At 39.5% G+C, this 288,358-nt stretch overlaps 4 protein-coding genes across 6 annotated transcripts in view; 2 read left to right on the forward strand and 2 right to left on the reverse strand.

Moving 5' to 3' along the window:
• The first annotated feature begins 6,808 nt into the window (after nt 1-6,808).
• Nucleotides 6,809-141,890, forward strand: LOC127625995 (protein bassoon-like). The gene is made up of 14 exons (XM_052101493.1): nt 6,809-7,089; nt 25,156-25,537; nt 47,753-48,532; nt 104,245-104,679; nt 105,281-109,646; nt 109,755-110,338; nt 110,471-111,553; nt 119,202-121,245; nt 121,611-122,449; nt 122,589-122,700; nt 123,616-123,741; nt 124,112-124,167; nt 124,432-124,536; nt 137,451-141,890. Exons 1-12 carry the CDS (start codon nt 6,911-6,913, stop codon nt 124,150-124,152), a joined length of 10,971 nt encoding a protein of 3,656 aa, XP_051957453.1. The 5' UTR covers nt 6,809-6,910; the 3' UTR covers nt 124,153-124,167; nt 124,432-124,536; nt 137,451-141,890.
• Nucleotides 141,891-155,408: 13,518 nt separating this feature from the next.
• On the forward strand, nt 155,409-257,266 carry LOC127625712 (ERC protein 2-like). Of its 2 annotated transcripts, XM_052101065.1 has the most exons (21): nt 155,409-155,459; nt 160,275-161,031; nt 206,839-206,865; nt 209,170-209,607; nt 213,897-213,971; nt 221,378-221,533; nt 225,189-225,356; nt 225,610-225,777; nt 229,813-229,950; nt 231,743-231,883; nt 232,120-232,260; nt 233,122-233,157; nt 236,265-236,467; nt 239,594-239,725; nt 247,515-247,635; nt 247,779-247,939; nt 248,076-248,223; nt 249,409-249,957; nt 252,746-252,809; nt 252,922-253,093; nt 253,188-257,266. In XM_052101065.1, exons 2-19 carry the CDS (start codon nt 160,285-160,287, stop codon nt 252,770-252,772), a joined length of 3,576 nt encoding a protein of 1,191 aa, XP_051957025.1. In that variant the 5' UTR covers nt 155,409-155,459; nt 160,275-160,284; the 3' UTR covers nt 252,773-252,809; nt 252,922-253,093; nt 253,188-257,266. The 2 variants fall into 2 exon arrangements, with proteins under 2 accessions (XP_051957025.1, XP_051957026.1); XM_052101066.1 differs by lacking the exon at nt 206,839-206,865.
• A 3,994-nt stretch (nt 257,267-261,260) lies between these two features.
• Nucleotides 261,261-276,879, reverse strand: LOC127625730 (protein disulfide isomerase CRELD1-like). 2 transcript variants are annotated; one of them, XM_052101095.1, is made up of 6 exons: nt 276,812-276,879; nt 273,838-274,088; nt 273,661-273,744; nt 271,655-271,750; nt 269,910-270,050; nt 261,261-262,050 (listed from the first exon to the last, which is right to left on the reverse strand). In XM_052101095.1, exons 2-6 carry the CDS (start codon nt 274,016-274,018, stop codon nt 261,830-261,832), a joined length of 723 nt encoding a protein of 240 aa, XP_051957055.1. In that variant the 5' UTR covers nt 274,019-274,088; nt 276,812-276,879; the 3' UTR covers nt 261,261-261,829. The 2 variants fall into 2 exon arrangements, with proteins under 2 accessions (XP_051957055.1, XP_051957054.1); XM_052101094.1 differs by having other exon boundaries at nt 261,263-262,050; nt 276,544-276,871.
• Nucleotides 276,880-277,200: 321 nt separating this feature from the next.
• LOC127625715 (uncharacterized) overlaps nt 277,201-288,358 on the reverse strand; it is a 16,948-nt gene continuing 5,790 nt past the window's right edge. Inside the window, exons 7-17 of the mRNA XM_052101072.1 lie at nt 288,082-288,187; nt 286,983-287,024; nt 286,444-286,559; nt 286,287-286,349; nt 286,121-286,175; nt 284,510-284,733; nt 281,635-281,691; nt 281,490-281,535; nt 281,153-281,248; nt 280,496-280,534; nt 277,201-279,036 (exon numbers count right to left, since the gene is read on the reverse strand). Coding sequence (XP_051957032.1) covers nt 278,375-279,036; nt 280,496-280,534; nt 281,153-281,248; nt 281,490-281,535; nt 281,635-281,691; nt 284,510-284,733; nt 286,121-286,175; nt 286,287-286,349; nt 286,444-286,559; nt 286,983-287,024; nt 288,082-288,187 — 1,506 coding nt within the window. The 3' untranslated portion in view covers nt 277,201-278,374. The remainder of the gene's footprint in view (nt 279,037-280,495; nt 280,535-281,152; nt 281,249-281,489; nt 281,536-281,634; nt 281,692-284,509; nt 284,734-286,120; nt 286,176-286,286; nt 286,350-286,443; nt 286,560-286,982; nt 287,025-288,081; nt 288,188-288,358) is intronic.

Genomic DNA, 288,358 nt, shown 5'->3' on the forward strand with positions numbered 1-288,358 from the left:
TTAATGGTATAAAGTAAAATCTACTTACAATTATGACAAAATATCGATTAAAGTGGGTGAGTAAATTTAACTGAAACATTATATTAAATGTAATATCTTTTACTTAATTAAAAATATGACATACATGGGGCTTTAATAAACTTAGTTACATTTATTTAAACAACTTATATGACCACATCACGTTATGCATTTTCCTTAATATATTTTTTAATCATACAACTCATGATTAAGAAAGCCTCTCACTAAGAAATGTTTTGCATGTTATGTAATTAATGAGTTTACAACACTTTGCATTACTGATGTAGTATGTCTATAATTAGAGCAAGCAGACCTCAACACTTGTTACACAAAACACTGTGACGGTGACAATCAACACATCATTTTTTTTAAAATCATGAACGGGTAATTTTGAGTTGAAAATTAACTTAAGACGATACAAAACAAGAAGTTACCAAATGTAACAACAAAAGTAATGATAAAATGTATGTAAATAAACTGTGCAAACAGTGAAACCATGCAAGCTCATTAATTATGCAAGCCCAGTGCATGCTGGGAACAGCAGCTTTGAAAAGTTGAGTTAAATGTATTTATTTTATTTACCAGTGAAAGTTACAAAAATTTGCAAATAAATGTAATGTTTTTCTCCTTTAAGATTAATACATGATGATACATTATAAAAATAACAAACAATCATAAATAATAATTGCTTATAAGCAAGTGTATGAAAGTGTTTGCATGTAGAATATACTTCACACTTAAACTAACTTATTTAATATAGAAAGTACTATATTTTCTACACAACAAAATATTTTTTTAGTGTACAGCAGAAAAGATTATGTATTTCTACACTAAATAAGTTAGTTTAAGCTTGAACATGAAAATAATAAGTAAATTCAAACATAAAAATGAATGCTATAGCTAATAAGTAAATATTATTTATGATAAATAATTATCTTTACAATGTGTCATCGTGTATCAATCCTGAAGTAGAAAAAAATTGTCATATTTATTTGTGTCACATATAGGACTCAAGAAGGTCATTACCCTGCCCCGTCATCATTCATCGCCACGGAGGACGTTCCCCTGCCCCTGTTATCATGATCACGGCCACGGAGGCAGTTCTCCTGCTCCTGTCATGATCACGGCCACAAAAGCCGCTCTCCAGCTCCTGTCATGATCACGGCCACAGAAGCCGTTCTCCTGCTCCTGTCATGATCACGGCCACAGAGGCCGTTCTCCTGCTCCTGTCATGATCACGGCCACAGAGGCCGTTCTCCTGCTCCTGTCATGATCACGGCCACAGAGGCCGTTCTCCAGTCTGTCCATCCCTCAGCAGCCACTCTCCAGTCTTTCCACCCTCAGTGGCCGCTTCCCAGTCAGCCCTGTCCTCCACGGCCGTCCATTCTTGCTAGTACCTTCCTCGCTTCTACAATCATCCTCTCCCGGATCCCTTCACTTCCCCAACAATGACCCTTGCCTCAGTCCAATCCCAGGCTTGTCTGGCCTCAAACCCTTTTCCCATTCTTACCTCATCCTTGTCCTGCCTGACCTCCTCACGCCTTCTAGGCCACCAGACTCACACCCTTCCTGGAGCCGTCACCCAAACCGCAGGATCCCGCTGAATTCCTGGAGCCACTTCCCTGGCCATGGGTTCCGGCCTGGTCCCCTGGTCTACAGGCCCTGTCACATATAGGAATCCTATAAGTCTGTGTGCATATACTGTATACAATCATGTTCTTTGTAGCTTTGCGAGTTTTTGTCCGTGTATCCCTTCAAATGTCTGTAGTATTTGTTTCTTTATCTTTGAGTTTATGCCTTCCTTGTTGTGCTATCTTATTTTGTTTATTATAAAAATAAATATCTTTAAATGATGCTGCATCCAAGCCACTAGGTTTCAGTGTTACAAGTCCAAGATGACACAAAGACAAAAGTTACTTAGTGCACCTCTGATTTTGTTGTTACATTTGGTAACTTCTTGTGTTGTGCATTTCATTTTCTTCTCAAAATGACCCATTCATGATCAATAAAATGATCTGTTTATTGTCAAGTGTTGAGGTCTGCGTGCTCTGCCTCCTGTTTCTATCACCAGTATTGCAAGGTGATATTGTCTGAAAGACAACACAGCATGCGTTCGGTTTCCCTGTGGGAAGCTTTCTTGTGTCATGTGGTATGTGATTAAACATGTGTTTGTAAGTGGATTTTAAAACGTGACATGTTCTAATAATGTGTCCTTTTAAATGACATAGTTTAAGTACCATGTCCATCATATTTTTAAGTAAAAGTAATTGTATTCACTAACATGTTTTGAGAAATTTACTCACTCACTTAATCAAAATAATGGCATGAAGTTAAATAGATTTTACTTAATTTTATACCATTTATTGAAAAGAAAGCAAGCTCAAGCTCACTTTTCAAGGACAACATTTCATGCAAAGAATTGTGTTAGCTTTTAAATGATAAAATATAAGCTATAATGTACAGTTCAAGTTTGGCAAACATTATTGGAACACTTTCATAGTTCATGTGCTGAACTACACCTGTGGTAGGACACCTGTGTGAACTTGAGGGGAACTGACTATATCCACCTTGACACCTGTTAGTTAAGTGCAAAAATGGCTCAGAAAAGTTAAGTCAGTTCTAAGAAAATATTTACCATAATTTGCAGATGACAATTTGTTTGATATTTTGTTATCTAATACAATGAATTGTATACATTTTTAAGTTGGACTTGCTCGTCCAAATACTTCTGCTTTTTTGAGCTGTACAAGTATGATTCTGTAAAAGCTTAGATTGAATAGCAATGCCCAAAACAGGCAGTATAAAATTTGGATTGCACAATAGCTAAGATCTCTGTGGCTTATGTACTACCATGCAATATTTTAAATGGTAAATGGGGCGGTTGTGGCTCAGGTGGTCGAGCGGGTTGTCCACTAATCGCAGGGTTGGCGGTTCAGCTCCCGGCCCGCACGACTCAACATGCCAAAGTGTCCTTGGGCAAGACACTGAACCACAAGTTGCTCCTAATGGCAGGCTAGCGCCTTGCATGGCAGCTCTGCCATCATGTGTGTGTGTGTGAATGGGTGAATGAGACGCAGTGTAAAGCGCTTTGAAAACTGCTACGGTTAAAAAGTCGCTATATAAGTGCAGACCATTTACCATATTTTATTGCATCTGTCCTCTGCAAACAGAGAAAATTAAGAACTAGCTGTGTGAACAGGAGGAGGTCTGTAAGGGGTCTCAGCTGTAGTGAGATTTACACTACGCCAGGACTCTGTGCCAGTCAGTCAGCTTTGTTTCAATTAGGCCTCAAAATGACTTAATCTGATATATCTGTCAATAAATGCACACTTTTAATTTTATATATTATCATTCATTGTTCTTTAAAAAAAAATGTAATCAGAGGATGATTTAATCATAGATTAAACGTGATATTGGGCGGCACAAGATTGATAACTTCTCACTTCTTACTCAACCTGGTCTCATAGTATCACGTTACTATATCAACATTTTTGCTAAATTGTTTTACTTGGCTTGTTGTAGATATCATGGCAGTTTCTTGTGAAATGAACACTAGAGGCGCTACAACAACCTTTCCCCTTTCACACAAATCATGACCAAAAGGGCAAATTATCAGTTTATAAACACTTTTCACCCCATTTCACACTCTTATGACATCTAAAAACATTTACTAAAGCATATAACTTGAAAGGCGATGGAATGTAACGTTTGCATTACATATCCAGCTACATTTAAAAGCTAGTTGCACATGAGATGCAAAGGAACAGGGTTCGAGTTCCACAAAATGATGTGGTTGCTTCCGAAATTGCGTTTCTTTTAAGTCACATTTGTTTTTTATGACACTATTGGTTAGGTTTAGGTTTAAGTTTAAGGTAGGAGAATAGGTTTTGTTGATTTAAAACTTGATGGAGCATTAATCTTGTGTGACCAAGCATGCTTCTGCGCGGACATTGTGTTTTGGGGTCAGTTTAAATTGATTTAAACTGACTGATCTCAGTTCAGAAGAATCTGGGCTGTCAGTTAAGGGTAAAACTTTTGATGTAAGGAGTCATGTGACAAAACAGCATGGCGCCAATCACAGCAGAGTTTGTCTTTGGGAGAATTGTAACAAAACTACATCTGGTAAGAAACCTCATTAAGTTTTTACATTGAAACCTGTTTGAATCAAAAGATTAGGGTCTATAGTTTCATCCAATATGGCATTTTTTTATTTGAGCGATGAATTGTGAAACAGCACACTTCATTGATCACTATAGTAGACAAAAGCCCTAGATTTTCATTTGAAATCCTATATTTACAGTGTGCATTTTCACATTGAAAAAAAAAACATTTTGCTTTCAGAGAATTTACATGGAGTTAGGATGAAAATATGGTACATTTCAAACTGTTCTGAGACTAGTGCAGACAGACAGCAAGGGAGCATATAGCATCCTATATATTTCCTATGCAGCTAAGTGCTAATTTCTGATTTAATGACTGTAACGTCTCGAAATCATGAATAACCAACATTCCTGGAAATATATAAACAAATTGATTTATAAAAATCTGGATTTCTATTGCTTGGTATTATTTAACATTTCACAACTTAGTCCCACTGTCTACATATGTTGCCATCAATTTTAAGGAAAACTATTTGCTCTTGAAACTTTTTTTTTATTATTTTTTTTGCATGTTTATTAGGTGCTAGTTACAAATCAAAAAGGGAAATAGAAAATGCACACAGCAGTCACGCTCGGGTCTCAGGAAGTTAAGTTTGAAATCGTAAATAAAATAGTTTTGAAGAAAATTTGACTTGCTTTTTGCGCCACACAGTGGACATTTTACCTTGAATCTGCTGCAATATGCGGAAGTACCAACATGATGTAATTTTGGCAAAAATGTTGCCATGGTCACGTAATTATCATGAGATCAGGCTGATTTGATTTATTTTTCCATCTGGAAACCCATTCAGGCTGATAACCATGCCTAGGTCTTCAGGGTGTTAAACTAGGCTTGCCTTAGAGAACTTGCATGAGCCTTTAATCTCTCCTAACTAATGTCAGTTCCACACCACTAATCCATCTATGGGAGTAGACAAGCTTGATGAAAGTCAGAAGAATCATCTTTCTTTTTGCAATGCAGCCCGCTCCCCCACAGTTCCAAAGTTTTTCTCTGTTTGAAACTCTCTCAATCTCTTTTCATGCTGGTAAATATGAGATTTGTGCTATTGGGACTATATTGGGAGCTAAAGTCCTAGTGAAACAGCTTGGGATGGAGCTAGAAATTAGTATTGATTTATCTGATTTGGGAGTGAAATGAAAATCTGGAAAAGAGGTTTGGCATCTATGAAAGAGTACTGCATCTTTTTTTATTCACCTCAGACTTTCTTCGTCTTTTGAAGAAGACATCCTTTTCTACCGAGCAAACATGACATCACAACAATGAATCAATGACCTCTTTCTGCAGTGTACCTTTGGGTAAAACAACTTAAAATTTTACTTTCTCAGCTACAAAGATAACTCAACCTCACAGAACCTTACAAGCATTTGTGATGCACTAGTCCAGGAATATGTGCCTAATGGAGAATGACTTTAAATTGCTATTCAAGTTTCTAGTTATCAAAAAGGATGCACAATTGTAATTTTAATTAAACTAGAACTAAAATGGAAGGAAAAGTAAGTAAAGTCTTAAACCTGCTGTAAGTGTAGTTTTTACAAATACATTTCATTTTTAATACATTTTCATTATTCATAATCAATGTTTAAGATGCCGGATAGGGCCTTTTTGATATTTTATTTTGATACGTTTTTTTGGTGCTATATGGCAACATTTATATTAGTCTGTAAATTAGTGTGTTAATTGTTGTGACAGTATTAAAATGAGAGATTTTTTTCTACATACAGGGAATAAACAGGCATTATTGGTTAGACATAAATTATGTAATTATATATGTTTTGTCACAAAACTTGTTTTGGGCTACTGTAATTCCTCTGTAGTGCAACTGTGCTGAATCATTTGAATTGAAAATAGTAAGTTCCGCTTCCTGTTATTCCAATGCAAAGTTTAACATCCTATGGGGCATTGTCAATTTAATAAAAATTCCAAATTATGAATTGATAGGTAGCCAATTGTTTAAACAAATGTCGTAAAAAATATGATGATAATGACAAAGATGATTGTTATTATTACTATTTATTATGGCCTATTTTTGAAACCACTTCTACCACTACTACTACGACTACTAAAAGTATTAATAATAATACTAATCATAAATAATAATATGTCTAAATAATAATAATAATAATAATAATACATTATATAAATAATAATATATTAATATTAATAAAAAAATCTATTATTATTATTATATTTTTTAGTAATAGGCCATAATAATAATAATTATTATTATTATCATTAATTATTAGTTTTAGTATTAGCAGTAGCAGCAGTAGTAATAATTACTATAGGTTTAAATAATAGCCTAATAATAATACTTGTTGTTATTATTATTTAGCATTTGGTTTAAATATACAGATAACACTTATTGTTGGAAAAAAAAAAAAACACATTTGAAATACAATATTGTCATAATGAATCAATTAGTATTTATTATTAAAGGGACTGAGAGCTTTATACTACAGGACTAAAGATCTAGGGCACGGGCGCGTTCACGCTTCTTCTCCGCCCTGCTCCTGTTCTCTCTCTCTTGCGCGTCACCGGCCCCGCGCGTGCTCGGTCGAGCCCTTCCGATGAGCGCAGGCGCGCGCTCCGCTCAGGATGCTGGATTGTAGGTGATGATGGCGGAAGAGGAGCTGCGCTGAGTTTTCTCTCAGTTTTTTTTTATATAAACCCACCCCTATAATACGCTCGTTAACACATCTCGTCTTTCGCCTCCGTCTCATTCCGAGGGACGATGGGGAACGAAGCCAGCCTTGAAGGAGAAGGACAGCCGGGACAACCGGGAAGCGCTGTACCCGCGGCTGGAGCCCCGGCTTCCATTTCAGCACCGGCGGGCGGTGGACAGCTCCACAAGCCGAGCAATGGAGCGCCTGCTGGGGCGATGGGATCCGGACACGGGCCGGGAATGAACAGGTAGCCTGAATATTTCAACAGCTCCAGGATAATGTCGATTTTTTTTAATGCAATGCTGTTCTGTGCACCAGATCAAATGGGTCTATTCGATCTAATTCAATGCGTGTAGCTTATTTGAAAGAGAGAGAGACCATAGATCAGATCTAGTGTGTATTAAAAGACACAATGATATGCATTACCTTATTGTAATTCTTGTACTAAACCAAAAGATGCAAAACCTTGATATGTGCATTATAGATCAGGAATTAACACATCATGAGCTGGACTCATAGAGCTTATTTAATTTTAGGGACAGGCTACTTGATGCATAGATCTATTTACATGAAGAAAGCATATACTTATACATGTAGCCAGCCATTTGAGAGTGCACGTAGTGGTTTCATGCTTAGTATGCCCGACAGTATGTGCTTCGATTTCCCATGTGCTATCCCAAAGCAAGCCAGCTATGTTTGTTACTAGTCTGTAATGGATATAGGGTGTTGACTTTACTATATGTATACTACATTAATCATGTATATTAAATGTTATATTCAAAGCAGTCTGATGTCCATTATGGTAGGTTATGGAAGTAAGGCGTGTGCTGTTCGCATGTGTGAGATTTATTCCAATAATCTAATGTAATTTGTACTATTTTATTATACAGACATTTTTAAACCTACAAACCAGGTTTTGTACAATATAGTCAGTATACTAATAATAGCAACCAGATGGGAAATTTAATGGAATGGGAGCCAAGCCTATTAGGGCTGCTATCAAAATGTGTTGGTACTAAAATCACTCTGTAAATGACACTTGAGACTTCACTAGGGAGAGTGCAAGCATGATAAAATGCTATATGATTAATAATTGATAAAATTATGGTGAGGGCCCATGTGACTTATCTGTTACACATGCTATTCAACATCTTTCACTCCCTCTTTCTCCCTCTTTCTGGATCTGCTTCACTCTCCCTCTACAATCTTTAAAAAATGTAACGTAAATTGCCCTGTAATCAAAGGATTTACAATGACTACAATTACATTCAATAATTTATGTTGTTTCCATATTTAATTATCATCTTTCTCTCTATATAGAGCAAAACAGTGACTACACACTTTTTAAGCAGCCTAAGTATTTTGCTCATTCATTTTCTCCATAGGGATTTCAAAATATTCTATAACAAACAGTTCTAAACCATAAAACCAAACCAAAAAGCTCTGAGATAAAGCACAGCATTGCAATCTTTGATTTTAAGCTAAAAAATATTTTAAAATCATAAAAAATTACAAAGGTTCAAGGATGTGTACTTCTTGTGTAGTTCTTATTTAGGGGCATTGAACTACTCATCCCACAAAGCATTGAGAGTAATGATGGTATAATATGTTTTTAAGTATTTTTTTCGAAAATAGTAAAATATATACAAATACATAAGTATTTTGAGAGTGTATGGGGGCTCGAATATGTCATTTTCAAAGCTTAATGTGAGTAGCTTCCATTTACGTTTCACAGCGACTTCTCTGACTGGTCGATTTTTCTTAGTCATTAGGGGTAGTGTAGTTCTTCCAGGAGTTTGGCTATTATAAATGCTGAAAAATCTAGGAGCTAGTGGTATGTCTATATTGAAATATTTTGGGCTCTATTTTCGTGAGTGTGCTACGAACGTGCACAACATCTTATCCAATTTTTGTGAGAGCACAATTTTTGTGCCAGAGCAAAGCAAAAGTGGGAGTGTTTGCGCTATCCATGGGTGTATGCACATAAACTGTGGGTGTATTGTATGTTAATGAAGTGGCGCAATGCTCAATTTGCTATTTTCCTGCTAAACAGATCAACGTCTCATCTCAGCGCAAAGTCTAAACTCAGTTCCTGCATTTGCTGTTTAGAAATTCCACGGTAATAAAAGTCCATGTCCAAACTCTGATAATATAGTGGAACATCAAATTATGTCCAGTACGGGGGGGCCTGGGTAGCTCAGCGAGTATTGAAGCTGACTACCACCCCTGGAGTCGTGAGTTTGAATCCAGGGCATGCTGAGTGACTACAGCCAGGTCTCCTAAGCAACCAAATTGGACCAGTTGCTAGGGAGGGTAGAGTCACATTGGGTAACCTCCTTGTGGTCGAGATTAGTGGTTCTCGCTCTCAATGGGGTGCGTGGTAATATGTGCGTGGATTGCGGAGAGTAGCATGAGCCTCCACATGCTGAGAGTCTCCTCAGCATCATGCACAATGAGCCACGTGATAAGATGCTTAATAGAAATATTAATAATTAACAATAGAATTGTTAATAGAAATATTAACAATTCTATTTAAGATCTTATTTCTATTGGAATTTTTCCAGCTGTTGTCATATAGTGATTTTTAAGTCACTGCAAGCGGAGTGGGTGGAAGAAGTTTGGATGTTTGGTATGATTTTTTTGATGAATTATTATTTTTTTAAATTTATTATACTGTATTTTCATTTCTTTTGCAGTATAATTTGAATGTAAAAATATTTTTGTCTTAATTTTTTTGGGATTCATGATTTGCCATGATTTGTGTGTCAGTAGATGAAAATTATTAATAATATTACATTCTTATTTGAATGGAGCATTTATCAATATCCTGATGAGAACAACATTTTCTATGGGTATAAAAAGAGCATGTCACTGTCATTGAAATTTTACTGAGATTCAACATGGATGCAGTTAATGCACAAAAGAAGTCCATATTTCTATTCTTCTAATTCATTGCATACAGCCCATTTACACCACCAACTCCTCTTGAATGTGCTGTCTTTGTTTATATCGCTGATGCTTGACAGGGAATGGCAGAGAAGAACATCGGAATTAAATTGCACTTGACCCAGCCCATTAGTGCTTTGCACGCAGAATTTCACCAAACCCACTTGCACCTAGACTTAGCACATGCTTGCCAAAAAATACCAAAACTTCATTGCCATACCCATTGACTTTGCTTGTTTGACTTATAGCATAGCGCTGCACTTAGCGCTAGTGCTCTTAAAATAGGCCTCTTATACGTTGAGTATAAAACATTTAATTCCATACCAGGGGCGGATTTAGCCATTGGGGACATGGGCAACCCTGTGCGAAGCCCCTCATAGGCCTCTCATAGAAGGACAAATCTTTTTTGTATCAGCATTTCTCCAGCCTGATGGGTTTGTTTATAAGATAAATTTGTATCTGTCTCAGTGTAAAACACATACAGATATATTTGTAAGCTTGCATTGTTACTGCTGCACGTACTGGCTGTCTGTCTGTGTCTGACTGGCATAATTGAAACTCCTGGAATGGGTGTGTAGGTGCAGCCATAGCCTTAGTGTGTTAGTTTGAGGATAAAGCAGACGCACTGTATATAATAGAAACTCTGGCAGGTTAAATATACATTTTTTCATGGACTTTTCTTTCTTGCGTCTGTCTCATGTTTGCTATTGATGTGCTAAAACAATGCCTGGATTTTTTGCTACAATGTCATCCCATCATGCACACTGTGTGAAATGGCTGCATCTGTCCATTTTTTTTTGACTGCGTGATGCTACATCTTATGTACCATATCAAGCCCCTTCATCATTCACGGGCAAAGAGCGTGTGATGCCTACAAATGAGCCAAGACCTTGCACTGAGTTTCTTATGGGTTCATTTGGCTTTGAAATCTTTTAAATTAGTTTGAAAAGTTTGACATTTTCCAAACCAGAATATTAGGTTAAGTGAAGGTGAAGTGTGTCATTGTTTTGATGTTAAAATACTTAAATCCCAGCTTAATATGCAGAGAAAACTACAACAAAGCCATATGTAGGTTGACTTACATGAAAAGTGTAAACACTGTGGCTCTATTAAAACTTTGCTCTGTTTGTTTAAGGATCTTGACTAGCCTAGCACAGCAACAGTGACTGGCATGAGTTTGGGGCAGTAACTATCTATTTCTTGCCCAATACAGTGCAATGGTCTGGCTCTGGAAGGAAAAATGTCATAATCTTTTTCCAAAGAGATATGTATTTATATACCTTTTAAAGAGACCTAACGTGAGCTTGGAGGTTGTTAATCGAGGGTATATGCTTATACAGTCCACATTATTTCAACTTTGTTTAAAAACAAAATGGCTTAACTTCTGAATTCCTACTGAAGAACTACACTACCCATGAAAATCCACCAATTAGAGAATTGTGGCAAACAAACTGCAGCGAAAGAGCCTAGCAGCGACCGCCCATTTCCATGAAGCACTGCAATCGAAGCAACCAATTTGGTCTCCCTACACACTCAAACTACATCTATATTTCTGAATATTTTCTAATATACTTTATATATGTTGATTCTATACTTATAATGAACAGCTTTAAATCAATATATGCATAATTCGCAATGCTTCATGGAATTGTGGTTCATTTCCTCATTAAAGATGTTAAGTACACAGTCTTGTACCTTTGTCTTTTTTTCTGATTTTCAAATACTTTTTTGCTTTGAATCAATGTTGTAATGTTGTGATTCACCTTAGAGATGGTTGGTTTGTTCCATGGCATAGAACTCTTTTATGAAGGATTTTATTAAATCCCTTTGGAAAAAATGGATGGGAAAAATACTGTAATCGAGATAGCTAAAAAAAGTGGGAAACAGGTTTGTCATAATTTTTTCAATTCCGTTTGGTGAAACTAGGGGCACAGAAATGACACACATTTCCTTTAAAGCCATTATCATTGTTGTTGCAGCTTTTCAACTTGTAAGCTGTATTAAACAGTGTGCAGGGCTGAACTAGGAAGCTAAATCGTCCCGGGATTTTACATAGAAACTGGCCCAAAAGTTGTTCGCTGTCCTTTTCTGCATATCGCGACGCCATTTTGTGGTCTGTTCTGCATAACGTGCCGGCTCATTTTATCTTATATAAATTTGCCATTTGGCCCATTTCCCGGCCAACCCACCGACCCGCTCGGTTCTCATGATGGCCAGTCCACCCCTGATCGGCCCAAAAGTGCGTTGGCCCTCCGGGAAAATTCCCGGTATGCCAGATTACCAATCCAGCCCTGACAGTGTGTGTTCCACATCAACAGATTGAGCTTTAAAAAATTTAGTCGTTTTGGTTACCTATCATTTCAAGGATATAATTTCTCAAGGACAAATGTGAATCCCTGAAATTAGTTTAGAAATAGGCACGGTAAATGGTGTGTATAATTTCACTCTAACTCAGAATGAAGGGCAAATTGAGGAAGCAGAAGATGTTAGTGTGTTTGCATGTACAATACTTTTCTGGGTAATGCGTAGGTGTTGCTATTAATGTAAGAAACATAGACATGAGAAATGAGGAGGGATAGAGAGACAGAACAGTGTCCGAAGCTTTATTTCCCAGCAGATTGAATCAGAACACTTCTGACTTACCCACCCAAAATCATACTGATAAAAGGAGCTGAATTGTAATGACACAGAAATCTACTTAATGTTCTTTGTGAGCCCGGGGCAATTTTCTTTTTCTTTCTCCTTATGCTCCCACTCAGTGTCTTTAAACCATTCAATTTATTAAGCCTCTGAAGAAAACACAGATAGAATAGTGAAGCACCGCTGGCCAACATGGTGAAAGGCCAGTTTTAAAAAGGTTATCGCCATGCCTTCCTATTGCAGACCACTTCCATCATGTAGCACTTTATTTGTTATTTCATTTCATTGTTCCCTTGGCCTTCATACCTTATTGCACCAGAATGGCTGACTAAATGTTAGAGAACAGACATTGGTCATTGGTCCTTCTGTAATTGAGAAAAGAAAAAAGAGAGACTTTAAAGAAGTTTTCACTAGCACAATCTTCACGGTACATCAGTACGGTAATAATAGTGGTTAGTATTGAGGTAAAGTGCTCCATACAGGAGTATAATGATTCAGAAATAAATGTACCATTCCCTGTAGTGTGTAGTAGTCTAAACAGGACTATATTACTATAGAAGTATAGTATTCCAGTCTCTTACTATGAATTCTGCGACAGAAGGTCAAAAGTTCTTCAGCTGAAATTGGTCTGTGCTTACCGAAATTTGAATTAGTGCCCCCAGTGGCTGAAGTTTGAAGTACTGTTAAATGTGAGCAACAGCTTCCATGTGAAATATCTAAAGTGGAATGGCATGACACAGAGCCTAAAGAAGCAATTGGAAGACATAATTTATCAGATTTGTCAAGTTTGTATGTAAGAGTTATTCAGAAGTAGCTAGCCTAGCATATGCATCTCACAGTACATAAATGCCCCAGAGTACTTATATATAATAACCTAATTCCTGCAAAAGTAATCAGTTTCTATATAACAACAACGTGTAAATGACAAAGACATTCCCATCTTTGCAATTTCTACAGACATTGTAGTCTTATCCCTTGCAAATTGATAGTAAACATTACAGACGTCTGCAGTAAATGTTATTTTACAGACATTTGGCTGAAGAAGTAATCTTTACTGAATAGGGAAAACACAACTTCTTAATCACATTCATCATTGTTCATGTGAGCACGATTACTTCCTGGTTTCCACAGGACCAGAACCCATGTTTCTGAGGATGCTCGTGCAGTGTGCTATCATTAGCACAACAGGGAAAGATAACCACATTTGAATTGATGCAAAAATGTCTGATGGGAGATGGCGCTTGTCAGTTACTTGGCAAAATGGTGTCGATTTAAGGGTACCAGAACGTTTTAAAGCAACGTGTCGAGTTTGAGTGTGATCATGTTGCATATAAAGTGCCCTTCCAGAGCAAAGTGCTCTACAGAGAAGTGAGGCACTCCTAAAAAGAGTGCATCTAGACAGAGATGAGCCATACATTCAGTTTCTCTATGTCTTCACACATGTCTGTTCTTCTCATGTGGAGCTGAGCTGACTCCCACTGGTTTTGTACTCTCCTTCTGTCACTCTTTGAGTTATCAGAGGAGTTAACACAGGCAGTGGGGAGAAAAGTGAAGGGTTCTGCTCAGCGCTACAGATCACAATTAATCTGATCCAACAGACAGGGCTGTTGACGGCTGCTGTTAGCCTCTTTACTGACTGCAAAGAGAGCAGAGAATCACAGTTAATGTTCAGTTCTGCACGTTGAAACACTTAAGCCCCTTGTACATGCGACTGTGCCCAATTTAGGATTTTGTTTAGAACGGAGTAGGATTAAAATCAGATATATTTTCAGCTTGCATATAGATTTGATGAATACAAAAAAAAACTTGAGGGTGCTGGTGGTGCAACTCATATGTACACTAACACATATGTTTTTCTAGCTTAATTTTTCTCAATTCTGGGGACAATTTTTTCATCAAATTGAAAGTAAACAAAGACACACAGCCATTTGTATAATTTCTCTTCTTCTAGCCAAGCAGATACACAGTCTGGTTTAGATGCAGTAACAAATGTATCACATGACCATCAAATGATGATTAACGATTAATCAAATGACCACATTCCACCGAAAAATACATACCTGGAATACCTGGTTAAAAAACATCAGAGTAGAAAATTATAATCGTCGCACTATTATGTTTTTTTCATTTTAGAAATAATTACCCGAGCACTAGATAATTACAAGGAGTACATGATTTAGTTAATGAGACAATTAATCATAACAAACACAATGACTCTTTGATTAAACACAAGTTTGGGTGTATCAAATCACTTTATTCTGGTCGCAAACGTTCAGAGTTTTCATTTTGAAACTCTTGGTGACAGACATATGAGTTAGCAAATAAAGTTATCAGACATGTGCTGTATCACAGTTTGCATACTATACATCCTATTTAGTATGCAAGATTATGATTTGTAGCCTACATCCTAAATCACATTACATTGATAATGGCAAAGGTGCCCAGATGGTGTACTTTATATTTAAATTAAAAAAAATATATTTTACATGCAACCATGCATGTTTTTAGGCTCATATTGTCCACAAAACCTACTAAAGAAAAAGTGTGACCAGTCTCTTTTGACTTTTTAAGATGTAGAAAATGGCAAGGAAAACTACATTTTTAAATGTATTTAGTGAGATGCTAGATGTTCAATGCTAATGCTAACTATGCAAACACAAACACTACATGACAAGGGCTGTATACCTTCTTTTAAAATCAGTTTGAGATCTTTAGCTCTGAGAAATGTGAGCTTTAAGAACATTTTTTGTGATATAGTGGTCTTGAGTCTGACTTTGGAGCTCAAACGGTATAAGTTATTTTTTAGCATTGACACTAGCCTCTAGCTGTTCTGTTTACTAATTCACTCTATGTATGGAATGAAGCTGATGCAATGTGAAATTTTCTCTCTCCAAATCTCTCTTTACAGGCCTCAGGATTTCAGAAAAGCTATATTCAACAAATATTAATATTAGCAATATCTGTACGTGCACTTGGTGCATACCTCTTTGTGTTTTAATAAAGTTCTGGACAGAGATGATGAAATTCTTGCCGTAGAACACCATCTACTGCATGATGAAAAGTATTTGAAGAACTAATTGGTGAAAGTAGTTGAAGAACTTATTGGTGAATTGGTGAATATTTGTCTCTGCTGCTTTTGTGTGCTACAGAGGATCCTGAAGAGTTTGTAAATGTTGTATATACTTTCAAATTACCACTGTAAATCTTTTATCCAAGCTTTCTTTGTATTCTCATTTCGGGTATAGCCTTTTTCTTTGCACTATTCAGATAGTTATGATTTTATTGAGTGTATGAAGTACCAACCACAGCTTTATATTTTCTGAAAAAAAAAGCTAAATGCTAATGCTAAGTGATTCTGAGTTTAATACTTAGGGTTCTTAACCTTAATTATGAGCAGTTGTAATAGTAATACTATACTTACCAAGCACCACTGTATAGCTCAAAGTCACCCATAATTGGCAAGTGAAATTTTTTTTTTCTTTCTAAAAATCTTTTAAAGCATATGATAGTGATTCATTTCATTGTTTAGCTTTGAACATGTGTAGCCTACATTTAAACATATCGGTTTGCATCAATGTAAGGATAAGAGCATTATTTGATTCCATCAGTTCAGTCAATAGTCATTATTGTTGAACAGAACAGTGTGCTGCAAATCTCGTAATATCTTTCTTATGCCTCAAGAGTACCATCTGTAATTACTGAAACAGAGCCAGCCAAGCATTAGCAATTCACTCTGAGTCACAGCAGTTGGAAACGTATGGAGTTGACATTTAACGTCAACATGAAATTTATTCATAGTTTGTATGCAAAAGTGGGATTTTCATGTTGATTTCATGTTGGCCTTAAAGGTGAAGTGCATAGAAAGACATTTCAACATTTAATCACCTATTAATTGTAATTGCTGCAATTATATTTTCACTAGTTGTTAAAATGCTAATCCTTGATATCAGTAATTAGGTTTGCCTGAGTAAAAATGTAAATTATTGATATAAAAATGGAGCTCAAACTTACCGGCCAAGGTTTTGGTAGTGCCACAGTGTTTACATTCTAAAGGAAATCAACCTACGAATGGCCGACTTATACTGTAGCTCTCTACACATTAAATTGGGATCTGAGTATTTTAACATTACTATTACACATTTCACCTTTTAAATATGCTAAAAATAAGAAAAGACACTGCACACCGGATAGATTATCAGCAGGTGCGTGGGAAAAAACTGAAGTAAATAAACAAGAAAAAAAAAACCTGAACACTGCTGCTGCTTGCAAACATTATACAAATTATTAAAGGAATAGTTCACCAAAAAAAAGACAATTCTCTTCTCTCTCTTTTTTTTTTTTTTTTCACATAATTTTTAGCACATAATCATATATTAACAAATAAAACCAAGAACATTTACAAATAGAATCAATACTTAACTCCCTCTATTACTAATACCCCCCCATCTGGAACCCCACCCACAAGTACACCCCAGTGGTCCCACATGATTATAGACAAAAACAAATATTACAAAATAAAATAAAATAATGAAATAAATAAAATTCCACTCTCCACTGTCCCTCCCCGATAGCCCTTCAAAAATGCCAGATATTTGCCTCACTTTCGAACAAACAAGTTCAAATTACCCAGTTCTAGATACCCCTTCTTCAAAAGCTGCCACCCACCCAATCTCCGCATACCACTCCGGAAATGATGGCGCTCCGTCCGACTTCCATCCCCTTAAATCTATTTGTCCGGCGATCATGATGCTGGTTAGGGCCCAATTTTGTATGTGCTTATCCTCTATATTGATGACCACCCCATTGCCTAAAATACATCTGGGACAAAATTAAATTTGAGTGACCAATGCATCATACATAAAACTCAACCCTTCAAACAAAATTATTGGCTTTTAACACACCACTAAAAGACATGGGTTGTGCCTCCATCTTCTGATTGACATCGCCAGCAGGTGGGTGTTACTTTAAGACCAAGCCTATATAATTTATAGGTGGTCCAGTAAAATCTATGTAAAATCTTAAATTGCACAAGGCAAACCCTTGCATCTCTAGGTGCAGACTTGAAATTGTTTTAAATTCTAGTCCTTCCTCCAATACCAAATTCAGATCTTTCTCCCATAATCTCTTGATATTTAGTTAAAGCTCCATCCCCCAGACTCTGAATTAGCAGGGAGTAATACACTGATGCCTCATGACCTTTTCCAAAAGCAGTAATTACATCTCCCAAAGCATCTGCCACCTTAGGGGTGTGTGTGCTACTCCCAAAAACTGCATAGAGCAAGTGGCGCAGCTGTAAATACCTATAAAACTGAGATCTGGGAATCCCAATATGATGACCAAAATTCACAAAAGTTCTCAACACTCTCATACAGGTCACCGAGTGTAGCAACCCCTCTCACAATCTACTCTGACCAACAGAAAGGGGACTTATTGATACATAATTTGGGGTTCCCCCATATGCTTGAGGCAACATTTAAATAAATGTCCAAATTAAATACTCATCAAAATCACATGCAAATGTGAAATAATGGGGTGTGACTTAACTTCTCCAGTTACTTTGATGGAAAGGCTATGCAATGGTGAAATAGGGACAAGGACTTCCTGTTGAATTGAAAACTAGGGGCTCTTTCAGGTGGAAGTGACCAATGAGCCAAATGCCTGAGACCGAACGCATAATAATAAAACTAAATCTTGGGTAGGCCTAGCCCACCTTTGTCAATTGACCTATATCATTTGTTGAAATGTAGCCTGGGACATTTACCATTCCAAATGAAGGACTTCGCTATGCTGTCAAATTGCTTGAAATAAGAGAGGGGGACATCTATAGGGTGTGACTGTAGCAGCTAGTTGAATTTTAGAATACAGTTCATTTTAAATGACATTAATCTTCCCAATCATCGATAAATGTAATGAAGCCCACCTGTCCACATAGCTCGAAAACCTTTTAATTAAAGTGTCAAAATTAACACTGACAAAATATGGTCTTATTTCAAAATTGCATGGAATAAAATACCCAGTTTGGGCCACTGGAAGGACGTTACTGGACAATACGCTGTCAGAGACAAAGCTTCTGATTTAGGCCAATTGACTTTGTATCCTGAGAACTTGGAAAAGGAATTCATAATTCTGTGGAGGCAAGTCATAGATCTAGTAGGGTCAGAGACAAATAATAAAATATCTTCTATGTAAAGCAGATGTTTATGCTCCTTCACCCCTGGAAAATCCTCCTCCTTTCTTATCACGGCTGCTAATCATTGAAGGGCAAGACAGAACAATAATGGGGAAAGAGGGCAACCCAGCCGAGTGCCCATATTCAGATTCAAATAATCTGAAATTAATCAATTTGTTTGTACCGCTGCTACAGGATGTCTACAAAGTAACTTAATCCAACCAATGAATGCACTCCCAAACCCATACCTTTCCAAAACCTTAAAAAGATAATCCCATTCTACCATAGCTTTTTCAGCATCAAGTGATATGGAAGTGACCGGAGACAGATCATTCCCTTCTGACCACATGATATTGATGAAACGCCTAATGTTATCAGAAGAACTATGGCCCCGAATAAACCCCACCTGATATATATGTATAAGAGATGTCATAACTTTACTTAATAGGTTAGCCAAAATTAGCTTGCTGGATCAGGGAAATTGGACGGTAACTTTTACACTCACTTGGATCTTTGTCCTTTTTAGAATCAGACTGATCTGGGCTTGTGTCATGATTGGAGGGCGCTTTCCATTCTTTAATGATTCTGCATAAACTTCTAACAAATGTCAAGCCAATTCTGTAGCATAAGATCTAAAAAATTCAGCAGCAAAACCATCTGGCACCAGAGCCTTGTCTGTAGGTAAGGCCTTAATTACCTCGTCAAGCTCCTCCAAGGTTATCTCAAAATTAAGATATTTGTTTTTGCTCAGTCGTCAGTTTAGGGAGTTCTAATGGTTCCACAAATGTTCAAATATTATTCAGTATATAAATAGATATCTAGATATCTAATATTGTCATAGGTAGACGAAGACATGGAACTATAAAGATCAAGATAGAACTCTTTAAAGGCATTATTAATATCAATGGCCAAGGTAAAAATTTCACCACCAGCCAATGTCACTTAGGGAATGGTAGAAAAAGAATCTCACTGCTTTATATATATATAACCAATAGCTTCCATGCACTGTACCCCGACACGAAGTATGACTGTCTTGCTCTGAATAACCAAAATTCCACTTTCCATGACAAAATAGCATTATATCTGTATTTCAGTCAGGTAAATTCTCTGAGGCCATCAGACGACATTCTGCGCTTCAGCTCTGCCTCTGTACTTTTTATATTCCCTTCCAACTCCACAAGCTCTCGGGCTATGGATTTTTGGGGAAATGAGGCATACTGTATGATCCAACACCTAAGAACCACCTTAAGTGCCTCCCAAGCCACACACACAGAGGATACTGAGGACCATTTGTTCTCCTTATAAACATTGATTTCAGTCTTTAACATTTGTTGGAAATCAGGATTTTGCAAAAGGTATACATTAAAGCGCCAACTATATGACTTCTTTTTCTTCATATGTGGCAACATCTCTAAACTCACCAGGGTGTGATCTGAGACTAAGATGTTTCCAATTGAGCAATCAACAACAGATTAAATGAGGGACTTAGATATAAAAAAAAAATCTATTCTAGAATAAATCTTACAACCTTTGTCAGCATCACCGACATGTTGGACAGTTATTTCAGTTTTCAGGTTTCAGTTTGAGCACGTGTCTTTTAATGTCTCCAGAGCCCGAGGATTTTGACTTGCTTGCCATGTTTACCTCCAAGAACAAATATGTAGCTGGGTGTATCGAATCTCACCGGATTATAACATGAAAATAATAAAAAAAAAACAGCAAAGTGCGCAGAGCTCGTGGTTTACACGTCTGCTCCTCGTCTGACCCCAATTCTCTTATTCTTTTACTCACCCATATGTTGTCTCAAACTCATATGACTTTTGCAGAAACACAAACAAAGATATTGAAATGGAGATATGAGGTCTATTTGTCCGTACAATGCAAGTGAATGGTGACTAAATTTTCAAACTCCAAAAAAGGACATACAGGCTGCATGATTGTAATCCATAAAACTCTAGTGGTTTAATCCATGTCTTCTTAAGAGATCAATTGGTTTTGGTGAGAACGGATCAAATATAACTCCCTATTAACTATAAATCTTGACGTCAGCAGCCTCCTTGATAATTGTTATTTCAAGCTCGATTACACTTCCTAGCGCCATCTAGCTAGGAAGTGTAATCGAGCTTGATTTGATTGTGTCCAGAAACTGCTATGGCAAAATGTACAGTGAAAAGGGAGTTGCATTTTTGTCTGTTCTCACCTCAGACTGATTGGATCTCTTCAAAAGACATGGATTAAACTACTAAACCACTCCATTAATTAAGATTGTAAATGAGTAAATGATGAGAACATTTATATGTTCTCTGGAGTGGTGGTGGTGTAGTGGTCCAAGCACATAACTGGTAATCTGGTAATCAGAAGGATGCTGGTTTGAGCCCCACAGCCACCACCATTGTGTCCTTGAGCAAGGCACTTAACTCCAGGTTGCTCCAGGGGGATTGTCCCTGTAATAAGGGTTCTGTAAGTTGCTTTGGATAAAAGCGTCTGCCAAATGTGTAAATGTAAATGTTATATTTTTGGGTGAGCTGTTCCTTTAATGCAACGTTTCGGTCATGCAACCTTCGTCAGGTATTTAAAATCCCTTGTTATTTACTATTTAAATTTGCTGGCTGGTCCCCACAATGTAGGGGATCTCAGGTTTTTACTATACTTTTGGGGACATTTGGTCCCATCAATGGAGGTTAACCCTGTACACACCCACACACACACACACACACACACACACACACACACACACACACACACACACACACACACACACACACACACACACGTAGTGTTTCCATGTTTTATGGGGACTTTCCATAGACATAATGGTTTTTATACTGTACAAACTTTATATTCTATCCCCTAAACCTAACCCTACCCCTAAACCTAACCCTCACAGAAAACTTTCTGCATTTTTACATTTTCAAAAAACATAATTTAGTATGATTTATAATCTGTTTTCCTCATGGGGACCGACAAAATGTCCCCACAAGGTGAAAAACTTCGGGTTTTACTATCCTTATGGGGACATTTGGTCCCCACAAAGTGATAAATACACGCTCACACACACACACACACACACACACACACACACACACACACACACACACACACACACACACACACACACACACACAAACAAACAAACACATATGCGCGCAGGCATGCACCCACAGTCTGACTCACTTACTGTGAAACCAGCTATTTTAGTTCTTGCACACTTTTTCTTTCTCCTCTGAATCTGAAAGAGAAAATGTATGCGTTTGAAGTGTCTTTGTATGCGTTTGAGGCTCTGTGTGTATCCTCGCTCTTGTTTTTGAGCTGGCTCTCTGGAGACGTTGTTATGACCAGAGAGAAAGCTTAGACTCTTTTCTAATTGCTCACTAATCCGAGCACCAGCATGGAAGACAGAGAAAGTGAAAATCATTATTGCTGTTGACGAGTGATAAACGACCTCGGCCCAACACAAAATAGCAGGAAGTCAGTGCTAACTCCTGCATGCCTTTATAGGCAACTTGGGGATTCATAATAGAGAAAAGCGACAAAGAATAGTTTCAACAGAAGCTTCAGCAAGAGGTAGAAAGAAGTCTGGTGTAAATTCAACTTTGAGGTTTAATTGAAAAGGAAAAGATATATATAAAAAAGGCAAAATGATACAAATATAGTATACCTAAAATATGATTGCTGTCCATTATGTACAGTATCTATTGTTAGATGTTGTTCTAAAGGAATAGCTATCCTAAAATTATGCAATTTTTTACTCATCCTGATGTTGTTTACAGTTGACATGACTTACTTTCTTCTATATAATGCAAAAGAAGATATTTTTCAGAATGTCCAAGCTGCTCTTATTTTCAGTTAATAATTACTTACATTTTGGCCTGTTTCTAACGCAAAGCTATCATACGGCTTCAGAATAGAGCATGATATTCAGATTGTGATATGGAATAATTTCATTGAGCTATTATACTACTTTTTTGTCCTTGACTGCCCCTAGTAACTGTCTACTTTTATCATACGGAAAACAGCAGCTTGGACGTTATACAAAATGTATCCTTTTGTGTTTGAAATGACACGAGAGTGACATGATAGAATTTTCATTTGTAGGTGAACTACTACTTTAAGGCCATATCCGCACAAATATATTTTAGGGGGTGGAGTTAATAAAATGTAAGTTACTGTTGACTGTATTACATCATTTAAAAGAACAACTTGCTTTTGGTGCCACTCTAGACATTTCACTGGGAATCTGAAGCTTGCATGTGCCTATATGTTCAACACTTCCAGCTTCGGCCACTGGTAGATGTGATTCGAATTTCGGTAAGCATAGACCGATTTCAGAAGCAACCTACTGTTGCTTCTGAACAACAGAATTGGTACTGTCGACCTACTGTTGCCAAATTCGCAGTGTGATCAGTCTAAAACATTTATGATAAATAGGTCCTTACACAGAGGTCGTTCAAAAAAAATATTTTATCCGTCACTCTAATTGACATAGTTGTAAAATGTATAAATACTTGTTTTCAATGTATTGTCATAGTACTTGGGCAATTTTGCAAAATGCGTGGCATAATAATACATTTATTTTAGAAATAATGCAATTTCCACATCTTAAACTTGTTTTATGTCCTTTAAACAAAACAACAGTGGATTTTCTTCGGAGAAATTCTAAAATGATTATCTCTAAAGGCCTTTAATTGTTTTCATTCGCTATGTGTGGGGGTAGCCTGTCGTACTCCATGTTAATCAAGAGAGATCTGGAGAACGTCATGCGCATATGCAACGAGCATTCAATGATCTGAGAGGCACATTTGCCTTTGCCCCTTAGCCAATCAAAACATATTTTGTTTTGGAAAGGGTCCAACATTTAAAAGAGCTTCAGTTGTGTCAGATTCGTGATATACATAATTTATTTCATCATGATTTGAAAAGAGCCAGTGATGAGTTTTTTTATTTTATTTTAAATTTTTTTATGAAATGTGAAGTATTTTCACAGCTGTTATGCAAATTGTGTTTTTGGAAAAGTTTGAAAGAAAAGTGATTAGAAATAAACAATCTTGCTGTTGTTCTATTTAAAATGGTTCCATTTAAAGGAATGTTTTCAATGTACCATTCAATCAGTGGAGAGATAACCTTCATGGTCAATTTCTGCTTCTTGTCATTCAACCATTTTACTTGCTTTTCCAAACTGTGCTGTAGATTTTCTCTTATACTCAGAGCGACTACAAAATCTCTTGTGAGACTGTTTCTATGTTATCTGATATTTCACATTTAGAAAAGATAATTTATTTAAAGTAATACAGTATATTTTTGTAAATAAAACCCATAGAATGAAACATCACATATGAGATCTCATTTAATATGTCAATTATTTCTTCTAGACAGCAATGACAACTAATGGAAAGCAAATACAGACTTTTGCTTAGGTCTCCTGCTTAATTAAAGTAATTTCTAATCTTTCATCAAATTCCTTCAAGATCAAATTTTCTGAGCTATCCACATTCATTTTATAACTCTATATTTTTACGGTATGTCAACAATTGTCTTAATTGTTTCTATATTTGTCTGTCATCAGCAATTTTAGTTGAAAAATCTGAAATTGATGAACGATAAAACTGTCAAGTTATGACAGAGCAGTTCTGTCTGAGTAATGTCTTTTTAACTCCAAGAAACCTCTGTTGTATGTTAAAGTTCAAGAATGACCATTTCACCCTAAATATGCACATTTTAAGGGGAAAACCTCTGTCACCTACTTGTCTGACCACAAGTAATGCAACATAGTATCAAGAGAATTCGTCACAATACTACAAAGTGGTGAATTTGTATCAATTCATATAAAAAAGTATGACTTATTCATCAAACAATAACACATTCCGTATTCGGAACCCGGAAGTGTCACTTTCTTCCATATATTACACATCAGGTCTTTTAGCATTATTAACATGGGTATGTTTACACTCTGGTATGATTTGTGTGAAAGTGAATAAAACGCACAGTTATTGTAGTGCCTCTAGTGTTAGTCACCAGTAAATTGTGGCGAAACATAGAACGCGGCACGTAAAACACAGTTTGCAAAAATATTTGTATAGTAACATTCATTCTTTGAGAATAGGTTGGTTACGTGATACCGATAGGTTTTGGGATGGGGTTTTGGTTAAGTGTTAAAGTTATGAAAAAACAAATGAGAGCTACAAGGACACAAGGGAAGTGTCTATCATTGATGGGTGTATAACTCGTGAATGATCTTGAACCAATTGGTACTACTTGTTCACCACCTTGTACTATTGTGATGAATTCTCATGAGATCCGGTTGGATAACATTTCCACATTCTTTTGGGAAAGTATCGAAAACCTCTTGGTCTCTCTGACTATTTTCTCCACCAGATTGTACCCAGATGTATTGATCTATATTTCTATTCTCATTTGAACTACTCAGGACATTGTGGCACAAAGCTCTTTAAATCTTCTCCTGTGAATCCCCTGTGCTCATGGATTCAATAAAATATGCAGCTATCAGTAGTTCCAAACATATGCCACACTATTCACACCAGTGTCTTTCTTTTTCCTCAGTATCCAAGGCAAACCTAATCAGGCAGACCCTAGCATGGGCCCCAAACAGGTGGGTCCACCAGGTGCGGGACCTGGACCCAGAGCCCCAACGCAGCCCCAGGGACCCGGTTCTGGCCAAGCTGCCCGAAAGAACCTCCAGGTGGATGTGGGTAGCAGCAGAGGTGGGCATTCGCCCGCCGTCTCACCAGTGGGCAGCGCACCCACGTCACCCTACTCTCTGCCTCAGATTGCACCCATGCCTAGCAGTAAGCTTTGCCCGGTGTGCAAGAGCGCAGATCTGACGGGCACCATGGACGGCCAGCCAAACTGCAATATCTGCACCCAGTGTCGCTCTACGGTGTGCAACCAATGTGGATTTAACCCTAACCCACACCTCACTGAGGTAAGATGATAATAAGCATCAAAGAGTTATAATCTTGTAATGGCACAAGATGCATCTTTACTGTTATTTTCTTAGATGTGATGCATGTTCACTCAACTCAATTCATGTTCACCCAGGCCATTTATGGATCCTTGGATTACTTTGGATTTACTAGTGATGTCCTGATACCATATAAAACATTTTTTTAGAATGAGTAACAATACTTCCTTTTCGGTACTCGCCGATACTATACCTGTTTTTTGTTTCCTGTTTATTTCAATTTTTTTTTCATCAAAATGGTGTATAAAAATTATTCATTAAAACCTTAATCAAATAAAAATAGAACAGTTAATTTTCAACATAATATTTTATTATTTCTATCAAAATAAGTGCTTTATAAAGAACCTTACAGCACAATAAAAAATACAACATTGGAGTCATAACAGAGCATCACAAATGTGCAATATTGCTTAAATATAATACAATTACTGTTACTGTTACTTTTGTACTTTTTTCCATTTAAATTGACCTTTTACTTTGGCAGACGCGATTATTTTAGAGTTTATTTATTTTAGAGTGAAGCTCTTTCCGTTTCTGTGTTTTTATTTTACAGTAGCTTCTCACGCAAAAAAGTGCAAAAGGCTGCTATTTAATTAAATACAATTCTGCTACAAACAAAGTGTGCAATGCTCTTGATAGTGTTTTCCGTGTATCATAGGGCTCTGAAAGGTATGAGCACCCAGTGTCCACACAACACCTGGTCCACACATTCATTTTGCTGCATGCAGCACATGCAAACTATACACCGATCAGCCACAACAATAAAACCACCTGCCTTATATTTTGTAGGTCCCCCTCATGCTGCCAAAATAGCATTCTGAGATTATATTCTTCTCACCACAATTGTACAGAGCGGTTATCTAAGTTACCGTAGACTTTGTCAGTTCAAACCACTCTGGCCATTCTCTGTTGACATCTCTCATCAACAGGACAATTTCATCCAGACTTGATTTTTTGTTTGTTTTTGGCACCATTTCACCAACAATCATACCATGGTCCAAATCACTGAGATCAGATTTTTTCACATGTTAACATTAATTGAAGCTCCTGACCCATATCTGCATGATTTTATGCACTTCACTGCTGCCACATGACTGGCTCATTAGATAATCGCATAGATTATCATGCCAGATGGGCTGGTTTGAGTATTTCTGTAACTGCTGATGTCCTGGGATTTTCACACACAGCAGTCTCTAGAATTTACTCCGAATGGTGCCAAAAACTAAAAACATCCAGTGAGTGGCAGTTCTGCAGATGGAAACGTCTTGTTGATGAGAGAGGTCAATGGAGAACGGCCAGACTGGCTTGAACTGACAAAGTCTATGGCAACTCAGATAGCCGCTCTGTACAATTGTTGTGAGAAGAATATCATATCGGAATGCTATTCTGAGATGCGGGTTGGTGCTGTTTTGGCGCCACGAGGGGGACCTACACAATATTAGGTTTTAATGTTGTGGCTGATCATGTATATTTATCAAATTAAATTGCAGCCTTTGAGGTTTAATAATCACAGTAGGACATAACGTGATATTAATTGATGCGCTTAATGTTTACAGAAAGACATTCATGCATCAGATGATATCAGTTTTTGGTATCTGAGAATTTTTAAGAGCACGAGTACAAGTACATGAGCACGGTATCGGACCCGATTCCGATACCAGTATCGGTGTTGGGATATCCCCTTATTTTTACAACATGATCACTTACAGTAATGAAGGAATTTTTCTTAATTTATTGTGTATTGAATTGGGCTGCCTTCATGAAAAATGCCCATTTAAGACACACACACACACACACACACACATATATATATATATCAGCTAGGTAATACATCAGGCAAATTTGTATTATATGCATCTTACGTTTAGAGCTTTATTAATCCCCATGGGGCAATTCATTCAGACTGTCCTGGTGCTACACATATACAGACAACATTGAATACACGTACAACAAAAAATCTAAATACATAAAATATATATAAAGGAAAAAAAAATTAAAAGTATAATAAATAACAACAAATAAATAAATTAATAACAAAATAGTCAATTGTGTTTGTTACATAAACCAATTGCCTTAGGCACAGAAGTACATTTGTAATGGTTTGTGAGACACCTGATTGTCCTTAAACGCCGCCCAAGGGGCAACCACTCGAAATGAGGGTTCAAAGGGTGTGTGCTATCTCCCATTATTTTATGTGCCATCCTCAACACTTGCTGTTCATAGTAAAATGTTAAACTACGTAAAGAAACACATAATTTTTGAGCACAAGTTTATAAAACCTTGCAGACGATGAAGAAAACCAACATAAGAAAGAAAACGACAGAATACTTTACGTTAGAATGGGTCTCTGTACATCAAAAGAATTAAGCTTCCTCAACACAAACAATCTTTGGTGTGATTTTTTAATAATGGCATCAGTATTTTTATCGAACTTCAACATGTTATCAAAAATTGGCCCTAATTACTTGTATTCATCTACTACATTCACCTGTGTACCATTAATAATCACAGGTTGAAGATGGAACCTGTATGCTGACTGGTATTAGTAACGGATTGTTCGCTTTAGGTTTAGGCCTGGGCTAAATCCAGGAATTGCACCATCCAAATAAACACCACAGCTTAATGCTTGACCTTGCTCAAACCGCAACACAATGACTCGGATACTGATGTCTTTTTAGTAATTATATATTCTTATAAATCACAATTCATGCATATTTAGTGTTTTGATAGTTAGAGAAGTGTTGGGGCCATCAGATACAAGTCCACGTAGATATTCTGAAACAAAACAATTCCAGGAGTACAGTATATTTGTGACCTTAAGAGAGGATCATAAAGAAATTATTTTTTATATAACAGGAGTGAAAGAGAGGGAAAGAGAAAAAGAGGAAACAGTACAGTCAATAGTGATTCAAAAGTGTTAAACAGAGTTGTAATGCTGCTGATAGAATTTTGGAGGAGAGAAAGAGAGCTGTGTTTAACAAAAAGCTCTGGATAATGAATCCCACGCCTGGTCTTGTCCTCCATCTGGAACATACCCAGGACACTACACACAACCTGTTACTGCTCAGAAGAGCATCCTCTGGGGCGCAGGGCAATGTGTGTATGCTTTTCTTTGTGCCGCTGTGTGTAGGATGTAACGGAAAGAGCAAGCCAGTGTTCAAAAATGCGTGTGGGAGAGTAAGAGGCCATGCGGCTGAGCGTATGAGAGTGAGATTGTTTCAGCTTGTTGGAGGATGTTGCTCAAAGGTGCAAATGGGATGCAGTGCTTTAAAGCCTCCAAGTGAAAATTAGGCAATGGACAGGGGACAGAGAGGAAGAGAAGTTAGTAGATCACATCAGATTTTCTGGGATCTGTTCTCCAGGGTATAACCTCCAGCAAAGCTAGTATGAGGGAAAATGTAAAATCGGTCCCTGGTTAGTAGCCAAAGGCAGTTTCTAGTGGGTTTATAGACACTTAAGACAGATCTTAAACCTGCTGAAAAACATGACATCATGACTGGTTTTCCAGTCTGTTTTAAGCAATAGTTCACCCAAATATGAAAATTCGGTCATCGTAGATCTTGAATCTCATTCACGCTTGATGGAAAAACCTTGCACCAGGATTGACATGCATATTCATGTAAAACTAAATTTTGGTTAAACTGTTTTGGTCAGCCTGAAATGTCCACTGTGTGGTGCTGAAAGCAAGTTAAATCTCCTACCAAATGTTCTCTCAATCAGATGAGTTATTTATAAAAGGATAGTTCACCCAAAAATGAAAATTCTCTCATCATTTACTCATCCTCATGCCACCACAGATGTGTATGACTTTCTTTCTTCTGCTGAACACACAAACAAAGATTTTTAAAAGAATATATCAGCCCTGTAGGTCCATACAAGGCAATGGAATGGTGGCCAGAAAGGTCCAAAAATCACATAAAGGCAGCATAAAAGTAATCCATACGACTCCAGTGGTTAAATCCATGTCTTCAGAAGGGATATGATAGGTGTGGGTGAGAAACAGATAAATATTTAAGTCTAGATATTTTACTATAAATCTCCACTTTCACATTCACTTCCATGTTATTCTTCTTTTGTTTTTGGTGATTCTCATTCTTCGTGCATATCGCCACCTACTGGGCTGGAAGGAGAATTCATGTAAGTGTTTATGAACAGATAATCTGCAGTTTTACTCCTGATTTGTGTGAAAGGGAATCAAAAACATATTGTCATAGCATCTCTAGTGTTCATTATACCAGGAAACTGCCATGATATGTACATACAACAAGCAACATATGTATGATTTTGAAAAGTGTAGGTATTGTAACAAGATTCAACATGGACTGTAGAATATGTCCCTTTCAATGAGCATGCACTGTACTATAAATTGCTTTGAATTAAAAAATCATCAACATCCAGGTAGTTTAGTTAGTCAACTTGAAAAACACAGCCGAGAACATGATGTTAGACATATAAATGAATCAATCTTCTTGAATCATTGGCACATTCGTCACATAAGATTTGATTGGGGTAATTTCAGTGTGTTTCAAATAGACAGGATTGAATTAACTGTGCCCCAGTAGAGCTGTGAACACTACAAAGCAGCCGTGAGACAGTCTTGATTTATTTTGATGTTACAGCACATAGCATACAGCACTTACTCAGCATTTTTAACAGCCCCGCTTTCAGTTTCTGCAACATTTCACAAAATGATGCAAAAGATCTGGTGTGTAATTTCAGAGTTCAAGTGTGATAAAGGCAGATGTTTTTTGTGCATATGGTTTGAATTACCAGAGAGCTCAGCAAATTATGGACATGCAGCACCCATGGTTAGGCCTAGCTCTGTATAATGAAAAACTGTATATTACAGATTTGATAAGCATCAAGCCTGAACTAAGCATTTCTAAATGTTTAAGTGCAATGATAAACACTGAAAAGCTAGTGTATGCAGAGTTGGTGATTATAGGGTTGGTGTAATATTGTTTCTACTGTGGTTGTGCTTGAGTAATACTGTAAATCTTTCATACTAGCACTGAGGAAATTATCTCAGTAATTATTAAATAACACTTAAATTTACTGTGCATCAATATCAAGTAATTAAATCTAGTAACCAAAAAGGTCTCCAGTATGCAGGCTACATCCAAAATATGGGTGAAATTGTTCTGCTAAAGAAACCTCATTACTTGTTTTAATATAACATAATCCAGACAAATTAAATCAAGATTTATTGTTAAATACATCTTGTTTAAATTATTTAATTGCAATTTAAATGACAAAAAATAAATAAAAATGTAATAATAATAAACGTGTATACCTTTAGCCTACTTTAGACATTGATTTGAAAAAAATTAAATAAATATATATATATATATATTTTTTGTCAGTAGTTTTTGTGTCACTTTTCCATGAAAATGTGTCTATATAATGATTAGGGCTGTCAATCGATTCAAATTTTATTAAATTCATTATGTGATGTGTCGCTTAAAGGAATATTCTGGGTTTAATGCAAGTTAAGCTCAATCGACAGCATTTGTGGCATAATGTTGATTATACTCGTCTCTCCTTTTCTTTAAAAAAAGCACAAATCAAGGTTACCATGAGGCACTTATATTGGAAGGTCGTGGGCCTTTTCTGCATATCTGCAAAACGGCACATTTTTTGGTCCGTTCTGTATAACGCGACTGCATTTTATCTTATCGCTGCACATTCTGCATGTTTCGCGGCTGACCCACCAGCCCACTCGGTTCTCCCGATGGCCAGTCTGCCCCGATCGGCCATTATTGTGGAGGACGAGTAAATTATTGATTATATTAGACAAAAAGTAAAAGTCTTTACTTTATTTCCATATTACTGCACTCCACAGCAATCCATTTTCAATTGAGTTTGCCAACCCCTCACCGTACAACCAATATTTTTGAACATATTGGGATTTTTGCTTACAGGTGAAATTCGATAAATTAGAATATCGTGCAAAAGTTCATTAATTTCAGTTATTCAACTTAAAAGGTGAAACTAATATATTATATAGACTCATTACAAGCAAAGTAAGATATTTCAAGCCTTTATTTGATATCATTTTGATGATTATGGCTTACAGCTTATGAAAACCCCAAATTCAGAATCTCAGAAAATTAGAATATTACTTGAAATCAATAAAAAAAAAGGATTTTAAATACAGAAATGTCGGCTCTCTGAAACGTATAATCATGCATATGTACTCAGTACTTGGTTTGGGCCCCTTTTGCATTAATTACTGCCTCAATGCGGCGTGGCATGGATGCTATCAGCCTGTGGCACTGCTGAGGTGTTATGGAAGACCAAGATGCTTCAATAGCGGCCTTCAGCTCTTCTGCATTGTTTGGTCTCATGTCTCTCATCTTTCTCTTAGTAATGCCCCATAGATTCTCTATGGGGTTCAGGTCAGGCGAGTTTGCAGGCCAATCAAGCACAGTAATACCATGGTCATTGAACCAGGTTTTGGTACTTTTGGCAGTGTGGGCAGGTGCCAAGTCCTGCTGGAAAATGAAGTCAGCATCTCCATAAAGCTTGTCTGCTGAAGGAAGCATGAAGTGCTCTAAAATGTCCCGGTAGACGGCTGCGTTGACTCTGGACTTAATAAAGCACAGTGGACCAACACCAGCCGATGACATGGCTCCCCAAACCAACACAGACTGTGGAAACTTCACACTGGACTTCAAGCATCTTGGATTGTGTGCCTCTCCATTCTTCCTCCAGACTCTGGGACCTTGGTTTCCAAATGAGATGCAAAATTTACTTTGGACCACTGAGCAACAGACCAGTTCTTTTTTTCTTTAGCCCAGGTAAGACGTTTGACATTTGAAGCCCATGTCCAGGACCCGTCTGTGTGTGGTGGCTCTTGATGCAGTAACTCCAGCCTCAGTCCACTCCTTGTGAAGCTCCCCCACACATTTGAATGGCCTTTTAATGACAATCCTCTCCAGGCTACGGTCATCCCTGCTGCTTGTGCACCTTTTTCTTCCACACTTTTCCCTTCCACTTAACTTTCTATTAATGTGCTTTGATACAGCACTTTGAGAACATCCAACTTCTTTTGCAATTACCTTTTGAGGCTTTCCCTCCTTGTGGAGGGTGTCAATGATGGTTTTCTGCACAACTGTCAGGTCAGCAGTCTTCCCCATGATTGTGAATTCAACTGAACCAGACTGAGAGACCATTTAAAGGCTCAGGAACCCTTTGCAGGTGTTTAGCTGATTAGAGTGTGACACTTTGAGCCTACAATACTGAACCTTTTCACAATATTCAAATTATCTGAGATTCTGAATTTGGGGTTTTCATAAGCTGTAAATCATAAAAATTATATCAAATAAAGGCTTGAAATATCTTACTTTGCTTGTAATGAGTCTATATAATATATTAGTTTCACCTTTTAAGTTGAATTACTGAAATTAATGAACTTTTGCACGATATTCTAATTTTTCGAGTTTCACCTGTATATCGCCCATCTTTATTGTGTAGTTGTGGTTGTTGCAATTGCGTTTTTCTGCGTATTCCAGTGATGATATTTTGTCCCAGTGGTTTGGTGTAAAGATATCATGTTAAAATTGAACTGTAAATGTCTCTTAGGGAACAAAGAACCTGAGACAAGAAGCGAGAACAGCTGGTGGAGTGAAAAAGGAGAGGGATTTGATCACTATACAACAGACACCTGGAGAATGAGAGAGAGAGAGAGAGAGAGAGAGAGAGAGAAAGAAGGAGGGAGGGACATGACATGATGGTGACAGCATTGAGGGGGATGCAGGAACAAGAGATATACGGACAGTGAAATAGCAGGGTGGGAAAAGGGGGATGGAAAGATAGAAGGAAAGAGAAAGTGGCGCTGACACACTCCAGTAGTCACCCACCAGTGTAAAGGGGATGGTTCCGCTCTGCCATTGGCTGATCCTCTATTTATAGATCCTGCTCTGTCGCTGCAATGATCTCCTTACTGCTAGAGAGAAAGAGTGGAGGATGAGAGGAGGACAGGATGGACATGATGGTGAAGAAGTGTGGATACGAGAGAGTCCAAATTTATGATTCAAAATGATTTTTGCCTGTGTGGCACATAATAACTGTTTCCAATTTAATGCCTGGGGAAATAGTGGCAGAATATAAACGTACTGAATTCTTATCACCCGTATTACACATTAATATTATGCCTTGAATCCATCACAGAATTAAAAAATGTAAAAGGTAATTCTGGCTTTATATCTCACAATTCTGAATTTATGTCTCGGAATTGTCATTTATCTTGCAATTTCAACTTAATTTCTCACAAATGTGAGATATAAAGTTGAAATTACTAGATGTAAAATTGAAATTGTGAAAACTAAAGTCGCAATTGCCGCTTTATATTATTAAATTGCGACTTTATATCTCGGAATTGCGAGTTAATAAGCCTCAATTGCTAGAAGTTAGAATTGTGAGATATGAAGTCAGAATAAAAAATGTGGGTTCTGGCTATTCATGTGGACATCAATTTGGCACATTCCACCTACCTAAATATCGTTGCAGATCAGGTATACCCCTTCATGACTTCATTCAGCATGATAATATGCTCTGCCACACTGCATACATTGTTCGGGAATGGTTTGAGGAACATGATTAAAAGTTCAAGGTGTTGCCCTAGCCTCCAAATTTCCCAGATCTCAATCCAACTGATCATCTGTGGGATGTGCTGGACCAACAAGTCCGATCCAAGGCAGCTCCACTTTGCAACTTACAGGAAATCTGCTGCTAATGTCTTGGTGCCAGATATCACAGGACAACTTCAGGGGTCTTGTAGAGTCCATGCCTTGGCGGGCCGGTGCCGTTTTGGTTCCGCGCAGAGGACAAACAGCATGTTAGGCAGGTGGTCATAATGATTTGGCTCATCAGTGTATATGACAAACACGGACTAAAAGCCACAAAACTCCAATTTTGATTTATGGGGTCTTTAAATAAAACCTCATAATTGACTTAATGGAATGCTATACTTAGGCAGTAACTCTGTGCATCACACACTTAACTTAGCATGTTGCTATGCTTAGTAAATGGCTATGTTAAGTTCGGAAATTAAATAGATTGGTCTGTTTCCTCCATCCATGCTCGGAATGTCTTGTCTCTTCTAGTTTTCACGGTATCTACAGGATCTGCCATGAGACTGACAGCAGGAACTGAATTTAGGGCCATCTGGGCTACAATACACATCATAGTACAAACACAAAAAATACATGTACACACACACACACACACACACACACACACACACACACACACACACACACACACACACACACACTAGGCTCTAGAGATTTCACGCCATTTTTCCACCATGACATAAATGTACCCAGGCAGCTTTTTTATGGTTACCATATGTAAAACTATATAGAGCCTATAGATCATATAGGCTATAAATAGTGTATTAAATATAAGTATGCATAGAAAGTGCATGGATGATATCCATATTGATTTTTGTCTTTTTTGAAAGATATTACAAAAAGTCATGCATATTCCGTTGTGTGTTGCTAAGGCAAGTGAGTATACTTGTGATTTTTTGCCTGGTGCATAATAAAATGGGCAAAAAAGCCTTTACACCTTTATCCAATGAGGGTTTGAGCCTTTTCAAGTAATCACAATATCATAGAGACCTATGAATGATTAGAGAAACTGAATGATTAGAAATTTGTATACAGCTCCTCTGTATGTATCTATGAAGAGGTTTCATTCAAGCCGTCAAATCTCAAAAAGAAAAAGTACTTGTAACTGAAAATACATTGTGTAGGCTATATGAAAGCTGCATATACACAATATGTCATCCACTGATGGCGTAAATGGAGTAAATAATCTTTGTCCTTTGATGATGATTTGGGTTGATTTTAATGGAAAACTATGCGAGTTACGCTGTCGATTTTTGAGGAGCCTCCAGAGATGTGAGACCCCGATGTGTATGTACTTTCATAGAAAATTATTATTTAGAATTTTAGAAAGCGTCATGTCGTCTGCCAGATGTCCGGTGTACAACCCCCTTTTAATTTATCCTGCCGCTCACACTATACCAAAGTTCTGTTGAGAAATATGATTGAAAACACAAAGAATGTTGTGTAATGGGTAGCCCTATTTGTATCTGAAAAAAAATCCTGATACATATCGATAATCATTTTCAGATTATCGATGAGTGAAAAAGTAATCGATCCCAAGCCTAACACTAACCCTCAAAAAGCGAGTAATCGATTACTCATTAATTAAAATGTCAGTTAAAAATATAAAATATGACATTTTATACAAATTTATATTTTGTTTTATTCACAATCGTTACCAAGAACAGATTCTAAGGCCACATCAACACTAATACATTTTCGATGGAAGGCAAACTGAGCTTTTCGAAAACGCTCTAGATTTGAAAATGCTGTTTTCGAAGTATCTGAAAACGATGATGTATTTGTTGTCATGTGCAACTTGTACATTGCATTCCTTCAAAGGCAACAGGAAGTTTACTTGAATTCCTTTCCGGCGACAGAACTTGAAGACAATTGCATTGCATGCACAGAAAGGAGATTAATGGGTTTTCATACATTTCCATGTTTACAAGCAACTTTTGGAAAAAGTCACGACCACGAGGAGGTTATCCCATGTGACTCTACCCTCCCTAGCAACCAGGCCAATTTGGTTGCTTAGGAGACCTGGCTGGAGTAACTCAGCATGCGCTGGATTTGAACTCCTGACTCCAGGGGTGGTAGTCAGCTTCTTTACTCGCTGAGCTACCCAAGCCCCCGAAAGTGGCATTTTCAAATATATCATGATTCATGTGGACGTAGCCTAAATATGCTACCTTCAACAAACTATGCTTTTCATTTTGAGAAAAAAAAAATGAAATTAATTAAAAAAAGACAAAAATTACAGTAAAAGCTTACATATAAACCAGTAATGACAGTGTGGAGTGGAGGGGGGCGGGGCTGGGTCGGAATAGGGATAAAGGCGGCCGTGACGATGGTTCGGGAGAGAGAGAATTACAGGCATGTCCGTCATGTGTGTGTTTATGTTTATGTGTTTGTGCTTTTGGTTTAAGTTTGCATTAAATTATGATTTATGTTGACAAGCCGGTTCTCTGATGTACCGTCACGTGGTCCTCGAACACTCCTCCACACTCTCTGCCGGACAACAGCCGCTCCTCTCCGGGCAAACCGGAGTCAAATCTCTGACCCCCAGCGGACAGAACGCACCTCCGCTTTTCTGGCGGCACCTGGCAGCGGCCCTACCGCTCCAGGCGATCGGGGAGTTACTTCCCTCCTCCCCTCGTGGACAGCGGTCTTCACTCGACCCCTCCGCGTTTCTGGGGGACGGCAGGGCACCCCTCCGCCCCTGGCAGCGGCTCCATTGCTCCAGGAGGTCGGGGAATCCAGTCTCCACTCGCCCCGTGGACAGCGGCCGTTCACCGCATCTAGGCGGTCGGGCTACTCAGTCATCCGGCAGATGGCAGCGAGGACGCTGCGACAGGCATGCCTCCTCCTTCCCGGGCTTCGGCACCAATGTAACACTGTTAATGATGGGCAAGGAGGAGGCGAGAACCGGCTTGTCAACATAAATCATCATTTTTATGAAAACTTAAACCAAAAGCATAAACAAACACACACACAGAATTACGGACATGCCCGTAATTCTCTCTCTCCCGAACCATCGTCACCGGCCGCCTTTATCCCTCGCGCACGATATTCCGACCCGGCCCCGCCCCCCTCCGCTCCACAGACAGCATTAGGTTAATGCACATATATAAGCTCTTCATAAAAAGGATATTACATTTTTATAATTTTACAAGTTATTATTCAGAAAAACAAGTAGTGGAAGTTGGATTTTTAGAAATGTGCTGTGCCTGTGTTCAGACATTTATCGCATCTGATGAGCTTCTGAGTTTCTCGTACCGCTTGCCATTTCCTTGCCACCTGTCTATCATCTGGCTATGATTTTAGATTATCTCCCCTTTTAGCACACTCAAATCAAACAACACATGAATCAGAATTTCTTGAGTTGATATTGAACTAGGGTGACCAAACGTCCAGATAAAACAGGGACAGTCCAGATTTTACGAGGTACAGTCAGGACGCCTTTTGTCCCAATAATGTCTTAATGTCTAATGTTTTAGAAAACCGACATTGCTGTGCTTCATGCTTTTTCTGTCATGAGAAATAACGACAAGTAACATGAAAATCGTTTTTTGTCATGGTCATCTGGTCACCCTATATTGAACTCATGTGTTAAATGGCTGCCATTCTCTGAGGGCTGAGTAAGAATGCATTGCTCACCATGCAAATATGATTAATCAAACAATAGAGTACTGTGCTTTTGTTCGAAATAGCACAGTGTCTCATTGCCTCTCCAAGACAATAGAATCTGTCATGCCTTAAAGAAAGGACACCCCAGTTTTGGAGCTAACACACAAAATATAAATTCATGTGTAAACTGTGTAGTTATAGCATTTGTTTCTGAGAAATAAGCTTCTTTCGATTAAATGTCATGTTTCTGTGTATTTCATAATAGGGAAACACCCATTAATAAACTTAAAATTAACATAGTGGGGATGTCTTTGCTAACTTACCTGAAGGTGACAGAATGTTTTAGAGTATATTGTAGCCTATACTGCCTGTAATGTTCACACCATTACTATAATTACGAACTGACAACTTGTAGAGTTTAATGACAGATGTTTACATCCTTTGACTCTGAAACGAATTGTTTCTATGGCAACACTTGTAATGCTGAATGAATATAATTATGTAGTTGCCTAGCCAATTGTTTTGTTCTAGCAATGCTAGCTAACAGTCTTTAGTTAAACGGTCTTTGGTTAAAATGCGAAAACGGTAAAACAATATGCGCTCCGAACAAATGTAAATGTTAAATGGTCTGCACTTATTGTCTGCACTTAAAGCGTCGTTTTAACCTTAGCGGTATTCAAAGCGCTTTACACTGCGTCTCATTCACCCATTCACACACATTCACACACCAATGACAGCAGAGCTGCCATGCAAGGTGCTAGCCTGCCATTGGGAGCAACTTGGGGTTCAGTGTCTTTCCCAAGGACACTTCGGCATGTGGAGTCGTGTTGGCTGCCGAATTGAACCACCAACCCTGCGATTAGTGGACAACCCACTCTACCACCTGATACACAGCCGCCTCAAATGTGTGTATTTAAAAATGTATTAATGATATAATATGAAGGGCGGCACGGTGGTGCAGCGGTTAGCACTGGTTGCCTCACAGCAAGAAGGTCGTGGGTTCAAACCCTGGTTGCCCCGGCCTTTCTGTGTGGAGTTTGCATGTTCTCCCCGTGTCTGCGTGGGTTCTCTCCGGGTACTCCGGCTTCCTCCCACCATCCAAAAGACATGCATAATTGGTGTCTCCAAAAAAATTGCCTTAGGTGTGGATGTGGGTGTGAGTGTGAGTGTGAGTGTGAGTGTGAGTGTGAGTGTGCGTGTGAGTCTATGTGTGGCCCTGCGATGGACTGGCGACCTGTCCAGGGTGTCCCCTGCCTTTCGCCCAATGTTAGCTGGGATGGGCTCCAGCCCCCCGCGACCCTGTACACAGGATAAGCGGTTGACGATGGATGGATGGATGGATGGATGGATATAATATGATGAAATATGTTGCCAGCCTACAGTGCCCACCCACTTAAGGTGTGTTCACACCGCCAGCTACTTTGTCGCTGCATGTCGCCAGTGGCTGACGGTTAGGTCGCTTAGTGGTGTGTATGGAGAGTCTAAACAGCACTGTTTCTTTACAATTAATATTATTATTAAAATATTAGGATAACATGAGCTCTACCATCTTCTCTCGTATTGGCTGTCGCTCCCGAAAGTTGCTCTTCATTTGCATAAAATTAAGCATTTCTCAACTTTGTTGCGTCACCAATTCGCAATCATGAAGCCATATCGGAAATGTATGGCAAGTGCTCACTAATGATAATCTGTTGATGATGATGATGTAGTGTTAATGAAATATGAGTGTTTACTTTTAATTGTTTATATTGTAATATGTTACAGATTATTGTAGGAGTGCACATTTTATTTATCTTATCTGTTTGTGTGAGCAGCTGGATGCTGTGAAGCATGAACATATCAAAATAAGAGTCCCTGGTGTATTTCAGCTTTTAAATATAAAAGTTCTGCACTATGAATCAAATCTTTTTTCTGTGATACATTATTTATTTTGAGATTGTGTGGGTTTGTTTTGCTATGGGGATACTGTATTAATTTGATTTGTTCAGGTCTTGAAAAAGTCTTACAACCCTGATATAGCATTGATGAAGGTAGGTCTGTCTGTACAAGTTATTATTAAAAATCAATTCATTTATGGAAAAAATGTAAGTGATTTTTACTTCCAGAATCAGACTGTTGCACTCTATATGAAGCCCCTTATTTTATTATTTTTGTATCACTGAAATAGCTGGAGCTGGCTTATACCAGTAGCGGTCCACATCCTAATTTTATGATGGGGCCTTATGTAGAATTGTTCTATAGTCTATACAGTATTTAGCACAATTATATCAGATGTAACTGTAATTAAATTATTTACAAATTAAGAGTTTACTTTTTTTTTTCCAATGAAAAAGTAATTTAATTACAGTAATTAATTACTTAGCATTACACCCAACACTGGTGACCATACATTTAAACTCATCAATCAGCTCTGATAAGCTGTCTTTTTGGTCAAATACATGCAGAGAAGCTTTCGTTTATGAGGCTTGTGCCTTTGGAGACAGGGAAAAAAAGTAGATATTTAAAGTATTTAGGGGCCTTGAAAATGCTCTTTCGATGGGTCTCATCCCAGTTTTGTCTCATTGTGCTGTTACGGTGGTTTTTTTGTAAGGAAACTGCAGCATTCAGTCGCTCTCTGTCTCTCAACCGCATTAGACTGGAAACAGGCAGCCATTCCCCTACGCTAGCTGTCTGTCTGCTGGTTTATTCCACATTATTTATGACTCCATTTGTTTGCCTTTTACCTGTTTTCTGGATTCGTATCATGCCTTTCCGTTCTGTCTGTTTCACCTGCTGCAATTTGCTCTTGATTTTAAAGTAAATGATTTAGAGTAAATAATGACAGAATGTTTTGGGGAGTTTTCAGCTGTTGTTGTGCAGTTTGCAATCATTAGGCCATATCGGAAATTTATGACAAGCGATTACTAAGCAGCTGGATGCAGTGAAGCACAAACATTTAAAAATAAGTGTCCCCGGTGTATTTCAGCTTTTAACTTATAAGTTCCGCACTATGAATCAAATCTTTTTTCTTTTTTTATCAGTATTTTGTTTGCACCATAAACTGCATCTGGAATTTAATTCAATTTGGATTCTTGTAGCCTCTGTCTGGCCCTCCCCATCACAGGAAGGAAACGCTAAGAACATTTCATATAGGCTTCCAATTTTAAAAATGATTGGCAGATTAATTGCCTTTCTTTCAACTCATTATCATATCAGCAAAATCCAATACTGGTCGACCTCTTATTTGTATTTATTTATATAATGGTACATAAACCAATTTTTACATGATATTTGTGGAAAACGTGTCTTCAGTATTTTCAGGGAGTGATCTAGAATTTTTTTTATGGGGTGGCAAGGGGGTGGCATGCAGACTATGAGGGGTGGCAACACTAAAGCAAGTGCCCATGCGTAGTTCTTGTGGATTAAGGTGCCAAGCTTCATTGCAAGAAGTACTAGTTCATTAATAGGATTTACTATCAAATTATAAATGTCCATGAAATTGTGATACAACTGCATTTCCACAGGCACAACATAGTAACCATTTTGCTACTACTTTGCTAACATTAATATATATATATATATATATATATATATATATATATATATATATATATTTATTTTATTTTTTGCATAATAATATATAAGAAACAAGACATCTCCAGAGCACCAATACATTGTCTATTAAACACATCAACAAACTCTAAATGTTCCTATGCTTCACATATAGAATCGTCAATCTGGACTAAACTGGTCTATCACCATTGTAACAGCTGGAATAATCCATTTGAAAGCGAAGATTAACACAAAGTTAGGTCTAAATAAAAAATTGTACAGAACATTGTACTGTGTGGGGCAGTGCAGCAAAACTCATAAATATGAATTATGTTATGCACAATAAAATATTCTTTTAAATTACCTGTTTTGATCAACAGCCATTCTTAATGACTGATTCAAGCACCCAAATAAATATTTCACATAATATGGTCATTTCATTTCTACATCTGCAACTATCAGTCGTGGGATTTTTTAGTCAGTAGATGATTAAAAACATGACTGATTAATCTAGTGGTAACGTTTTGCCTTTTGTTTTTAGAGGTTTTGGATTCTAATTCACCCAAATATAACTTATTTTAATAAAACAAGATGTCAGTGGATGGGTGTTACACTTTAAAAATAAAATGCAATGAAAGATGTGGGGAGTCAAAGGTAGCAGAAACACACACACATTTATTGACAGTTTTGTATATGAAAGAACAGCGACAACCACAAACTCTCCATTCCAGCAGTGGAAACCCGGAATGCACCTGCGTGCCCGTGAACGAGATGACACTTCATGGACCACCATCTCCCATCACACAACCCATCCACGAAACACTTTTATATAGGGAGGAAACACACCGCACACCTAAGAACAATTAAGTGAGAGGGAGAGAAAGAGAAAAAGACTATGCACACAAAGACACACACACACACACATGCACACACACACACACACACACACACTACACACACACAAACAATATGGTTGAGAAGGCCGCAATGAACACTTATCATAACATTCCAAAATCCTAAAATATGCCGTTTATGATGTTGAAAACCAGTGAGACTCCAAAAGCGCCCTTCTGACTCAGTATGTACATAGACCGACAATATATTTAAAAATAGTGCAGATGGAACATAATAATGTCAGTCTGTCCTGAACTTAACTGCAAAATGGTATGTTGTCGACTGTAGTCTTATGTGCAATTTTATGGAAATAATATAAACTCACTGAGCACTTTATAAGGAACACCTGTACAACAACTTATTCATGCAATTATATAATCAGCCACTCATGTGGCAGCAGTGCAATGCATAAAATCAAGCAGATACGGGTCATGAGCTTCAGGTAATGTTCACATCAACCATCAGAATGGCGAAAAATGTGAAATCAATGATTTCAACCATGGCATGATTGTTGGTGCCAGACGGGCTGGTTTGAGTATTTCTGTAACTGCTGATCTCCTGGGATTTTCACGCACAACAATCTCTAGAGATTAATCAGAATGGTGCCAAAAAAAACAAAAAACATCCAGTGTGCGGCAGTTCTACGGATGGAAACGCCTATTTAGGAGAGAGGTCAATGGAGGATGGCCAGACTGGTTCGAGCTGACAGAAAGGCTACAGTACTCTGATAACCACTCTGTACAATTGTACTGAGCAGAATAGCATCTCAGAATGTACAACTCAATGTACCTTGAGGCGGGTAGGCTACAAAAGCAGAAGACCATGTTGAGCACTTTATTAGGACCATCGTGTTTCTAATAAAGTGCTCAATGAGTGTGTGTGTATGTATATGTATATATATATATATATATATATATATATATATATATATATATATATATATAAATAATATTTGAATTATTATGGGGGCCTTTCTCAGCAAATATTGATATTTGTAATTCATTGTGATTAATTTGATTAATCGTCATGTCATTCATGCGATTCAAATTCGATTCGTTCATGTTTTTACTTTCCCTCTCATACTAAATACTGTATATTTAAGACAGAATACACAGACTGACAAAAGAAAAAACATTAAATGTAGGCATGAAAGGTGCTGTTATTATAGATATATGCAGTACTTTTGTGTGTGTGTGTGTGTGTGTGTGTGTGCGTGCGTGCATGGGTGCGTGTGTGTGTGTGTGTGTTTTACTGAGTGTTAGTATTCAGCTCAGTGTCTTCTAGATATTCTCCTCTACTGTTGGATTCTCTCTTACACTCGAGCTGACTAATCAATGCCTTGGGTGCTGCACCATCATTTGAGTGTAAATCAGTGGAAGTTGTGTGTTTGTGTTTGTGTGGAGACACTCTGAGGGATATTAGCATAAACCTGTACACATTTACTTTCTCATAAATCCTACTCATACACGCACACACAAGTACGCATAAAACGAGAGATTGTTTAAATATGCACAGATCCTGCATGTCCATGCCTTAGCCTATTCCCAGAAGAATGCAGTATATTGTTAGACTACTAGACTAACATTGAAAAATGTTTGGCAAAAATGTTGGATGTAAAGGACAATGTATTTAAATATATTTAATGAGACTGGTTCTGTCTTGTGCTGTACTGTATATTTCGTTTTGGGTTGTATTTCAAAATTATAAATGGTCTTTATAATATCTTTTGCTTTTAATTGTAATCTCTTTAATGACTGTGTTTGAAAACCTAGTGAGCTGCATTGTTGGCACATTCAAATGTTGATTTGAAAGTTTGAATGCATCTGTGATTTGATTCGAATGTGCGAATGATGCCCAAAAATCCTAATATGTTTGGAATTGCATACTAAGGGGGTCCCTTGCAAGGGGATCATCATATTTGGGGGTCTTTGACATTAAAATGTTTGCAAACCCCTGTACTATGCAATATGCAGTACACTCGTATTCCATTGCAAACATACAGGAGCAGCTGTCTAGGTAGGCAGCTCGCTAGGTTTAAAGACAAGCAATTTGCTGACTGGTGATTATGTTGAATATCTCATCAGCTCTCAAATAGTTGGTCCTGTTATAGTCAAAATTAATGGAAATACATGGAGATAGGGGCTGGTCTTGAGAAGGGTGGAGTATAAGGGTCAGATAATGGGTGGAGCCTTGAAAAGAAGGGACTCGTAGAGGGTTAAACGCAATCGAGTAACAACCAAGAACAAACACAAAGAGATAATGATGATGGGACAGAATGACTGGATGAAGAAAATGCAATGTGAGGAGGATGAAATGAAAAGTTAGAGTAGAAGTAGAGAGAAAATAACTAATAGATTGGGAAAGGTTACACATACTGGTTGTCCCGGTGTCTCTTTTTGTAATTCCCTAGGGTCCATTTGGTTCAGAGGATGTTTTTGCTGTGTATGTGTGAGAGACAAGTTAAGACTTATCCTACAAAAATGTTAACACTGACAAGGGTCATGACTTTGCCACTAAAAATGCTCTCCGAATACTTCCCTATCCTTCAATATGACTGACAAACACAACTAGAGACATAATCACAAAATAACAGTGTACTGGATCAGAGTTTCAACTTCTGTTATTTTTAATACTGAGCTAATGATTCTTTCTATTCTCCAAATCTATTCCTACCCCTAAACCTAACCCTTACAAAAACCTTTTAACATTTTTATAACATTATTCAGTATGTTTATAAAGTTACTTTCCTCGTGGAGACTTTCCTCATTTTATAATCCTATCTAGATGTACTGCATATCCTATCCTCATCTAACTTAACTGAAGTACTTTTGAATTGCTAAATCACAGTGAAGAACCAACATTCAAACAGCTGGCTGTAGTCATAAATTAACAAACTAGGTGTCAAAAGTGCACCGATTATTTTTCAGGCCTTTTTAAATATTTGCCATGATTAAATTAAAGTATTAGGAATTACTGTGCTGGAATTGAATCCCACAAGATGGTTTGAAGTTAATAATTCTAAGAATAATGATCCCCGTGACACATCTGGCTTTTCTATGAAGAATTTGCTCATTATCTTTCCTCATAACCCAGAAGCGCATGCAAGCGAGAACATTTACTCACAAACTTAATTTCTGGAACAGTCATTAAGTCATTAAATTTCACTATTTGTTATTAGTTGTGTTTAAATGGTTTTATACTGAAAAAAAAAAAGATTACTGTGATGCAGATAATTCGTAATGGAATATCATGTGTGTACTGTATGCATATGTGTGCTTGTTGTGCAAATGCTATAAGATACAAAAAGTAAGATCTGTGGCAGTACCAGATTGTAATAAGGTGGTACTTTTATACATAAAAATATGTACCATGGTACTTAATGATTGCCATATTCATGTATCACGGTCAATGGCCGATATGCAGTACTGAATATCGATAAATATAAAATTAATATGTCCAAAAAAACATGGTAGTGCCATGGTACTTTTTGTTAGTGTGGCCATTCTTCTTAGAGTGAACTTCAGGTTAAGAGTGTTTACTTTGTGTAAAGATACTCATTAACGACACACACACACACGCACACACACAGGCACGCGCACGCACGCACGCACGCACACACACTCACACACACACTCATTGGATGTTAAATGAGCACTGTCAATCTGATGTGGCATTGACAGCAACCGGTCCACCATGATGAAAGTTATCACCCTTGAACCATGTAATAGCTATCTCATCATAACCAGAGAGAGTCTCCCATACACACATCTCCCACATGCACATACACACACATTGTCTGGAGAGAGGCACAAGTTGGCGAGGAAGCAGAGAAATTTTGAAATACGTTAAAATTACAGATGTCAATCAATTGAAGTTTTTAATCAAATGAATTACATGCTATGCAGATATATTTATCAAATTAATCACATAAATTAATATTTGCCTAATAGATAATTCAAAAAGACTTGTTGTGGCTAATGAGTCTATCATTGAATAAACATCACAAAGAATGTTTCTCTAAGTTTAAATATTTTTTTTCTTCCTTTCTTAATTTTTTTAAATTAATGTGTTAAATCAACAGCCCTAATAAAAACAATTATGAAGATAATATTATCCTGGACTTTACAAAGCTGTCTTGATTCAGTGAATTTAATGATAGTTTATTAACTTGTTTATTACTTGCCCTCTGTCTCCACCTCTGGCACAACTTCGGCAGCAATCACAATTATGACCTTTAAGTCTCGGTAGATGGCAGTTAAGCACACATTTGTCTGTTTTCTTTGACAGCAGTAAGCGGAAACCCTCCCAGTATAACCAATGTCATATCGTGTCAGTTGAGCTGTCAGATGTTACAGTTTTGTATGATATGATTTGTCATTTGGTTAAATCCGGCTGTCAGCCTTCATGTCTCAACATGTCCAAATATAATATTACTGTGCATACACAAGACAAGCTAATATACTAAACATCAAATTCATAGGAATATAATCCATTCATGAAATCAAATATCCTGACCAGATGTCACTTGCAACTTTTGATCTTATTAGTGAATCCTATTTATCAGCAGCCGCATGTCACGTCTCTGTCATAGATTATGAATTGACCGTGCTTGCTGTGTTTGCTAGATAGTTAGCACTGGTGGTGTAGTTCTCAATTCCTGTTTCAGTCTTCAAATGTGCTCTTATGTCATTACTACTTTTAATTCTACAGTTTATAAAATGTATATTTGTTCTATAAGTAACTATTAACATTAACATCTAGAAATTAAAATTTCCTGAAGAAAATTTGAGTGGCGCTTGCGCATGGCATCAAAATGCTAGGATGTTCAGGATGGTTTGCCAGCGCATTGCTTTGCGGATGCTACAGAGTTCTGAGGGGTTTGTAACATGTTGCTATTTGGTTGATAGGGTGTTCTGGCCTGGGGTCATGTCCATAAGGGTAACGTTGGGCTGGGAAAGTCTTGCGAGAGTCTGATTCGGGTTTGTTTAAATCCCTAACATCAAGTATGTAGAGTGGTGGTGGCGTAGTGGGCTAAAGCACTAAACTGTTAAGCAGATGGTTGTCTGTTCGATCCCCACAGCCACCACCATTGTGTCCTTGAGCAAGGCACTTAACTCCAGGTTGCTCTGGGGGATTGTCCCTGTAATAAGTGCACTGTAAGTCGCTTTGGATAAAAGCGTCAGCCAAATGCATAAATGTAAATGTAAGTAGAACAAAATGTATGGTAATGCTACCGTAAGCGAGACACAGTACAGAAACAACTACTTTATTTACAAAAAACACATATTATAACCTCTACCAGTCCTGATGGTAGTGGCACTTATGTGTCTTGTCCTCTAGTCCTCTTCTTTTACTTCTTTTCTTTTCTTTTCTTCTATTCCTCCCCATCCCTCTCATCTTCATCATCTTTGTCATTTTCACATTGACACTCTTCATTATGTGAAATTAATGACCAATCTTACGATGGAATTATATTGTCAGTAAAATGGTTCATTGTCTCTCCCAGGTGCAAGAGTGGTTGTGTCTGAACTGTCAAATGCAGAGGGCATTGGGGATGGACATGGAGACGCCACGGTCAAAGAGCCAGCAGCAGATCCACTCTCCGTCCCAGCCTAGCAAACCTCAACCCCAGATTGGATCACAACCCACAGTGCCCCCACAGTCCCAACCCCAACCCCAACCCCAACCCCAACACCAACCCCAACCCCAGTCCCAGCCTCACCCAGAAGCAAAGAAGCATCCTGTCCCCCAAGCTACCCCTCTAAGCAAACCTCCTGCTCCAGGCGCCATCCCTCTTCCAGGCTTGGCCAAAGCCCCTTCCCAGCCTGACCTCTCTCGTTCAGGCCCCGGAGCACAGCCCCAGGTCCTGCGGCAGGACCAGACCCGCAGTGCCGGAAGCTCCCCATCCCGTCAACCTCCTCCACCGGAACAACCCTTTGGGAAACTATTTGGTTTTGGAGCTTCACTCTTGAACCAAGCCAGTAGTTTGATATCTGTGGATCCTGTGCAAACTGCACCCCCTGCCCAACAACCTTCATCCCCTAAGCCTCCACAGAAACATCCAGGACCCCCTGGGCCTGGTCCAGCTGGGGGTGCTAAACCTGCAGCCCAGCCTGGTCCACCACGGCAGGATGCTGCTCCAAAGCCCAAAGTGTTCTGCCCACTGTGTAAGACTGAGCTAAACTTTGGGGATCCAGCCAAGCCTCCAAATTACAACCTCTGCACCCAGTGCCACACCCAAGTCTGCAACATGTGCGGCTTTAACCCTATGCCTCACCTGACCGAGGTAAGAAAGAGTTTTTTTTTCCTGGATTGTTGTGCAGATTTGGAATGTCTGAAATATTTAGGTCCTTGATAATGTACCTGGAACTTGCAAGCATTAAGTGACTCTTCAGTGACATTGTTGTGGCTCAAAGTCTTTCTTTTCACTAAAAGTGCTCTTTAACTTTCAAATTACATCACTATGATGTGCCCTTACTTTGGGTGCTGGTGAATAACCAATTCACCTCAGAATTAACCTCAGGCTAAATAAGTAATTTAAGCTGAATATTCAGAAACTATTGAGAGCTGGAATAATTTTTGTGTTGTATAGTTTGAGAATTGCATATTTATGCTTTGTGGTGATGTCATACCCCAATGTATAAGATCAGTGCAGTTCAGGTCAGTTTAGTTCCAAACTGCTGAGCTAGGTTTTTCTTTTTTGAGTTCAAACAACAGATCTTGTTTCGCCAAGGGTTAGTCGAGGAAATAATATGGAGGCATATCAGTGATCAAGAAATCATTAACCACATAATACAATATCATGTTATACGGTGTTGTGCTATGGAAAGTGGTAATTTATCTAACATTGTTATGTTGATTATATTACTGATATTATCTAGATATAACATTTTGAAAATAGTTTTTTCGATAGACTGAAAGGTGTTATCAGTATCACCCATAGAGCATCTGTAACACAGAGTGACCCAAATGTTGCTAATATGGCACTGCTTATTTCTGTTAATTAGAACATCTCAGACTTGTTGACCTGTTCACTTGAGGGTGTTAGGTCATTGCAATCTTGTCATCTTTCAGGGGAAAGTTTATTTTAGTGCTTTTTCCCATTTTGAAAAGTATATTTGAAACTTAGTCAGATTTAGATGAATTTACTGACTCTTAAGCTGCCAAGGAACTGTTGAGGTGGGACTTTAGAATTTTTTTTGGATTGTCTTTTATATAGGCCATCTGAATGGAATAGATTATCAAAAATGACATTTTGCATCTGTGCTCCAGGGGAGATTCTGCTAATAATTTATGATTATTGTAATGTAATGTAATTTTTTTATCAATTGATTAACATTCTTATTTTTTTTTTATTAAAGTATGTACACATGTGTCAGACTGACATCTTTTGCTTTTGCCAATTTCTCAGATGGTAGGGAAATAGCTTATTACGGAACTTACATCCAGGCCAGGGGGCATAATTAATTGTGTTATTCACAAAATGTATGCTTTGAAATGTCAGCCCTAATATTAAATATTACATTGCTGTAACCTACAATGAGGTTTACTGATATAAAAACGTAATTTCCTACTATGCTGATTGTTTCACAGATCATGATTGTGGTGCCGTTCCTGAAAATGAAATGCAGACATTTGGCTGAATTTAATAACTGTATGACGATATATCACATATTGAGAGAAATCCAAGTTTTTCTAAGCTCAATTTTGCCTATGAGAATCCACCTTAAAAGTATTTTCACAGTGTTTCCGAAAATGCTTTCACATTTCGACCACCTGTGCTAATATCTTTGAAGTAATTTACAACTCTCTAGCTGAAATCCATTAAGTGACTCACTGCCCCTCATGTCAAAACACCATGAGTGTGCAGACGATTTCATTTCCTTCCAATAAAGGAACAGCCCTCATGCAAATTAGTCTCATTGATCGTGTTTAGGCTACTTAATTCAGAGGCCAACAGCATTGACCCCACCCTTTTAGCCATGTCAGAATGTTTCATCTGATGGGAAGTGAAGGTTGGGGATTTTTCCACCAAGACAGTGAAAAGACAAGTATGCAAATCCGGTCTTATTGAATGATGACAGTAATAACAAGCTTTCAGGCAAGCATTGCATTGTTTTATTAGCTCACTTAGGCTTAACATAGACACAGCTGTCACAAATAGAGTGTGAAGACTGTAAAATAAAATCCTAAGAGAATATCATCTGTTTTTTATCTTTCCCATGGTTTTGAAAGGGCATAGATTGTTACGTGATGTTGGCCGCATTCTCCTTTTGTGACCTTTTTGTGGACGAGTTTGATCCCTTGTGTCATGGATGCTCTTGTTCAGGCTAATGTCCCTACTCTTTGAAGAAAACCAGTACAATGGTTTTTGGCTGATATGTTTTTTCCTACAGTTTATAGTGAGTAAGTATGACTTTGAACACATTACTGCCTTCTTGACACCCTGCTATAAAAAGATCTGCTGGTCTATATGGCATTATTAGCCAGCCTGGTGTTGCATTATTAGCTCAGCAACATGCTAACATCTGACTCTATTCTATTTGCAATCACAATACCTTATAGACAGCAAGGTAGCTTACTAGGCTTCGGAACAGAGCTGATTAATTGGCTGATAAAGCTTGCTTGCATGCTTCTTCTACACAACTCCTTTCTCTGATAACAACTTTGGTTAAGGTTCATTTGCATGCAGGAGTAACTAGTTATTATGGAATGCACTTCTTGATACTTTCCTCCAAACAAATATGATTAAGCCTCTAGAGCATGGGCTGGCAACCTTTTTGAAAGACATGGGCATGTATGTGATTTTCCATAGTTTGAGTCCACTTGTGAAAATGTTTCTATTTTGCATTTTTCTAATTTAATTATTTATTTTATTATTACAAATGATATTAGAAGCATAACATTTTCAGTGAACAATTTGTGCAAAACCAATGATTATAATATATATAAATTATATGAATTTATACTTAAGTAGTACTTAATCTCTAAGGTGTGTTTCGCAAAAGTATTGTTATCTAAGTAGTTCGTAAAAATCCCAGGAGATCATCAGTTACAGAAATACTCAAACCAGCCTGTCTGGCACCAACAATCATCCATGCGATTATCTAATCAGTCAATCATGTGGCACCAGTGCAGTGCTTAAAATCATGCAGATACAGTTCAGGATGTTCAGTTAATGTTCACATCAACTATCATAATGTGGAAAAAATGCGATCTCAGTGATTTCGACAATGGCACAAATCTGCTTGTTTGATTACTGATCACGAAATTGTGTGGGATCTTAAATATTTCTTACATTTTTCAAAACCATGCAGAGGGGTAATCACTTGCACGCAAGCAACAGCGAGAGAGGAGCAGGCAATTTTGTATAAAGTTTTTTGCACCTGCATTCCTATCTATATCTTGATGTAATCCTTCCTCATGATCGCGCAGCGTGTTTTCATCTGCTGAATGAGAAGCTAAACACTATTAAAGTGTGATGAGACTCACGCTGCATTTGCAAGCCATTCACGCATAACAAGCCACTCAAATATATTGCCCTGAATTTCATATGAATAAAATAGTCTACTCCTCTCTTGCCGTTGATGGCATACCAGTGATTACCCCTCCAAGTGGCAATGCTGGCACGTGTGCCATAGGTTGCGACCCTTGCTCTAGAGGCAACTCACACAACCCTAGTCACATTTGACACATAATTATTTATATCAACAAACAGAATCTAGCTCTGAAAAATGTCTTAAAAGATACTTGCGGCAATACTACTACACTACTCTTTCTATTTCTGCAGGTATTTTCTGCATTGTATGCAAATGTTTTGTATTCATAGAATACCCTTATGCTTACGTTTCTATATTATTGAACCAGAAGTAATAGAAAATGTACTATTTTTATAAAAAAAAAATATATATATTTTTACATCTCTTTCTTGACTCTTATTTTCATGATTTTGGTCATTATGTCAAAAGTTATGAAACAAAATTGGTTTAAAAATGCAACATACCTTATTTATTTAGCAATTATATACTCAAAAAATATATAAGCCTATTTTTATGATTTACGCATATAACAAATGTTCATCAACTTTACATGTTTAATCTTTAGCTAAATGAATAAAACTTTTGTAAAATGTAATATATATTAGCAGATGCCAACTCATGACTGATAATGGTGTGGAATATTCCTTTTTGAAACATTGTTGCATATTATGCATACTACTTTACATACTTTAAAACAAATAGTAGGCACGGTATATACAGTAAACAGTATATGTGCAATATACAGTTACCTAGTATTCCATTTTGAATATAGCCATTAAAATGCTGTAATGATCGCTCAAACAAGTAATTTAATTATTTTTGACCAGATTCATTGATTCAGTGAACCGTTTGAAAGAATCAATTCAATTAAACGATTCCCTGCACTCGTCGCCAGCGGAATATTATAATCCTCTTTTATCTGTAAGCGGCAATTGACTGATTTTGTTTGCACTTTAGTGGATTTGTGTTCTGTTTCACAAGCCTCTTCAGAACAAAACAGCTGCATGGGGAAAAGCTGGGGTGTATTTTTAAATCACAGACCTAGATATTCACAATGCATAATTTATCCTCACTCTGTAGACCTTACTGCTTCTTATTAATTTAGTTGAGATGCTGTTTTAAGATGCGTGACTGTGCACGTATGCGTGTTTGTTTGCATGTGCTATCATGGGGAGACGAGAGAAAGAAAGCAGACATCCCTTGTTCCATAATTTGTGAAATTCAACTGCAGTTTGTAAATGAGATTTAGGCCAATTGTGTTTACAGTGTTCTGTAGCTTATGGGATTCTTTCATAAACAAAAGGTTGATTTGTATCATTGTTTCTCACTGAATATCTCAGAATGGGATTTGTTTCTCCCAGTGGCTTGATGGTCTGTTGTCATTGTCAAATATGTCTATATAAATTCTGTAATTGAGTGTTTATTTGTGGGAGAACAACGTGTTTGGCCATGTAAAGCCCTTAAACAATGTTCCTTTATTGGGAGAAGGTCATAAATGGCTTAAGAATAAACCAAAATTGACATGTAGATTTTTGCCCATTACAACGATTTTCTATTTCATGAGAACACCTGTACCTCATTCTAATTGGTTTATCAAATGTATGTTGGCACATGCCTGTTTACTTTTAGTTGTAAAAAGTACAGAATAATTTTATGATTTCAGGTCTCATGGAAAGACATTTTATATATACCCCTTTTTTTGTCATTTTTGAAAATTGACAGGCCCAATCCCCATTCATTTTCATTGTATAGAAAAGATCAAACAGGTATTATGCAGATTTACTCCTTATGTGTTCCATATAAGAAAGAGAGCCATTTGAAATGACATTAGAGTGAGTAAATGATAGAATTTTATTTTTTTTGTAAACTAAAAAGTCAACAGAAGTTTTGTGGTACCAAACATAAAGTTGCTTTTCAAAGCCCTTTGCGGAACACCATCTGTGCTGACAGTACGAAATTGTTCGATTCTAAAAAAAAAAAAAACCTGTTCTGAGGAGCATGAGCCAATATGAGCAATCTTTTAGCTGCTCATAAATTCATGCGACCAGGGGCGTAGATTCCAGGGGGATGGGGAGAGGTAACCCCCAATAATCGAAACATCAAGTACAACCCCCCATATTTGTACAATGATCAATGGAAACATGTAAATTCTTCAACCTGTAAACCCCCCCCCCACCCCCAATGTTTAAGCCAAATCTGTGCCCTTGCATGCGACTGATCTGAGCTGCTGCATGTTGTAAATATATGTGCAGTCCAGACTCTGCACTGCAACAATGAAAGTTAGACGTATAGTGGAGAAGGACTGTGAATCTACTTCCCATTTAAAGATGACGTTCTTGTTTGGTGGGTGTCGTAGTAATGATAAAAATAAATCCAGTTCTTGTCATGGCTAATGGTTGTGATTCATCTGCCTGCTGTGAGCTACAGTTCTTACTCATGATTGGAAGGGGGTGGAAAACTGAATCTCATGTCTTCTGGGGGGATGTTAACATTTATTTCTTACTGCTTATCTGTGTTTCCAAGTTTCTGTAGACCACATTTGCTTCTAAAGCATTGTTTCAACATTAGATTTCTGTATATCAGGGTTTAACAATGAGGATGGCCCACAGAAATATCACAGTTCAGCTTTAAACATGCTAACTTAGATGAGGTTTGGTTGAAATTGTGAAAATGACGTGATAATCTTAGGCAATGTCCACACTAACAAAAATGCATTGCCTCTCGTTCAGACTGGAACGGCATTTGCATCCACCTTAAAACTTGATGGAAGTTAAACAATGACAATTCTGAACAGTATTTTTTTTCTTTTCCTGTGCAGCACTCTTTTACCAGAAAAAGTGTGTTTATGAATATAGCTGTCATTGAGTTACATTAGTAGCTGTAATTTCCAGCTGTATAATTTCCTGTGGCTAAAATTGCCATATATAAATTTCTCTGAGGTACACGCTCGACTCAACTGCACAGAAACTGACTATGTGGAGCAGTGCATGCTTATTCATTACATGGTAGGCATATCCTGGGCATAATAAAAACAGGAGCAGGTTTACTGTATGGACAATGGAGACTTCTCCCACAAGTGGTGAGCCAGGTGTGGGAGAGATGCGGGCAAGCTGCCATATCTCTTCGCATTGCCTGAAAACGCTCACTCACTGTCATCTGAACCAGTTCCAAAAGCAAAACCATATGAGAGAGACCCAGTGTGTGTACAATAGAGACTGAATGGCTGCCAGAGAAATTGCTAGTTATTAGATTTAAAATTTCTGCAAATTAATCTTCAGCATTCAATTTGTTTTATATCTATATGTATAGTCCAATATCAACATCACATTTTGTGGGAAAAAGACCTGAAAGAGTAAGCTGATAAAATTGTCTTGTTAATCTAAATGAAATGTTGTGCTGTGCTGTTGTCTGTCAAACACACATTGGCAAAAACCAAGGGCTTTATTTGCATTTCGTCAACTGAGCTGACTGGACTGAGGAGATCATTTATTAACTAATTTCATTATAATAATAGTATACCTAAGAATATTTCCCCTTTCTGTCACTCACTAGACATTTTGTCGATGGAGTGTATGTGGGTTGATCTCGAGAGCATCGAGTCACAAGCATCAGGTTACAAGTTATTTTATTAGTTATTTGTGAAAAGGTCAATGAGAATTGGAGAGTAGAATTTGCATGCCACTCCCCCTGACATACATGTATAAAAGGGAGGCTGGAATGCAGATTCATTCAGATTTTTTCTTCGGAGCCGAGTGGTTGTATTTCAGTGAGCTGAATACTACTACGAATCCATTCACCTCTTCAGAAGCGTATGCTGTTGGATATACGGTTCATTCCAACAGCTTTCTCTACCTCTGCATGCCAGTGCAGACTACGCCCCTGGGCGCTTCGACAGCGCTAAAAGAGTGTATTTTCTCTAAAAGAGTAATATTTCCTCTATTAGAGCAAGCACACTGATGTTGAACGTCTTATTAAAGATGTGAGGGAAAGCCACTTCAGCTGTCCCTCCCACTGGAGGCCGCCTCGTTTGACGCTGAAGGCGATTCGGGGGCTTCAATAGGTATGGTTCCACTGGGTAATTCCCCACGGACCACTCATTCCCTAGCACGCTTGTTTGCTCCTGTCCAGCTCTGGAATGAGACAGACAGCTAGCCTCAGTGCCAGCCTATTGTCTCTTTCGGAGCTCGCGGGTTGGATGAGTTGTCGATCGCTCCATCTGAGCCCGACGCAGAGCTGACAAGGGAGAGGCCGAGGGTTATGTTGCGATATCCTAGGTGGACAAAGCGATTGCGGCACATCTGTGCCCGCTGAGAGCTGCCACCTGGCGGAATTGCCTGGCACTCCCTTCCCGCGCCTGTAGGACTACAGCGCCACTGGTCAGGCTGCCTCCGCCCTTCATGGCATGGTTCTCTTACAGGTCCATCAGGCCAGTGCTCTAAAAGAGCTACATGAGGGTAGTTCTGATGCCAACGTGCTACTGATCTTGTGGCTAAGGTCACACAACCCAAACACTGAAGGTGTGTAGCCCCTATTGTATCTGTTAGTATTATAATTATTATTCTGCTTCTTCCTCTCAATGGGAGTCTATGACAGCCCATAGAACCGTTGGTAGGTAAATTATGAAATTTTTCTATGAAAAACTCCACAGCGCCACCAGCATTCCAAAAACAAATTTTGAACTGTTTGTCCTAGAAACAAAATACATTTTAGTCTCCATAGTCTCCTCTTAATGTTTCAAAAATGAAGCCCCATATATTATAACTCTGCCCATTACAGTAGCTGCCATCTTGGATAATGATCTTTACAGTTTAAAAGTTTCACATCCTTCAAACTTTGTCTGATTTGTCCAAACAATGGCTCAAAATAATATCCAGACCGAGCCGCACAGAAATGATAGTGAAGAATTTTGAGTTTTGCCTTTATAAAAAAAATAATTACTGCAGCGCAAAGTTAAAAATGTGGATGTGAGGCTGTATCTCGGCAACGGTTTGTCCTATCCAAATGAAACTTATTATTGGTATTCTTCATCAGGACCATGATCCTAGGGTACATGCAAAGTTTGGAGATGCCGCCACCTATGGGTCAAAAGATGTAAAAAAAAAAAACTAGTTTTGCTGTAACTTTTAAATCATATGTCTTGAAATCATGGGGTGGGTGTCTGTGGTTTCCTTAGGTCATGCAGATTTCAACGATACCAATTTTTCTCATGTCAACCATACTTTCCCTCTGCCTCATTTTGATTTTATTAAAAAGTTATATATCTTTTAAAAGCATTGTCATATTTAAAATACAATTTGTATGCATCAAAACATGTCCTGAGGATAACTGATCAGTTTGCAGACAGTGCCATGTAGTTGAAAAGATAACCTAAACTTGAGTGCTGACTCTAACCTCAGTTAGTCTCTTTGCCACTCAGTAGGCATGTAAACTGAGTGGCTCGGTGTGTTAAAGCACTGGTTTATAGTTTCAAGTGTCGTGGCCTCAAATCAAATCATGCAGTTAAAATTTGTTTTGTTATGTAGATCTTTGCATTGTGCTTACTAATTGATTTATTTTCTCCAATAAAATTTTTATTTTCATTTTGTTGTTAAGTTACATGAATACGAAGGCGATTATGGTGACTACGATGATCGGCTGTGATTTCTCTATGCTTGGAATGTCCCTTTGGTGACTGTCAATGTTGTGGCTCTGTGATGCAGTTAACTATGCAGTGACCAGTTGAACGGAAAGTTGTAGGTTCAAATCCATCCTGAGGCAATGTGTAATGTTGTGTGTGTTTGCGCTTTATGTCATATGTGATCTTTGTGGTTAGTGCTCTGCAATGCTAGCCATTCCAGTGATTGACCCTGGAATGGCTGCTTGCAGCTATATTTATTATTATTTTTCTGCTTCTTCTTCCTCCCAATGGGAGTATATGATGGCCCACAGAACAATTTGTAGTAAAATATGAAATGTAGCACACTGATAGGAGTGGACATGAATAGACCTCATTAGGGCTGGTCAGTATGGACCAAAAATCACATCTCTGTATTTTTAGGCTGAATGGCAATACACTATATATATATATATATATATATATATATATATATATATATATATATATATATATATATATATATATATCTGTATTTTCTACTGAAGTGGGCTAAATGTTCAGTTTAAGTCAAAGCCTCATGTGAGATGGTAAATAGGCTTCTATTTCTTATAAAGCTTTGAGGCTGAGGTCACGCAGTCTTTCCAGCGATGGCATGGCAATGTTCTATTCTTTGCAGCAGATGCTCTCTACATCTGTTGGCATTGCCTACACGTGCATCACCATGTCTCCTGAGCTCTCTGTCGCTCAAAGGCTTGTTGGTCCAACCTCCTCCATCTCCCTGAGCTCCTGGCCTGAGTACTCCGGTTCAAATAAATATGGCTGTGTAAAAACTTGTATCTCCTCTTCTCCTCTCAAATCAAAATCTTCTGACATCTTTGTTTAAATTTGCTTCAATTTGTTTACGGTGTTCGGTCTGTAGCATTCCTCCTAATCAGTAGTAAACAGCGCTGCTCTTCCGGGTGTGTCGCGCACGCTTCACTTCTCGCTTGAACAAGCCAACATGAATACGTCACACGAGAGACCGCATGACCTCAGCCCCCCCTTGAACGGTATTCTGTTGCTTACCGGAAGCGATTATTTATATTTATAAAGTACTTAAATATTGATATGCACCAATAGTGATCGTTTTGCTTTATGAGACATTAATTTAAGCAATAGAGTTTTACTGATGATGTTAATGCTGATTGTCTGTGCTTTTTGGAGCATCAAAAATCGTGTTACCATCCACTTGCATTATAAGGACCTACTGAGCTGAGATATTTTTCTATTTTTCTTCAAATGTGTTCTGCTGAAGAAAGGAAGTAATTTACATCTGGGATGGATTGAAGGTGAGTAAATGATGAGAGAATTTACATTTTTGGGTAAACTATCCCTTTAAAGAAAGTACTTTATTTTATTTATTTATTATTTTATTATTTATTTATTTTTATTAATTTTTTGCTGATAAGTGTTTTGGGTGAAAATAAATACAAAAGTACCTTTTGCTCCAGTAGGGCTTTAGCCCTGTTGTACCCTAATAATAAAAATAATAATATGTAAGCAATATCACCATGCTATGAATTGTGAACAGAAGTTTTGTTGTGCAGCATTTTATTTGACCAAAAATATATATATGTTTTTTTTGTTGACAATTAATTGTTATATTTTCATTTTATTAACACTTTATGTATTAATTTGATTAAACACGCTTTGATGATAGCATATAATTAAAACATAAAACTTGGAAAATGCTGAATTTGTAACTGCAAGACCTTATGCAGTTATTTTAATAATAGTTTTTTGTGTAATTTCATCAGAAATCTGAGGCTCTTTATTTGTTGCTTAAAAGTTGATTTAGTATCGATACTGAGGTACCAGGGCTAGTATCGTACAGAAGCAAACATTTTGGTATCGAAGCAACCTTAATGTACATATTTAAATAATTAAAAGAAATTATGACTTACACATTTCTTGCATGTCCTTTGAGATAAAAAAAACTTTTTGTGGTTAAAATTCTTAAAAAGTAAATAAAAAAAGTCCTTACTTTTAAGCCCTGCGTAGGCTTCTTGTTTTAATATGCATTTTTCGTCCCAGATATCTGCTCTCATGAATACCAAAATAAATGTGATCTTGAGGTTAAAGCTCATTCTCTCTGGAAATCTTCAAGAAGTTTATGAAAGGTTTGGATTTAGATCTACTTTTTACATTTAGTGGATGGACTTCTACATGCTGTGTATGTTAAACACATTTAGAGCTCTTAGTTTAAGCTCCATTTGAAGTATTTCTTTGACAGATGTCATTCAAAGTGATTTTGAACTGCGATCTGTCAAATATCACCCCCAAAACCAAAAGAAAAAGTAACGATGTATAGAGAAAATACATATCTTGCATACAAATAAAGACTATTTTAGGACCATTAAATACAATAAATACTACTAAACTGTATAAATACTTTTACAGTTTAAATAGAGGTGATTGTTTCACATTACAGTAATGAAAAAAGGGTGAAATTTACTTAACTGATGATGCAACATTGCAAAGAATCTTAATATGTACAAAATAGACCATTATATGCAAAAATAATTTCTTATTTTATTACATTTTGGGGTAAAATATGGTATGAATATGTTCTTGAAAACCTTATACTGTGGCTATGATGGTCATATGACCATGCTCTTTCTCATGTATCTGATTACATCTATATACTAAAGGCCTCCATCCTCTAGCTGAAAGTGTGTGTGTGTGTGTGTCAGAGTGTGAGTGAACTGCTGAGTAAAAAAAAAAAGGTATGGCCCATCAATAATTCAGAAAGGGAGAGCACATTATAAATAGTGTATGATATGAGAGGTGGGGAGAAAGTTTGAATCCATGTTTGAACCAAGGTCTGTGTGTGTGTGTGTGTGTGTGTGTGTGTGTGTGTGTGTGTGTGGGTGTGTGTGTGTTTTGCATGCAGAGGATATGATGTTTCGTCTATGTCAGGGATTCTTATTTAAGACACCTTGCCAGCGTCATCACAATAGATGTGCTGCTTTTTTAAGCATGTCACATTAGTGGAATGGATAATATATTTGGACCATATAGAATCAAGGTGACACTGAGTATGTGCAACATACATGGGCAGTTGCTGTATGGTCAAACTACCGTGGGTTTTGCATTGTCAAGCTACAGTCTTCATTTCTCTGTCTGAGAATACATGATGCACAATTGAATAGGTAAAGAAAGGATGTCAGCTGAGGAAGTGACAGATGTTTTCCAGTTGACATTTTGCATCATAGTAGCACATTAAAGAAGATGGCTAACTAGCTTGTCAACAGCGAGACACACACAAGAGGAACAACAACATGGAAAACTTTACAGCCATGTTTATTTCTTACATTCTTTATGAATTTAGTTTGGTGCAGATCACATGTGAGTTTTCCATTGTGTTTGTGGTGATGTCCTAAGGCAGAAGACGACAATTTGCTCCTGTATTTATTCTTACAATACAAGCTCTGCTCTGCTTCATTTTCATCCTTATAAACTCCATGTAAAGCATAATAATAACATTTAGACTGAGGAGAGATGTCGGGAATTAAAAGAAGATTAAGAAAACAGAGTTGGTCTATATTTTCCTAGCGATCACTGGTATTTTTATAGGTGTGTTGTCTGAATACTTGAAACAGTTCTGTGTCTGTAGCTGTAATTTTCTTCATGCTACATATTAAAAATAAATCATGCTTTCTGCCTCATTCTATGAATGGAATCCACATGAGATCAGTAAAATAATCTGTTATAACCGCTCAATGATAATAAGATATATGCAGAAGATTGTGTAATTTGTAATGTTTACATACTGCATTCATGGAGCTAATGCTGCTAGCGTGCTAAACTTGGCCATAATATGCATCTGTTACCCTCTTTTATTGTATATTATGATGGAATTTGTGAAAATAGTCTACACCGTAAGATTGCTTCAAATGGAATTTCCAATAAATATTACTTAAAAGGTGAGTTCCGAATTAGCATTATTTTTAAGCCCCACACCTTTCAGTCCTCCATAGCTCTCACAGTGGTGGCTAAAGTCTTTGAATGGTGGCGGAGGGTTTGAGGTGCAATGCAAACTGAACCATGGACCGACGGGATGAGATCACACTATATCACACTATAAATAAAGTACATCTGGGACTGTATTCATTTTGGACTCTTCAATGTCTGTGCAGACTAAGTTACAATGTTGTAATATTCTATGAATCGATTTAAAAAAAAAGTTGTCTGATTAATCGTTTAAGGTCTGGGAAAATCTACTGTCCTTTGACCTCTGATGATCACTTCAGAATTGCATTATCTAGGTCTGTTAGTTCGATTTTGCAAAAACTGGACTGGAACTCCTTGCCATTAATCCCTTTACACTGGTGCCGAAGACCCGAAAAGGAGGAGGGGAGAACTGGCTTGACAATATAAATAATAGTTTTAATATAAAACTGAACAAAAAGACACAAACACACACATGACGGTCAGCTGACCGTAAACAATATCTCTCAACGCACCATCTTCCGGACAGTTAAAAGTGACGTTTTCATTTAGTTTAATTTTCATTAACGATAATAACACTACGCAAATATGAGCGTGCAGTTCTGAAGGTTGTTACCGGTAGACAGCATTCCGAAGACATTCGAAGACAATTATGAACAAATCGGCAAATAAAAGGAACATGACCTTGGTCCTGTGGTTGTGTTTAATCGTATTAGAAACGTACAGTCCTGTAATCCTGTCAATACTGAATTGACAGATGAAACCATGAATGAGTCAGAAAGATAGATTTCAGATATTAATATTTAGCTGTTGTTTTTATCCAAAGCTTCTTATGATAGACTTATTACATGGACAATCCCCCTGGACAAGCCTGGAGTTAAATGATTTGCTCAAGAGGGCAATAGTGATGGATCAAGCCTTGTTGGGGTGAACCTGCAACCTTTTGGTTACCAAAGATCTTTAACCTCTATGCCACATAATATGCAGTTAATGGATGAAATGAGACTTTAAAGGTGAAGTACTCAACGTAAGGGTGCGAAAATGATGACAAAATTGTCTGTATTCCTTTTAAGATAAGACAGAGTACAGTGTACATTATAAAAATACCCTTAAAACACTGTATACTTCTCTGGTCTGTCATGGTCCCGAAGTAAACCTCCCTCAAAACAGCTTAGCTGGTGTGAAACTCCTCTGCACTAATGCTGCTTTCAAAGTGGATGCTGGGCTTGATGAACAGCTTGTCATGTGCAGTGCATATTAATGAGGCTGGGAGAATTTAATCCTAATCTAAAGCAACTGGATTTGAGTGACGGAATCCCCCTGCAATGCTGTGACATCACGAGATGTTCTGTCATAATCTCTCTCAAAATATCCACCAAAGATCTCACACCAATTCACACATTATGGAAGCGACTCCCTTGGGAATCGTGAGTCATAACCTTCTCAAAACAGCTGTCTAGTAGCTAGTCTTTCTCGTTTTGCTGTAAAATTTCTAAGCACACAAAATGGTTGGTCTCCCAAACCTTAAATTCTTAACCTCAACACTGACGCGTCCTGCAATGACACGGTGGAGGACAGAACGGCGTTAAAGTGGATTCTTTTGAATCTACACAGCAAAACAAACAGCGCTACCTACCAAACGAATGACTCAGCCGGTTCTTTTTAGCGAATGAAAAATAATGAACTGCGATTACAGAGCACCCCTGTGAGGAAATTATTTTAGGTTACAATTACAAACTAGAAAATACAAGAGTATTACGCAATAATGTGGTTGTGGCAGGGCGGAGGGCGGGACCGGGTGTGTATGATCACGACCCGGCCCCGCCCTCTGCCCTGCCACTGTGGTTTATGAGGACATTTCTAGTGTCTCCATAATTCAAATCGCTTAAACATACTGAACAATGAAAAAATGTAAATGAATTTTTTTTGTGAGGGTTAGGTTTAGGGGTAGGGCTAGGGTTAGGGTATAGAATCTATAGTTCGCACACGGGGGTGGACTGGGAAGAGAAATGCCGTTCGCGGCACCGTTTTGTGGCCCCTTCTGCATAACGCGATGGGTCATTTCAGCTTAGTTCCGATTCTCCCGATGGCCAGTCCGCCCCTGATCGGCCCCAAAATGCGCTGGCCCACCGAGGAAAATGCCCGGTATGCCAGATTACAAATTCAGCCCTGTTCGTACAGTATAAAAATCATTACGTCTATGGAAAGTCCTCATAAGTATAGCCGCACCAACGTGTGTGTGTGTGTGTGTGTGTATTGGCCTGTGTCTGCTAATTACTCTCCAGGTCACAAATGCATGCGTATACATTTATATTACATTTACATTTATGCATTTGGCAGATGCTTTTATCCAAAGCGACTTACAGTGCACTTATTACAGGGACAATCCCCCCAAAGCAACCTGGAGTTAAGTGCCTTGCTCAAGGACACAATGGTGGTGGACGTGGGGATTGAAACAGCAACCTTCTGATTACCAGTTATGTGCTTTAGCCTACTACGCCACCACCACTCCCACACATAATGTTTCATGCAAAAATTTTGCTATTCAAATGCTTCTTATTTTACTGCTGTAAGTAAGGTACAGTATTGTAAGCACTATAATTGTACTATAAGCATTATTTTTATTTTCTTTATTGTGTTTGGCTTGCATCACAAGCAATTTGTTTCTGCTAATTTGTTGCCTTTGGTCGCTATGTCAAAACTGCCCATTGGCATGGTACTGCAGTCATCATGGGACTATGGATGTGTGTGTCTGTGTGTGTTTGAGCGTACTTTGCCATACTGGTCCATGACAGCCATGCATGACACGCCACTCTCATTTGGCACGGATCAGTTGTTGCGTTGCAGGAGGGCCAACGCAAACCAGATGGCCCTTGTGCAAGTGTACAAGCCAGGCAAAATATTCTTCAGTATGACACCAGAGATACTTAATGCATTACAATGCATACAAATATACTCTTACACCTGCACATTCTCAGTACGGTAAAAACTGCTTTGGATCTGTTTGTAACGGGAGAGATTTGTGTCCATTCTGTGATTTGCTTCTTTTCTGAAAGGAAAAGGATGAAAGCGTGCAGCTGGATTGAACTGGCCCCTGGGGCCTGAAAACATGATAAGAAACCTCAGGGAATCCAATAGGATTAGCCGAGAAGAACACAAGAGAACAGAATTCAATAGAATGGTGATTTGTAGCATTAGTGCTCGTATTTTTGCAGACACAATGGTTTAGCTTATTTACAGTTAGTCCAATGTATATCTATTTACTTAATTCTATTTCGATCTATGGTAAAACTTTTATATATTTATTAATAAGCAAACATTAAACAAGTAACATTATTATTACATTATGTTATAGTGCCTACAAGATCTTTGGTTAATTATGCATTAAAATAGTTAGCGATGTTATTGAACTTTAATATATTTTTGTGTATGTTCTTATTAGAATCTACGTGAACTACTTATCTTTTAAGCATAACATACTGAAACGTATTATGAAGTGCTATCCTATCTATGAATAATCCCAGTGGAAAATATTAATTAGAGGTTGCTCTTTCATAGTTTACAGGGATAGCTAACGTAATAATTTGCTCACCCTTATGCTGTCTTAAACTCATATGACTTTCTTTCTTCACAGATTTAACACAGATTTTAAAAGTGGCAAATTTCAGTTGCCTCCATGCTGAGTGACTCCAGCCAGGTCTCCTAAGCAACGAAATTGGCCCGGTTGCTAGGGAGGGTAGAGTCACATAGGTTAACCTCCTCGTGGTCACTATAATGTGTGGTTCTCGCTCTCAGTGGGGCACGTGGTGAGTTGTGCGTGGATGCTGTGGAGAATAGCATGAAGCCTCCATATGTGCTACGTCTCGGCGGCAACAAAAGCCACATGATAAGATAAGATGCACGGATTGATGGAGGCAACTGAAATTCGTCCTCCGCCATCCAAATTGAGGCGAGTCGCTATGCCACCACGAGGACTTAAGGTGCGTACACACTGCCAGCGACATCGCGCGCAACAGCGACTCAATACCATTCATTTTCAATGCGAGCACAGCGACTTCCGGCGACACGAGCTGTCGCGACCATTGGTGCTAGATGTGGGCGTGTCCAACAACGCGACAAAGTTGAGAAAAGTTCAACTTTGGAGCGACTAACGGAAGCGACAGCCAATAGGAGAGACGACGGGAGAGCTCACGTGTCCCTTCTCTCTCTTCTCTATCAAGACGGATGAAAGGCTAATTCTTGCTGTTACAAATTTCCCAGTGCTCTATGATATGTCTCTTCCCACGTACAAGGACATTTTTAAGAAAAATACTAGCGTGGAAAGGTGTATCTGAGATCGAGGGATTTTATGGACCCAGAAAGACCGGCATTTGCATTTTAGCCGGAGATAAACAGCCGCTATGGCAAACAGCACGCCTTGTTTCTCATTCATCTTTGATATAAAGCATTTTATGTACTGATTCCATTTATATTTAGTCTTTTCCCTCCAAAATGTTTGTTTTTAGTGGCAAGAAAAGAGATTCGCTGTCAACAGCAATGGAATGACATCCATGAATGTCATTTATAAACGTTACTAGGCAACCAGTAGTGGGAACACCCACTAGCGACTTCACCGCCAGCCACTGGCGACTTGCAGCGACAAAGTCGCTGGCAGTGTGTACGCAGCTTTAGAGAGCATTGGGTATTGGACATTCCAAATTGGGGAGAAAATGGCAGAAAAAAAAATAGAAAGATAAGAAAAGAAAACGATATGTAACAATAAGGTTTCATTAAAATGTTCCAAACAAAGTATCAAGATAAAAAAGTTACTACAATAGCACCAATTCAAGTAGCATTAAATGTTTTCCTAAGTCTAAGTGGGAGGTTGCCTAACTGAAAGAACTAGTCGCCGAATAGGTTGAGTATCCATTGCTATTGGCATTAAATCTCTTCAACCCACATTCAACACACAATATTGGCTATTCACTTTACTACAGCAATCGTGAAGCTGCATTCATATGATTCGTGCCATATTGAACTCCTCATAATTTTGCAGAGAATGTCATTTTGCTTTTTGCGCTGGCACTGCGCATGTTCATGATACTTTATCGCAATAATCGGTAAGAAAGAAGTGCAATACGGTACCGGGGAACCACTGATGCTTCACTCCAGCAAGCCATGTGAGTGCAGCTTTTCACAGGTCCCATCAGGGTTTGTTTTGTACAAAAAATACAGTTGAGAGGTCCTTTCTCCATCACTTGATCATTGACACAAAATCACTGTTTTGTGATTTGTTAGTGTGTGTAATGACCATCGCAAAGGTTCTGCCCTATTCCAACCAATGCTCAGAACTCACATGAATAAAATCTTGCTGAAAACATTTTTGGAATCTAATGTGAAAATTGATAAATGCGTTATTAACATTAAAGAAAAATTTACGTGTTAAATATTTTCAGTGAATTTCAAGCATTAATGCGTTAATTCCTACAGCTGTAGTTGATCCATACAATGCAAGTCAATGGGGTCCAAAACTTTCAAACTCAAAAAGTTAGCATAAAGGTAATCCATATGACCCATATGAGTGGAAGAGAGTTTGAGATGACATAAGGGTGATTAACCATTTTTGGGTGAACTATTCCTTTAAGAAAATTAAGACTAATACATAAGTTATGTATCAACTTTCTCTCAGATGTTCCTCATAAAATTTATTTGAAAAAATTATGAATAGAACAAATAAGACAATTGTTGACACACAATAAGTATAGAGCTTAAAGATTAATATGTATAGCATAGCCCAGGAGTCTTAGAAGAATTGAATGAGAAATGTTTGTGTTTATATTGAAATCTCTGACTTTTGATTGCAGACTTTGGTATCTTGGAAAAGATCTCTACTGAAACTCTAGATAAGATACATGTACTAGGGTCTTTTTCTCAACAGAAAAATCTGAGAAGCTTTATACTTAAAGGAGAATTAGTAACTTTTGTGTTTGTGTCATTTTAAACCTACAGTGGCACCTAGTGGCGTGGATGCAGCATCATTTAGAATCAATAGTTTTTAGTTACAGATGCCATTGTAGAAATGTACTATACACAGTCAGCCATGATTAATTTAATCCAAGAGTGAAAGTGTCCAATATCAAGTCAGTTACTGAGATTAAGGCAGCAGTATTTGGCTTGTCATGTGATTCTAACATGGCAGCTGCCATAAGGACGTGTGTACATGTGTAATAAGGTTACTGACATGAGTCTTCATCTCATGTGATTGCTCATGATTTTATGTCTACGTTTCAAAATTACTATTAATTTCTTTATGAGTAAAATTTTATAATGAGGAAAAAAATACTGAGTGCACCAGAGTCTCTATTGACTCTTCATTTAGACTCATTGCATTCTATGAGATATTATAAAGATATAAAAATGTTCCCTACTATGAAATATGTCAAGTTTGACTGAGATTTGACAGGGATTCATTAGTAAAGTTGATTATGTAATCATAATCAAAGCTTGTACAGACATGAGTTCTAATAGCCAACATATCCAATAAAAAGACAGCAACATGTTAGATGCATCAATCAAAATAATAAACAGATCACTGTCTAAGGCCAAATTGTGAAAATGCATAAACCATCGTAGTGAGTGCTCTGAATTGCAATAGGAAACTAACAAGATGTTGCATCTGACAGGCTAGCGATTGCAGAATGTTACAGAGGTGTGAAATAAACCCATGGAAACCATGCAATTAAACTGCAGAGATTGTGACCGATCTTGTGTTAAGGTTTCTGAACAGCAGTAAAACAATAAGATAAAATTGTTCCATTAAAATTCTATTTTTTTTTTTTTTTTTTTTTTTTAGGAAACGTGAATTTTTGTAGTCGTTTTGTACCATTATACTTTTATAATGCTTTAATACGATGATTTTTGCTGATTAATCTACAGATATCACTTTGCAATGGTAATATAGTATCCCTCTAGCATAGTCTCTCTCTCTATCTCTATCTCTCTCTCTCTCTCTCTCTCTCTCTCTCTCTCTCTCTCTCTCTTTCTGCTGGAAGACTGCTTGTTTGTTGACATGTGATTGAATTGGTAACGACTCTTGGCAGAGCTATTTGAGATGATGTTTCTGCACTGCACTGGCAACTGCACTTGTGTGACTGGTGTCAGTATCGGGCATGGACTGTTGGGTAGGTATATGTGTTGGCACCAGAGTCCAAAATCAACTTTTAGCTACACCTGTCAATGGTGGGTAAATTGAGAAAAGCCAGCCATGAATATTTCTAACTCTTACGGACATGTTCGAGACATGCGCTCCAAGACTGCTTTGTTATACTCTTTTAGTACAGTCAACAGCAGGCACATGCGCAAATACTCAGACTCTCCATGTGTATAGAAAAACTATGCTGTTCACGAACAGTCGTGTTTACTGTGCTGATGAGGCGTAGCGGTATGCGGACAACTGAAGTTTTGGGCCCCGGTTGTCTCCTGTGTGGGAGTGATGTTTTTGTGTGTTTGTATTTACCGTTTTTGTGTTTTTTAAATACAGTAAAAGACAACCCAAGCCAAAGGGGATGAGCAACAGAATGAAGCAAGAATCTTCATGTTACGTCACATTTGTAGCCCGGTGCTTTCAAGTTTCAGCAAGCCTCAGGCAGCTCTGTTGAATGTGTACTCACTAAAGGAGCATGCAAGGTGGGTTAGAACAAAGACTGCTTCTGATTCTCAGAGATCCTACTTTATCCTTGCATCGCTTTTACAAGAGCTCCTGTAGCCACAGTTTACTCTGTAACGCCCACAGAACAACACATAAACGATGTGATCCGTTATGCTTTAGCTTGACATCAAGGGCTGTGTATTTTGCTTCACAAACAAATACATAAATGCATGCATCCATGCATCCTAACGTAAAAAAACTAAAACAATTATATATTTATTGCCACACAGAGATTAATGTAGCATGTGCAATACATACACAGACTATATTTGGAATGAAAAACTACTCTTACTATTAACTGAATACTGCACAGAATACACTATTCTTTCTACAATATTTTGTTTTTACATTTTGTAAGTAAAACAGTATTTAATGACAAACATTTGAACAGTAGTATTCCACTAATGTTGTATTATGCCCTTATTATGCTGCATGTTTCATTTAGTGTTTATCATCTTAGAAATAAAGGTTATTTTGCATTTTTAGTAAGTTTTGGTATTCCCACAAAAAATTTGTCAAGAAAGAGATGTTAAAAATTGTGACCGTAATTAGGCTACAATCGGTTCATTTTTCACATGTAAATGGATATTATATTATATTTATTTATAATATATTGTTGGTAGTCCTTCGATTTTGAACATGACACATTTGGTCTGTGCTAACGTCTGTGGACTCTTAAGTGGCTCTGCTGTCCCAATCTGGATCGGCAGAGTTTTGCACAAGTGGGGCACTGGAAGACACTTTCTATTACTGGATTTGCAGTAGGTTTGTGGTGTTGCTCGTAGGAGGCCAGCTATTGTGAGTGAAACTGATCCTCTAGCATTTTTACAGCTGTGTGGGTAACTGCTCGAAATCTTGGTCAGTCGGTCACCACTTCCTCCAGATCTGATGGGGTGATACCACACCACTTGAGGTTGTTCTTCAAGTTGTCCTTGTTGCGTTTGTATGGTCTCCCTCATTTGCGGTGGCCCTTTTCTAATTTTCCATAGAACAGTTTCTTGGGAATCCGATCGTCTTTCATTCGTATGGCGTGGCCTGACCAGCGTAGTTGTGACTTCAGCAGCAGGGCTTTGATAGAGGATGTGTTGGCATCATATACATATACATATAATGGTATCCTCAATTCAGATTGGTTAATACAGCAGTCTGATATTTCTGAATTATGACTACACATCAAGGGATAAAGTAATATTCACGACACCCTGTTGGGTTTTATTTTGTAATAATGACTGTCTGACTGTATATTATTCCTTACTTTCAGATCATTTATGTACTATGTATTCATGCATCAGGTGTCACTTTGGTTGCATTGCGTCTTACTCGCTTTCAACATCTTAAGTCATAAGCATTGTGTTTTTAGGATGCTGTGTCAAATTATAAACACACGTTTATAATGTTCTAAAACGTGTCTCAAAATTCCTGCATTCTGTTCTGCTTAGTCTAGCTGTCGTTGAGCGTAAAAGGGCATCATCTGTGCTGTCTGTTTCGTTAGTTTGATGAGGTGTGTTGCCTTAACAGCTTGTGCGCTGATTGCCCCCTACTGCCACAAATTTGCAAAAACATAAAGGTGGTACATCAAGCTTGAATTGCACCGATAAGAACATTCCTTATTACGTAATTTACGTAAGGATTGGGGGCTAAACATCTCTATGGCTGCTAGTGTGGCAAGTCAATTACTGTGAGCATGGCAGGCCTGCTGCCAGAGGCCCTGTGCTTTTGTGGGAAGGGAAGAGTAACAGCCTGTCAAAAAGGTTGTTTATGGGGTAACACAGCTATAGAAAATGTGATTCAAAAAAGCTAGCTGAATTGCAGAGTGCAATGAAGAAAATAAACACTGGAGATAAAGGGGAGGAAAAATAACTTTCAAGTTTTCATCTATTCAGAAAAAAAATGGAGATGTCACTTTAAGTCTCTATGAGATAAAATCTTGAATTTAATCACTAAAATACCTGGAGTTATTGAAGTTGAGGACTGTTGGAACTCAACTGAGCAATTGTGTATCGCTGTGGACTGCAAATTTGTGAATGTTCCTTTGGCAAGAAAGATACTCCACCCCCCCCTCCCAATGATTAAAGCGCTTGATTCAGCAAGGCAGGCCAATAAAATATTGATAGGGAGGTTCAGTCAAGCTCGTCCCTAAATCGTTAACATTTAACAAGTTTATCACAGCTTTTGATATGAGATCCTTGATCAAGTCACCCAATTTCTCCCAAACTAAGGGTGGATGTGCCACTTCAGATTACTGTTCTCTTTATTATTCTTTAGTTATACTAGGAATTATGTGGCACTACAGTGGCATAGGCAATCTGGGAATTTAAAAAGTCCTAGTCGATTACATTTGTTTTTAATTTTGTTTGTGGCCAAGATGACACAGGAGGTATTTTAATTAACATATTTAAATATTTGCTGTGAAAGGCCCTCAAATAACAATACTAATTTAATTATTAGTTAATAACTATAGTAATTTTTAAATAATTATAAATATAGTATATACTATAAATATAATTAAATATGCATTAAATTATTGTGGCAGACGAGTTAAGTCGCTAGTGTAAAACAAGCCTAAATAAGGTCTATTCTCTGTACAGCTGCGCGTTGCCTCAATAGCTGGCGTTTTGCTTCCTGCTCCCTGCTGAAAACAGGTGGTACTTCAAACTTTAATTGCTCTGATTGTAGTAATATTCTTTATTATGATCCGTAGACATGATGTTGAAAAATAAACAGCCCTAAATATAGAGGCTACTTAAATAATAAAATGTAAATTTTTCCAGTCTAACGTATTAGTATTTCTTTATTGTGCCTAATTCATTTTAGATTATTTTTGTTTATTTAAGTATACTATTATTATATTTACTATATTTTTATATTTACTTATTTTATTTTTACTAGAGCATTAACACATGCGATTAATTAAAAATGTTTAACATGCAAATTTTTATTTAATGCGATTAACGCATTTACCAATTTAACATTAGATTCTGACATTCTATTAATCTCTGTGGGATTTCTGAATACTGGTTGGAGTTGGGCAGAGCCTTTGTAAAGTTTCCGGGAATTATTACAGTGATTCACACACCACAAACCCAGAAATTCCATATCAGTGATCAAGTGATGGACTTACCGATTTGTTTGCACAACAAAACCTGTCAGAGAAATGAAGTGCTTTGCAGCCTCTGTACTGTAGAGAGGAATGTATTGAACAAAGAAGCACATCAAGTCTTAACTATCACCAAAATGGCAATTCAGATGAAGTATCATTATTTGGGCAGTGTCAGCGCTAAAAGCAGAACATGACACTGCAGCGATTTATAAAAAATAATGCATTTTTAAGTATTTCTATGTATTGTATTTCAATGGAAATGTAATTACCGCTAACTGAAACAGAGGCAAAAGATATAACTGAAATGCACTGCTTTTTGTTAACTCTTCTGTTTACACATTTGAAAGCTACTTATTGGATAAATAAAGACAAACAACATATTATTCGACTACACATTGCTTCATGGAGAGCTTACACCCTACTTGCTAAGTCTTACGTTGTGTTCAAATGTACTTTCTTTTTGAATGCTGTTAGCATGCTATGCTAAAACTATCAAACATGGCCTCAAAGGTTCAGTAGAGCTCATTCCTAAATCCTTAACACAAAATCAAGTTAGCATTCAATATGAGATCCTTGATCAAGTCACCCAATTTCTCCTAAACTCGGTTGACCATTCGTCCTCATTTTCTCTGACATGTCCTATTTTTCGTACCTGAAAAAGCTTCTGGCCCCCCTCCTCTGGTCCACATTCTCCTTGTTTTGGTCACGTAGTCACGCATACCTAAACTAGATATATTTCTTCAGATTACTATTAGATTACTATTTGGATTTCTAGATATGTTTATGTAAAGGGATTAATGGAAAGGAGGAGGCAAGAAGCGGCTTGACGATATAAATAATAGTTTATTATAAAACTGAACCAAAAAGACAAAAACACACAGGTGTCGGACAAATGTCCGTAAATCTCTCTCTCTCGCACTGCAGTCTCCAGTCAGCCTTTATCCCTCTCGGAGGGATACGACCAGGCCCCGCCTTCCACCCTCTCACATTCCTCCCTCGTTCTCTCAGGCCGGGGAGCCCCCATCATGATGTACCCCCCCTTTCCCTGGGGAGGGGCGTGCCTTCTGCCCCATCTGCCGGCAGGTCATCCCTGTCTAACTGGATGGGGGAGGGGACAAGGGGAGGGAAACAAAAAACCCTCTAATGGATGACAGCCGTTCCTCCCCAGGCAGATCGGAGGCAGTCCTCCGGCCCCTGGTAGACGGAACGCCCCGCCGCGTTTGTGGTGGATGTTAGGGTTCTCCCCAGCCCCTGGCAGCTGTAACCGCTCCAGGCGGTTGGTTGGGAGCCCCTCCTCCCCTCGCAGTTTGCGGCTGTTCCGCCACTTCCAGACGGCCGGGCTTCCCCCGTCTCCCGGCAGATGACCACGGCTGCTCCTTTGGGGTGGATGGTAGCAGCAAGAACTCCACTACGGTGCATCCTCCCTCCTTCCCGGGTTTCGCCAACAGTGTAAAGAGATTAATGGAAAGGAGGAGGTGAGAACTGGCTTGACAATATAAATAATAGTTTTATATAAAACTCAACCAAAAAGACAAACACACACAAAGTTGTTATACCTAGTGGTGTAAGCAATCCTGATTCCTAAATTGTGAACATTAAATCAAGTGAGCATTCAATATGAGATCCTTGATCAAGTCATCCAATGTCTCCTACATTTTTCTACGGATTACTATCCTCTCTTTTGTTCTGTTTGCGGAGTTATTCTGGGAATTATGCTGCATTTGCAAGGCAGTTATATATACAGTATATAGATTGAAATATATTGTATTAATGTGGCAGACGATAAAGCATTGATGAGACAATACAAAAAGTGGCTTTAGAAGTATATATATATATTTTGAAATATATATATATTTTTTTTTACCATACTACTGAACAAGACTACAGACGACAGCAATCCATTTTGGTTTGAGTTCGTCAATCTGTCCTGTTTTCACAGGATGTGTTCTTGTGATTTATGGACATATGCACCATGTGAACACTTGATTTTCAAGGTCATAAATGCTGCGTTTTTAGTACGCTGTGTCAAGTTAATACCAGTTGAAACTTTGAAAATCTTAAGATCCCAGCATTCCGTTGCACTTCCTCCAGTGTCCTGTGTGACCAGCTCTCATTCTGTGGCTGTTCTGCTTGTTAGGTTTCAAGGTTTGTTGAGCCGCACTGCCCCCTGCTGACTGCTGTCTAATAAAACATGTTCTTCAAGCTTGAATTATTCAGACGTTTGGAAAATATGTACTTTTAATATGGAATTAACGTATGGGTAAATGCCATGATTAATTGCATTTTATTTAATTTTTTCACATATATTTTTTTACAAATATTATTAATTAATGAGTTTTTATTTGTAAACCACAGCAGAAGAATATCAATGTTTAATCAGTCAATTTTTTACCCAAAGCTGCCATGTGTCTTCAGAAGACTCATATAGACTCATATAGACAAATTTTTAGTCTACCCACTGAAAAATGACAGCATAAGTATTTGAAACAAATTTTATTTTTATTGAATAGTCCTAAATATATTTGGGTGGTATTCATGCAATTTTGTTTGGAGTCAAGATGACACAAGAATGCTTTAACGTAACTTTCTCTTTAAATGCCCTCAGCGTGCTACACCAAAACTAGCAAACAAGGCCTCTGAGGTTTTCATGTGAGTTCTGAATCCGTCAGCACTGGCAGAGGTTAAGATACATTTGTCTCTTGTCTGGATTGCTGTTGTGTTATGCAGACAGCTCTATTCATCATTGTAATGATCCCGAGAGGGTCGATGGCCAGCTCAGACTTTACTGTACGTATATGTCTTACACTGATGAATCTGACCGCAGGATGTCCTGCTCGTCCGGCCTCCTTCCTGCTGTGCAATGGCTCTGATTGGCTGAGCCGCATTGATTGATAGGTCTCTGTGCTAACAGGTGCTGGAATAGATGTGACTCAGTGGAGGGGAAAGGGTATTTGTAATGAAATGACATCATCAGTCGTCTTTCATGACCTTAATCATGAATGCCAGGAAACTAATGTTTGACTCTATATGATCTAGCCTAATTAATCTTTCTTTGCATTTAGCTATCTTATTACTTAAGCAGGCTAATGTATAAAGAAGTCAAGTCCCAAGACAAATGCTTCAGCTCCAGTGTGGTTGGACTGCTACAGGTTAGATTAAGGAAAGTTGAATACTTGAACAAACCACCACAGTCCGTTTATTTACCGTCTGATGCATATTGCACACAAAACTGAAAAGTGAAAAGCACTTGCGAAAATAGCAAGCTCAAATCAGACTGCTGCCTGCTATGCAACATCCAGGAGTAAAATTGCATGTGTTGTTATTGTTCAACCAGACAAAAGAAAATTGTGTAATAAAGGAACCAGGTTGATATTATGAGCACTTTTGAGAAAGAACTGCCAAAGTTGCACTGAATGTCTGACAGATACCCCTGATGGCGCATGTTCATCACCCAGATGTCTATATGATGTGTGTTCAGGCCACATGTCAAGGTCTGGGTAGATTAGATGGTAAGCAAAAAATCAGTTCTTGTAGTCAATGTGTTGAATGCAGGAAAAATGGACAGTTGTAAACAAATGAGCGACTTTGACAAGAGACAAATTGTTACTGCCAGACGACTGGGTCAGAGCACCTCTGAAAAGGCCATGCTTGTGGGGTGCTCCCAGTTAGCAGTGGTGAGTGTCCCTCCTCAGACCACTGTTGGTAGGTAAACCACAAACCGGTGACAGGGTGTTGGGTGCCCAAGGCACATCAATGGGCGAGGGCAACAAAGGCTATCCCGTTTACTGTGGCACAAGTCAAAGAAAATTTTTATTTTTGATGGTTACGGGAGGAATGTGTCATAACACACAGTCCATCGCACCTATTGTGTATAGTTTCTGCAGCGTCACTGTCGAAGCACCTACAATGGGCATGCTAGCATCAGAACTGGAGCCTTGGAGCAGTGTAAGAAATCTGCCTGGTCCGATGAGTCCCGTTTTTTTTACATCATGTGGAAGGTCATGTACATGTGCTCCATTTACTTTGGGAAGCGATGGCACCAGGATGCACAGTGGAAAGATGATAAACCACTAGAGGGAGTCTGATACACTGGGAAATGTTCTGCTGGGAAACTCTGTGTAATATTCATTTGGACGTCAATTTGACACGTGCCACCTACCTAAACATCATTGCAGACAGGCACACACCGTCATGGCAATGGTATTCCCTGGTGGCAGTGGCCTCTTTCAGCAGAATAATGTGCCATGCCACACTGCACACATATTTCAGCAATGGTTTGAGGAACGTGATGAAGAGTTCAAGGTGTTGCCCTGGCCTCCAGATTCTCTAGATCTCAATCGGATGGAGCATCTTTGAAATATGCTGGACAGACAAGTCTGATTTACGGTGGTTCAACTTCGCAATTTACAGGACTGAAAAGATGTGCTTCTAATGACTTGGTGCCAGATCCCACAGGACACCTTCAGGGGTCTTTTAGGGTCCATGCCTCAGTGGATCGGTGCTGTTTTCCCAGCATGTGGAGGACCAACAGCATATTAGGCAGGTGGTCATAATGTTTTGGCTCATCTGTGTGTAATTCACTTTGTCTGTGAAATCATTAGGAATTATTACTTTTGGACAGACAAAAGTAATAATATCTGTCCTATCTGTCCTGATTATTGCCACATGGGTCAATGTGTTTACTTTTTGCAGTTTCTTCAGTTTTTTCTATTCGGCTAAGAATAGAAATGTAAATGCAAACAACCTGAATGATTCTAATGTATGCATCAAACTGAATTACTGAAGATGTAGATAAAAATATTCAATCAAAACAGCAATTGTAACTATACTTCAGGAGTTGAACAGTCCACCCAAATTGAAATACTGTATAATAAGCTGTATAATGTCCCTAATATAATAAGCAGAATATTAGGGACAGACAAACTCAGTCACCACTCACCTTTATTGTATGGAAAAAAAAGATTCAATGAAAGAGAATAGTGACTGTGGCTAACATTCGTCCTAATATCTACTTTGATGTTCCACTTCCATAGATGAGAGAAATTCATATGGGTTTGGAACAACATGAGAGTGAGTAAATGTTCACTTTTGGGTGAACTATCCCTTTAAATCTAGCCTGAGCTGATCACCTTGAATGTAATTGGCCTTTTCAAATCCATCAGTCACATTGGCTGCTTTCCCTTGGCCAGATTTGCATATTACCTCGTCAGGGCTGGAGAGCAGTGAGGGAAGAAATGAGAGATGGATAGAGACATGATGAGATGATACTAAAGGATGAAGACATGAGACGAGGGGAAAATGAGATGAGCTGGGTGAGGAAACATGATATTTGCAGAAATCTAGACTGACTAGATTTTCGGGTTTATTAAGAACACTTGAAACAACACTTGAATCACTTGCAGAAAATAGGATAGTTACTACAGTTATTGATATTACTGTAAAATAATAAATTAAAGAACTACTTTATGATATTATCATTAACTCACCTTCATGTTGTTCCAGACCTTTAAACCATTCTTTCTTTCTTCTTAAGAACACTCAATGTGAATATCCTGGAGTACGTTTCCTTTACAACAACATAACTCACTGTTTAAGCACCATAGTATGATGCATAGTTGTAGAAATTAACTTTCCTCAAAACTATTGTAACTATGTCGCACATCCATCGTTCAAACCACATTGGTTGAGCTGTTGTTAATGACGTTACAGGGTGGAGTAATAACTTCCACAAATATTAAATCATAATAACTTATTAACACATACTCCAGAAAGCCGTTTAATGCGAGGAAGCTGCTGAAGACACGAAAGCAGCTTGCACTTTGTAATGCAACAGATGCATTGCGTTACAATAGCGGGGTTTCCCTTTACATCAGACTTCAGTGTTGCCCTGATGCACTTGAGCATATGCACATGCACACTCTTCAAAAACATATTAATGCCACTTATGCTTTAACATAAACACATAAAAAACATGTTCTCTGACAGAAACCGTGTGTGATAAAGCGATTTCTCTTTAATCTCTTAAATAGCTGCACTCGTGTTTATGTGACGTTTCAGAACGCTGCTCTCTGCAACACCCCAGAATAAATCTGTCTTTTGAAGCCATATGATAGTTTTGCATGAGGATCAGACTGGAATAGCTTTTAATTGCTTATTTAGTTTACATTTAATTCTGTACTTCCAGTGCTGGGTAGTAAAAGATTACATGCAATCTGGATTACATAATCAGATTACAAAATCAAGTACTTGTAATTGGATTTACATGTTGAAATACTTGTAATCAGACTACAGTTACTTTTATTGATTACATGATTACATATTAACAAGGCCACGGCAGTAAATTATGAATAATTTATTGATTATTTTGATATCAATATCATCATATTCTTACCCCGAAGTGCAATAGTCTCAGAGATGAACATTTTGAGCATGTGCTCCTTTTACATAACAACAGTAAGATATGCATCTCAGCTAAGGAATAGGTGATAGACTATTACTAAGTAGTAAGGATTACAAATAAGTGTGTCAAAGTTTTGAGCTTTTAGCTTTGACCTAGCAATGTCATAACTGTTGATTTTTGGTTAATTATTGTTGGCTCATGTAATGTTTTATGCACATAAAATGAACTAGATATGTTTAAAACAAATCTATATTTCCTACTACCTCACCAATAGTTTGCAGCTCACACATTGAACTTAATTGCTTCACAGGATCTAGTGGATGCCTTCTTTAAGGGTCCTGCATGGTACACAATAGTTCAACTGCAAAATGTGCAGCAATGTGGAACAAAGCCCATCGCTCTACTGTTGCCACTGATACAGTGAAGTCCACTGCATGACACCAGACATAAAACATGACACAATTGTTCCTTGTGTGGCTCGGTGGAACTCTCAGCTGTTTTAAAATATTCTGCTCTTTGAGAATATTCTTGCTGTTCAAAAGATAATATCTTGCACGTCAGCTTTGGAATAGGTGATGAACTATTAGTAAGCAGTAAGGATTAAAGTCTTTCAGTGTTTAACCTAAGCAACATCATTGCTGTTGATTTTATGGTCATTATTGTTCCTAATGCTGCTATTGTTTTATGCACTTATAATTGTGTTTTGAATTACAAACTTTGGCCATGCACTGTCATTGCTGATAGATTTTATATTTATTTCATACATGTAATGTTTAATGCACTTTTTAAAAATGTCATAAGGAGCTTTTTGTGAGGCTCTTTTTGTTAGTAATAAAGAATGTAATACATTTTCTTCCTCTTTGTACTTAACATAAAAATGTTAAGATGTTTATCCTACTCAAATGCATGTGAAAAAAAATTACAATAGAATTAGGTTGAAAGTAATCCAAAAGTAATCGGATTAGATTATCCCAAAAATTTAATCTATGAGATTACGTTACTGATTGCATTTTTTGTCATGTCATTTGTTATCAGTAACTGATTACAATTTACAAGTAATCTGCCCAGCACTGCATACTTAAATGTAATTTTTTTCACTTTTGAGCTTGCATAGCTAGAGGCATTTACATTCACATAATTGCACAGAGTATGATTTGGACCTTAAAGGCGTAGTTCACCCGGAAAATGAAATCATCATTTATTCACCCTCATGTTGTTCCAAAGCTACTTTCTTTGTACCGTGGAACACAAAAGGAGATGTTAGGCAGAATGTTGGCCTTTTACATTTATTGCATGTTTTTACATACAATGAAAGTTAATGGGGACTGATATAATGCAGATATCCACTATATACAATATACAGTATATAATACACAAACTACCAGCATTGTGTCTTTGTGTTGTGATATTTACTCTCTGGTGGCTGTAGCAAATATACTGTAATCTGCCTAAAGCATCTGCTATATGGCAAGTAGACCAATAAGAATAACCTAACAATCTCGTGTCAGTGCCTGGATTAGACTTGGCTGTCCAGAGTGAAAGATGTTTGGTTGGGAGTGGAATTCTCTGAGGTGTAGTAGTCTTTCTGGCCTTTCGCATTTGATTAATGGAACTTTAAAATCTAAAAGATAAGATATATCTTCAAAAATAAATTAGTCTGGCATCAGTGCAGAAACAACTTCACCGTATTTAACACTTGAGTCAAAAAAAGCATTCATTAAAAATTGTTATATTTAAAATTGTTATATAAAGTAATGTAAAACAGATCATTCAAATTCAGAATTCTGATTGGTTGAGCCACATTCAAAGCTGTTGAAAAATGAGCTTGATCTCATGAAAATAACTTTACTGTGGCGACATTTTTGCAAAAGTGTTCCCTTCCGAGGGAACTCGCACTGCGTCGTTGAAAACGACTCTTTGGGGAACGCTCCTTAGCGTGCGCCTCTGAATTATGAATGAAACTATTCCAATCTTGATTGGTGTTGCGTCATGACGTAACATGTGACGGCATAACCGGATGCATAAAAGTGACGCCGGTACACACACACATTAGCTTTCGCTCTTCAGCAAGCGCTCTATGTTGAAATTGTTTGTCTTATTTGGTGTTGTTTGTCTGATTTAAAAATATTATGGCCACCGAACAGTTCAAGAAGTGCGTGCACCCCTGCCCTCGTTTCATTACGTGTAGGGACACGCACGCTTTATGTGTGAACTGTTTGGGAGCGCAGCACGCACAGGCAGCTCTCGAGGGATCTGCCTGTGAAAGTTGTGAAGCATTACCCATGAGAGTGCTGCGCTCCCGGTTGGCGTGCTTTGATGAGCACGGTCAGGCTCGCGTTCCCCACGGTTTTGGTCCCGCGTCATCTTCCCAACATATCTGCATGGGTCCTGCATATAATAAAATCAGGGTACAGACTGCAGTTCGGGCACCGCCCCCCCCCCCATGTATGGATGCAGCTTGTGCTCCTCTGATACTTCAGGGCATCCGCATACTGAATTTTATCGATGACTGGCTCATTCTGGCCCAGTCTCGAGAAATGGCGGTTCGGCATCGAGATGTCGTCCTTGGCCATATTCGAAGTTTGGGGTTGAGACTCAACACAAAAAAGAGTGTCTTACAACCATTCCAGTGCACAACGTTTCTGGGTGTTGTGTGGGACTCGGTTACGATGCAGGCACGCATGTCTCCTGCACGTATCGAGTCCGTTCTGGCGATGGTGTCCGGGTTAAAACTAGGCCAGGCCATCACTGTAAAGCAGTTTCAGAGACTGCTGGGCCTCATGGCAGCGGCATCCAACATTATACCTTTGGGCCTTCTACACATGAGGCCCCTCCAGTGGTGGCTGAAAGCCAAGGGGTTTTCCCCCAAGGGGAATCCATTTCGTATAATCAGAGTAACGTGCAGATGCCTTCGTTCTCTGCTAATATGGAAGAAACCTTGGTTCCTGTCCATAGGGCCAGTGTTGGGAGCGTCATGTCGCCGGAAAACCGTTTCGACAGACGCCTCCCTCACTGGCTGGGGCGCGGTCATGGACGGCCGCTTTGCCAGGGGTCTGTGGCAGGACCATCATCATTCTTGGCATATAAACTGTCTAGAGATGTTGGCTGTGTTCAGGGCTCTGAGGAGCTTCCTTCCAGACATCTAAGGTTACCATGTCCTAGTACGTTCGGACAATACATCAGTGGTAGCTTATCTGAACCAACAAGGGGGACTCGGATCGCGCCCTCTGTGCAGACTGGCGCATCAGATAATTCTTTGGTCCCAAGGGAAAATACTGTCTATCAGAGCAATGTATGTTCCGGGGGTTCAGAATCAGGGAGCAGACATCCTGTCGAGGCAGGGGCTGAGGCCCGGGGAATAGAGACTTCATCCAGAGGTGGTGAAGTCGATAGGGGACAAATTTGGACCATCGGAAGTGGATCTATCCGCGTCTCGAGGGACGTCCCACTGTCCACTTTGGTTCTTCCTCTCACATCCAGCCCAACTAGGGTTGGATGCCATGGTACAGGCCTGGCCGAGGCCTCGCCTGTACGCATTTCCCCCGATCGCTCTGCTCCCGGGAGTCCTGGAAAGGGTCCGCCAAGAGGGCATCAGTCTACTTCTGGTTGCCCCGATGTGGCCGGCCCGAGTATGGTTCTCAGACATAATTTCACTCCTGATAGCTCCGCCACGGCAGATTCCTCTGAGGAGGGATCTGTTGTCTCAGGCAGGGGGCACAGTTTTCCACCCTCGTCCAGAGCTGTGGAAACTGTGGGTCTGGCCCCTGAGGGGTTCAGTACCTAAATGCCGGTCTATCAGCGGGGTGGTTGAAACCATACTTGGCTCTAGGGCTCCGTCTACTAGGAGATTATATGGCCTCAAGTGGAATGTGTTCTCCACTTGGTGTAGAGAACATGAATTAGATCCAGTTAACTGCCCGGTGGCTTCAGTTCTGGAGTTTCTTCAAAATCGTTTCTCTGTGGGTCTCTCCCCTTCCACACTTAAGGTGTACGTGGCTGCCATTTCGGCTTTCCATGCACCACTGAGTGATGGGCCTCTGGGGAGGCACCAGCTGGTCATTCGTTTTCTCCATGGTACATGGAGGATGAGACCGACAACCAGGTCCAGGGTTCCTGCCTGGGACCTGGCGGTGGTTCTCGAAGGGTTATCCCTGGCCCCCTTCGGACCCCATCAGTCGGCTTCGCCCAAGGACCTGACGTTCAAGATGGCTTTTCTCTTAGCTATTACCTCTCTAAAGAGGGTGGGAGATCTTCAAGCCCTGGCAGTAACACCAGCTTGCTTGGAGTTTGACCCTGGTGGAGTTAAAGCCATTCTGCACCCGAGACCTGGCTATGTGCCTAAGGTGCCTTCTAACGCGGCATGGTCTACGGTCCTGCAGGCTTATCATCCTCCACCTCATGTGTCGGCAGAAGAAGAGAGGCTCCATTTGCTCTGCCTTGTCAGAGCTTTGGGCATTTACCTCGAGAGGTCCTCTTCTTGGAGGAGGTCGGACCAACTGTTAGTGTGTTTTGGGTCACCTAAGAAGGGGCTCCCTGCCTTGAAACAAACCATTAGTAATTGGATTGTTCAGGCTATTATCTCGGCCTACAGGTGCGCAATTTGCCTTCACCTTTGGCCATAAGGGCTCATTCAACTTGAGGCATGGCGTCCTCTAGGGCTCTCTTATCGGGAGTGCCCCTCCAGGAGATCTGTGAGGCAGCCGGTTGGGCTACCCCGCACACTTTCATCAGGTTTTATAGTCTGCACCTCCCTAGTACGCCTGGCGCACGTGTGCTCTCGTCCTAGTTGAGTGCCTGAGTTCAGTTTCACTCTAGGGCAGGCCTTTTTCGGTGCGTGGCCTAGTGGGCATTCGTTCCCCAAAGAGTCGTTTTCAACGACGCAGTGCGAAGTTCCCTCGGAAGGGAACGTCTCGGGTTATGACTATAACCCTTGTTCCCTGAGAAGGGAACGAGACACTGCGTCGTCCTGCCACGCCCCTCAATGCCTGAGAGCGGCTTGCTTCATCGCTAGGCTAATGTGTGTGTGTACCGGCGTCACTTTTATGCATCCGGTTATGCCGTCACATGTTACGTCATGACGCAACACCAATCAAGATTGGAATAGTTTCATTCATAATTCAGAGGCGCACGCTAAGGAGCGTTCCCCAAAGAGTCGTTTTCAACGACGCAGTGTCTCGTTCCCTTCTCAGGGAACAAGGGTTATAGTCATAACCCGAGACGTTTTACGTGGTCCCTTACATATATAGCGGCAGTTCCAAGGTGAAATGTCCACTGAGTGTTACAAAAAGCAAGTTACATTTTTGGTCCAGAACAGTTACGATTTTGGATGTTAATGCTCTATTGAGTTTTAAATCAACCAAACCTATCTCCATACCCTAAACCTTAAACCTTAACCTAATTGATAGTGTCATAATAAGCAAACATGACATGAAACATGCAATTGCTGAAGTACATTTACATTTACATTTAGCAGACGCTTTTATCCAAAGCACTTATTACAGGGACAATCCCCCCCAGAGCAACCTGGAGTTAAGTGACTTGCTCAAGGACACAATGTTGGTGGCCATGGGACTCAAACCAGTGACCTTCTGATTAACAGATATGTGCTTTAGCCCACTCCACCCCCTCCATGTCATGTTTACTACTTCTATGACACATTCGGTTTATGTTTTATGAACTAATAATCTGGACTTCTACTCGCGATATGTGTCAAAATAAATAAAAGTCATTGTTGTTTTAGTGCCTCTAGTGTTTCACCAGGAAACTGCCCCAGTACATGCAACAAGCCCTGTAAAAATAATTTAGCAAAAATGTAGGTATACTAGTACTTGTAAAATAGCCAATATGCGCACACCTGTGATCACAACATTTGTTGCTGTAAACAACTAAACTCTGCTATGTGTTACACCCCATAATGGTGAGTTCTTCCTTGTCTTGACTTGTTTTGGACATGATTTGCTCTGTATTTTTTTCACCAGTCTTACATCATGTAAATAACATGAAATAATTCCCACCCACCAATAGCCACTCAACCACCGTAAATCTACCACCGTGTAAATGGTACTGCAAAATCGCCTAGCCTTACTTAAATGGATTCTTAAAGGTACAGTATACAGAGTCCAGATAGTCATCATACAGTCTCCTTGCATTAGTTTTGGTGGTGCAAAATGAGTAGTCAAAAGATGTCAAACCTGGCATCCAATTAATGAAATGAGATTGGAGTTGTGGGTTAAGGTGCGTACACACTGCCAGCGACTTTGTCGCTGCAGGTCGCCAGTGGCTGGCAGTGAAGTCGCTAGTGAGCGTTCCCACTACTGGTTGCCTAGTAACGTTTATAAATGACATTCACGGATGTCATTCCATTACTGTTGACAGCGAATCTCTTTTCTTGCCACTAAAAACAAACATTTTGGAGGGAAAAGACTAAATATAAATGGAATCGGTACATAAAATGCTTTATATCAAAGATGAATGAGAAACAAGGCGTGCTGTTTGCCATAGCAGCTGTTTATCTGCGGCGAAAATGTCTGTCTGGGTCCATAAAATCCCTGCGATCTCCGATACACCTTTCCACGCAGTATTTTTCTTAAAAATGTCCTTGTACGTGGGAAGAGACATATCATAGAGCACTGGAACATTTCTAACAGCAAGAATTAGCCTTCATCCATCTTTCCGTTACTGCAGGAGCTGAGAGAGAGAGAGAGAGAGAGAGAGAGAGAGAGAGAGAGAGAGAGAAGGATCACGTGAACTCTCCCGTCTTCTCTCCTATTGGCTGTCGCTTCCATTAGTCGCTCTTCATTTGAATAAAGTTGAACTTGTCTCAACTTTGTCGCGTCGCTGGACACGCCCACATCTAGCGCCAACGGTCGTGATAGCTCGTGTCGCCGGAAGTCGCTGTGCTCTCATTGAAAATTAATGGTATGGAGTCGCTGTCGCGCGTGATGTCGCTGGCAGTGTGTACGCCCTTTAGAGCTACTTTGACTTATAAAAAACACTCAAACATTTTGAGTTTGCTATTCAAGACATTTTTATTTGTATAGCGCCTTTCACAACACACATCGTTTCAAAGCAGCTTTACAGAAAATCATGCATTAACAGAAAATGATAGCGTAATAACTAAAGTCTTAGAATCATCATTGTGTAGTTTGATTAAATATAATTATGAAGTGTGTATAAAAATAAGTAATTCAATTATAGTTGTATTTAGAAACCCAGAGAGCAAGCAAAAGGTGACTGTGACAAGGAACACAAAACTTCATAAGATGTTGGTTAATGGAGAAAAATAACCTTGGGAGAAACAAGGCTAACTGTAGGGCCAGTTCCCCTCTGGCTAACATCATGAATATAATGTAAATATTACTTATTTGTGTGCAGTGCAAGTCGTCGTTTAAAGTGATTAAACTAAGTAAGTGTTAAGGGTCAGTGTTTAAACAAAAAATTTTATATGAACTATAAGATTAATGTCTAATGTCTTTGAAGTTCATCCTGGTTACCTGCAGGCGTTCATATAGATGCAAAACTTAAACAAAAAGACAGTTTGGCAATTTATTGATAGTCTATGTATTCCATTTTAAATATAAGTAAATCCACTACAGAATGGCTTAAAAAAAAGATAAATCCACCTTTTGGAGTGACCCAGTCAGAGCCCAGACTTTAACCCAATAGAGATGCTGTGGAATGACCTCAAGAGAGCCTTTCACACCAGACATCCTAAGAATATGGCTGAGCTGAAACAGTTCTGTATGGAAGAATGGTCCAAAATACCTTCAGAACTTTGTGCAGGTCTAATCCGCAGCTACCGGTGACGCTTGGTTGAGGTTATTGCTGCCAAAAGAGAATCAACCAGTTATTAAGTCCAAGGGTTCACTTACTTTTCCACAGCACTGTGAATTTTTAATGAGATGTGTTTAATTAAGAGATTAAATTATTATAATTGTTTGAGTGTTGTTATCTTGAACACATTGTGTTTAGTCAATACTTTGATGAAGATGAGATCACATTTTATTAACAATTAATGCAGAAAACCAGCTAATTCCAAAGGGTTCACATAGTTTTTTTTTTTTTTTTTGCCATTGTAGTTTAATGAACAAGTTTTCTTTGTTTTATTGAGAAAAGAGGCCTAGTTACAGTATATGAATGACTGCTCTCTCAGGAGTTCATCCATTCCTTTGTGTTGTGTAATATCGCTTGGCCACCTCTGTGCTGCTAATACACAGTAAAATCAATTACCCACATAATTCGAGGACTTTTCTTTGCCTAAAGTGGTGCAGTAGCTGAAGTAAAGACACACTGCATGTAACAAGCTGAGAATGGTGTGATGTTTTCTCAGGTGCCTTATACAGCAGTGAACGAATCCTCAGAAACCGTGTTCTCCTCACAGGGCTATTAATGGGTTGTGTGAAGATACATGACTAAATTACTGCACCATGTTTAGCTTGATTTAACTCATGTGCAGTGGCAGTGACAGAGAATTTACTTGTTCATTAAGAAATACATTTTCAGGTGCATTGCTTTTATTTTTAAAAGGGTATATTTATTAACTAAATAAACATGCTTTCCTTTTATGTGAAATGCTTGTTAAATAATTCAGTTTAAATAATTAAAAAAAATAAGTACATAAAAATTAAGTATTTTCAGGTGCAATTGTTCCCTTTAAGAGAGCATATTTATTCTTACATATAAAATGTTTTATGTGAAAAATGTATGGGAAATACTTTAAGGGTTAGTTCTCTCATCATTTACTCATTTACTTTTTTCTGCTGAACACAAATACCTTCTCTCTTTCTCTCTCTTTCTTTCTTTTTCACTTTCTTTCTGTGATGGATGGGTGCTCTTTGAGTGCCTTTGTGCTGGATGATCTTTAATTTCCACCTCCTGGTAGTCCGGTGCAGGCTCAGACTCAGGGCTGCAGGCCTGGAGAGTGTGTGTGTGTATGTGCGAGGGCCACGTGGCCCATCCATCTATCCATCCAGTCCCAACATACTGAACTAAATTTCATCTAGATGGATCACTAAAAGATCGATCAATCTAGAACACATGTCACAAAAGCTTTAGACAGCTGCCAATTTGACTACAATACCTTTTAATTGCCTTTTTCAAATGTCAAAGCTGATAGATAAAGCAACAGAAAAAGAATTGTGCATATAAACAGACCGATAGAGACTTATTACAGAGGAATCAGATTGGTCAAGGTCAAAGATGTGACGTGGACGGAGGGCTGAGTGGGTGTGTCTTGGCTGTTAATGAGCGCTGACATTTCCTGTCCCAGCATGAGTACCTGAGCCCAGTGGGTTGCCAGTGGGGAAGGAAGAGTCCTGCCGAGACATGAGTGGCAAGCATACGCATGTGGCTGTTTATATCAACAGTCGTATGGGAATACTGGCAGAGCGGAGAGAGTGTGTAGATGGCGAGGAGAGCATGTGGTTGCACCTGTGCCCCAATGTGGATGCGATTAAATACTATGTTGTGGTTTGTGCTCGCTCTGGCACCCTCTTGAGGGGAAACAGGGGAACTGAAGCTTGGGAGAGGTTGGGTTTCTTTGTCTAATACAGTATACGAGTCCACTCTGCTAGTGTGCAGATTGTTTTATGTTACAGTATGGCTATTGTAGTCAGAATTTAATTAAATTTTTCTTTAAAATTTAGGTTCCCTTCTCAATAAATAAAATAACAGCCACTTTAAAGGTGCACTACTTACTGTACAAAAAGTGTGTACCTGTAAAGGGATGAATAGGTGAATCTCCCTGTGACGAGGAGGAGGGTGGGGGCGGTCGGTGAATGCTCATGGGATAGAGAGAGAGAGCCACACGCAACTGCTGCGTGTGTTTTTATGTTTGTGACTTTTTGTTTAAGTTTTCATTAAATAATACTTTGATGGTTCGTCCGGTTCCTGCCTGCTCCTTTCCCAGTCTAACCCCCCCTGTTACATTGGTCCCGAAACCCGGGAAGTGTGCTATCATGGAGTCCTTGCCACTGCTGTCCGCCGGGGAACAGAGGAGTTGCTGCCAGCTGACTGGATGTGGAAGAATGGCCGCCGTCCGCAAGGTGATGAGGGGCTCGCTACCAGCCGCCTGGAGAGGTGGTGTCGCTGCCAGGGGCAGTGGGGCTCGCTATCGGCCACCAGAATGCGGAGGGGCATTACATCCACCAGGGATCGGAGGGCTCACTCGTGACGGCTCCTTTGGTCAGGCGGCAGTGGCGAGGACTCCACGATAGCGCATCACTCCTCCTTCCCGGGTTTCGGCACCAATGTAACAGGGGGGGGTTAGAATGGGAAAGGAGGAGGCGGAATACAGACGAACAATCAAATTAATATTTAATGAAAACTTAACAAAAAGACACTAACATAAATATAAAATATTTTGCATAAAAAAATTAGGCCTTTTATTTTAACCTTAAATCTGCCTTTACAATCTTGTTAAACCTTGTCTTTATGTATGCCAGTGTGAATTGATTATGTTCACTTGTTTACCCAATATACTGCACCCTATTTGTTTACCCTATATACTGCACTAGCTACTATATTCCACAATGCACTTGACTTGACCTTCCATTTCCAGTGAGATGAATGAACCAGAAGTAATATGAGCAATGATTTTTAAAATGTATTTCTTGACTCATTATTTGATCGCTCCGCCAAGGATTACGATTTTGGTTTAAAAAAAAGGGAAATTGCAAAATGTATTTCTAAGAAGAAAACAAGATGCTGCGTTCTGAATTAAATAAGCAACATGATGAGGTCATGTGACAATAATCTATCCAGTATGTTTATCATTTCACATACTATTTAAAAAAATTGTATATAGCATACATCTCGCTCTCTATTCAGCATGTAGTAAGGTAGTATTCCACTCTAAACATACAGGTAGCCTCAGTAAAACACGTTCACATGGTAAGACACGGTCAGAGATGTAACTTGTCACATGGCACATCATTATACCAACATTGTTCCCTTGAGTATCCATACACACATGCAATTATACACCTGCTCTTGTCATGTAACTGCAGCTCAGGCTGAACTGCAGGTGTGTGGTCAGAGGGTCAGCAGAACTTACTGTGTGGATCAATCTGACTGAACTTTTTTTTCTCCTGTAACCTGTGGAGAGACATCTCTGTTTGTTGTGTTAATGAAAAGGCAGTTCTGCTGTTCCATACACAAGTTCTAATTAGTTCTTGTCTTGCAGTTCATAAGAACGTATATACAGCAGTACATGTTTTTGTTTTACATAAGCCATGTGTCCAACTTATAAAAGGATATTGATAGACTCAGTTATATAATTCTAACTTTATGATGGAAATGTGAGTGGTGCAAAACTCACCGTCACGATGCTATGTTTTATTTTTTTCTAAACCAGTATTTTTGTCTTCTTGTCCAGTAAAAAATATCTTAACATTTTTAAAATAAGATAAATTTAATTGAGAAACAAAATGACATAAGATTTTAACTTTTTTTCAGGTTTATATTTAAAACAAGGCAAATTACTAAAAACAAAAAGAACAACAAACAAATAATTTGCCAATATAAGAAAGTACCCAGATAGCTTTCGCAGTTGCCCGCTATCTCCGTGTTTATATCTGCTGCTGCATCTGAAATCGGGCCATATCCACAATATAGTGCACTATATCGGGTGTCGGCCGTTTTGTAGTAGAGTTAGAATTTGATTGAACTACTCGTTCCCTACATTTGTTCTCTCATACTTACCCACAATGCATTCTGATTTTGAGTGTAGATCAAATGTACGCTCGAAGGTTTATTGCGCATAATCCAACGTGAGAAGGAATGACGAGCTCATGCAGGTGAGAAAGAGCACGAGCAAGAGATGGCAGTTTACAGCTTCCTTCATTCCTGCCATGATTTATTTCATGCAGAAACGTCACCCAAGTTTTGGATCGGAGATTAAAGATACTAATACATAATAAATAAATACAATAATGTATGCATTATGCATTTAATTAAATGTAAATGTAGTTTGAATTAAATCATTATAAACTAATACTGTCAGTCGACTGCGATTTAATCTCTTAATTTTTTGTAGTTAATCGCGATTAATCGCAGATTTTGCAAGTGCTAAATTTGACACTACTTATTTTCTTATCAAAATGTATTTATTTCCATCTTAGGAAGAAAACAAAACATTATGTAGCAATAAAGAATAATGCTTTATTAACGTTTAAAAAATGAAGACTTACAAAATATAAAGATAGAAATGCTGTAAAATATCACCAATTCAAGTAATATTAAATGTTTTCCAAAGTCTAGGTGGGAGGTTCACTAATTGAAAGAACTATGCTCCACATTGGTTGCATATTCATTGCAAAGGGCATTACATCTTTTAATCTCTCAAACTCCACAATAATAATCTGCTGGTAGACTGTGGCTATCCGCATTCCTACAACAATCATGAAGCTGCATTCATGATTCTTATCAGGGTGGCAACACCAGTATTGAGCGCCGCTTTTAAATCACCATGCGCCTTACATAGGCTGAAAAATATCTGGGCTTGTTTTGCACATTAAATAGCACTAAGAGCTCCTTTCTCCATCATTGTATCACTGACAGGGAAGCGTTGTCAGAGATTCTATTATTTATTGACTTAAAAACCTCTACGGCTCTATCATAGGAGAGAGAGTAATGGTCAACTTTAGCATGTTAAGGTTAAGACAGTTCTGCCAATAGAATGTCTAGGAGACCGCCACGTATGCTAAGCTTGTTGGCACCCCTTGGTAGAAGGGCTCTGGCACTGTGGTGTGTACATCAGTGTACTGACTCCGGGTGGACACATTACAAAGTTTCCACCCTTCACACCAGCGTTTATGCTGTATTAACTTTAAATGCATTAAACGCGAATAAGAAAAATTGATGCGTTAAACATTTTTAATCTTATCGCATGCATTAACATGCTAATTCTGACAGCTCTATTATGAACATGAATAAAAATGAGAAACAGAATGAAAAATTATTGTATTAATATATTATCTATAAATTCCACTTCAGCTACAGCCTCATATCTGCAGTTACAGTTTGTCTCAGATAAATGGCTACATAAAAATCCATTCGCCATTCTAACCAAGTTTTCTATATTTCTTCATGACCTGCTTGGCCAAGTGCATTGATTTGCTTGATTTAACATTGAATATGCTTAAAAAAACAGAACACTGTAGGCTATGCGATAAGCATACATTTCAAACAGCTGCACTTTTAATAGCATATTGGTGTTGTGCATATAAAATATCTTTATCAATAAAACAAATCCATGCTATTTGTTTTGGGGACTTTTGGCAACACTTACTCAAAACATACTTCTACATGCTTTTAAAATCCTATGCAAATCATTCAAAGCATTAAACTTACATGTTTTTTTTTAGAATGCATCTTTGTGGTTAAAAAAAAAGGTTTTCTTGGATGCCAGTATGAAACGCAGTGTGAAAAGCAATGCCATCTGTGAAGCTTTTTCTCATTACATTGCTGCAGTTAATATTTGTCTTACAATGTTAATACATACAAGGTAGTGAGTCATAATACATTCCTAACATGTTCCATTACAGAAATCAATATGCAGTCATTTTAAAACAATCACACCGTGTAACTTGTTTCATAAGAATAATCCATTTGATCTATTCAAATAAACCAGCCTTATTGTATAAATTCCTTGCATTTGATTTTGATGATTTAAAGTTTTTATATAAAAAACTAACACGTTAAAAAAGAATTAAGCCAATCCATCGTGCCACCGGACTTTGAAAAGGAATATTCCTACCATCAAAGCAATCCAAGCTTGAAATAAAACCTTCATGAGTCCCAGTCAGCAGGGGGCAGTATGTTTAAATCCAGCTGGATAGACCACATTCACTGAGCAATAGAAAACACAAGGTGAGGAAACTTTCTGCATTCAAACACAAATACACAGAGTGCAACTCAGAAAACACATCTTGAGACTCATGCATTCTAAGTGGGTTTTCACACTGGGCACGTTTTCTGCAGTCCGAATCCGAGCGTGATTGTTTCCAGCGCCTCCCGGATTGTTGGTCTGGTTTCAGACTCGCATATGATTCTGTTGAACCCTGGTGCTTTTCCGTCATCAACTTGTGTCATCACAATCTTGCACATGATGAAAAACATTACAGAGAACAACACTTGCGCCTCTGTGCGTTGCATGCCGTAATTCAGCAGTTGTACATATCCAGGAGAAGGTGACTATATCTGATGCTCAAAAACTCCTTTTGGAGGACACAGCTGCACACTCACTCATGCACATATAGAAAAGGCACCTCACCTTTTTCTGCGAAATTGCATGTGCAAGTCATTTAATTTCTTGAACAAGTGTGCAGGTTGTACAGGTTGCTATCTCACTCACGCGAACTGCGCCACAGTTCCATTGCAACAGAGCTCAGACGACCTCCTACAGGTAGTCTCGGGTACGGTACAAAACAGATTTCACATTACCAACTTTTCATGTGAACTGTGCTCTGTTTCGGACTAAACTGCCAGTGTGAAAGCCCCCTTAGTTTCTAAATGACCTAAGTTTAGTCAGGAAACTCTACAGGGCTTGAGCTGATAAGTTCCCAGCGTAATCTCTCCAGCCAAGTAAAGCATAGTCTCTATCCCATGAAACAATTAAATGTAGTCATACCTCATTTGTGGAAGCAAGCTTGTCTCTTCGCAGTGTGCAATGAGAATCCTAATTGCTTCCCACCTCCTCCCAAGTTCCACATGTCTAGATCTGTTTAGGGGGGATTTCATGTTTTCCTTTCGTAAAATGGGATTTATTTACTTGTCAAGCATAATTAGATAAGATATTAAGTATTTTTTTTTTAAGATAAATCTGACAAAATTTAGTGAACTTTAGACTTTAGATCTGCCAATGGGGTAAGCAAAATAAACTAGTTTGTTCCTTTGAATTAAGTTTATTTTTCTTAACTATGGGCAAACAGTTTTTTCTTGTTTTAAGCATAAATATCACTAAATTTGATTAGATTTCTCTCAAAACAAGACTTAAAATCTTGTGACAGTTTTCTTGTCAAGAAAATAAATAATGTTTTAAGAATGATTCAATATTTTCACTGGAAAACAAGACAAAAATACTTCTCTTGAAAATATTTCTTTCAGTTTACCTTTGAGCATAAGACTGGTGCATCCCGCATCAGCACAATGGAGGATATAACCTCTTTGAGACGAGGAGGCCAATCGCAAATCATAGCATGTAGCCATGTTCGATTTTGCTCAGCACCCAATCGGGGAAAACAATTCCCCGATTGGGTGAACAAATAGGGCTAATAGGTGACATGTAGATTCCTTAAATCACAGTGTTGTAACATTGTAGTCTTCTGGCATGGCATCAACTACAGTAAAACAGACATCGAAATTACCTGTGTCACACCACAAAACTGGTTTTTAGCCCTCAACAGCGGGGAAAGTCATTTATTAAATGTTCAACTTCTTTTAACCTGACACAGCATCCTAAAAACGCGCCGTTTAAGATGCTGAAAACCAGTGAAAACCATTTCAAAAGTGTTCATCTGACATATATGCACATCATTTGACAAATAAATTATCACAGTTGGAATGAAAGAATACGTCCTGTGAAAACAGGACAGATTGACCAACATAATTGAAAAATGGATTGCTGTGGACTGTAAGCTTATGTTCAATGACATTGGAATAAAACCTCAAATATTTTGACTTCTAAAGCTAATAAAGCTTTTAGTATTGTCTATCAATGCTTTTCTCTTGTGCCACCGGAATACAATATACAGTTTTTCAATCTGAATGTCTGAACATTAAATTTATAATTGTTTAACTATTTTTTATAATTTATAGCTTAACATCCTTAAAACAAGATAAATGTCTTTCAGAAGCAAAATTCTGTATGAGAATATATATTTTCTTAAACCTATAGTTTTCTCTTGTTTTAAGGATAAACCTTGCTAAATTGTGAGAGATTTATGCTTGAAACAAATGCCCAAAAAAAAGGAAATTGAGTTAAGAAAAACAAACATATTACATTAGTTTTAATATCTTGTGCAATTTTGCTTCACAAGTACATTTATCTCGTTTAAATTATGTTTACATATTTTTACCAGAAAACAAGACAGAAATATGTGTTGTGCTCTCTCTCTCTCTCGCTGTCCCCTCACTCTAACTCGGAGTGATTGATCATGTGGTCTACGTGTTTTTTCCCTTTAGACTTTGAGCTGTGGAATTTTATGTAAAGTGTTGCAAAGGCCAGTTCCACACACCCTCACTCTCTTAAAGTGAATCTTTTAATATTTGATCACCCCTCTGCCATACACTGCTGGGTTTAAATAACTATAAACTAATGTGTTAACACTCTGACATCTCTCCTTTTTATTCTCTCTCTCTCTTTCTTTATTTGCCATGCTGAGCTGTGTGAAATGGTTTGTGGATAGGGACCAGGGGCCGGATTCACGTAACTGAATCCTTTTTGAAGATTCTTAATGTGATGACCAATCTTGCTAGTCAATTCAAACGGATGCGCTGCCTTAGAGTCCATAGAAACAAAATAATTATATCATTAGAAAGATGATACTGTCTTCCGCCACCCTTTCCCAATTACTTTCTGACGTGATATAATTATCAAACTGCCAAAAGAGAACATTTTCCTTGCTGTAATTTCCTCAACAAGATCTACTGACCACCCAAAACACTCTCACGGTGAAATCGTCAGGATTCGTATTACTTTTCTAAATTTCGCTAATTCATATGGTATCGTGCGACTGCATTCCTGTAACTTTCACTACAGCCAATGATGTCGCTGGACATCGTTTCCATCTAATACACGACAATTACTTCCTTCTGTCATACACAACCGCTTCCTATCATGTTTACACAGTCTACTGATTGATTAAGTTTAGAGAAAGGGTTTGGCTAAGGGTAGGATATTAATAAGTATGTCCTTAACGCCTCATGCGCAGAACTCACTCATCCACATTAGACATCCAGGAGTTTGCATGTGATGAAGTCATATGAGTTAATGCGAACAATATCGTGCTAAGACTAAATGAAATAGCCAACTCGTAATTTATGAGATCAGGTTGGACCACCACTAATATTCTTAATTTGGAATAGAAATCATTTCTCTGCACTGTTACTGTATACTAGCATCTAAAAATATTATCTGGCACAGTCATTCAAATTTAAAGGTGTCTTCCTCAAGAGGGAGCATACCAGCTGTAAAAGCAGAAACCTCCAATAATTGGGTTTCATGCAAAACTTAGGAAGCTTTTTTGACTTGCACAGGAAAGATTTGTATACAAAAGTGTTTAAATCTATTCATTTCAAGGATTGTACCTAAGATACGAATGGAAATCCATCTGTGTTATCTCTAGAAAATTATAAAAACATATACATTTATGCAGTAATCACAAATGACTGGTTGGTTCATCCTGAACATCGCTGAGAAAAGTTATAGGTGCCACGTGACAAGCAACCTCTTGAGCATGCTAATATGATCAGACAATAGGTCTTTTCGACATTATGCAGCGATGCGACCAATCGGCGCCAGACTTGAAGCAGTGCAAGATGGATAGACATTTTTTCACACTTGAGATGGCGCCACCGCTGCGTCACCGTGACTTATGCCATCAAAGTACCGCAAGAGCGACTGTCACAGTAGTATCTCCATAGCAGCTGCTCGAGCTTTGAATGACGACACAGCTCATTCGCGATTGGCCAAACTCACAATGTGACAACGGTGATGGGTTTTTCATGGGCTGCGTTCGCAATGGCATACTTCACAGACTACTCTTACTACTTCTGCTATGTCAATCTATGGCAGATATAACAGTAGTATGGAAGTATGCCATTACCAAGCTGATACCTCTAGTTTGGTAAAAACTCTTACAAATCTGTGTTTTTATAACAGTACATCATGTTTATATCATGTTATTTTTTTTGTCATTGTAATATCATTTTTATTCAGAAAAACATTTGAAATTATTAAAAATATTGGCTCCTTTATTGGTATGAAAATAATATAGGCATTTATTGGACTTTCTTGTACACACAGCAGGCACTGTATTAAGCAGCCCATAACCTTTTCAGATGAATGTTTAGGTTTATTATTTGTACAATTCAAACCTCTGTCTTTCTGAATTCCACGTCATCTGCGATAAAGAAAACAAACATTGCGTGATCTTCTGTGACTGGTGTAGGTTCAGCACATGACGGAAATTGCTAAATTGGACGGCTCTCTGTTCAACTCCCCGACTGCAACCGACAAATCTTGGCGGTAAAAAAAAAATCGGTAAATCGAGATGAAGTCGAACACACCTAATTTCAAAGTCTGTCATTTTATAATCCAGAAAATATTTGAGAACTTCTAAAGCATTTTTAATAATTGCACCTTCTAACAAACGTCTTACAATTTGTCTTAAGAACTTTTGTTATTTATTGGGCCGTATTCATGAAACTTTCTTACAAATATTCTTCTCAACCACAATTTTCTTAATTTCTAATTGAAGAAAAAAATTTAATCTTAAGAAAGTTCCTATCTTTTTTGTTAAGACTGTTCTCAATTAAATAAAGTCAAATAGAATAACAATTCTCGAGAAAAAAAAAAAATCTATATTTAAAGTTAGGATAACCTCATTTGTCTTAAATACATAAAGGTATGATGAATTTACTGGGTTGTTTCAAATATAACGCATTCTATCATGTTATGTCATGTTATATTAAGAAGTCGCAGTGAGCTGTTTATGTAGAAATGTGATTTTAGACCCAAACACATTTTTGACTGTTTTGTGTTTTATTTTATTGTCAGCTTTCAAACCATGCACATTTTTATTATGAAATTCAAACCAAAATTTTTGTTTTGAAGCTTCTTATTGTGGTGACCAATCATGCTAGTCAATTAAAATAGATGCGCTGCATAGTGCTCTCTCTCCCCTCGATCTTTAGACTCCACAGAACATAATAATTATATCATTAGATAGAAAGCTGAGGGTGTCCTCCGCCACCCTGTTCCACCCACTGATGAGCAGGCTAGTATAATCAGACAATGTCAAAGCCTTTCATTTTATTCCTAAGGAAAAACATTATTGCGTTTTTATTATGTGTTTAAGAAAATATTTGAGAACTTGCCCTGTGATGGACTAGCCACCTGTCCAGGGAGTTTCCCTGCCTTGGGCCCGAGAAAGCTGGGATAGGCTCCAGCACTACCCGCGACCCTACAAAGGACAAGTGGCTTTAGAAAATGGATGGATGGATTTGAGAACTTCTTAAGATTTTTTAAGAATTGCATTTCTTACTAACTTAAATTATAATTTATCCTAAGAACTTAATTTTTTTCCCCCTGTAAGAACATTTTTGTTTAAATTATTTTCATGTTATAATCCAGTGAGATTCGATACACCCAGCTAAATATTTGTTCTTTGAGGTAAACATCCTCGGTCTCTGGAGACATTAAAATACACTTACATGCTCAAGCTGAAACCTCTGAAAAACTGGAAGACCTTGAAAATAGGAGCCGACGAAATAACGTACGGATTGTTGAAATTCCGTCAAGCTGTGGTACTGTACTCAAACCCAGACGGCTTTGACGGATAACGGGGACGAAGCACTTCCCCCCCTCGACCGATCCGCCGGTGAGCACCCGGAGTCAGGTAAGTGCTTTAATGTCTTTCAACTCAGCATCGCCACAGGGCTCAAACCCTGTCAGTGTGGCCTCCCTGGCTCCGCCCGCCACGAGGCCCACCCGCTGGTATGTCCAACGAAATCATTCCTTTGGTCCATTCCGCCCAGAGTCTGGACATGTGGCTCATGCTTCCAACCCGTCGCGATTGCTGACCCGGACCGTCCGACTCGGCTACGCGATTCAATTTGCCAGGCACACGCCCAGGTTTGCCAGCATCACTTCACCTCGGTGAAGGCCGAGAGCGCCACCACCTTCACGTGAAAATCACCACACTTCTACGCAAGCATGCGATAGAGCCTGTCCCTCCAGCCGAAATGAAGGAGGGGTTCTACAGTCCCTACTTAATTGTGCCAAAAAAGGCAGAGGGTCGCGGCCAATCTTGGACTTGCGAGTTCTGAACTGGGCCTTACACATATTCCCGTTCAAGATGCTGAAGTTAAGACGCATTCTAACAAGAGTCCGGCATCAAGATTGGTTTGCGGCGTTTGACCTGAAGGACGCGTACTTGCATGTCTCGATTCTACCTCTACACAGACCCTTCCTGCGGTTTGCATTTGAGGGTCAGGCATACCAGTACAAAGTCCTCCCTTTCGGCCTGTCCTTGTCCCCTCACGTCTTCATGAAGGTCGCAGAGGCTGCCCTTGCCCCATTTAGGGAAGTGGGTATCCACATTCTCAACTACCTTGACGACTGGCTAACCCTAGCTCAATCTCAAGATGGGTTGTGTGCATACAGGGACCTGGTACTCACGGACCTCAGCATATACAATGTGCCTGTTTGCCTTGAAGTGGCGTCTGTTCGCAAAGTGGTGTTCTTCCCGACACTGATTATCAGGTTCCTAAGAGGTGCTAGGAGGTTGAATCCCTCCAGACCTCACCTCGTTCCCTCATGGGACCTCTCCGTAGTCCTACAAGGTATGCGTGGGACTCCCTTTGAGCCCCTTGAGTCAGTAGAGCTTAAGGCACTCTCCTTGAAGACTGCCCTCCTGACAGCGCTCACCTCCATCAAGAGGGTTGGGGACCTGCAAGCGCTCTCTGTCAGTGAAACGTGTCTGGATTTCGGTCCGGGCTACTCTCAAGTTATCCTGAGACCCTGACCGGGCTATGTGCCCAAGGTTCCCACGACCACTTTCAGGGAACAAGTGGTTAACCTTCAAGCGCTGCCCCAGGAGGAGGCAGACCCAGCCTTAGCGTTGCTATGTCCGGTGCATGCTTTACGCATCTACTTGGATCGCACGCAGAGCTTTAGTATCTCTGAGCAGCTCTTTGTCTGCTTTGGTGGACAGCGGAAAGGAAGCGCTGTCTCCAAACAGAGGATCGCCCACTGGATCATCGATGCCATAGCCGTTGCCTACAAGGCCTGCAGGGCTATGAGCCCATTCCACCTGGAGCGTGGTGGCCTCCTGGGCTCTGATCAGTGGCGCCTCCCTAGCTGACATTTGCAGAGCAGTGGGCTGGGCTACACCCAACACCTTTGTGAGATTTTACAATCTCTGGGTTGAGCCGGTCTTATCCTGTGTCTTAGCAGGAACAAACGGATAAGTCCAGACAGACCGGCTGGGTATATCGCTTGTGCCTAGCACCTTTCACCTCCCTTGACCTGAAGATGTGTGTTGTTGATTCCCAGCAGTGTTCACAAATGTGTTCCCTGGTTGATTTCTTCCTAGCCCTGCGACAGATGAGTTTGCGGAGAAACTCGCAGCCAGCCCAGTACTTGTGCTAACTATGCCCCATGCTGGGACAGGTGCTCCGCATGCACTGGTTCCCCATAGGCAACCCCTTGCAATGTATTTTCCACTGAAAAAAGTTTCCCGGTTGGCAAACGGCATCTTCTTTGGGCAGAGACCCCTCTGCCCCAGTCTCCATGCTCGTAGAGCTTCCTCCCCAGCATTGGGTAGGACCTACCATGGGAGTCTCCACATGATGTACTTACGATTAATCTCGGCAAGACCATGTGACGTATTTCCACTTAATTCCCCGCTCACTCTGTGGCCTCCATGGTGTCTTCCCCTTGGGATTGACATCCCGCCGACTCGGACACTGGCGTCCAGTCGGTTAGCAAATTCTCTCTTTTTCTGGGAGAAAAAGAAAATAAGGGGGAAGAGAGGCATGACTAGGACAAGCCTATCCCCATTCTTTTGAGTACTTGACTCATCCCCAAAGGGCTGTTCGACACTCACACTGCATCAGGAGAGGTTACAGGCTGGCCCGGTACACTGGCTAAGCGGCACACAGCAGTCTACCCGTCTCGCACTGCCGATCCAAGTAACCCAGTTCAGCCAGTTGTGGCGTTTTTGTAGGGGATCCCTTTTGTCACTATATCAACACAACATCAAGTGAGTGACAGATAAGGAACGTCCTGGTTATTTTCGTAACCTCCGTTCCTTGATGGAACGTGTCCCTCCTGCCACAACACTGAACTATCGCTAAAATGGCCGGGACCATATTCTCAGCTTCTCAGCACAAAACCTAATGAGTGGTATGCACGTCCCCTCCTTTTATACCCGTATGTCCGGGGAAGAGGCATGCAAACCCCACTCACCAATTCTCATTGGCCTTTTATCAAAGATCAGAGGTGTTTCCGGGCTCTCAAGAGTGACCCCTAGTGTCACTACATTGACACAACGTCTCGTTCCCTCCATCAGGGAACGGAGGTTATGAAAGTAACCAGGATGATTTTCATCCATCCATCCATCCATCGTCAACCGCTTATCCTGTGTACAGGGTCGCGGGGGGCTGGAGCCTATCCCAGCTAACATTGGGCGAAAGGCGGGGGACACCCTGGACAGGTCGCCAGTCCATCACAGGGCACCAGGATGATTTTATTCCAGCAAATTTTTCTGATTTAGTTAGAGTTAATTTTGACCCTTTAATATGTGGATAGGTGGGTTTCATTACATTTATCAATGATTGGGAAGGTTAATGTTATTAATATGAACTGTAATCCAAAGTTCAACAAACTGCTACAGTCACTCCCTATAGATGTCCCCCTCTCTTATTCCAAACAATTTGATAGCATAGCGAAGTCCTTCATTTGGAATGGTAAACATTTCAACAAATTCCATAGGCCAATTGAAAAAGTTAGGCTAGGCCTACCCAAGATTTTGTTTTATTATTATGCATTCGGTTCGGTGTTTGCTCATTGGTCGCTTCCACCTGAAAGAGCCCTCACTAGTTTTCTATTAAACAGGAAGTTCTTGCCCCTATTTTGCCATTGCAGAGCCTTTCTATCAATCTAACCAGAGAAGTTAAATCACACCCCTTTATTTGCACTCAGTATGGACAATGGTCCAGAGTGTTTAATTCAGATATTTATCTAAATGTTGCCTCAAGCTTATAGCTTAGAGCTTGTCGAGCTTTGAACCCTAAACTATGTATTACTAAGACCCCTTTCTGCTAAACAGACTGGATTAAGAGGGGGATAATAAACTTGGTGACCTGTATGAGAGTGGTTATTGAGAACTTTTGAAAACTTTTGGGATTCCCAGATCTCAATTCTATAGGTATTTACAGCTGTGCCACTTGCTCTGCACTGTTTTTGGGAGTAGCACAGTGGTGATGGGGTGGTCATTAATATGGAGAATAAGCACGTAAAAAACTGGGTCCTAACTAGCATTATGATTGCCAGACAGGAAGTTTTAAGGGGTTGGAAGTCTGCTGGTGTGCCTCCATTTCAGGAATGGTGTTTGGAGATGGGCAGGGTGGCAGCTTTAGAGGAGGGGGCATCAAGAAGACTGGGGATTTAGACTTGTTTGTGGAGAAATGGGGCAAGTATCTGGCTTTTTGGAGGGCTCTCGGAGAGGAACAGCAGAGAGAGAGAGGTGTAGTGGATGTGTGTGATTGTTATATATATTTTTTGTTGTGTGTGTTTGTCTATAATTATGTGGCCACTGGGATGTTGCTGGGGGTCAGGCTGGGGATGGAGATTGGGGGTGGGGGGCAATTGTGAGGGTTAAATATTGATTCCGTTTGTATCTGTTTTGCTTTACACTGTTTAATAGATGAATCAATAAAAAAATGTATTAACAAAAAAAAAAAAAAAGTCATCTGTATCACATGTCAAAATCTTCCCTTCCAAAGCCTCTCCACAGAATCCATTCTGAACCGCTCCGGCAGCCAAGCAAAACCGTCACGTACATTTAGTCTGAATTTTGTTAAAAACAGAGCTCTTGGTTATTCACCACAAAAAGCTTTCTTCTTTATCCAGCAGTTCAATTCAATTCATATTTTTAATAAAATGTTATATTTTCTTCATTTAGCACAACTGGCAGAGCGTGACAAAGGTTATGGATTTGATCCCCAGAGAACACACCTAATGATAAAATGCATACCTTGAATGAACTGTAAATTGCTTTGGATAAAAACATCTGCTAAACGCATAAATGTAAATGTAAGAAAAAAAGGGGGAATTGCTAAGGCAAGCTTCACTACTATTGCTTATATTTATGGTGTGGCTGACCAAAATATCATAGAGAACATGGCTGGGCCTGATTTGGGCCAGTAAGGAACCACCTACTGTAGAACACTCTTGCAACCACCTAGAACACCATAGAAACTGCATAACAATGTGCCAACAACCACTCAAAACTTCTTAAACAACTGTATAGCAATGCCCCTGCAACAACATCATAGTATCACTGGCAAGTTTTTTTTAAAACATCATGTTTTAAAGAAAATAAGTGTTTCTCTATTTGTTCCTTTTTTTATCACATTTGCAACACTGCAGAATATCTGATACTGATCTGCAAGTTGTCATTGTGTACGCTTGTGTGTGCCAGAGATGGATAAACCATAGCATCAGTGATTTCATCTCTTAGAGTTGGACATAACAACAGACGAATAGAAAAGCATGGGGTGTAATGCTTGTTTATCAGCCTGAGTCAACCTCTGCCAGTTTGAAGAAATTAAAACTTGAAGAGGCAAACAATTCAACACTACCATGTCTGCAGCCCTCTGTCAGGTATAACGTGAGAATATGTAAGGCACGTTTACAGTCTGACAAAGAAAATTTGAGAGGAAGCAGAGGGACACAACACATTGGAAATGTGCTCTGTTTTATGTTTAGAGCTTGGAGAACTATTGTTTTTTAATTACAGTACTCAAGGGACTCATTAACTAAACTACATGCAGACATAATCTTATATCTATATCTCCATTGCTTTGGCATTCGTTAAGAGTGTAGACATGAAGCATTTTTAAATTGGAGTTTTCTATAAAAAAGTAAAATAAAATTCCTTAATGGTTACTATATACTGTATAATATACAGTATACTGTATATATATACTATAGTGCATATACTATACATACAACTGGGTTTAACTGTTTTATGATATCTTATTATCTCTGCCTATAATTTTCTTCTGTATTCTGTAATTTTCTTCTATATTGCTCTCAGAGTTTATGTAGTCAAATGTCCTTAGACTTCAGTTTATATAATTTAGATATTAAATATTATCTAGTGTCTGTATTTATCTTTGTGTAAGAATTTTTGAGTCCAAAAACTATTTTAGGTTATGTAGTCTACTTTACAGTCAGATACTTCATACAACTGTTGTATTTATTTGGAGCTCTTTATCCAAACTCTAAAACCAAATGCTTTTTTAATGATCATACTTAATTACATTATTACTGTCCTAAATTTGTGCATACAATGATTTACAGTTTGAAATGCAGAGAAGACTCCTGCTCTGGGCTGAATCATTTTCATGCTTGCATTTCTTACATGACTACATAATTGTCTATGTTAAACACAATGGCTTTGAAGAGAGGCAGTGAGGCCTTTGAGAAATGGTCTTGGCCAGAACACAATTACGCTTGCTTGCTCGGCTTGACCAAATCCCTTTTAAATTTCAATCGTAGTGTGACAAAGTCAGAAAGAGAGCGAACATGCCAGTGAGGGCAAACGATGGGATAAATCTCATGTAATCTGACTATTGACTTTTTCACCTTGTGACGACTTTATCACTTTATACTGTATGACTGATCTCAATTCATCATTTCATGATACATATTCCTTGTTTTCTTTTCATTTTCAGAAGAAAGAATGGCTGTGTTTGACATGCCAGACTCAGAGAGCGGTGTCAGGGAGCTTAGGGGATATTCCTCCTTCTGTGCCACCATCCGTTGGATCTCCACGACTACCATGCCCAGCCAATCAACTGCAGCAGAGAGGGCCCAGTCAGCAAGCTACGCTGAGACCTATCGGTCCTCAGCAGCAAAAGCCACCTGGTGCCCAAGTAAGTGGTCCTTTCTCTCCAGTAAAACAAGGGGCACCACAGTCCAAGGGCCCCTCGCAACAGTTTTCTGGAACTAAGGCTGAGACACAAAAACAAAATCAAAGCATTAACAAGAAACAAGCTATGTCCAAAACAGAAAAAGAGGGGGACGTCAAAGCATCAACTAAAAAAGGAACACCGGATAAAAAAGATGAGAAGAAAAGTAGTGGCATGCAGAAATCTAAACAAGATGATGTGAGTGACCCTCTGTGTCCTCATCACCACTGTCTTTGTCTTTCATAACAAATCATGTTAACATTCTATGATGGGATTGTTCTATTTAAAATAATTTATCCAATGTTATCTTTACTCAAAGCCAGTTTAAAGTTAACAATCTCAGTTGCTAACATACTTTAATCACTATTTCCAGTGTTTGATGTTTACAAGTGCGCAGTGATGAATCAACTTCATTTATAAAGCACATTACCCATTACAAAGAATTGATGTCACCAAACAGTCCGATGTAACTATTTCTTGTAACAAAAAAAATTAAGAAATAGCATTTCCAACATCATCGTTTTTAATATGTGCATGCCTTTTTATTTACTACATTGTCCCATATAAATAATAACAACATAACTGTTAATCAAAAGTGTCACCAGGATTTATATTCACTTTTGGCCTCATCATCTCTTTAAGTTTTGCATGCTTATCGTAAGTACTGTGCTATTTGCACATTTTGTATATGGTGCTTTATAACCTTTAATGAGTTATGTTCTTTTTTTTTTATCTGTCAGTGTAATTAAAATATTTGTTGATCATATGAGACATGACCTAATGCAATCTCTTTTTACAGGATTCCAACAAGTCGAGCACGCAGAGCCTGAGTGATACAGGCTACTCCTCAGATGGGATATCCAGCTCCCAGAGCGAGATTACTGGATTGATCCAAGAGGACTCTATGAAGCTAAATGAGAGGGGAATCTCAGACAAACGCAGCCCTCCAAGTCCATCTGAGCTAACAAAATTAGAAAGCTCAATGCGACCTTTGTTGGAGTCACATACAGGAGTTGACCACCATCGTGATGTAAAGGACACTGCAGAGCAGAAGAGACCTCGATCTCTCACTATATCAAATGATCAGGAATTTGAGTCTGATGAAGAAGCATCAGATGAACTCAGCTGTAAATTAAGACATGACTATGTGGAAGACAGCAGTGAAAGTGGCCTTTCTCCATTACCAACCAGACAGAAAAAATCACAGAAAGATTTAACAGATGAAGAGTTCATGAGGAGACAGATTCTGGAGATGAGTGCAGATGAGGAAGATATGGCAGAGGTTGAGGGCCACTTAAAGACCAAAAAGAGCCATAAACACAGTGGAGATCTTGGAAAAGAGAGACGTCACCTCACACAGCAATCTAGCAGTTTTGAGGAAGACACTAAAAGCACTGATAGCTCATACAAGTCAGGTGAAGCAGATGACATGATGGCCTCACAAGGTGGTCTGAGACGATTTAAAACTATAGAGCTGAATAATACAAATAGTTACAATCGTGACATGGAACTCAGCACAGACCATGACCTCAGGGAGCCTGAGCTTGAGATGGAAAGCCTCACTGGGTCACCAGAAGAAAGATCAAGGGGGGAATACTCTTCAACCCTCCCAGCAACCACACCGAGTTATAATTCTGGAACTTCTCCCACCTCTGTGTCATCAATGGAAGATGACAGTGATAGCAGTCCTAGCAGAAGACAAAGGCTTGAGGAGGCAAAGCAGCAAAGGAAAGCAAGGCATCGATCGCATGGCCCACTATTGCCCACCATTGAGGACTCCTCAGAGGAAGATGAATTGCGAGAAGAGGAAGAACTTCTGCGAGAACAAGAAAAAATGAGAGACCTGGAGCAGCAAAGGATTCGCAGCACAGCCAGAAAAACTAAAAGGGACAAAGAGGAACTGAGGGCCCAGAGACGCAGAGAGAGGTCAAAGACGCCTCCTAGTAACCTCTCACCAATTGAAGATGCATCCCCAACTGAGGAGCTCAGACAAGCAGCTGAAATGGAAGAGCTTCATAGATCATCCTGCTCAGAATACTCTCCCTCCATGGATTCAGAGGCAGAAGGTTTTGAAATGGGTTCAAAGCTTTACAAGTCTGGCAGTGAATATAATCTACCTACATTTATGTCTTTGTACTCACCAACAGAGAAAACCTCTGCTGTCTCACCCTCTGCAGCAGATAAATCATTAAAAAGTGCTGAAGAGGTTTATGAGGAAATGATGCGGAAAGCAGAGTTGATGCAAAAGCAGCAGCAACAGACACAAGGAAGACAAGGACAACAGGAAAGAGTCCTTAAGTCAGACAGTAAACAATATTTAGATTCTGGAACAACTTCTTTGAGTCCAGGTACAAGTCCTACCCAGGTCTCAGCTCCAGTCACATTCTCTGGAAATGACCCTGCAGGAAGAGGGACACAAAGGGTACATGGTAGTCATTCACAACAAAGTCAAGTTAGAATGAGCACCCAAACCTCTAAAGTAGGCCACAGTACTGGTACCCCACAGTCTCAGATTAGGCAGCCTGCTCCTACACAGTCTCAAGGAAGACCTGGTGTTCAGGGTACAGCACAGGGTCAAGTGCCTGATCCTGGGGCATCCTCTTTAACATCAAAAATGTTCTCATATTTAAAAGGCTCAAGTCCTTCTACATCCCCTTCTACTTCCCCCTCACAAAGTCCCACTCATTCTCCTGTACCTACTTCCATGGTGTCAACCACTCCAACCTCTCAGATACCTCATAGAGCTGGAGCACCACGGCTTGCAAGACAGCAGTCCTCCCAAGATTCCCCTGTTATGGTGATTACATTGGAATCAGGAACCAGCAGTCAACCCACCAAACCAGTGACTGTGAATTCCTCCACTTCACCTTTATCCTCACCAACAAAAGACAGCCAACAGACAATTTATCATACTACAACAAAGTCGCCTAGATATCCACAGAAATATCCAGCCCACCCATCACCTCAACATAGGGCACAAATATCAGAGCGAGTTAATGTGGCTGTGAGCACTGCCACCTCTTCTGGTTCCACAAGCAGCGGATATATTCCTGTGGGAAACATATCCTTGTGTAGAATCTCCACAGTCCCTGGTACCTCAAGAGTTGTGGAGCAAAGCACAATTTCCCCTGGTAGTAATATAGTTGATCTTAGAACACCAGTGAAGCCTGCCCCAATCATCATGACAGACCATGGTATGGACCTAACATCTCTGGCTTCTGATACACGAAGGTACTCACTTGATGGAGAAACACCCCAAGGTTATCATACTGCTGTACAACCCCTTATCATGAACCTAAATGCACAGGCGCAACCTCAGGTAATGACAACTACACCAACAACAGTTAGTGTGACTGTGGCAGCATCAATGTTCATATCACAGCCAAAGCAACCAGTCGTTTATGGAGATCCATTGCAAAATAGAGTTGACTTTGGTCAAGGAGTTGGATCTGCAGTTTGTCTTACCCAGACCAGACCAGTGATCGCAGATCCATCCATTCCAAAAATTGATGCATGTCTAGAAAATCTAGGCATCCAACAGCAACAACTTCAGAAGCAGCAACAGAAGCTTCAGCATCAACAAGAGCTCCTTGAGCAACAGCTCCAGCAGCACCAGCAAAGTGCTTCTTTTGCTAGGTTTAACTTGGCTAATCAAGTACAACCAATATTGCTGAAAAAGGACTTGGTGGTAAGCCAGAGCACAGGTGGAGGTACGCAAACAGTGGTCAGTTCCATTCCTAAGATTTCTCCGCTGCCTCCACCACAGTCATCATGCTCTGCATCTTCCACCCCTACACTTGGTCATGACATATATGGCGGGGTGGCTTTGGAACTAAAGAATAAACCTGCTGTAATGAATCTCTCCACAGGGACGCCCCAAGTAATGATGGTGCAGTTGGATGAGAATAACGCTCAAGGAGGAACAGTGACTCAGGTTGTTAAAAGAGAGGAATCTCCCCCACCAGTAGAGGTCCTAGATCTTACAGGACAGATTAAACAAGAAAATCAGTTAGTTTGTTGTGATGTTGTATACAAGTTGCCATTTGCTGGTAGTTGTTCTGGTCCTTTTGCTCAGAGAAGTAAGACAACACACTCAGAGGCTCATTTATCTGCAGATCCATCTCAAGCTCCTGGGCAGCAAAGCCAACCTGGAACAAATGGCTACCAAACAGAAAATATACAAGGAGCAGCAGTTGAGCACAAAGCTTTTACCTTGCCTCCTCCAGGACGACTTCCACCATCAATGTCAGACAACAATCTAGCGTGTTCAGGTCTCCAATATTACCAGAGGAATGATGCTGGTGACCTAGCAGTGGATTTAAGCACTATGAAGCAAGCCTATGAAGCAGGATATTTGGGAATGGGCAACCAGTATGGATCTTATACAGATCTACGACATCAAGGAGGTGATTCAGCTCCACCATTACCTTTGCGACGATATGGTTCGATGTCCAATATCAATGCAGATTATGGTTATCCTTCTCGTGACCTTGGTGGTTTTCAAGAATCCAACCTTGCACAGTACAGTGCCACTACAGCCAGAGAGATTAGCAGAATGTGTGCTGCTCTTAACTCCATGGAGCAGTTTGGCAGTCGTTACACCAGTAATCCTGACCTTCTGCAGTACAGCGCTGAGAGAGGAGGCCCTGCAGCTAGACTTAACCTTCAACAAGGCCTAGCATCTATTAGAGCCAACCTATTGTATGGTCCTGATGGCAGACCCACAGTACACAATCAAACACTAACAAATCTAATCAATGCTAGACAAGCTAGCCTAAGATCTTTATATCCCTCTGCTGTAAGGACAGCTGATGGAATGATATACTCTACTATTAACACCCCAATAGCCTCCACCCTGCCAGTCACCACCCAGCCTGCCCCTGTCCTTAATCCCATGTTAAGAGGAGTATATGGACCTTACCCTTCAAGCAGTGTAACTGCTGTACCTCTGGCTAGCCTCACCAGGTTGCCTCAAGTCACCCCAAGAATGCCTCTTACTGCCCAAGGACCTTACAGATATCCTCCTCCAAATAGTTTTCCAGCAACAGTTCCAGACACTTCCTTGGGAAGTGTGCCACCAGCTAGTACCTTCCTGGATGCTCCAGTTTACCTGGGGAAGCCTGCAACACCTACCAGTGTGTCAACAAATGCATCAACAAAAACTGGTCAACCCGTTTCAAATTTAGGTATGCAAAGAGTACAACCAGCTCAGACTAGTGCTGTGCCAGTCCAATCAGTTGTAAATGAACAGGCTCCCTTGGCTCATATTTCAGTAGAAGGTACTACAGCACAACTCCAAATGCAAACACAGTCCCAACCTCAACCACAGTCATTAGTCAGAGGTCAGGAACAATCTCAAGCTCAATGCCAGCCTCAGACACAACCTCAAATTGTAAAAGTGCCACAAAAACAGGCCCAGGCAATTAGCAGAGTCTTTCCAGATATGGGTGCAAGTACAACTATTACCACATCTGCTAATATTGAGAAGGAAAAAGAGGAGGAACGATTGCACTTACAACAGGAGCAACTCTTGCAGCTTGAGCGAGAACGTGTTGAGTTGGAGAAACTGCGTCAGTTACGTCTACATGAGGAGTTGGAAAGGGACCGCTTAGAGCTCCAGAGGCACAGAGAGAAAGAACATATGCTCATGCAGCGGGAGATTCAAGAATTACAGAACATCAAACAGCAAGTTATTCATCAGCAGCAGGCTGAAAGAGAAACCCAGTTGGTGATGCAAAGAGAGCAGCTTGCACAGCAGAGGATGCAGCTGGACCAAATACAGTCCCTTCAACAACAGCTCCAGCAGCAGCTTGAAGAACAGAAGCGGCAGAAAACAGCAGCAATTGAAGCAGCAGCTGTGGCAGCAGCAGCAGAGGCGGCGGCTGCTTCAGCAACTGCTGCAGCAGCAGCTACAACAGTTCAAAGTGCCATTCAAGGTGTGACGGCTGGTGGAGCTACACCTCAAACGATCTCAATTATCTGTGATCAGAGTGGTAGAATTATTCCACAAGAGGGCCAGAGTGTGCAGATCTTGCCTTGTGCCGATGGGCAGGTGGTCCAGGCGGTGGTGTCCACAAGGCCTTTGCCCAGCTCTGCCTCAGAAATGTCTCTCAAGAATAACGAAGATAATGGAGATGGCCGGATTATGAAGAAACAAAACTCAATGCCCCGTTTGAGAAATGGGTCAGAGGATGAGTCAGTCAAGAGAATTGCAGATTGCAGTGTCCAAACTGATGATGAAGACATAGAGGACAAACTCGTATCTCGTCGCCGTAGAACTAGACGTATAGCTGACTGCAGCGTTCAGACAGATGAAGAGGACCAGGGTGAGTGGGACAGTCAACCAATACGTCGCAGACGTTCAAGATACTCCAAACACTCTGAGTCTAGTGCAGAGAATAAGATTGATGCATCCAAAGTATCTAGCATTGCCATTCAGACCACCAATGACTCCTCATGTCAAACTGAGTCAGACCAGTTGGGCAGAATATCTCCAGCCATACACATTACCATGGCTGAAACATCAAAGGTTGAACTACTTCACTACATATCTGCTCCAGAAAGAACCGTCAAGGGAGAGAGTTTGGCCTGTCAAACTGATCCAGAGGCACAATCCCAAGGAGTGGTTGCTCCTCAGCTGAGTGTTCCCACTACTGTTAGCCCCTATTCCACTAGTTTACAATTAGTTGGTGCCACTACAACAAAGTTTGAAAGAAGAAAGCCAGACCCATTAGATATTGGATACCAGAAGCAATCTCAGCAACAGAGTGAATCTCCATCCCGTCAGCCACCCAAATCTCCACAAGTGCTGTACTCTCCAGTGTCTCCATTGTCCCCCCATCGTATGTTGGAGACTTCCTTTGCCTCCAGTGAGAAACTTAACAAGGCACATGTAACTCCCCAACAAAAAGCATTCACTGCAGAGTCACCACAGAGACATCAGACTATTCCAAGGCCCATAAAGAGTGTTCAGCGATCCATGTCAGATCCTAAGCCTCTCAGCCCAACATCAGAGGACCCAGCCAAGACCAAATTCTCCCTATATCAAAACCAAGCCAGCCTAGGAAGCCAGGTATGTAACTGTATATTTGTTTCTTTTAAAAAAAAAAAACATTGAGTGTTTAGTACAATAGATTTTCTTGTTCATACACAATTCATAGAGAAGGTCCTTTTTTTTTTATATATATATATGTTAAATAAATACAACACAACCAAACCTAAAGTATATCCTAACCTCCACTTTACATTCTAGAAATCTTTTTTTTTTTTTTTTAAAAACATTGCATTAGTATAATTTTTTAATGAAATAGTTCACCCAAAAATGAAAATTCTGTCATCCTTTACTCACCCTCATGTTTTTCCAAGCCTGTATGGTAATTAATTATATTAATGGCAAATGTTTTTGAAACAAATAAGCACACTGAATTGCACTACTTGAAAAATAAAAAAGCATTGCATTAACAGTGCTTGCATTTTGGGGGGATACGGTTTCATATGGTTGTATATTTAAACTGAGAATATTTTAATTGAAAACATTTTGCACAAAATGTAATCATTAAAAATGCAATAATAAATATTCACCTTCCAATGTTAAGTTCCAAAATTTATATTTTTTTAAATGTCATTTTTTTATTTTATTATTCAACATAATATTTGATCTATCATATTTTACTTTGCAAATTCGTCTCTAAAATTTCAGTGTTTAAACTCTTCAACCCTGCTGACCTGCTGGCGGGTCCAAAAAGTGGTGCTATATTGTGCAAAGATTTACACTTTAAATGATAATGTCTCCGAATACATAAGTGAGACATACATTGTTGTATCATTATAGAATATAAACTTTTCATAGATAACCATCAATTCTGCATTTATGTTACATAAAATAACAAAATAAGGCCTGAAAACATTTGTGTTGCAAATCAGCGCCACCTAGAGGTCATGTGGTACAAATATTAATATGAATATAAAAGTCTTTCAAATAGCACTTTAATAGAAAAATCATATATCAAATGAAAGCTCTCATTCTCAAGTTCAGGAATGATTTCGGTAAGACATCAAAAACAAATGTCTCTTTTATGCATTGATCACTGCTGCTGTAAGCCCCAAATAGCTAAAAATTGTATATCTGCTTTTACCTTAGGACGTTTTCTAATCAATTAGCCATTTTTTTCTTGTCTGTGAAGCTGCTTGTGTGAATAATCCAATGTTATATTTCAGATGTCGAGAACAAAATATGCGGTCCAGCAGGAAAAGCATGCTAAACAAATCATCAGAAACATACAGTTTGTTTTTGACTATGGATGATAAAATTGTATACATTATTGCAAAGGGGGGGATCACAGCTTGCTAATGACATGCTTTTCAGATTTAACTTCTAGTCCTCTCAGAAGCTGAGATAATTGATGAAACAATGGGTGTGGTGCATGCACTGAAAATTAAACTGAATCTATATGGGCAAGCACATCTGTGAGGGCTAAAATACATTAGAGCGCCACCTACATTTCAGATCTGCACTTTGTGATGGAAGGTGATAGAGGAAAAATACTTTTTTCTTGAACTTGCTACCATCTAGCATAATAAAATAAGACTGTTTGGAGGGAGAAGGGGAACTGATGGGTCAAAAGCAGAATATATAATTTTAAATTACAAATTTAGGACAACAACAAAATATATATACAAAATTATATTCATCATAAGATTGTAAACATATACAATATTGTAGCAATTATCCACAGTATGTTTAAAATGCTGAGCTTTTAAATTTGAGTGTGAAAATGTGCAGGTGGCAGCCCAAAGATGGCCCAGAGTTGTCATAAAAGATTACATAATTTAGAGTAAATAGTTACAAATACGTATAAAATGACCAATCAGCACTGTACCGGACTTGTGACCATTTGCAGACTCCAATAAACAAACACAACTGCCAATGGGCTGATAGATCACAGTCAGCCCCCTCTGTATGCCTTGGAATGTAAAAGGTCTCTTTTCTTAAGGAAATGGAGGTTGTAACATAGAAATGTATTCCTTTTGTTCATTTTTAACCCTACAAATCGAACTTGGTTGAACTTGACAATAAAATAATTTTAAACAGTTTTTTCAGTGTTTAGAAGCATCAGAATATAACCACATTTGCTTCTACATATGGGGGCTAGTTCCAAAAAACAGTTCTGAGAAAGAGGAGTAAAGCAGATGTCCATACATTTATTCAATTTTACTAAGCTTTATCTTTATTACTGCTTAAAGCAACTGTTTCTTGCTTTATCGAGAGATTAAAGCAACAGTATCTTGCTTTAATTGATTAAAGGAATATTTATATTCAAAATGTATATAATATTTTTTAATACTCAAAAATACCTGGTTTAATTATCTAAAAAGCAGAGTTATATCCTCTCGGGTTGAGTGCAATGATTGGGGAAGAATTCACTGGTGACCAAATGTATATATCAAGATAAATGGCAGTATGAGTTTGAATTTGTTGGTCCTCATCTCATCATTTAATAATGTAAATGCAATCATCCTCATCATTTAAATGTAATATAAATAATTAAATATGTAAAAAAAAAAAAAAAAGATGAAAAAGTCATGGTGTCTACAACTGCATTCTGTTAATATACAGAAGGAAGAAAATGTTAAAACAATTAAAAAATAACCTCTTCAGACTTTAGTTGTGTACACTAACCATTAGCCTGAATACCTTGCAACTCCTCATTTTTCCTTATAAACCAGGAACATTTTGCCCTGACAATTGCCTTTGATATAAACTCAGATACTGTTGTAAATTAAAACAGAAGATGACACACATAGTAACGTGGCATGTCAAACTTAAGAAAATGACTCCATTGTTTATTGTCAATTTGCAATGGGAAATATAATGGAATGCATAAAACCTGTTGAATAATAAAGATGAAATAAATATATTGAACTGAACTTTGGATGTTGAATACATCAGCGTCTTTGCATGAAATGTTTTCATTTAAAATATTCACAGCTTAAATATACAACCATATGAAATTGCATCCACACAAACAAAATAAAAAGTGGACTGCAGTTAGCATGCAATTAGCATGCTTTTGTTTTCAAAGACATTTGTCATTAAAATATTTTCATATGTATGACTTTATTTTGCAGAAACCAACAGGAGATTTTAGGCAGCACGTTAATCACAGTCACCATTCACTTTCCATGCATCATTTTTTTACCTTACAATGAAGGTGAATGGTGACTGAGGCTCATTCTGCTTATCTTCTCTTTTTAATTGTTCCATGTAAGAAAGAAAGCCATATGGGATTAAAACAAAATTACTCTTTAACATATGTTTTCCTTGGCCATTGTGTCCTCATACACACACACACACGCACGCACACACACACGCACACACACACACACACACACACACACACACACACACACACAGAAAAACTGCTGTATCTGGAAAGTCTTTTGCTAGAGAGTGGCACAAAACTGGGTCAGCCCACTGTCTTCCAGCTTGTCAGCAGCTGGTCAGAGAGTCTTTCATTCTCAGTGTGATTTCTGTCTAAGGAATGAGCAGGCTTGTCGAACACCTTTCAAAAGCATTCAGAGACCTGAATACTAAAAGGAAGCTATTTTTTATTACTTTGTGTTTTCAACTGAATTTCCTCATGGATTCTCCATAACTTCACAATAGGTATGCAGAAGTCCTATTTCTTAATCAAATATTTTCTGTATATTTTATGTAATCTATTAAAACAAATACTTTGTGTAATAACTAATTCTATTTTAGCACTAATATATTTAGGTACAGTACAGCAAATCATTACAGTTAAATATTTTTTAGGCATGTATAATGCTACTGTAACCCGCACAAGAAGAGACAGTCACAATGTATGTCAAAACTGCGTTTATTTGCAGGCAAACAAAAGTACAGCACGGAAAATCCAGAGGGAGAATGGTCAGGGTAGCGTAGGGTCAAAAGCCGGGGAAACAAAGTCGAGTAAAGGGGCAAATCCGGGAGAGAGTGGTCAACAAGAGTGGGGAGGTCGAAGCCGGGAAACAGGATCAGAGTAGACGGGACTAGTGGGAGCAAAAGACAGGGGAACAAGGGGAGCTGGCAAGCTAAGAGGAGGACAAGAGGAGTTCAAAACTAGACGAGACTAGCGGGGGGCAAAGACACGGGAAACTAAATACAATAACCAACAGGAGTGAGACGAACGGGTTGTGAAATATATAGGGGCGAGTGCAGGTGTAAACAATGATAGGTGATGAGACGAGTGCAGGTGAAACTAATGTGCAGGAGTGCAGATGACGCAAGTGCAGGTGGTCATAATGTTCTGGGGGATTGGAAACGCGTGAGAAACTCGAGGAAGGGAGATTGCCTACGAGCATGTGAGCGAGTAGGAGCAAAGTGGGCGTGAGGGCTCGAGCGAGCAAAAAGAGCGTGAAAAGCTCGAGGGGGCGGAGCGAGCGTGCGAGCTTGAGGAGTGAGTGTGTGTGCGACGAAGCGGGGATGGGGCAGAGGAGCGGGGTTCGTGACAGTACTCCCCCCTCTAAAACGGACGGCTCCTGACGGCCGCGCTTGGTTACGAGGAAGTGGTGCTGGACGATCCCAACAAACAAAAAACCCTGAACAGACAACCCACAAAACACACAAACAAAATTGAGGGCAGTCCAAGGGGCACAGAGGGAAATGAGACAGTCCATGGGGTCAATGGGCAGTTTCAAGGCAAGGTCAGGGGGAACATAGCGGACAGGCGGGTGGTCGGGAGATCTAGGGGGCAGCCGTAGGGCAGAGACAGGGTCAGGGGGTCTGGAAGGCGACTGGAGGACAGGGACTGGGTCCGGGGGTCTGGAAGGTGACCACCGGACAGGAATAGGGTCCGGAGGCCAGGGAAGAGGCCACAGGACAGGGAGAGGGTCAGGAAGTCCGGGCTGAGTCGTGAAAGGTGGTGCCGTCAGAGGCGGCACTGTAGGCGGCTCTGGAGGTGGGGTTCTGGAAGGCTCTGGAGGTGGAGCCGAAGGAGGCTTTAGGGGGGAAGGCCTGGAAGGCTCAGGAAGTGGAGCCAATGGAGGTGGCGCCGTGGGAGGTCCCCGAGGCGACGACCTGGCAGGCTCTGTAGTCTCGGGGGGTAGAGCCGTAGGAGGCCCGAGAGGCGGAGCCATAGAAAGCTCTGGAGTCTTTGGGAGCAGAGCCGTGAGGGGCTCGGGAGATGGAGCCTTGGGAGGCTCGGGAGGCGGAGCCGTAGGAGGCTCGGGAGGCAGAGCCGTAGGAGGCTTGAGAGGCAGAGCCCTAGGAAGCTCTGGAGTCTCTGGGAGTAGAGCCGTGAGAGGCTCGGAGAAAAAGGTCGTGGAAGACTCGAGAGGCTCTAGAGGTGGGGCCCTGGAAGGCTCGAGAGGCTCGAGGGGGGGAGCCATGAAAGACTCGAGAGACGGAGCCCCGAGAGGCTCGGGAGGAGGAGGAGCCCTGGAAGACTCGAGAGACGAAGCCCTGAGAGGCTTGGAAGGGGGTGGAGCCCTGAAAGACTCGAAAGGAGAAGCCCTGAGAGGCTTGAGGGGAGGAGGAGCCCTGAGAGACTCGAGAGGGGAAGCCCTGAGAGGCTTGAGAGGGGGAGGAGCCCTGAGAGACTCGAGGGGCGAAGCCGTGAGAGGCTTAAGGGGTGGAGCCATGAAAGACTCGAGGGACGGAGCCCTGAGAGGCTCGAGGGGAGGAGGAGCCCTGAGAGGCTTGGGAGGAGGAGCCTTGGAAGGCTCGAGAAGAGGAGCCCTGGGAGGCTTGGGAGGAGGAGCCTTGAAAGCCCTGAGAGGCGGCGCTCTGGGAGGCTCGAGAGACTTGAAAGACAGAACCCTGGGGGGCTTGGGAGGTAGAGCTCTGGGGGGCTCGAGAGGAGGAGCCTTTGGAGGCTCGAGAGGAAGAGCCCTGAGAGACTCGAGGGGCGAAGCCGTGAGAGGCTTGAGGGGTGGAGCCATGAAAGACTCGAGGGACGGAGCCCTGAGAGGCTCGAGGGGAGGAGGAGCCCTGAGAGACTCGAGAGGCGAAGCCGTGAGAGGCTTAAGGGGTGGAGCCATGAAAGACTCGAGGGACGGAGCCCTGAAAAGACTCGAGAGGGGAAGCCCTGAGAGGCTTGGGAGGAGGAGCCTTGGAAGGCTCGAGAAGAGGAGCCCTGGGAGGCTTGGGAGGAGGAGCCTTGAAAGCCCTGAGAGGCGGCGCTCTGGGAGGCTCGAGAGACTTGAAAGACAGAACCCTGGGGGGCTTGGGAGGTAGAGCTCTGGGGGGCTCGAGAGGAGGAGCCTTTGGAGGCTCGAGAGGAAGAGCCCTGGGAGGCTTGAGCGGAGCCCTGGGAGGCTTGGGAGGAGGAGCCTTGGGAGACTCGAGAGGCGGAGGCCGCGAGGGCTCTGAGGGGCGAGCAGAGGCTGGCAGAGCCGTGGAAGACTCTGAGAGCGGAGCAGAACCCGGCAGAGCCGTGGAAGACTCTGGGGGCGGAGCAGAACCTGGCAGAGCCGTGGAAGACTCTGGGGGCGGAGCAGAACCCGGCAGAGCCGTGGAAGACTCTGGGGGCGGAGCAGAACCCGGCAGAGCCGTGGAAGACTCTGGGGGCGGAGCAGAACCCGGCAGAGCCGTGGAAGACCCTGGGGGCGGAGCAGTACCCGGCAGAGCCGTGGAAGACCCTGGGGGCGGAGCAGAACCCGGCAGAGCCGTGGAAGACTCTGGGGGCGGAGCAGAACCCAGCAGAGCCGTGGAAGACTCTGGGGGCGGAGCAGAACCCGGCAGAGCCGTGGAAGACTCTGGGGGCGGAGCAGAACCCGGCAGAGCCGTGGAAGACTCTGAGGGCGGAGCAGAAGGGAGATTGCCTACGAGCATGTGAGTTCAAAACTAGACGAGACTAGCGGGGGGCAAAGACACGGGAAACTAAATACAATAACCAACAGGAGTGAGACAAACGGGTTGTGAAATATATAGGAGCGAGTGCAGGTGTAAACAATGATAGGTGATGAGACGAGTGCAGGTGAAACTAATGTGCAGGAGTGCAGATGACGCAAGTGCAGGTGGTCATAATGTTCTGGGGGATTGGAAATGCGTGAGAAACTCGAGGAAGGGAGATTGCCTACGAGCATGTGAGCGAGTAGGAGCAAAGTGGGCGTGTACGTCATTTACTGTACAGAGGGGGGCATCATGGCAGTATGTTTATAATTGTTAAACTGAAATAACTGTGCTTAGGTGTAATGTAATGCAATGTAATGTATTAATAGTCTTCTAAACCCAAAAATGACAATTATGTTTTCATTTACTCACCCTCGTGTTCTTCTAAACCCTTTCTTCGGTGGAACACAAAATGAGATGTTAGGCAGAATGTTAGCCTCAAACACTATTCACTTTCATTGCATCTTTATTCTACAATAGTGCTTTCCAAAGTTGAGTATCCCTGCTTCAATGCATTGTATGTCCCCAAATTCCTCTATGGGATAAATAAAAACAATGAAAAGATAAATACTGTAATCTTGTTTTAAGTCTGTAGTAATGTCTTTAATAATTTATTGCACAATAAATAAAGCATGTTACAGATTAAATCACAGATTTTAGACATTTGGGAGTAATTCAGTAATTCTTCAGTTGGAGAATATGATATATCATTAGAAATACAATAACATCACATTTCTACATACAGGGGATAAAGCTGTAGTCTAAACTGATTTTGGTTGCATTTATACAGTCATATTAATGAATCTCTAACATATCTGCTCTCCAGATGTCTGCCTTGCAGCAGCAGAACGCAATGATGAGAAAGGTGAAGAGAACTCTCCCCAGCCCCCCTCCAGATGAGACACCTGTACCGATTGTAACTCCAGCAATGCCCCATGTATACAGCTCCCCTGGAGCATCCCAGAGGGTTTTGCCACGTCCTGCACAGGGTGCCATGAAGGCAGGATTGCTGAGTGAACTGAAAGCTGTGGAACAAGAGTCCACCAAGTTACGTAAACAGCAGGCAGAGTTAGAGGAGGAGGAGAAGGAAATTGATGCCAAGCTGCGTTGCTTGGAAATGGGCATCACCCAGCGCAAGGAAACTAGGGTTAATGATAGAAAGAGGCGAGAGTTGGTGTACTTGCGATACATGGGGGATACCCGTGACTACATGTCAGATAGTGAGCTGAACAATTTGCGACTAGCTGGGGTTGCATCAGGCACCTATGAAGAAAATATGCTGTTGTCACGCCCCGGTACAGCTCCTCTCAATCAGTTTACATCTGATTTGAATGCATCTCAGTACCCACCTACTTCATCATACATACCATATCAATATCCACAGACCCAGCCCACACCTTCACAACCACCCACTGCACCATACCAGCAGATTGGGTTTCAGCCATCACAGTACTCAACCTCTTCACAGCCCCAGCCTGGGACCTTCCAACCTCATCCTCCTCAACCCTCAGCTTACCAAACCCAGGGGCCATACCAGACTCATAGCTATGGTCAGTCTCCTTATGAGTCTGACCTTGGTTTGCAGCAGCCAAGTCACCAGGGCTTCCAACAACACACTGCACCTTTACCAGGCCAAACCCTACCTTATCCTAGCCAGGGCATGTCCTTTCAGCCCCAAGCTGACATGCTTTCTGTCCATCAAAGGCCAAGACAAACCTCGCTTGCTGATCTTGAACAGAAGCTACCCACAAACTATGAAGTGATCAGTAATCCTTCCATGCCAATAGCAACATCAGCGCAAGAGACTGGATTTAGTGGGGCGTATTCCTCACCACTGAACAATGCTTATGGTCAGTATCGCCCCTCTGACCAACCTATGAATGAACGAATCCCAAGTCCATCATCAGGGTATGTAACAGATGGTGTATATGCCACAAATCTAGAGCAAAATATCCCCAGAAATTATGTCATGATTGATGATATCAGTGAATTGACAAAAGAAAATATGGGGTCCTCTGACATGACGCGAGTAGGTTATGGAAGCGAGAATGGCCAACGTGGACCAACCTATGGAGATGGGTCCGAGAATTTATATGGAAGAAATACAAACACCTATCAGGGTGCAGTTGACAGCCATGGACATCCAAATGCAGTTGTGAGTGGTGGGTCTGGTTATTACTATGATGACTATAAGCATTCTTCACGCAGCAGTGGGGGAATGAGCAGCCAGAAGCACTCTTCAAAAAATTTAGCACCTGCTGTTTCGTCCAAGCGTAGCAAGCATAGGAAGCAGGGCATGGAGCAAAAAATCTCCAAGTTCTCTCCAATTGAAGAAGCTAGAGATGTAGAGTCTGATCTAGCCTCCTACACCATGACAACATCAACGGGTGGTAGCTGCACAGTTGTAACCAGGACGGGCGTAAAGAAGAGCTATGATCAGCAGAAGTACTATGGGTCAAGAGAAGCATTGGAAGAGGATGATCGTCTATATGGTTCTGGAAGATCAAGGTCCACAGGTTATGGAATGGATAAGATTTCCTCCAGAGACTCAGGTGGCTACCGAAGTAAGTCTTATGAGAGGGATGCCATGGAGCGTTCACAGAGAGGCACCTATGGTCGTAGTGGCCGTCCTTCTATGCGTACGCAGAACTCAGAGGAAGAGAGCCCTCTCAGTCCCGTTGGAAAGCCCATGGGTATTGGTCGTGGCTCTGTGCCAGATCCACATGATGGAAGAAATCAGTATGGCTCCAGCCATTCCTTACCAGATGTTCAGGACCATCATATGAGGGATATGCCTAAGAGTCATGTATATAAGCCGGATGACCCTTATCTTGCAGATGACATGCACTGTGCTGTTTCAGACAGTGAAGGTAACTGGTGCTGAATTACAAACTGCCTGTTAAACTATATCCGGCAATCACAAGTCTGCATGTCAATGATCTTGCCTTAAAGGCAGAGGGAAAGAAAAGTTTGGACTGCATGACAATGCATGAAACCATATATGCCTATTTTGCATGTACTGCACATGTGTTCTTTTATCTGTTTGAGATTATGTGTTTCAAGTGTCTGTACATGTCTATTGTTTGCTGCTGTTTCTTTCACTTTTCTGGATGTCTTCTTTCGGATTTGAGCATTTCGGTCCTTGCATGGCTTCAGTATGTTCAGGTCTTGATTTTTTGCTATTGGCACATGCAATAGCATAACATACTGACTTTCTGCTTAATTTCCCAAAAAGCCTATCATTTGGGTCAGGAGGAGACAGACTGGTTTGAAAAACCACGTGAAGCTCGGTCAGATCGCTCAAGACACCATGGGAGTGGAGGTCATTCATCCACTAGTCGGAGGAGCAATGTTAAGCACACTTACCATGATTATGATGAGCCCCCTGAGGAAGACCTGTGGCCTCAAGACGAATATGGTCATCAGCGGCATTCCTCGGCCACTTCATCTCGAGAACACCGTCACCATGGAAGCACCTCAGGAAGACATTCCTCTTCCCGACATTCCTCAGATGATCCCAGGTCATCACGTTCTTCACGGTCACATCCAAAAGATCCTTCCGCTCGTGGTGAGAGCCGCACTAGCTCATCCACCTCACAGAAAAGATCCTCAGATCCACGATCTGTTGGCCACCGTGACTCAGGAGAATACTCCCGTGATCCACCAGGCCACCACCATGGCTCCAGTGGACAACGGGGGGAGAGGCAACCAGGTCCATCCAGGAGGCAGGAGCCCTCTTCAGGTTCCAGGCAACAACATGGTCTAGGAGAGCAGCAGGCACCATCTCAGCAAGGACAGCAGCAGCGCCAGCAAGTGTCTGTCAAGCCGACACAGCCACCTGAGGGAGGTCAGCAAGGTCAACAACAACTGGGGCAAACAACCCGAACTCAGCTGCCACCACCACAGCAACCTGGACAACAGCAGGCGGTCACGATGGCAGTGACTCAGCCCACCACCACAGCTACAGGAACAGGAGCAGGTACAACTCAGCAGCAAACTAAGCCAGGTCAGGTTCCAGCACAGGCAAGACAACAGCCAGTAGGACCTCCCACTGCCCAGCCAGCTACTACTATGGTTTGTTTAAATTAATCTCTTGTTGCAGTAATATTGGCATTTAAGTTGTTCTTTAACCTGTTCTTTTAGGTGTGACTTTTAGTACATGAGAAATGTTTTAGAATGTATTTTAATATTTCCCATTAATTGGCTTCTACAGGCAAAACCTGACACAGCTGTGTCTGCTCCCGCACCAACTCCTGTAGTTGCTATTGGGTCAAAAGCCACACCACAGCCTGCAAAACCACCCCAGATTCCCACCACAGGAATCGGTAAGTGGAACTAACTCTGCTAACACAGAACACCTGAAATAGGTATTCTGAAACACAGAAAACAAATTTAGTTAAGTTCATGCTTTACTGTTTTCGGAAATTGAATCACTGACATAAAAGTATTAACTGTACTCATTAACCTCTTACACTCGGCGGCCCGGTACCAGGCCGAGTGGGGGTGCTGATCGTGAAAAAATATAAATAATATGGTATTACTCAATAACCAATTTCTTGATCTGCTCAAATTAGGTGTCGTTTTAAAGCTTAGACTCTTATCTTTACAATGAATACGGCTGATCTGACAAATCATCAAAGATTTGCAAATTTGTGATTCACGATAGTCATATTTAGAACCAGTAAAAAAAGATCACACAGCCATGTGTCATATTTGTTTTAAAAGGTCTTATTAGAAGATTAGAAGAATATAACGAGCACATTTTTTCCCTCAGAGACCAAACTGTAGTGAATATTACTGTGTTTTCTTCCAATTTTGAAAGGTTTTCTAAAAATGTATTTCATGCATTTGACCTTCTTTGCATTTAAATTTTTTTTTTTTTATAAGCTCTTACTTATGGGTATGTCATCTAAGCATGAAATACTTAAAAAATACCTTTAGGGTTTAAGACTCATCATTCCAACTCTTATGTCAGATATTTACAATGTAAGGACACGTTTGGTTGCCTCTATCATTTATTGCTCATAAATGTGAGTGCAAATATTGAATGTTTTTCAGTCTTCCATTTTGCTTAACCTTCATTCGAGTTTGAATCTTCTGCAAGTATCTACTTTTATACACCTACAATTTTTGTCCTATGAAAAAAGCTTGATTTCATCTATCTAATAGAGGTTGAATGTCAATGATGTAAGGCAGTTTTGTAGCACATCAGTTAACCTCTGAGGACTTTCTCTCTGCAGGTTCAAAAGCAGCACCCCGGCCAGGGGGGATAGGCAGCGCTGCACAACAGCCCGCCGAAGGGGAGAATGTTCTCACAAAGATGCTGCAGGGAGGAGCGGCAGAACAAGCTGGAAAATTAGGAGATGGTATGGAACTATGAAACATAAGCAAGCAAAAACTTTGGCAGCAGAGACAGAGACAGATGTTATAGAGAGTATGTGATGTGTCTTGGCTGAGGATAGTAATTAGTTGCTATTTAGCAGATGCTTCTCTTCCAGAACAGCTTTCAGTACAGTAATTTAAGGGTACCCTTGGGTTAAGTACAAAATGGTGGAGGTATGAGCAGGATTGTGATTTTACTAATTCTTTAAATTCTGAGTTTCTCCTACTTAGGATTGAATCTACAACCTTCGTGTTTGTAGGCCAGTTTTTTTGTTTGTTTTTTAGATTAATGCTGCCTATAATTTTTGTGTTGTCATTAATCCTCTGTATTTCGCTTTCCAATGTCTCATACAGCTGTATCTGCTCTTGGAAAGAAATTTACTTCGTTTTGGTGATCTGCTGACACTAAGGTGAGAAACCACTAGGTGCATTACCCTGCTGAAAAGTTATTAGAGCTAGTTTGGTGCCGGCATAATTGGTGGGCCAGCAAAGCCATGCTGTTTACACCAAAACTTGATGGTTGAAACTTTTTGGCGAAACTAGTAAAAAAAAGTCTGGTGGAGGCATCAGACACATTTGTTAGCTTTGAAATGATCGAAATGTGCTTTACTGTTTACTGTTACACAAGTTTCATAAGTTAATTATGCTGTTTTATGTGATTAATTGCTCTTCAGGTGTTAGTTGAGGGTGACTTGGAGGGTTAGAACTGGAAAAACCTACAAATCTGTTTCTGCCTTTTATCATCTTTAGCTGAAGGCGGGGTACACCTGAGGACACTTGTAAGTATTTGATTTTGCAGTTCTCTTTACTTTAGAACTCAACACATGTTCCTGGCTAATTTTACATCTGAGACAGCTATTGATGTCTGTTGTTACATTGTGTTTGCTATTAGCAGAAAGGATCAAAGAGCTTTGTAACCGTGTTATCTGTTTGTAGTCTTACTGCATTGTGGGAGATAAACAAGGAGAATTGATGCCTTAATTAGATTTTTGCATATATAATACATAGTTTCATATTAAGTGTAGATTAATGACTCACTGGACTCTGTGGGTTGGCAGTTCTCAGGCAAGTTGAAAAGAAATGTTAAGGAACAGATGCAGCAGAATGCCTGTGTCAGAATTAAAGAGTTTACTAATGTGTGTGAAATTAGCGTAAATAAGATTCTACCAATACATGATTAATTATAGCTGTTTATGCAAGGGTGTGAAAAATAGCCTTCTGAATAAAACAGCTGGTCTTAGTTGGTCTCCCAGTCTGGTCGGGCTGATTTTAGAGTAGGGGTGCACCTATACCACTTTTTCTCTTCTGATCCGATTCCGATATCGGAAAATCTCAGTATCGGTCGATACCTATCCCGATCCCATACCAGTGTTGTTTTTTTGCATAATCAGTTTAGAATATCTTTACATTATTGTGTGGAACTAATTGGGTGTACTCTTTAATATGTGAAGAAACACAAACCTCTAACTACACATTATTTCAATATAAATGTATAGCTTATAAAGAAACACTTTATTGTTAACTAGTATACTGGATAATGTAGCAGCAAAATTAATAGTAATTCCAGTATTCTAGTCTTCTGTAGAAAAGAAGCCATTTTATTTATTTTTTTGGCAAATTTATTTCAACTTGTATCTGGACTTCAGATCTCTTTTTTTGTTTAGTTATAAGGTGTCAGCTCACTTTTCATTCACACAGTTATTTTTGGAACCCATTCAACTTAAATATTATTATCATTTGTAAACAAATGATAATAATAATAATATGATAATAGTAATACATCTCAATTGTGCACCTTTAACTTTTAAACCCTCATGCTTTTATTTTGACATTCTAAACTCTCCAGGAAGACCTGTATGTGTCTGTTTGTAGGCAAGTTCACAGTATTTTAATTCAATTCTTATTCAAATTCTGGTAAAAAAGCACCTCCAGTGGCATTCTGAATGCATATTATAAGTGAACCGAACTTTTGAGCATCTACATCTGAGATGTTGTTTTTGAGTAGCGCTCAAATGTTGTGCATTAAGCCTAAAAGAGCCACAAGTGTGTGTGTAAACAGAGCAGCACCATTAACTGACGTGCTGGAGCTGCAAGTGTATTTTAGATATTTACTTATTAAACATCCTTTTGTGATTCACAGAGCTATCGTACGTCTTCAAGTGGCTTTGAATAAAATCCACGAGTCATATGACCAACTTTAATAGTGTTTTTATGGTTCTTTTATGTAATTTCTGGAACTTGACAGTAATGAAGATGACTAACACACAGTATCGGATTTGGATCGGGCATGTCGGTCCGATACCTGTTCCGTCTAAAAGCTTCGGTATCGGAGCAGATACCGATTCAGGTATTGGATCGGTGCATCCCTCTTTTAGAGGGGGTTTGTGCACTTTTCAGCTGGTTAGGCTGGGAGACCAGCTGTGTGATCTGCTAAACCAGTTGAGTATCAACTTGTCCAGACTAGGAGACTAGCTAGACCTGCTAAAGACCAGCTTGGCCTTGCTGAGAGACCATCTTGAACCATCTATGACCATTTTTAAACAGTTAAGACCAGCAAACCAGCTAAAGCTGGTTTAACGTGTTTTGTTTTCTGCGTTGTCAGCAGAAGAGAAGGCAAATTGTGGAAGCATTTGAGGGAGGGAAAGGTTTTGCATTTCATCTCAAAGTGAAGTTTGCTCAATTTATGAAGATAAACATTTTTACTGACACTTGTCTTAGTAGATAATGGACTACTAAGACAGGAACCAGTTATAATGTTTATCTCCATAAATGTGATGTAGCATAGCATTCCCCACATCTTGTTTTGAGGGTGTGTTTGCTCTTATAATGTCTGGATTTTAGTTACAAATGGCTCTTAAACTGTACTTGAAGGAAATTCCCTTAGAACTGTCCTGAACCGCTCGCTCTTTAGTTATGTCGAAGGTTAGAGCTCAGATTAGCTGACCCTGATCTGTGGCCAGTTGGATCTAACCTTTCACTCTTGAGCATGAGTAAATTGGGTCAGTCAACGTGAGCTAAAATTAGTAGGCAGATCAGCGAGCTTGGATTAGCATTAGGATCTGGCAAAAGGTCATTCATCTTTGGGCCGAAATATTCTGATGAGTCACTTTAAAGACTCACTCAGAAAAGCATGTGGCACAGTGCAATGTCAAAAAATTAAACAAGAAATTAAATTGAAATAGTAAGTGTTGCCTCTTCATAAAACAAAAACCACAGAGGAGCTAAGCAGGGAGATAACATTTGTGACTCCAAAGAGCAAACATTGTTAAAGAGCAAACATTGTTAAATTCCAAAACATGAGTATGAGTTGAAAAGTTTGTATAATGTAGACAATATCAGATGATTTATATTTTGGTCAACAACCAAAAAACACATACCAGCACAGGTGTTTTACCCTTATTGATGAGACATACACATTGCTCCCTTAGGTCACATGTAATTTATAACTTAAAGAGATATGACACAATTAACATTTAGTCTCCTACAGTAGGGATTAAATAAAAGAGTGATGTATGATGATTAGCTTTTAGGGGTGTAAAAATGCATCGATCGTGTTGCAGCGATCTATACAATTTATTTTAATGTATCGATTATGGAATTTAAAGGGTTAGTTCACCCAAAAATGTAAATTATCCCATAATTTACTCACCCTCCGGCCATCCTAGGTGTATTTGACTTTCTTCTTTCAGCCAAACACAATCAAAGTTATATTAAAAAATATCCTGGCTCTTCCAAGCTTTATAATCGTAATGAATGTTACCTAAGGCCAACAAACGCGCATCCGTCCATCAAAAAAGTAATCCATACGGCTCCAGGAGGTTAATAAAGGCCTTCTGAAGTGAAGCGATGTGTTTTTGTAAGAAAAATTTCCATATTTATAATTTTATAAACTATAATCACTGGTTTCCGGTAATGGCCGTCCATGCGTTCACTGGCTTCCTTTATCCTCTGCGCTTCCGCGCTCGTCACTTATCACCAGAGCTTACGCTACGCCTACTTCATACGCCGGAACTCGACTCTCTCGTGACAGCCATTACCGGAAGCCAATGATTATAGTTTATAAAATTATAAATATGGATATTTTTCTTACAAAAACAAATCGCTTCACTTAATAAGGCCTTTATTAACCTGTTATATAACATTTTCATAGTGAAGGTCACAGTAGGGAGTGAATTCAGACTGTTCTGAAGGGAACTAACCAGTTGATTACATTCACCAGTGATTGGTCAATGACACGTGGCAGCCGTGAAATTTTATATATATATATATATATATATACACACACACACACACACACACACATTTATTATACAATCCTGCATAAAAATGCAGTTCTCGTGAAAAAGCTTAATAAGGCATCTCTGTTTAGACCCAAAAAGAATAGGGAACTCACAGTTACAACATCTCGTGTTTCATAGTTTTTCATTATTTGACTGTAAAGCGGTTTAAGGGACAAGGAGAAGGCGAGAACCGACTTGACAATATAAATAATAGTATAATGATAAACTGAACGGAAAACACACAAACATAAACACAGAACAGCTACATGTCATTCTCTCTCTCTCGAACCGTCGTCACCGGCTGCCTTTATATCTCGCGCACCACCATCAGGCTGATTGGGGAGCAGGCGTGCGTTGTTCCAGCCTGGCCCTGCCCTCCTCCGCTCTACACTCCTCCCAACGTTTCCTCAAGCCGCATGACGTACAACCCCCCACCCCCCCCCCTCCGGGAAACAATATAGGCGAGGGGTAAAGGCCAACACGGAGCAACAGAGAGAGAGAGGAGAGAGAAAAAAGAAGAAAAAAATTCACTCACCGTTTCTCTGATGCGGCGTCACGTGGTCCCGATCACTTCTCCACCCTCTCAGGCAGACGGCAGCCGCTCCTCCCTGTGCGGACCGCAGTCAGACGGACCCCCAGTGGACAGAACGCCCTTCCACATTCTCGGTGACCCGTGGGGACTTTCCTCCACCCCTGGCAGCGGAACTACCGCTCCATGTGGTCGGGGGTTGCTTCCCTCCTCCCCTCGCGGATGGCGGTCCTCTCGACCCCTCCACGTTTTTGGTGGACGGCAGGGAACTCCTCCACCCCTGGCAGCGTCTCCATCACTCCAGGCAGTTGGGGAGTCCAGTCCCCACTCGCCTCGCGGACGGCGGCCGTTCCACGCATCCAGACAGTCGGGCTACTCCGCCCCCCCCGGCGCTCCCCTGGGTGGACGGCAGTGTTGAGGACGGGGCATCCCTCCTCCTTCCCGGGTTTCGGTACCAATGTAAAGCAGGTTAAGGGGCAAGGAGGAGGCAAGAACCGGCTTGACAATATAAATAATAGTTTAATGATAAACTGAACGGAAAATACACAAACATAAACACAGAGCAGCTGCATGTCATTCTCTCTCTCTCGAACCGTCATCACAGGCTGCCTTTATCCCTTGCGCACCACCATCAGGCTGATTGTGGACCGGGCGTGCATTGTTCCAGCCCGGCCCCGCCCTCCTCCAATCTACTCGATTTAAACATGGATCTTATCTGCCTGCACATGACATTTCATCTGTAATTATTGGTGCAATAAATCTTAATGTAATCTCTGACGCTTATTGAATCATACTCAGGGCGAATCGTTAATAACCTGTTAGCTCTGTATTGGGGAACTTTGTTGATGTGCAATAAAATTAGGTCCTAAAGCAGACTTCACCATAATCTAAAAAAACGTATGTACTGTATCTTCTCCTGATGATTTATCTGTGTCTTTGTGAGCATTGACTTTGTTGGAATAACATATTATCATACTATTTGCATAATATTTTGCATGAACATTATCTAATACGTATATATGCATGAAAAACCTTGCTAAAATGTCCAGTGTACAACAAAGAGGTCATCACTGACAGCACTGGGTTATGTACCTCACAATGCAATGTGTTCTACTTGAACTTCCATTTCCAGTGTGATGAATTCTCTTTTAATTGAAAGACAGGACATGCTTGTTTTACAGCCGCCATATTGAGCATTGCGATTTCTCCCTTTCATTCTGCTCCTGCTTATACTGCTTATACATGGTGACTGTTGTGGTCTCTGACTGTCAGTGGGAGTGGTGCATGTTTAGATCCAGAGAAAGTATCTGGGATAAAACAGGTTTAGGGGCTCTTAAAACCACAGCTAATCCGATTCTACTCTCAGCTTACTGTCCAATCCAAATCCCGTTCCATACATCAGCGAGATTTGCTATTGCACTCACAGTGAAAGGTGTAGGTGTGTCTTTCCAGTCACTATTCACTAACTAACAGAAAAAATGCTCTTTATCTATCTTTAAAACTTTGAGTAGATTTGCTACCTGATAGATGCTGCTCTCATGCGTAATGTGTATGAATTTAGCCATTTTGCACTACAGGTGAAACTCGAAAAATTAGAATATCGTGCAAAAGTTCATTAATTTCAGTAATTCAACTTAAAAGGTGAAACTAATATATTATATAGACTCATTACAAGCAAAGTAAGATATTTCAAGCCTTTATTTGATATCATTTTGATGATTATGGCTTACAGCTTATGAAAACCCCAAATTCAGAATCTCAGAAAATTAGAATATTACATGAAATCAATAAAAAAAAGGATTTTAAATACAGAAATGTTGGCCCTCTGAAAAGTATAATCATGCATATGTACTCAGTACTTGGTTTGGGCCCCTTTTGCATTAATTACTGCCTCAATGCGGCGTGGCATGGATGCTATCAGCCTGTGGCACTGCTGAGGTGTTATGGAAGACCAAGATGCTTCAATAGCGGCCTTCAGCTCTTCTGCATTGTTTGGTCTCATGTCTCTCATCTTTCTCTTGGCAATGCCCCATAGATTCTCTATGGGGTTCAGGTCAAGCGAGTTTGCTGGCCAATCAAGCACAGTAATACCATGGTCATTGAACCAGGTTTTGGTACTTTTGGCAGTGTGGGCAGGTGCCAAGTCCTGCTGGAAAATGAAGTCAGCATCTCCATAAAGCTTGTCTGCTGAAGGAAGCATGAAGTGCTCTAAAATGTCCCGGTAGACAGCTGCGTTGACTCTGGACTTAATAAAGCACAGTGGACCAACACCAGCCGATGACATGGCTCCCCAAACCAACACAGACTGTGGAAACTTCACACTGGACTTCAAGCATCTTGGATTGTGTGCCTCTCCATTCTTCCTCCAGACTGTGGGACCTTGGTTTCCAAATGAGATGCAAAATTTGCTCTCATCAGAAAAGAGGACTTCGGACCACTGAGCAACAGACCAGTTCTTTTTTTCTTTAGCCCAGGTAAGACGTTTGACATTTGAAGCCCATGTCCAGGACCCGTCTGTGTGTGGTGGCTCTTGATGCAGTAACTCCAGCCTCAGTCCACTCCTTGTGAAGCTCCCCACACATTTGAATGGCCTTTTCCTGACAATCCTCTCCAGGCTACGGTCATCCCTGCTGCTTGTGCACCTTTTTCTTCCACACTTTTCCCTTCCACTTAACTTTCTATTAATGTGCTTTGATACAGCACTTTGAGAACATCCAACTTCTTTTGCAATTACCTTTTGAGGCTTTCCCTCCTTGTGGAGGGTGTCAATGATGGTTTTCTGCACAACTGTCAGGTCAGCAGTCTTCCCCATGATTGTGAATTCAACTGAACCAGACTGAGAGACCATTTAAAGGCTCAGGAACCCTTTGCAGGTGTTTAGCTGATTAGAGTGTGACACTTTGAGCCTACAATACTGAACCTTTTCACAATATTCTAATTTTCTGAGATTCTGAATTTGGGGTTTTCATAAGCTGTAAGCCATAATCATCAAAATTATATCAAATAAAGGCTTGAAATATCTTACTTTGCTTGTAATGAGTCTATATAATATATTAGTTTCACCTTTTAAGTTGAATTACTGAAATTAATGAACTTTTGCACGATATTCTAATTTTTCGAGTTTCACCTGTATGTTGATCAGTACATTAATGTCAAAGGCTTACCTGAATTTCTTCTTGCGATATTTGCTATTTCTATATATTTTTAGTAACCGTATCAAATTCTTGTACAAAAGTTTTGCATGCCCATATCCTTCTGATCTTTGTGTTTGTTTCACTCAAGTACAAATAGCTTTTTCTGGTGTGATAAATTCAGCCACTTCTGCCCTCTAGTGTCTGAGATGGGTAGTTCATTGTATATCCCTCTTAATACAGTATAAGGGAACATTCCGGGTTCAATTTAAAGGATTACTTCACCCAAAAATGGAAATTCTCTCATCATTTACTCACCCTCATGCCATACCAGTTGTTTATGACTTTCTTTCTTCTGCAGAACAAAAGCAAAGATTTTTGGAAGAATATCTCTGCCCTGTAGGTCCATACAATGCAAGTGAATGGCAACCTAAACTTTGAAGCTCCAAAAGCAAATAAAGGCAGCATAAAAAAAGTAATCCATATGACTCCAGTCATTTAAATCATGTCTTCTTAAGCGATCTAATTGATTGTGGGTAAGAACAGAAAAAATATATCTCCTTTTTCACTGTACATTTTGACATCTGCAATCTCTAGGCATGATCATGATTTCAAGCTCGATTACACTTCCTAGTGCTGGACGCATAAGCAGAGTGCTAGATGGTACTAGATGTCGCCACCGATTGGATCGCTTCAGAAGACATTAATTAAAACCCTGGTGTTACATTTCTTCCTTCAGTGTACCATCAATATTAAGACCTGCATAGCTATGCCGCATGCAAGTTAAAAAATATAACATAAAAGTGTTACAGTTTTAAAATAATAATAATAATCATAATCATAAAGACCTGTTTATTATTTGAGCTGTAAGAAATTGAGGTGGGACTACTTTTGTGGGTGGATGAAATTCTGGTTATGATTAAAGTAATTCCTGTGAAGTTTGCTACATGTAAACTGTCCCTTTCAGGCATCCTTGCATGTATCATTCAAAAGTTACTAGGTTTACTGGAGTTACATGACCATGACTTTGAAAGATTGGACATAACTTTACACAAACAAGGTCAGTAAGTAATTCTATCACACTAGAATACTTAAAGCTTCTCTGCATATTTCTTTGGTTACAATTAAAAAAAGTATTTTGAGTGAGTACATACTGTAAAAAAAATCCACGTTTACAACCCTGTCCTTGTCTTACCCTGATTTACTGTGGTAAGCCTACAATAATGATTTTTAATTTGTGCTGTTGGGTCGGGTTTGGTGCAAAATCGTAAGTTCACGTCATCCGTCTTTGCGCGTTGAATGGAACATTACTCAGGGGATATTGTGTTTATTAGTCATGATGTGTTTAATAGGCTATGTTTTCTGGTGAACTTATTGTAACATGTTTACTTATATTCATGACTTCTGAGTATTTTATAACATTGCTGCAGTTTTGTGTCCCTGAGTGTGTGTGTATGCCGCTGTTTTCTCATTTCTTTTGCCTCAGTCACAGCAATGCACAAGTTGTTGTCACTTTTCATTGTCCTATAGCAGATTTTTTTTAAGTGTTCCATTTGGGATGATACTACACTTTGAAAATTCATACACATGGCTGAGTGCATAGTGTACATTGTAAGTGCATAGTGTATATTGTAAGTGCATAGTGTACATTGTAGGTGCATAGTGTACATTGTAAGTGCATAGTGTATATTGTAAGTGCATAGTGTACATTGTAATTGCATAGTGTACATTGTAAGTGCATAGTGTACATTGTAAGTGCATAGTGTACATTGTAATTGCATAGTGTACATTGTAAGTGCATAGTGTACATTGTAAGTGCATAGTGTGTAATTTAGTACACAGTCAAAGCTTTTAAAGATGAAGTGGAGATTAATGTAATCATGGAGTGTTTCTCTATAGATGAACATTATGTTTACTGCATTAAATGTGCTAGTGTGTACAACATGACACCAAGCATTGTTCCGGAATTGTCTCCCAGTTTAGAGGCGTGTTATTAACTGTATTCACACAGTGTGTTTTTATTTGACTTAATTTAGAATAAAATTAAGGCCTGAAATAGCTCAAGATCTACAACATAATTACATGTTAAAACCTTACAGGTAAAAGAGACAATCATCTTTTAGATACAGAAATCGCCTGTCAATCAACTCAAAAACGCGCATGCGCATTAGCTGAACCTACCTGGGCTGAAGAACCACAATTAATGACACCCTTATTGTCCGATTTTACTGCTGATTTTAAATATGTTCTTCGATCAAAATCTTGACCAACCGTTTTGGAGATATTGGTCTTTCCCCTTTCAAGTAGATAGGAGCTGTACTTTGAGCTGACCAGCTGCTTCTGTAAAATTATGGAGAGAATGGTCAATGACCATCTGGTGTGGATACTAGAATCTGAACATAAGATCAGTAAATTCCAATGCGGGTTTAGAAAAGGAAAAAGCGCAGTGGATCACCTTATTAGACTGTAATAATTTGTATGGGACAGCTTTATTAAAAAGGAACATGCCATAGCCATTTTCTTTGACCTAAAGAATGCTTATGATACCACTTGGAGATATGGCATCCATAAAGATTTTTTTTATTTCCAGTTTCTGTCTAACTACCCTGTCAAATTCACATATTCAAGAACTAGGGGTCCCTCAAGGAAGCCTTCTCGCAGTTACACTTTTCAGTATCAAAATATGTTTTGCAGTTTATATGTTGATGATCTGTGCATTTGTTACAGAGGGAAAAAATATTAATGTAATCGAATGACAAGTACAATTATGCATCAATAAGAGAAATGAATGGTCAATCATAAAAGGGTTTAAATGTTCTAAAACGAAGGCTGTTTGTATGCATTTTTGCATTTTACGGTCTCTACATCCTGAACCAGACCCCGGAGAACCCATCAAAGTCATTAAAGAACTTACATTTATAGGACTTGTGTTCGATTACAAACTTACCTTTATTCCACACATGAAAAGCCTGAGAAAAAATTATTTCAAGACAAAATCAAAATGGGGTGCTGAATTCACTGTACTTTTATGTCTTTATTGAGTACTAGTCAGATCCCGGCTAGACTATGCGTGCTTTGTTTATGGGTCAGCAAGAAAGTCCTACATTAAAATTCTGGACAACATACATCACCAAGGACTTCGACTGGCTTTAGGAGCATTCAGAACCTCTCCTGTTCAGAGTCTTTTCACAGAAGCCAGAGAACCTTAACTCCTGAACAGATGTTTGAAGTTGGCACTACAATATGCAGTGAAACTTAAGGCAAACAAAAGCAATCCAGCCTACCATACAGTTTTCACCCAGAACGATCTTACTTATATGAGGCCAGACCCAGATACATCAGACTTTTTGGAATGAGGATGAAACCTTATCTAGAGAACCTGGATATCAATTTGGACAACTTAACCCAAGCTTATGTTTGTCCTATTCCACCGTGGGATCTGAAAAGTCCAAATATCATTTTGACAATGACCCAACCCCAAAAAAACAGAGACACACCACATAATGAGTACCACCAGCAATTTTTAGATATAAGATGTGATTTCTCTCTTAATAAACCTGTTTTCACTGATGGATCAAAAGTAGATAACAAAGTTTCTGTATAAACAGTTATCGGAGATCAACGCTATGGAATCAGTATTCCTGGACAATGCTCCATCTTAACTGCTGAAGCTAGTGCTCTGTTTTTAGCCCTGGAACATTTCAAGAATGAACAAGGATGAATTTTTTTAATCTTCACAGACTCAAAATCTTGCCTTCAAGCTCTGAAATCTGTAAAGACTAGGTTAGATCCCATTATTTTGAGTATTTTAACTAAAGTAGACAACTTACATAAAGAAAACTTCAGTATCTTTTTCTGCTGGATCCCAGGTCATTTTGGACTGTCAGGCAATGAGAAAGCAAACATTGCGGCTAAAGAAGGCACCCTTTCTCTAGAAATCACAGAGTGTAGTTGTGTCAGGGCGGAGGGCGGGGCCGGGTTGTGATTATACACACCCGGTCCCTTATCAGGCTAATTAAGCCTCCGAGAGGGATAAAGGCCAATGGCAGATGGTGGTGCGACGAGAGAGAGATGTCCGTCATGTATGTGTGTGTCTTTTAAGTTTCTCATTAAAATATTATTTATATCATCAAGCCAGTTCTCGCCAGTTCTCCGATACACCGTAGCTTGTTCCTCAGCCACTCCTCCACCCTCTAACGGATGACAGCCGCGCCTCACGGGCGGATCGGAGGCAGACCTCCAGCCCCTGGCGGACGGAACACCCCGCCGTGTTCTTGGGGAACAGAAGGGATCTCCCCCACCCCTGGCAGCGGTTCTCCCACTCCAGGCGGTCGGGCACCTCTTCCACCCGGCAGATGGCCGCAGCTGCTCCGTTGGGGTGGACGGTAGTGGCGAGAACTCTACTACGGCGTATCCCTCCTCCTTCCCGGGTTTCAGCACCAGTGTAAAGCAGTCAATAGAAAGGAGGAGGCGAGAACCGTCTTGACGATATAAATAATATTTTAATGATAAACTTAAAAGACAAACACACACACACACACACACACACACACACACACAAACACATGACGGACATGTCCTAAAACCCTTACTAAACTCTTATATCTCTTACAGGTGCCAGATAGAATGGGACGAATGTAAAAACATTAAGCTTAATTAAATAAATCCCAGTATAACTAATAATCTTTTCTCTAACTTTGAAAATAGGCACAATCAAATTGTATATACTAGGTGTCGAAGATTTCATTCTAGACTGACACATGGATTTTTATTAAAATGTGAAGAACCTCCATCATGTCTTTCCTGTCAGAATATAATAAATATTAAGCACATTTTATTCAATCGCACTGCTTTTAATACTATTAGACAAAGGTTTTACTCAGAAACATGCTTGCGAGTTTCTGTCTATCATAAAACTAAAATTCCTTATTAAGTTTTATGTTTTTTGATACTTAATCTTTTCTCACCATGTGGATAGCCTTGTTGTTGACATGGCGCTAAATACAAATAAATAAATACTTGGCTACATGCACATTCTTACTTATGTGTTCCATGTGTTAACTTTTCCTTCTACAGTAAGGAATTTTTCTCTGATGCAGTGTTGACGCTTTCAGTTTCGCATTAGAACGGTTTGTCAGTCAAAAATCAAATTTTGTATAAATAAATATGTATCATGTATTTTGTGAGTTTTAAGCTGATCACCATTTACAGTTTATTATTTTTATTGTTAATGATCAGTCAATTCCATTCATTAATGCCAACGATTGTCGATTGAAAAATGTCTTAAAATTTGCAACCCTAATTGTAATATAAAAATAATGTGTTCTCAATTGAACTCATATCAGCTATAGGCAAAGCAAAGCAAAGCAAAGTTAGCTCAAACCATGAGATTCATACCCGCAGAGCAGTGCCAATACTCGCTTATAATGTTCCACCGCAAGTTGCTTGCAATTTTAGGTTTCAACCACAGAAGCCGCTAGAGAGCCCACAGTTTTGTAGTGCAGCTTTAACGTGTACAATGTTTAAATTTGGTTGCTTTACTTCTGAAAGAGTGTTTATTTCAATGTTCATTATACAGTAATAACGAGTCAAAATAACTGTTTGTGGTAATCAACATAATGTCACAAATATTGCCGATATGTTGCTTAACTTGGATTGAACCCTGGATATTCTGAGTGACAAATATTGCATTTGACCATACTGAAGATGTATCAAATATGGTTGTAAATGTCATTCTTTTATCTTTCCTCCAGATGTTTCACCTGACCTTGACGTATCAATGAAAACTTCTATCTATCAGATGACATCTGCACAACCTACCAACCATGGAGGCTGAAAATCTCTCTCAAAATGATTCCATAGTTGCTGATGAAGCGATTACATTTCCCAAAATGCCAAACTTCCTGTTCTTTTTGAGGTTTTTCCAGACAATTATATCTTCCCTTAAATAACACTTCTGTGCTCAGGTGTCCCTCCCTATTCTCTAAGCAGTGTGAAGAGGTAAGAGACAGCCACAGTTCTTAGATTTTTGCAGTCCTAATGAAGACGTCTACACCCAGACTCTTGGAGACAGTAGCAGTGAAGGAGAACGACTACCTTACAAAGGCTTCAAATGAACAATGCCTCTGTTATTCTCTTTAAAAAAAAAAAAATGTATGCTCGATTTCTAAGATCTTGACATTCCAATAAGGCGATGATTGACCCTCTCTATGAATGTTTTCGTTTCTTCCTTAACCTTTTTGTCATGTGTGTTAATGAATGCAAATGTGTAAACCGTGGACATGGAATGCACGTACAAAAAATATATATGTATACATATATGATATAAATATATATGAATCCATATCTAGACACCTTTTATAAGAGTCTCTAAGGGTGAAGCCATGTGCACCTTGCGTAAAAAGCTGGTACTTTAATGTAAAGGTAATAAATATTAGTCAAGTCCAGGGGTCAGTAATAGCAGAATGTTAGTCGTTTTATCAACCAGTAAGCCATTACCACTCTATTACAGAATTTCTTTAGTTTCTGGTTATTTTATTTTACATTATTATTTTTATTTATTAGTTTCATATACGTTTTGCCTAATTTTCTTTTAAATTAAGAGCCTTACTAATATTTTTTACTTGTATACCTCACATATTTTTTTAAAGTTCCATATCATCCTTACTTGATTTATTTTGCACAACTGTATACTGCTGAATATGTACAGTACATATCCCTCATTAACACTCTGCTAATGTAAGACATTGATTTGTGTGTTTATGGATTTATATTTCTGGTATTTGTTTAATGTTTGGTATTATTATAATTAATATTATTTATACTTCATTTTTTTCTCATCATTATTGGTAATCTAAAATAATGTATGCTTTGTTTTGTTTTTTATATTTTTTTTGTTGTTTCTTTTTTTAAGCAATAGCATGCTAATCTGTACAGAGAACAATAATTTTGTCGTTAAATGTGATCCACAGGCATTCAAATTCTACTATCACAGGTCTGTGACGCTTACCTGTGTCTTACGTAAACAGGTAAAATAAACTCTAAAAACCCCCAAGCAAACTACTCTATCACCATCTCCCACATACCTACAGATACATATTCCCAAAACCACATTTACCAGTACGCAGATACACCTAGGAAGAGGGTTTGAACTACTTTTAGATGTTCTATGCAATAATCCATGTAAAACCATTCTGCAACATCCCTTTCAGATGTGTACTTTCGATTCAGTTACGAATAGGGACATGTTTGTATTTATCTTGTGTGTATGAAACTATCAAAATACTAGATTGTTTTCATTTTATTTAAGTGGCATGTTTATGAAAGCCCTCGTCATCCCTAATTTTCAGGGAATCTGTTGCCAAAGGGTTTACTGTGTGGACTGTTGGTCTTGGGACATCCACCATCTCTGTTGCTTGCGGCATGAATTTGCTCAGCTCTCTTTGGCTCGTTATAGTACTGTCATTCTTGTCTGCAGTGTGATCGGGTGTTCAGCTGGGCACACAGCTTATGCACTCGTTATTCCGTCTCCTAACACAGGAAATGCTGTTTAGACCCGTATTCGGTTCAGGAATTCATGTGATCTGTTATTGCGTCCACGCTGAAATCAGAGTTCACATGGTTGTGTTCACATTTTCATATTCAACTAGTCTTTGTGCATTGGGTATCTTGTCATTGAAAGGTTCGCCAATGATCTGTGACCTTGACAAAGAAAACAGACATTTAATGGGAAATAATGAGAATTATTATAATAGTAGAAAACAGAGCTGTGCTGGTGAGATCTTAAAAACACGGCTAAATCTGAACATGAATATTTCCTAAAGTAAGTCTTCTATGTCACTGCACTGCAAAACAATTCGAAATAATTATTTTAGTCTTGTTTTTTAGTAAAAATATCTAAACATCCTTAAAACAAGATACATTTAATAGAGAAGCAAAATTATGGATGATAATAAGACTTGTTTTCAGAGAATATACAGTATCTTGAAATAAGTATGTTTTTCATGGAAATTCCGTAATAAAAGTTTGTACTACCTGAGCAATTTAGGCTTGAAGTTCATGTAACTTCATGTTTTACGAGCCGCGTCAGCAGTGGGCAGTCAGCGCCTCAACAAACCTCAAACCAAAGTTTAAAATAGCTGTAGACCATTATATCAGTTTTACCATTAATCTGTTTCGGTAGTTGATTTTTGGAACTAACAGTTAACGGCAAAAATCTATGCCGATAGTTCCTCTGAAAATTGCGTTTTTTAAATTGAAGCGAGAGCATGCAAATAACAATGTGACTATATAGATACATCCCTCACCAGCACAAACATTCTGTCTCCAACTTCATATTGTTAATAACAATAACATATAGGCTGTAAAAAGCTTAATTTGGTAAATATTAAATATAGAGCATTGGAATGGAGCCAAGTCTACATAATTTTAAAATAAGAGTCCCCATAGTGTTTTAGGCTTGTTTAGTGTTAAATGTCCCATGTTATGCACCCAATCTTCTTTTCTGATTATTATTGGGATTTTGGTTGAAACATTTAATAATCTGGGATTTTATTCATTTTAGACTCTGGCCTCCATGTCTGTGCTGACTAAGAAAATGTTTTAACATTCTATTAATTGATTTTAAAAACTATCGGCATAATAATCGGTTATCTGACTTTTCAACCACCTAAGTTATCGGTATCTACAAAATCCACTATCGATCAACCTTTAGTTTAAACTACTTTTAACTGGACACAATGTCCTAAAAATGTGCCGTTTAAAGGCATCATCTGACGCATTTGTACATAGACCGACCACCATAGGCGGAAATCGCGGGGGGGGTCAGGACCCCCCCATCTGAGGGTTGTCCCCCCCCTAAAATATCATTAAAATATGTGTATTGTAAATAATATAATGATATATTCTTAAAATAATGTTTATTGTCCCCCCCAACATGTTGATGAAATTTTCGCCCCTGCCGACCACGTAATTAAAAATAGCGCAGACGGAACGCAAGAGCGCGTTTTGTGAGAACAGGACAGATTGATGAACTCAAAATGGATTGATGTCAATTGTAGGTTGTTGTTCAATGATATGGGAATAAAACTAAAAATGTTTTGATTTCAAAAGCTACTTTTTTGTCTAATCAATGCTTTACTTGTCTGCCACAATAATGCAATACATTTTAGTCTGAATTATTATATTTATTTATAAGCCTATATATAATATTTATAATTATCTAAATTATTATATATTTTTTATATTAAATTCTTTATTTGGGGGACCTTTCTCAGCAGATATTGATATATGCGATTAATTGCAATTAATGTGATTAATTAATCGGAATGACATGTAAATAGCTATTTTAGACATTTTAATCCATTGACAGCCCTAAAATTAGCCTGGGTTTAGCATAAACCTCACTGAATTGTGTTGGATTTATGCTCAAAACAAGATAAAACACTTATTTCAAGATATAGTCTCTGAAAACAAGTATTCATTTATAATACAATTTTGCTTCTTGTTTGAGATATTTTTATTTGAAAACAAGACAAAGAAATCAGAAAGAAACCAGTGTTTTGGAAAATATTCAAGTAAACTAGCCATAAACGGCTAGAGATAATGTAGCATGAATTTCACCTCAATGCCATTCACATGAAAATCAGGGCATGCACGTTGAAAGCACAAATTGTTCATCACCATTTCCGTTTGGTGGGACCTCTCTCTTTTGAATGCATTTGGGTAGGTGCATTGGGTAGAGGCGAATATTTTCCTTTTTTATACTGAAATGCTGATTAGGCAATCAGAACTCTATACTGAAGAATGATAAATCTTCTTACATCACTGTAACCATGGAGATATACAATAACAAGTGCATGAGCCAAAGTTGCCACCACAACAGCTGGCCACAGTGATAGATAAAATACACAAACACAGACATATCCACACAAACAGGCATGTGCACGCACAAACACAGTTACAGACACACATACACAGACTAACTGTCGCTGTAAATACTGACTTTGGTTATTTTGTACAGTGTTTAAATATTATGAGTGAAATAATGGCCGTCTTGTGCAATTTCACGCCGGCCTTGCTGCCAACCTTTTGTGCTTTTGTGTATAAAAGAATAATGATGATTATTGTTATTATTATGAAAAAAAAAAAATCATTGTATATGTTGCTGGCTCTCAATGACTGTTGACTACAGTGGAGGGTGGGGGTGGGGGGTTGGGTGAATCTTTCAATTAGAAAAACATATGGTCTGTGTAGGTTTTCTATACATATTGTGTTTGTTAAAACTCAATTGAAAAATATTTAAGTGGCTTCCAACATGACTGTGCCAGAAGAGAGGGTTTAGAGTGAATAAACATATATGTATTACAAGTTAAATTGGGATTTGAAAAACTATGTAAAATAGGCAACCATAAAGAATAAATAAAAAAAGATACAATCTCACGACTGAAAAGATTCACTCACTGTTGAACTGTAAGTGCAATCAGCTAAATGTGAGTCCAGTATTCATTGTGAAATATTGTGTTCTTTTCAATGTATTCCTGTTAAAAAGATAAATTTTGGTGCATCATGTCATGTAATGTGATTATGAAAATAATGAACCTGCAATTTGTTTCCAGACTGGAGAAGAATAAAAACAAAAATTAAAATTGACATGGTGTCTTGTATTGGAAACCTCTTACTCATCTAGGTACTTTACTGTATGAAGAGATGTGGGGGAAATTGTATGTGTATTTCTCTTTCTCTCTTACTCAATATTTCTCCTATCTTAAAGAAAATATACAATATGGGGCCTGGGTAGCTCAGCGAGTACTGATGCTGATTATCACCCCTGGAGTCGGGAGTTCGAATCCAGGGTGTGCTGACTGACCCCAGCCAGGTCTCCTAAGCAACCAAATTAGCCTGGTCGCTAGGGAGGGGAGTCACATGGGGTAACCTCCTCGTGGTCACGATTAGTGGTTCTCGCTCTCAATGGGGCAAATGAGAGTTTTCCTCCACCACCTGGATTAAGGTGAGTAACCACGCCACCAAGAGGACCTACTAAGTAGTGGAAATTGGGCATTCCAAATTTGGAGAAAAGGGGATAAAAAAAGGTCATATAAACAATTTGATTAGTTTGGGGGTCAGTAAGGGGTACTGCACGACTGTATTTATAGATTTACTTCTAAATATGGTTAATGTGTACACCGGTCAAAAGTTTTGAAACACTTGACTGAAATGTTTCTCATGATCTTAAAAATATTTTGATCTGAAGGTGTATGCTTAAATGTATGAAATTAGTTTTATAGACAAAAATATAATTGTGCCACCATACTAATTTATTTCATTATAAAACTAAAATTTAATTAAAAAAAAAAGTTTTTGAAATTGATGACTTGGACCAAATAATAAAGAAAAACAGCCAAGTGCCCAACATAGATGGGAACTCCTTCAATACTGTTTAAAAAGCATCTCATGGTGATACCTCATGAAGTTGGTTGAGAAAATTTCAAGAGTTCATGTCTGCAAATTCTAGGCAAAGGCAGACTAGTTTGAAGATGCTAAAATATAACACAGTTTTGATCCATTTTGGATTTTGTTTAGTCACAACATGATTCCTTTAGTTCCATTTATGTTATTCCATAGCTTTGATGACTTAACTATTATTCTAACATGTGAAAATATATATATATAATAATGAGTAAGTGTTTCAAAACTTTTGACCAGTAGTGTATATTTAAGCTATATCACAGGAGCAAGAATGCTGTAAGATCCAATATCAGCACGGCTGCTCAAGACCGCAGGCGGATTGCCGTAGGTAACGTCAGCAGTGCTGATATAGGGCCATACATCACAATTGCGAGTGTGATATTGCTTATATACAACAGTCAGTGAACAAGTAAAAAAACAATGAGGAAAAACTAAAACATCAAAAACATCACTTCAGAACTAGTAACAACTGCTTGGGCTGTTACTAAAAATGTATTTATTAATAAAAAACAAGTATGTGTATGTATGAGAGAGAGAAAGGGAGAGTGAGAGCATTTGAGCGTGTGCAATTACCAATTGCCTGCGTCTGTGAGATGAACTGTAAAGCTATAGCTGTTTAACTCTATTCCTCATTTTAGTGTTAGTCAGCTTGTTGAAGTTTTCTCTGTGTAAAAAAATAGTCATCCGAGCGGGGTCCTCTCAGAGTATTTCACAGTAGCCGTTTCTCTGCCACATGTTAAATATTTTCAACAGAATTCTGCCTTCAGTGCTCTATAATACAGCAAACAGAAAATTGGAAAAAAGCATGTTTTTGCCCCATAGGCTAAACTTGACAAAAATGGCGCCATCTGGTGGAAAATATAAAAACATTACATTTTTGATGCCAGGGCTCCAAAATGAAAGCATAATAATTCATGATTTTATGCTTTAATGGCACTGGGATCAAATATTACAGTTTAAATGGGTTTTAGTGGGGACATTTTGTCCTGAAGGTCCTGAGTGTCACTATTTTGTGTACACATTGTGTATACATGATAGATGTATTTTGTATTGTATTTGTATTTAACTGAGGTTGAAATATCAAAATTCACCCAAAAATGCACACCTTCTGCAAAATTTATGCCGTTGGTATTGGCAAAATGACAAAAGAAAATTGAAAAAGAAAAAAATGTCCCGAAGGTCGCACAAGGGTTAAGAAAACTGGAAAGGGTTTTAACAAGGGTTAACTAAACTGAAAGCTTTAGCAAATTATTAAATTAATAATAAAAAGGGTAAGTTCTGACAAGACCTCTAGATGTCATTAGAGCATCATTTATCACTATGAGCTGCTTTTTCAGTCTGCATGATTTTGTGGAATTACTACACTGAAAAAAGGAAACAGTTCTACTAAAAACACTAAATCAGTACACTTGAAATCAACATGATACATGTATGTCTGAGATGAGAACATAATTATATTGCGTAATGTCCAAGTGATATTCAACAGACATCAAAAAGTGATATGATCACATTGCTATGAAATGTTCAAATGGATTTATACTTCTGGATTTAGAGTTCACTCAACGTGATTTTTACTGCTTGCTCAATTAACAAATTTAAAATGAGCTTATGCAAAACAATTATTTAGCATTTTGTCTAAAATTATTTTAATTTGTGTTGGGACCATGTGAATAATATTTGTTGCATCAATATATTGCTGAAACCGGGCAGCAGATTTCCAGTTCCCATCCTGCTTTGCATGGGACTGGATAGGGAGAGTCTATTTTAAAATTAAGTGATATTTTAATGTACTATATTTCTATGCAAAATTAAAGAAGTTGGAGATTTGTTAGTGTTAAATGTTCAGTTATGTTGGGATTTAGAGGAGTTTCTGCCATGTTGAGGTTGTCATTTTGGAGAAGAGGTTGAGGTTGGGTACATTACTAATGAAAATTCAGTGTGTATTGCTTTTCTCAAGTGAATATTAATGGATCATTCATATGATGATTTATTGGTGATCTGTAAACTCTCAGCAGTACAGTACAAACATATACATAATGCATTGTGAATATGCATATGTTGTTTGTTGCTACGTTCGCTCACAACAAGCTGCAAGGTTAAATAGAGTCATTTGAACAGATCAAATTTAACTTAGGTTAACTCAAATAATTTAGATTTTTGCTACACAAAGTATTTGAGAAGCGCTTACTTTTTAATTTCATATCAAAGAAATTAAATTTAATGGTGTGGAACCAATGTCCACAATTAAATTAAGTTAAACCAACACATTTTGTTCAGTATAGTGTTCTTTATTATTATTATTTTAATCATCTTTTCACACATGCAGAGACTATATCGCTTGATGTTGACAGTTTCTGTACCGTGAAGTTGCTAGTAGGCGTTTCTACCGCTGTTGCTCTAACGTTATTTGCGGACTGCACCTCTGGCCATATCTTTTGAAAATATGATTACAGATTAGGCATTTTGCTAATTTGACAAGGAATCAGTTTTCTTGTCTCTAAAAATGCACATCCTGCAGGGTAGAGTGTTTTTATATGAACTGCAGCAGTGTTCAGTGTGTCATAAAATCAATAAGACAAACAAACTATCAATGTACAAATTAAAATACCTCAGACTGTCAACAATTTCTTTTTCAAGCATCGTTTATATCCATGTTACAGACGAATCACATAAAACAGTGAAATTGCTCATTGAAAATTCCCTGTCTTGCCTGCACTCGACTGCATTATCTCACAGGAGACAGATGATGTGAACGCCACTCACACAATCTTCACTCCTATTGGTTGTCGCTCCTCATTTGCATCAAGTTAAACTTTTCTCAACTTTGTCGTGTCGCTCGCTACGCCCACATCAATTTGACAGAGGTCGCTGTCGCTCGTGTCGCCGGAAGTCGCCTGCTCTTATTGGTCTCAATCAGCTCCTTAGGTCGTGAATTAGTAGCCTACTGTAGCCCATAGATATTATGATGTCTATGCCGTAGCCTATATTGTGAACACGAATTCGGGCAAGTGTGTTAATCTAAAAGACTCTTATAACTCAATCACCCGAGACACGTTAATGAGCGCGCATTCAAGTGCAGCTGTTATTAATTATTAAGCATCATCGCTGTATAAATGTGTTACCTTCACAGCTTTCACACTCTCAACCGTAGTTAAGAGCGAGCTGGTATCAATATAATGACTTGGCTCGTAGCAGGTAACTTGCTTATAGTGGTCCGGGCTAACAAAGCTGAAGCACACGCTGTAGTCGTTGGTTGGTTTCAACCATGAACTCTGCTTTATTATTTTCAGCGGTAATGTTACACATTCACGGGCATACAAGGCACTTTTCTTTACAGCATTCAACTGGAACATAGCCTGCGTCACTGCTACGTTTGGACCGTAAAACTCAGACTGGGTCTGCTATACTTTTTCTTGTTTATCCTTTTGTATCCACCTGCCCACTGCGTCACATACGCATTCTTCCAAAAAAAAAAAACCTTAAAGGGGAAGCAGAGATGATAACACTACCCCCACTCTGGAGAATGATTAAACCTTTAACATATCTCCAGCATCATTACCCTGCAAACAGAAAAATATTAATTAGACAGTCACTATACAAACATCCCCAGCCATGACCCATGTTTCCAGTGCAGAAAGAGTTGCAAAGGTAATTCTAAGCAATAAACACTCCCAGGATGCTATAACAAAACTATGCGGCCCACTAGTATCCAAATTACTGACTGTTGATAGTAAACAATTATATTAACCCCATACCAACTTCACATTTTTAACCTCAACATAGTCAAGTTACTTTGGTAAAAATACAATACTGGAACTCTTTTGGTTTTAACAATACAGGAACTCTTTTGGTTTTAACAATACAGGAACTCTTTTGGTTTTGACAATACAGGAACTCTTTTGGTTTTGACAATATATGAACTCTTTTGGGTTTTAGTTTGAGGAGGGCAGCGATCCGCCTCCACCCAACCTCAAACAGATGCTCAGTGAACAACCCAATCACCAAACATGTCAGGAGCTCTGCGGACCCTCCGGGGTCGACGCTGAGGGGTGGAGTTCAAAAGAGGATGAGCAGCTTGCCCCCTGACCTCATCCAGTGAAGGCTCAACCATGTGGCAAGGTAGCTGGCTACTGCTCGGTGAAACCGCTGATGATGGTGGTAAAGAGAAAAGACCTGGAAGGGACCCCACCACAGGGTCCTTTGTCTCTGGTGATGTGCCCCAAAGGTCAAGAGGGCTGATATCAACTTCTGAAGAGCTAATGTCTGACAACGGGGTTGGCGCCTCCACTGGTGCCCACATTTCAGCCTCTTACAAAACCCAGTCGTTGTCTAGTGCTGTCCTGGAGTGGTAAGCTTTGAGTTTGTCATGATGAACAACTTTCATCTTCATTCTCGGGCCCCTTTTTATTTGGTAGACCAAATCGTCCAGTACACCCACCACGAAGTACGGACCCTCGTAAGAAGGGAGGAATTTCCTCACTTTATTCTTTACTCTTTTTGTGCCTTTGACCAGGAACCATACTGCATCACTGACATTGTATTGGACTCTGCAAACATTTTTGTCGTACTGTCGTTTGGCATGCTCGACAGATTTTCCCAGCGCCTCCCGGGCCAACTGGTGAGATAGCTCGAGCCGTTCCCTTAGCTGTACAACATAGGTTGACGGGGTAGCAGTGTTGTCTGGGTCAGGTGGCAACCCAGCAACAAGATCCACCGGCTCTGTAATTTCCCGTCCGAACAACATCATATTAGGCGTCAGGCCTGTGGAGCTGTGTTTGGTTGCACGGTAAGCCATGACTGCATATGGGGTCATAATGTCCCAGTCCCAATGACATCGTTCTGCAGTGGTGGCTAGAATTTTCTGCAGGGTGGCATTGAAACGCTCCACTTGGCCATCTGACTGTGGCCGAAACGGCGTGGTCTGTGTCTTGTCGATTCCCAGCAGCTCACACATTCCCTGGAACACAGCTGACTCGAAATTGGTACCTTGTTCGCTGTGCAGGCACTGTGGAGCTCCGTACCTACACACCCACTCAGAAACAATCTTTTCAGCCACTGTCTTTGCTTGTTCGTTGGGAACAGGATAGGCTTCCACCCATTTGGTGAAGTAGTCCTGTACCACTATTATGTAGCGGTTGCGCCTTTCAGTTTCATTTAATGGTCCCATTAAATCAACTGCGATCCATTCGAAGGGGGCACCAACTGGCACTGTGCCCATGGTGGCTTGAGGTGTTTTCTTGGGCCGGGCTTTCGCAGCACAATGGGTGCAAGTGCGACACCACAAAGTGACGTCATCTCTCATATTGTACCAGTAGTACCGGGCCTTGAGACATGCAAGGGCTCTTTCCCCTCCAAAATGGCCACCGACTGGACCATTGTGCAATTGTTCTATCACTGAGGCACGGTACTCTCGAGGCAGCAAGATCTGTGGATACTCTCAGCCATGTTGCACTGAATCCCTTTGTGCTGAAACTGGTTACTGAAGCTAGGCTCTGGCACTCTGCATGAGCACGACGTTCCGCAGGGTCTTCTGGAGAGCGCGTCCGCATTTTGGTGATGTCTCCCTGGGTGATGGATCACCTGGAAGTCGTACTCTGCCAGTTTCCCCAGCCAGCGAGCAAGCTGGCCCTCAGGCTCCCTCATCCGAGTCAACCAGCGTAGGCTGCTGTGGTCAGTACGTATGATGAATGATCTCCCTAGCAGATACTGCCGGAAATGAGAGGTAAACTCGACAGCTGCCAGAAGTTCTTGTCTGGTGGTGCAGTAGTTTTGCTCAGTGGCTGACAATCTCCTGCTCCCATAGGCGAGTACTCTCTCCTCACCTTCTTGCACTTGGGAAAGGACTGCTCCAATTCCCCAATCACTGGCGTCCGTGTCAAGGAGCAACTGGCCACTGTCAAGGGGATAACCCAGCACGGGTGCTGACGTCAGCCAGCTTTTCAGCTGTTCAAACGCCCCCTGGCACTCGTCCGTCCAGTTAAAGTGTGCATACTTTTTGGTCAGCTCGTGAAGGGGCTTGGCAACAGAGGCAAAATCTTTGACAAAGCGTCGGTAATACGAAGCCAGGCCGACAAACTGATGCACTTCAGCTACGTTTTGTGGTGTGGGCCACCCAGCCAACTTTTGGATCTTTTGGGGGTCGGTGGCGACACCTTTGGCGGAGACTATGTGCCCCAAGTAAGCCACTTGCTCTCAGAACAGGACACACTTTGAAGGTTTAAGTTTCAGATTGGCTGCGCGTAGTCTGCCAAACACTTGACTAAGCCGCTCCAACATTTCAGTTCCGTCCCGCCCCAGGACAATGATGTCATCGAGGTAGACCAAGCAGGTCTCCCACTGCAGCCCGGCCAGGACACGGTCCATGAGCCTCTGGAATGTGGCCGGCGCATTGCACAGTCCGAACGGCATCACATTCCATTCGAACAGGCCCTTACGGGTGCAGAACGCAGTGGCTTTTCGGGCTCTTGGTGTCAACTCCACCTGCCAGTACCCTGATGTTAAATCTAGCGCGCTGAAGTACCTGGCTGTGGACAGTGTGTCTAAGGTGTCCTGGATGTGGGGCAATGGATAAGCATGCTTTATGGTTCTCCCATTTAGGGGCCTGTAATCGACACATAATCGCAACGTCTGATCCTTCTTCCTCACCATGAATATTGGTGCAGCCCAGCTGCTGTTGCTGGGTCGAGCCACACCAGTGTCCAGGCTCTGCTGCACCTGCTGGTCTGCTGCAGTCTGTTTGTCCCTAGCCATCCGGCGCGGTTGCTGTTTCACAGGTGGACCAACGGTGGTGAGGATATCATGCTGCACGAGGCCAGTACATCCAAGGTCTGTGGGCCCTGTAGAGAAAACGTCACTGTAAGACCGTAGCAGGCTGGCCAACCTCGCCTGGTCGCCCTCGGGCAGATTAGCACAGCTCTCGTCATACAGGACCTGCAGGTGGCTGGGTAAAGAAGCACAAACAGAGTTAATAGGTTCAGGGGCTAATGAGGCCAGAGGCGGTTGGGACTCCACCTTCCCCACCACCGCGGCTGGCTGTAGAATCCCTGCCACAGCGCCCTTCTTCAAAATGACAGGTAAGGCACCAAGATTGAAAACTCTGATGGGAACGTTGGTGGACCGCTGTGTGCATACGATGATGTGAGCCACTAGGACGTGATGCTTTTCTATGAAACCCTTGGTTGGGCTCAGCATCAGGTCTCCCTCAGAGTAGTATGGCGCAGGTGGGCGGTGCCAGGCACTACATACTCACACCCCGACTCCAACACTGTTGTGCGGGCCACTCTGACAATGTGTACCCAGGGCTGATGGTTTTGGTTAAAACGAGGTACCTTTTCTCCGAAGAGGGTTATCTCACGGTTACCATAGTCCAGCTGGGCACTTGTCTGATGTAGGAAAGGGTGCCCCAGGATAACCTCGGTGTTCTCTGCTGTGTCAGCCATAATAAAGTTCACATTGATAGCCCTGCTCTCAACTTGTACTGGTAAGTTAACCTCCCCCAGAACTGCCAGCCCACTGGGCCCGATGCCCTGCAGGACCTGTGCGACAGATGGCTCTATTGGGGGTCTGGACTCTGCAGGAATAGAGTTAAAGAGATGGAGGGGCAACACATTCCTCCGCGCACCAGACTCAAGCAGAGCACACATTTCCAGTCCATATATCAATATTTTAACACACATGTCATCTCCCTGACTCGCAGTACAGGTGACCACTTTACCTGTGTCAGGTGCTGTGTTCTTGTTGACTGTCTGGCCTTGCTGTCTGGGTCGTCGGGGGGAAGGGCAGTTTCTCTGGATATGCCCTAGACCGGAGCAGTTGTGGCATTGAACATCCCCCATTGGCATTTTGACATTTGTGTCTCTCTTCTGGCGCCACTGCTGATTAAATCCTGGAGCCCTCTCTGGCGAGTTGACGGACCAAACCTCTATCCCCACTGGCTCCACAAAAGCTGGCCTGCTGTTATTTTCACGTACTACGGTGGCCCTAGCTCTCTGATTTACAAGACCGCGTTGGCCAGGCTGCATGAACTGTGTGACTGTTCTGGCAGCCCTCTTGGTGGTCTCGTAGCTGTGTGCGATGTCATATGCTCTGGATAGGGTGCGCGGCTGCTTTTCCAGTCATTTCTGCACCACCTCGGCGTCGGCCAGGGCGTTGGTGAAAACTCCACACTAATGGTGTCCTGCTCCAGCTCGGTACGGTCAGCATACACAATGGACACTTTCTCGTAGATGTCATCCCTTAATAGGTGCAGGGCTTCGTTCTGCCCCCTAACCCTCTGCCTCAGTTCAGTGCCGATGGCTGCTGCATGGTCGGACCGAGGCCTGTAGGCGGTCTCTATTTCAGCCACAATCCGCCGGTAGCTCCAGCGGTCAGACCTGGGGTTTTTATGGACGATAGCTCCAGCCGCGCCAGTCAGGCTGAATCTCAGTTGAATCGCCCTTGTCATTTCCGACCAATGGTTTGCCCTTGCACAGCTTTCGAACCGGTGAATAAAGTCTTTCCAAGAGCCCGTTCCATCAAAATGACCTGGCTTTAATATTGGAATTCTCTCTTGATATCCATAATGTTCATCATCACTAACGTCCACTATTTCAACATCCGGCGCTGTGCGTGATGACCGTGGGGTCAACTTGGCCCTTTCCACAGCTGACTGACCGTATTGATTACGTATTGATAATGGCGCGTTGGGCAACCGTTGGGGCGGGGCTATTTTCTAAACCGTGCGGTAAAACTGCTATGGGGCTGGCTGTCATATGCGTTGAACAGTCACAGGTTTGCTGATAAAAGTATGTGGGCTCACCATCTGTTGTATTCTGTGGTTCCACAGGCATTAGGAACGGGTTAGTCAACCGTGATGGCGGTGGTGTGGGGGGCAAAGCTAGGTTGAAAGACAGCATCCGGCCGTGAACAATAGCTCCGTCCGCGGCTAACGTTTACTCCATGCCAGCCGCGAATGGGTTAGTGCCGTCGGCATATCAGCCGTCCCCGTGATTATCTTGGTCCATATTAGTGTTCCTTATATCCATTAAAAATGGGTTGGAGCTTACGTTAGGGGTTTCCATCTCGACAGGCCTATTCATCCAAGCGCTAGCTTTAACTCTAGCCCCGAGCGCCGTCATTCTGCATCCGACGAAACTCCTTTTTTTTTTTTTTTTTAAATCCCGGACCAAGCCCCCAGTGTTACCTTCACAGCTTTCACGCTCTCAACCGTAGTTACGAGCGAGCTGGTATCAATATAATGACTTGGCTTGTAGGAGGTAACTTGCTTATAGTGGTCCAGGCTAACAAAGCTGAAGCACACGCTGTAGTCGTCCGTTGGTTTCAACCATGAACTCTGCTTTATTATTTTCAGCGGTAATGTTACACATTCACGGGCACACAAGGCACTTTTCTTAACAGCATTCAACTGGAACATAGCCTGCGTCACTGCTATGTTTGGACCGTAAAACTCAGACAGCGTCTGCTATACTTTTTCTTGTTTATCCTTTCGTATCCACCTGCCCACTGCGTCACACATACGCATTCTTCCAAAAAAAAAAACCTTAAAGGGGAAGCAGAGATGATAACAAATGACACTATCGTTCATTTTCGTTGAAGATATTCAAACGTAGTGCTATTATAACAGATAAATGACATAAAGAAATAAAAATAATTGTTTTTAAACACTTTCACTGTCATGCCTAGATAGCACATGATCTTTAAAGCATCAATTTAATTAACATCTGCTAAACATCTTACAAAGATCAGATTTACAAACATTCAAAATAATAAATGTCTCAAAGACATCTGCTGAATGTTTTATTGACATCTTAAAGGAATCGTCTTATATAAGTATTGCAGATGATCAAACAACCTAAAAACGATGTCTTTCAGATGTAAACACACACATCAAATAGATGTCTGGGTGATGTACTGGTGCTTTTTTTAATCTTTTCATCTGGAAAGCATCACAATCTAATAAACATCTGCTAAACACCTTACAAAGATCAGATTTACAAACATTCTAAATAATAAATGTCTCAAAGACATCTGCTGAATGATATCTGAGAGAAACGTCTTGTAGACATATTGCAGATGAGCAAACAGCCTAAAAATATGTCTTCCAGATGTAAACACACATATCAAATAGACGTCTGGGTGATGTACGTGTGCTATCAGGTTACAAACAACAGGCTTGTACTTCATATTTTTCCACTTGTGCTCATCATCGGACTTGAGAGACCATAGAAGACATGACAACGTTTCTTGTACGGGAACATAGTAAGCAATGATGCTCCCTGGTTTTGACGGTGCATTGTGGGATTTTTTAGGAAGCAAACATTTCAGTACGCTGGAACGATTTTGCGATTGAGACAGCCCTAAAAATGACCGACTCACTGATCAGTGCCCTGACTATTGAACAAGGGAGCAGACTGAGATGCACCTAATGAATAAGATGAGGTTGCTTTATCGCTGGAAGTCGCTGCATGCGTGTACAGGGCTTTACTCACAAAATAAAAATATTTTTTTGCCCTAGTAATTAAGTTCTTTACACAAAGTTCACAGACATTGAAGACAATTGATTTTTCTGGTCATCAGTGTCGCCCTTGTCTCACGCCTGTAAGAAATGATGGAAAAAAAATTATTTTGTGGGAAACAAAAGCTGGAATTGACCATTTATCTGCTCCCTTTTCCCTGTACAGAGTCATTGTACAACAATTTTAATGTAAAATAAGAACCTATACTTTATTACAATGGTATCTGTGTTTAAAGACAAATTAAACCATGTTATTTTATTCAAAAGAAACCAAGAAAATCAAAAGAGTGTGTATTTTATATATGTGAAGTGGGTGCTAAATCTTGGGCCCCAGCCAGTTTTGTTAACTGATCTTAATGGAGCTACATGGTGTTTGTGTAACTGCACATGTTTTCTTGTCCATGTACTGTCACACACTCACCATCAACATTTGCAAAAATCCCTCAGCCACAGGAACCTTATAAAAAGTATATGGTAAGGCATTATTCACCATACATCACCAAGGGACTAACAGTGCTGGTTGTTAGGTTGTCATGCACTGTTGAGTCATATGCACAGACTAATCAAGTTATTTTCGGTAAACTTCACAGGTCACGTTGTAATTAACATTTAATTAACAGAATAGTGCAGAGTTAGCTGCTATAAATGGCAATGTATTAACATTTCTTAATGGTTCTTTAAACTTCATCCTTTGCCATAAGTAAACAACACAATAGGAACATTGCTGCAATGGTTTTTCCGAAATCAATAGACTGTTTTGTACACTGCATTAAACAAAGACATTTTCTTTCATACCTCATGGTTCATTTTCACAATAACAATGAACATTATACAGTACTAATAACTTTGTGTTATGTCTTTGCTGTTGTGTAAAATTTTAAGCAGACAAATGAAACATTACATAAATTATCTCAACCAATATCAGATTTCTTGTCATATTTTTCCTTATATCTACTAGTCGCCACTTTTTTCTAATACTTTAGGACAACGTAATGACAGACCTCTAAGAATGACTGTCTCCAACCTAAAGCATCACGTCTGGAGGAAGAGCTAGAGGGGTAGTCTTTGAGTGGCACCCAGCCAATCACAAAGCACCAGAGGCATCAAAGCCAATTACAGCATGGGTCACATGACCACACTTGGCCGCTTATGATTGGCATGGCTACAGACGATGGGCAGCTCACCCGTCAACTTCATGCAAAGTTCTTAGATGTGACCTTCACTGAATTAATTTGGAGATCATTGGTTATTGCACTGTTATAATACACACGCACACATATATATATATATATAGAGAGAGAGAGAGAGAGAGAGAGAGAGAGTGTGTATTTGTAGCATACACTATATATATATACACTATATATATTATTGTACATATTACCAGCAAGATACACAGCCATTGTTCATTATACACAAGTCTAAGCCTGTATTATAGACTAAAACAAGTGATTATGCATTTTTGTCATTTAAATGTCAAAGAATAACCTCCCCTTGTCTTTCATCATCAAAGCTTAACCTCCATTTCGAGCTTACCAAGTGATCATGCGGTGTAATAAGAAATACATACATGTATGGGTGACAACGCCTCGTGTGGTCGACGAGTCTGTCATTTTTCTGTGCACTGGCCCTTTAAATCGCCTTCCTCTCTGGAGCTCATTTATGAGTTTTGGGGGGCGGAGTCTGTATACGTGTGTCCAATCAAAGCACAGGATGCTTACACTGGAGTGGATGCTGATGCTGATGGTGACCCGCACAGTGATGAAGCGGAGACGTCGTTGAAAAGGTAACTGACTCTTGAGAGACACGAGCTTTCGTTCATTCAAATTAGGTAGAGTTTATATTGAAGGATCGACATTAGGTCGGATTCATCGATGTGGGCTAATTATTTTACATTTGTAGGCTGGATAAATGAGCTTAAATCCGCATTTCTAGCAATATGAATGAGGTGAACCGTCGCGATGCTGTCTCAAATGCATTTGCGGTACTGTTTCTATTAATTAATTTGATTAAATATATGCAGTCTTTTATAATTGACTTAGGTTTTCTTTGGAAGGTTGGTGTGTTTTTCAATGGATGTTTTTGTATGCGGTCTAATAGTGTTCAGTCACCGCTTTGGCGTGTCGATGATAATATTTCGATTTTATTATAAGAAATTACATTTGTCATCATGTATATGTCTATTAATGTTGATCACACTTCTTTTTCTCTCAATTTAAGGGCATTTGATCTTCAAATGTATATCACATTTTGCCATTTTCCTCAGTGGATTCTTTACATTGAGGAAAAACATGGGCATGTATGAACTGCCAGCCTCGGTGTGATTTTTTGAGGGGATGATTGACATCTATGTAATCCAATCAGGAAACAGATGTTGCCCGCTCGGCCAGTGGTTGAAGGGTGGGGGAGGGCTGTCACATGCGGTTTCTGTCTGCCATCTTCAAAAGATCAAGTAATATATAGGTGTTTGAATTATGTAGGAAGAAATGTGTGTCTGTAAACCCATTATCACACTACGGGATATTATAGGATTTTTTTTATTGTTGTAACAATATGTACTAAAGGCACCAAAAATGGTCAGATAGTAAACAGGCAATTGCTACAAAATTCTGAAATCTTTCATTTTATAGATTATGATATAATATTATTTAGGAGTGACACATAGTAAAATGGGAATATATTAGGGAATTTTTAAATTGTGGTTCCCAGGTCTGGAATAGTCATAGAAATGAAAACAATCTTTTAAAGTCATGTAAATGTAGTGAATATATTTTTCTAAATTTTTCTAGCTTTAAAACATAATAAACTTATTATGTATGAAGTACAAGTGATCCACTGAATTTTTTTTTTGTTTGTAGACTGATATTTATAGATAGAGATACACTATATACTTAGGATATTATATAGATATTTTAGAATGGCAAGGACATTGTTAAACATAATGTAAAATGTATCTTGTATCCCAAGTGGAAATTAGGCTATTATCTTGGAACTCTGGGTGCACACCATGTACATAACATACATTTCTTTGTTAGACCACATTTCATGCAACAGATGTGTCGCTTTGCCAGTTTCTTCTTTTAACATGTCATGTTATTGAAGTCTGGGTAAATTGGCCATTTTGTCTATAAACACACTGTGTTCAGCATCAGAGTGGGTGGCGAAGAGTTGGAGGCAGCGGCTCGTGATGTACAACCTGCCACTTTGATTAAGCCATTTATGCTGGAGAGCAGCTGATTTGATATATTACTGACCAAAAAGGTTTTTCCATCATTCAGTTTTCTCAGGGGACATTGAGGCTATATTAATTAGTGGTTATTTTTAAGGAAAACATTACCATTGTTCATTCTTCAGTTTAGGGATTTTGACAAACTCCTATTCCAAAGTATTAAAGGAATAGTTCACCTAAAAATTTATATTGTTGAGAAGTCTTTATTTCTGCTGTGGAACACAAAAGGAGATGTTAGGCAGAATGACTGATAGGTTTTCTTTTGTAAACGTGTCTTTTTCCTTCCACGTTTTGGCCTTCTGTCAACACCGAGACGGCATGTTTGACGCCTAAAACGTAGCTTTTTTAAAAACGCTCTCCCAAGTGGATACATTTGTAAACACCATCTACACGTTGTAGTGTGGACAGGGGAAACAGAGATATCTGAAAACGATGACGTATTGTCATGTGATGCAGTCATGTGATCCATTCAACCCAAATCAATCAAGATGGTGGCCCATGTTGAAGCGGCATTGTTGTGCCTGCTATTCACTTTGATAGCATTGTTAAAGATAAATGTTACTTTGTACAACCTTCACATTGCATTATTTCAAAGGCGACAAAAAGTTTACTCAGAATTGCTGTCCAGCAATGAAACACAAGGACAATTGTGTTTCAGACAGTACATGGAAAGGCGATTTTTTTTTGTGTGTGCTGTAAGGGGTTTTAAGAGTTTTCATACCGTTCAGTGTGGATGAGCAACTTTTGGAAAATGCTTGAAAATGGCAATGTGGACAGAGAGCGTTTAGAAAACGAAAGAAGCATTTTCAAATATATCAGGATTAATGTTTACGTGGCCACAGTCCACATCCACACTTATCCATTTTCATTTGAAAACTTGAAAAATTTGAAAAAACATTTAGTTTCATAATGTCATAGTTTTCCGAAGTATGTGGTAATTGAAAGCGTTTTCGAAATGCTCAGTTTTAGGGATACCCTGATACAATTTTTTTTAGAAACTCGCCGATTTCGAGCCCAATACCTGTTTTTTTTGTTCATTTTATTTCGAGACTCCATATTAACAGATAATTTCAGTTTTATAATCAAAATTGTGTTTAAGAAAATTAATGAATTAAACTTGAATCAAATGAAAATATAACAATTAATTTTCAACATAATATTGTATAATTTTTTCAAATGAAGTTTTTATATACAGAACCTCAGAGCACAATCCAAATACAGCATTGGAGTTATATTTTGTCAAATAAAGTGCTGCATAACAGATAACAGAGATATTGCTTAAATATAATACAATAACCGGGATGTATTATTATTAGTAGTAGTAGTAGTAGTAGTGGTAATACAGTGAATATTAGACAAATTTACAATAGTGATATACTTCTGTTATAATTTTATCTTTGAAATTGAGCTTTTATTTTGACAGAGCTTTTACTTTGAAGTGTTTCTGTGTGATGACGGTAGCTTTTCAGTCTGAAAAGCCGGGCGCTACTTGACTCAAAGTGATGATTAAACTGCAAAATGTCATTAACGTAATGACATTCTTTCATCAGATGGTATCGGTTTTTGATATCAGAGCATTTTTACAAGCACAAGAACGAGTACATGAGTGTGGTATTGGACCGATTCCGATACCAGTACTGGTATAGGGACATCCCTACTCTGTTTTCGAGGGCAGAAAATGCCATTCTTGAGTGGAAGAGAGGTGCAAATGTAATAAATGTATTATTGTGGACGTAGCCTTCATCACCATTCACTTTCATTGCATTTTTACGAAAAATTAAGGCTAGAGTATACTTTGTTTTTGTGCGTGCTGTTATGTTTTGCACATGGTCGAATGTTCAGCCTTTCAAAGCAAACTATTTTCACAACAAGTGCATATGGACGCGTTTGGTGCATGTACACAACAATGGCTTTAAGAGACTCTTTAGTACATTTAACGGCAGACGCATGTGCAGGTGACCCACACAAATGCGGACAATCCGTGTTGACAAAAAACTAGGCTGAATGCGGACTGTCCACTTATGTGCTGATGACCAAATTTGACAAGTGGCATGCAAAAACCGAAGCATTGTTTGCCCTTAAGTCATTCTACCTAAAATTTATTTTTGTGTTTGACAAACTATTTCATTAAACTTCAGTATATAACTTGTCCTGCACTGTTTGTGCTATGGTCATGAAATAGCTGTGCTATAAACCTTTCTATGAGACTTAAAATGTTCGCTTGGATGACAAACAAATCTCATAGACTTACATTGAAGGAGGAACCCAAGCCATATCTAGGGAAAATAATATCATAGATGCTTGAGATGGGCTCTTTTGACTTGGATCAGTAAGGAACCACCTAAAATCCACCCAGAACACCCCAGAAACCACCAAGCAATGTGTTGTGAACCATTTAGAATGCCATAGCATCATAACAGAGTTTTACATGGGCAAGCACCAAATTGTCTTTCCATTTGGATGCAATCCTCTCAATTTTTTTTCGTTTTTACAGTATGGTGGGCTAAATATGGCCTCTGCCCGGAAACTTTGTCCTTTCTCTGGCACGGAAGTGCACAGATGACCTGACCATCTGCAGACCGCCTTCTTTGAATGTCAGCATAAATGTACATTTCTCACACTCTCTCACACTCATGAATGCCCACACATCCTCACTGCTTGGTCATACGAGTGAAAACAGGTGCGCTTCTCTTCATCAGCTCAGTCACTGTTACCATGGCAACGCTCTCCACAGCATCAGCGTCATCTCCATGAGCAGCTAGTGGTCTACACCTCTGAGAAAACTGCGGGGCACTTTTCATTTTGACTCGTCTTTCAGAAGAATACAAATGAGTGTTATCTTGAACTACCTTCTCTTGTGGTAACTTCAAAAAGAAACTCGTAGGAAGTTACATTTCACAGAATTGTAAAGGAATAAAATTACTTGCCGTCTCATTATTATTTTCTTTCCAATAAGCAATGTGAGTGTCTTTGCATGTTTGGTGGCTCTAGGCGATTGTGAATTAAAGAAAAGAATTGTTCCAGAGAATAGTCTGTGGCAAACAAGGCAATTGGTTGCAGCCATTGGTTGAAGTGTGTGTTATCTCTTGTCTGTTTTTCTCTTCTTTCTTTTTTCTTTTATCATCTTCTCTCATCTTTTATTCTTATCTCGTCTCTTCTCTTGTATAATATTATCTCATCTTGTCTCGTATGGTCTATTCTGGTATCATCTTATCTCATCTCATCTCATCTTTTTTCTCTTGTCTTTTAATTTCACTTCTCACCATTCTTTTCTTATGTTCTGTTCTCTTCCCTTTCCCTTCTTGTATTTTCTCTTCTCATTTATTTTTCTCTGTCTTTTTTCTCATCTTGTCTCTTGTCTTTTCCTCTCAGGATGCAGTAAATGCCCTTGTCAGTGGACAAGGAAGCAGTTTCTTGCAGTGCATCACAACCCTCCAACGGACAGTGTGTTCTCCATAGCTCCAAACCTCGTAAGATGTACGGCAGTGCGCGCGCTGTCAGCCACATCGAGGGCAGCCCTGCGCGCTCCCCAAGGCTGCCCCGTTCCCCTCGGTTGGGACACCGTCGGGCCAACAGTGGCAATTCGGGTGGCAAGACCTTATCTATGGAGAACATCCAGTCCCTCAATGCTGCCTATGCCACATCTGGCCCCATGTACTTGAGCGACCATGAAGGTCTCGGATTCACAGCTACTTACCCTAAAGGTACCATGACGCTCGGTCGGGCCGCAAGTCGAGCGATGTATGGCAGTCGGGTCACTGCTATGGGCAGTACCCCCAACATCACATCTGTGGGGCTTCCGCATGCCGACCTGTTGGCGTATGGCGATCTGGGCTCGCTGTCTATGCTCCACCACCAAGGGACACCATCAGCCCTGCTGCGCCAGGCAGTCAGGGGTGGAGGGGGAGAATTCTTGGAGCTCCAAGCGCAGCTACGAGACATGCAGAGGGAAAATGAGCTCCTTCGGAGAGAACTGGATGTGAAGGACAGCAAGTTGGGATCCTCCACCAACAGCATCAAGAGCTTCTGGAGTCCAGAGCTCAAGAAGGAGCGAGTGATGAGGAAAGAGGAGGCAGCTCGAACCTCCATCCTGAAAGAACAGATGCGGGTGACCCACGAGGAGAATCAGGTTAGGATGGTTACCTTGCATTACAGTTTGCTAAATAAAAAAATGAGCCTGCCTGCACTCGTGAATATAAAGGCATTATCCATTCACAATAGAAAAGCATAGCCCTCCTAGGTTCTTTTAAGCATCAGTGGGTTGAATACAGGTAAAGTGGGACACTTTTTGTATTTTCCAGAATATAAGTCTGTTTTTTTCATCATCTGTAAGGTGCTGTGACTTATAGTCTGAAGTGACTTATATAAATTATTTATGTCAGCCAGGCAAACACATGCACACCAAAACAGATGAAAACATCAGTCATAGAGACTGGGATAGCATTTAATTCCATTACTAAAAATCACCAATAAATTAATTCGAAACTAGTATTGGATGCCATGTATGATGTCATTTGGATCATGTTCAACAATCAACATAAATTACAAATTATTAGTAAGTCCCACTTTACCTGAATTCACCCTACATAGATGGTTTTCTAAGGAACCACAGAACCTAAAACTGTTCTCTATTGGCATAAAAAAAAAAAAAAAGGAAAAAAAAAACCTTAACACATTGAAGGGCATTTTCACATAAGGTTCTTTTGGAGCACTTGTTCCTGAAACTGGTACCAAACCGCTCGACCTGAGACCACCTGGCCGAGGTAGTTTCGATCTGATTTCAAACTAGCTTTTGAGTGGTTTGCTTGTGGTGAGAATGCAATCTGACTCAATGAACCAATCAATATCCCTATGATATCCATAAGCATACTTGAGGATCTGTGGTGAAGAAATCTGTAGGTCAACACGTTACTGTAATACATAACCAAAATTAGTAAATAGGCTTTTTGCCAAATATATTTTATACTGTATAATCACATTAAAAAGGTGGTGTTTAATAATTCCTTTGGTAAATTTTGTATGATTGCTTCTTTCTGTACAGACACAGGTAGGACGGTTTGAGCAATGTTTTGATGAATAAAAACAAGAAAGAAAACTAGTTAGGTGGCAAGAAATAAAACTAACATATCAGTTTTAATTTGAACCATTTTACATAACCTCACTCTATTTGCCATGTGTATGCCTTTGTGTGTGCAAAACAGAGAGAGAGAACGTGAGAGCTCTTTGACCATGAAAACAGGCACTTATCAATGTAGAAATAAAGCAATATCCATTCAAGTGATGGATTATTTTTATTTGTAGCTGAACCTCTGATGGGAATGCACATTCTTTACCATGTGGCAGTGTGACATAACCACACAACAAATAGAAGAAATGTATAGATGTCAGATACATTGGATTTGTAGTAATTTAATATTTTTTATACAGCTTTAGGTGTTCTAAAACTTAGTGAGATGCTGCATTTGAAGGCATCATATGCACACTACCATTGTGAAGGCTGTTCCAAAAGGTAGGCTGCGGCATCTAAGATGCTTAATTTTTGCCAAAAAGGAAGCAAAAACAATTTAACAATATAGTGCTTTATTTTCCAAACAAAGCCTTTCACAGTATAAAGACCGAAATTTACTAATATATCACCAATTCAAGAAACATTAAACATTTCCCAAATTCTAAGTGGGAGTGTGACTAATTGATAGAACTAGTCACCCCATAGGTTGCATATCTATTGCAACGGGCATTAAATCTCTTAAACTCTCAGCCTTCACAATTTTAATCTGCCGGTAGACTGTGGCTTTCCTACAGCAATCTTGAAGCCGCATTCATGATTCTTTGAACCTCACATGAAGAGCACTTGAAAAACAAATATATCTCATTCTGCATTTTGCCGATAGTTAAGACTTGACGTGCTTCTGTGGTAATTAAAATGTGCCTTACATGCTTCTGAAAAATACTTTATTTCTATCACAAGTCCCAGCTGGGCTTGTTTTGTACATCAAATATCATTAAGAGGTCCTTTCTCCATCATTTTATCATGGAAGTGCTGTTGTGTGTGTGTGTGTGTGTGTGTGTGTGTGTGTGTGTGTGTGTGTGTGTGCAGAGATTATTTTATTTACTGAGATAACAACCTCCGCAGCTCTATCATAGCAGAGACTGTATCTGTCAAGTAGCGTGGCAGTACCGCCCATAGAATGGCTATGGGACCGACACGTTTTGCCATCTTATGCTAAGCTTGTAGGCTCACCTTGGTAGAAGGGTTCTGGTGTGTGTCTGTTTGTGGTGTGTGCATCATTGTAATGACTCCGGGTGGACACATTACAAAGGTTCTGTCCTTCCCATCATGTGTTTATGTTTTATTAATGGTAAATACATTAATCATGATTAAGAAAAATGAACGTGTTAAGCTTTTTTAATTAATTGCATGTGTTAATGCGTTAAATCTGACAGCTCTAATTTGTATGCTTATTAGATTATCACGATTTTAGCTTACCAACATGCTAACGTCAAACTCTGTTGGAATGAAATGTGAGTCAAGTCTCATGTGCGTTTCGTACGAGGAGCGCTATTGGTATGACACACCAAGTTGCTGCCTGTGTTTCAATCCATTACTTAAGATGTTTAGGGTTGCCTTCTCCCATATTAGCCAGGACATCCTGTATAGACCCGGTCGACCAACTGTACGATGAAACACGGGTCAAATTTACAGTATTCTAGCCCAAAAATGCTCAAGGAGGACCAACCCCCCAAGGTCTTACGGCGAAACATCCCGCATTACAGTGCTCAAAATGCTCAATGTTTGCAACCCTAATGAGGTTCCATTTCAGTTGCCTTATAAGGCAGCTGCATATGTGAGCAGCTGACAGCAAGGCAGCTAGCTAAGCTTTGGAAAAGAGTTACATTTTAAGGCTAGTAATTGAATAATTTCACTACTAGGTTAGATTCTGGCAGTAAAGGCTTTCCACACCCTACAGATTCGGTTGACGTTAGTTAAGGGCTATGACTAGTTTATGAGTTCCTGTGTTGACAAGGTTGCTCATCCTGCCTCTAGGTTTGGTTTCATCAGTGGCTATGTTCTTTTCTTCTTCTTCGTTCTGCCTCTCATTCAACCGTAGAGTCATGCTCTCTCTCACTCTTTTTTTCCACCCACTATCATGCTCTTCACGTCTCTCCACAGCTGATTTCCTCTTTTAGTCGTCTTCTGGGTGGCACTTCTGGAAAGAGGCATTTATAATCATTAATATTTCATCATTTAATCAGATGCGGTACCATTTCAATAGACAAACCAAAGCCACACATACTAAAATACGCTTTATTTGTGTATCTAAAATCTGATTGGATGAGCTACAGTAAATTCAAAGATATTATAGAATAACTGATACACGCACACTAAGAATTCTATATTAATGTGCAAAGCTGCTATATTTCATGGCAACCATAGACAGCCTAGAGTTAGGCTATGAACAATACTACTTGGTTGAACAATTGTTTCTAGTGATTACAAATGATAATACATTTGATTATTTATTGAACAATGGTTTCTTTAATCATTTAGCTGTTTCCAGTTAAAGGAATAGCTCATCCAAAAATGTATATACCTAATCATTCAAGACTGATCTCACAGTGAAATCAGTGACAGTAGGACAAAAGTTCCCCTTCTGTCACTCACTCAACGTTGTGTCGAATGTAGTGACACAAGGGATCTTTCTTGAGAGCCTTGCATACCTCTGAACTTGAGAAAAGGCCAATGAGAAATTGGCAGACAGAATTAGCATGTCCTTCCCCCGGACATATGGATATAAAGGGAAACAGGCATGCGTCTGTCAGTCAGTTTTTTTCTTTGGAGCTGAGCGGTTGTGCAGCAGCAAGCTGATTCTCACTACTGTTCCACTCACCTCTATAGCAGAGCATTGCTGTTTGATCTATGGCGTGTTACCAGCGGCTTTCTCCCTCTCTGCACACTGTGCAGTCCACGCCCCTGGGTGCTTCGACAGTGCTTCTGTTAAAAAAGTGCACACTTCTATAATAGATTATTTTCCCTCTAAAAGAGTTTATTTTCACAGACTCGCATCTTTTTAAAGATGCCATTCCGCCCCTGTGTAGTTCCTGGATGCCGTTGATTGCCGAATGGTGAATGGTTCATGTACTCACTGCAAGAATATGACCATGGCAACGTTGCGGTTGCGGCTTTCATTTCTCAAAGTCCCCACGAACCACCCACCCCCCGGCACGCTCACTTGCTTCCGTCCGGGCTCGAGGTGAGTGCGGCTCGCCTCATAGCCAGCCCGTGTTCTCCCTTGAGCCCCCTGAGTTGGATGATGACGTCGCCGCTGCATTGGAGAGTGTTCAGGTGACTGACGCAGAAGACTCGACTGGGCTGCCACCTTCGGATCAGCACGCCCATTCTGAGGCTGAAGAGTCTGAAGTTTGCAGCCAATCTTGGACTTGCAAGTTCTCAACCTGGCTTTAAACAAACTCCAGTTCAAAATGCTCACGCAGAAACAGATTTTAACCTGCATTCGGCATCAAGATTGGTTTGCGGTGGTAGACCTGAAGGACTCATACTTCCACTTTTTCCTCGACACCTACCCTTCCTGCTGTTCGCGTTCGACGGCCAGGTGTATCAGTCCTCCCCTTCGGCCTGTCCCTGTCCCTTCACAGTCTTCACGAAGGTCGAAGAGGCAGCCCTTGCCCTGCTAAAGGAAGTGGGCCCCTTGCAGGTTTGAGCACACTCAACAGAATGAGAGTGTGGCATCCTCATGGGCACTGGCCAAATGGCACCTCCCTAGCAGACATCTGCAGAGCAGCGGGCTGGGCAACACCCAATACCTTTGCGAGATTCTACAATCTCAGGATTGAGTCGGCCTCGTCCCGTGTTTTGTCAGGTTCAAGCCGGTAGAACTCTGTAATACGGAACAGCCGACCGGCGTGTTCCGCTTGCACCTAGCGCCCTGCACCAAAGTGATCCAGTACGCTCTCTCTCTCCCATGTTAGCCACTAAGCTCTCGCTTCCTGGATGTTCTTCATCCCTAGTCTTCTGGCCTGCGAATTCAGTGGAGGAATTTGCTGCCGGACCCACTACGAGCCGCAAGTGCTCTGTTTTTTAGCCCCACAGGTGTAGGGCTCCACAGGCCTAATTCCCTCTTCATGCAACTCTCTGTGATGTATTTTCCGCGGAATGGTCCCTTTGTCGGCGGACCCGCGTCTCCCTTGGGTAGTCCCTCTGCCCCCGGTCGCTGTGTTTGTAGAGCTCCTCCCTCATCAGGTAGGACCTACCACCGCGCCACTTCCACGTGTGGCTTGACAATCCATGTGACGTATTGGCCACATGTCACCTCCCCCCAGTCTGGGCAGGATGTGGTCTCCGCAGTGTCTTTTCCCCCTGAAAGAATAGGAACGGAAAATATTGCCTTCCCCGATGCATTTCATAGCGTTAACGCTTTATGCTCTATGATGAGAAACATAGAGAGAGAAAAGGCCGTGGCTGGACGTCTTGATCCCATGATAGTCATGTCGCTGTTCCCCCTTTAGGGTTGCTGGGATCCTAAGGTCTGTATATGACACCTTTTTCTGGGGTTGTTGGGGAGGGTTACGTGCGGCTGATACAGTTGCTTCTAGCAAGCAGTAGCTGGCTTGCACCTGTGTCAGCAGTTCACGTAACATGGTCTAGTGCATGGCATTTTTAAATGGGACCCCTTGTGGCACAACAATCGACACAATGTAGAGTGAGTGACAGAAGGGGAACGTCATGGTTACTGTTGTAACCTCCATTCTCTGATGGAGGGAAAGAGACGTCATGTCCCCCTTGGCACGTCACTAGACCTACCACTGTAAACGGCCGTACCTTATTCTCGGCTCCAGTGCAAAAACCTGACTGACAGACGCATGCCCACTTCCCTTTATACCCATACGTCCGGGGGCGGGACATACAAATTCTTTCTGCCAATTTCTCATTGGCCTTTTCTCAACTTCAGAGGTATGCGAGGCTCTCAAGAAAGACCCCTTGTGTCACTACATTCAACACAACATCTCGTTCCCTCCATCAGTGATCGGAGGTAACAACAGTAACCATGACGTTCTTCAGCTGAAATCGGTCTGTGCTTACTGAAATTTGAATTCACTGAAGCTGGAATTGTTGTTAAACATGCATGAGCTCCGGTTTCTGGGTGAAATGTCAACAGAGTTGCGCCAAAAGCGACTTGTTAAGCAAGTTATTTTTAGTTGTAAATAATTTAAAACAGTCAACAGGAATGCATATTTTATTAACACCTTAACCCAAACCCCAACCCTAAACTTAATCGTCAGCGGAGTAAAAATGTAATTTTAGAGAGAAAATGCAACATCTGAATTGTGCTCATCATTGATTAGGTGGAGGCAATTTCTTCCTGGTTTCTCTGAGGCTGCTCATAGTAACGGTTTTCAAATGTTTGTGGACTGGGGAATTTTGTTTTCTCACACTCTCACCCCTTCTTCTCTCTTGTCATCTCTTTCTCTCTGTCCATCCCTGTTCTCTCTTTCTCTTGGAGAGTAGAGTTGTGGCCTAGTTAAATCAGCACGCTGCACAAGGCCTGAAGACGCTGGCATGTTCAAGGACAAATGCTTGTCTCAGAGACTTTGTCTTTCTCCATCCGATTCCTTGTCTTCCCTGCTTTCCTTTCACTCTCTTCCCTATGCTTCTCTCTCTCTCTCTCTCTCTCTCTCTCTCTGTCTCCTGTGTCTGCTGTTCTCTCTATTTCTTTCTCTCTGTCAACGATCTCTCTTTTTGTCTTCTTCTCTGTCACATATTCCCACTCCGTGTTTCTCCCTCTTTCTCTCTCTCATCCTGTGTCCTTTCTGTCCATCTTGTTCTTCGTTACCCTACATCTTCCTCTCCATCCATCCTCTAAGACACCATATGGCATTTTCATACATATTATGGATGACATATGGATCATGTTTATGATAAAATCCATATATAAATAGCCTTGCTTTAGCATTCAGTTCTTACACCAATTCTGAGAGTTGCATTTTATTGACTCAAAATATTAAGTGTAATTTAGAGCTGTCACTATTATGAATTTTGGCATAATTGTGATTATGATGATTATTTGTCCGTTTCACGACTATTCATTGCCATACAACTTGTCATGCTTTTGTCATAGGTGTATTTGTTAACCTTAATAAGTCATTTATTCATATTTTACTTTTACATGAATTATTTTGAGGCTTTAAAAATGTTTGAATGACATTAAAATAAATATTTTAAATATCAAAATATTTCAAAATACTATACATATCGTGTCTCTTTTCTCTTTACCTATTGTTGGTCGACTTTAGTCTTGGTCCATTTTGAATGTACACTGTTGTTGTTGGATCTAAGCCAACCTGAATAGCTATTATATTATATTCATGTGTACAATAATACAAATATTTACAGTATTTTCAAAAATTTTCACTTACACACATTACTCTAAGCTCTCCAATTAAACCCACAAGCCCTTATTTCACAAAAAAAAAATAACCACAGCTAGATCAAGTAACCACGGTCATTATTTAATAATCGCGACAGGCCTAGCGTATCACTTTTAAAATTCTCAGATCCCAGCTTTTTGTCTCCCAATATGCAGAGTAAACTCTATTCATATCACTGCAATTTCTTGGTGAAATGATCTTTGCAGAATCTTTCATCAGGATCCTAATACTTCTTAAAGTCATCTTTTAGAATTCCTGAAGGCAAACAAAACCAGCTAAGACCAGTCTGTGAGTAAACGCACCTGCTTTGCGAAACTCTATCCATTCTGTTGTTCTAATCATTTATCAAGGTAAGTGCTGTTGATAATGATCTACACTGTGTAGTTAAGACCGGTCCACAAGTAAACATACCTACTCTGCTCTCATGCCGCTCTATCCATTGAGCCATGCTGATAATTGGTGCGTAAAGTGACATTTTGTTTAGCTTTTGGAGCAAGCAAAACAAGCTCCAAACAATATGGTTAGGATGACAAGGGAAGGCTCATTAATATTCATGAGGAAAGCACAGACTGATTGGTCAGTGAGATGTTCTGTTCACCTGCCATCCTACGTTTCATAAATTACCTCACGGGCCACAGGGCCATGAGTTTTACACCTGTTATTTTAACGTTTGCATTACATAATCAACTACATGTACATGCTTGTTCGAGTGTGATCAAGTTGCACTAATGCTCAACTGATTACGTTTTGCATTTGCGATGGACCAGGGTACGAGTCTTGAATGTACACAAGTCGACTCGTGAGCTGGAATTGTCTCAGAAACATACAAAATGTCGATGTTGCTTTAGCTGTTGCATTTTTCATCTCACATTTGCTTTTATGACAATATATTTTTGGTTTAGGTTTAAGGTTTAGGTTAGGAGGTCAGTTTTGTTGATTTAAAACTCAAATGAACATTAACCTTACTTGCCATTCAGTGGACATTTCACCTTGGACCTGCCAGGATATATGTTAGGAGGACCAATATTATTTAGCAAAACTAGGAATTTGAGAACAGGTTCGTTTTCGTGAATCTGTTTAAAAAGTGATTATTTTTGCAATAATACTACTGAATCCTCCAGCACCTGCCTGCAAGATGGGGAATTGCACTCCACAAATTGCTTTCACCACTATTTTTTTGGGGCCTGTAAAAATGAAAGATATTCTGTATTTATTTCCTGTACTGTAGAAATGTACACGGATAAAAATCAACCACCCTAACGAGGATCCAGCTGACTTAAAATTGGCTTCTGCCTGTGAATTATTTATATAACTATCACATTTTTTGTCTGAAACCCCACATAGGGATTCAGGTTGTGAGTCTAAATGAAATTTGTGAAAATGAAAACCAAAGAGTTTCATATTTAAACTTAATTGCGACACCAAAGAGTGTAGCAATAAAGGAAAAACAAATGCATAAATTAGCAGCCGTGTGGTGGCTTCATATCAGAAGGGAATGGATTTCTTATTAAAACAAATGAAATAATTATGAAAAATACATGGCACTATTGCCAGAGAACCTGTTTAAGTAAGCGCAAAAAAAAAAAAAAAAACTAAAGATTGGGAAGAAGTTCATTATCAACAGATGAGTTTGTGCACATAAGACAAATTAACACTGAAGTGGCTTATGAATGCAACGTGAATGCAGTTGCCAAATCAAGTGCATGAAATGGACCAAACATGCCTGAATAACAGGACAAAATCATACTATCTTGGTTTAACAAAATAAATTCTATATATAATAAAACAACGCTGCATAAGAGAACAGGAATTCAATGCAGGTATGATGAGATAATTAGTAAAGTGTCTGATTATTCTATACACTGATAAGTGTATTATTATTGTGTGTGTGTGTGTGTTTGTGTGTGTGTATGTGTGCAGCAGACTGAAAACAGGAGAGATGTTAGCTGAGCTGTATGTACAAGTCTAGTGATGTCATGTTCACTGTTGTCTTTTGTTTTTGTGCTGTTATTTTGAAGTTTAGTTTAGTTCCTGTTTCCTGTTTTGGTTTTTGTAGTCCTTTTGTAGGTTATTTTGTTCTGTCATGTTCACTGTTTTCTTTTGTTTTGTGCTGTTATTTTTAAGTTTAGTTTAGTTCCTGTTTGGTTGTTGTAGTCCTCTGTAGTTTCTTTTTATTATTGGTGTTCCCCTGATTGGTTCTCCTTCCTGATTGTTTCCTCCAGGAGTCCCTCATTCCCTTGTTTGTTCCTTCCTGTATTTAAACCTGGTTCTTTGTTCAGTCAGGGTCGATCGTTCTGTCACGACTGTGAAGTCAGGAGAAGGCAGACGGGAGGTGCGGATTCAAATGCAGCTTTATTGGGCAAGCATATAAACAAACAAACTCAGGAACAAATGAAAAGTCCATGATGGGAAAAAATAAACTAAATGAGGGAAAACATAAAGGGGCTAAACAGGCTGGGGAAACATCCATAAAAGACAGGGAAACCTCGAACGAACACAGAGAATATGACGAACATGCAACAAAACATCAACATTCAACAACGATCGACAATGACTGAACAAAGAACCAGGTTTAAATACAGGAAGGAACAAACAAGGGAATGAGGGACACCTGGAGGAAACAGGGAAGCAGAACCAATCAGGGGAACACCAATAATAAAAATAAACTACAGAGGACTACAACAACCAAACAGGAAACAGGAACTAAACTAAACTTCAAAATAACAGCACAAAACAAAAGACAACAGTGAACATGACAGAATAAAATAACCTACAAAAGGACTACAAAAACCAAAACAGGAACTAAACTAAACTTCAAAATAACAGCACAAAAACAAAAGACAACAGTGAACATGACAAGTGACAAATGCTCCAAGAAACTTGGAACATCCTATCTGCCAACAACCAATAAAAACTGTGTCCAGGAGAATTGGTGCTGTTTTAAAGGCAAAGGTGGTCACAAGCTTTTTATGTTTACTAGACTTTGTTTGACATTAAGTGATAAATGAAAACTATTTATGTCATTATTTTTTAAGACATCCTCATATATGTACAGTTGAAGTCAGAAGTTTACATACACCTTAGCCAAATACATTTAAACTCAGTTTTTCACAATTCCTGACATTTAATCATAGAAACATTCCCTGCCTTTGGTCAGTTAGGATCGCTACTTTATTTTAAGAATGGAAATGCCAGAATAATAATAGAGAGAATTATTTATTTAAGCTTTTATTTCTTTCATCACATTCCCAGTGAGTCAGAAGTTTACATACACTTTGTTAGTGTTTGGAATCATTGCCTTTAAATTGTTTAACATGGGTTAAACTTTTTGGATAGCGTTCCACAAGCTTCTCACAATAAGTTGCTGGAATTTTGGCCAGAACTGGTGTAACTGAGTCAGGTTTGTAGGCCTCCTTGCTCGCACGTGCTTTTTCAGTTCTGCCCACAATTTTTCAGATTGAGGTCAGGGCTTTGTGATGGCTACTCCAATACCTTGACTTTGTTGTCCTTAAGCCATTTTGCCACAACATTGTAAGTATGCTTAGGATCATTGTCCATTTGGAAGACCCATTTGTGACTGAGCTTTAAATTCCTGGCTGATGTTTTAAGATGTTTCTTCAATATGTGTAAATTCAATGGTACAGGTGATATCATACAGAAGAGAAGCAGAACTAACTTATTTATGCAGGCATTGATGAGCGGGTGAATTGAGTGCTGGTGTGGTGAATTAGAAATCAGGTGATGAGGAGCGGAGTGCTGAGGGAGGTGCAGAGCCCGAGGGAGACAATGACAAAGTTTTCACACATACCTGAGTTCAATGGAAAAACAGCATGTGCACAGCCAATGAATTCAGATATAGACCCTTTGCTTCTTTCCATGGTCTGAAATCCTCAGGGATAAAATATTCACTCCACACCCTCCAATATTTGAGAGAATGTAGGGGTGTACTGATATCCAGGTTCAGCGCGATAAGCCAGAGCTTCAATCGCTCATGATCATGTATAGGCAATCGATGAAAAGTTAATATTTTTCTTGTTGTGCATTTTCTTTGGGGTTTCTGAAGGTTGAAGCATCAAGGATACACTTGCTAAAGGACCATTTTGAACAATACACTTATACAAATAAGCAAATATTTGTCGTTAAAAAGTAGTGATGCACCGAAAATTCAGGATGCACTTGGCCGAAAACCGAGAATTATAATTTTTTCTTTATTTTATAATTGCATTAATATGATACTTTTTCATTCATTTTATGAATTCATTCATCTGAATTGAAAAACTACAAACCAATAAAAGTTTCACACTTTTATTGAAAGTAACGCACCAAAATTGGACAGAAAATATATTAAAACATTATTAAATATATTATTCTTTATTCAGTTCTTTAACATTCAAATTTAACAGATTTTTTTTTACCAATTATCCAAATAATGTAACGTTCTAGAAAACTATAATGATATGCAAACAGCAGTCAAGTAATGAACTTAGCAGCTCTAGTATGGCATCTTGCAAATACAAAAAGTTTAAATATGCCACACAGATTTAATGAAAACATCAAGAGGATATGAGCGTGAAGCAATCGTCTGTGTTCCGCATCTGCTTTCGGGTCCTTGGATAACATATAACGTGTGAGTAAGGGCAGCCGGTGGAATTTCTGGTGCCCCCCTAGGGAGTTTGTGAATTGGTGAATTGGTGCCTGTGGCAGGGCGGAGGGCGGGGCCGGGTCGTGATCCTACACACCCGGTCCCGTATTAGGCTAATCAAGCCTCCCGAGAGGGATAAAGGTCGACTGCAGAGGATCGTGCGGGAGAGAGTGATAGTTTACGTTCATGTCCTTCATGTGTGTGTTTGTCTTTTGTATACATTTTGACTGTGTAGTATGCGTATAGGGAGCGGCATTGAAGTATTTCCACACGACTGACATCGGCTTTTGCTTGGTAGCACCGTGATTATGGCTAGATCGATCGAGAGTGAAACCTAAGCAATAAGGGGCGGGGAGGCATATTTTTTCGGCTCATATTTTCGGTCTTTTTTCTCTTTCAACTAAAACAAAAAATTTAATTTTCGGCCGAACATTTTTGGTGGCCGAAATTTCGGTGCATCCCTATTAAAAAGTATATAAGTATTGTTTTGTTTCTAAAAATAATCAATCGTTTGGGTTCAGAAGAACTTAAATTGTCGACTGGAGTCGTGTGGATTATTTTGATGCACCCTAAATATGCATTTTGGACCATCAAAAAATTAACTTAATTTTTTTGAAGGAGGCCTGAAATGAAATCCTAAAAATCTTAAATTCTGTTTTGATGAAGAAAGAAACTCAGATACATCTTGGATTAAATTATCAGCAATTAAAAATTTTTGGGTGAACTATTCCTTTACGGTCAATATTAGGTCATAAATGGCAAAAAAAGAAGCAGCTTTCTCTAGAAACACATCAGTCAATCATTGTTTTGAGGAATGAAGGCTATACAATGCTTGAAACTGCCCAAAAATGGAAGATTTCATACATCCAGAGATGAGATAATACATTTTAGTAACATTTAGAAACAATGTGCTGGGAAATACAGTACGTCTTAATAAACAATGTGAAAAACAGCATAAAATTATCTGAGAAATAAGAGCTTTGGCTCTGTACTGCATAGAGATACGCATGGACTTCAATCATCATTGAAGGATTCACTTGAGGCCATTCACTCCTTAGGAGTATAACTGTCACCTATAGTACAATATACATCATTCATAGGAAATGCATTGCATAGCAATAGGTGTGAATTATCTAGGAATGCATTGAATTGTAGCTCTTCACTGCATACAGAAATGCTGGAGAAATGTGCTGGGAAATACAGTTCGTCTTAATGTGAAAATCAATGTGAAAAACAGCATAAAATGATCTGAGAAATAAGAGCTTTGGCTCAGTACTGCATGCAGATATGCAAGAGAAATGGACTTGCAATCATTACTGAAGGATACATTTGAGGCCATTCGCTCCTTAGGAGTATGACTGCCCCCTGCTGTACAATATACGCCAATAATGCTAAGAGCAAGCCAGATGCTTTGCAAGATATTTATGAATGAGTTGGGACGCGCCGCATGATCCGCCGACATTACGTGAGATTTCCGGCCAGAGAATATGGCCGTGAATGTGGGCGGAGAGAAGCCGGTTAATGGCATCTGCCCGTTTACCACATGTCTCCGCTTGTACGATAACTTGGGGACAAAGCTGAGCTTTATCACCAAGTTATCTACTAGCCAAATGTGTGTGCGAGTATGTTCCCCTTCTGTCGCTCTCTCCACGTTGTGTCAGAGAAGCGACACTAGGGGTCTCTCTTGAGCTGTGATATTCACCTCTAAACTATGAAAAAAGGCCAATGAGAGTTGGCAACCAGTATTTGCATGTCCCGCCCCTGGACATACGGGTATTTAAGCGGCACAAATATGGGAGTTTCAGAAAATTTCTTAGGAGCCGATGGTCATGTCTGCAACTGCTGCGTGTACACACCGAGTTCCTGCTATCCCTCTGCTGCATGCTGTTGGATTCTACGCCGCACAACAGCGGCTTTCTCCTGTTTGCATGGCTGTGCACTTCCTGCCCCTGAGCGCTTCGACAGTGCAGATAATAAAGATCTCTTACGAGTTCTTTTTTTCATAAAAGAGTGATTTTATTTAAAAGAGTAATTTTAAACACACCGAGGTTGCGTTTGTGAATGGTTCGTGTTCTCATTGCGAGAACATGACCATAATAACGTTGCTCGTTGACTCCCGACCCCGCTCGAGGTGGCGGTGACTCGCCTCACAGCCAGTCTGCCTACCCTCTTGCGATGGAAGCAGACGAGTTCGCTGCGACATCGGAGGGCATGGGATTTGATGCCGAGGACTCCTCTGGGCTGCTGCCTTCGGGCTTGCACTCCCAGGAAGAGGCCGATGCACAGATGTCCGATATGCTTTCCCGGGCGGCCAACAGCGTGGGCTTGGACTGGAACCCTCCATCCTCCCCACAGCCATCACGGCTGGACGACTGGTTCTTGGGTGTTGGGCGCCGCTCACAGCCTCCCCCCCCCCCCCCCGGTTCCATTCTTCCCGGAGGTGCATGATGAGCTGACGTCTTCGTGGAGAGCACCCCTCTCCACTCGGCGCACCGCCACCTGCTCATCCGCCCTCGCCACCCTGTCTCACAGACTCCATCGAGGACCCGGAAGGCTCCCAGGCGCTCCTGAGACAATGGACCCAGAGTGCAAGAAGTTAGCTCCAGAGGTGGTAAGACCGCTCCGTCCCCCGGTGGAGGGCCGGGAGGAGAATCCTTTGTTTTTTCATTTGCCGCACCCCTCAACAGGGGCTGCGGTACCCAAATTCTCAATAAAAGAGCTATTTCCTTTACCTCTGGGTCACATGGCTCGCAAATGCCATTCACATGGCACTCTGCTTTCAGGCCTTCAGGAAACAGTCCCGGCTTCCTGGATGCGGTGCCCCCGCCCTCAGCCCCACGACTGTTCCCCGGCTGGCCGGTTCAGACGAGTCCAGAGGACGCCAGTGTCGGACCTCCTAGTCAGTCACGAACCCGCCCCCCGCCAGGTGCGCGGAGCAAGATAAGTGCTTTGATTTTGCTCGCGGCACCAGAGCCTCGGGATGCCACGTTGCCGCCTGGCGCCGCGTTACCTGTTCCGCACCGCTGCGAAGCCCCGCCGGGTACGTCCAAAATTCTCGTCCCCTTGGTGCCCCTAGCACAGAGCTTAGAGGCGTGGCTTTCACTGCCCAACCCCTTGCGATGGCTGCACCGGACCATTCGACTTGGTTACGCAATTCAGTTTGCCAGGTCTCTGCCCCCCTTCGTGGCCGTTCATTTCTCCGCAGTGCACTACAGACACGCTCAGTCCCTTTTAATCAAGGACGCGATAGAGCCTGTCCCTCCAACCAAAACGAAGAAGGGTTTCTACAGCCCTTACTTCGTTGTACCCAAGAAAAGCGGTGGCGTACGACCAATCTTGGACTTGCGAGTTCTCAATTGGACTTGTCCAAACTCCCGTTCAAAATGCTCACCCAGAAACAAATTCTATCTGGCGTCCGGCATCTAGATTGGTTCGCAGCGATGGACCTGAAGGACGCGTACTTCCACGTCTCGATTCTCCCTCGACATCGACCCTTTCTGCATTTCAAGTTCGACGGCCAGGCATATCAGTACAAAGTCCTCCCCTTCGGCCTGTCTCTGTCCCCTCGCGTCTTCATAAAGGTCGCAGAGGCGGCTCTTGCCCCGCTCCGAGGAGCTGGCATACGCATACTCAATTACCTCGACGATTGGCTCATTCTGGCCTCCTCGCGGGAATTACTATGCGCACACAGAGACCAGGTGCTCAAGCACCTCGGCCGTTTAGGGTTTCAGGTCAACTGGGAGAAGAGCAAGCTCCAGAAGAGCAAGTCCCCGGTCCAGAGCATCTCTTTTCTCGGTTTGGAGTTAGACTCAGTCTCAATGACAGCACGTCTCTCCAACGAGCGGGCTCAGTCAGTGCTGGAATGCCTCGCTTCCTTCAAGCCAGGCACCGTGGTCCCTTTAAAACATTTCCAACAGCTCCTGGGGCATATGGCATCCTCCGCGGCAGCCGAGCCACTGGGGTTGATGCATATGAGACCACTTCAGCACTGGCTCCAGACTCGAGTTCCGAGACTAGCCTGGCGCCGCGGCACGCACAAGGTGAAAGTTACCACTACCTGCCGCCAAGCCTTCAAACCCTGGACAGACCTCTGCTTTCTAAGGGCAGGAGTGCCCTTGCAGCAGGTGTCCTGACGTGTTCTGGTTACAACCGACGCTTCCAAGCTGGGTTGGAGCACCGTGTGCAATGGGCGCGCAGCCGCAGGCCGGTGGAACCGAGGCCCGCTGCGCTGGCACATCAACTGCACATCAACCGCCAAGGAGCAAGTCACTCTGGTGGCCCCCTACTGGCCCACCCGGACGTGGTTCTCGGATCTCACGCTCCTCACGACAGCCCCTCCCTGGCAAATTCCCCTGAGGAAGGATTTTCTTTCTCAGGGACAGGGCACGCTCTGGCATCCGCACCCAGACCTCTGGAACCTCCACGTCTGGCCCCTGGGCGGGACGTGGAAGAGCTAGCCGGCCTACCACCGGCCGTCATAGACACTATCAACCAAGCCAGAGCCCCTTCGACCAGGCATCTTTACGCCCTAAAGTGGCGTCTGTTCACAGACTGGTGTTTTTCACGAGCCGAAGACCCACAGAAGTGCGTGGTTAGGTCAGTGCTCATGGTTCTACAGGAGAGGCTGGAGAGGAGGCTGGAGAGGAGGCTGTCCCCCTCCCGGGAGGAGGCAGACCCAGCCCTTTCACTGCTGTGTCCAGTACGTGCTTTACGTATTTATCTGGACCGCACACAGAGCACTAGACGCTCTGAGCAGCTCTTCGTCTGCTTCTGGGGGACAGCAGAAATGGAACGCTGTCTCCAAGCAGAGACTCGCCCACTGGGTTGTCGACGCCATTTCCTTGGCTTATCACACCCAGGCTGTGTCCCCCCCCCTTGCGGGTCCGAGCTCACTCCACCAGGAGTGTTGCGTCCTCGTGGGCACTGGCTAGGGGCACCGCCCTAGCAGACATCTGTAGAGCAGCGGGCTGAGCAACACCTAACACTTTTGCAAGATTCTATAATCTCCGAGTTGAGTCAGTATCGTCCCGTGTTTTCTCAGGTCCGAGCCCGTAGAACTCGGTAGCACGCTGACGATCTGACCGGGTGAACCGCTTGCACCTAGCGCCCTTTCCCCCTAACCAAGGGAAAACAGTGCGCCTCTGTTCCCAGGAGATCCCATTTTTTGGGCCGCTGGTTGACTCCTCCCTAGCCCTCGCGGGTCCGCAATTCAGACCCAAACCACTGCGGGTACCGCAAGCTACCCTGTACTGGTATAGGTGCTCCACAGGTAAGGCCTCCTGTTCGGATTCCCCCTGTGTGTAATGCCACGGTACTGTCCCCTCACGAGTTGACTCCCGTGTCTCCCTTAGGCAGTTACAGCTGCCTCGGTCGCCGTGCTGTATGCTTCCCCCCTCTACGAGGCTGGATCAACCACCGCACCAACTTTTCCACATAGGTCCTAAGTTAGGCCATCTGATGTATTTGCCACTAAAATTTGCCTCCCCTCCCGGGTAGGTGTGGCCTCCGCAGGGTCTTCTCCACCCTGAATGTGGGCTAAGACCCCCTTCCCTCAATGTGTGTAAGGGCCCCGGCCATAGTTGCTCTATGCAAGAAACATAGAGAGAAAAGAGGCCCAGCCCGTGTTGGCGGCCATCACCTTGTTCCCCCCTCCAGGATAAGTAGTCTGATGGCTTAAATGGGGCATTAGGGAAGGGTACGTGCAGCCTGATACAGTTGGTCGTTCTGCACGTAAGAATACCTGCTCACTCCTGTATCAGCAGTTCACGTACACGGCTCAGCGCATGGCACTTTTTAAGTGGACCCCTAGTGTCACTTCTCTGACACAACATGGAGAGAGCGACAGAAGGGGAACATCTAGGTTACCTATGTAACCTCCGTTCCCTGATGGAGGGAACGAGACGTTGTGTCTCCCCTGCCACGTCACTGAGCCGAGCCACTGTTGTGGCCGGACCATTTCCGGCTCCTCAGAAAAATCCTGAATAAACTCCCATATTTGCGCTGCTTAAATAACCGTATGTCCGGGGGGACATGCAAATACTGGTTGCCAACTCTCATTGGCCTTTTTTCATAGTTCAGAGGTGAATATCGGCGCTCAAGAGAGACCCCTAGTGTCGCTTCTCTGACACAACGTCTCGTTCCCTCCATCAGGGAATGGAGGTTACATACGTAACCTAGACGTTTTTGAGGGGACATGTGTGTGTGTGGTTAGTACTAGAGCAAGAGACAGAATAAAGTGGCGGCACCAAACCTGGTTTTGCGATTGTGGGAGAGAAAGCAGCAGATTATCACTCAGAGATACGGTGAACAGCTTGTAAACCGTCCCACGGTCTTTGGTTCTTTAATGGATAAACTCAGTGTGCAGGTCTCATCCGCGATGTTACATTAATACCTTGAGAATTATTAGCAACAATGAGCGGACTCAGCGGTCCGTAAACTGTAAAAGCAATAACCTTTATACACAAGAATAACACACAATAATATTCTATTTCTGCCCTGACGTAAACCTCTTACTTAGATCGTGTGAGGACGAATGTGGAATGTGTGTTCATCCGTCGTTTGACTCCGACTCGGTTCCTCGAGGCTCAGGTGATGACGGGAGGCTGTTTCCTCACTCTGTAGGCGGGCGGTATGGCTGCTGATTCTCGGCGGGCTGGCAGAGATTTCAGTGACGTGGACTTGGTTGAAGAGGGAAGAGAAATCTTCTTTCTTCACTTCTGCAGGGAAACGGATAAAGATGCAGATTGCTCGGCGATCAGTTAGAGTGTTCGGTGGAACACAGAGTAATCTCAACTCGTCCAGCGAGATGGAGATTGTATGGCCACAGTTTCAAGAATGTTACTTCCTTGTGCAATGAGGCTACACCTGAGAGCAGCGATGAGTTGCGTCTACGCACGGTACGCAAAGTCGCTGACAGCGATGCCCAAAAGGATCTCAGAGGTATTTCTACTCCCGATGACATCATGGTTGAGGGGCATTCTGTTGTGCACCTCATCCAATAGGAGTTGAGAGTGTAAGATCCTATGGAATTTCACACATAGGTGTAAAGTGACCAAGGCTTCTTGGGATTTTTTGTCTGTTTTTGACTCCCTTTGTTTGATTTTGGCATGGTTTTTATCAGTAAGATTTATGACTGTGCGTGTAGGCCTAAGTCAGGCTTTACGGCTGTGTTAGGCCTGCCTTTGTCTTATATCTGAATACATTAGGCCCAACAGAAGAAAGGAGAGACGCTGCACTGGCTTTGTAGCAGTGGTGACTAGACACAACTAGCATCAGATGCATGTCATCGCATGCTGTTTCACACCCCATCTCTTGGCCATGTGATCCTGTTGTGAGCCTGGACGTGGGCAACTGTTAGGTGGGCTGTGGTGAAGAAGATTGTGTACAAGTTGAGCTTTCGTTATCACACCATGACACGCCAAGTCAAACTAAAACAAATACACAATAAACAACAATTTATTACAAATAATTTATTACAAATTATATTTTCACGTTAACACATTTAGTTGTGTGAGAGAAAATGTGTGAGTTTAATTGAAAAATGACATACATTTTTAGAATTTTCTTTCCTTGAATACCAGTATGCACTCAATCTGGCTTGGCATAGAAGTTTGTGTAATGCCTAATGATCCATGTTATCCCAGTATGACTTGAGCATATTGTGCACTAAAATGTAAGCAAAAACCTTTTGTACAAAGGAGTTTATATGGTAAATGTCACAAATTTGCTTATATTTGATTAGAGACTCAGACTGACCAGAAATTGTTCTGGTCAGTGGGTTGAGAAAAATTGGTATTGATCGAAATATACAGAACAACCCCTTGATCCTAATCTAGTTCTTCTAGACCAATGTCCTCTTGGATTAGAGAAGATTTTTCCTTTTCCCTTGGAGAAGGTGTTAATAGATTGGCTTTGATGAATGAATTCTTGCCAGCGTTTGTGGATAGATCTGTTGGGAGGATTGTGCTTTGTGCTAAAATGGCTCTTTGTAGTTCAGTTCTCAGCTTGTAGAGATGAATGCTTGTGAGAATGTCCTCAGGTGTTGTGGGCTAGTTTATCTTCTGAGCGAAGAGCTGAGATGTGTGTGACGGCTTAGTTCAAACAGGGAGCAAAAATCATATTTTTTGGCATATCTGACTCAAATCTGTTTCAAATCTGATCCAAACCACTTCCATATGTGTTTTAAAATCGGATTAAAATCATATGTTGTAAATATGTAAAATCATATCTCAGTCTGAATGATCAGATCAGATTAGTGTTGTGGGTAGGGACATGACACGACAAAGCCCTGGTGAGTTTTCAGCTACCACTTTAAGTTTTTTCCTCCCTCATTCTCTCGATCACCTCCTCCATTTCTATAACTCTTTTTTTCTGCCCTCTTGCTCAGCACTCTCAATTTCCCAGCCCCTCGGGTGTCTGAAAGAAAGCCAATACAAAAAGGATTAGTGGGGGCTGACTTGTTTTTTTATTTTTTATATTAATGAGATATGATGGTCAGTGTTTAAACATGATAGTATTGAGAATAATAATAATGTTTACATTTTCAGCTTGACTGGGAAATCTAATGGAAAGACTACATTTAGATTGTGAATTTAATATTTTAAATTAATAACTTAAGTTGTCTTTTCTGTCATAATTGTTTAGAAGATACAATCCCTAAAAGATAAAACAGCAACATTTGAACCCCCCCTGTTCAAACCCCACCATGAATTGTTGTTACTATGGTAATTCCATGATGATCTTTAAAATTTACCCTGCTGACAAAACTGCTTAAACCAGCCTAAAAAGGTTTGCAGTTCTTAGGTGGCCATCAAGCTGGTTTCCATTGGATCTCATTATGTATGCAAAATTTTAATGTTTTACATTTGGATAGTCGCTGAAATGTAAAATATTGATGTATTGACAGTATCTAAAATGTACAAATGTTTTCGTATTTACAGCTTTAGTAACATCAAATATTTAGGAATCCTTTATATTATAAATATATTTGTATAGTTACATTTTATAGATATTTTAAAAACCTTAATCGTACCCACCACTTTTAAACAATATAAAAATGTAATTTGTAGATACATTTACAGTGACAATAATTTAAGTCTAACTATAGGTATATGTATATTGTTATCATTCATTACAATTGTACTGTATATATCAGTATATCTACCATCTGATTGCATCCACTGGACCATGGTATCGCCATAGTACTTTTTTCAAGTAAACAAGTAAATTTTAAGATTAGCACAATGTTAACATGTCCAAACTGGTCGCTGAGTCCATTTTTAATAATTAGCATATAAGCTGACATTTCATGCTATCATAAGTCATCTAATGTCATACATCCAGAATATTAGCATTTAAATGAATATGCTTAATTTAGCCAGACATGACGTTTAGATGTGCAGTTGTTGGCCTCTGATTTAGAGGTCTGTAGACGCTTGCGGGTCTCTACGCCAGCTGACCATGCATTTTCATTCAAAACTCAACCATCCAGTCAGCGCATAAAAGCTAAACCAGCCCAAAAAGTCTAATCATCTACCCCCCCCCCCAATGTATAAGGGAGTGCCTGAGAAAAAATATGACAGTATTTGATGTGTGATATTTACAGTTCTGCTCTTGTGAGGGTAAAGAAACTGCTGTCTGTAAAAACTGCAAAAAGTTATCTTACTAAAATATAAAGATTTTTTACACTACTTTGTTTTCATATATTTAAGAAATAGTGTTAGCCATGTGGTGAATATTGTTGAAGTCATGCACATTTGTATTTACACTAGCAATTACATGAAAAGTATTTGGTGGCAGAATTTAAATTTAAGCTAGCACATAAGCTGTTACTGTCTTTGAAATTAATGGTTCAACAAATATAAGCAGACCAAATTATTCTTTTGAACCAGATCTTTTTCTTGAATCACCCGAAAAGAACTGAGGGTTTGAACTCAGGAGGTTAGGTTAGCAGTTTCAATCAGAGCTCACAACTGGGAGTACAGACATTTCAAAATAAGAGTCCCATGTGTATTTCAGGCATCTTTACAGTTAATCGTCCTGTATTGTGTACCACTTTTTTTTCTCCTGGTAATTATTGATTGGGATTGGATTAGCACAATAAACTGCATCTGGGATTTCATTCAATTTGCACTCTTGTTGTCTCTTTGTCTAGCCATCTGGTAACAGTAAAAGGTAATATTGTAAAATAATTTATATACTGGACACACACACACACACACACACACACACACAAACACACACACACACATATATATGTATATATGGAATCAAGCTTTTGAGACTTAGGACAATTGAGGGACTTGTTCACAACTATTACACAAGGTGAAAACATTCAACAAACAACTATATGCATACTATACAAATCTCTTATATTGTATAAATTATGAAAGGGTTGTGAACATTTATGAGGCAAAAGGGAACGCAAACTTATCTTCTCAACTATGTACTTTATACGTTTATTAAACCTCAGATTAGATTCAGCTGTCTTTTCTTCGGCTTTCTATCTTGTTTCTGAACAGCAATCTAAATCGAGCAATTCTGTGATTTGGCAACTAAAAACAGCCATTTGGCTCCTTAATGTTTCAGTTTAGAAGCCAATGGCTCCGTAGTCATTTTTTTTAGCCTGGAGCCCTGTGTAACAGGAGCCAGCTGGAAGATAGCTGTGCAGTGTGTAAACCTCACTCCCCTGACATCAAGAGGGGCACTAGCGACTGATGCTAGAGGCTGTAGCCTTTAGCCTCCTTGTTAGAGCACCTGCCTCCCACGCCGGAGACGTTAGTTCGAGTCCTGTATGGAGTGGGTAGAACAAGAGCGTCACAATGGTGCTGTGACCCGGATGGGAGTGAGGTTTAGGGGGGTGAGTGTAACGGGAGCCAGCTGGTAGATAGCTGTGCAGTGTGTAAACCTCACTCTCCTGACCTCAAGAGGGGCACTAGCGACTGATGCTAGAGGTTGTAGCCTTTAGCCTCCTTGTTAGAGCACCTGCCTCCCACGCCGGATACGTTGGTTCGAGTCCCGTATGGAGCGGGTAGAACAAGAGCGTCACACCTGCATGTTACAAACTTAATGGAAATAAACTTTCACTTCAAGCATTCAGAGCTATCTTAAACTATGCAAATGAGTAAAATGCAAACAAATATTTTGGTACTTAATTTTTTTTCATTTAGGCCACGTCCAATGCTTTTGCTTAAAAATGCCTTGATTTTTGCTATGTTCACACTTCTCATAACACTTGAACAGCATTTTCTTCGATCTTCCTATTATTGACTGGTTGGGTATCGCAAAAGTACCTCACAATATGTTACACATCGTGATACATTTGTCATGATTACAATATCATAATTGGATTGCATAATTGCTGGAGACTAAGCATGGCCATGAGAGTTCAGTTTCAATCTCTCGCGCAACATAGAAGCGACTCTGACCACAATAAAGACGGTTTCAGAATTTGCACTTATTCATTAGTTAAATTCATTAGTGAACTGTTGGACATGATATGAATGCACAAATAAGTCAATAAAAATATTGGTACATGGATCTAATGTGTTGATACAATATCCTAAGTATTGCGTTCAAATCAACTGCTAAAAAATAAAACCCTTTTTTTTTTTTTCTTAAATTCATTGTCATTTAGAGCAGCAAATAACCATTTTTTTTTAGGGAAAAATGTGTCCGGAGGGAATAAGCAAAACAATACTAAGTAATATATGAGTGTAGAATTGATAGCCGTTTTAGTAGCCACACTTCATATGATTAACGAAACAACGTGTCTCAGTGTTTGTGTGTGTAGTTGTGTATGAACATTGACTACAGTTAACTCAGCACAGATTGTGGTAATTGGTCTTCAGTATGTAATGTTGAGCACTCCCATCATTCTGTCAGGCAAATGTGTGAAGAGTTTGGTGGTTCCTAAAGACCAAGCATCCTCATTCTTAATTTTACTTACTCATTTTATCTCACTTTTCATTCTTCCCCTCCATTCCATTCACAAGTGAACCAAATCTTTTTATCATGTCCATGTAGAAGCTAGAGACTAGTAAGCATTGGGTTAAATCATTACAGTTCACAATATGATGATCAACAAACATTGGTCTCATTCATGATACACGATCAGGACAAATTATTTATGCAAATGTTCATATTCAATACAAAACGACCATTTAAATAAGAATGTGGCCCAAAAAGAATGTCCAAAAAACATATATTACATCATATTACAATAGGACCATGTCCAAACAGCTATGGTATGGTACAGTACATGGTGGTATGTTTTTTGTGATGATAGGTAAAGCATATATCATAGTACTTAATGATTACCGTCGGACATGTCCAAAAAAGCATGGTAGTACCATGTTTAAAAAGCTACAGTATGGTATTGCTGTGGTACTTTTTGGTACTTTTTGCTTGTAAAGGTTAAAGCTTAGATGTGTTAATCCATCTGTTTATCCATCTGTCATTATTTACTCACCCTCTTTTTAAATTATTATTTAGTTTATCTTCACACTTCTTTTTGCATAATAATGACCAATCACATTGGAGGTTGTGTCATGACGTCATGAGGTTTGGTCACGAGATGCTCAAGAACTAATTAGGTTTGATGTTATTGATGGTTCGCCATATTTGATTTGGGTGCTGCAACCATGGAATTAATTTATGATTTGATTTGAAAGTGCATAATTACTAAAAATTGCTTCATAAGACCTTTAAAAAAGTGGTTGAGCAGTAGTAATTACTTATATGTGGTTTTATGTTTAGTTGTTTTGTCCTTTTAGTAGCTTGACAGCCCAAAGTCACTTTCGCTTTCATTATATGGCAAAAGAAATAAAATAAATCTGTTCCAAGGAAAATAGAAAATCATATGGGCTTGCAGTAGGCATGCAACGACACAAATTTCACAAAATGATACAATACGATGAAAAAGCCTCATGATATGATATATATATATATATATATATATATATATATATATATATATATATATATATATATATATATATATATATATATAAAAGGGTGCCAACAACAACTTATTCAAGGATTCTACATAAATGTATTTTAAATCTTAAAGGAGCATTATGTAACATTGACAGCAAGTGTTTAAAATAGGTACTGCAGTCCAAATTCTAAATATTGGAGAGAGTTGTTTCCTCCGCCCCCTCGTCCCCAGACTCGAAGCTCATTCGGGTTGCCAGGTTGAGGACACACAACAGGAATGAGTAAACTGACAATGGCAAGCCACGAGCTTTACACTTTAAGTTGATCAGCTAATGTATACATTTGCAATGTTTTTATTGTTTGCAAATTATAAACCAGCTCATGTGGATTTTTTTATAACAATGTTAGCTAGATGTATTGCTGGCTTCCATGACTGCAGCACGCTGAATTTGCCCACTAACTTGTTTAAAATCTGGCAACCCAGTGATGTCTTTTGGGAAATGGGCAGTGGGCGGATCACACAGGCCAAAACACAAACAGAAATTCTGCCCAGAATGGACATTTCAAAGTAGAATATACTGGCCTTAGCATTGTTTACGGAGAAGCCAGTATTTCAACTTAGCATGTTTCCTAAATCTCTGATAACATAATAGGATACTTTTATGCTTTAGTACAGTAAATATATACATATTGCACCTTTAAGTGACACAACAATGTCTGACATTGGCAACATAAACCAGAGCTCTATAATAAAGTAACTTAAACAACAGCACTGCATTTATCAGCAGATTGTTATGAGGAAAAAAAAACTTTTCATGTAATTTTAATTTGAATAGCACTTTTCACAATGCAAATCATTTCAAAGCAAATTTGTAGAAAATCCTGCCTTAAAGTCTTAAAGCCCCCTGTGAGCAAAGCTTAAGATAGACTCCTAGCAATAGTTAGTAGAAAACTCCTTTCAATAATCTTGAGAGAAAACCTGATCTCTGGCTTTACGTTTTATTTACACAGTACAATATTATTTAGAGGTTTGTGCAAAAACCGATCGCACACATCATTTTTTTGCCCTCTTCCCCTGGTTTCACTTTGCATCTTACCACCTTATCCAATGCGGGCAAGAGATGTGCTCATGGCCGTTTACATTTCAACATCAAAAGCACAGAATAATAAGTCTCATGTAACCTTGTCTTTCTTACATTGTTGTTGTTTTTTTTTAAAGCTGGTTTTTGATAGTTATGAGCATCTTGGTGAGCATGTGATCACGCTCAGTGTCAGCTGGGAGAGACTGACTTTTAACTACATCTTGCTGATGCTGTTTCTGCCTCACAAATCCACAGATTTGCACGATGATGTCAGTGTAAATAAAATGGCATGTTTGATGTACTTTAGCACCGGGACAGAGTTTGCCATCAGTCTTCTAGCTCTCAACTCGCCTATGTGGCTAGTTGCTCTGTTTTCCTGTGAGAACTCAGTGCCTCCTCTCCGGGGAGGAGACTGTTTCACAAATCGTAATGCTGCTTTGCTTGGTTTTAATCACACTTGCAGTATGTATTTATGTAATTATTGTACGTATTGTATGTTATCTAATATATAGCGCCATCTCATATGGTAAAATACAATACAATATTTTTTGTACAACCATAGTTTGGAGCCACATTACAGTGAGTAAATAACAGGAACATTTTATTTTTGGCTGAACTATCCCTTTAAACACACACACATGGAATGTAAAGGAATGAATGCACAGAGTAATTTTTCCAAAAATGTCAAATTGATGAAAAAAAAAAAAAAAAGCTTCTCTTTGCTGTATGATGCTGAAACATTTGCATTGGTGATTGGTGGTAATTAGTGATGAGAGAGTGAGGAAGTGATGCTGGCTGCCTCGGGAATATTCCCACTGCCAGCCCTTCTCCGAGGGATGACACTCTCTCCCTTTATCACTCGCTGCCGTATGGAACACATATTCATGATTGTCCATGCTTCAGTGCATCCGAGAGTTCATTACACACACATACGGACGTACACAACAAGAAAGGATTAGTACAACACTTCTAAATGACTCAGCTAATTTTTATCAAACCTCATGGTCTTAAATGCAGAGAAAACCCTACATGCATACCAACAGGATTGGGGAATAACACAGTCGTAGGACTGGGCGAAATGGCAACAAACATTATATCTTAATATTTTTCACCCTACTGTATTGTTTATCTTCAATATACAGTATATCTTGGTAATTATGTATTTGCTCTCAAATGGCTCAAAAGTGATTCTTTTTAAATCACAGGAACTATCATTTCATTCAAACAGCCATTGTAGCCAAAAATAATAGAATCAGTATTTTATTCAATATTTTTGGCTAATTCATTGTCTCAGCTCGTGGAAATTCCATAAAGGCTTACAGCAATTTTAAATAAAAATGTATTTAAAAATAACAAAGGCATGTTTCTCCACAGTTTTTCACTAAATGCACATAAGGGAGAATGAGATCTAATATTTTTTATGCACTCTTTTTACTAAAACATTTTTTGTGAAAAAACAAAGTGTGCAAAATGTACTCCTTATTTTTTTGGAACCCAGTTGAAAATTGTGTAATACAAAATTATTACTGTGGGACCAACTCAAATTTATTATTGTAATATAATAATAAATTATAATTTTAAGAATTAGATTTGTTTTATATAAGAGTAAGATATTTTTGTTTAGTTTACTTTTATTTTAATACTGAAAGTGCAGTGTGTATTTGAGCACTCTCTGGTGAAACACTGTGATCTCATCCTTTTCTGTTATACTGCGCCAACTTTGTAGATTTGTATAATAACTTGTAGCAGTTACTAATGTTTGGAATTGTGTGAATACTTGAACATGCACTACAATGCATGTGAACTGCTCTAGAAACACTTAAAGGGCACCTATTATGGCATTTAAAATGTTCCTAATATTGTTTTGGGAGTCCCCAACAACAGTTTTACATGCATGCAATGACAAAAAACACTTTTGTTGTCTTATAATATGCATTTATGTTTACCGGATTTGCTCACCGACTCCCAAATGATTCGTTCAACGACTCATTTTTCCAAACCCCTCCTTTGCGTGACGCTAATCTGCGGTGATTGGTCAGATGACCCAGTCAGTTGTGATTGGTGTACTCTGTGCAGAGATTGTCGGAAACGGAACGCCCATCACCGCTTTGTAGTAAAAAAATCAAAATCAGAGAAGGAATTTGAGTTGATTTATGTTAGCGATCATAGCCCAAAGTTCGGTGGTAAACACACAATCAGTTATTGTTTGCGTTAGCCCAACGCATAAACATATTGGTAAAGCACTGCATTACTACAAGTTATTGCTCTATTCTTTATGACAACTCCAATAACATCGACATACATTTCACATATTTCAAAAAAATTGACATTGGAGACCTAGAAGCTCTGAGCGTAACTTACACAACACACACAAATACTTATTAAGCATGCTAAAAAACACATAAAAGCAACAATTATTAATAATACTTACAGGTTGTGATTCGGAGGAGGAAGCTGATGCAAATAAACTTGGTACTGAACCTTCCTTCAGTATCAACCGGCTCGCGAATCCACACTTGAAAGCATTCATGTTCGTAAAGCAATCGTCATTAAAATGACACATTTTACAAGGTTCGGGCTATACTTGTGTGGTATAGTTGTAAATATAAACTCTAGCCACTGATTCTTCACATGCTCGTCCTTGGGCAGTGAAAAAAAGGTCGCTTTTGATATGCACTTCAGAACACAGCGTCTTGTTGTTGACATGATGTTTTCAAGTTTTCCCTGGTGTCTGCGCGCGCAGTGAGTGGGTGCGGCCAATTTGATAATTTTTCGTCTTGACGTCACAACGAAAAGGAAAATGACTCATTGGAAATATGATTCATTACATTGACTCAGAGTCGACTCCTACTTTTGAGAGACAATAACTTTTTTTACGGTGAACTTTCATATATAAAACTTTGCAGGATGTTTTTGTTCACTTAAATCTGTTACACACTACATGAAAGGTAATTTTCAAAATTCCATAATAGGTGCCCTTTAAAACACAAGCTCCACATGTGCACAGAACAGTACATCAACCGTTTATTCAGAAGTGCACACAGACCATGTTTACCAGTCTTTAATTGCATCCTTTTGCAGTTTGATAATCAAATATAACCATATTTGCATTTTTTTATTTTTTATTTTCATTAATTGTGCAGGATCACAAAATTAGTCTACTGATGCACTCTTTATGAAACTAAATAGCCAAATAAAAAGCACATTAAATTCATTGTGATATTCATGATATTGCTTAATTTTATATCGTCAGCAAAATCATCTGGATTACATAATGAATATTCAATATATCGCCCAGCCCTATGTAGTTGCCCTACATGTAATTGCATTAGAAATTACACAATATGAGTAACTATTCCATTATAGTCACAATCAGTGGATATTTTTACAGTTTTTTATTTTAGTCCATTATTTACTTTTGCAAAAAATTTCCTTTAAATTTCATCATGATTTATTTTAATTTATATAATTTTAGCCAATTTTACTATGATTAAAATGGAATATAATTACAGTATAGACAATATAACATTTTAGTTGACTATAATGTTGAAAATGACAAAAAATTACAATAATGAAAATGCAAAACTTTTTGAAAAATGCATAAAACATTTAATTATTAAAACATGTCTCAAACAGGAGTCACGTGACACCATACGAAGGTCAGACATTTAAACTACGAGCTCTGTGCACTTTGCTAATTTTTATATTACGTCATAAACTGGTGAGATCGATACACCCTGCTACATACCTGTTCTTTGAAGTCAACCATGGGCTCTGGAGATATTAAAAGACACTTGTATGCTCAAGCTGGTGCCTCGAATGGGCCCGCAGACCAAGGACTCGGTTTGGACGGTGCGGTGGGAGAAATCAAAAGGTAACTGGTGAGCATGTCTGTGGTGCTGATGAAAGTTGTTGCTTACTTATCTAACTGATCTCGCTGTAATACATTGATCGATTACTGCAATGGAAACAAAATTCTCTGAGTTGGTTACAAGAATCGGGGATGTCGAGAGACGGATCGATTATCTGGAGTCATCGAAGATTGCAGCGTGTTTTGGAAAACTTCAGGATTTGGAGAATCGTAGCCGGTCAAATTGTTGGAATTCCTGAGCATGAAGAAGGCAGAGATATGGTGAAATTCCTAGACGAGCTCTTTCAGTGTCTGCTCGACATAACAGGCCACAAGATGGAAATCGGCCACAAGCTGGAAATCGAGCAAGCTTACAGAGTTCCGGCTCACAGATCAGCTGAGGGAGACAGGCCCCGTTCAATTCTGGCGAAATTTCTGAGATCATCCGATAAAGATCTAGTGTTGCGCGAGGAGCAAAAGAAAGCTTCCTTGGAAGAATCACAGCATTTTCTTGTTCCCAGATTTAGCGAATTTGACAAGAAAGAAATGTGATAGATTCAAGGAATGCAAGAATATATTTACATGCCCACAACAAGCATTGTCTTTCATAGAGACAATTGGGTGAGTAAGCCATTTGGTGACTTTCATATGGCCCCAAAGTGAGCTGATACATTCTCTTGACTGTCTGAGGAAACTGGGTGCCATTTTTGTTTCTTTTTGTGTTGCTTCTGCCTAGCAGCTCAAGATGTTTTGTGGAATAACACTCCTTCAAGAAACTTTTGCATTGACAAAGGGTCATTTTGCACCCACCAAGTTGAGAATAGATACTAAGGTTAGCTGCAAAATATTTACATACCAACAATAAGTGATGTCTTTCATAAAGTCAATGGACTGAGGAAGTCCTGGTGTGTTTTGTCACATGCCTCAAAGTTAGCTGTCTCACTGAACATCACACTTTACTGTACAAGTAAGCTGGGTGCCTTTTTTGTTTCTTTTTGTGCTGGTTCCACCTAGCGGCTGGGGTTTGTTTTGTGGAATAACACTCCTTTGGGACAGTTGTGGATGAATCTACACATTCTTTGTGTTTATTCTGCATATTAGCTGGAGTTTGTTTTATAGATTATTTTCTGTTATGTAATTCTGTCTCACAAAATTTGTACAGATACACCGGATTGAGCAATCTGATGGCAAAGTTGTCACGGGGACTCTAGTAGGCATACATGGACTGTTTGAGTTTAGAGGGATGGACGCCAGTTGGCGTTGTCATGAGTAGGGTTAATGCGCACATTTGAGTTTTTTTGGTTTGGGGGAAACTTTGGGGTTTGATTGTTGCACTAAAGGGGAATGTGGTCTTTATCATTTAAATTTTGACACACAGCCTATTTTTTTCTAATATATCAAAATGTCAAATGTTAATATGAATGGATTGTCTCCATTTAGAATGTGAATGGGTTGGGGCACCCCATAAAAAGAAGGAAGGTTATTTTTTTTTCTTAAACGTAAGAAATATGATATTGTGTTTCTTCAATAAATACATTTTCCCCGTAGGAAGCTGAAAATTTTGGGAAGATATGGGCTGGACATCCTTACTTTAGTGCTGGCTCAAGTAAGAGCAGGGGAGTCGTTGCATTGATTAGTAAACATCTACAATTCAAATGTCTCAAACTGATTAAAGACAAATTAGGAAGAATCTAGGAAGAAGTGAATTTCTGGGGCAAAGGTTGAATTTGGCTAATATTTACGCACCTAACGCTGATGATCAGGACTTTTTTTTATAGATCTTGAAGGGAAGTTGCAAGCAGCTGGCACCCATCATGATATAATATTGGGAGGAGACTTTAATCTATTGAAGTCCTTGATCATAGTGATGTAAAAGTGTCTAAGCCCCCTAGAGCAACACTTACGCTTCACAGGACTATACATTTTTTTTATCAGTCCGTAAGATTTATTCTAGATTTTTTTATATATCTAAGTCCCTCATTTCATCTGTTGTGGATTGCTCAATTGGAAACATCTTGGTTTTAGATCATGCCCTGGTGTGTTTAGAGGTGTTGCCACATACAGAGAAAAATAAATCATAGAGTTGGCGCTTTAATATATCCCTTTTGCAAAATCCTGATTTTCAACAAATAGTATCCTATGTGGGCATGGCTTGGGAGGCACTTAAGGTGGTTCTTAGGGGTCGGATTATACTGTATGCCTCATTCATCAAAAAATCCAAAGCACGACAACTTGTGGACCTCAACCATTGATATTGATAATGCTTTTAAAGATTTCTATCTTGATCTTTATGGTTCCAATTCTTCATCTACTGATGAAGATATTAGAAACTTTGTGGATCCTCTAGATCTCCCTAAACTGATGTCTGAGTAAAATTTTTTTCTTGATTCTGAGATAACCTTTTAGGAGCTTGACGTGGTAATTAAGGCCTTACCTACATTATCTTTTTAAGATTTTGGAAATATACGGGTTTGGGAGTACCTTTGTTGGATGCATTAGGTTACTTTATAGACACACGGTAATGGCCATACAAAAAAATTGATTAATTAAAATTGATTTTACTCTGGATAGGGGCACCGGCAGGGTTGCCCTCTTTCCCCATTATAGTTCTGTCTTGCCCTGGAACCATTAGCAGCCACGATAAGAAAGGAAGATGATTTTCCAGGGGCGATGGCGGGATGGGTGGCACATAAGCTTTTGCTTTACACAGATTATATTGTATTACTCATCTCCAACCCCACCAGTTCTCTGCCTTGCCTCCACAGAATTATTCATTCCTTTTCTAAGTTCTTGTGATACAGAGTTAATTGGTGTAAATGCGAAGTTTTGGCTCTGCCAGCGTACTGCCCGGTAACAGCTTTTCAGCCGGGCACTTTTCAGTGGTCCTTACAGGGATTTAAGTATTTGGGTATTTTATTTCCAGAAAATTTGTGTGATTCAGTTAGTCCATTTTGACCCTTTTATAAAAAAATTTGAGCGATGTGGTTAGGTGGGCTACACTGCATTTATCTATGATTGGGAAGGTTAATGTTATAAAAATGTATTGTATTCCAAAATTCAACTACCTACTACTATCAAACAATTTGATCAAACAATTTGATAGTATTTCTAAATCCTTTAGCTGGAATGGTAAATGTCATCAGATGCATTTTAATAAGTTACAAAGGCCAATTGACAAAGGTGGGTTAGGACTCCCCAAGATTATGTTTTACTATTATTCTTTTGGACTCAGACATTTTGTACATTGGTCACGTCCACCTGAGAGAGCCCCTCTCTGGCTCTTTATTGAACAGGTGGTCCTTGCCCCTATCTAGCCATTGCTTTCTACCAAGCTGTTTGGAGAAGTAAAGTCACATCCTATTATCTCGCACATCACGCACAATCGCATGCTCAATTAAGACATTTACCTGAGCATTGCCGCAAGTATTTGGTTAAACCCTAAATTGTGCATTAACAAGTCCCCTTTCTGCTGGACAGAATGGATTGAGAAGGGTGTTACTATGCTGGGTGACCAGTATGAAAATGGAGCTTTGAGATCCTTTGAAAATATTATACAGTGGTTTGGGATTCCCAGATATCAATTCTTCAGGTACTTACAGCTGCGCCATCCACTTTGTACCACTTTTGGGTGTATTGCGCAGCCCTCTAAAGTGGCAGACACACTTGAGATGGTGCTTGCTGCTTTTGGAAAGGGTAACGAGGCTTCAGTGTACTATTCCTGGCTAATTAATTGTCTAGGGGATGGGGTTTTAACATCTCTTAAGACGTTATGGGAGAAAGACTTGAAAGAAAGACTTGAATATAGTACTGGAGGATGAGGAATTGGGTAGGATTTATAAAAATGTCAAGTCTATGTCTAGGGATGCAAGGGTACGCCTCATTCAATTTAATATTCTGCATAATTATTATTGGACTCCCTCTAGATTGAATAGGCTTGGCCTTAAAGACACACCTACTTGCTTGCAATGCCAGTTGGAGGATGGTGACATTTTTGGTTCTGTACTAAGATTCAAGAATTTTGGTCAAGGGTTCAGTTATGTCTGTGAGGTCTTGGGCACTCAAATGTTATTCTGCCCCAGGCTTTGTGTTTTGGGTGATGGGGCGGGCATTAATGTAGGGGAAAAACATATGAAAAACTGGGTCCTTACCAGCGTGATGATCGGCAGGAGGGTGATTCTTGGTGGATGGAATTCAGCTGGTGCACCCTCATTTCATGAGTGGTGCACAGAGTTGGGCAAAGTGGCTGCTTTCGAGGAGATGTCGTATAGACGGCTGGCAGCTTGGATACTTGTAGCAGATAGTGAGGCACTTATTTGGCCTTCCTGGAGGGTTTCTGTGGAGGAGCAATGGAGAGGGACAGTTTAGATATGGTATGTGTAATTAATTCATGTGTGGATTTCTTTTTCTTTTTTGTGGGTTGATTTTTCTTGTCATCGAGTGTTTATATTTGTGTCTGTGTTGTTTAGTGACTAACCGCTTAATGTTGGGTTGGGGTTGCATATGTTAATAAAGGTTGATTCCTTGTTTTCATGTGGTGTTTGTGCTAATGTGAGTTTGGAATAAATAAAACTTGTTAATGACAAAAAAATGTTTTATCCAACCTACACTCACCTAAAGGATTATTAGGAACACCATACTAATACTGTGTTTGACCTACTTTCGCCTTCAGAACTGGCTTAATTCTACGTGGCATTGATTCAACAAGGTGCTGAAAGCATTCTTTAGAAATGTTGGCCCATATTGATAGGATAGCATCTTGCAGTTGATGGAGATTTGTGGGATGCACATCCAGGGCACGAAGCTCCCGTTCCACCACATCCCAAAGATGCTCTATTGGGTTGAGATCTGGTTACTGTGGGGGCCATTTTAGTACAGTGAACTCATTGTCATGTTCAAGAAACCAATTTGAAATGATTCGAGCTTTGTGACATGGTGCATTATCCTGCTGGAAGTAGCCATCAGAGGATGGGTACATGGTGGCCATAAAGGGATGGACATTGTCAGAAACAATGCTCAGGTAGGCTGTGGCATTTAAACGATGCCCAATTGGCAATAAGGGGCCTAAAGTGTGCCAAGAAAACATCCCCCACACCATTACACCACCACCACCAGCCTGCACAGTGGTAACAAGGCATGATGGATCCATGTTCTCATTCTGTTTACGCCAAATTCTGACTCTACCATCTGAATGTCTCAACAGAAATCGAGACTCATCAGACCAGGCAACATTTTTCCAGTCTTCAACTGTCCAATTTTGGTGAGCTCTTGCAAATTGTAGCCTCTTTTTCCTATTTGTAGTGGAGATGAGTGGTACCCGGTGGGGTCTTCTGCTGTTGTAGCCCATCCACCTCAAGGTTGTGCGTGTTGTGGCTTCACAAATGCTTTGCTGCATACCTCGGTTGTAATGATTTGTTATTTCAGGCAAAGTTGCTCTTCTATCAGCTTGAATCAGTCGGCCCATTCTCCTCTGACCTCTAGCATCAACAAGGCATTTTCGCCCACAGGACTGCCACATACTGGATGTTTTTCATTTTCACACCATTCTTTGTAAACCCTAGAAATGGTTGTGCATGAAAATCCCAGTAACTGAGCAGATTGTGAAATACTCAGACCGGCCCGTCTGGCACCAACAACCATGCCACGCTCAAAATTGCTTAAATCACCTTTCTTTCCCATTCTGACATTCAGTTTGGAGTTCAGTAGATTGTCTTGACCAGGACCACACCCCTAAATGCATTGAAGCAACTGCCATGTGATTGGTTGATTAGATAATTGCATTAATGAGAAATTGAACAGGTGTTCCTAATAATCCTTTAGGTGAGTGTATATATGTGTGTTCAAGTTCACAAGTTCATTCCCTTTATGCATGCTAAAAAAAAACATTATTCATTTATATTTATATCTTGCAGTATTGTTTATTTGCTTGTCATACTTTCGTCAACAGTATGTTTTAATTAACATATTGTTTAAATGTATCAATTGAGTAGGTAGGCCTGTTATTGCATGAAAATATTAGCAAATAGCAATCAACAGACTTTTAGTAAAGCACTGACGAAGACTTAACGTAAACAAAACTGCACACACATGAACACTGCTCTGTATGTCTCTCTCTCTCTCTTTGATGTCCCTGGCTCCTCTTTTTATCTCTCTCCCACTGATTGGTCAACTCAGCGCCGGGTATGCATCCTCTCAGCCCGGCCACACCCTCCTCCTTGTCACAATGTTGAACAGAAGAATACACAACAAAGTCTTTTAGGAAAATGTTTTGTATTTATGGAGTTCAGGGAGGGTTGGTTCATAATAATAATAAAAAAATAATACTGTTGCTATGTTAATTATTAAGGATTATGTCTTATTTGACGTTATGCAAACTAACACAAACAGTTGATAAGTAGATTGCTGATTATGCGCTATGGATTTGTACATCATCACAGTTACTGAACCAATAATTGAAATATAAATGAAATCTGTCATGAAATCTGTATCTTATGTGTCCAAATAACTTTTTGGGCCACTTTAAATCTAGACATAAGGAAGGAGTTTCTTCTGGCCAACATTCTGCATCCTGAGGCTTGTGCGAACTGTTGTAATCATACAAATGGATTGTTTCCTCTAAATCGTTGCCAACCAAGACCGATTATTGATTCAAGATGGAAAGAGTCGTCAAAGAGGATGAGGAATTGGGAAGGAGACAGATAGACAAATGTCCTTACTGAAGACTGCCCAGTCTGCGGAAGGTTAGGGGTTAGAGCTAGTCAAGTGAAGTCAATCATTTTTATTTGTTTAGCGCTTTAACAGAAAATGAAACTGTAATATCTATAAAGTCTGAATATAATGCCAATATTAGTTATTTGTCTGCAGTGCAGTCATGTTTTGTTTATTTTTATTATCCCCTTTTTTTCCAATTTGGAATGTCCATTTCCCACTACTTAGTAGGTCCTTATGGTGGTGCAGTTACTCACCTCAATCCGTGTGGCAGATGACACGTGACACCGCAGACACTCCACATGTGGAGGCTATGCTACTCTCTACAATCCACACACAACTTACCACGCGCCCCATTGAGAGAGAGAACCACTAATCACGACCACGAGGAGGTTACCCCATGTGACTCTACCCTCCCTAACAACCGGGCCAATATGGTATGCTTAGGAGACCTGGGTGGAGTCACTCAGCACACCCTGGATTCAAACTCACAACTCCAGGGGTGGTAGTCAGCGTCAATACTCGCAAGCTACCCAGGCCCCCTGCAAGTCATGGTTTAAAATTTGTAAACTAAGTAAGTGTAAGGGCCAGTGTTTAAACAAATATTTTGTATGAACTGTAAGATTAATGACTAATGTCTTTCAAGTCCTTCCTTGATTTACTGCAGAGGTTCACATAGATGCAATTATCCTTTGTTAGTTGGCTGATGAAGGCTTTTATTGGCAATTAATTGATAGTCTATGTATTCCATTTCAAGAGTGTAATCCATCAACAAACAAAGATGACGCAGGCAAAGATCAATGAGGTGCATTGCATTTGAAATGGGCATTTCGGTGAGGTTTGGTGGGCTTCATCCTAAGTCCAAGGTTCAGGCAGTGGCATATGAAGTATCTGATGTCTTACAGTTGGAGTTGGCATCAGTTCATCCTCTGAAGTCCACTGTAAAAGACTGAAGTAGTATGCCTGACTAGACTTAAACTGAGCGAGTGTGACTGCATCCTGAACAGTGTTAGGGAGGCTATTCCATAGTTTTGGAGCCAAATAGGAAAAGGATCTACCTCCTTTTGTGGATTTTGATATACTAGGATCTATTGAAAGGCCTAAATTTTGTGATCGTAATGACCGTGATAGAATATAGCGTGGTAGAATATCACTTAAGTACTCTGGAGATAGAACATTCAAATCTTTGTTTGTAGTTAACAGAATCTTAAAATGAATACGAAATTTAACTGGTAGCCAATGTAATGATGATAAAATTGGGCTAATATGATCATATTTCTTTGGTTCAGCACTTGAATCAGTTGAAGTTAATTTATTGAATTCAATAAAAAAATAAAAAGGTCACCCAAAATACTTGTTTAGAGCAATTGAAAGAATACAGTAACCAATGTAAACTTGAGGGCTTTAAGCTAATACAGAAGTGCTTTTCCAACAAAAAATTAATAAAAATTTAAAATAAAAATTAACAGCGACAGTGGGAGCCAGCAGCCTGTCATGGCGTCCTTCCTGAACCAACAGAATTGAACATTTATGTTGAAAACACATAGTCTTAGCTTACTGAAAAAAGTGCATCTTTTAATTCTTCATTCACATAAAAATAACAACAACATATAGTAGTAATACACTCTGCCACTCACCTTTTTCTTAAACTCAAAAATAAAATTCAAGTAGAAGTGTACAAGAGCAAAATAATGCATTCTGATGTCTAGCATTCAATAAAAAAATAAAAAGGTCACCCAGCCACCCTTTCTTAGAGCTATTGAAAGAATACAGTAACTATTGTAAACTTGGGGGCTTTAAGCTAATACAGAAAGTGCTTTTCCAACAAAAAATAAATAATGAAAATAAACATTCAGAATTCAACATTTATGTTGAACATACTGAAAAAAAGCATCTTCATTCACATGCAAATAACAACTTACACTCTGACACTTTCCTTTCACCTTAAGAATACTGTGAGTGTGTGCGTGCGTGCGCCTCTTCAGGTGCTGGTGCATTGCCGTGTTGCTAGAATGGAAGGCCATCTCCATTTTGCAAAGACGACATATCACGGAATTGTTTCCTTTAATGTAAAATAATTCCCATATTTTAGAGGAACGAGTGGCCTTGCACTTCTGATAGTCTGAGGAGCCACTCGTGTTGCTACTACTCTCTGGCGCCGCCATTTTTGTTTTGAGTCCGACGAATCGACGCGCATATTTTGCGTCGACATAATCGATGACGTCGACGCGTTGTCCCAGCCCTACTTCTAGTACCTTTGTTTTGTCGGAATTGAGTAGAAGGAAATTTCTGGCCATCCAATCTTTGATTTCATTTATACATTCTGCTAATTTGGACATAGTTGGGAAGACACTACCTTTTCTAGTATTTTCAACATAAATGAGAGATTTGAAATCAGTCTATAATTAGCCAATTTGCCAGGATCAAGCTGTGGCTTCTTAATAAGCGGTTTGAAAATTGCAATTTTAAAGTTTCTTGGAACATGTCCTAAGGAGAGCGAGGAGTTAATAATATTAAGAAGAGGTTCTGAGATTACAGGGAATACCTCTTTTAAATGTTTTGTTGGTACTGAATCTAACATACATGTTGTGGCTTTTGTATTTTTGATAAGTTTTGTTTGCTCTTCATGACCTATGACAGTGAAAGATTGAAGGTGCTTGTTAGGAAAATTATGAGACTGCTTTCTGAGGTGCTCTGACAGTTGATTGCATAATTAAAATGTTATTTCTGATGATTTCTATTTTATCAGTAAAGAAATTCAAGTAATTTGTAATGTGCTGCGACGTAATATCTGGTTCAGTCGAGGCTTTATTCCTAACCAATTTAGCCACAGTACTAAACAAACAACTTAAATTGTTGTGGTTATTTTCTGTGAGTTTGTTAAAATATGTTGACCTGGCAGCTTTTATAGCCTAATTGTAGCTACAGACACTATCCTTCCATGCACCGTGAAATACCTCTAACTTTGTATTCTTCCACTTGCTCCATTTTCCAAGCTCTCTCTGAGATCCTTGAACCATGGTGCGGGGCTTTTTTCTTAAATTATCTTTAATCAAAGGGGGGGGGGCGCCACACTATCAAGAGTGCTAGAGAAGATGTATTTATATTTTCTGTTATTACATCAAGTTCTTCTAGACTTTTTGGCTTACTGAGTATGTGAGAAAATTCTGGAAGATTATAGTGAAGCTATCTTTACTGGTCAAAAGAATAGTTCTACCTGAACACTAGCATGGTGTAGATTGAGTGACATTAGCTGATCACAGCAAACAAGAGACAATGTAATGATCTGAGATATCACTCTGCGGTACGATTTCTATAGTATCAACATCAATTCCATTTGACAGAATTAAATCTAGCATATGTTTATTCAAACAATAATTTGTGTATGTGTTTTTCATATCTAAGTGTGTACAAGTGTGTTGCTGTATGCATGTGTGCATTCTATGATAAATGTGCATGTTTGTTTGATTTGTTGTTTTTTTCATATCTGAGTGTGTACAAGTGTGTTGCTGTGTGCATGTGTGCATTCTATGATAAATGTGCATGTTTGTTTGATTTGTTGTGTGTTTGCAGTTGTGCGTGAATGTGTGTGTGTGTGTGTGTGTGTGTGTGTTTAAGCCGTCTGAATTAATTTGCTAATGTGCCTGTAGTAAAGGCAGACGAATCCCTGCAGCTGCGTTAGATTCTTTAAGAAATAATGAGTGCAGACAGAGCAAACTATCAGCACTTACTCCAAAAAGACCAGTTAGCCACAATTTTCATCATTCCCTATGTGAAATAAACAGTCATACAACATCCTTGGTTTATATCAGTCAGATTAAAGACATATTATAACTGGTATTTAAACAATATTTCCATATTTCTATACATCCATAGTTTGAAACATAATAATTTATTTGCAATAACACCATATTAGTATCTCACAAAACCTCTCAAGAATATGTGCAGGTAATATTTGACCACAAAATCAAAAGAAAGAAATAGGACATTTTATGTTGCTCAATGAAAATTTTGCCTATTTTAGGACAATGTTGGACCTAATTTCATAACAATTTAGCACATTTCTCCCACAAAACGTCTTACTATAATGCAAAAAACAAGTACTCGATGTTTTTATTATGTATATTCGGCTCCATGTGGAAAGAATGTATAATGGCAGAAGTGTAGCAGCCCAAAACGGCATTTCTTACATAAGACAGTAGCCATTGATCTGGAAGTAAGACAGGCTGGCACAAGCCAGCTCACAGTTCCCTGTGTTGCAGAAACAGCACTGCCCTCTTCTGGTCAAAATAAGCCATTACAATTCCATGATACTAAAAAAAAACAACTACACATGGTGCCGAAGGACATTGTATTTGTCCCCTGTTTAAAATCTGATCTCTTGCCAGAAGTCATTTCCACACTTCCACTATGACTTCCTTTGCACTTTCATTGAACTTTCCATCATGTTATGCTTTTTTTACTATTTATGAGATAGTGTGTATTCTGTATACTGTAATAAGATAAGATCAATCAGACATGTTTCTTAGCCAAAAAGTGCAGCCTTTACCTAGTGTAATTGACAAATTTTTAACAAATTAATGGCCTAAATATCTTTTAATTGCATGGAAATCATAAGCCCTATTCGGATGGCAATTGATTCTCAGGGTGGCCTCTGTAAAAGTACATTTGCATGGCTCCTCTGTGATAAAACGTATGCAATAGGATGACAATTAAATCATGGGGGACAAGCGAGACTATTTGTCAGTCAATCCACAAACTCTGTATTTCAGAGGACAGGGGTCAGGAAATTGGTGGGGGAAATTAAACCTTTTATAGGTGCACTCAGTAACTTTTGTCTTTGTGTTATCTTGGACTTACACTGACACCTAGCAGCTTGGATGCAACATAATTTAAAATCAATAGATTTCAGTTTCAAATGCCATTGTAGAAATAGTATTCATAGTCAGCTATGATTACTTTAATCAATGAGTGATAGTTTCAAATATCAGGACAGTTACTGAGATTAAGCGAGTAGTATTTGTCTGGTCATGTGATTCTAAAATGGCAGCCCCCATGTGCGGACCCTCTCCATGTAGAATAAAACAGGTTTTATAAGGTTACTGATCTGACTTTAGTCTTCATTTTAATGTGAGAGGTCATGACTTCCTACATATATTGCAAAATTACAATTCATGTCTTTAGGAGTTCAATTTTTTTAATGTGAAAAAAAATTACTGAGTGCACCTTTAAATAAGGTAGACGTGGACTTGGCCACTTTTATAGGAGTAGTCGACCTGTATAAACTAGTAGTCATGCAAGCCCTATGTATAAATGTATATAGTACACATTTCTATATTCAAATGTTATATATTACAACTTTATTATATGTTGCTGCCATAATAATGGCCCATTTCAAAAGTTTACATGATCTGGCTCTTGTTTTCCGTTTCTTTCTACTTTTCTTCCCACTGACTGTGGTGAAGTGGCAGTGAAATTTTATTATTGTGAATTATTTCAAAAAATGTTGTTACACAATCCTCCATTGATAGTACATTATCGCCATTTCCAAAAGGACTTTTGGATTATAAACTTGGAGATGTGGATTCAAACAGTAACTAATTTACCACACAACCTTGGTGTTTGCCAAAAAAGTTATTTTCTTGTGGGAGGCAGGTAAAAAACACAGACATTTTGGATTCGGGGGGGCAATAAAATCATGTAAAATCCTGGAAGTACCTCACGTCCCCATGTAAAATAATTACCGTCTGAATAGGACTATAGAGTTTTTTTTTACCAGGGCCGGATCTAGGGGGATGCTCTTGTGGGGCTGGGGTTCCCATTATTTGTGTAAGATGATAAACGTCTTTAGAATAAGCCAGTCAAAATGGGTAGATTTTTGCCCATTTGTCAGATTTTGCGTTACATGTAAACACTTTTACCGGTGTTCTTACCGGCTTATCCAATGTACCCAAGTGCTATGCGCATGCCTATTTACAGTTTGACGTCACAAGCAGAGAATAGCTTGATTATTTAAAATCTCAAGTAAATCCAGATTTCTTGCTTTTTGGATTTTTTAAATAAAATGGGCTCAATGTAAGAAACTCATGTTTACATGTAGGGCTGCCACTAACAATTATTTTGATAATTGGCTAATCTAATGATTATTAAAACGAAAATTTGACTATTCAGGCGATTATTGCATCAATTAATCATCAAGTCTTAACCGACTATTCAGCTTGTGTCTGACTTTAAAGGTTGAATTAAACATGCTTGCTAACAATAAAGAGGATAAAATCATCTTTTACAAATACATCTAAATGACATTCACTGAATTAAAGTAAAAAAATACTATTTATTAAGTTTAATTCAGCAAAAAAGAAATCACTGCAAAAAATCCTATTGCTATCAAGTGTTTTTGTCTTGTTTTCCATTTAAAATTGTCTAAAAATCCTTAAAACAAGATACATTTACTTGAGAAGTAACATATAAGATATTAAGGCTTGCTTTAAGAGAATGTATCTTAAATATAAGTGTAATTTGTATATAAGTGTTTTTTACACTTGGTAATACTTCTGCAAGTGCTATACATTATATGTAAATATATATGTATTTATAAATATACATATATATATGTATTTATAAATATACATAAATATATGTATATATAAATATACTTATATTCATACGGCACAACTAGCTGAACTGTGTTATGCGGACTGGCGGTGCGAGACGGGCAGACCGTTGCGCACCCGGCCATCACATAACGTCCCCCAATGCTCTTATGAGCGTCGTACAGTCCCCTGCACCTTGGTGACAAGTCGACTGCCCAAAAATGGGGACCCAAAAGGAATAAAATCCTGCAGCTGGACGCTATATAGCGTCCACATCGGGGGGGTGTCACTCCCAAGGGGAAGACACCGCGGAGACCACAACCTGCCTGAAGGGGAGGAAATTGTGTGGAAATACATCACATGGTCTTACTGCAGCATTATCGTACATGGAGAAGTCCAGCGATCGTGGCCATCAGAAGCGGAGCGATAACGACCGCAACCAGGAATTATACACAGACGGAAAGGCATCTTTAAAAAGACGCTCCGTCAGTGCCACTTAGATAGGAAATATATTCTTTTAGTAGGAAGAATATACTCTTTTAGCTGTTAATGCACCCAGGGGCATTCTCTGCACACCACCGTTGCAAGAGGGGGAGAAACCACTGGAATGCGCCATAAATCCAACAGCTTTGGCTCTTCAGAGGTGAATGGATCGGCAGAGGAATTCAGCTCTCTGAACACAACTGCTCGGCTCTGAAGACAAAATCTGAATGAGTGGTTGCGAGCCAGCTCCTTTTGGTGTGCAAATTCCACTCACCAATTCCCATTGGCCTTTTCTCAAATATCAGAGGTGTTTGGGGCTCCCAAGGGCGACCCCTAGTGTCACTACATCGACACAACTTCGGCTGAGTGACAGATAGGGAACTGCATATTGCCAATTTGCATCATGATAAGAAATGCACAGTGACACATATTATGATTCTATAAGTCGCGAACCATCACGTTACAATCTAGCTGCAGCAAGTGCGTGTGCGCACTTGGGGGACGAGCGTCCCCGCAACATAGTGTGCATCAGCTGGGTGCAGTTACAATCTCTCCCCCTTAGATCGGGACACTTTGCGCAACACATAGTAGAGGCACTGACCGCACAGAGAAATGCCAGTTTCGGAGTTTGTAGTTATTTACATGTCCTGCTTCCTTATTATTTGAATCTAAGCAATCAAATATGCATCAAATATAACTGCATTAAATATGTAACACCTTGGTGTTTCCTTTAAAGACACTCGACACGCAAGTTTTGCTTAAGCAGAGCGGCAGCTCCATCTCTGCATATTACACAACGAGAGTGCTTCAGTATTTACTTATTTGATATTTTTGTATAATTCTCTCATACTTTGTGATCTACATCACCTGAAGCTGTTTGGAAAGTTTGTCATAACATTTTATTTCTGGGTTGTCTTTTATTATTGTTTCTTTAGATGATAAATACATGTTCAGCACAAAATATTTCCATTACTATAAACCTCAGCTTCTCTAACTTTAAAAAATAACAACATATATTAATTCTGAAACTTGGGAAATAATGCCCAAAGTGTCTTCTTTCAAAAAATACTACAACTGTGTCCATACTCCAAAGGGTCCAGTAAATACATCTATTTAAGCTCAAGTATGTCATTTTCATGGTTTGTGCTCAAAAAGGGGGCACATATCAACAGGTTGAAGTCAAAACATAAACAGACATGCGCACAACACTTGCCACATTAAATCAGCCCTTAAGAATGCTTGTAAAGGTGTTTACATGTGACATGAAATCGGAGTAAGTGGCAGAAATCTAAGTCTGTTGATCAGTTTCTGCTCAAACAGTTTATGACCTTACCCCAATAAAGGAACATTTAAGGCATTTTCATGACCTTACACATTGTCTGCTTATTAAGCATAATCGATTTAGAACATGCATGTAAACCCGCTTATTTGCTGCCTTCATGTGCTATCGCAATTATCCGACTTGCCACTTCTGAAGTGGTAATTACGAGTTCATTGTGTTCAGCGGTGCATTAACACACAGGCTTACACGGGCTGAAGCCCACAGCTCCCAGGGGGCCCAGCTTGTGACATCCTCCACCCCATTTTCCCCAATCTATGTTCATCTATGTTTAGACTGCTCTGCGTCTAAACACGGAGATGGTGCTGCAACCGTGAAAGGTGTCCGTGTAGTGCATGTACATTAATTCATATTTCTTGAGGAACCTTTATTTTGACACCATAATACATATTATTCCACTTCAATACATATTACGGAGTAATCCTGCTGACGATAATGGAGTTTTGGTCAAATACATGCCATTTTCACAGTGCACATTTTTTTTTTTATAGAATGGTCATTCAATACAGAAACTGTACTCACCTCTGCCATGTTGTGAGTTTACATCTTCTCCCAACTCGGAAACTCGGATATCAAAATTTTCACAGTTGCAATTACAACTTGAGGTGGTGTTTGTTTTTACGATAATTCAGAAGGCACATGATGGCAGCAAAAGTCCTCCCAAAAACTGGATTATGCATATTAATGGAACATCTCAACATCATTATTGTTTGTAAATGGATTATATAATTGATTTATTTTTGCCCTTTGTCATTGCTCTGTCCATCTTTTTCTGCTGTTTTGGGTTTTGATGTCGTTCTGCACTCACTCTCTTGCGTTATTTTCATTGTCTCTTTTTTGTTGTCCCCCACAATCATGCAGCACCTGTTGGACGCCAGGAGAACAAAGGTTTGTTGTCATGTTCACCACCGCTAACATGTGTAGAACGTGGTATTGCACAGCCAGCGTGAAGTGTGTCCCCGATCTTTACACAGATACAGATTTTACCCTAATCCTTATCCCTGGATTCTGATCTTCTGGGTTTTCTTTGGTTTTCCAAGCTACTAGGGGTGCACAGCATATATTGCATATACTGTTTATACCAGTATTAGCATTTTTGTAATTATTGGGATTTGTCTGATTAGGACAGATTTTGAAGGCAGAAACATTAGAGCCTATTTTACTGTGTAAGCTTTTTTGGTTTTCAGTTATCCATCTTTTCTACTCTACATTATGGTTTATCATTTATCCAGAAAAATTCTTAAGTTGATCTGTTGTGTGAATGCTGTGAATTTATTTTACCTTCTATAGAGCCTCTAAGAGGACAGGGAGTGAAATTATTTTCTGAAATATTTTTGCATTCTCTCACAAAACGTTTTACGTTCCCTCAATAAGCTTTACATTTCCTGACAATCGCTTTATCCCTTCCTTATGAAAATTAACCATGGTTTTACTACAGTTAGCATATCTTAAATATGACATTTGTAGTAAAACTACAGAAATATTACAGGACAATCTAAAATACAGAAATAAAATAATAACTATTGCCAAAAAAATATTTACTACAGTTAACCCAATTCCTACAAAAAATACATGCAAAACCATTGCGAGTGAATGCAAAGCTATTTCAGAAAGTAATTCCCTCCCTGTCCTCTAAGGGGCTACGTAGTCAACAGACACAACATTCAATTATGATTACTTTATCAGACAAAAATGAATCAGTGCATCCCTTCTAGCTACTGATCTGAATCCTAAATTTCAATATTTATAATAATATTTGAATGGATCAGATCATTATTTAAGGACAACCTCAATATCTATCATTTTCCCTTATCTAATCCATGTTCCTTCAGGATAAGTTAAGAGAGGCCTTAAATTGCTGTTTATTATTTCATACCCAGAATTCTGACCTATAGCATACCTGAGATATTCAAATGAAATTGTGTGTTTTGTTTGTGATAGCACAAGGAACTGAGTGATCGAAATTTCCTGAGACGAGTGTGGGTTATCTGATCCAGTTTCACTTAGTGTAATGGGCCCATATACTCTCTCATTCTGCCAAAGGCACTGTATGTGCCACTTACTGTAGACTAGAAAACGGCATTATCTTGTGACTATTTCTAGCATTATCCTTATTGTCATTAACCTTATTTTATGTTATTAGTTAGTGTTTCCTCAAGAGAAATAGATGTGGTGCAACCTTATCGTTTCCTCACTGTATCCTTTCCTAGAATAGACCTCACTGTGGTTTCCAACTGTATCATGTTCATTTGGATTTGTTTACTGCAATTAATTGTTTGCTGAATTGGGCAACTTTGTTATGATATGTCCATTTTGGTTTTCTCTTGATCTGGTCTGTAATCAGATTAAATATTCACTCACTTAAAATGTATTATATTTGGTTATATATCAATGCAACTCAGATGGCTTGTTGGTCAACAATTGTTAACAATGAACATATTTAGTTGTAACACCATATTCAAACCAGGTACGAAGAGACAATGCAACTAGCAATACATCATATCTGATACACATTAAAAATATGTAATTCTGAATGTAGAGGTTAGATAAAGATTACCTTTCTGCCGTTATTTATACACATTCATGTCGTTCCAAACACATATGACTTTTTGTTCTCAAGTGAGATGTTTATGCAGAACGTCCTAGGTGATATTTTCCATAGAATGAAAGTTAATTGAGACAGACTCTGTCAAGCTCCAAAAATAAATTAAAAGTTGTCCCTATGACTGGTGGCTATATTCCAAGTCTTCTGAAGCTGTACAGTAGTTTTGTGTAAGAAACAGTTCATGTCAAAATTTTATATGTTTTATACTAATAATCTTCCCTTCCGACATAGCTTTAATTCTGTTCTGCGGAAGAAAGGAAGTTAAAGGGGTATGGAACGACATGAGGGTGAGTAAATGATAACAGAATTTTCAATGTTGTTTTTCGATATTGAAAAATTATTTGCACAGTAAAATTATTTGACACTGGAAATTTGTCGTGTCGCACCTGGTTTAGAAAGATGGAATACGTTTATACATAACAAGATCACAGTGGGGTCTACATACGTTTTTGTCCAGATCTTCTAACCTGATTTCCCGATCTCTAAAAACATGTTCTGAATGGGTCTGGTTGAGATCACCCTTTGACAATGTATAAATAATATCCTAAAGCCTTTCATTTCTCATATGCTTTCATTCCCCATCACAGCACCTCCAGTTAACCATCCAGGCCCTGCAGGATGAGTTGCGTACACAACGTGACCTAAACCATCTCCTCCAGCAGGAGAGCGGCTCGCGGGTCAGCGGCGGCGAGCACTTCACCTCCATTGAGCTGACCGAAGAGAACTTCCGCAGGCTGCAAGCCGAACACGACCGGCAGGCCAAGGAGCTCTTTCTTCTGAGGAAGACCCTAGAAGAAATGGAGCTGAGGATCGAGACGCAGAAGCAGACGCTGGGAGCCAGAGACGAGTCCATCAAGAAGCTGTTGGAGATGTTGCAGAGTAAAGGGCTGCCCCCAGGTTCAGGGAGAGCATCGGATGAGGAAGAACAAGAGCGAGCCAGACGTATTGCAGAGGCTGAAGCTCAGCTCGGCCATCTAGAGGTCATATTAGACCAGAAAGATAAGGAGAACATCCATCTGAGAGAGGTATCGGGCTCTACTCTATCTGTCCAACTTCATTTAGTTTAGCACCTAAAAAACTTTTGACAAATATATTAAAAAAATTATATACAACTTATGAACTATCTCTATTGTAACCCCAAATTTGAATGAAAGCATCTGCTAAATGAATAATTTACAATAATTACAATTTGTAAATAATACATGACATGGCGATAAATTAATACATTTAATTGCAATTAATCACATTTCAAGATATACTGCGAAAATACCTAAATTTAAATAATTATTAATAATTCAGATATTCAGATTGAAATGTAGTGCATTATAATTTTGTACCATCTGATATAGTTTTTAATGTACTATTATAGTCCTAGTCATCCATACTATGTCATACATTATGTGTTTATGTTGATTTAATTCTGATTCTTTAAATATATTAGATATTTAAATATGATTCTCAATCTTAAGAATTTGTATTAATACAATTATTAAATTCAAGTATTAAACATAAACAAATGAGACAATTTATGTTTTAAATCATTAGAAAAACCATAAAAATACCTGAAAAAATTAATAAATCACCTGAGTAAAAAAAGATACTACAGAATAGCACAAAATGACTTTCAGAACTAGGATGTTTCATTGCTCTCAGATTTTAGGGTTTGATTCAGGGATCATTTAGGGTTATGATTGTTTTTTTTAAGTGGATTTTAAAGACACTAAATACTACTGCTGTCAATTTAACACATACATTTATAGCGATTAATTATATTAACAAATAACGCGCTAAGAAAAATAACACGATTAATCGTGTGACATCCATAAATTCCCTATTATAGAAATAGTACACCCAAAAAATATCTCTCATAATTTGCTCACCCTCATGCCTTCTCATATGTGTATGACTTATTGGAAAATATCTCTCCAGTAGGGTTGCTCCGATACCAAAATTTTGGCTTTGGTACGATAACAGCCCTGGTACCTCGTTATCGATACCAAATCAATACTTAGGCAACAAATAAAAGCCTCAGATTTTTGATGAAATTACACAGAAAATATCTTGATTAAAAGAACTGCATAAATTCTAACAGATACAAAATCTGTGTTTTACATTTACATTTTTTTATTTAATTAAACCATGTTAAATGGTTTCATTAAATGTTGTGATATATACAGTACATGCAGCTTTAATCAAATGAAAATATAATAATTAATTATTAACACAAAAATATGAAATTAAAATTATTGGTAAAATAAAGTGCTGGACATAAGAGCTTTACAGTATTAATGGAAACATTCATTAAACAACATTTACCTCAGACACAAGGCTGCTATGGCTGAATCACAACATGCTGATATTCAGTACACTTTTGTGATATTGCATACAAATAATAATAATAATAATAATACAACCATTTATTATTATACTTCTGTTATTATGAGTATTATTGCTACTTTTGGAATATATTTTTTTTTACACTAGTTATGTCTTCAATGTCACACATCCAGTTGAGTAGAGCTTTCATTTTAGCGGGACTTTTATTTTGAAATATTTTTGAGTTCTTCCTTGTTTCACAGGTTAGTTATATCAAGCTTCCCATTAATGCTGTAATAATCCTGTCATGACTCAAGAGCTTAAATCTCTGAGCTGCACCGGAGAAGGACATTTGAGTTTTCTCAACCATTTTAACACTAAATACACTTCTTCAAAATCAAGGACCAGCAGCGTGTTGCATTTGTGTGTGTGTGTGTGAAGGAGATAAAGCAAAGCACTACACTTTCATTCATTTTGAAGCGCTCTGCTGTTTAATGATCACACTTGGCTATGGATTTTTTTACATTTTATTTACAAATTGTCAATGATTTCATCTCAAAACTTTCACATCTCATAACAGTTTGCTAATGGCATCATATTGTAAAATGGTACTGAAATTAGCAACAAGATGATATCGTAAAAAAAATTTTTTGGCATCACAGTACCGATTTACCATGCAACCCTACTCTCCAGGTCAATTCAATGCAAGTAAATGTTGATAAAAAATTTGAAGCTCCAAAAAACACATAAAGGAAGCTTGAAAGTAAACAACATGACTCTTTTTAAGTGAACTAATTGACCAAAAATTACCAAAATATAACTTTTTTAAAATCTTGACAGCAGTCTCTAGGCACGATAATGATTTCAAGCTCTAGTACACTTCCTAGTTCTTGATGGATGCGCAGAGCACTAGATAGTGCTAGAAAGCTAAATTGTTGATGTCAAAATTTATTGTGAAAAATGAGTTACATTTTGGTCTGTTCTCACCTAAAACCGATTGAATTGGTTCAGAAGATATGGATTAAAACACTGGAGTCATAGGAATTGCTTTTTTGCTGCTTTTATGTGCTTTTTGGAGCTTTAAAGTTTTAATCACCATTAACTTGCATTGCATGGACCTACAGATATTCTTCTTCTTGTTTGTGTACTGCAAAAGAAAGTAAGTCATACACATCTGGGATGGCATGAGGGTGAGTAAATAATGAGAATATTCTCATTTTTGTGTGAACTAACCCTTTAAAGGAATATTCCGGGTTCAATACAAGTTAAGCTCAATCGAAAGCATTTGTGGCATAATATTGTTTACCACAAAAATGTATTTTGATTTGTCCCTCCTTTTCTGTAAAAAAAGTCAGTTTTGAACCATTTAAATACTCACTATTTCAAAACTATAGCCACAAGACAAAGAATATGTGTGTAAACATGATTTTAGTGTGATAAAATAACTTACAAATCTTTTCTGTGTAAAGTGAAGATTGCAGTACCGCCTTGATTTTTTTTGCAATTAGCATTCAGCAGGGGGCAGTCAGCGCAATTTCAGCTATACTGGCACACATACAGAGAGACTTTGCACAGTAGGGCGGGTTATTGCTCTCAAATACAGCTGGACTGAGCACAAACAGAATGTAGGGGTCTCGAGATGAGTTTTAATGAAGTCGTCCTAAAAATGTGCCGTCAAATAGACCTTTTTCACAGCAACGGCATACTTGATTTTTGATGTGGAACAAGGCAGTGAGGGCAGGGGTGTTGCACAAATTAAATTGCTGTTGAACTATTTTAAGGCCCCCTAAACAATTTGGGTTTGAGGTAATATATAGAAGTTTTTTTTATCTACCAGTGCAATATTATTTATAAGTAATCCACAACTTTTTATTTTCAAACACAAATATTCTTTACATCTTACCCCATAAGATCTCTGAAATGAGTGGAGCGTTTCGTTGTTTAATCTATCGCAATATTCCTCACAGTTTAAGCAAGTCTTAACTTACTATTGAAATTTACACGGTCCAAAATTAACTTTCAACATTCAGCTAATGATATTATTTCTAATTAATTTATTATAAATATACAAATTTCTTACTAGCCATTATACTGAATTGTTCCTTATTTTTAATTGTTAATATTTTGGTGGCGTAATGTGAGGAATATTCTATATGTATCTCATGGAGTTCCAGAGAAAGCAACATTTAGGCTTCATAGATAAACATCTAAGGGTTATTTATGTTTCAAGGCAGATGTTTCCTTTAACTGACAGTTTGAATCAAGCATGTCACTATATTTAGCAAGAGTCAGATTTTTGTTTTCAAAGTTCAAAGTAAAGCATGTGATACAGTTGCTAATAATGTAACCGGCCAACTTTATGAACTCACCAGGTAATATTTTCTTGCATTTGGCACATTTTAAGTGTTAATTTTGAACCTGTTTACATGGATATCTAACAGATATTTACACTAGTTATACACTTATAGTCTTCAATTTAACATATCCAGTTGAATAGAGCTTTCATTTTAGCAGGACATTTATTTTGACAGACGTTGAGTTCTCTAGTTATAGCAAGCTTCCCATTAAGGCTGTAGTAGCTACCTTGACATATATGGCTAACATCCTCTGTAAGCAACTCTTAAATTGTCTACTACCTCTGGCTCTTCCTCCACTGCTTTCTCTTTTGAAAGTCTGATGCTGCCACAGTGAATAGGGTCTATGCTTTACACATCTGCCACAATAATGTAATGTATTTCAATAATCTTAAACACATAGAGTATTTATTACTTTACCTGTACCTATACATTGTATTGTAATTATATACATAGAATTTTCTTTGGGGAGTAAATGTGAATATTTTGTTTAATTTCATTAATTAATTGGCCCATCATGTTATTAAAAAGCAAATGAGATAAGCAAGTCCACATTTGTTTTATTACAGGATGATAGCTTCATGTGTCATTGTTGTTCATGTGTTCATTGTTGTTATGTTGATTATAATCTTGATTTCTCCCAGGAGCTTCATCGTAGGAACCAGCTTCACCTGGACCCTGGCAAAACTAAAGCCCTTCAAACTATCATAGAGATGAAGGTAAATATCTATTTATCTCTCTCTGTAACAGGGAAAGGAGGAGGCGAGAACTGGACGAAGTTCGAACTAAACAAAAAGACACAAACATAAACACATACAGGGCAGCTGCCCGTTGCTCTTTCTCTCTCTCGAACTGCCGCCTCCGGTGGCCTTTATCCCTCTTGTCGGCTTGATTAGCCCGATTAGGGGCCCGGGCATCCATCATCGCAGCCCGGCCCCGCCCTCCTCCTTGCAACACTCTCTCTCTCTCTCTCTCTCTCTCTCTCTCTCTCTCTCTCTCTCTCTATCTGTCTGCCAGTCTGTCTCTATCTCTCTCTCTCTCTGTCTGTCAGTCTATCTGTCTGTCTATAAATCTATCTATCTATTTATTAGAGGTAGACCGAAATATCTTTTTTACCGATAGTTCCAATACTAGTTCCATCGGTTATCTGCATAAGTCTCTGCCGATAGTTGCCAATAGTTTTTTTTATTACTCCTCATCAATAAACCTCATCTTGTGAAATATATATATATATATAGGGGCTATAGTCTTAAGATGTTTCTTAAAAGCATTTTTCTTAAGATGGTTATTTTTATCTTCAGCTTTAATGTATCAATAGGAAAAATACAATTTTAGACTCCCAAACATTACATTTGCAAATAGAAAAGATTAGAACAGAAGAACAGCGTGCTCTGCAAGAGATTGCATTGCCCCCACAGAGCCCACCACTGAACATCGAGTCAGTCTGGGATTACATGAAGAGACAGAAGAAGCAATTGAGCCTAAATAGATAGAAGAACTGTGGTGAATTCTCCATGAAGCTTGGTAAATCCTTTATGCCAAAAACCAAGAAACACTGTGTCCAGGTGTACCTAGGAGAATTGGTGTTGTTTTAAAGGCAAAGGTGGTCATACTAAATATTGATTTAGCTTTTTTATGTTTACTGGACTTTGTATGATGTTAATTGATAGATGGCATTATTTTTGAAGACATCCTCACAATGCAACATTTTTCACAAGTGCCTAAAACTTTTGCACAGTACTGTATAGGCTATACAAAGCTTCATTTGGTAACTACTTACATATACTTACACAGTATAGAACATTGTAACAGATCTAAATCCATGGTTTTTCTAGTTATTATTGGAACTTTGAATGCACACTAAACTGCTTTTGGGATTTTATTCATTTTGGACTCTTGGTCTGTGCCTGTACATACATGCTTAAATGGTGCATTCGAATTTTGGATGTGTGCCAAGCACTGACGATGACTTCAGATCACTCGCATTGCTAAAAAAAAGGCTAGACACAGATGCTTTTTAAAGTTGTTTTAAATCAGACACAGTATCTAAAAACAGTGCTCTTGCAAGAGATGCTAAATAAGTAAAAACAAAGTGAAACAAAGACGTTTGTCTCGCGTGTATTTATGTAGCCTGGCATGGGAGGTGGGTGTGCTAATGAGGAGGCTAAAGACTATAGCCCCTAGCGTCAGTTGCTAGTGCATCTCTTGAGGCCAGGGGAGTGAGGTTACACACTGCACAGCCACCTACCAGCTGGCTACCATTACATTTAAATCGAAAAACAAAATGGATGGTTGCAAAGGCGTTTGCAACTCATAAATGTTTATACATTAGAAAAAAACTTTTCTTAAACGAAGGCAGTGTCATTCGTGAATTAAATAATTTGTATTTATTTTAGGATTATAAAACAAAAATATACAGTATTGGATCTCACTTTATACAGGATGAATAATTGTTATTTGTTAAATCCATGGTTAAACCCTGCTGTAAATATAAAGAGCACATGCACAACATATTATCTTTTGATGCATATAAAGTCCAAGTTCACTTTATGCTGCTTTAAAAATATAATGGAAAAACAAAGTGGGCACATGGTATCTACTAATTTAATAATTAACCACAGTCCTACGATTAACCACGATTGCATACAATTCGTACATATTACATTTTAGGGAATATAAATCAAGCAGCAATACTGAAAAAGAGAAAAACCAGTCACTGCTCTTTTCTGGCTGATTTAATACGCCTGTAACGAATGCAGGAGTGAAGGCAGACGAGGAGGTGCCGATCCAAAAGCAGGTTCTTTATTATAAATCAAAGTGAGGGCAAACAAACAGGAACAAAGAAATATCCACGAGGGGAAAACATGAACAACATCCACAGGCAGGAGAAACAACCATAACATTCACGTACAACAACATTCGAGGACCGACAAGGGAATGAAGGAACAAACAGGGTTTAAATACACAAGGACAAGGGTAACAAGGCCAATCAACAAACAGAACTCTGAAACAGGATAACGAGATAATTAACTAAAACCAATGACAAACAAGAACTGAATCAAGGTAATCAACCAATGAACCAATAAAACCCAGATACAAAACATGGAGGGAAAACAGGATGTGACAAAACTAGGAACTGAACAGGAACTTTCAAAATAAAAAGTACACAAAAGAACAAAGGACAACAATGAACATGACAGAATCTCCCTCTCAAAAGGATCGGATTCCAGACGATCCTGAAACAAAAACCCACAAAAACATCATAAGGGCACCAGGGGCAAACAGACAGTCCAAGTGGGCACATGGGCAGACAGAGACCAGGGGGGCACAATGGGCAGGCTGGAAGTCCAGGGGGGCGCAGAGGGCAAGACAGGCAGGTCACGGAGGTGCAAGGGGCAGACAGAAGTCCAAGGGGGCACAGAGGGCTGGCAGGAAGTCCAAGGGGGAAATGAGACAGTCCACGGGGGCACAAATGGAGATGAGACAGTCCACGGGGCCCATTAGGCAGCCCCGGGGGGCACAAAGGGACAGGGGGCCAGGGAGGTATCGACCGGGCAAGGATAGGTCTGGGGGACCGGGGAGGAGGCCACTGGACAGGGACTGGGTCAGGGGGCCTGGGAGGAGGCCACCGGACAGGGGCAGGTTCAGGAGGAGGCCACAGGACGGGAACTGGGTCAGGGGGCCTGGGAGGAGGCCACAGGATAGGGGCCGGGTCAGGAGGCCTGGGAGACGGCCACAGGATGGGAACAGGGTCAGGAGGCCTGGGAGGAGGCCACAGGACGGGAACAGGTCTAGGAGGCCTGGGAGGCGGCCACAGGACGGGGACAGGTTTAGATGGCCCGGGGGCTGGCCATAAGGCAAGGGCCGGCTCAGGGGGCCTAGGAGGAGGCCACAGGATAGAGGCCGATCTAGGTGGCATAGGAGATGGCCATGGGGCAAGGACCGGTTCAGGGGGCCTGGGAGCTGGCCACAGGGCAAGGATAGGTTCAGGAGGCCTGGGGGTTGACCACGGGATGTGGGTAGGTTTGGGGGACCTGGGTGGTGGCCGCCAGATAGGGACCAGTGGAGCCGCGTGAGGCGGAGCCAAGGAGGACTTGGGAGGCTGCGTCGAAGGAGGCGTAGGCAGGACCGTGGGGGGCTTAGGAGGCTGAGCCATAGGAGGCGGAGCCCTGGAAGGCTCGAGAGACTTGAGGGGTGGAGCACTGGAAGGCTCGGGATACGAGAGACGGAGCCCTGGAAGGCTCGGGAGACTTGAGAGGCGGAGCCCTAGGAGGCTCGGGAGGAGGAGCCCTGGAAGGCTTGAGAGGCGGAGCCCTGGAAGGCTCAAGAGGCTTGAGAGGCGGAGCACTGGAAGGCTCAAGAGGCTTGAGAGGCGGAGCACTGGAAGGCTCGAGAGGCTTGAGAGGTGGAGCTCTGGGAAGCTCGGGATGCTCGGTAGGCGGGGCTCGGGAAACTCGGAAGGCGGAGCTCTGGAAAGCTCGAGAGACTTGAGGGGGAGCCCTGGGAGGCTCAGGGACGGTCGAGGCTACAGGCGCTGGCTCAGGGACGGTCGAGGCTACAGGCGCTGGCTCAGGGACGGTCGAGGCTACAGGCGCTGGCTCTGGCTCGCTCACCGTGACATGCGCGGGCTCTGGCTCGCTCACCGTGACATGCGCGGGCTCTGGCTCGCTCACCGTGACATGCGCGGGCTCTGGCTCGCTCACCGTGACATCGCGGCTCTGGCTCGCTCACCGTGACATGCGCGAACCGGGAGGCAGAAGCCCGTCTTCTCACCCTCCTCCGGGCAGACGAAGTGGACCGTGCAGGCTCGATGACGGCAACAGGCGTGGGGGTTTGCACACTGACCGTAGGGGCTGGCATGACAGGGAGAGCTAGGGACGACTGGAGTCACCGCCGTGGGAGGGGAGGCAGGATCCTCATCCACAACATCCACAGTAAGTGGCGAGCCGCATACCAGCAGCGTCTCCGCCACAAAATCACAGAGCGTCCAGCCGCGTGTCGCCGGTGGCAACCGCTCCTTCAGTGAGGGGTTCAGGTTACCCCAGAAGAAAACCACCAAGGCCGAGTCCAGGAAGTCGGAGATGTTTGCCAGCTCAAGGAAGTCACGGATGTGGTCCTCCATCGGTCAGTCCTCTTGCTTTAGGCAAAGCAGCTGGTAGTACGCTTGCTGAACCGCTGGATCCGCTGGTCGGTCGTTCTGTAACGAATGCAGGAGTGAAGGCAGACGAGGAGGTGCGGATCCAAAAGCAGGTTCTTTATTATAAATCAAAGTGAGGGCAAACAAACAGGAACAAAGAAATATCCACAAGGGGAAAACAACAGGAACAGGAACAGGAACAGGAACAGGAACAGGAACAGGAACAGGAACAGGAACAGGAACAGGAACAGGAACAGGAACAGGAACCAACCATAACATTCACGTACAACAACATTCAACGACCGACAAGGGAATGAAGGAACAAACAGGGTTTAAATACACAAGGACAAGGGTAACAAGGCCAATCAACAAACAGAACTCTGAAACAGGATAACGAGATAATTAACTAAAACCAATGACAAACAAGAACTGAATCAAGGTAATCAACCAATGAACCAATAAAACCCAGATACAAAACATGGAGGGAAAACAGGATGTGACAAAACTAGGAACTGAACAGGAATTTTCAAAATAAAAGTACACAAAAGAACAAAGGACAACAATGAACATGACAACACCCTTTAAAATGGAAGACAAAATTAGGATTAGATATTGCTAATTTTAATTTACAGACCTACATTTTGATAGCATTAAATCAGAACCCTATTAATGTATCACATCTACTGTAGTCTTATAATCATTCCATAGAGACAACTTAAGAACAATTATGAATTTCACTTTTACCTGTATTTCCTAGTACCAGTCCATGTTTTCATTATTGCAATAAACGACTCGAACAATCTTTAAAGTAGAAAAGATTGTGATTTTCTGTGTCGGTTGTGTCACTCAGATCCAGATTAATTTGAAAAGTGCAAATTTGTGCGTATGCAAGATTCTGCGCCACCACACATGTTTTATCACTTGTAGAGGCATATTTGATGACTTGATAAATTATCAAATGCTTAGTAAAGTACAGATCTGAAATTATGCTGTTGTATTGTTGTGTTTTAGTATAGAAACTCTCGCTGTTTATTTTGCAATGGTTAACAATGGCTGTAAGATAACCTTCATTATCATTTGTAATAAGTCAAATATTTCTCTGTTAGAACATTTGTCATTGAACATCTTCAAATAATGCCTTAATATTTTTTCTATCTATCTATCTATCTATCTATCTATCTATCTATCTATCTATCTATCTATCTATCTATCTATCTGTCTGTCTGTCTGTCTGTCTGTCTGTCTGTCTGTCTGTCTATCTATCGTCTGTCTGTCTGTCTATCTGTCGTCTGTCTGTCTGTCGTCTGTCTGTCTGTCTGTCTACTAACCCATCCATCCATCCATCTATCTAGTATGCCATGTAGTGGTTGCTCATGAAGAACAATAGCAAACAAAATATGAACAAAATGGATCAGGGAGACAAGAGAAGTGTTTGATGGCAGAGCCACTGCAGTATGCTGCTCAATGGCAGAATGGAGCATTAAGTGGGTTTGTGCATTAAGAGACAGAGAGCGACTCCTGCCAACAGTAGCATTACACATGACTCTAAAAATAAAACATGACCTCATGCGCGGCACGCACACACCACCTGGGTCCTCACTGATTGGAGCTCATTTTTACCCAGAGTTCACCTCTGCTTCCATGTGACACGAAATCACAATCGACTCTCATTTAAGTGCAACACAGGTCCTAACCTGTACATTTTGGCACATCCATTGGATTTATAAATCTTTGAGCTAAACCGATGTCTTACCAAAAAAGCTTTCAATTCTCTATATGCTTTTCAAATCCACCTGTTCAGAACTGGTTTCCATAGTGCCTCATTGGTAGTGTTCTCTCGCCCCATTGGCTGAGCTAGGATGCTGATTCTGGTGCCATGGGAACAGGTGGCATTGTTTACAACACAGAGAGCACGAATGCAGGCGTGGGAGAGGATGACAGAGAAAGAGAGAAATATGAGCTGTTTGCTTATGCATTGAAGATGGATATTATCCTGCATACAGCCACAAGGTATAATATTACAAACTTATATTTGCCAAAACAAATAGCATATTTTGTTCTAAGCCTTAAAATATTAATGATATGCCTATGCTACAATTGTTTTTATTAATCAGTATTTTTGTCATTCCACTATACAAACCTAAACAAGCAAAATTGATTAAAATATATTAGGATTTGTTGTCAGAGGATATATCTCGAGTCAAAAAAAAAAAAAAAATATATATATATATATATATATATATATATATATATATATATATATTGTATATATTGAGTTTAACGCTTAAAACATGACAAAAAAAAGTACTCGTACAAATTTTTTTTAGACGTGATTAGATCTAGGGAATTGACTCAATGTGTACATACTTGCGAAATGGGATGTTCATTTTCAGATGCCTTGTGTGAAAATGGTGCCGATTGATGTCTGTTCAAACAAAAGAGAGAGATGAGAGAGAGAGAGAGAGAGAGAGAGAGAACTACTGGGAAGGGCGGGTTACCAGAGAGCACATACGAGAAAGAACAGTAAACCTTCTCTTATGGCTGAATGGGAGATGGACCAAAGCTAATGCCAAAGACGTTGTATTATTTATTTAAAAAACTGAAGAAGCTGCAACGCTGCAACTCTCAGACTTGCAGTCCACAGGCTGGGCAGATGCACGCACGCTGTTCTCTCCTTCCCAGAACGTCTCTCTGCCGTGCTGGATGTGTGCTCAGTACTACCAAATGGTGATTACATGCTGATCCATTAGCATGAGAGAGACAGATTCAACTTTGGCTATGCAGCATACTGCAGATGCTCACTCGCATTGCTTTAAGACATTACAGTTTCGCATGTCCTGTCTCCCTGTCTTCCTCTTGATTTGATTGCGCCTGTCTGTTGGGAATTTACTTTGACATGCTTCAAGCTTTAGAATCCACCACAAGTTATTCTAGCTTAATATAATGGAATACAGCATTGCTAATTTTTACACTAAATTGTTTATCCAGGACACCAAAATCGCGTCACTGGAACGCAACATTCGGGACCTGGAGGATGAGATTCAGATGTTAAAGACGAATGGATTGCTAAACACAGAGGACCGCGAGGAAGAGATCAAACAGATGGAGGTCTACAAGAATCACTCCAAGTTTATGAAGACCAAGGTAAAGTTCCTCTTTAGTGAACAAAAAATTATAAGCAGAAGTTCTCATATGTACACAAGTAATTGATAAAGTCTGTGACCTTATTGGTATCGGTTATCGGTAGTATTATTTCAGTTATTTGTTCAGTATAATATCAGTATATTAAACAATGTAATTTAAAGCATATGATTTCACTTGGTGTGAACAATTTTTTGTTTAAAACAGGCAAAGCAGTATAGATGTATAATATCAGACATCATATCGGATATTGGCTACTATATCAATATCAAATAACTATTTATCGGCTATTGGTTTTGGACTAAACTCCAATGTCAGTGCATAGCTAGGTTAAATAGTCATTTGATCATCTAGAAATTATTTTCTTTCACATATACAGTAAACAATTTTTAGTGTATTTGAGCACAAGACATCCTGTCTCATGGATTGGTAATGATAGGTTTGCTGAGTAATGCTAGAAGCAACATCATTGAAATAGGATCTGAGTAACAATTTCTCATGACTGTGCTGATAATGTTTCCTGTCAAAACACATCAGTCTTTTCGGTCTAGAATTAGCATATTATAATTTCTTAACCCACAAACTAAATCTCAATCTGCATACTTTTCAAGAAGTACTTACAGCATTGGCAGTGTAAAACAATCTGTACTTTATCTGCACTGTTACTTACATACGTCGCCAGTATTGTGTCATAAAATTGCATCTAGAAATGTCACAAACCACTGCCTCTTGGAGTCGTGGGCAATATTAGACCAAAGTGTATACACAGATGCATACATCGAAAACACAGCACAAATTGTACGCCATTGGGGAATCTTTGACACACTGTTATCAATGGACTGTAATTCGAGACAAACTAGTCCTAATCGCTCATACTATATAAAAATGATTGAATTGGGATTGTGTCTTTGTTCTTTTGAGGTGATCTTTAATAATATTGTGGGGCAGATTTACTAAAAGGTTGCGCCACTTCGCAAGTGTTATTTCAGAGCAAATACCTGCGTCTTATTCACTAACTACCCACAATCAAGTTTAGCGGGCGCAATCAACGCTGAAATAAGTGCTGTGCCTTCATTATTTATCAGTCATTGCTATTCCTTTCCGTGCAAACACACCTCCTTTCTATGTAAATTAGTCTCATTAAAGATGCCGCTTCATGTACAAACTGCGCAAAGTGCCGCAGTTTGCAATTTACATAGCGCTATTACCGCCAAATGATAGTAGGCTGTAAAATGAATTTTATTTAAAAGCGATAGTTTCAGCAGTAATGAATCAAATACTCATCAAATGATGTTGAAGAGTGTTGTAACCTGGCATATATCCAGAAGCATAAGTTCTGCATGTTTAAGAAACGATCCAGGTGTCTGGATTAATGTGATGTTGTTCAGTTCCGGCAGGGTGGGTCAAATACGATGGTCTGCTCAGAGTTGGACCGCAAGATTAGAATTACGCTTGCAAATTGGTTGCCTGATCTGCATAATTCCTTTAGTGAATCTGGTGCTAAATGAGCGTAGATTAGAGCATGCAAAAAACAGCACTTTTAGCGGGCGCAATACATTTTTTGTGAATCTGCCCTTCTCTGTTATGGTTTGTCTGATTTGCTCCATCAAGACAACATCTTTAACACTTTCATGGCTTGCTTCTTGATTGAAAAGTTTACATTGTCATCTATTTGGCTCTTGTAATTTGTACTGTCATTGGTTAGTGCAGGTTGATTTTTGTGCATATGCGCATGGTATTTCCATATGCATATGGACTGACTTTACTGTATCTAACATGCTTGTAAGGCAGCTGGGGGGTGTTCTGTGATATTTATAGAACTCATTTAATCAATAATAGATATGGTTAATGTACACTCACCTAAAGGATTATTAGGAACACCAAACTAATACTGTGTTTGACCCCCTTTCGCCTTCAGAACTGCCTTAATTCTACGTGGCATTGATTCAACAAGGTGCTGAAAGCATTCTTTAGAAATGTTGGCCCATATTGATAGGATAGCATCTTGCAGTTGATGGAGATTTGTGGGATGCACATCCAGAGCACGAAGCTCCCGTTCCACCACATCCCAAAGATGCTCTATTGGGTTGAGATCTGGTGACTGTGGGGGCCATTTTAGTACAGTGAACTCATTGTCATGGTCAAGAAACCAATTTGAAATGATTCGAACTTTGTGACGGTGCATTATCCTGCTGGAAGTAGCCATCAGAGGATGGGTACATGGTGGCCATAAAGTGATGGACATGGTCAGAAACAATGCTCAGGTAGGCCGTGGCATTTAAACGATGCCCAGTTGGCACTAAGGGGCCTAAAGTGTGCCAAGAAAACATCCCCCACACCATTACACCACCACCACCAGCCTGCACAGTGGTAACAAGGCATGATGGATCCATGTTCTCATTCTGTTTACGCCAAATTCTGACTCTACCATCTGAATGTCTCAACAGAAATCGAGACTCATCAGACTAGGCAACATTTTTCCAGTCTTCAACTGTCCAATTTTGGTGAGCTCTTGCAAATTGTAGCCTCTTTTTCCTATTTGTAGTGGAGATGAGTGGTACCCGGTGGGGTCTTCTGCTGTTGTAGCCCATCTGCCTCAAGGTTGTGCGTGTTGTGGCTTCACAAATGCTTTGCTGCATACCTCGGTTGTAACAAGTGGTTATTTCAGGCAAAGTTGCTCTTCTATCAGCTTGAATCAGTCGGCCCATTCTCCTCTGACCTCTAGCATCAACAAGGCATTTTCGCCCACAGGACTGCCGCATACTGGATGTTTTTCCCTTTTCACACCATTCTTTTTAAACCCTAGAAATGGTTGTGCGTGAAAATCCCAGTAACTGAGCAGATTGTGAAATACTCAGACCGGCCCGTCTGGCACCAACAACCATGCCACGCTCAAAATTGCTTAAATCACCTTTCTTTCCCATTCTGACATTCAGTTTGGAGTTCAGGAGATTGTCTTGACCAGGACCACACCCCTAAATGCATTGAAGCAACTGCCATGTGATTGGTTGATTAGATAATTGCATTAATGAGAAATTGAACAGGTGTTCCTAATAATCCTTTAGGTGAGTGTATATTAAATAGGGATTGCGTTCTAAAATCTATATTTTATGCGAGGAGAGTACAGATGTAGCATACTCCCTTACCGGTTTTAATTTAACAGTTAGTTTAGTTTTGTTGTACAGAGTATAAAATTCTGCGGTTTATAACACTTTATGCACTAAAACGTGCTAATTCCTTCTAGTTACTAAAATGGACTTAAAGTCTGACTTAAAACTGAAGTGTGTAATTTCTGCATGAGTACCGTCACCAAATAGAAATGCAAAAGTAATTCATATTTTCAAATAAACATGAACCTTGTTTTACATTGATTGGTTAAACAGATAGTCCCACCCCAGATCCACGCCATTGGTTGAGCCAATGTGGTTGTGCGGGCTTGTTGGGATGCTCATGGAATGTTTTCATAGAGCCATAGTGTTACACTTTTAGTGGGAAATCAACCTATAAATGGCTTACTTAGAGTATTTTTGTCTCTACATATTAAGCTGGAATATGAGAAATTATTTTAACGTCACAAAAATTACACACTTCAGATTTAAGGTGTTATCCAAATAACAGAAAACGCTCTGTCTCTCTTGTCTTTCTCGATACGTTTTAGATCGACCAGTTAAAGCAAGAGCTTTCGAAAAAAGAGTCTGAGCTATTGGCTCTGCAAACAAAGCTGGAAACTCTGAACAACCAGAATTCAGACTGCAAACAGCATATTGAAGTGCTTAAAGAGTCTCTCACTGCCAAAGAGCAACGTGCTGCCATTCTACAAACAGAGGTAACATAATCTATCTAATATATAATTTCTTTTTTTTCCCAAAGGAACCATCATTTCAACCAAATGAACATTGTTGCAAGCTAAAACAGTAAAATTATATATAAAAATAAGACATGTTTTTCATACTGTTTTACTAAAACGTTTTAATATGAAAAATTAGACATGTTCGTGAATATTTCTCAGTGATGCCACAAACAAATTGATTAATCAGAGTTTTAAAATGATTGTTCACACTGTGACTGTGTTTGGTCAGGTGGACGCTCTTAGACTGCGTCTGGAGGAGAAGGAGTCGTTCCTTAATAAGAAGACGAAGCAACTACAAGACCTGACGGAGGAGAAAGGAACACTCGCAGGGGAGATCAGAGATATAAAAGACATGCTAGAAGTTAAAGAACGCAAGATCAACGTCCTTCAAAAGAAGGTAACTCACAGAGAAGTTAAAGGTTAGACACCAGGTCAAAAGGTCAGTCATAGAGGTATAACGCTTACAGTAAATGTGAGAAACTTATTTGTGATGTGTGCACTGGTGACTGTTAACAGCTGTCAATTTTCCATCATCAGGCCAAACTTTTCTGAGCACGATGAGTAACTGGAGTTCTAGTAGCAGTTCCACTTGAACACGGTTCGGTACGATTGCAAACCCTTCCACACATAGATTTCTCTGCACAGTTAGCTAACCAAATAAAACCATAACCGTGTCAACGTGCGGTACAGACCAGCATGATTCAGCAATGCTAGGCCTGCCTACATAGAGCATTTCAAATAAGTTGCATATGAAGTTTAATTTCGGTTAGCAGGTTAGCCTAGAAGGTAGCTGCCTTTGTAGGCAGTATGTTGACGTCTTTCATTCCATCTCAGTAATCTTCTTTCAACACAGCTATTTCATCTTTTCATTTTCTTTTTCTCTCTCTTCTTCTATAACCACATGCTTTAGTGGCTCCATGCACTGTTTTCATGTTGTCCAGTAACTGGAAAAAAGCCACAATCTGCTTCAAACTCGATTTAACCTCTGATCTCTTGCTTTCTGTGCTGGTGTGGTAGCACATCTATTTTAGATGATATTTTAAAATCAAATATGAAATACTTTATTAATATGATGATGGACCTGATAAGAAGTAGAACTACTCTTTGCCTTCAAAACCACTTCACTTCTTTTTCAAACCATGTCATGCAGTTCTTGAAAAGTGTGTAATGGGATATTCCATCATTCATGAAGAAGAACAAGCATCAAGTTCTTTTACGGATGGAGGAAGTGAAAATCTAGCCCATTATCTGACCATACAAAGCAATCATCAGATACAAATATTCCCATGAGACGACCGATCATACCATTAGTGGCCAACCTCCATGTTTCACAGTCAGCAATGGACAATGTTGGCTGAAACCCCATTTCTTGGTGTAAAACAAGGTGAAAGATAAACCATCTGAATGTTTTAAGGCAGGGGTGCCCAATACGTCGATCGCGATCTACCAGTCGATCACAAAGGCAATGCTGGTAGATCGCACAAAATTTAAATGTACTTTTTACGTTAAATTTTAATAAAAATAAATATAATGTCTTTCCTTCTTTTAGTTTCTGTCTGACTTGCACTTGACGAGTAAATATTGACCAGGCGAGGTTTTGTTTATTCAGTTGCCATGACAACTAGGTTTGCGCATACGCGCCTTCCAAAGACTTCTGAGAACAGAGCGCGAAATTGTGACGCTACTGCCCGGATTAGGCAAAACTGTCTGATTTCATTAAGTGCAAGTCATCAGAATAAGGTAAATGCCCTGGCTATTGTAATCTATTGTGCTGTAGGTGTTTTGCGTTTAGTTTTAAAACTATATCAATATCAAATTATATCAACATTGAACATTGTTATATATTTTTTTATTAATTAGAAGATGAATTCCATGTAGGGATACATGCAGTAGTCCCAACAAGCATTTTCTTATTTTAAATGAAACTGTGTTTTTTAGTTGGTAGATCTTATTGAGTTGGTCATTTAAAAGTAGATCATCACACAAAAAAGTGTGGGCACCCCTGTTTTAAGGGGTGATTAAACTACACTTCACATGCCATTTACTCCCATTCAAACGCTTCCGAATGCAGGAGACCGGAAAAGTTTGGTAAACTCTGATATGCAAATCTGGATGCCGAGAAGACGTGTGACAAATAGGAGATCGAAACGTCACGCACTGGCCTCTTAGCTCAGTTTAAAGTATACATATTTCAAAGCTGTGTTTTCTTATTCTTTCTGGAAAGTGAGTAGATGATAAATTCTTAAATTTTTTATATATATTATTTGTTATTTTTTAAAACCAGAAGCCCTCATGCGTGACATCATATTCTGGTCCGTTGCGATGTCCGAAATAATTTAGCATGCTCGAAGCCCAATGCAACTGGGGCTTTATCTGTTTATAAGGTGTATGGCTCTTACACCAACAGATTATCCATCTTTTCTAAGACGACCTTGAAATAATGTTACTGTTTAAATGAAACTTTCCACGTACAGCAGTGTGAAGTATCCATCAAACCCTGTCAGTAAACTCTTGTGACAACTGTTCACCATTGCCAATGTAATTTGTCAGTTTTTGAAATTTGCAGTTGTTCTTTTGATTTTCGATTGTTATAAATGTAGAAAATGTGGCTTCTTTTGTGACTGATGCAACTGTAGTTTAGACACTGGCTATTTTTCATATTTGTAACTTAGTGATTTGCCTCATATATACTCCATTGTGAAAAAGGCCCAGCAGAGGTTGAACTTCCTTCGCCAGTTGAGAAAGTTCAACCTGCCACAGATGCTGCTGCTGTTCTAAGCGTTCTGGCCGACGCTTCAGAAGGCAACTGGTAGTACACATGTGGAAAGAAGCCATGTAGGTATGTCCTACCCGGAGGGGAGGTGCTGTACAAATGCGCGGCTAGGGAGGTTTGCCATCATGGAAACTGTACCATGGAATATACATCACATGGGTTTATGCACCTACCCCAGTTCAGGGCATACCAGCGCAAGTACTGGGCCTGGCTTGGAATTTCTCAGCTGAACTCGCCTGAGGAGGAAAGACATCCAGGGTTCACCGGTCTCGGGAACTCACATGGGGGAAAAAGTGCACGGCTCTGGGAGCTGCTGGGAGCATCTAAAGCTCTCTGTGCGGTCCAAGTAGGCAAAGCGTGTACTGGACACAGCAATGACAAGGCTGGGTCTGCCTCCTCCCAGGGCAGCGCTTGCAGGCTCACCACCTGGTCCCTAAAGGGAGTAGTGGGAACCTTGGGCAGATAGCCCGGTTGGGGTCCTAAGACCACTTGAGAGTATGCCGGGCCGAACTCCAGGCACGTATCACCGACAGGGAACACCTGCAGGTCCTTAACCCTCTTGATGGAAGTGAGCGTAGTCAGGAGGGCCGTCTTCAGGGAGAGGGCCTTTAGTTCAACTGACTCTAAGGGCTCAAACGGGTCTTTCCGTAGGCCCAGCAGGACCACGGAGAGACCCCACGAGGGCACAAGGTGCGGTCTAGGAGGATTCAACCTTCTAGCGCCTCTAAGGAACCTGATGATCAGGTGTTTCCCTAAGGGCTTACTGTCCACTGCATTGTGTTTTGCCACTATAGTGGCCACGTACACCTTCAAGGTGGAGGGGTACAGCCGCTCCTCCAACCTCTCCTGCAAGAAGGAAAGCACTGACCCTACTGCTTATCTCTGGGGGTCTTCACCTCGGGAAGAACACCAATTGGAGAATAAATGCCACTTCAAGGCATATAACTTCCTCATATAGGGAGCCCTGGCCTGAGTGATAGTGTCTACCGCCGGTTGTACCACCACCTGTGGTAGTCCACTTAGGTCTTCCGCGTCCCTTCCAGGGGCCAGACGTGGAGATTCCAGAAGTCTGTTCATGGGTGCCAGATGGTGCACCTTCCCTGAGAAAGGAGGTCCTTCCTCAGAGGAACTCGCCAGGGAGGGGAGGTCGCGAGGAGTGTGAGCTCCGAGAACCAAGTCTGGGTGGGCCAGAAAGGCAATTTTAAAAAGACGCATTCTGTCAGTGCTGACTCTTTTAGAGGAATATTTCTCTTTTAGATATACTCTATTAGTGTGCTGTCGAAGCACCCAGGGGCATTCTCTGCATTTGTCTATGCGAGAGGGGGAGATCCCGCTGCAATGCACTGTATATCCAACAACTTAAAAGCTCTTTTGAGGTGAATAGAAAAGCAGTGAAGCACATAGACAACGCTTGGCTCCGAAGAAGAAATCTGAATGAGTCATTGCAAGCTGGCTCCTTTTATACCCATGTGTCTGGGGGAGTGGCATCCAAATTCCACTCGTCAATTTTCATTTCCTTTTCTCAAATATCAGAGGTGTTTGGGTCTCCCAAGTGCGACCCCTAGTGTCACTACATCGACTCAATGTTGAGTGAGTGACAGATAGGGAACAACTAGACACATGATAAATCCACACAGTTTTCTCTTCTTTCTCTCTTAGATTGAGAATCTTCAGGAGCAGCTGAGGGATAAAGATAAACAGCTGGGTAATCTGAAGGACAGGGTGAAATCTCTCCAGACGGACTCCAGCAACACAGATACTGCTCTTGCCACACTGGAGGAAGCACTGTCTGAGAAGGTAGATGATCAAAAACAATTCCAAATCAGAAATGGAAATAAAAGCTTTACTTCAAGATTTAGGTTTTTGGTGAGCGTGGCCAGATGTAGGCATGGGCATGGGTGGGCTGAGCCCACCTAATCAATCGTTATTAGATATATGTTTTTAAATATTAGTTTGGAAATATATATATTTTTTTTATATGTGTATTGGTTAAAAGAAATTTGGGGCGGGTTATGTGTTGCAAACATTGAGGATGGATTTTTGGAAATCTGTAGTATATTTCTATTTTTGTCATTGGCCGAAAGCAACAACACACTCAAGAAGCGGCTGGTGCAAACCAGAGAGTCAGAGATGTCACACGAGTGAGAATGGTTATACATATTTATGGCTTATGTTAATGTACCACAGGCACCCTCTTCCCGCTCATCAAATATCTCCCTCCACCTCAGCTCCCCAAAATCATGCTGCGGGTGTTACTGGACCTGAATTGTACAGCATCATACCCGCCAATATTAGCTGATGGTACCATTTGCGGCAGTTACTGGATACTATGTTTTGTTGAAAGTTCGGTGTCACTGAGAGATGCTGTCTTCACCTTGCGTCTAACATCTCTTTTATATACATATTTTTACAGTGCTGTGATAGTTTGTTGTTTTTTTGTAATTATGCTTTAAACTACTCTGTTTTTTTCCATGAAAATAACCTTTGGTGCTGATATGGCATTACTTTCCATCCATCTATTTAATTATTTTGATGTGGATTTTGTAGTTACTGCATTTTCACATAAAGTTTTCTCTGAATTTTAGCTTATGAGCCAAACTTGTCTGTCACAGGACAGATCATAGTCTAAAAGACCTGATTTCAGTCATAACTCAATTTAGCATTTTGCTTTTGAAGGGCAGTATAATGGCTAATTGCATTTCTATTTAACCAGTTAATCAGAAAAGTCAAAGAGAACTAATCTTTATCATTTAATATATAATTACTTCTTTAATTCGTCTTTTCAATACAACAGCAGCTGATACTTAATGTTTAAAAAATTTGTCCATGTTGTTCATGCATCATATTCCAAGTCTTCTGAAGGCAAACTATAGATTTTGATGAGAAACAAGGTTTTCACTAAAAAAGGACAATTTTGGTTTGTTTCTCACCAAAAACGAATCAAATGCCTTTTTAGAAGAATATGTCATAAGTCACATGGACTACTTGCAAGTTTACTTAATTCATGCCATTTATTTTATTTTATTTTATTTACTATTTATATATTTTTTTTAACTTTTTACCTTAAAAATATTTAACAAACAGTCACATTTATCTTCGCACAGCAAAATTCTGCTGGCAAACTACAGTCATCTTAATAGGAATCTGAGCGATTGTGAATTTCACGTGATGGGCTGCTGGTGGCGAAGAATTTCCCCTCATGGATTTCGCATGGAGTTCAAGTTTGGTGAACTTTTACAGGCTACCTTGACCAATAAGAAGTTGCTTGGATTGTCAGTGACCTCTGTTTGGGCGCTACTTTGTACACAGCTACACTGAATATTCACAATGGACAAGGATATGATATTAGTGGCGAGTTTCTTTTTAACTTCACTCTCCCAGATTATAAATTGCATCATTTAAAAAAGGCTTGCCTTAATAAAGTATTTTCACTGGTAGTGGTATTGACTGCTCAAAGTTCTGTATTGTCTTTATTTGCTGGTTAAGAAGAAAAATGCACGAGAAGTATGAGTGTTGGAGAAGTTGAAATCGTTTCAGCATGCTCAGTTAGCCATGAGTGCAGGCTAAATGAAGAGTTTTTTTGTCACAGGAGCGAATTATCGAACGCCTGAAAGACCAGCGAGAGAGAGAGGACCGAGAGAGACTGGAAGAGGTGGACACGTATAAAAAAGAGAATAAAGACTTGAAAGAGAGGGTGAACTCTTTACAGTTGGAGCTAACAGAGAAAGAGGTACGACTGCTTTAATTTGCTGTGCATGTGTTCCTGTAGCTCAACTGGTAGAGCATGGCACAAGCAATGCCCAAGATCATGGGTTTGATTTCTAGGGAATGTATAAACTGATAAAATGTATACCGTAAATACACTTTAAGTCGCTTTGGATAAAAGCGTCTGCCAAATGCATAAATGTAAATGCGTGAGTGCTTGGCCGGACTGTCAGCTCTCCTCTTGTCTACCTCCTCCTCCAGTCGAGTCTCATAGATTTAAAGGAACACGCCTCGTCGCTGGCCTCATCTGGTCTCAAGAAAGACTCCAAACTCAAGTCCCTTGAGATTGCAATCGAGCAGAAAAAGGAGGAATGCAATAAACTGGAGACACAGTTACAAAAGGTCAGATTTTCTCTCGTAACATTTTTACTTGTTATATTGGTCCATGTTGACAAAGCCAATTAGTTAGTTGATTTTTGGCCACTTTGGGATTACTGCATCGTCCAATAACCATGCACTACATGCACTAGATGGATGTTTTTGATGGTTGTGCCATGTCTTGCTGTTTTTTCAGTGTCTTATGCAGGAGCGCAGCATTTTTTAGATGCCATGTCAAGTTAAAAAGAACTTCAACAAAATGTGTTTTAATGCAACTGCGTTCTGCTCTATTCATTGCGCTATTCTATTAGTTGGCCACTCACTTTAGGGGACGTTCACACTGAATGTGTTTTTGTTTCTGTCTGCGCAAATTTGTTTTATATTTTTTGTATAAAATGCACTAATTGGGCTACTTTGACTGTTGCTCCACATCTCGCTTTTTCCAGTGTCTCATGCCAAGATTTTTGACGCCTTGTCAAGTAAATAAAACTTTTAAAAATGCATTTCAGTATAGTTGCATTCTGTTCTATTGCGTCTAGCGTATTTTAGTGCAAGAATGAGTTCAGTCTGTACGGCTCACTTGGGCATCATTGGAAATTTATTCAAAAATGTGTTTCAATGTGTTTTTTTTTTTTTGTCAGCATTAGAGTGTTCTGAATATTAAGTCTGAATGTTTAGAATGCTCTTTAGGATGGTGGATCACATGTTCAAGGTTTTGAAACACAGCCAGGTTGTTCTTATGTTCTTAAATTACTCTCTGGTCATTTGAATTCTCCTGTGTAAATCATTATCATTAACCTGAAAGAAGAGCTAATGATAAGGCTTGTGTTGTTTTCTTTATCCTTCTTCTCCTCATTTCCCATAATTCCCTCCTTTGCAATGTAGCAAGCAGAGCAGCTGTTCAGTCACATGAACAATCTTGTAAGTGTTTCTCTGGATCTGTATACAAAACATTGAAATCATGAGGACACTACACAATCAGTTTTATTCTTTTAGCTCTACTGTAGTTAAACTTTCTTTAAATTAAATTGTTTTTTCAATGAAGAGATTTACAGTAGGCTATATGGAATTGTTGACTGTGCTGCTTTGGAGACCTATATTTGTAATCCATGGTCTGATGAATGTGAATTAAAGGTGCATCTGGTGATTAATGAAATTTAACTGTATGCATATTAGTTTCAGCATTTTTTGTAAGTGTGGGAGATATCAAAAGTGAAAGATGTGGGAGTGTAGTTATTGTTATTGTAGTACTACTACTTGCCTGCAGGGGGAGGAGTTACAAATGTTCTTTATGGACCAGGTTTGATTGATAATGATCTGAAGTATTTCAATTATGTAAATAATTTACAATAAATGTGGCTTTCAGTTTGGCAAAAATTTTAATGTGAGCATGATTTATGGTTTGTAAAATAATAAGTTAGGGTGGGGTTATATATATATATATAAATACACACACACACACACACACACACACACACACACACACACACACACACACACACACACACACAACACACATTATAAAATTCTGTAAGATGTCAGGCAAATGTTTTTTAATTATAATAATTCCAATTCATTCATAAAATTCCTCCTTAGTCCTGTGCATTTCTCAAATCATTTACATAATTTTACTTATGCAATCACACAACCTGTATAATATCTTTAGCCTAATTTTAAATTAGCTTTTTTTATTATAAACATTATACATTTATCAGCAATACTGAGAAAAGCACCCAAACCAACAAAATAAAACTGTCAGCAGTGTTCAGAAATAAACACTGTATTGTTTCCTCATGCTTCCAATGATGAACATAAATTTGTTTCCTTGAAATAGAATACCCAGATGCATATATTTGGCTATTTGAAAGCAATCACATTGCAAAGTATCTTACCATAGAACCATGGAGCAATAATCCACACTGCCCTATTATTGCATGTTGCATTGCATGCTCCTTGGTCTTTTGTGTTTAATTCCACCCTTGTCATGCAAACATTTCAGGAATCTAGAATTTCAGCTTCAGTAGTGTTCACCTTTGTAACACTTGTTTTGAAGTTTGTTTATGGCTGTTTTTTCAACTTTGCACTGTGGATTTCTAGAAAGTAAAGTCATGTTAAAATGTTTTTCATATGGTATTTTTATATATATATATATATATATTTCAACTAACAATGTCCAACAGTTTATAAACATGCATCACATGTATATCCTAATTGTTTTTTTTTGTTTGTTTGTTTTTTTTTTAAGTCATGAAAATTCACACTACATTGTCATTTTCACCATATCACAATTGGAAAATTACTGATGTACATTATTTTTTAATATTAATTTTTTGCATTTTTGCAATAAAATGGCTGCATCCTTTGTCTTTCTAATGCTAATTTCAAAGCTAACATTTAATGTATCCTAAATACACACAATTAAATAATTTAGCAACATTTTTACCTTGATGTTTACCTTAATTTTTCTTTCTCTCTTCAAACATCACATGTCATATTTCATCTCAAGCGTGCTCTTCGCTGACGCTTTTGCTGATTTGGTTAACAAGTACACTAACGTTTAGAAAACATTTATTAGGAGCAAAATTGTTTGGTGTGTTGTGTTTTTTTTTAATTGATAGAAATCATTTCCACATAATAAATATTGAAATTGTTTGTTTATTTCACTCTTTGTGTATATTATCCTAGTTTTAAACATGTAAAAATTCTTTTAATGGAATTTCATAGTTTAATTTTAAAAGTATGGGTCTAGGATCTATTCATATAAGGCATTTAAAAAGTATCAAAAATAAATGATAAGGGCCGGGTTAAAAGATTGTAGGTCTATTTTAATATGATTGTATAACAGAAAGAAAAAAGGTTAAATATATTTTATTTTAATAAAAATCATCCCCTCAAACAAAAGTTGAGGAAACGCCTTATATGGAGTCCTTTAGAGGACATTTTATTTTTTTCTGAAATAGTTTGCATTCCCTTGCAATACATTTACGGTGGTTTTACTACAGTAACCATATTTCAACCATGAGATTTGTAGTGTAACCATAGTCATAATACGGGAAAACAACAACTATGGTAATAAAAATTATTTTGTGGTTATTATGGTTTTACTATACAAATACCATAGTTTAACTGGTTTACTATAGTGATATTGTAGACTGTAGTAACCATAGTTTTTGGTGAAAACCATGGTTTTACTATAATAATATTGTAGTAACTATGAAAAGTAAGTTACTATGGTTTTACTATAAATATTGAAGTAAAACCATAATAACCACAAAATTATAATATTTATTACTATAGTTTTCATTTTCCTGTATTATTACTATGGTATTACTATAAATAGCAATGTTAAAATATGATTGCTATAGTAAAACCATGGTAACTTATTGTGAATGCAAAACGCCCCGGCTATGTACGTAACCTCGGTTCCCTGAGATGAGGGGAACGAGACATTTGTCCCTAAGTCAGAAAATTCAGAGGAATGGTGTTTGCACACCCGCTTTTATAGCTGACAGCTTCACGCCTGAAAGGGTGGGGCTCAAACACCATAGCCAACATTTTAATTGTCGTTATTGTAGGGAAGTTTCAACTAGGTTGTGTAGAAGGACACTTCCCATATGCGTCAGCTTAGTGACGCAATGTCAATTATCATCTAGTGCATTGAGTCATAAGGGAACCTATTGCAAGGGAATGCAATCTATTGTGAGGGCATGCAAAACTATTTCAGAAAAAAAAAATTCTGCCATGTCCTCTGAGGGGCTTTGTACTCATACCGTGGCTCTTTTTAAAGTTTTTCCATGGTCATGCATTGTGCACTTGTTTTTAAACATGCTAATGAAAGTATCAAGAAAGCTTGCAATATTTTTTATATCTAAGCAATTCTGTTTTTGTCATTCCAATTATTTTATTTTAACATTAACTTTCTTATTCAGTTTTCACTTTAAACCTGGAAGTATTTCTGAATTCCTTTTATTGATGTTGTGTTTTTCGGCCTGTTTCCATGGCAATGCCTTTTCATGATCTTCATACAGAAAGCCCATGAGGTGGAGGTACAGCAGAGCTCACGTGGGAACCCTGAGTATGTGGACCGGGTCAGGCTGCTGGAGAAGGAAGTGTCCTTCTACAAAGAGGAGTCCAGCAAATCCCAGACTGAGGTGGAAAGGTTACTGGAGATACTGAGAGAGGTGGAGACAGAGAAAAATGACAAGGATAAGAAGATCGCAGAACTGGAGAGGTGAGAAAGGACGGCACTTATTTACCTTTTAATACTGTTGATTTTGGAAATATACCAATTACCATTTTAATTAGATATACTTTACTAATCAAAAGTTTGGACACAATTGACTGAATGTATAAAGTATTTCTCATGATCTTAAATAACTTTTGATCCAAAGGCCTACGCTTAAATGCTTACAATTACGTTTATAGAAAAGACAAACAGCCTATATTGCATTTTGTTTTTGACACAATTCAAATTGTAAATAAAAATAATGTTTTTTAACTGAAGGAAAAGCAGCCAGCAAGTGCCCAGCATAAATGCACTAGGTATACATCATAATTTTAATGACTGGAAAATAGTAGTAAAAAAGAAACCGTAGGTGCATCCAAACCTTTAATAGTGTAATGGTCAAATACATTTTTACTCTGGAAAATGAAAAACTTTACTCTGACTTTACTATGAACAGTGTCTGAATTTTGCCACACAAGGACCAGTTTTTAGATTTACTGTACACAATCAGTCAACAGTTTGTACTGTACCAACTAATATCAAATTCTGTGAGAGTATAACATTAAACTGATGTCGAGGGCCGTTTTGCTATTGATGCAGAATAAACCAGGCTGTACTCTGAGATATGTTGTCAATAATGCATCTTCTAGCAGTGAAAAATGATGACGATTGCAAATATTTTAGCTGTTTCCCTATAATCATGCATTCATAAGCTCATCAGTATTCTGTGTTTCTTACATGTTCTGAATATTAATATTGAGCTTTTTGAAGTGGTTGTTAATAGGCTCGACAGATCAGTGTGTGTGTGTGTGTGTGTGTGTGTGTGTGTGTGTGTGTGTGTGTGTGTGTGTGTGTGTGTGTGTGTGTGTGTGTTTGGCATTTTCATTTACAACTGCAATTTTTCTTTACTTTTCTTCTAAATTCTTGGAATTTTTCATTCAGTACTCCATCTAAATATTGGATGCATTCTAGTCTTGTATGGTCAGGTTTCACATGATCCTCAATGGGCTTTCACACTGACTGTGATTTCTAGTGGCAAAGTAAACAAAGATTATAATTTTCTATTAAAGATGGTGAGTTGAGGCGTCATGGGTGACAACAACTTTTGGCAATAAATGCAATACAGTCAACAGGAATGCATATTTTATGATCTGTACACCCCTAACCCAAGCCTGAGCAATTTCACTGTTTGATGCAATTCTGCCTAAATACGGCATCAAATACGGTAAAATGTATGTAAAATAAAATAACTGAAATACTGAGATTGGAGGTGTAGGTTAGAGCTACTTTGACTTATAAAAAGCACTCAAACATTTTGATTTTGCCATTTACAAGAATCATCTGCTGACGTGGAACATACCTCACAAAAAAGAGGTCTCAGAACACCTACAATCAAGAACTGTTGCTTTGCATAAAGCTGTAAAGGGTTACAAAGATATTTTGAAGAGCTTATATATTCATCTGTCCTTAGTTAGACAAATTGTCTATACATAAACGGAAATGATTTAGTACTGTGGCTACTCTCCCTAGAAGTGGCCATCCAGCCAAGATGATTCAAAGGGGACATGGCAGAATGCTCAATGAGGTAAAAAAGAACCCTAGAGTGACAGCTAAAGACTTTGGATAATTGGAACTGGTTAACGTCTCTGTTCATTGCTATACAGAAAAAACTTAACCGGCAAGGTGTCCATGGCAGGACATCACGAAGGAAGCCGCAGCTTTCAAATAAAAACTTTGCTCCACGCCTAAAGTTTGCCTGCTACTGGGAAAATGTTTTGTGGCTGACAAAACTAAGGTTGAATACTTTGGGAGGAACACAGCACTATGTATGGTAAAAAGAGAACCGCAAACTAACAAGAAAACATCATCCAGACAATGAAGTACAGTGGAAGGAGCATCATGATTTGGGGCTGCTTCGGGGCCTGAACTACTTGCCATCATTGATGGAAGAATTAATTCCCACGTTTATCAAGATACCCTACAGAATAATATTAGCATGGCTGAGCACCAGCTGAAGCTCAGTAGAAGTTGGGTGATACAGCAGGACAATGACCCTAAACATCCACTGCAGAATGGCTTCAAAAAAAGAAAATACACCTTTTGGATTGGCTCAGTCAGAGCCCAGAACTCAATAGAGATGCTGTGGAATGATCTCAAGAAAGCCATTCACTCCAGACATTCTTAGAATATGTCTGAGCTGTAGCAATTCTTTAAGGAAGAATGGTCCAAACTTTCTTCAGAATGTAATCCAAAGCGACTGGAAATGCATGGTTGAAGTTATTGCTGCCAGAGGAGGGTTCATATACTAAACACAATTCCAAAGGGTTCACATCATTTTTCTTGCCATTGTATAATTATTTATCTTGTGCATGATATGATGCAATGCTGCAGATTCTATACAAACACTTTGCCCTCCGGAATTAATTTGTAGGGGACGAAAACTTGATTTGTTGTCAAAACTGAATGGCATCTTATTTTTACTTTCAATACACTGGGTAGTACATTGCATTTGCCAGTTGTACAGCCCACCAATATCTTCAAGCATCCAGCAATAGGAATGGCCACTACAGGCAAAAATACAGTGACACAGTATTGTTATGACAATACAGTGGTCCTCCAGTGATAAAATCGCTGTCAGTGTGAACTGCCCTTAATATTTTTGAGCATCAGACAATCAGGTCAGATTTCTCATAGAATCTCCTGCTCTTGCTCAAAGTGTTGTTGGTTTTTCTCAGTTGCTTTTTCATGCTTTTGGGGTTATTGTTGTTTGAGTAACTAAATGTGTTTCTGTTGTTTTTTGCCGTCTCATCAACTCTTTCTCTGTTCTGTCTGTTGGGCTTCCTCTTTATCCGACCTCTTTCTCTTCCTCTTGTTTTCCATGTCCTTCATCTTCTGTCATGAAACACTTGTTACTTTTTTCATAATTATCTATCTATCTATCTATCTATCTATCTATCTATCTATCTATCTATCTATCTATCTATCTATCTATCTGTCTGTCTGTCTGTCTGTCTGTCTGTCTGTCTGTCTGTCTGTCTGTCTGTCTGTCTGTCTGTCTGTCTGTCTATCTAAACTCACCCCATCCCTGCACAACTCCTTCCATAACTTCATAACTCCTTCACTCTGGCCCAGTCCACCTCCCCCCTCTGTGTCTGCTGCACGCCCCTCGTCCCGCCCTGGTGGCAGAGCCCACTCTGACCCTCTCCCCTCTGTGTCCGCTGCCCCTCAGCAGATTGGGGGCATGGTTTGGGACTTCCTGGGAAAGTGAGTGCTCTGTCCTGGCACCACAGCTTGGCTGCATTTATCTGTCTGCATTTTCTAGCCTCTCTGTCCCCGTTGCATGGTTGTCGTCATCCACTGATTTTTAGATGAGACATGTCCCCTACAATATTCAGATTAATGGTCAACCAAAATAGGTTTTGCAATGGCCAATATTTTAACTATTTAATTTGTTCCTCCACTCCTGACTATGTGGTTACAGACCATATATCATATGCCAATTGTTTTCATATGTAAAAATTAGTGGATGGAAACATGTCAGAAATTAAGTACCAAGTAAAATTTGTGCATTATGTGTTTTGTGGCTCTGTATGCTGTTTATTGTGCATGTTGAAGTGTATGGCTCTGTTCCAAACTCTGATGAGTGTCCTCCCTGTCTACACAGGCAGCTACCTTCTACAGCAGTATCTTAACAAAAATGGAAGCTTATACATGACTGATTACAAAAGATTTTCATGAGCAGCAACTCGTGTTAACTGTCACTCACGTACATTACACAAATATTGCTCCTCATGTGAAGTGCACTCAACAATGAACACAGTTAATTCATTAGCATACTCTTGAACAGTTCGATATTTGCATGTTACTAAGCTAATACCTCTAATGAGCACTAAAAATACATAGCACACACAAATTTTGTCTAAAATTTGTATAGTTACATAATGTATAATTTCCGGCAATTCTGTATGTCATCTTGGATGAGCTTGTAACGATGCATTTGGTAGGCTGCAGAAGTCCCGGTTTACCCGGGACATGTTCCAGTGTCCCAACGATTCTCTTAAAAATGTAATTATGTCCTGGTTTCAGCTGTTAGGCTCACTGATTTGTTTTCTTTGAAATTAAATATCCTCAATGTCCATCTAGCTATCGTCTCTGGTATAGGTTTTAGAGAAAGAATGCTTTTTCTTTGCCATTGCGCTTTGATTTGCTGCTACTTTGTTTGAGTACTTTTGCAAATCAGCTTACAATGTATCTGGTTACACTTATAATGTTATCACTTGAGATGGATTAATTTTTTGTTCGATAAGAAGAAATGTGCATAAACTATGATGGAAACACATTTACTGAATAAACCCTTATTAGTAATACGTGATGTGCATCAAAAAAGTAATGTGACTGAATAATTCATTCATAACTGGACTAACCAGAGGACCAACCATTGCATCAGAAATGTTGCTGAAAATCCAAAGCCTATAAAGAGTTTGAACTTAAACTGTGCCGAAGAGCAGGTTTATTGACACATTTGACAAATATATAGGAGGAAGTGGCCCAATTAAGCCCACCCAAATTTAAATTTTACATGTTTTTTTTATATAAATGTTAACAGCCTTCCAAAAAATTAGTATTAAATCAAAGATTGATCTCTCATCTAAACACTCATGTTTTTTGATAAACGGACAACATTAAGTTTCTTTATTTAACTGGAAACGTGAAAAGTCTGGAGTGGGCTTATTAGGAACATGTGTACCATTTAAGCCCACATATGTTCTTAATAAGCCACCTATTCTTTTAAAATTTAAATGCTTCACATTGTACTAAATAAACACCTCGGTTTTGATTTATTTTTGTAGATTTAGACCTCAAACATCATAACCAGTAAATTACATCTTTAATTTCAGAATTTGGCAGTCCTAATAGTTTTTTTATCTGTCTTTTACAACATAGTGCATGTTTGTTATTGTTGTTTAAACAAATACAATTATTATTCAGCTTTTAAGATTTGAGGAAACAGGCTTTTCAAAGGCACTGTTCCTTATAAACCCACATGAAAGTTATATTTCTGGATTATAATTACAGACAGAGCACTAAATCTTGTTTGAGCTCAAGAAGCTTCTTAAATACTTGCCAAGCTTCTTAAAAATACTATCTTTGTGAGCATCACTCAGGCAGTGTCACGCGCTAGCTCCAGAAACTCATGAAATCCATCTTTTCAAATACAAAGTATTGTTGTTAAATACAAAGAAAATAAATAATATCAAGTATCATTTGGTATATTAATCTCTTAATTTAATTTGTTTTATCATTCCTCACCTGGTTTGTTCATCTGGCCGAGTCCGCAAAATAATTAGCTATAAATTAAAATGATTGTGCTATATTATTAAAAAAAGCATATTTACAGATGGGGACCATTTGCACCAATAAAACAAGCATATTGTGTCCATTACTCCCACCCACATTAGATTTGGGCCAATAGAAACTCTTATATGATTATGACACATCACGTCAATCTGTCATGAATCACTCACTTCACTCAGGAAAAACAAAACTCTCTTCACTCAGGGCACAACAAACCGTTCCTGCTGCTGCTTACCTTGGCCTATTACCTAGCTAAGACTAAACTAGCTAAATTGAGAAAATATAGCTACAATTAATTCGAGTTTGGTTTGAGAACAGCGACAGGAGACCAAAATGCGTCATGTGTCTTCAGGTGCTAACGAACGAAGCCATGAAGCCTGCCAAGCTAAAATGGCATCTGATTACAAAGCACCCAGTACATATTGGTAAAACAAAATAATCTTTCTGTTGAGAGAGCGAGGAATACATCTACCAGAAAAAAGCGGATGGTGAACCTGGCCACAGAAGGCTTCTTAATTGGTGGCTCAAACGTTTGCCACACACAATTGCACAAGAACACATACTTCCAGAGGTGGTTGAAATGTGTGAAGTTATGCTTAGTGCAGAGGCAGCTCATAAACTGAAAGCTATACCTCTCTCAAATGACACCATGAGGAGGAGAATTAAAGAACTCTTGGCTGACATTCAGTCACAGCTACTTGATAGATTGCATTCCTGTAAGCAATTTTCTATTCAGTTGGACGAATCAACAGACATTGCCAGTGAGGCTCAGTTGATTGTTTTGGTCCACTATCCATGGGAAGTGAAGATTTTGGATGACTTTCTGTTCTGCAAGGAGGTGCCTGGCAGGAAAACGGGTGAGGAAATATTTAGACTCCTGTATGCTTTCATGACTGAAGCGGGACTGAGCTGATTTATAGCGCAGATAAAGGTTGAAGCCCGAAGATTATGGCTATGCACTGTATGCTGCGTCGGCTGGCGCTCACATCCAAAGGCATGATGGAACCAGGCCTTGACTCTGTTTTGAACACAGCTGTCACTGCAGTTAAATTTGTGAACTCAAGGGCACTGCAGTCACGTTTGTTTGGACAACTTTGAAGGGAGATGGATGCTGGGAATGACACACAGCTATATCACACAGAAGTACGATGGCTGTCTCGTGGTAAAATTTTGCAGCTTGTGTTTGAGCTACGCAGTGAGATGTCAGAATTTATGAGAGTGGACAAACCCGACATAGCAGAGTTTTTTTCCGACCCGGAGCATGTAGCCAAATTGGCAAATCTTGCTGATGTATTTATCTTGCTCAACAGACTAAACCTCTCAATCCAAGGAGGCTATGCATCTATCCTGGAAATCAGAGACATAATCACCACCTTCATGAAGAAAACAGAGCTATGGAGAAGAAGGATACAAGACGGAGTAAAAGACATGTTCCCCCAACTGACTGAGTTTCTACACACAAACAACCTGTCTGTGGCTATTGTGAGAGAGGTAGCCACCTCTCACCTCACTGCACTGAGCAAGCACTTCAGCTCATACTTCTCAGATGTGATTGCACATATGCCTGGGACTGGGTGTAGGATCCCTTTGCCCCAGCTGCAACAACAAGTGGCCTTACTGGAAAGGCCGAAGCGGAGCTGTTGGACTTATCCTGCGATAGGACATTGAAGACCCGATTCCAGAAGATGTCTCATTAAGACTTTTGGCCCTCCCTCTAACATGAGGATCCTGAACTCACTGCTGAGGCCATGAGAATATTGCTCCCCTTTCCTACCACTTGAGTAGTGTGAGTCATCATTCTCCACTTTGGCTGCAATGAAGACTTAAGTACAGGGCTCGTTTGGATGTGGAGAATGATCTTAGAGTCTGCCTGTCATCCATCACTCCAAGAATAAACTGTTGTGAGAGAGAGGCTGACCCATCTCATTAGTTTAGGTTAGCTCATCATGTGAGTTATTGTGAATTATGAGATAAGAATGTGATATAGCATAATGCAAATATTTCAATTAAAAAAATCTGAATAGGCTAAATTATTATGTTATGTTAACTTCTGTTATGATTTGTTCATGGTTCATATTCATGAGTTGTTGTTTGTTCTGCCAATGATTTGAAAAAAGGAGCAATAAGTTAATTATTATATAAGTTGAAGCACTTACTGAAAGTAACCTTAAACTAGTAATTTTGAATGTTTGGGTTTATTAGAACTAGGCCAGTCTTGCTACAGTTGATTTTATGAAAGCTTTTAAGATCAATTACTTGAAAAGTATTCAACAGGCTCTGAATAAAATGACCCTCTGTTTGAAATATATAAGTGGTATTAACATGACAACTGTTTGAAGTATTTAGGTTGAAAAGTTTTAGAATACAAATAGTTCCAATGGCATCTAAGAGTACAAATGGTAGTAAGAATATGCTTAATCAGTGTTTCGATTATGAGGGGGGTCCTTGGAAAATGTTTTCCCCTGTAGGGGGTCCCTGGCCCCAAAACGTTTGAGAGCCCCTGTCTGCATGCTCTAAACCATGAGTATTTTATTAATAAAAGAGTCACAGTGGCTGCAATTTCTTTGGAAGTGACTATTATGTACTTTTGAACACATGGAATGGAAATATGTCTTCCTTTGCTTATTATTTTTGCATAATAATATATTTCGCATACATTTCATTCGCAAATTGGATGGAAACATAGGTAAGGATGTCGCGTGCTTATCACTCACCTCCAGAGATTGAGAGGCTAGTATGTTGCCTTTCTGTCTGTCTAGCTATCGTTCATTTAGAGTGGGCCTATGATGCCTTAAAATGTTGCCTGGGAAGGCAGCTCACTAGATTTTGGAACGTAGCTTCTGTGTACTTTAACCAGATTGCATGTTTCTTTTTAACTTTATACTGGTTTTGTGATGTGTATTTTGTGCTGTGTAAATATGTTGTTTCTCTGCTTTATGTTAAAACTAAGTTAGTACTATGTTAGCACTTTTCTTTTCCACATTGTGTGTTGTAATATATGTGATAACTTCTCACTTGGTATATCTATCGTGTTGATGTAGGCATGGCGACATGTTGATGTGTAGACATACTTAAAAAAGACACCATGATTAAAAAGTTAGTTCACCCAAAAATTACATTTGTCATTTACTCACAGACTAAAATTGAAAATCTTCTCATAACAACTTAACGCTTTTAAATCTCATTTGCAATCACTTATTTTCAAATCTGTTGCATCAAGGCACGCTGTGCCAGGTTTCATGGCAAAAAATGTCAAATGAGTTTGGAACAACATGAGAGTTATGTAATAGGGAAGAGAGTGAGTAAATGATGACAGAATTTTCATTTTTGGGTTAACTATTCCCTTAAACCCTAAAATTATACTTAAAAAAATAGCTTTTCATATGGATTTGTTAACTAAAGCCAATGAAATTCCTAAGAAAAAGATTAGTAAATCTTGGTGTATTTTAATCCACTGTGATTTGATCATCTCTTATATGACATCTCAACATAACCCGCAGTCATAACATAACACTACTTTACACTTCTGTGCTTTTTGTATTTGCCGCTTGGTGTTGGTGGCAAATAAGGGCTCTCTTAAAGTGGAAACCCTTTTCTTGTCCCTAGAACACCCATTTCACATGCTAATCTGCATCTTCTCTCCCATTGACCAATCATATCGCTGCTAACTTACACCCCTCCCTTCAGCTTCTCCACCTTTTAAAACATCTCCCTGCAATCTTTCCTCACTGCTCCGTTCTCCCCTCTTCTGAATGGTTCCTCTCCATCCCCACCCACATTGGCCTGAAACTTCCCCAAATGGCCATCTTGCCGGCCTGCATGAGATGTTCCACAGCACTGCAGGCCCTGTTCTTCTCTGTGAATAAGCTGGGTTCTTTAGGTAGGGCTTTACTACTTAGCAAAGTCTGGTGTTCCTCAAGTGTGTAGGTTTGCACCTTTATGCCTGAGCGCTCTTGCCCCATTTACCCCATGTGCCCTTCCTCACGTAGCTCGGCTGGTTGGGTTGCTGCATGTTGGCGCTTTCACAGGCCTATGCAGAGCTGGACTAAGTGGTATTCCACTGACAGTGATGATCTGACATGATAGTGTCATGCATCTTGCATTGTTGACCTCAGGATCCATTCTGAACTGATCCTTGTTTCTCAGACCCTGTTTACACCTACTATATAAGGGGTTAGAGGACAAAACATACTCTACCAAATATGTGAACACAGATGCTTCTTGCTACGCAAGCTTGATTTCCTTCGTTGTTGCATTCCAAAATCTATCAGACCACAATTCATAACACAACGCAAGTATGTTGCATTCTCAACGTTGTTGCATTCTCAGCGTTGCTGCAAGGGGTGCTATAGTGGACATTAGTGTGAACTGTCTGCTTCTACGGTGAGTTTTCTCTTTCAAGCCAACCACTGTCATGGCGGAGCAACAGTTTGAAGACAGTATTGCTGAGCAAGTAAGGTGAAGTCAATATATGTATAGCAACTTCATAACACATCCAGTTTATAGGCACAGACTTTTGAAGGTATCTCTATTGCCCCCTTTATTACTGAGGTTTTTTACCTGCACAGTAACACAAGAATGCATTAAGCATGTTCAAAGGAACCACACGTTAGCAACATGCATTTTCAACTCCCTCTAAATGTGGTAGTTTTGGAACATTTCCACTTGTGATTGGATCTCCCAAGCCAGATCTTAATATCAGGTGTAAACGGGCTCTCACACTTTCCAATTGTTTTCTGCACTATTTTAGCAAATTCTAAAGTTTTCTTAATTTTACTTCCTACCTTCATTCTTGGCCTCTTCCGGTTTGCTGTTTTGTGGCTTCCTTCCTTCCTGTTCCTGCCTTTCCTGCTTCCTTCCTCCTTACTCTTCCTCCACTCCTCAACCACCAGTCTTGGTCCCAGGTAAGTAGGGTGTTCCTTAAGTGTTAACCTGTGAAATAAGACCATCTCAACTCTCAAAAATTAATCTCTCTAACCCTGCAAGGCATTCTGATCAATAACCAAGCCTGTAAGAAATGTTTCTTCTGTGTCTCACCGTAAGATCATAATTGTCTCTCATCTGTGTCTCATGTTTCTCACATTTGCACATGTATCATTGTCATGGTTTAGCAGCCTAGTAGTGTGTGTCATTTCATGATGATGTTGTTCTTGTTTTATATTTGTGCTATCTAGTACAGTGGCCCCAAAAAGTATTTGGAAACTTAAGCCACACTTAAAAGTATGAATGTCATTGTATTAGATAACAAATATTAAACAAAGTGGCATCTGCAAGCAAATTATGCTAGAACTTTTCTCAGATCTAACTTCACTTTTCTAAACCATTTTTGCTGGTCACAAGGTGATTTTTACTAGATTTATGAAATCGGTTCCCCTCAAGTTCACACAAGTGTCCTTGCAGAGTAATCACAGATGTCAATTATTGCTTATGGACAAGTTCCAGTTATTTTTGACAACAAAAAAGTGTCCAAATATTTTTAAATGAAATGTTAATCTAGAAAAGTGTCCTTGCTTTATCATCTTTAAAATAAATGGCACTTGCGTTAACATTTTGTTATCTAATGTTGAAATTTGTACATGTTTATATGTGGATAAAGTTTCCAAATGCTTTTTAGGGGACAGTTATTATTAGGTATTAGGCTATAGGTTTAGGTATAAAAAAAAGAACTATTCAGGTGACACTCTGTTTGTTTTCAAAGGCAAAACAAGGATCAAAATAAGAAGGGCCCAGGCATCAAGCTTGGCCCTCAGATGGACAAAAAAGGCACTGGGAACATCTTGCAAGATCAACGCAAGGATAATCCAATGGACAATCCAAAGGTGTGTATATGTCATTTATACCTGTGAATGGATGATATCTTTAGATTTCCTTTCTAAGAGAACACTTAAAATATTACAAGATTTCCAACAATGGGGACTAAAAGGTTTTCTGGTTCTTGCACCTGTTTTTCTCACTCTCCCAGATGGAAGAGTTGATGAATGTTTTGGAGAAAACAAGGCAGGAGTTGGACGCCACCAAACAGCGTCTGTCTTCCACCCAGCAGTCCCTAACCGAGCGAGACGGCCATTTGACTAACCTCAGACAGGAACGTAGAAAACAACTTGAGGAGATCTTAGAGATGAAGTGAGAATTGTGCGATCTTCTCTCTGTTCTTGCGATTACACTCTTCTTCTTGTAATAATTGATACCTAGTAAGTTTCTTTCTTGAAAGCTGCTCAGTGTACATGCCTACACATCTCACAGTGCCTGTTCTTCTCAGACAACAGGCTCTGCTCGCCGCTATTAGTGAAAAGGATGCTAACATCGCTCTGTTGGAGCTGTCCTCCTCCAATAAGAAGAAGACTCAAGAGGAGGTTCTGGCCCTGAAGAGAGAAAAGGATAGACTTATGCATCAACTCAAGCAACAGGTCAGCAAATATCAAAACTCTAAAGCCCATTTATTGACATAATCAAGTATCAAGTAATGTAGGGTTAAGGTTATCTGTTTTGTCCAAATTATGGTATGGTACTTCCATAGATTTTGGAAATTAATCAAAGTAGTACTTTACTATGAATGTTGTAGCTGCCTTTATAATTGTCATTTAAGTACTTAAAGGTAAAGTAACCATTTGGTTAAATGTTTAAGGTCCTTTTTCATATGTGCTCCTCATTATTTTGTCCCATTCCCACATGCATAGTAGCTATTTTGTAGCATAAAGTGACCATATATCAAATAGCAATCACTTGAGCAAAGACATTTTTAGAAGAAATGCCAGACAAAGTATGGGCTGCATTGTGCCAAACACACCACACATGTACTTCCTTCCTCGAAGATGAAACAAGTTTGGGTGGAAAAATCTTGTACGCTTCTTTATTACACACAAAATAAAGAGTTAGCAATTATCCATCCAACATCCATGCTGGAGGATGTATGGGCATGTATATGTTGATAATTTTCATTTATTTTGGAGTTGCCCAAAAATAACCTTAATATGATTTTAGGACACAAGATCCAGAGGAATGCTGAACTGTACCTTGGGAATATCTCAAATGATGTGTTGAAGGAGGATGTGTACCTTGTCAATATATTTGTTTTTGCTTGTAAAAAGTCCATTACTAGAAATTGGAACATGCCAGAACCCCCTTAACATGTCCAATGGATATAACTTGTCAAATAAATTTACTATATGGAATACGGACATTACATTTAAGGCTTAAAAATCTTTTATTTAAAAGTATTTGGGTGAAATGGAGATTGTATGTAAGTGAAGATACAAACTAATTTTTGCAAGTCTGTAATTCTATACATTTGAATGAATGAGGATACCTCATACGTGAACTTATTAGTTCTGTTTAAAACATTTTTTGTTGTAAACTGATAATAAAAAAGACAGCACTATAACAATTAGTAGCAATTCTCACAAATCTTTGTAAAATTTAGTATCTACTTCTTCATCAGAAGACCTTGTTAACATGAATTTATTTCTCTGCTGTTTTTGCACCCTAACTTTAAGATATTGTGTAGAAGTTAGCCAATCATATTGGTTGTTATTAGTTAAACCACAACCATGGTTCTGTTGTATTTATTCCATACACTTATTTGATCCATTTAGACACAGAACAGGATGAAACTGATTACCGACAACTATGAGGACGACCATTACCATCTTCACGCTCCACCCCCCCACATGCCACAACCCCTCCACCCTCAACCACAACCCCAGCCACCCTTCCCACAAGGCCCACACCCCCACCAGCCCCCTTACCCACACGCACCCCATCACCAACACCCCCAGCCTCCAACCCACCACCCACAACACCAACAACAACCCCCCCAGCCACAATATCCCCACCCGCAGCACCTCCAGCACCCTCAACCGCCCGGTCCACACCCACCCAGAGCCCAACAGCCACACCCTCAACACCCTCAACACCCTCATCCTGGGCTCCCTCCACAGCAGCATCCACACCCCCAGCACCCGCACGGGCACCCGCCTCAGCAGGGCCCCTACCCTCAGCCCCTCCCACACCAGCAGCAGCACCCCCATCATCCCCCACACCCTGGCCCTCAGGGCCCACACCCACGACACCCTCCACCTCCACACCATCGAGGTCCAGGCCGTGGACCGCCCCATCCTGGACACCGACCTGCCCCAGACCAGGTCTGTATGGTAACCAACTAAACTTTATTGTTTTGCTGTAGTTGCAATTAACATAATTGGTCTGAATTTAATACAATCTAATTCATATATATTTTTTATTTTAATTCAATTTAAAATCTGGCTCTGTCTGTTATGCACTCACTGAGCAATTTATTAGGAACACTATACTTATATAGGTATAAGGGCTTCCCTTTGATCTCAAACCAGCCTCAATTTTTAATGGCATGGATTTCACAAGATGCTGGAAACATTCCTCTGAGGTTATGGTCCATGTTGACATGATTGAATCACGCAATTTCTGCACATTTGTCAGCTGCACATTCATGCTGCAAATCTACTGTTCTACCACATCCCAAAGGTGATTGTGACAGGGTGGAGGGTGGGGCTGGGTTGTAATTTTACACACCCGGCCCCTTATCAGGCTAATCAAGCCTCCAAGAGGGATAAAGGCAGACTGCGGACGGTGGTGCAACAGAGAGAGAACGTTTAAAGGCAGCTGTCCATCCTATGTGTTTGTGTCTTTTGGTTTATTTCTTCATTAAACTATTATTTATATTGTCAAGCCGGTTCTCACCTCCTCCTTTCCATTTCACTGGTGCCAAAACCTTGGAAGGAGGAGGGATACGCCATAGTGGAGTTCTCGCCACTACCATCCACCCCAACATAGCAGCCACGGCCATCTTCCGGGGGCCGGAGGAGCCCGGCTGCCTGGAAGCGGAGGAATGGCCGCCGACCGCGAGGGGAGAAGGGGCTCACTGCCGACCGTCTGGAGTGGGAGAACCGCTGCCAGGGGAAGGGGAGACCCCTTCTCTTCCCCGAGAACGCGGCAGGGCGTACCGTCTACCAGGGGCTTGAGGACTGCCTCCGATCCGCCCGGGAGGCACGGCTGTTGTCGTGGGTGGAGGAGTGGCCGAGGACCAAGATATGGCGTATCGGAGAACCAGCGAGTAATTGTTTTTTTTATTTCTCTCTCTCTCTCTCCTCTCTCCCACTGCCCACACCCACAACAACAACCACCCCAGCCACAAAAGCGTTGGCCTTTTCCCTCTCTTTTAAATTGTAAAGTTTTTTTGGGGGGGGTACTGCACTGTTACAGGGAGCACACCCTATTTTTCATTATCGTTTCCTCACTTTGTCCCCTCCCTGATTCAGGAAGGCGGGGATGACCTGCCAGCAGATGGGGCATAAAGGCACGCCCTCCCCAGGGAAAGGGGGGTACGCTGGCCTGAGAGAACAAGGGAGGAAGTGTGACAGGGTGGAGGACAGGGCCGGGTTTATTTCTTCATTAAACTATTGTGTATATTGTCATGCCGATTCTAGCCTCCTCCTTTCCATTGAACTGCTTTACAGTGTTATATTGGATTCAGATCTGGAGACTGGGAAGGCCAGTGAAAAACAGTGAACTCATTGTCATGTTCATCAAACCAGAGATTACTTTTGCTTTGTGACATGGTGCATTATGATGCTGGAAGTAGCCATTAGAAGATGGGTAAATTGTGGCCATGAAGGGATGCACATTGTCAGCAACAACACTCAAATAGTCTATGACATTCAAGCGGTGCTTGATTGGTATAAACAGGCCCAAAATGTGCCAAGAAAACATTTCCCAAACATTAAACCACCGCCACCAGCCTGGACTGTTGACACAAGGCAGGTTGTGTCCATGGATTCATGCTGTTGCCGCCAAATATTGACCCTACAATCTGTGCACCTCAGCAAAAATCTAGATTCATCAGATCAGGCTATCTTTTTCCAGTCTTCAACTGTCCAATTTTGGTGAGCCTGTGCCCACTGCAGCCTCAGCTTTTTGTTCTTGGCTGACAGAAGTGGAACCCGACATGGTGTTCTGCTGTTGTAGCACATCCGCCTCAAGGTTCGACGTATTGTGCATTCTGAGATGCTATTCTGCTCACCACAATTGTACAGAGGGGTTATCTGAGTTACCATAGCCTTTCTGTCAGCTCGAACCAGTCTTGCCATTCTCCGTTGACCTCTCTCATCAACAAGACGTTTCTGTCCACACAACAGCCGCTCATTGGATGTGTTTTTTTGGCACCATTCTTAGTAAACTCAAGAGACTGTGATGTGTGAAAATCCCAGGAGATCAGTAGTTACAGAAATACTCAAACCAGCCCTTCTGGCACCAACAATCATGCCACAATCAAAATCACTGAGATCACATTTTCCCCATTCTGATGGTTGATATGAACATTAACTGTAGCTCCTGACCCCTATCTGCATGATTTTATGCATTGCACTGCTGCAACACAATTGGCTGATTATATAATCGCATGAATATGTAGGTGTACACGTGTTCCTAATAAAGTGCTCTGTGAGTGTATATCTGTTTTCTGACCCTCTACAATGTGAACTAACTGTGACCAGCTGTGAACTAAAAGCAATTAATTCATGTTAGAACCTAATTTGCATGGTCTTTTCTTTTTTGTTTCTTTGCGCATTTCAGAAAATTGAATTTTCTAAATATCAGGCAATTTATCAGCATAAGTCTGCCACAAATTTTGATGTTGCAACTCTAAACATGTGATGTGAATAAGTGTGAATGAGATTTGAGAGCTACGCCAGAAGACAAGATTCAAGTATTGATGCAGTAATACTGTTAGAAATAGAATCTCTATATATCGATATAGGATTAAATTGGCGCAGCCAATATTATTTTAATTGGATAATATTTAATACGAATTTAATGGATAATATTTATTTTTCCTCAACAACCTGCTCTTTCACCTTTAACTCATCTAATTCTTCTCATTTCATGCTGACCTCAAAGGATGATGAAGAAGGAATTTGGGCTTAACCATTTTCAAACCAAAGCAATGATGTTGTTTTATGGGGTGAGATCCGTAATTGACTGGTGTCTATTTCCGGTTAGTTGTTTTACAAAAACAATAGTCTGATGATTTCTCTTCTTATAATTTTCCTCCTTCTTGTCTCCTTCTATAATAGACAATTCAATCACTAATGGAGGAACACAGCCATGCATATAAAATTATACATTGTCCTCTCGGCCAGTCTTTATCTACAATCAGTTTCATTCTTTTGAGTGGGGCCCCATTTATTAGAGGTGGAGCATTAGTGTGAGTGGAAGGGGTAAAGCTGGAGATGACCATCTGAGCAGGTAAAAGTACTTAAAAAAAAAAAAAAAGCACTTATATTACTATTAAATAAAGCTCTCAAAGTTGATTCTTTTTAACCATGTTTTGTTTTTGCAGATGATTAAAAAACATAAATGGACAGGAGGACTGGGCTATAGAGCAGTCCCTTTCTGGTGCAGTCCTTTTTCAAAAGACATTTGCCTTGAAGACTTCCATGCTCAATCATCATTAGATAAGAGACATGCTCAGCGGAAGCTGCTCGTATCCTGGTTGCCACATGCTACTAGTGTATGCATCTATCTGGCCCCTCCCATTCTCCATCTAGCCCCACCCACTCTCGTATAGCTCCACCTCTTCCATGAGGCAACAAGTCAATCTGCACAATTGACAGCACTCATTAAAGCCTTGATTCTTCATTTGCCAGCAGGCTAAGCAGCATTGGATATTTCTCAGCTATATTTTGCTTATGTAATTTAAAGAATTATTTGTGAAAGAATGCTATTCTAAAGTGATCTTTGATTTTCAACCATTTTTCAGCCACATTTGCATTTGCTCTAATTTTGACTGCCTTCAATTATTTTGGTTTTATTACATATGCTATACACAAATATGCTTCGGTTTTGTTTGTATGCATCATGGATTGAATTAGGAGGTATGCATGTCAATTCTGTGCCACATTTTTTTCTCCATTGTTGGCTATTTAGTGTGTATTGAAACTTATAATCATTAAGAGGAAGGTGGTTTCAGTCAAATCTTTGAGATACCTCAGTTAATTAGCAGAGGTTGTCTACATTATGCAGACTATTTTTCATGACATTTCTGTCCTCCTAACTTTCCAGTAATATAACACTCATAACATATACATGCTACCCAGATCTGCCCTTTCATTTTTGCTTGAGCTCCACTCCAAACCCCAAGCCTGGTCTGCATGCAAGTTATCATGCACCTATCCACCTCCAACAGGGATCGTTTCAAATGGTGCTTCAACTGGTGCTCAGTCCCAAAAGAGATGAAGACAGCCATGGCTATAATCTGCAGTGTATTAGATTTCTGCTAATCTATGGATGTCAACTATTCAGACTGTCTGTACTTGTGTCTGCAATTGTGCAAGTCATTGTACAAGTTCTTTAGAATTCTTCAGAAGATAATCAAGAGGTTTTCCCAACTTACTGGTCTGTAGTTTTATGTCCCACCGATCAGGTAGATGTAGAATGTCCCACAGCTTATGGTAGTGCTTGGTTAGACCTCTGTTTGCAGGGCCACTCCATCTTGAGTATCCCATAAAAGGAGTGTCTTTCCTTCTTTAACTAATTACCCCACCAGGTATTGGCGGAGCTACCACCATGAGATACCACGCCAAACCCAAACTTCTCATAGTGTCACAACATGGTGGCGAGTGCCTATTTATATATAGATAGTAGATATAAACATAGAGAAATAATAGATAATAAAGTGTGTCAGCTCTGGTCAGACAATTGTGTCAGATATCCAAGGAAACTTTCTGTTTTTTTATGTGTGTTATCAACATCTGTTTGGCCCTCACAGTGCTCACATTGCAAGATCTTGGCACTTGGGTCTATGCAAAATAACAAACAAATGACAACTGTATTTTTGCAGTGGTTCTGCCAACTCTTGAACTAACAAAACTACACAATGGCGGGGGAATTTATTTAATCTTTAGCAAGAAAAAAACTAGTATAGAATACTGTATGTTCCACCGTCCTTGCAAGAACAAAAAAACTAAATAACAAACAACAATGAGATTTGTATGAAACGTCTTCAACATTATGGACTGAAACCTGAAATTAAGTGTGAGAAGCATTCTCAACATTGTTGAAGTAGAAAAAATTACATTGAGATGGCTGAGATATTGTTAACAGACTATTTACGTTGTCTTAAATGTCATTTCACTGCTGTAGTCCGTAGTTGTAGAGTTCTCGTTAGGACTTTGGCAAAGTCGTCCATAATATGGCCAAGATCTGACTGTTAATTTTGAACTGTTTGTGCTTCCATGTTGCATTTAACACTCTTGCTTTTCAAATGCCTTTACTCTGGTTCCAGAACCTGACTAGTCTCTGTTCTGGAATGTTCAGAGTTGTCCTTACATTGCTTAAGCTCTGAAATATTCCTATGTTGCATTTTAGAACATTTAGCTGTTGTGGTTCTATACAGTTGCAGAATATCTTCACTGTTTGATCCGTTGGATGTTTTTGAGTCTCGTTTTGCTAATGGCAATTCAGTGTCAAACACAAGAAGAGTGTTTGAGCTGATATTCTAACCCTGTGTCCTAACTAGGTACAATGCGATAAAGTGACAAGTAAGATATTACATCTATGTTAATCTGAGTTTTTATCCAAGCCAGCAGCGAGAAGCGATGGGCAATGGGAGTTGGCTGTGATTTTGTTGTCACTTATCAGTTTCACACATAAAGAAACATACTTTATGCTAGTACGCATTCGCAGATGTGAACACTTGGCCAACGCATTTCCAATGTGCGGAGCACTTGGCCAATGCATTGCCATCATGCAGTTTGTTTCATTCTGTGGCAGTAACAATCCTCAGTACTCCAGGCGATAGAGTAATCTTCTAAAGTCTTTGGACTCATTCAACTGGATGTGTTATTCGGGTAAGTTGCAATAAATATGTTGACTTCAACTTACTTGCCAAGCAATATTCTCTTCAAACTGTTGCTTTGCCATGACAGTGGTTGGATTGAAAGAAAAAACTATCTATAGAAGCAAATAGTTCACATTAATGTCCGTGATAGCGCCCCTTGTGGAATCATTGAGAATGCAACGTGTCCTTGCGTTGTGTTGTAAATTGAGGTTTAACACACTTTGGAACACCAGAATGCAGGAAGTCGAGCTTGTGTAGCTACTGTAGAAAGGTCTACATTCATGTACGTTCAATATGCTGAATATACCGAAATATATTTTACACAAGTGCATGTACGCAGACGCTTCTAGCTACACAAGTTCGATTTCATGTGTTGTTTGTTTTATTTGTGTTAAGTATGTTTCTGGCTTTTTGTGTGGACAGGCAAATTGTAGCATCACCCCTTGTTAGGACACGGTATGTTAATGTTGTATCTGTCTGTTGTGCAAATCTATAATTGTCTATTAGACACAGCAAGAGGACAAAAAACATCGAATCTCAGTCCTCCTTTTTCAGGACCTTTTACTATTGAATACTTGAAGTAGGTGTGATCTCCTACCTTGGGAAAAGATATATTATGTAGAACAAAGAAAAAAGATATGTTGAAATATGTGGTGATGATGCATGATTATTTACATTATGTGCCAACTCTGGGCTGTTGTGAAGACTTAATAAGATATAATATAATTAATGTGGAAGAACGAGTTTCAGCCCTGTAGGGTCTTTAAAACTCTGACTTATGGGACTCTGGTTTAAGCAAAGGTCCAAAATAAAGAGAACAAAATGAAGAAGATCTCTCTATATATTTATATTTGTTGTGTGCCAGTCGCATTGTTTATTTTATTTCATGATGTCAAAAAATGCAAACCTCTGGATGATACAAACCACTGTGACAAATGCCAGAAAAAATAAGAATATTCTAAGAAAATGTTGTTACTTTTTTATGATGTTTATGTTATGTTTTTTTATGGTTCATGCTTTTTTTCAAAATGTCAGTTTGGGATTGTAAGATTTGTACATTAAATTTGTGTTTCATTTTATTTTCTGTACAGCAGTGAAAACAAGTCTGATTTGAGTGTCAGCATGCTGAATGATACAGTGTGAACACAGGGTTCATTTCCCCATGATGCATCAGTCTGCATCATGATGGTGTAATGTGTTTGAGAATGGTGTATCCTCACTCGCGGCTCCCACCCACCTCCAGCGGATTGCCCGTGCAACAAAATAGACATGTTCGCATGTATTTGGGGTGCAGATATGAGATGCTGTGTGGGATATGCTTGCATGATTGTGACTGTGTATGCAATTGTAGGTTTGTAAAAGTGTGTGAATGCTGTGTGTGTTTAACTGCAGAAAGATAGAGAGGGGGAGAGGTGTTCAGTGTGAAATCTGTGTCATGTTCAATGTTTTCAAACCCTGTTGGGCTTAACTCGGAGTCCACCTTGAACCTCCCTGATATTTGCTATTGTACGTGTTGTAACCCCAAATATTCTTGAGTGTCAGTTGGCTTGTTTATATCCATTCAATAAAAGTGACTTTCTTTCTGAGATATACTCTTATTTTATTTACTTAAATACAAATCATTAAAAAACAAAAGTGTTTCACAGTGCCCTGATGCAAATACACATTATATCGGTATATTATTACATGGAATTTGTTAGTACTTGGGCTGTTGCTTTAACACATAAATTCAGTGCAATTAATTATTACAAATAATAAGCAGGAAACCGATGGAGTGCGTACTCCAGGTAGGAAAGGAGGTATTGCCCCAAGTGAAGTAGTTGAAGTACCTCGGGGTCTTGTTCATGAGTGAGGGGACAATGGAGCAGGAGGTTGGCCGGAGAATCGGGGCAGTGAGGGGCGGTATTGCACTCGCTCTTTCGTACTGTTTTCACGAAAAGAGAGCTGAGGCGGAAGGCAAAGCTCTCGATCTACCGGTCAATTTTTGTTCCTACCCTCACCTATTGTCATGAAGGCTGGGTCATGACTGAAAGAACTAGGTCACGAGTACAAGCGGCCGAAATGGGCTTCCTCAGAAGGGTGGCGGGCTTCTCCCTTAGAGATAGGGTGAGGAGCTCAGTCATCCGTGAGGAGCTCGGAGTAGAGCCGCTGCTCCTTTGCATCGAAAGGAGTCAGTTGAGGTGGTTTGGGCATCTGGTAAGGATGCCCCCTGGCCGCCTCCCTAGGGAGGTGTTTCAGGCATGTCCAGCTGGGAGGAGGCCTAGGGGAATACCCAGGATTAGGTGGAGAGATTACATCTCCACACTGGCCTGGGAGCGCCTCTGGGTCCCCCAGTCAGAGCTGGTTAATGTGGCTCGTGATAGGGAAGTTTGGGGCCCCCTGCTGGAGCAGCTGCCCCCGCGATCCGACTTCGGATAAGTGGTTGAAGATGGATGGATGGATAATTATTACAAATAACACATTAAAAATGAACACAATTAATCATGCCTCCAGACTGTAATAAGGAATATTCCTTCCATCAGAGCAATTTAAGCTTGAAGTACTGTACCACCTTATTGCTTTTACAAGTCTCAGTCAGTAAGGAACAGTAAGCACGGTGTTCTTAAAACTATGTTTATGATGCGACGCAACCAATGTGAGACGCATGTGTACATACTGTAGACACATTCTTAGAAAAGTCCTCGAACAGATTGACGAGTTCAAATTGCTAAATATATTGCTGTTAACCGTAGGCCAATGATAGGCTTCTGTTAAATTATATGGAAAAAAACAAGACCGTGACATCTAAAGCTATTTTCTGTAATGTAATTTTTTAATCGCCTGCCACAACAATGTAATGTCACTCCTAACAATGTAATCACTCCTAACAAGCCCACATGTCAAGGTCTGGGTAGATTAGATGGTAAGCGAACAATCGGTTCCCATAGTTAACATGTTGAATGCAGGAGAAATGGGCAGGATTAAAGACCTGAGCAACTTTGACAAGGGTCATATTGTTATGGCCAGACGACTGGGTCAGAGCATCTCTGAAACGGCAAGGGTTGTGGGGTTCTCTCGGTCAGCAATGGTGAGTGGGTACCTTCCGACAGTGGTCCAAGGAGGGACAAACCGATGTGCAAGAACAATGAAGGCTTTCCTGTCTGGTCTGAACCGACAGAAGGTTTACTGTGGCACAAGTCACAGAATATTTTAATCATGGTTATGGGAGGAATATGTCACAATACACAGTACTTCGCACCCTGCTGCGTATGGGGCTGCGTAGCGAAAGCGCCTACAATGGGCATGCAAGCATCAGAACTGGACCTTGGAGCAGTGGGAGAAAGTCACTTGGTCCGATGTGTCCTGTTTTCTTTTACATTGCATTTACAGCTGTGTATGTGTGCACCGTTTATCGGGGGAAGTGATGGCACCAGGATGCACTGTGGGAAGACGACAAGCCGGTGGAGGGAGTCAGATGATCTGGGCAATGTTTTGCTGGGAACCCTGGGTCCGGTCATTCATGTGAACATATATTTGACACGTGCCACCTACCTAAACATCGTTGCAGACCAGATACGCCCCTTCATGGCAATGGTTATCTCTGATGGCAGTGGCCTATTTCAGCAGCCACACTGCACACATTGTTCGATTGGAATGGTTTGAGTAACATGATGAAAAGTTCAAGGTGTTGCCCTGGCCACCAGATTCCCCAGATCTCAATTTGATTTCCAACAAGTCCGATCCACAGAAGCTCCACCACACAACTTACAGGACTTGAAGTATCTGCTGCTAATGTCTTGATGCCAGATACCACAGTACATCAGGGGTCTTGTAGAATTTTGTAGAGTCCATGCATGTAGAGTCAGTACTGCTTTTGGCAGCACATGGAGGACCAACAGCATATTAGCTAGTCATAATGTTTTGATATCAATATCAATACATATATACAGTGGGGAGAACAAGTATTTGATACACTGCTGATTTTGCAGGTTTTCCTACTTACAAAGCATGTAGAGGTCTGTAATTTGTATCATAGGTGCACTTCAACTGTGAGAGATGGAATCTAAAACAAAAATCCAGAAAATCACATTGTATGATTTTTAAATAATTAGCATTTTATTGCATGACATAATTATTTGATACATCAGAAAAGCAGAACTTAATATTTGGTACAGAAACCTTTGTTTGCAATTATAGAGATCATGCGTTTCCTGTAGTTCTTGACCAGGTTTGCACACACTGCAGCAGGGATTTTGGCCCGCTCCTCCATACAGACCTTCTCCAGATCCTTCAGGTTTCAGGGCTGTCGTTGGGCAATACGGACTTTCAGCTCCCTGCAAAGATTTTCTATTGGGTTCAGGTCCTTAGTTGCCCTGGCTGTGTTTCGGGTCGTTGTCATGCTGGAAGACCCAGCCACGACCCATCTTCAATGCTCTTACTGAGAGGTTGTTGGACAAGATCTCGCAATACACGGCCCCATCCATCCTCCCCTGAATACGGTGCAGTCGTCCTGTCCCCTTTGCAGAAAAGCATACCCAAAGAATTATGTTTCCACCTCCATGCTTCATGGTTGGGATGGTGTTCTTGGGGTTGTACTCATCCTTCTTCCTCCAAACATGGCGAGTGGAGTTTAGACCAAAAAGCTCTATTTTTGTCTCATCAGACCACATGATCTTCTCCCATTCATCCTCTGGATCATCCAGATGGTCATTGGCAAACTTAAGATGGGCCTGGACATGCGCTGGCTTGAGCAGGGGGATCTTGCGTGCGCTGCAGGATTTTAATCCATGACGGCGTAGTGTGTTACTAATGGTTTTCTTTGAGACTATGGTCCCAGCTCTCTTCAGGTCATTGACCAGGTCCTGCCGTGTAGTTCTGGGCTGATCCCTCACCTTCCTCATGATCATTGATGCCCCACGAGGTGAGATCTTGCATGGAACCCCAGACCGAGGGAGATTGACCGTCATCTTGAACTTCTTCCATTTTCTAATATTTCCGCCAACAGTTGTTGCCTTCTCACCAAGCTGCTTGTCTATTGTCCTGTAGCCCATCCCAGCCTTGTGCAGGTCTACAATTTTATCCCTGATGTCCTTACACAGCTATCTGGTCTCTGATGTCCTTACACAGCTCTCTGGTCTCTGTTTGATTGAGTGTGTGGACAGGTGTCTTTTATACAGGTAACGAGTTCAAACAGGTGCAGTTAATACAGGTAATGAGTGGAGAACAGGAGGGCTTCTTAAAGAAAAACTAACAGGTCTATGAGAGCCAGAATTCTTACTGGTTGGTAGGTGATCAAATATTTATGTCATGCAATAAAATGCTAATTAATTATTTAAAAATCATACAATGTGATTTTCTGGATTTTTGTTTTAGATTCCATCTCTCACAGTTGAAGTGCACCTATGATACAAATTACAGACCTCTACATTCTTTGTAAGTAGGAAAACCTGCAAAATCAGCAGTGTATCAAATACTTGTTCTCCCCACTGTATATTTAATTGTTTAAATATCATTCTAATGATTTAATCATATATTTAATTATTTTTATTTTGGGGCCTTTTGCTGCAAATATAAATGTATGTGAATAATTGCAATTAATTATATTAATTAATCAGCATAAAATGTCATTATTTCAGTTAAATTTTAACTGATTGACAGCCCTTGTTAGTATGCAGTTACGTGGGGAAAATTCTGTTAGTTTTAGTCTTTTTTATAACAGAATGTATTAACAGATTGTATATATTCTTTGTTGTTGTTTTTATATTATTTTAATAATGGTTCCATTGACACCAAACCTTTAACAATATTGTAAATGCACAAGTGCAAATGGGATTTGAGAGTTGCAACAGAGGGGACGTTTTCAGAGAAAGACAAATTCAATTTAATTCTGCTCAAACAATACAAGTTGTATGCACAACGTTTCTTTGTAAAACTGTACATTTTTGTCCTCTTCTGAGTTTGACAATTTGTGTCAATCCTTTCTTCATTTAGCATACTGACTTTTTCCATGTGTCAATTCAGTTTCAAGTGCCAACATATGGCCATTTTGCAGTGCAATAAAGGGCCACAAAAATTATATATATATATATATATATATATATAGACTATTTAAAAACAAAAGCATTGCAAATAACATTACAAGTCTGTTGCAGGCTTCTTTGTGCTTATCTCCCTCTTATGAGAGTGTCCATCACTCGATCAATCTTATCAGAGAGCCAGTATCCAGCCATGGCAGCCACTGCACCCATGAAGATAGAGGTAAACACCAGGTCCCCTTTAGCCATCAATGTGGCCAATACACACAGCACCACACCAAAGAACATTTGCTGCAGAACCTTGATTTCATCTTCCTGAATGTCATCAAAAAGACCCCTTTCTTCACCAGCTGAGGAGAGAGATAGCAAGAGGTCAATAAAACCAGAACACTTTGGAAGCTCTATAAACACACACGTATGTGAAAGCAACGCGTGAAAATACATTTAAAAAAAAATTATTTGAATAACAATGACCAGTCACAGTTCCGGCTAGGAAACATTGTGCATGCAGATCTCATAATACTTGTATAACTTTTGTGTAAATGATGTCTCTCTCTGTAACCAGAGATCAAAAAGAATGTGATGTCAAAAGCACAGCGGGAGCGATGTTTTGGGCATGTTGGGGCTTGTCCAGAATTTGGCCCACTGGGTCCAAATTTAGGTGGAAATACATTACAAATTAACAAAGGGAGGTGAGGGGTTGAAAAAAATAAGGGCTTCAGCAGAAAAGGAAAGTTGTTTCAGAAGCAGAGCAAGTTATTACATTTTGATGACCAGCGATGGGCAATAGCTTTGGTATAAATAGCTAAGCTATTAGATCAACTTCATTTCAGTCATGATAACTATCTGAAAGATTTAGCATGTTAATGTAGGCATGACATACTGTATTGACCGGATTTGGGTCTTGATGGACTAGATCCGCTATGCTGCTGCAGAGCAAGTACAGAGACTTACTACTCCTAGAACACACACAGACATGCCCAGTTAAGCATGAAGACTGCAGCACAATTGTACAAAACACGAGACATGCTGCATCGAGCATGTAGAACATGCTGCTGCACAAGTAGACATAAATACAATCCCAATCTAACAAATCTACACAGGTGCAGCTGGGAAAGAGGAGGGTTTCAGAGATAAACTCTCACACGTCCTACTGTGAAACCGGCTTTTCTGCAAAACTGAGCAAACTGCAAATGTACACAAGTTGACTGGCTACCTTATTACATGTCAAAGGACCTGTCAGCTTACACCATGCCAGACGATTTGCTTAACATATCACGTGAATGAGCCGATCAGCTAACAGATAACAAGAATTAATCAGCTTGCGCAATGTAGAGATTCATGCCTGAACATTAGTCATTTCAGTTATGGCAACTCTTGGAAAGATTTTGGAAAGCTGCCACAGCAGAGCAAGAATGAAAACTTGCTATAGCTAGAACTATAGCATACACAGACATGCTGAGTTAAGCATGTGGACATGCAGCTGCACAATCAGACAAACCTGTGTTTACCACCAAAACTTGTGTGCTGCTGCTGATCCAAAAAGCCATGTGCATAGAGTGTATGCTAGCCAAGTGTGCCTTGGCCAGCTTGCGTCTCTCTCCTATTTTTTAATTAGGAATGCAATGATCCGAATCCTAGAATGGTTAATTTAGATACTGATGGCTTTAACCGTATTAGTTATCGGTCCGACAAGCCTGATCCAAATCTGATACTGTGTTACGATGCGATAGTACTTTATTTATGCTTGTTACAGTCAAAGCTCCAAAAATGGCAGTAAAGAACCATACAAGCACAATTAATGTAGTCCATATTACTTTTATTTGTGCATTTTATTTAAAGTCTCTTGATGAAATACGATAGCTTTGTGCATCTCAAAAGATTGCATTTAATATATATATATATATGTGCAGCACACTTAAATGAGGGTTGCTCTGTTGTGTCACACACACACTCACAAACATGCGTGGGCTGATGACATGCTGCCGTTTTCAGCTCTCATATTGTCACGCAACATGTGAGCGCTCCACACAAACTACATCTCAGAAGTAGATGATCAATAGTTCAGATTGATAATAACATGCATTGAGATCGGAACCGGAGGATCAATTAACCAGATTTTAAATGTAAATCGTGTTAAACTACTGTGAACTAGCCCACACACAGACACTAGAAGGTCAACGTCTTCCAGGATTTTCAGTCAAAATAAAGGTACCAGGGTTTTAAAGTTAAGAAATTACAAATTAAATAAATTACAATTGTATATTAAAATTCTAATATTTATTATTGTTGTTATCAATAATAATAAAACAATGATTATGAAATATGTATGATTATTTTATTACATTACAATAATATTGAAATTGACTGGGTTCCAAAAAAATAACTTGATTGATAAGTGGACTGATCTCCTATTACAGTGGTCCTCAACTGATTTTGCTTCGGGACCCAGAGTCTATATTGGACATCAAGTGACGACCCACCATTTGCATAGTTTTGTCAAGTATAAAGGCATGTATCAATTGACATTATTTTTGTTGTGTATGTAAATAACAAAAATATGTTTTCTCTCCCCCCTTTCAAAAGTTGACGAGCAAATGTATATATATGAGCCTATTATATTTAAATGCATTTCCTAATATCAAACATCATTCAAGCAGAACATACATTACACAGGAGGAAAACTGTCAAGAATTTGTCCATAAGTCTTGGAGGTCTAGACTTTGAAGCCCTTCTATTTATAGTGCAAGGTGGAAATGAACCCAGCTACAGAATGTCCAGATACTATCCAGACATGAAACGAATGTTAATGCAAGGTGTAAATGGGGCCAATTTGTACCTGGACCAAGAAAGCCCTGGGCATATTTAACTAGTGATTTAGGCCATCTATTATGTGGATTTATTTAAAATAATGACTTAAAATAGTGATGTATGCCAGGCCAGATATGGCTATGGGTAACCTTGTTAAAGACATTCTACTATGTGTCATGGTCAAAAGCAAACTTTAACGTGCAAGGTGCTGAAAAAAAGCACCAGCACCCACCTGAGCAAATAACATTTTCAGATAAAAATTCTTGCAACACTTATTAGGCTTATCTGCAAAACTAAGCAATTTAAATGTTAGGCAACGAGAGAGTACAAGACTTGATTTGCTTCCCAATTACATGTAGAAGGACCAACGGTTTTATATTACACTATGCAAGCTGATTGTCTTAACATATCACATGTGAGCAGCAGATCAGCTAATAGATAACAAGTTCAAAGAACCTATAAACTTGTGCCATGTAGAGTTTCATGCCTAAACTTAAGCCATTTTTCAGTAGTGAGGTGGTATCTTCACTATTTTTTAAATCAGGTAGCTTTTTCAGTAGTGAAACTATTTTAGAAAAATGGTAGCAGGGTAGCATTTACATTAAGCCATGTTTCCAGCAGTTGGTTTTTGAATCAGAACTAAAATGTCCGAGTTACAAATGAATCACTCTTCGTTTTTTAAATCGTTTTTTTTTTTCCAATGAATTTGTCACACAGGATAGCAAAACTGTCTAATTCAGTTTTGTGATTCCATCTGAATGACTCAGACAGAGTCGTTTGGAGCATATTCTCGCTCAAAGACATGCTCAAGGTAAAATTTTAAAGAAAATGCTGGTTGCAGTGGATATTTATCAATTAATGGAAACCAAACCTGCGAATGTGTCCTATTGTTTGCTAGTAATAAAGAAGGTCTATATTGAGTGCACAGCTTGTCAACAACTTACTGCAACAAAAACTTTTTACAACCAAAAAGAATATCAAAACACTTAGTAGCCTACATGAAAATGACCATGTTTTTTGGCCATGCACCCTGGCACCTTGTAAATACAATGGTATAGGAATATGGTAATCATACACATACTGACCTCTTTATTAGGAACACTATGGTCCTAGTAATGTATCCAACATGGTCTTCTGCTGTTGTAGTCTATCTGCGTCAAGTTATGGCGTGTTGTGCATTCCGAGATGCTATTCTGCTCACCACAATTGTACAGAGTGATTATCTGAGTTACCGTAGCCTTTCATTCAGCTCGAACCAATCTGGCCATTCTCCACTGACCTCACTCATCAACAAGGCATTTCCATCCACAGAATGCTGACTGGATGTTTTTTTTTTTGTTTGTTTTTGTAACATTCTGAGTAAACTCTTAAGACTGTTGTGTGTGAAAATCCCAGGACATCAGCAGTTACAGAAATATTCAAACAAGCCCACAAACAACCATGCCACAGTCGATAGCACTAAGATAAAAACATTTCCTGTGATGCTCCTGACCTGTATCTGTAAGATTTTATGCATTGCACTGCTGCCACATGATTGGCTGATTCGATAAAAACATGGATAAGTAGGTGTTTTCTTTTAAGTATTTTGAAGCACCATGTGAATACAAAATGGTACATAAACATGATAACTGTCATGTTTATTCTGTTGGTTACTGTATTTCATGTCTTTTATTATGAAAAGTTTAGTTCCTGTTTCCCTAGTCATGTGATGTCCTGTTTTCACACACACATTCCTGTGTTTGTGTGTGTCAGTCCAGTCTCTGAGTATTGAGGAGTCTGATGGCTTGGGGGAAGAAGCTGTTACACAGGCTGGCCGTGAGGGCCCGAATGCTTCGGTACCTCTTGCCAGATGGCAGGAGGGTGAAGAGTTTGTGTGAGGGGTGTGTGGTGTCATCCACAATGCTGGTTGCTTTGCGGATGCAGCGTTTTGTGTAAATGTCTTTGATGGAGGGAAGAGAGAACCCGATGATTGTCTCAGCTGTCTTCACTATCCTCTGCAGGGCTTTTGCGGTGCAAGTCCCAAACCAGGCAGTGATGCAGCTGCTCAGGATGCTCTCAATAGTCCCTCTATAGAATGTAGTGAGGATGGGGGGTGGGAGATGTGCTTTTCTCAGCCTTCGAAGAAAGTAGAGACGCTGCTGGGCTTTCTTGGTAGTAGAGCTGGTGTTGAGGGACCAGGTGAGGTCCTCTGCCAGGTGAACACCAATTTGGTGCTCTTGACGATCTCCACAGAGGAGCCGTCGATGTTCAGCGGAGAGTGGTCACTCTGTGCTCTCCTAAAGTCAACAACCATCTCTTGTCCACCCTTGTGTGTTTTGTCCACACTGAGAGACAGGTTGTTGGCTCTTCACCAGTCCATTAGCCGCTGCACCTCCTCTCTGTATGCTGACTAGTCATTCTTGCTGATGAGACCCACCACGGTCGGCGAACTTGATGATGTGGTTCGAGCTGTGCATTGCTGCACAGCCGTGAGTCAGCAGAGTGAACAGCAGTGGACTGAGCACACAGCCCTGGGGGGCCCCAGTGCTCAGTGTGGTGGACTGACTGAGGTCTCCCAGTCAGGAAGTCCAGGATCCAGATACAGAGGGAGGTGTCCAGGCCCAGTAGGTTCAGGTTTCGAATCAGGTGCTGAGGAATGATTGTGTTGAATGCTGCGCTGAAGTCTATGAACAGCATTCGAATGTATGAGTCCTTTTTATCTAGGTGGGTGAGGGCCAGATGGAGGGTGGTGAAGATGGCAGCGTCTGTTGAACGGTTGGGACAATACGTGATCTGTAGTGGGTCTAGTGAGGTGGGAAGCTTGGTCTTAATGTGCCTCATGACAAGCCTCTCAAAGCACTTCATGATGATGGGTGTGAGTGCAACAAGATGGTTGTCATTGAGGCAGGACACTGAAGACTTCTTTGGCATGTCATGGCGACCGAGCCAGAGTTTCACGGTCCAGGCCCACCTCTGCTCCAGGGTCCAGGCCCGCCTCCGCTCCATGGTCCAGGCCCTCCACTACTCCACCTTGGTCCTCAGCCACATCTACATTTATTCTGTTGGTTCATGTTTTTCATGTCTTTTATTATGAAAAGTTTAGTTCCTGTTTCCCTAGTCATGTGATGTCCTGTTTTCACTCCATGTTCATGTGTCTTGTTTTCATTGGTTTATTGTCTTGTTAACTTGTTATGTAATTGGTTCATGTTTCCTTGTTATATTGTTTTCAGTCTTGTATTTTCATTGGTGGTACCCATGTCAGTATTTATAGCTCTTTGTCACGTTCCTGTGTTGTCTGCCCTATGTTCTCTGTTTCACCCATCACGTTTATGTCATGTTTCTGTGTTGTCTGCTCCGTGTCTTCCATTTCACCCGTCACCGATCCCATTCCATGTCACGTTTTCCCTGTTGTCCGCCCTGAGTCTCACTGTATGTGTGTAAAACTACAATTCCCACAATCCCTGGCCTCTCTCACTGCCTGCACTCTTCATTGTTCTCACCTGTGTCTCGTTTAGTCTTCATTGTGTTTGTGTATTTAACCCTGTTTGTTCCTCCTTTCCCCTGTCGGTCTTTGTTGTATGTAGATGCCGGTTTCCCATGTTTCCGTCTTTGTTTTCGCCGCAGTTATCCCCGTGTATGCCTTCCGTGTTATGTTAACCCTTTGTTTGCCTTTCGTGTTTTGTTTACCTTTTCCCATCGTGGATGTTTCCTTTTGTTCTTGTTATTTTGTGTTGCCCTTTTATTTAAATAAACCTGCTGCGTTTAGATCCTCGTCCTGTGTCTACTTCCACAACGTCATAACACTCTTATGTTTGCCTTTGTCTTTGTCGAGTATTGTCAATGTAATGTCATTTCATGTTAAGTCTAAATCAAGTTTAAGTCTAAGTCGTTTATGTTGTTATGTTTTGGATTCACATTTTGGATACATCACTTATGTAAATAAACTGCACTTGGGTTCACTTCATCATCATATTCCTCTGCTCCTGTGTCCTGCCTGCCAGAAACATTACAATAACTATATATTAAAGTACTATGGTATGACAACCTGAAACCATCAGATATAGGTTTGCGGAATTTGACCAGAACAACAGAAGCTTCCAAAATTCAGAGAAATACTTCTAGTACATACAGAAATTAAACAGCTGCAAGACACTGAATTACAGGACAATATAAATAGTATATGTTCAAAGAATTGGTATAGGACTGTGCAAAGGAAAGTATGTGCAAAAAGGTATGGGTTTGCAGAGGTAGTGGTATAAATATGAATAATAAATATAAGAATAGTAATGCTGCATATTAAACACATGGATGTGTGTCACTAACATGTAAAATGGAATATGTTTTTTTGCTTGCACATATATTTAATATTGCACCATACTATACACCTGAATAAAGTATACTTGTATTGCACTATAATATACTGTACCATGGCTTTGATAAATGTCATTTGAATAGGACTTTTAGATGCATTGTCTATGACAGTATGCTCTGTGCATTTTAGCATGTATCTTGTAGTGTAGCAAGCTACTTTCTCTAAAGTATAGCTTTTAACTAAGCTTAAACTTGTCCTCATTAAAAAAAAGTTTAACTCCTACAGACATGAATTGTAATTTTGCAATTTATGTAGTAAATCATGACCACTCACATTAAAATGAAGACTCCAGTCATATCAGTCATATCAGTAACCTTACAAAAGCTGTTTTATTCTACATGGAGGTGTTCCGCACATGGGGGCTGCCATGTTACAATCACATGACCAGACGAATACTACTCACTTAATCTCAGTAACTGTCCTGATATTTGACACTTTCACTCTTGATTAAAGTCATCATGGTTGACTGTGAATTTCTACAATGGCATCTGAAACTAATAACTATTGATTTTAAATTATGCTGCATCCAAGCCGCTAGGTGTCAATGTAAGTCCAAGATGACACAAAGACAAACGTTAATGAGTGCACCCTTAACTTGTTTTTATGTTTAGTTGGTAGCTTAGCTAGCCACATTTTCTGATTTATGACAGATTACAAAGACAATCTTTTTTCTTGAGAATAATGTGCACTCATGAATTGTGCTCAATAAGACCAAGAACATATATTGAGAAAGTAAATAAGGTCAATTTTGATTTCATGTTGATTTAAAAGTGTAATATTTTACAGTTTCACTTTCGTTTAACATCATATGGGTCATATGACACTACTGTTACATGCAATACAGGTTTTAGCCACACTTGGACCAATGTGATACATTTTCCTCATGTTATGTAACAAGAACATTACACTGCATGGGTTACACAATACTGATCCTTTTGGGACAGATCTGTTTAATTCAATGTTTGTAAATTTAAAACCTCTGCACACAGATTAGATATCTGTTATTTAATATCTCAGTTTGGGACTCAAATTATATTTCCAGCTCACCTTCTGGTTGGTTCCTCTCACAGGTGCTGTCTTTGCGTGTGTACCCCTCTGCACACTGACACTGATAGGACCCCTCTGTGTTGACACAGAAGACATTGAGACCAGGACAGGCCAATACCTCTTCACTGCATTCATCAATATCTGCAGGAGAAACAGGCTAGACATAATGTGCATATAAAACCTGAAAAAACAAAACAACACAAAACCTGAGAGCCTAGTCTAGATTGACAACAAGATAAAAAAAATAAAAATGTATATGACTTAGTAGGAGGTTGATTAATATTATTATTCTTGTTAACATTCTTAAAGGGACAGTCTAGTCACAAAAATTATCTTACACCTAGGGCTGGGTGATATATTAAATATTCACAATATTATCACAATAATTTTGCTGGCAATATAAAATTATGCAATATCATGGACATAATGTGCTTTTTATTTGGCCATTAAGTTTCATATAAAGCGCATCATTAGACTAATTTCACTAACCTTCTGGGCAGCATACATAATCAAAATAACACCAAAATGGCAATATGTTCATATTTGATTATAAAATTGCAATGCACTGCAATAAAAGACAGATAAACATGGTCTGTGTGTGCTTCAGAATGGGTGACAGGCTGGTCTGTGCACTCGCGGGACATGTTTTCACTACTTTTAGAGCACATCACATGCATTGTGAAAGAAATAAAGTACTGAATGTTCAAACATCGGGGCAATTCCAAACTTAAGAAACTGCTACAAATTATTATACCATTCAACAAAGGCAGCACAGTCTAACAGAAAAGGAGTGGACAATAGCGCTTCACCAGATACAGTGCATTGTAAACTAAACACTGCACATTCTGTGCCAAAATAAAAGCTCAATGTGAAGTGTCAAAATAAAAGCTCCAGGCGAAATGTCAAAATAAAAGCTCCAGGTTAAGGTGTAAATAGGATGTTTGTGATTGTTTGTTCTCAAATTGAAGAAAACTGAAGAAAACTGGTTGAACTTCCATCCAAAACCTTTAATTAATATAAAGCCTAAAGGGGTTTCCAGAAAGCAGAAAGTAGCTCAAAAGTGAGTATTATGAATTCTCTAACCATACCACAAAGTTTCTGGCCTTCAACATGACTAATTATTATTTATTTATTTTTTGTAATGGCAACTTAAACCATAGTGCAGATTCATAACATCAACATTCAGAATGGGGAAAAATTTGATCTCAGTGATTTAGACCATTGCATGATTGTTGGTCCAGACGGGCTGATTTAAGTATTTCTGTAACTGCTGATCTCCTGGGATTTTCACGCACAACAGTCACTAGACTTTAGTTAGAATGGTGCAAAAAAACTAAAAACATCCAATGAGCAGCAGTTCTGCTTATAGAATTGCATTTTTGATGAGAGAGGTCAATGGAGAATGGCCAGACTGGTTCGAGCTGACAGAAAGGCTTAACTCAAATAATCCCTCTGTACAATTGTAGTAAGCAGAATAGCATCTCAGAATTCATAACACATCAAACCTTGAGGCGGATGGCCTACAACAGCAGCAGGATCATAATAAAGTGTTCCTTATAAAGTGCTCAGTGAGTATATACATATAATATTATTCAAAAACCTTAGGACTAGATAAATAATGTTCTTCCATACTAAGACCATGTTCATTTTATTCATTTTGTACTCCTGGATCATATTTGTGTGGTTCCTCATGTGAAATGATTGGAAAAACTCTATAATAATTACAAGATTGGACTAAAACTCACCTAAACATCTCATCCCTGATGATCTGTATCCTACAGCACATTTCTTACAGTGGGCAGCTCCTCCACCCATACAGCCAGTACAAGCCTTGTCACATCCTGATACAAAGGACATAGAGAAATCAGTATTAATATTATTTAATATTAAAGTGATGTTTTAATATTAAAACAATTTAATCCAAATGGTGCCAAAAACAAAAAAACATCCAGGGAGCAGCAGATCTGTGGGCGGAAAGGCCTTGTTGATGAGAGAGGTCAACAGAGAATGGTCAGACTGGTTAAAATGTTCACTTACAGTAAGCACAACAGCACCACAGACTATCAAACTGTCATGACATTTGAAATATTCATGAATGTAACTGTTTACTTAAGGTTTTGCAATCAGATCCAGGTGTTTTTAACTGCCCCATCCTTCAGTAACAGTTCTTTTGCTAATCTTGAATCATATTATGACTGGTTCACCAGAAATCCACTTTGATATGAGCCGAAAAAACATACAATCCAGGATGAAATATGATGAAGAAACATCCACATGATGCACATACATAGTCCAAAGCACGGTGTGAACTAGACGCACACACATTCAGTATTATCCTGCACTGAAATGCACATCACTGGAAACACGTCAAAATGTCCATCTAGTGCACGTTTACAGACACCAACAATTAAAATAGAACAGATGAGCGTGAGAACGCACCGAGGACACATTTGTGTTCAAAACAGCAAGAGGCAGAGCAGCTAAATGAAAAAGGGTCTCCTTTTCAGAGCTGTACCTTTACAACGTGTCTTTTAAAAGTGCCCCAAGATACATGACAAGTGCCAAAGATGTCTGTGTAGTGCATGTTTATATAAACAATAATACAAAATAGTCCAGATGTGGAAACCGATGGAGTGCGTACTCCAGGTAGGGAAGGAGGTATTGCCCCAAGTGAAGGAGTTCAAGTACCTCGGGGTCTTGTTCACGAGTGAGGGGACAATGAAGCGGGAGGTTGGCCGGAGAATCGGGGCAGTGGGGGCGGTATTGCACTCGCTCTATCGCACCGTTGTCACAAAGAGAGAGCTGAGCCGAAAGGCAAAGCTCTCGATCTACCGGTCAATTTTTGTTCCTACCCTCACCTATGGTCATGAAGGCTGGGTCATGACCGAAAGAACTAGGTCACGAGTACAAGCGGCCGAAATGGGCTTCCTCAGAAGGGTGGCGGGCTTCTCCCTTAGAGATAGGGTGAGGAGCTCAGTCATCCGTGAGGAGCTCGGAGTAGAGCCGCTGCTCCTTTGCATCGAAAGGAGTCAGTTGAGGTGGTTTGGGCATCTGGTAAGGTTGCCCCCTGGCCGCCTCCCTAGGGAGGTGTTTCAGGCACGTCCAGCTGGGAGGAGGCCTTGGGGAAGACCCAGGATTAGGTGGAGAGATTACATCTCCACACTGGCCTGGGAACGCCTCAGGGTCCCCCAGTCAGAGCTGGTTAATGTGGCTCGGGATAGAGAAGTTTGGGGCCCCCTGCTGGAGCAGCTGCCCCCGTGACCTGACTTCGGATAAGCGGTTGAAGATGGATGGATAGAGTCCAGATGTGTCCCCTTTGGTGTTCAGGAATAGTTAGGCCACACTAGGGTGTGATGTAAAGTAGGCATTGATGTTTTTTCGCTGTAGATGCGGTCATGAATTAATGGGCCCCCAAATAGCGAAGGGATGTTGGTAAAGTAGAGAAAGAGGCATTTTTGCAGCTTAGATTCAATAAATGCTTTTATTAAGTTTTGAGTTCTGAAATAGAATGAACTCTTATATGTCAAAATATAAAGAACATTTTGTTAGTCTGAAACCACCATTCAGTTTCAATGCATCTTTTCTCCATACAATGAAAGTGAATGGTGACTGAGGCTTTCATTCTGCGTAACAGCTCACTTTGAGTAACACAGAAGAAAGACAGAGTATGGGTTTGGAGCAACATGTAGGTGACTAAATAATGATGACATTTTCAGGTAATAAAATACCTCTGGGAATAAATCACACTGACCTCTGCACTCAAAAGATCCATGGTTGTTCAAGCAGTATGTGTTATAAGGGCAATTACCCAGTTCAGTACCACATTCGTCAATATCTGTCAGAATAGAAATACAGGTAGTTCTTATTCCAGAACCAAATGAACCATGAGGTGAATCAAGTTTATACTCAGTCTGTTCATCTGACTTACCCACACACATGTTGTCGTGGAGGGTGAATCCTGTGTGACATTGCAAGCACTGGTCTTTCTCTATTCCCCCACATGTTTTACAGTTATCTGAGCAGTTCTGGCACAAAATTGGATGTAAACAGGCAAAGCAGAGCACAGCAGACAGGAAGGACATCTGAGAGCTGGACATTACTCTATGCATACAAATGGAACCCTTCAAAATGGGGGGTAATTTGAACCCTTGGTTGCTACAAAGATTGCTGTTAGAAGATCTGGAAAGAACATAAAAAAGGAGAAAATTCAAAATATAATTTGTATTCTTAAAATCAAATTCATGTAATTTAAGAAAAGAAGAAAGGATTTTAATGTGCGTTGTTTATCATATTAGCTCAATATGAGTTGCCCAGCTCCCATGAGAGCTGCTTTGCAAATTAAAATAAATCAGGTCACTGCACTTATGAAGCTAGTTTTAAAACTAAACTGTTTGTGCTTCCACCTTTTTAGTTTCTTTAATTTCTCTTAAAATTTTACAGCCTAAAATGCACATTTAACTTATACATTTAATTGTACATATCTAGTATTGTACATTGGGCATTTATATAATTTATTATTTGCATGCACTGTGTACGTTTATGCTTTAAAATGCTTTTAAAGAAAGAAATTATGTTATTTACTTATTTACTAGTATTTAAGTCAACATACAGCCGTGGCCAATAGTGACATACATTTTGTGTTTTGCAAAGTTTTCTGCTTCAGTTGTTGTGGTGTTGATTTACATTGTTTTTAAATAATTGCAAAAAGCTTCATTGGCCAAAAAAAATAACTTTATCACCAAAACATTGGCCCTGGCACAAAATGACCAGCTAACATAATTTCACTAATCATATCAGCAGCACCTGGGAAAGTGTGAACGAGTACTAGTCAGGTGAAATCACTATCATTCTGATTGGATTACAAGAGCAGACTGATTGCTATAAAAAGAGGGAAGAAGTGTTTCCAATCATTGTGTTCTTGTTAGCAATGATTACCTCTAAAGAAAGACGTGCAACCATCATCGCTTTGTATCAAAATGTCCTCACGTGAGAAGAAATTGCTGCAAACAATATTGCATCTGAAAGAACCATTTACCAGATCATCAAGAACTTCAAGGAGAGAGGATCAACTGCAGTGACGAAGGCTTCAGGACGTCCCAGAGTGTCCAGCAAGTGCCAGGACCATCTCCTCCTGAGGAGTCAGCTACGGAATCGTGTCACCACCAGTGCAGAGCTTGCTCAATATTGGCAGCAGGTTGGTGTGAGTGCATCTGAACGCACAGTAAGGCGAAGACTGAAGGGAAACAAAGAAGCCACTTCTTTCTAAGAAAATCATCAAGGACAAACTGAAATTCTGCAGGAAGTACAAGTAGTGGACAGCAGAAGACTGGTGCAAAGTTATTTTCTCTGATGAAGCCCCCTTCCGACTGTTTGGGACATCTGGAAAATCGATAGTCTGGAGAAGAAAAGGTGAACGCTACCATGAGTCCTGTGTCATGCCAACAGTGAAGCATCCTGAGACCATCCATGTGTGGGGTTGCTTTTCATCCAAGGGAGTGGGCTCTCTCACAATTCTGCCCAAAAACACTGCCGTGAATAAAGAATGGTATCAAAACGTCCTGCAAGAGCAACTTCTCCCAACGATCCAGGAGCAATTTGGTGATGATCCGTGCATATTCCAGCATGACGGAGCACCATGTCACAAGGCAAGAGTGATAATGAAGTGGATTAGAGATCATTACATTGAAATTTTGGATCCGTGGTCAGGCAACTTCCTGGATCTTAATCCCATAGAGAACCTGTGGTCAACCCTCAAAACGTGAGTGGACAAGCAGAAGCCCACAAATTGTGATCAACTCAGAGCACTAATAAGTCAAGAATGGATCGCCATCAGTCAGGATTTGGCCCAGGAGCTGATATTCAGCATGCCAAAGCGAAATGCAGAGGTTATGTAACAAGGGCCAACACTGTAAATATTGACTCTGCATATGAATGTTTTTGCCAATAAAAGCCTTTCAAACTTATGAAATGCTTATCATTGTTTTCCAGTATACCATAGAAACATGTGAAAAAATAATCTACAAATACTGAAGCAGCAAACTTTGCAAAACACAAAGTGTATGTCTCTGCCAATACTTTTGGCTACGGCTGTACTTTAGAAGTATTTATGTCAATATTCACAAACAATCTTTATATATAAAATTATATATGTAAGCTACATCTATAAACTAAATAGTATTTGTTACAATCATGGAAGTAAATTATTATATAAAGTTATATACTATACATGTAATTGTAATTATGTTACGACTGCTAAATTAATAAAAAATAAAAAAGGGGTGATATGAAAAAATATTTTAGAACTATTTCCTTTTTTATATATATTTTCTTATTTAAATATATCTATCTATATAGATAGATATATATATTAAGATGTAGGCCTATGCATTTTTAACTAAGTTAAATTAATACAAATATTAAGGTTTTGTTTACATATTAAGGTTTATATTTTATTTAGAAAAAGATTACTCATTTCAATTTTATAGAATTTTGTTACGATATTGAAATGCGTAGTTGTATATCATATCTTACACAGGAAAGTGAAATAAGCAGAACCACTGCAGTGTATTAGTAAAGTAGCCTCCCTAATATTAGTAGTTTGCAAAAGTTCGACATGGATTTTTAAATGACTCACAAATAGGCAAGAGTGCTGGTTGGAGTGTCAATGAACCAGTTTCTTGATTTATTTTCGGTTTCCAACGAAGATTCACTCCACCGCATATCACGTTTTACCAAATAGGAATCCTACTATTGCGGAGGCGTACCTCATGAATATCAAGTACGATAATTCCGTTGGTTGCTGTTCTACGGTAAAGGTTTGGCTAAACAAATGTAATAAGGTCCTCGCACCGTGGCAACCTTTCAAAGGCGATCGGCTGGCTCATGAAAAGTCAAGTCTTTACCAGAATAGTTTCGCTGAGTTCCGCTCACTGGGAGGCACATGCACGGGTTTAGAACTGTTTCATGAGAGGTGTATTCCTCTAGGGGGCGCTTGGGGGCTAATAGAGACAAATACTCTATACAAAAGTAGATATAAGAAAAAATGTCTCATTCAGTAGTCGCATATTATTGTGATTAGTCCATATTGACCGGAGAAATTTAAAGGGCCGTTCACTCCGAACGAACGCGTCCTTGCACTAAATAAATAACAAAAATAAAAAATGCCATTACAAACGCACCATTCCACCCACAATATTTATATCATGATTACTCTGCAACCACTCCCACCCCCCTCTAAATGTCTCTATATTACATCCATCTCATGTACAACACAAATCACAATCATCAAATTCAATAAACGGTATATTGTAGTACAACCAGAACATTTTAAATAAATTTTACATTTACATAAAAAATTTGTCATACTGTATGTACATTATATGCAGGCCTTAAGTCATAATACATTTGCAAAGTCAGTGAATTATTTACATAACAAAATTACAAACTAAAATGAAAAGGTGAAGTCAAAAATAACTTTTTCCCCAACATCCAAATATATTAGTATTTACAATATCTTTACACATATTGATGTTCCATGGAACTTGCTCTGTAGTTGTTGTTTTTTTATTTAATGCGATGCCACCTTCAATGGCAATTGAAAATATAAAATATAATAGGGAAATCAACTATCCAACTAACTTTAACTATAAAAAACATCTTAATAAGAAGTTTAAGGTCCATAATAAGAACAATTTTAACGCTGTATTGTGATTGTTATTACCTGTAGTCATCCTTTGGTATATCATTTCACCTTTTTTCCTTCATACTTTAGAAAAATATGCAGACTTCCTTCTTAAAAGCCACACTACTCTGATTTGAGCCTGGTATATATCATGTCAGGTAATACTATAATGGTACTATACAATATTACCATATTCAAGTACCATGACATAAACATGGTACTCCAAGGTACTTTAAAACAATACCACCAGCATAGTGCCACTATGGTACATAATTAAAACAAAAAATAATTCATGGTATTATCAAGGTACTATGTCAAAACAACAACAACAAAAAAAGACATGTTACTATTTGGTACTTTTTGGATAGTACATTCTGCACATAGTTGTGATTCAGGGTCTTGATTTGACTACCAGTTCTAGCAGGACGACTTGAGTGAAATTTAAGATGACATTTATTTGATGAATAGAAAACATAAATGTAATTTCTCTCTTTGGCGTAAGCCCCGTCTGGCAGTCCGAAGAGGTTGTACTCGGAACCATCATTTCCTGCCGGAGATAGGAGGCAGGGGCGAGGAGCCTCCCCCGTGCTAGATGGGACTCAACTGGTGGTGGTGGGGTGGGGTGGGGTGGTGGACTGAAACAGCAATGTGATAGATTGTGTGCAGACTTATGGCTTACATGCGATTGGCTAGGAGTTACCTAGCTAATGGTGCGATGATGTACAACTGTGCTTATATTTCTGGCCAAGAACCACCCACTCACTCATGATGACATGTAAGTGCTCTACAACTGTTCAGTTTTTAAAAAAAACATCTCCTCAATGTCTTCTGCGTCTAGGCTGAGTGAATCTATCAATTCAGGCCTCGCCCTCTTCCCCTTACAAACGTTCTTTATTCCTTGAGCCAACTTCCTCCGTGCCCTCTTCATCCACCACATCGTCTTCAACTTTCCCTTCACACTGTTCGGTCTTTCCAAACACAGCTCTGTAAGTAGTCCCTGACTCTGTGAAGGGAGTTTATAGAGTGGCAGGCCCTTGAACAACTTTGGCATTTTATAATCTTCATAGTTCAGATTTTCTAACTGCACAAGAACGAACCGCTGTGCAACACCACCCTTCTGGCGATCAGCTAAAATGCAGTCTAGGGCTGCACCTAGCATATCTGAGGAGTGTACGATAGGGTTGCTGTGGTTCCAGTACAATTCAGCTCGCTGCAGTGTTGATGGAGAAAGCATCAGAAGAGCTTTGCCGCCGTGTTTCTGTATGTGACCGAGCTTGGAATGGAGCCAAGGCGTTGGGCCCAGAGAACTGAGCTCTGCCTGGTTCCAAAGGTCAAGAGACAAATGGAAACCCAGCTCAGAAAGCAATTGTCCCAGCTTGCATACCAAACGCGTTTGCCATGGGTCGGCGGCAGAGTAATGCAGCAACAGCACCTGCCCCATCATGTCTAGAGAGAAAGAAAAAGGAGTGTATGAGATTATCATGAATTCACCCCAAAAAAAAACTCTGTCATCGTTTACTCACCCTCATGTCATTCCAAAACTGTAAGACTTAATTTTCTTCCATGAAATATAAAAAACAGATATTTTGCAGAGTGACTAATACTCTTTCCCGTACGGCAACAATGAATGGATCCAAGGGCTGTTGAGTTTGCGTTTGCATTTGTACAGAACCCCTTAGAGAAAAGGGAGGAATACATGCTGCATTTGCTTTGCAAGATGCTCATGCATTAAGTGGCAAAGGCTGTACTGTGTACTTCACATTAGGTCTACAGATAATGTACAACAGCGCTAAAAACAAGTTGAATTAATTAATAATTATATGTAGTTATTTGAAATAAACAGGTCAAGTCCACATTACTTAAATCAAATGGTTTTGCAAACTGTTTGATCTGTGATTAAAGTTAAAAAATTTACATTTATATCAATGTAACTTGAGTCAAGGCAGAAAGATAACACAAAAAATTAAGATAATACAACGTAAATTCTTTCCCTGAGAAAAAATAACTTTTTTTAGGGTAATGAGTTTCCATAAAATGTTTAAGTTAAATGGACATTTCTGGGCTTACAGTAATTTTCGTAAGGGTTAGTATGGTTTTGTTGAAGTAACCATTGTTGAAATATGGTATTTGCAGTAAAAGTATAAGCACAAGGGGGTTTAAAAATTATACTTGCACCACACAAATTAACCATGGTGTTACTAGTAAAATTCCAGTAACCATGTATTTTTTGGCAGAATAATCATTTTTATTACTATAGTTTTGGTTTTCCAGTATTATTACTATTATATTGATACAAATAATGTGATGGTTACTGTAGTAAAACCAATGATTTGCCAGGTAACGCATTCCCTAACTGTTCCCTAAGGTGCGCTGTATGTGTTTGTTTGCATTCAATTCAAACAAGACATATCAAGATATGCCATGCCAGGTTTAACATTAGTGACCTCAAATGTCATTAGACTATTTCTCATGACCGTTTGCTGTTTTAATGTACAGAAATGTAAATAAGATTTGACAGCTACTGTAAAGAGGAAGATTTTAAGTGGATAACACCACATTATTGTCTGTTTCTCACACAAAGCTATTGTATGAATTCAGAGGACTTGGAATATAGTGCGTAACTCCAATTGACCACTTTTATGTTACTTTTATGGTGCTTTTTTGTCATTTTTGGAGCTTGATAGCAACAGTTTACATTCACTTTTGTTGTATGGAAAATGTTAGACATTCTGTCAAAATATATTTGTTTGGATACCATAAAAGAATGTTGTACAGGTTTGGAATTACATTAGGGCCGGTTAATGATGACAGAATTGATCTTTTGGTGTGAAATAGTCCTATGCTAAAAAAGTCTCTTAATACACATTAATTACTATAAATAAGACCACTGTTGCCATTACAGTACCTTTAGAATGATGTGTTCTGTCCCATTCACTAAGTGACCCTGTAGGAGCACAACAACATAAAATTGCATCAGTAAATTAGTAAGGTTTTCTATAATACATCTGTAACCAGAGCCATAAAAAGACATTTGCATGGTTCTTTCCAGTGTACAAAGAAAAAAATGAAAGAACTTGAATAATTGATCATGGGTGAGATAAATTGAATAAATGCACTCTACACAGATCAGCACAAAAATATGAACCATCGAAAGAGGCACATGAATAGGCCCATTGAGATGCAAAAAGGACACAGATTCAGCATGGTCAATATCTCAAAATTGCAGACAAAAACATCAACTGTCCTTCTGAATTTCACATTCATTCAGGGCATGAATGTATAAAGTGTTTTTCAGTGAAATGGCTAATCTAGATTGTTCATTTATCAATCTCTAGCGAAAAAGAAAAAAGGTTTCAATATATACGTGTGCATATATACAGTATGTGTATGTGTGTACATATATATATATATATATATAGAGAGAGAGAGAGAGAGAGAGAGAGAGAAAGACTTATTTTGTACAATTGTTTCTCAAAATTTTAAACAGAATATTTAATGTTCAAAATATTTCCATTGAAAAAGCTGTTGGTAGATTTTGGGTCTAAAGCAAGGGAATACTCACATTTGAGTTTGTTCACAAGTAGAAGGATTCCGAAAATAGCCAGAAAAACAATAAACAGCGGCAGAAAAACGAGAAGGCTCCAGAACTGCCGTTCCACTGAAAAAAAAACATTGTATGCAATGATAAAGCAACCGGTAACAATCTTCACAATTCTACTTAGCACAGCAAATGTTAGTTTTGAGATAGTATTGTGTATCCTAACCCATTAGTCATTGTGATCAAATAACAATGTAAGGCTGCTTTAGACAGGATAGTATTTAAAATGTTATATTAGTATATTAATACAGGATAGATAACATTACAGCATATAACATGTTTTCCCTAAACACACACTTACAGGGATGTTGGCAGTAGTAGTGCAGAATCTTTCCATCCACTTGAAGCTAAAGACAAACAAAAAGACAATGAATAATGTTTGCCATGTTCATGTTTGTTCTAAATTACACCAAATAAATTGGGGGAAAAGAGAGATAGTATCACACCATCACACAGAGTTGCTGGTGATTCCGTGAAGTGATATTCACAAATTTTCCGGATGCCTACAGAAAACAAATGGGAGAAAATTATTTAAGCATAAAGGTTTTTGGTTTTTTTTCTAAAAATTCAGAATACGAGATCTTTGTCCAAGTAGATTTCATATTTTAATTTCATGCAAACTAAAATGAAATGGTAACCCTTTACTATAAGGTTCTGTTTGTTAAAGGGGTCATATAATGCCATTTTTGTACAAGTTAATATGAATCTTTAGGGTCTAAATGAAAACTTTGTAATATACTTTTATTAAAAATTCTCATTAGTATTTTAAGAAAACACTAATTTTACCTGCTCAAAAACAGCTCTATTTTGAGCACGCCGTTTCAGTGCATATGACTTTAAATGATAATGAGCTTTGGTCACCCCGCCCCTCCGTTCTGGAGTTATTCTCCGTATAACTGTTTTTTTGACATTACTTCTTAATCAGTAACATACAAGTAAACCAGGTGTAACTTAGTGTTACCATGTTAACTGTAACACCTGCGTACACAGTTTTTAATAACACAATAACCATAACGCGTTGTTCATTATAAACGTGGGATTATGAATTATATTGAGAACATCGTAACGTTATGGAAAACATGCCGTAATGTGTGTAAACATTAGCCACATTCATTGTGAAGCGTGCAAGCGATTTGCAAAGATTAATATAAAGGTTAATAAAACGTTACACTTACTTCTTCTGGAGGTGCAGAGGGAATATAAATAGTTGGTACCGAATCTTTTTTCAGCAGCAGCTTCTTAGCAAAACCAGCTTTATACTGACCCTCGTTTATAAAGCAGTCTGGTGAAAAATGATTCGCGCAAACATGAACGCATTGACGTGCCTCGTGGGGAATATTCCCATCGTAAACAAAACTCAGCCACTGCGTCTTCAGCGGTTCAAATTTAGGAACATCAAAATGACTGCTGTGTTCGTTATTACACCGAAGAACAGAACACCACAATCGCTTAGGCGCCATTCTGCTCCAGTGTATCAACAATGATGACGGACTATGATTGACAGGTCGCTCACGAGCGAGGGCGGGTCTGTGTTGAAACACTGCTGTCAATCAACAATCCTGGGAGGGGCATCCGACCGTGTGACGTCACACGGTCGAACGGCTCGATTTGAGGCAGGGGAAAATATATAAGGAGATTAAAACAAAAACACTGGATGGATTTTTATCATAATAGGATGGTTGTGTACAGGCACAGCCAACACACATTTCAGTACAATCAACTTGAAAAAGTGCATGTACCATTATATGACCCCTTTAACATTAGTTAATGCATAAGGTATTATGAACTAACAATGTATTTTTTTATAATAATAATTCCTTACATTTATATTGCACTTTTCTAGGCATTCAAAGAGCTTTACTTGCTATTGATGGAGAGGAGAGTAGAGTGATGTAGCCAATTCAGGGATGGAGATTATTATGGGGCCATGATAGATATGGGCCAATGGGGGGAATTTGGCCAGGACAACGGGGTTATACCCCTACTCTTTATGAGAATTGCCTTGGGATTTTTAATGACCACAGAGAGTCAGGGCCTCAGAATTAACATCTCATCTGAAAGACGGTGCTTTTTTACAGGATAGTATCACTATACTGGGGCATTAGGACCCAAACAGACCACAGAGTGAGCATCCCCTGCTGGCCTCCCTAATACCAATTCCAGCAGCAACCTTAGTTTCCCCAGGAGGTCACCCATCCAGGTACTGGCCAGGCTCAAACCTGCTTAGCTTTAGTGGGCAAACAGGCAAGAGTTGCAGGGTGATATAGCCGCTATTATTAATATTATTTCATAAAAGTTATATTGTTCATTGTTAGTTCATCTTAGATCATAATGTAATAAATAATGTTAACTTAAAAATCTATTTTAAAAATGTATTACTACCAAGATTAATAAATGCTGTTAAAGATTTGTTCATTGTTAGTTCATGTTAAAGTTGTTAACTAAGAAATGGAACCTTATTGTAAAGTTACCAATGAAACCATGAGAGATCGAAGTACAGTTCATTCAACCTTTGCATCGGTTTTTCAGACAGCATGACATTAAGGTCTTAAAGTCTGAGACCAATAGTGAAAATGCTTCTATTTTGCAGTCTTTTCTAATCTACAAATACAAAATATTTAATTACAAATTACATTATAAGCATAACAATTTGACTAAAATTTGTACATTTAGTATTTGGACTGTCAACATGATCACGCTTGAATTCGACATGCCGCTTCCGAATGTTCAGGTACCATGAAATTGACACCATTCACTCTAAAATGTTTTTTTTATTTTTTACATTTTTTAAATATTTTATAGTTAGGTTTTAGGTTTTGGTTTGGGCTAATAAAATATTAATTCCTGTTGACACATAATTTTCAACTAAATTTCACCTCAACAACACGTCCAGCTTCGGCCACTGGGAGCAGTAGATCGATTTTTTTATAAGCACAGTCAGAAATGCCGCCAATTGCTTTAATGACATGTAGTTGATTTTTCTAAATCCTATAAAAAAAAAAAAATTCCAGGTTTGAATAAATAAACAATGTGGTCTCAGACTTTTGGATCCAACATAAAAAAAAATCTCAAGTTTCCAATAGACAAGAAAACATGTTTAGTGAAAATTAGACAAATTATTTTTGGCATTTTTTTGCTGATTTTGAGAGACAATCTGTTGAAATCTACAGAAGGGATTTAGGCACAGTCAAATTTTTACTAGCTACTCTTATTAGTAGCTGAAAGCATCATAAACGTTTCCAAAATATTGAATACACAAACATGCAAAGGTTGGGGAATGTGTACAACTTTATAGCTGTCCACACACTGCTGTATATTTACCCATAGAGCTGTGATATTTTCTTCCCAATTTGTTTTATTACAGCACTGCTGTCTGAATCCATCAACCTCTCTGCATTGTCCATCTGCCTCCACCTGACATGGCCATAGCTCAGCTTTGAGTCTGCAGGGTGCTGTTAAATTCCAGCTCAGCACTGGCTGACCATTATATGTCTTGGTGTGTTCCACGGACACTGACATGTTGTCCAGGACATTTTGTCTGAATTCTGCATGTGTAAAGACATTGGGAACATAAATCAACATGGTGTTGCAAGTTCTCTAGGTCTCTGATTACACTCTTTAAAACTACATATTTAAATAAAAAAATAAAAAATAATTTTATGGTGCTTGCTGCGCAATTCTCTGCTACAATGCTAGGGTGTTCTGGGTGGTTACAAGGGGATTGGTAGATGGTTACTAGGGTGTTCTGTATGGTTTCTAGACAGTTGCTTACACCTACAAACACCACTAATAAAGGTTCTTCAATGGCTCTTTGCAGTACCATACGCTCAGTAAATAACTTATCAAGAACTATTCTGAGAACTGGGTTCTTGAGTTGCTTTATATTCTTTTGGAAAGTTGGAAACATTTTACATTAATGTTCCCTTAGTTAAGGGTTTATAAAGTGTTCATTAATGACTAATAGGTCATTTACAAATGCATTATAAATCACTGATATTCAATTATAACAACATGAATAAAAATACTTTCATGTCACATTTGCCAAATAGTGTGCATTTAACTTAAATGTTATAAATGCTTAATAAATACACTTATTCATGCTTATATTAATAATAAAAAAAATTAAATAAAATGCTCTAATTCAAGATTAATGCAGCAAAAAATTGACAATTGTAGTGAGATTAAAAAGAAGGATTATGTAATCCATAACCCTTGGGTTAATGCCACATTCCACTTTTTTTTTTCTTTTCTTTTTTTTTCTTAATTACAGTAATGTCTCACGAATGACTCACTGGTGTCGCTTTCATTGTCACATTGATATCATAAGAATGTTGCTTCTCCAAATGGTTTCTCAACATACCTCGTCCTACAGTTCTTATCTAAAGGATTCAGCAAAAAAATTCAGGTCTTCATGCTCATTCACAGCATATATCACATAATGAAGCCTGATGATAAGTTCATAATGTTGAATAAGCGTTAAGCATTTATAACATGAGGTAAAATGGCTGACTATTTGGCAAGAATTGCATTAAAGTCTCCCTTATTGTGCATGTTTTTTATAAATGCATTTTAATAATAACATTGTAAATGAATTATTAGTCATTAATAACCCCTTTATAAACAGTTAGCAAAGGGAACATAAATGTAAAGCATTACAGAAAGTTATTAATGTCACGTTATAAGTTTTTCAGATCAGTGTATTGGTTTATGGGTTCTTTGAAACACAAGAACATAATGTAGATTCTTTTCTAAAGTACTATAAGTTTCTAAGTACTATAAAATCTTACGCCATCAGGCTTAAAACAGTTTTTGGTTCAAATGGGAAGGTGTATTAAAAATACATTTTAATATTTTTTTTATTTTTAAGTCCTAAAGATCTGAGATGATTATTGACTTGAGTAGAATGGCATGGAATTTATTTTCTATGTTTACCTGCATTTTCTTTAAAGGGACAGTATTCTGAACGAGGTGATCTTTCTTTCCAAGCCTAGCACATACACACAAAAACATAAACACATAAAGGACAAGGTCAAATAATGATAAAATGTTATGAAAAGTAATTATTAATAATGTGTGCATGTTTTGAAAGCAACAGTACCTGAAAACACATGCAGTGTGTGACTGACTTCAGCGGAATGGTGTTGTTGACAAGGAAACTAGACTAAGAAAAGAAAAGGCATGATAAGGTAACATAAGAAAATAAATGATAAGTTACATATATTTTACAGACAGCTGTAATGTGCGAATTCACTGACCCAGCATTTGCCTTCTCTTCCACGTTTCACACACAGATGCAGTGGTTCATCCTCATTTGCTAACTGCAGCTTAACCATGCCCTGCTCTTCGTCAATATCAATGTCAACTCTGGGACCTAAAAGTAAAACAAACAAATAGAAAATATGTTACAAAACATATTACAAAATTGTTAAATCTGTTAATTCTGCTTCCTAAAAATAAAGGTTCCAATTAGAACCCAAAAGGGTTTTAGAGCCTGATGCCAAAGAAGAACATTTTTAACTTTCACAACTTTTAGTTCTCCAACTCTATATAGACAAAAATGCTTCTGAAGCTAAAGTGCTGTAAAGAACCATTGAGAAACCTTTATTTTATAAAGTGTATATGTGTACTGGGCCCATATTAGCACTTTAGACTGGCAATGCTGTTTTTAAATAAGTTTAGGAAGAGCTTAAACGTGGAAAGCTATTTTAATATAAATTCCTAGTGTGAGGGAGCAGGTTTTGTGTGTACAGTGTGTCAAAAACAATTAGAAAATATGCTTTAAAGTTCAACATACCTTTACACTCTTTAATTTTCTTGTTTAGTGGTGAAGAACACACTGCCAAGACAGAAGGTTTTTAATGGTTACCTTCTTGTGAATATTAATATTTCATGCAGTTTTATAAATATACAGGAGTTCACAATAAAATAACAACAACATGGTTGCATATTGAAACCAGTAAACTGGCTTGTTAGGGATGAAATTATGACCTCACATTCAAAGAGAAGCATTTACCCTTAAACACTGTTTATATATTTGTGTGTCAATAGTAAATATAATTGATAGATTTCCAAAAAAAATCTTTTGTAAATAAAATAGAATAGAAATAAAACAAGCAGTCCTGGAACCTATCTCTACATCATTGATATAGTCTGGGATTACATGAAGAGACAGAAGCAACAGAGACAGCCTAAATCTATAAAACTGTGGAAAGTTATCCACAATGCTTGGAACAACCTATCAGCCAACAACCTTGAAAAACTGTGCGCAAGTGTACCAGAAGATTTGGTGCTTATTTAAAGAATAGAATGGCTACACCAATATTGTTAGTATTGTTGAATATTGTAATTTGCATAATGTTGTCTAATTAGGACACCCAGTATTATATTCTGCTCAAGACTATGATATTTACCTTGAATTTACTTTTTTTCACTTGTCTCAAGCATGCTCTTAACTGAAATATTTGTCGACTTGGTGAACTTTGCTAAATTGTTTGGTGTGATGGAAATTACACTGGACTTTTTTAATTGATACAAATAATTTTCACAATAAATATTGAAATTGTTTATTTCACTTTATTTTTTTAGATTATCATTGTTTAAAACATGTGTATTTTTATAAGGAATTTTAAGGTTTGATATCGAAAATCTAGGTCCGGGACAAGGCTAAAACAGTCAAATCTAAATATAATAGTTTGAAAAGTACCAAAAATAAGTGAATAAATCTATATTATCATGAGCATATTCTAGCAGGGTTGTCATGTGATTGAGATATTATTTGTTGGTCTAAAGTCATCACAAACTGCAGAAATTGAAAATACAAGGAAGTGCCAGATTCCCTTAATTTACCCCTACAGTATACAATATGTGTATATATGAGTGAAAACAATGGCTACCTGATCGTAATGTAGGGACTTCAACTTCAGCTGAATTAGAGACAGATCCAACAGTGATCATCATTTTTCTGCCGAATTCAACATCTTCATACTCCACCAGATTCAGCTGTAGAACAAACAGATAAACACTGAGAACATGAACAATTAACTGATTTTATGTATACTTGCGAGGATAATCTTCACCACATCTTAAATTAGGATTTTCTGGAAATTCTACATGTGTTCACTTTTTACTTTTACAGTGTCATGTTTTACAACAGCAAAAGGCTATGAGGTC

The sequence above is a fragment of the Xyrauchen texanus genome, chromosome 32 (assembly GCF_025860055.1).
Source record: "Xyrauchen texanus isolate HMW12.3.18 chromosome 32, RBS_HiC_50CHRs, whole genome shotgun sequence".
NCBI classification, from domain to species: Eukaryota; Metazoa; Chordata; class Actinopteri; order Cypriniformes; family Catostomidae; genus Xyrauchen; species Xyrauchen texanus.

Excerpts from the sequence above, each read along its gene's own strand:
- LOC127625995 (XM_052101493.1), top strand. The coding sequence starts at position 6,911 with ATGGGGAACGAAGCCAGCCTTGAAGGAGAAGGACAGCCGGGACAACCG. Across the intron at positions 25,538-47,752 it reads CTAACCCACACCTCACTGAG|GTGCAAGAGTGGTTGTGTCT; the intron begins GTAAGATGATAA and ends TGTCTCTCCCAG. Across the intron at positions 122,450-122,588 it reads CCCAGCCAGCTACTACTATG|GCAAAACCTGACACAGCTGT; the intron begins GTTTGTTTAAAT and ends TGGCTTCTACAG.
- LOC127625712 (XM_052101065.1), top strand. The coding sequence starts at position 160,285 with ATGCCCTTGTCAGTGGACAAGGAAGCAGTTTCTTGCAGTGCATCACAA. Across the intron at positions 231,884-232,119 it reads TGGAGCTAACAGAGAAAGAG|TCGAGTCTCATAGATTTAAA; the intron begins GTACGACTGCTT and ends CTCCTCCTCCAG. Across the intron at positions 239,726-247,514 it reads GTTTGGGACTTCCTGGGAAA|GCAAAACAAGGATCAAAATA; the intron begins GTGAGTGCTCTG and ends TTGTTTTCAAAG.
- LOC127625730 (XM_052101094.1), bottom strand. The coding sequence starts at position 276,629 with ATGCGGTGGAGTGAATCTTCGTTGGAAACCGAAAATAAATCAAGAAAC. Across the intron at positions 273,745-273,837 it reads CCACGACAACATGTGTGTGG|ATATTGACGAATGTGGTACT; the intron begins GTAAGTCAGATG and ends CTATTCTGACAG. Across the intron at positions 270,051-271,654 it reads ATCAGGGATGAGATGTTTAG|ATATTGATGAATGCAGTGAA; the intron begins GTGAGTTTTAGT and ends TTTCTCCTGCAG.